A 235,874-nucleotide genomic window follows, 5' to 3' on the forward strand; every position below is an offset into this window, starting at 1 on the left:
TAGTACGCAAAAGTGTTGCTGCCGGTGGGAGGCGCCCCCGCCGTGCAAACACACCGCTGTACTTTGAGGGGCCCTGTGCCAGTGCCAACGAGTGGGCCCCCCCTGCTTGCTCAGGATCACAGCACTTGCAAAGTTGAAATACTTACCTCTCCCTGCTCCACTGCCGTGACGTGGTCCAGATTTACTGGGCCCACTAATTACTTGAACCAGCCCTACCCCCCACAACTTTAGCCAAATGACCCCCAATTTCAAATGCCTTCCAATTATTATAAGCTAAATTACGATTGACAAGCTTCTGTAACAAGAATGGATGTTTTTGCCATTAAAATGGGCAGTGTAGGTGTTTTCCTGGCCTCCACTCACTGCCGACTATGCTCCCCCATTGACTTGCATTGGGTTTCGTGTTTCGGTCGATACCCGACTTTTCGCGATAATCGGCCGATTCCACTCGACTCGACTTCTAAGATAGTCGGGTTTCGCGAAACACGGCTCGACTCTAAAAAGGTCAAGATTGCTCAACCCTAGTGTGCGCGCCACCCTCTGCCTGAACAATCACTGCAGAGAACGCAGAACACACAGTCTCGCCCAGCGGTGAAACGTGGACAGATGACTATAGCAAGTGCCGGTGGCCTGAGCGACAAGAGGCAAGTATGTCATTTTTTTTTTAATCGCAGCAACAGCATGTGGGGCATAATAGTTTATGGAGCATCTTATGGGCCATAATCAGCATTTGTGCAGCATTATACGGGGCAAATATTTCTATGGAGCAGCTTATGAGGCCATGTGCAGCATTATATGGGGCAAATATCTCTATGGAGCATCTTATGGGGCCATAATCAGCATTTGTGCAGCATTATATGGGCAAATATCTCTATGGAGCATCTTATGGGGTCATAATCAACATTTGTGCAGCATTCTATGGGGCATATTTTAATATGGAGCATCTTATGGGGCCCATCATAAACTGTACGGAGCACTATATAGGGCATATTTTAATATGGAGCATCTTATGGGGCCCATCAAACTGTACGGAGCATTATATGGGGTGCTGCTGCATTTTCCACCCTAGGCTTATACTCGAGTCATTAAGTTTTCTCAGTTTTTTGTGGCAAAATTAGGGGTCTCTGTTTATACTGGGGTTGGCGTATACTCGAGTATATATAAGGTATGCTGAAGAAAGTAGGTCCCAACACCGACCCCTGCAGTACCCCACTGGTCATAGCGACCCAGTTAGAGTATATCATTTATAACCACCCTCTGCTTTCTATCAGTAAGCCAGTTACTTACCCATTTACACATTCTCCTCCAGACAGAATTCTCATTTTGTGTACCAACCTCGTGTGGCACGGCATCAAACGCTTTGGAAAAATCAAGATACATCACGTCCAATGACTCACCGTGGTCCAGCCTATAGCTTACCTCTTCATAAAAACTGATTAGATTGGTTTGACAGGAGCATTTCCTCAAACCCATGCTGATATGGAGTTAAACAGTTATTGTCATTGCGATAATCCAGAATAAAATCCCTAAGAAACCGATCAAATATTTTACCAACAGTAGAGGTTAGACTTACTGGCCTATAATTTCCAGATTCACTTTTAGAATATTGGTACCACATTTGATGTGCGCCAGTCCTGTGGAACACCCCCCGTCACTATAGAGTCCCTAAATATAAGAAATAATGGTTCGTCTATTACATTACTTAGTTCTCTTAGTACTTGTGGGTGTATTCCATCTGGACCCAGAGATTTATCTATTTTAATCTTATTTAACCGGTTTGGCACCTCTTCTTGGGTTACATTGGTGACCCTTAACATAGGGTTTTCTTTGTCTCTTGGCATTTCGCCTAGCATTTTATTTTCCACCGAGAATACCGTGGAGAAGGAGGTGTTTAATATATTAGCTTTTTCCTCGTCATCTACAACCATTCTTTCCTCACAATTTTTTTAAAGGGCCTACACTTTCACTTTTGATTCTTTTACTATTGATATACTCTGTGTGCAGAATTATTAGGTAAGTTGTATTTTGACCACATGATACTTTTTATATATGTTGTCCTACTCCAAGCTGTTCAGGCTTGAGAGTCAACTACTAATTAAGTAAATCAGGTAATGTGCATCTCTGTAATGAGGAGGGGTGTTGTCTAATGACATGAAAACCTTATATAAGGGGTGCTTAATTATTAGGCAAATTCCTTTCCTTTGGCAAAAAGGGTCAGAAGAGAGATTTGACGGGCTCTGAAAAGTCCAAAATTGTGAGATGTCTTGCAAAGGGATGCAGCAGACTTGAAATTGCCAAACTTTTGAAGCATGATCACCGAACAATCAAGCGTTTCATGGCAAATAGCCAACAGGGTCGCAAGAAGCTTGTTGGGCAAAAAAGGCGCAAAATAACTGCCCATGAATTGAGGAAAATCAAGTGTGAAGCTGCCAAGATGCCATCAGTTAGGCCATATTTCAGAGCTGCAACATTACTGGAGTAACAAAAAGCACAAGGTGTGCGATACTCAGGGACATGGTCAAGGTAAGGAAGGCTGAAAAACGACCACTTTTGAAAAAAAACATAAGATAAAGATAAAACGTCAAGACTGGGCCAGGAAATATCTTAAGACTGACTTTTCAAAGGTTTTATGGACTGATGAAATGAGAGTGACTCTGGATGGGCCAGAGGCTGGATCAATAAAGGGCAGAGAGCTCCACTCCGACTCAGATGCATGCAAGGTGGAGGTGGGGTACTGGTATGAGCTGGTATCATCAAAGATGAAATTGTGGGACCTTTTCGGGTTGAGGATGGAGTGAAGCTCAACTCCCAAACCTACTGCCAGTTTCTGGAAGACAACTTCTTCAAGCAGTGGAACAGGAAGAAGTCGGTATCGTTCAAGAAAAACATGATTTTCATGCAGGACAATTCTCCATCACATGCCTCCAACTACTCCACTGCGTGGCTGGCCAGTAAAGGTCTCAAAGAAGAAAAAATAATGACATGGCCCCCTTGTTCACCTGATCTGAACCCCATAGAGAACCTTTGGCCCCTCATAAAATGTGAGATCTATAGGGAGGGAAAACAGTACACCTCTCGGAACATTGTCTGGGAGGCTGTGGTGGCTGCTGCATGCAATGTTGATTGTAAACAGATCAAGCAACTGACAATCTATGGATGGAAGGCTGTTGAGTGTCAAAGAAAGGTGGCTATATCGGTCACTAATTTTTGGGGTTTTGTTTTTGCATGTCAAATGTTTATTTCTAAATTTTGTACAGTTATAATGGTTTACCTGGCGAAAATAAACAGGTGAGATGGGAATATATTTGGTTTTTATTAAGTTGCTTAATAATTCTGCACAGTAATAGTTACCTGCACAAACAAATATCCTCCTAAGATAGCCAAATCTAAAAAAATACCCATTCCAACTTACAAAAATATTAAGCTTTGAAATTTAAGAGTCTTTTGGGTTGATTGAAAACATAGTTGTTGATCAATAATAAAAATAATCCTCTAAAATACAACTTGCCTAATAATTCTGCACACAGTGTAGTTGAACAGTTTGTGATTAGTTTTACTCTCCTTAGCAATGTGCTTCTCTGTTTCCTTTTTGGCAGCTTTAAAGAACAGTTTGTGATTAGTTTTACTCTCCTTAGCAATGTGCTTCTCTGTTTCCTTTTTGGCAGCTTTAATTAATTTTTTTTAGATAAAGTATTGTTCTCCCTATAGTTTTTTGGAGCTTCAACGGTGCCATCCTGATTTAGTTTAAATGTTTTCTTGTTACTGTTAATTGCCCCTCTTACTTCTTTGTTTAGCCACATAGGAAAAACCCCAATTTCTTGTCCTTTTATTCCCACAAGGTATAAACCACTTACAGTGCCTATTTAGGATGTTCTTAAACATTTCCCATTTATTATCCGTGGTCTTAGTTCTGAGGACATTGTCCCAGTCAACCAGATTAACCCTGCTGTTCTGTTTGGTCTGGGGAGACCTATTTTGAACTTTGGTATTTTTTGGGGTGTTCAAGATGCGGTTCTGAAACTTGTGGTTGATTGACTTAAATGAGGATGGGTCGGTCGGCCACGGGTTTCAGAGCCGCATCTTGAATATTTTAAAGAATATTGAAGTTCAAAGTCGGTCATTTTTGACCAACAGAACAGCAGGGTTAAGGGCATCTCTAAGCTGGTCAAACTTTGCCTTCCTAAGTTCAGTGTTTTTGTTACTCCCTGACAAGTCCCCCTAGCGAAAGACAAGTGAAACTGTACAATATTGTGGTCGCTATTTCCAAGATGCCCGATGACCTGCAGAGGTCTATTAGATAGTATTAGGTCTAAAAGTGGTGCTCCTCTGGTTGGATTCTGCAGAAATTGTGAAAGAATTTTTCTTGGTTACTAGCAGAAACCTGTTGCTTTTATGGGTTTCGCAGGTCTCGGTTTCCTAGTTAATATCCGGGGTAGATAAAGTCCCCCATAACAAGCACCTCATTATGGGTTGCAGCTTAATCTATCTGCCTTAGTAGTAGACTTTCCATGTTACATTTGGGGGCTTGTAACAGACCCCAATGAGAAATTTGCTACTATTTCTCCCTCCATTAAACCTACAAAAAACAGGGAGCAAAACTGCCCCAGAAATGAATGTAATACACAAGATAACCATAAAAAATATACAAACTTTATTAATACACAAAATGTAAGACAGACATCTAAATATGAGAATATGGTGATGATAGACAAACAGAACACTCCTATGGGCATATATATAAACACATAGGCACAAAATACAGTGCCATAGAAAATGACATGTGCAAAGTGCACAGGGTAAAAAGCCTGCACCTGTGTGCATACACTGGGTCGTATAGTGAACGGGCAGAAAACCTACACTACCGCAACCCTAGGTGTAAGGAAAGGTATTGCCCATTCATAAGGGAGCAGAGTGCGTCTGCATATGCATACACAGTAAAGATACCAGGCGTAAAGATAATATGACTAAAAAAACAAACATGGTACTGTAACCTATGCCTCTACGGTATCATACCGCATACTACTGCCACTCAACAAATAGTTAAATCACGGAATTACCCGAAATAAACCGCTCCAGTGCTTACCCATGTCATATAGATGCCCGATAATGAAGTGTCCTGCTGGAAGCCCTGACGCGCGTTTCGCGTATTCCAATGCTTCCTCGGGGGGCTGTGTGGTCTCTCTAATGGTCCCAGTTTTTATACTGTGTGTGCATCTGAAGTAAATTAACCGCAGCAATGTACGGCGCATGCGGGCAGAGCAGACGGCGAACACCGCACAGCTTCCGGCCTTCCCATCAGCGCTGAGCAAGGAGGGAAGTCCCTCGTGACGTCAGTGTAGCCCGGCGCTGATGTACGGAAGCCTTTAGCAGCGCAGCGTCACCACTACTCCACCGCGCATGCGCGCCGCTGCGGGAGCCATTTTAAGAGAGGGCAAATATGCTGGCAAAAAATCACTACAATTAGAGCCCAGTGGGTATTATACTAGAGGAGTGGCATGTCGCAAAACAATATATCCAGACAGTTATCCATAGCATTGGTACCCAAACTCAATCTTTAACCGTTTTTATATGGAATATTCAGAATTTTCCGGTTCCAAGTCCGTATCTTGTCATGTCGGAAAGCCTTAGTATATTGCAGCACAACACTTGGATAGTGTCTGCATTGGTCACGTCCACCTCAGATCGTATTGAAAGACGTTACATTGATGCAGACAGCTCTGATTCTCCCAGGTATAGCCATATGTAGAGTTTTTCAAGCCGCAAACCCTCACTCCAGGCTCGTATAGATATAAGAAATATCGATAAGCATACATTACTGAAATAAAAATACTGAAAAAAAGCACAGAAACAAAGAAATTAAAAACAAGCTAAACAACAGATAAGCTAAAAGCAAGAGAACAGAGGATATCCCCATTAAGCCTATAGGAAAGGAACAAATGACAGCTGCTCATTAAGGCCATTAGGGGCCATAGTATCCAGTGCAACTATCCACCGGCACTCCATTTGTGCCAAAATCCGTTTGAGGTCCCCTCCTCTATTTCCGGCGTAAACCCTATCAATTCCTCGTACCTTAAATGATGACGGATTACAGGCATGAAACAGCCTGAAATGTCTTGGAATGGTATGCAGTTCCGCTATTTCACTTTGACACTACTGTGGAACAAGAGGTGTTGGCCGTACTTGAGGAACTGGCGGAGGAGGCGGATCCACCTGTTACAGGTACTTTTCCTACTTCTGTCACACGGAGGTGCACCACGTTCCCCCCCTTTTCACTTTGTCCCCAAATTGATATCTTCAATAGATTAGTATTGGAAGACTTGAAAAAAGTCTCGAGTGATAAGAGGGGTAACAATCTAACATCTGCACAGGGTAGAGCTATAAAAGAACTTAAAGCTATGCATGATGTTGTAATTAAACCTGCGGATAAGGGGGGGGGAACATGGTCGTCTGGCCGATAGTAAAATACGAGGAGGCCTTCCGCCAGCTTAGAGATCGAGAGGCATATACCCCTTTGGTGTGTAATCCATTATCCAGATACTCGAGTGAGCTGTTTGAGACTCTGGACCGGGCCCTGACACGGGGTATTATAACCAAGAAGGTGTTTGAGGGCTTGTTTGTGGAACATCCGGTGGTCCCTACCTTCTACCTGCTGCCCAAGGTTCATAAAGATTCAGTTACACCCCCGGGGCGTCCGATTGTCTCGGGCATAGGGGGGCTATGCAACCCGGTGTGCAAATTCATTGAACACTACTTACAACCCTTAGTTGAGTCGCTCCCCTCCTATGTTCGGGACACGACGGACGTCCTGGGTAAAATTGATGGCCTTACTTTGGAGCCTGATATGGTTTTTGCCACTGTCGATGTAGAATCGCTCTACACCAGTATCCAACACGAGGATGGCTTGGAGGCGGCTGAACTATTCTTGGGTATGAGTAATCTGGATCCCTTGTTGCAGGCCCTGATCCTGGAGCTTCTACAATTCATCTTAACACACAATTTCTTTTTATTTAAAGATCTTTTTTTTTTTTACAGAAACGTGGCACTGCCATGGGCGCGGCGTGTGCGCCCTCGTACGCTAACCTTTTTCTCGGACTTTGGGAGAGGGAGGTTTTCGGCGAGGGCGCGTGCGCCGCCTCCCATGTGCAGTGCTGGTACCGTTATATTGATGATGTGTTGATGATTTGGCAGGGTCCCGAGGCGGCACTCGTTGATTTCATCCGGGACCTGAATCAGAATAATCGTAACATCAGGCTGACCGACAGGATAGCGGGTAATGAGATTGATTTTCTGGACATTAAAATCATGAGATGTATGGATGGGGAAATTCAGACCGACGTTTTTCGTAAGGAGACGTCGGTCAACTCTCTCCTACATTCCACCTCAGCGCATACGCGGTCCACGATACGCGCTATACCTGTGGGCGGATGAGATCTTCGAGAGGCAGGCTCGGGACCTTGCCGAAAGGTTCCAGGATCGGGGCTATAGTAACCGTACGATTAAAAAGGGTTACTTCAGGGCCAGAGCATTGCCCAGGTGTCAACTGCTTCGGAGACCTCCGCGATCCATTCCATCTAAAAAAATCCAGCCGTTGCGCTTCATCTCCACCTATAATAGGTGGGAGGAAATTAGGGAGATTCTGCAGAGACACTGGTCCGTATTGAGAACGGAACCAACTCTTAATAAAATCTTGCCTGACCGTCCCCTCCTTACTGCAAGAAGAGGGAAGAGTCTCAAGGACCAGTTGGTTAGAAGCCATTACGTTCCGGCCACATCGGGTATTTTTGGATCAGGACCCCAGAGATGGAGGTGTTACCCGTGTGGGTCTTGTAAGGCCTGTCAGAATATTATTAGAGCTACTAATTTTTCGGCGGCAGGGGGAGGTAGGGAGTACCGTATTACGAGTTACATCTCCTGTAGCACCACTTACATGGTGTATTACGCCACATGTGCGTGTAACTTAATCTATATCGGCCTTACATCCCGGGAACTCCGTGTCAGGGTCCGGGAACACATTAGGGGGATTATAGCGGCGAAAGATGCACTTGAAATAGCGGAACTGCATACCATTCCAAGACATTTCAGGCTGTTTCATGCCTGTAATCCGTCATCATTTAAGGTACGAGGAATTGATAGGGTTCACGCCGGAAATAGAGGAGGGGACCTCAAACGGATTTTGGCACAAATGGAGTGCCGGTGGATAGTTGCACTGGATACTATGGCCCCTAATGGCCTTAATGAGCAGCTGTCATTTGTTCCTTTCCTATAGGCTTAATGGGGATATCCTCTGTTCTCTTGCTTTTAGCTTATCTGTTGTTTAGCTTGTTTTTAATTTGTGTTTGTTTCTGTGCTTTTTTTCAGTATTTTTATTTCAGTAATGTATGCTTATCGATATTTCTTATATCTATACGAGCCTGGAGTGAGGGTTTGCGGCTTGAAAAACTCTACATATGGCTATACCTGGGAGAATCAGAGCTGTCTGCATCAATGTAACGTCTTTCAATACGATATGAGGTGGACGTGACCAATGCAGACACTATCCAAGTGTTGTGCTGCAATATACTAAGGCTTTCCGACATGACAAGATACGGACTTGGAACCGGAAAATTCTGAATATTCCATATAAAAACGGTTAAAGATTGAGTTTGGGTACCAATGCTATGGATAACTGTCTGGATATATTGTTTTGCGACATGCCACTCCTCTAGTATAATACCCACTGGGCTCTAATTGTAGTGATTTTTTGCCAGCATATTTGCCCTCTCTTAAAATGGCTCCCGCAGCGGCGCGCATGCGCGGTGGAGTAGTGGTGACGCTGCGCTGCTAAAGGCTTCCGTACATCAGCGCCGGGCTACACTGACGTCACGAGGGACTTCCCTCCTTGCTCAACGCTGATGGGAAGGCCGGAAGCTGTGCGGTGTTCGCCGTCTGCTCTGCCCGCATGCGCCGTACATCGCTGCGATTAATTAACTTCAGATGCACACACAGTATAAAAACTGGGACCATTAGAGAGACCACACAGCCCCCCGAGGAAGCATTGGAATACGCGAAACGCGCGTCAGGGCTTCCAGCAGGACACTTCATTATCGGGCATCTATATGACATGGGTAAGCACTGGAGCGGTTTATTTCGGGTAATTCCGTAATTTAACTATTTGTTGAGTGGCAGTAGTATGCGGTATGATACCGTAGAGGCATAGGTTACAGTACCATGTTTGGTTTTTTAGTCATATTATCTTTACGCCTGGTATCTTTACTGTGTATGCATATGCAGACGCACTCTGCTCCCTTATGAATGGGCAATACCTTTCCTTACACCTAGGGTTGCGGTAGTGTAGGTTTTCTGCCCGTTCACTATACGACCCAGTGTATGCACACAGGTGCAGGCTTTTTACCCTGTGCACTTTGCACATGTCATTTTCTATGGCACTGTATTTTGTGCCTATGTGTTTATATATATGCCCATAGGAGTGTTCTGTTTGTCTATCATCACCATATTCTCATATTTATATGTCTGTCTTACATTTTGTGTATTAATAAAGTTTGTATATTTTTTATGGTTATCTTGTGTATTACATTCATTTCTGGGGCAGTTTTGCTCCCTGTTTTTTGTAGGTTTAGTATATTGTTGGGAGTTTTGTCCCGCTTTGTCCCTGGTGGTATGCCATGGGCATGCTGTATTGGAGGGATTTTTTCACCCCTAGTTACGTCCGCAGTGTCGGTTTTTGTTTTCATATTTCTCCCTCCATGTATTTAAACCCATATGGACTCGACATCTTCATTTCCTTCGCCAATATCCTCCCTTAAAGTGGACTTTAGATAAGACTTTACATAAAGACACCCCCCCCCCCGCTGCTCTTAAATCTTTTAGCAATGGTATGTTTACATCCATAGAATCCCCTCTCTATTTTTAAGTAATCACACCATTATATGTATACAGTTGACATTGTTAAATGAGAAAATCCCACATGGCTGACATTTTATTTTTAAATACTGGCCGAGGTAATCTAGCACTTATGCCATGACTTTTACATACCGCTCAGATCGATTTTCCCATTCTAATGTGAATTAGTACCTGATACAGAACCACTGAAAAAGCCGGATTACTTACCGGTAATGCTCTTTTAATGAGTCCACGACAGCACCCCACATGAGAGAGGGATCCGCCCATAGGAACAGGAAACCTACAGAATAAAAGGAGGCGGTCCCCTCTCCTCCTCAGTTTAGTTTTCAGAGTATAAAGGGAACTGCAAAGTTTTATTATTAACTCATATTCAACAATTAAAATATCTTAAACTCTACAGTCATGGACAAAAATTTTGAGAATGAGACAAATATTAATTTTTCCAAAGTCTACTGCTTCATTTTTTCTAATGGCAATTTGCATATACTCCTGAATGTCAGAGTGATCAGCTTAACAGCAATTAATGTACTTGCAAAGTCAATATTTGCCCAGAAAATGAACTTTAACCCCCAAAACACATTTCAACATCATTGCAGTCCTGCCTTAAAAGGAGTAGCTAACATAGTTTTAGTGATTGATCCATTAACACAGGTGTGGGAGTTGATGAGGACAGGGCTGGCGATCAGTCATGATTAAGTAAGAATGACATCACTGGACACTTTAAAAGGAGGCTGGTGCTTGGTATCATTGTTTCTCTTCAGTTAACCATGGTTATCTCTAAAGAAACATGTGCAGCCATCATTGCACTGCACAAAAATGGCCTAACAGGGAAGAGTATCGCAGCTACAAAGATTGCACCTCAGTCAACAATCTATTGCATCATCAAGAACTTCAAGGAGAGAGCTTCCATTGTTGTCAAAATGGCTCCAGGGCGCCCAAGAAAGACCAGCAAGCGCCAGGACCGTATCTTAAAACTGTTTCAGCTGCGGGATCGGACTATCAGCAGTGCCGAGCTTGCTGAGGAATGGCAGCAGGCTGGTGTGAGTGCTTCTGCACGCACTGTGAGGCGGAGACTCTTTGAGCAAGGCCTGGTTTCAAGGAGGGCAGCAAAGAAGCCACTTCTCTCCAGAAAAAACATCAGGGACTGACTGATATTCTGCAAAAGGTACAGGGAGTGGACTGCTGAGGACTGGGGCAAAGTCATTTTCTCTGAAGAATCCCCTTTTCGATTGTTTGGGACATCTGGAAAACAGCTTATTCGGAGAAGAGGTGAGCGCTACCACCAGTCTTGTCTCATGCCAACTGTAAAGCATCCTGAAACCATTCATGTGTGGGGTTGCTTCTCAGCCCAGGGAATCGGCTCACTCACAGTCTTGCCTAAAAACACAGCCATGAATAAAGAATAGTACCAGAATGTCCTCCAAGAGCAACTACTCCCAACCGTCCAAGAGCAGTTTGGCGCCCAACAATGCCTTTTCCAGCATGATGGAGCACCTTGCCATAAAGCAAAGGTGATAACTAAATGGCTTATGGAACAAAACAGATTTTGGGTCCATGGCCTGGAAACTCCCCAGATCTTAATCCCATTGAGAACTTGTGGTCAATCATCAAGAGACGGGTGGACAAACAAAAACCAATAAATTCTGGCACAATGCAAGCATTGATTATGCAAGAATGGACTGCTATCAGTCAGGATTTGGTCCAGAAGGTGATTGAGAGCATGCCAAGGAGAATTGCAGAGGTCTTGAAGAAGGGTCAACACTGCAAATATTGACTTGCTGCATTAACTCATTCTAACTGTCAATATAACCTATTGGTACTCATAATATGATTGCAATTATATTTCTGTATGTGATATAAACATCAGACAAACACTAATAAAAACCAGAGGGCAGCAGATCATGTGAAAATATAATTTTGGTGTCATTCTCAAAAATTTTGGCCATGACTGTATACAACCATTATCTGTGAACTTAAAAGAAGGAAATTGTGCCTAAATAGGGAGGGTAGTAAATGGGTGCTGTCGTGGTCTCATTAAAAGAGCATTACCGGTAAGTAATCCGGCTTTTTACTCTTCGCCACGACAGCACCCCACATGAGAGATTTTCAGAGAGGCGTTATCTGGGTGGGATTACTGTACTAAGTAGAGCTCTACCAAAAGCCAGGTCAGAAGATGTAGATAGATCAAGTCTATAATGGTTGTAAAAGGTAGAAGGTGTTGACCAAGTTGCGACCTTACATATCAAATGAATTGGTACGTCTGCTTGTTCCGCCCAAGAGGAAGCCATAGCTCTTGCTGAATGTGCTTTTATGCCCACTGGAGGTACTTCATCTTTTGATGTATAGGCCAAGCAGATAGCTTCTCTGATCCGCCGGTATAAGGTAGCTTTTGTGACCCCATGCCCTTTCCTGTGGCCCTGAAAAGAGACAAACAGAGGCCTACTCTGCCTCTATGTCTGAGACCTTTCTATATAGGCCAGGATGTCTCGTCTGACATCTAAGGTATGAAACTTATGTTGCTCTGGAGTTACAGGTGTATCAAAGAAGGGAGAAAAATTTCCTGTGACCTGTGATAGGTGGATGCTACCTTAGGGAGGTATGAGGGGTCTGGTTTGAGGACTACTCTATCTTGGAATATTAGTAAAAAAGGTGGGTCTACTGAGAGGGCCTGGATATCACTAACCCTTCTAGCCCAGGTTAAAGCTACCAACAGGGCTACTTTATATGTTAGAACGGTTAGGGGTATAGAATCTAGTAGTTCAAATGGGGGCCCAGTTAAGGCCTCAAGTACTAGATTTAAATCCCACGGAGGTAACCGGGGAAATATGGACCGGGTTACTACGCTCACAAGCCTTTATAAACCTGGAGATCCACCTATCAGCTGCTATATTGCATCCATATAGGGCTCCTAATGCTGAGACTTGTACTCTAATGGTATGTGCACACGTCAGGATTTCTGGCAGAAATTTCCTGACAAAAAGATATTTCTGCCAGAAATCCTCATGTGATTTTTTTTGCACGTTTTTTCCAAATGCATAGAAGAGCGGGAAAAATGCGAAAAATCCGCAAAATTAATGAATATGCTGCTTAGAATGCATTCTAAGTGATAGGATGCATATGTATGTGGAGCGCCCCCAGATGCAGGGCCGCGGGGTACTCGGTCCGGGGTTGTCACGGTGGCTAGACCTGGTCCGTGACCCTGCTAAGGGGCGTCCAATGAAAGGTGATGGTGCGTGGTGCAGAACGCGAGGAATAACAAGGACGCAGGGTTGCAGTCTTTTTACTGAAGGCTTCGGGGTCCACAATCCAGAGCACTGCTAACATGGCTGGCTGAGACCGGCCGGTCCGAAGGCAGATCCAGAGTTCCCTTTGCAGGTTGAAATTGCCTAACTTTTAGCGCCTGTGTATTGTAGTCCTTCCCTGCTGAGCACCACGGGATAGTCCTCACAACTGTCGTATCTGTTCTTTCTCTCTCCGTCCCCCAGATAATATGGCTGGGACGCACCCGTATGACAGGTAGGCGTGGAGTTATTCTGGGACCCTAGAGATGCCCCTCTCCCACGATTGCCTCCTATGTCCGTTTAGGTGATTTAGGTCAGACAGCCAACCTATAATTAACTGTCCTGCCGCTGTTTGAAGTAATGCGTAGAGTCTGTTACTTCCTCGGTGCTCCGGGCCACCAGCTACACGCCTCAGAAGGATGTTGCCGCAGTCTTAGGGGCACGACTCCTTCTGGTTCTATCTCCTTCGTACTATGATCCCGCTTCTCTCTTCTCCACAATATACTTCGCTTCGTGTCCTTTCTTAAGATGCCGCCGCAAGGTAGTGCAGGTGCGGCTCCGTAACAATCTGTCCTTTCTGTTAGGTACCTGCCAGGAACCCACTGCTGACAAGTCCTCCCTGGAGCTCTCCCAGGCTGCTTTCTCCTTAACTTCCTATCCAACCCCCAGTTTTACCAGAGTGTGAGGAGTGACCTAATACATAGAGCCTTTTGCTCCCCCTGGTGGCTGGAGTGTGAAGTGTAATGTGTGACTGTGATACCTGGTCAGGTGAACTCCTTCGTGCAATCAGACAAAACATCAGTCCCCTTAGTGGCAGAGCGACATTACTGTAACGACCAGGACTCTGGGGCGCTGCATATGCGTTTTTATAGCGAAAAAAAATGTGAAAAAACCTGAACGTGTGCACATACCCTTAAGGTGTTCACTGATAACCCTAATTCTCAACGTTTTTGTAAAAATTCTAGAATAGGTATTACTGGGACTTGCCTAGTGAAGGGTTTTGTATAAAAAGCTAAGATTTTTTTCCATACCCTACTATATATTAGGGTGGTAGATCTCTTCCTACTTGGCAAAAGAGTGTTCACTAGATCTTTTGAAAACCCTCTTGAATTTAATAGCTGCCTCTCAAATTCCATGCCGTCAAGTGAAGACCTTCCACTTGCGGGTGGAAAAAAGGGCCCTGGGACAGCAGTTTCCAGTCTGATGGAAGAATCCACGGGTTACATATAGACATGGCCTAGAGACAAGAGAACCACGGTCTCCTCGGCCAAAAGGGTGCGATAAGAATCACCCTTACTTGCTCTCTCCTGATCTTTCTAATCACTAGTGGAATTGGAGACATCGGAGGAAAAGCATATGCTAGTTCAAACCTCCAGGGATGCTGAAGAGAGACTAACATGTCTGGATGATCCATCAAGTTCAGGGAAGCGAACCTTTTGACTTGTCTGTTCTCTCTGTTGGCAAATAGATCTATTTGTGGGGTACCCCATGACTTCGTTATCTTTTTGAACGGGAGTCTGTTGAGAGTCCATTCTCCCTGACGCAACATGTTTCGGCTGAGGTAGTGTATGTTGTCTATGCTTCTGATGTGAAGGGCTGTTAGGGTTGCGAGATGAGTTTCTGCTAACTGGAAGATATCTGCTGCTATGGTCATCAGACTTCCCGACCTTGTACCACCATGATGGTTCAAATATGCCACTGTGGTGGAATTGTCCGAGAAAACCATTAGGCTAGGTTCACATTGCGTTAGTGCAGTCCATTTAGCGCTTTCGCTAACGGACTGCGTTAACGCAATGTCCAAAAAGGGATCGCGTTTAGCGATCGCGCTAGCGCAGATGCCCGATCTGCGCTAGCGAGAACGGACCCAAAAACGCTGCAGACAGCGTTCGAGGTCAATCACAAAATAACGGAACATGGCATGCGTTAGGGATGCGTTACATACATTGCGGTCAATGGGTGCGCTAACGGATCCGTTACATTGTGTTAGTGGCGCTATGTAACGGACTCAGTTAGCGGATACCTACTAACGCAATGTGAACCTAGCCTTACATGTGCTCCTCGGATCTGTGGAAGAAAAGGATTTAAGGCATATGCTACTGCTCTTAATTCTTTCCAATTTGAAGAATATGTTGACTGATCCCAGATATCTTGTGCTAGACTATCCCCATATGGGCACCCCACCCCGAGGGTCTGGCGTCGGTGGTGCTTATCCTGGAAGGATCTATTATCCAAGGTACTCCTTTGAAAGGTGCTCTATATCTAACCCCCCATGTTAGAGATTCTATAACGTCTCCAGAAAGAGTTAGTTTACTTTCCAGATGTCCCTGTGATTTTTCCTGAACATACAAGACTTCATACTGTAATGGTCGGGTATGAAATTGAGCCCATGGCACGTCTGGAATACATGAAGATAATGATCCCAGTACATAGCTTTCCTTAGTGTCATGTGTGGGTTCTGTATTGCCCATGACACCCTTGATTGTATAGTCAATTTTTTTGACTGTGGGAGGAAGCACTTCTGACTTACGGAGTCTAGCTGGATTCCTAGAAATGTCTGAACGGTGTCTGGATTCAGCCTGGATTTTTTGAAGTTGACGATCCAACCTAAGGGTACCGTCACACAGTGCAATTTTCATCGCTACGACGGTACGATCCGTGACGCTCCAGCGTCGTAACAATATCGCTCCAGCGTCGTAGACTGCTGTCACACTTTGCAATCTACGACGCTGGAGCGATAATTTCATGACGTATGTGCGATGTAGAAGCCGTTGGTTACTATGCGCACATCGTATACGATATATGTTACACCATGCAATCATGCCGCCACAGCGGGACACTAGACGACGAAAGAAAGTTTCAAACGATCTGCTACGACGTACGATTCTCAGCGGGGTCCCTGATCGCAGGAGCGTGTCAGACATTGCGATATCGCTCGAACGTCACAGATATATCGCTCGAACGTCACGAATCGTGCCGTCGTAGCGATCAAAATTTCACTGTGTGACGGTACCCTAACTCCTGTAGGGACAAGATCGTATTAGATAATCGATGTTTATAATGAGATATAGAATCTCCTACTACTAGAAAATCATCCAGGTAGGGTATTATTAGAGTATCCTGTTGGCGTAGGTAAGCCATCACTTCTAGTATTACTTTTGTAAAGATGTGGGGGGCCATAGATAGCCCAAAGGGCATTGCCACATATTGGAAGTGACGAACCTGTCATGCCAGGTTGACCGCTACCCTTAGGTACCGCTGGTGTTCGGCATGTATGGGAAGATGATAGTAGGCATCTTTTAAGTCTATCCCCGCCATCACACACCTAGGGAACAAAAGTTTGATGGTAGAACCAATGGATTCCATCTTAAAAGTATGGTTATGCAAAAAAGAATTTAATTTTTAGAGATTTATTTTCGTTCTGAATGAACCATCCGGTTTATTAATCAAAAATAAAGGGGAATAAAACCCCTTCCCTTCTTGATCCTGGGGAACTTCTATCAAGACTTTTTTAGATAGTAAAGATAGGATTTCTGATTCAAGAGCCTTTTGTCGCTCCCGTCCTTTTGGTGATGTTACAATAAAAGAATCCCAAGGGATTCGATCCAATTCCAAACCGAATTGTATAATGTCAAGCATCCATTGGCTAGATGTTACTCGTTTCCAATTATGAAAGAAATATTTTAATCTGCTGCCCACTTCATGATTAGCGGTACTTGTTTCGTCTGGCATTATAGGATCCGCCAAACAATGCACCTTTTTGTTTTGGATCCTTTGTCTCCCAGCGCTCCCTTTGAGTTTCAAACAGTCGGTTTCTGGTAAAGGGGCATCTTCTAAAGGTTCTCCTGTTAGGCTACTTTCACACTAGCGTTTTTTTGCAATACGTCGCAATGCGTTGTTTATGGGAAAAAACGCATCCTGCAAAGTTGTTTGCAGGATGCGTTTTTGCCCCATAGATTAACATTAGCGACGCATTGACACACGTTGCAACCGTCGTGCGACGATTGCGCCGTGTTGTGGCGGACCGCCGGGAGCAAAAACGTTACATGTACCGTTTTTTGCTGCCGACGGACCTCTTTTTCCGACCGCGCATGGCCGGAACTCCGCCCCCACCTTACAATGGGGCAGCGGATGCGTAGGAAAAATGCATCCGCTGCCTCCGTTGTGCGGCGCATTCACTGCTAGCTTCGGGACCTCGGCCCGACGCACTGTGACGGGCCGAGTCCGATGCTAGTGTGAAAGAAGCCTAAGAAGAGATTGATTAGGGAACCCTTTCTTTCTCTCCCCTGCTTTCTTTAAGAGCTCATCCAATGTTTTTCCAAAAAGAAACTCACCTGGCAAGGGATCGCACAAAGTTTTGCTTTTGCCTTTGCCTGTGCGTCCCTCTTCCAGTTTTTTAACCAGAGTGCTCGCCGGGCAGTATTCACTAGGCCGGCTGATCTGGCTGCTAAGCGTAGCGAATCTGCCGATGCATCTGCAAGGAATGCTATCGCTTCTTTCATTAGAGGGATTTTTGGTAGAATTGATTCTCTCGAAGTTCTTCCTCTAATTTGTTCCTCCAGCTGTTCCATCCAAACTAGCAGCGACCTGGAGGTGCATGTACTAGAAATAGCTGGCCTGAATGCCCCCGTGTTGGCTTCTCATGATCTTTTTAGTAAGGCTTCTGCTTTACGGTCTAAAGGGTCTGTCAGGACCCCCGAATCCTCTACTGGTAAGACTGATTGTTTAGAGGTGGAAGCGACTGCGGCATCAACCGTAGGCACTTTCGAACAGGAATTAATTTCTTCGTCACTAAAGGGATAGCGTCTCTTAGAGGATGACGGCAAGAACCCCCGTGTATTCTGCTTATCCCATTCTTTCTAAATTAAGTTTTTTTATAGTGGATATTACGGGGAAGGATCTTAATTTTTTCTGTCCTAATCCCGCAAACATGATGTCCTGTGCCGATTTTTTCCCTTTTTCGTCTGGGCACCCTATTGTGCTTCGGATGCATTTTACTAGGTTATCTATACTACTACTTGGTAGACAAAGACCCCCTTCGTTTTCAGATGAACTTGACTGGGATTTAGAATTATCCGAGGATCTATGTACATCCTCTGAATCGGAGTCCACTGGAGACAGGGACCTGCTTGGTAGGCGGGTACTGGAGCTACTTGTGTGCGCCAAACCCTGCATCTCTTCCTGAATTATGGCTCTTACATCTGCAGGTGTCATTACATTTTCCTGATGTAAGGTTAGAGTGATACACTCTAAGCATAACCTTTTTGTGTAAGAATCCAGAAGAGGTTTTGTACATAGGGCGCATTCTTCATGCTTGGACTTGTGTCCGTTTCTTAGTCTAAAAGGAGAGGGACACAGGAGGAACATATCAGCATATAGGAAGAGGATCTTTTAAAACTCACCCAGTGAAGCTGAAAGGTACCGGTTCTGGAGGCGGAGCTTTAGGTAAATGGTCTTTGACATTCTGTCTGGCAGTGGATCGCTTTTCTGGAGGGCGACCACCACTCTTCGTGCTGCTTCTGGCGCTTCCCTCTTTGCTGCAGGCAGGTGCGCATCGTCGATCGCTGAAGCCATACTCACACACTCCGACGGCGGCGCCGCTTTTTAAATTTGGCGCCGATTCTCCTGCCTCCCCAGACCAACCCGGAAGTGCTCCGGCTACTTCCGGGTTAGACGCACCGCTCTCCATACCATGCGGCAGCCGGAGGATTGAAAGCCGGCTGCTGCAGCGCGCGTGCCCTCATGGAACCGGGCGAACCACCTCTGGACCCGGACCATGGATCGCCGACCAGACGAGGGGGGGGGGGGGGGGGTTATGCAAGCAGGGGCTCCCCCACCGCTGCTTCTGGTGCCGCAGCCCCTGCTGTTCCCCCAGAACCACAGAGGCGGATGCATGGCCCAGGAATCCTCTTCATCTGTAGGTAAACTCGGATTCCAATAGGAACAGGAAACCTAAACTGAGGAGGAGAGGGGACCGCCTCCTTTTATTCTGTAGGTTTCCTGTTCCTATGGGCGGATCCCTCTGTCTCATGTGGGGTGCTGTCCTGGCAAAGAATAAAATGTACTTTTTTTTTTTCACTCTGGGGTCACACGTTTAATTATAATAGAAGACAGCTCCAAGTGTGAAAAGTTAACAGTCTCTAGCAGAAAGTGGTAATAAGCTACATGGGACCTTAGCTTAAAGTGAACACCATACTTAAAATGATTTATTACATAAATAAATGTCCAGTTACAGGCCCCCACTATATCCATTAAAAATCTGTATAAAATACACGATCAGTAAATACATTGTGACTCAAGAATAATGTATAAATATTTACAAACAGGTTTATTCATGCCGAGAGCAGAGGTCGCCGAGGTTTACCACATTGATCAGATGGCGACTGATTAAAGTGTCCAAAAGGTTTCGCAGATTGCAATTCTGAGGAAAAGCCCCTTAAAATAAAACATTTCTCTAAGATACCGGGTTGGATCAGTGTCATATTTCTAGTACTGTCAATTAGGCATGTTGTTCTTGTACTTTAATCCTGTACATTCTAGAAGAGGAGTTCAGACTACGAAAAGTTGTTTTAGGCCATGTGCAAAAAGGCGGTTTTTTATTCCTGCAAGTTTTTTCCTCTTTGATGAATTCATTTGAATTTCTTGACACCCTTTTCCTTTTGTATATACACATACATTATATATGATGTATATACTTCAGGCAGATTTGGCTTACGTATTTTTTTTAGCCACAAACGCAGGCAATTTTTTTTCAGGATCTTTACATTAAAAAAAAGTCTTTAAATGCACAGTGTGTATTAGTTTTCATGAAATTTCATCCATTTTGTTTGAACTATTAAAAAGCAGCATCTATGCTAATGTTAGAACATGGCTTTGAAAGGCAGTCGATCCCAAAAAATTTGGGATCTTTTATTCCCAAAAAGATGAAAAAAAAAAACGTCCAGAAAACAGTCAGAAATGATTTAGCCATGCATATGAGGAGATGAAGGACAAGCATTCTGGTAGTCCAGTTCTCTGAGGAATAAGGAGGATTTTTGCTTGTTTGGATACATAAGCTTCGAGTGTACTTTGTTATTTAAGACTATTAAGAAATTTGCCATGCTCCTCTCCTCTTGGCAGTAGTGTTTCACCTCCAATTTTTGGTCCACTTTTTTCCTGTTTAGAAAAACATAAATAAATGTAATCTGAAATCCGTACAAACATTAACAAATTTCCAGGTCAACAGAGTGCTGCCCAAGAACTTTCTTCACATATCTTCTAAATCTTAGAGAAATATCTTATTATTTCCAAAACTTGGAGACATGGCTTCACATCTCTACACCAGCAGCTTTTATTGATGTGGCTTTCCATGTGGAGAAAGGTACCCATCCCTCACTACCCATGAATCAAAGTGTGCCATTAGTTACTAATACAGACAACAGACAATGTACTGCAATGACTGCAGTTGGCAAATTTTCAGCAAAATTCACTAAAGTGGGTCTTAGGGGTGCTTGCTGGCAGTTTCTGTGACTAACGGGGTTCCTACTTTAGATTTGCTGAGAAACATGGCCTACTCCTAATAATACAAGTCAGATTCACAAAATTCAACACCACAAAAAAAAAAAAACTAACTAAAAAATGTAAACTCCCCCAGCCCCTTCTCCAACCCCCCCCCTCCCCAACAAAAAAATTCAAAAACAGGAAACACTGTTTTAAAACTACCTTAAGCATGCCATCTCGTTCCCATTTGAAGTGACCACAGGTACTACAAGGAAGAAAAAAAAAAGGAAAGTTACAGCAATCCATTAAATAAACTCCTGTATAGTCAACATTGTAGTATTTTGGAGGCTTTAGGAAGGCCTGTTACCACAGAAATTCAGTTCAATCAATGGGCATGTCACAGAGCAGGAGAAGCTGAACAGATTAATATTTAATTCTACGAGAGAATATATATCATATTATAGAATATAATATATACAAGTGTATAATACCATATTTTTCAGACTAAGCCGCACTTTTTTACCCCAAAAATGAGGAGGAAAATGGGGGGTGTGCGTCATAGTCCGGATGTACCTGTCTGGCTGTGGTGAGGAGGTGGGAGAGCAGCAGCGGGTCACAGGAGGCAGGAGCCGGCGGCTGCAGCTTACTCTACTCCCGTGCCCGCTGCTAAAGAGAAATGCTTAGCTACTTACTGGTAGCCTTGTTTTTCGGATACCATGACAGCACCACGTGAGAGGGAATCTGCCCTTCAGGGACAGAAAACTCTACGCCCTTTCCTAACCCCTTGAAAGGACACAAATAAGGAGTTTTTCCCCAATCTCCGCCCCTGAGACTGACAGGAACTTTCTCCAGGTTCTGGCATAAATCCAAGTCGTGGATGCTTTCCTACTTTTTAACCCCTTTACCCCCAAGGGTGGTTTGCACGTTATGGATCGGGCCAATTTTTACAATTCTGACCACTGTCCCTTTATGAGGTTATAACTCTGGAACGCTTCAACGGATCCCAGTGATTCTGACATTGTTTTCTCGTGACATATTGTACGTCATGATCGTGGTAAAAATTCTTTGATAGTACCTGCATTTATTTGTGAAAAAAAAACGGAAATTTGGCGAAAATTATGAAAATTTCGCAATTTTCCAACTTTGAATTTTTATGCAATTAAATCACAGAGATGTGTCACACACAATACTTAATAAGTAACATTTCCCACATGTCTACTTTACATCAGCACAATTTTGGAACCAAAATTTTTTTTGTTAGGGAGTTATAAGGGTTAAAAGTTGACCAGCAATTTCTCATTTTTACAACACCATTTTTTTTTTAGGGACCGCATCTCATTTGAAGTCATTTTGAGGGGTCTATATGATAAAAAATACCCAAGTGTGACACCATTCTAAAAACTGCACCCCTCATGGTGCTCAAAACCACACTCAAGAAGTTTATTAACCCTTCTGGTGCTTCACAGGAATTTTTGGAATGTTTAAATAAAAATGAACATTTAACTTTTTTTTTTTTACAAAAAATTTACTTCAGCTCCAATTTGTTTTATTTTACCAAGGGTAACAGGAGAAAATGGACCCCAAAAGTTGTTGTACAATTTGTCCTGAGTACACCGATACCCCATATGTGGGGGTAAACCACTGTTTGGGCGCATGACAGAGGTCGGAAGCGAAGGAGCGCCATTTGACTTTTCAATGCAAAATTGCCTAGAATCGAGATGGGACACATTGTTGCGTTTGGAGAGCCCCTGATGTGCCTAAACATTGAAACCCCCCACAAGTCACACCATTTTGGAAAGTAGACCCCCTAAGGAACTTATCTAGAGGTGTGGTGAGCGCTTTGACCCACCAAGTGCTTCACAGAAGTTTATAATGCAGAACCGTAAAAATAAAAAATCATTTTTTCACAAAAATTATCTTTTCGCCCCCAATTTTTTATTTTCCCAAGGGTAAGAGAAGAAATTGGACCCCAAAAGTTGTTGTACAATTTGTCCTGAGTACGCTGATACCCCATATGTGGGGGTAAACCACGGTTTGGGCGCATGGGAGAGCTCGGAAGGGAAGGAGCGCCGTTTGACTTTACAATGCAAAATTGACAGGAATTGAGATGGGACGCCATGTTGCGTTTAGAGAGCCACTGATGTGCCTAAACATTGAAACCCCCCACAAGTGACACCATTTTGGAAAGTAGACCCCCTAAGGAACTTATCTAGATGTATTTTGAGCGCTTTGACCCACCAAGGGCTTCAAAGAAGTTTATAATGCAGAGGCGTAAAAATAAAACAAAAATTTTTTCCCACAAAAATTATTTTTTAGCCCCCAGTTTTGTATTTTCCCGAGGGTAACAGGAGAAATTGGACCCCAAAATTTGTTGTCCAATTTGTCCTGAGTACGCTGATATCCCATAAGTGGGGGGGAACCACTGTTTGGGCGCATGGGAGGGCTCGGAAGGGAAGGAGCGCCATTTGAAATGCAGACTTAGATGGAATAGTCTGCAGGCGTCACATTGCGTTTGCAGAGCCCCTAATGTACCTAAACAGTAGAAACCCCCACAAGTGACCCCATATTGGAAACTAGACCCCCCACGGAACTCATCTAGATGTGTTGTGAGAACTTTGAACCCCCAAGTGTTTCACTACAGTTTATAACGCAGAGCCGTGAAAATAAAAAATCTTTTTTTTTTCCCACAAAAATTATTTTTTAGCCCCCAGTTTTGTATTTTCCCAAGGGTAACAGGAGAAATTGGACCCCAAAAGTTGTTGTCCTATTTGTCCTGAGTACGCTGATACCCCATATGTTGGGGTAAACCCCTGTTTGGGCACACGGGAGAGCTCGGAGGGGAAAGAGCACCGTTTTACTTTTTCAACGCAGAATTGGCTGGAATTGAGATCGGACGCCATGTCGTGTTTGGAGAGCCCCTGATGTGCCTAAACAGTAAAACCCCCCCAATTATAACTGAAACCCTAATCCAAACACACCCCTATCCCTAATTCCAATGGTAACCCTAACCACACCTCTAACCCTGACACACCCCTAACCCTAATCCCAACCCTATTCCCAACTGTAAATGTAATCTAAACCCTAACCCTAACTTTAGCCCCAACCCTAACTGTAGCCCCAACCCTAACCCTAGCCCTAATGGGAAAATGGAAATAAATACATTTTTTTAATTTTTCCCTAACTAAGGGGGTGATGAAGGGGGGTTTGATTTACTTTTATAGCGAGTTTTTTAGCGGATTTTTATGATTGGCAGCCGTCACACACTGAAAGACGCTTTTTATTGCAAAAAATATTTTTTGCGTTACCACATTTTGAGAGCTATAATTTTTCCATGTTTGGGTCCACAGAGTCATGTGAGGCCTTGTTTTTTGCGGGACGAGTTGACGTTTTTATTGGTATCATTTTCGGGCACGTGACATTTTTTGATCGCTTTTTATTCCGATTTTTGTGAGGAAGAATGACCAAAAACCAGCTATTCATGAATTTCTTTTGGGGGAGGCGTTTATACCGTTCCGCGTTTGGTAAAATGGATAAAGCAGTTTTATTCTTCGGGTCAGTACGATTACAGCGACACCTCATTTATATCATTTTTTTTATGTTTTGGCGCTTTTATACGATAAAAACTATTTTACAGAAAAAATTATTTTTGCATCGCTTTATTCTGAGGACTACAACTATTTTATTTTTTTTGCTGATGATGCTGTATGGCGGCTCGTTTTTTGTGGGACAAGATGACGTTTTTAGCGGTACCATGGTTATTTATATCTGTCTTTTTGATCGCGTGTTATTCCACTTTTTGCTCGGCGGTAAGATAATAAAGCGTTGTTTTTTTGCCTCTTTTTTTTCTTACGGTGTTTACTGAAGGGGTTAACTAGTGGGCCAGTTTTATAGGTCGGGTCGTTACGGACGCGGCGATACTAAATATGTGCACTTTTATTGTTTTTTTTTTTTATTTAGATGAACAAAATGTATTTATGGGAATAATATATATATATTTTTTCATTATTTAGGAATTTTTTTTTTTTTTTTTTTTTTACATATTTGGGAAAATTTTTTTTTAACTTTTTTATTTTGTCCCGGGGGGGACATCACAGATCGGTTATCTGACAGTTTGCATAGCACTCTGTCAGATCACTGATCTGACTTAAGGTACCTTCACACTAAACGATATCGCTAGCGATCCGTGACGTTGCAGCGTCCTCGCTAGCGATATCGTTCAGTTTGACAGGCAGCAGCGATCAGAATCCTGCTGTGATGTCGTTGGTCGGGGCTAGAAGGCCAGAACTTTATTTGGTCGCTGGCTCTCCCGCTGACATCGCTGAATCGGCGTGTGTGACACCGATTCAGCGATGTCTTCGCTGGTAACCAGGGTAAACATCGGGTTACTAAGCGCAGGGCCGCGCTTAGTAACCCGATGTTTACCCTGGTTACCATCCTAAAAGTAAAAAAAACAAACGCTTCATACTTACCTTCCGCTGTCTGACCTCCGGCGCTGTGCTTTCCTGCACTCACTGTGAGCACAGCGGCCGGAAAGCAGAGCGGTGACGTCACTGCTCTGCTTTCCGGCCGCTGTGCTCACAGCCAGTACAGAGAAGCACAGCGCCGGGGACAGACAGCGGAAGGTAAGTATGAAGCGTTTCCTTTTTTTACTTTTAGGATGGTAACCAGGGTAAACATCGGGTTACTAAGCGCAGCCCTGCGCTTAGTAACCCGATGTTTACCCTGGTTACCGGCATCGTTGGTCGCTGGAGAGCGGTCTGTGTGACAGCTCTCCAGCGACCAAACAGCGACGCTGCAGCGATCCGTCGTTGTCTGGATCGCTGCAGCGTCGTTTAGTGTGAAGGTACCTTTACAGTGCTGCAGGCTTCACAGTGCCTGCTCTGAGAAGGCTCTGTGAAGCCACCTCCCTCCCTGCAGGACCCGGATCTGCGGCCATCTTGGATCCAGGCCTGGAGCAGGCAGGGAGGGAGGTAAGACCCTCGCAGCAACGCGATCACATCGCGTTGCTGCGGGGGGCTCAGGGAGGCCCGCAGGGAGCCCCCTCCCTGCGCGATGCTTCCCTGTACCGCCGCCACATCACGATCATCTTTGATCGCAGTGTGACGGGGGCGGTCCATGACCGCTCCTGGCACATAGTGCCGGATGTCAGCTGCGATAAGCCCCCCGTGAGCGCTGCCGATCGCATATGACGTACTATTCCGTCCATGGGAATTAAGGCCCACCCCACATGGACGGAATAGTACGTCTAATGGCAGAAAGGGGTTAATAAAGTATCTACCAAGCCCCGGGAAAATCCATTCTCCCTCAGCAGTGCCCTCTCAAACTCCACGCCGTCAGATGTAGGCTGGACACTTGTGGATGGAAGCTTGGACCCTGTGAGAGGAGATCTGGGAGCTCCAGGAGAACCCATGGGTCGTGACAGACATCTTTCTTAGCCAGGGAAACCATGGCCTTCTGGACCAGAATGGATCAGAATTATAGATGCCCTGTCTTCCCGTATCTTCCTTAGAACTAATGGTATCAGGGCTATCAGGGGGAAGGCATATGCAAGCCTGAAGTCCCATGGGATCAGTAAGGCATCCACAGCATATGGATCTTCTCGGGGGTTTAACCCCTCTGTGACCTTAGACGTACTATCCCGTCGAGGTGCCCTGGGCTTATCTGACCCTGGACGGGATAGTACGTCATAGCCGATCGGCCGCGCTCACGGGGGGAGCGCGGCCGATCGCGGCCGGGTGTCAGCTGCTTATCGCAGCTGACATCCGGCACTATGTGCCAGGAGCGGTCACGGACCGCCCCCCCCCCACATTAACCCCTGGCACACCGCGATCAAAGATGATCGCGATGTGCCGGCGGTGCAGGGAAGCACCGCGCAGGGAGGGGGCTCCCTGCGGGCTTCCCTGAGCCCCCCGCAGCAACGCGATGTGATCGCGTTGCTGCGAGGGTCTCCTCACCTCCCTCCCTGCTCGAGCCCCGGATCCAAGATGGCCGCGGATCCGGGTCCTGCAGGGAGGGAGGTGGCTTCACAGAGCCTGCTTAGAGCAGGCACTGTGAAGGCTGCAGCGCTGCATGTCAGATCAGTGATCTGACAGAGTGCTGTGCAAACTGTCAGATCACTGATCTGTGATGTCCCCCCCTGGGACAAAGTAAAAAAGTAAAAAAAATTTTTTCCAAATGTGTAAAAAAAAATAAAAAAAAATATTCCAAAATAATGCAAAAAAAAAAAAAATATTATTCCCATAAATACATTTCTTCATCTAAATAAAAAAAAAAAACAATAAAAGTACACATATTTAGTATCGCCGCGTCCGTAACGACCCGACCTATAAAACTGTCCCACTAGTTAACCCCTTCAGTAAACACCGTAAGAAAAAAAAAAAAAAAAACGAGGCAAAAAACAACGCTTTATTATCATACCGCCGAACAAAAAGTGGAATAACACGCGATAAAAAGGACAGATATAAATAACCATGGTACCGCTGAAAGCGTCATATTGTCCCGCAAAAAAAGAGCCGCCATACAGCATCATCAGCAAAAAAATAAAAAAGTTATAGTCCTGAGAATAAAGCGATGCAAAAATAATTATTTTTTCTGTAAAATAGTTTTTATCGTATAAAAGCACCAAACCATAAAAAAATGATATAAATGAGGTATCGCTGTAATCGTACTGACCCGAAGAATAAAACTGATTTATCAATTTTACCAAACGCGGAACGGTATAAACGCCTCCCCCAATAGAAATTCATGAATAGCTGGCTTTTGGTCATTCTTCCTCACAAAAATCGGAATAAAAAGCGATAAAAAAATGTCACGTGCCCAAAAATGTTTTCAATATAAACGTCAACTCGTCCCGCAAAAAACAAGACCTCACATGACTCTGTGGACCAAAATATGGAAAAATTATAGCTCTCAAAATGTGGTATTGCAAAAAATATTTTTTGCAATAAAAAGGGTCTTTCAGTGTGTGACGGCTGCCAATCATAAAAATCCGCTAAAAAACTCGCTATAAAAGTAAATCAAACCCCCCTTCATCACCCCCTTAGTTAGGGAAAAATAAAAAAAAATGTATTTATTTCCATTTTCCCATTAGGGCTAGGGCTAGGGCTAGGGTTAGGGTTAGGGCTAGGGTTAGGGCTAGGGTTAGGGCTAGGGTTAGGGCTAGGGTTAGGGTTGGGGCTACAGTTAGGGTTGGGGCTAAAGTTAGGGTTAGGGTTTAGATTACATTTACAGTTAGGAATAGGGTTGGGATTAGGGTTAGGGGTGTGTCAGGGTTAGAGGTGTGGTTAGGGTTACCGTTGGAATTAGGGTTAGGGGTGTGTTTAGATTAGGGTTTCAGTTATAATTGGGGGGTTTCCACTGTTTCGGCACATCAGGGGCTCTCCAAACACGACATGGCGTCCGATCTCAATTCCAGCCAATTCTGCGTTGAAAAACTAAAACAGTGCTCCTTCCCTTCCGAGCTCTCCTGTGTGCCCAAACAGGGGTTTACTGCCACATATGGGGTATCAGCGTACTCAGGACAAATTGGACAACAACTTTTTGGGTCCAATTTCTCCTGTTACCCTTGGTAAAATAAAACAAATTGGAGCTGAAGTAAATTTTTTGTGTAAAAAAAGTTAAATGTTCATTTTTATTTAAACATTCCAAAAATTCCTATTAAACACCTGAAGGGTTAATAAACTTCTTGAATGTGGTTTTGAGCACCTTGAGGGGTGCAGTTTTTAGAATGGTGTCACACTTGGGCATTTTCTATCATATAGACCCCTCAAAATGACTTCAAATGAGACGTGGTCCCTAAAAAAAAATGGTGTTGTAAAAATGAGAAATTGCTGGTCAACTTTTAACCCTTATAACTCCCTAACAAAAAAAAAAATTGGTTCCAAAATTATGCTGATGTAAAGGAGACATGTGGGAAATGTTACTTATTAAGTATTTTGTGTGACATATCTCTGTGATTTAATTGCATAAAAATTCAAAGTTTGAAAATTGCGAAATTTTCAAAATTTTCGCCAAATTTCCGTTTTTTTCACAAATAAACGCAGGTACTATCAAAGAAATTTTACCACTATCATGAAGTACAATATGTCACGAGAAAACAATGTCAGAATCACCAGGATCCGTTGAAGCGTTTCGGAGTTATAACCTCATAAAGGGACAGTGGTCAGAATTGTAAAAATTGGCCTGGTCATTAACGTGCAAACCACCCTTGGGGGTAAAGGGGTTAAAGAACAAAACTGCTGCGCCTTCCTGTTCCCCCTGTTGGCAAACAGATCTATGTCCGGGGACCCCAACACCTGCACAATCAGGTCGAAGATAGTATACGGTACTTACTTATTTTCCCTACTTTTGTGTGCATAATATATATACGTAAATTATCACAATGTCTAAACAAATCAGTACTTAACCATAATAATCCTTTTAAATTAAAAACATTAATCTTTATTGAGAGCAATAAAATCAGTGAAACCCAAAAGAAGAAATGCCTCAAAAAGGGGACGCTAGAAATCCTGATAAATAAAATGTACTCGATAGCAAACACTACCTAAAGGGCATAAGTATATGTTGTTAAAATAAATGTAATGACCGTCAAGTGACTGCCCAACTTGGTATGTTAATACAAGTAACAAAATCGGGGATTACCCTGAACACGTTTAAATATACATAATGAAAAATATAAATAAAATCCTGGCTTCAGAAAATAAAAAGATGAATATTACAATGACCGTATATACGGACACCAGTTACAGTGCTATAAAGGGTTAGCTAAAGAGCTGTATGCAGCCCATTACTGGTAACATCCACAAGACAGGCAATAAGAAAAACTAATCTTTTGCTGGCAAAAAATAGTTTTTCTTATAAATATGGTGTTTCTAGAGCAGGGGGCCTCAAACTTGGCTGGGTCTATGGACTGCACATAGAAATTTTTTTTTTATTTGAGGGACTGCATTCATTCCAGGACATTGACATTTTTCTATATACTTTATGATAATTTTGTATTTTATTTTTTGAAGTAACGCCCCCCCATCCTGGTCCCCTTTTTGTAGTAATGCCCCCCCAACCTGGTCCCCTTCTTGTAGTAACGCCCCATCCTGGTCCCCTTCTTGTAGTAACGCCTCATGCTGGTCCCCTTCTCGTAGTAATGCGGTCCACAGGCACTGTAGACCCCTTGACAATTGCAGCCTGGTCCAGGGGCACGCCGACGTTGTGACGTACATCCAACAGAAATAAAGCGCTATCAGCTGACATCGACTTGCTTGCACATGGCAGTGATGTCATAAGCCACAGAGTCAACAAGCCTGTCAGCTGCTGGCCTGACTGGCCGACATTGGTATTGCTGTGTGGAGAGCTTGTCTGCGTGGCAATACATTTCAGTTGAATGTGTGTCCAAGAACAGCGCTGACATTAGTTAGTTAGACTGGGCCGCGATCATCAAGAAGCCTACGGTGGCTGTGGGCCGCATGGGGCCCGTGTGTTTGAGCCTCAGTTCCAGACTGTTCTCTTGTCATACTCTCCCTAAAAACACGTTCTTCAGAATTGACTGAAGACTGTTTGAAATTGTGGAGACACTTCCAATTGGTGTCACATCTGGAATATCTAACTTGGGGCATTTCAAATCATTTCCCAATATAGGAACTGACCTCTGCGCCATGTAAAAGGTGTAGTAAATACCGACTGCACCTGTGTGGCCGTGCTGCCCGAGATCCTGCCCTGCAGTGTTAATAAATCAGAAGACACTGTGGGGCAGGATCACGGGCAGCGCGGCCGCACAGGCGCAGTCAGCAAGACATCAAATGATGTCAGAAGACGGGCAACGCTAACTGCACATTCCCAAAGCATAAGATAACAGAACAGGCGCCGGGACAGTTGAAAACAACACTGAGGAGGCGGCGCCAAGAGGGCATGAGTGACAGCGGTGCTGCGTCTGCATTGGGGGGGGGAGAGACCTGTCCCCAGGACTATTTCAAGGTATTTTGGACAAATTGGAGAATCTATTATTTCTGCAGTTATAGCACCAAGAACTAAAAGAGCCACCTTGTCAGAATGCAGTGCTGCACAAGGTGGCTCTTTTCGTTACAAACGCCTGGGGGGGAGGGATGGGGGGTGACAGGTTCCTTTAACCCCTTAACCCCTTAATGACCCAGCCTATTTTGACCTTAAAGGGAACCTGTCACCCCGAAATTCGCGGGTGAGGTAAGCCCACCGGCATCAGGGGCTTATCAACAGCATTGTGTAATGCTGTAGATAAGCCCCCGATGTTACCTGAAAAAGACGTTAGATTATACTCACCCAGGGGCGGTCCCGCTGCTGGTGAGGTCGGATTGGCGTCTCCAGTCCGCTCTGGCGCCTCCCATCTTCTTTCCATGACGTCCTCTTCTGATCTTCAGCCACGGCTCCGGCGCAGACGTACTTTGCTCTGCCCTGTTGAGGGCAGAGGATAGTACTGCAGTGCGCAGGCGCCGGAAAGGTCAGAGGCCCGGCGCCTGCGCACTGCAGTACTTTGTCTGCCCTCAACAGGGCAGAGCAAAGTACGCCTGCGCCGGAGCCGTGGCTGAAGATCAGAAGAGGACGTCATGGAAAGAAGATAGGAGGCGCCAGAGCGGACCGGAGACGCCCATCCGACCTGACCAGCAGCGGGACCGCCCCTGGGTGAGTATAATCTAACGTCTTTTTCTCCTGTTTCAGGTAACATCGGGGGCTTATCTACAGCATTACAGAATGCTGTAGATAAGCCCCTGATGCCGGTGGGCTTACCTCACCCGCGATTTTCGGGGTGACAGGTGCCCTTTAATGACCTGGCCATTTTTTGCAATTCTACCCAGTGTTCATTTATGAGGTATTAAACTCAGGAACACTTCAACGGATCCTAGCGATTCTGAGATTGTTTTTTAGTGACATATTGTGCTTCACGTTAGTGGTAAATTTAGGTTGATAATTTTCGCGTTTATTTGTGAAAATAAATTGGAAATTTGGCAAAAATGATGAAAATTTCGCAATTTTCAAATTTTGAATTTTTATTCTGTTAAACCTAGAGAGTTATGTGACACAAAATAGTTAATAAATAACATTTCCCACATGTCTACTTTACATAAGCACAATTTTGGAAACAACATTTTTTTTTGCGAGGATGTTATAAGGGTTAAAATTTGACCAGCGATTTCTCATTTTTACAGCAAAATTTACAAAACCATTTTTTTTTAGGGAACACCTCACATTTGAAGTCAGTTTGAGGGGTCTATATGGCTGAAAATACCCAAAAGTGACACCATTCTATAAACTGCACCCCTCAAGGTGCTCAAAAACACATTCAAGAAGTTTATTAACGCTTCAGGTGTTTCACAGCAGCGAAAGCAACATGGAAAGAAAAAATTAACATTTAACTTTTTAGTCACAAAAATGATCTTTCAACAACAATTTTTTTATTTTCCCAAGGGTAAAAGGAGAAACTGGACCCCGAAAGTTGTTATCCAATTTGTCCTGAGTAGTGAATAGCGAATATACTCGTTACTCGAGATTTCTCGAGCACACTCAGGGGTCCTCCGAGTATTTTTTATTGCTCGGAGATTTTGTTTTTCTAGCCACAGCTGAATGATTTACATCTGTTAGCCATCATACATAAGTACATGTGGGGGTTGCCTGGTTGCTACGGAATCCCCACATGTACTTATGCTTGCTAACAGATGTAAATCATTCAGCTGCGGCAAGAAAAACAATCTCCGAGCACTAAAAAAATACTCGGAGGACTCCCGAGCGTGCTCGAGAAATCTCGAGTATTGAGTACATTCGCTCATCACTAGTCCTGAGTACATAGAAACCCCATATGTGGTGGTGGGGGACCACTGTTTGGACGCACGGCAGGGCTCGGAAGGGAAGGAGCGACATTTGACTTTTTGAATGAAAAATTGGCTCCAATCTTTAGCGGACACAATGTCCTGCTTGGAGAGTCCCTGTGTGCCTAAACATTGAAGCTCCCCCACAAGTGAACCAATTTTGGAAACTAGACCTCCCAAGGAACTAATCTAGGTGTGTGGTGAGCACTTTGAACCCCCAAGTGCTTCACAGAAGTTTATAACGCAGAACCGTGCAAATAAAAAATCTTTTTTATCCCTCAAAAAATGATTTTTTTAGCCAGCAATTTTTTATTTTCACAAGGGTAACAAAAGAAATTGGACCCCAAAAGTTGTTGTCCAGTTTGTCCTGAGTAGGCAGATACCCCATATGTGGGGGTAAACCACTATTTGGGCATACGTCGGGGCCCGGAAGGGAAGAAGTGACGTTTTGGAATGCAGACTTTAACCCCTTAGCGACCGCCGATACGCCTTTTAACGGCGGCCGCTAAGGGTACTTAAACCACAGCGCCGTTAATTAACGGCGCTGTGGAAAAAGTAAATAGCGCCCCCCAGAGTCGGATTTTCTCCGGGGTCTCGGCTGCCGGGGGTAGCCGAGACCCCAGAGAACATGATTCGGGGGGGTTTTAACCCACCCCGCATTTTCGATCGCCGGTAATTAACCGTTTACCGGCGATCGCAAAAAAAACCAAAAACACGATCTCTTTTTAATTTCTCTGTCCTCCGATGTGATCGCACATCGGAGGACAGAGAAAAGGGGTCCCAGGTAGCCCCCCAATACTTACCTATCTCCCCCGATGCTCCTCGTGGCTCCCGGTGGGCGCCGCCATCTTCAAAATGCGCGGGCCGGCCCCGCGAGGATCTTTGGGGTCTCGGCTGCCGGGGGTAGCCAAGACCCCAAAGAGCATGATCGGGGTCGGTTTTACCGACCCCTGTTTTGCGATCGCCGGTAATTAACTGTTTACCGGCGACCGCAAAAAAAAAAAAAAAGTCAAAGTGTAATTCTCTGTCCTCTGATGTTATCGCACATCAGAGGACAGAGAAATAGGGGGATTCGGGGACCCTGCCATACTCACCTGTGTCCCTGGGCCCTCCTGCTGCTCCTCCTGGCCGCCGGCAAAAGAAAATGGCGGGCGCATGCGCAGTGCGCCCGCCATCTGTCTACATCTGCCGGCCGGCAGGAGAAGAGCAGTTGGGGCTAAAATTAGGGTTAGGGGTAGGGTTAGGATTAGGGCTAAATTTAGGGTTAGGGTTGGGGCTAAATTTAGGGTTAGGGTTGGGGCTAAATTTAGAGTTAGGGTTGGGGCTAAATTTAGGGGTAGGCTTCTTTCACACTTACGTCGGTATGGGGCCGTCGCAATGCATCGGCCCGACATACCGACACACGTTGTGAAAATTGTGCACAACGTGGGCAGCGGATGTAGTTTTTCAACGCATCCGCTGCCCAATCTATGTCCTGGGGAGGAGGGGGCGGAGTTACGGCCACGCATGCGCGGTCAGAAATGGCGGATGCGACGTACAAAAAAAACGTTACATTGAACTTTTTTTGTGCTGACGGTCCGCCAAAACACTGATCCAGTGCACGACAGACGCGACGTGTGGCCATCCGTCACGATCCGTCGGCAATACAAGTCTATGGGCAAAAAACGCATCCTGCGGGCACATTTGCAGGATCCGTTTCTTGTCCAAAACGACGGATTGCGACGGATGCCAAACAACGCAAGTGTGAAAGTAGCCTTAGGGCTAGGGTTAGGGTTGGGGCTAAAGTTAGGGCTAGGGTTGGGGCTAAAGTTAGGGTTAGAGTTTGGATTAGGGTTAGGATTAATGTTGGTATTAGGGTTAGGGTTGGCATTAGGGTTACGCTTGGGATTAGGGTTAGGTTTGGGATTAGGGTTAAGGTTAGGGTTGTGATTAGGGGTGTATTGGGATTAGGGTTAGGTTTGAGGTTAGGGTTGAGATTAGGATTAGGGGTGTGTTGGATTTAGGGTTTTGATTAGGGTTATGGTTAGGGTTGACATTGGGGTAAGGATTGTGATTATGGTTAGTGATTAGGATTATGGATCAGGTTGGGATTAGGGTTAGGGGTGTGTTGGGGTTAGGGTTGGAGCTAGAATTGGGGGGTTTCCACTGTTTAGGTACATCAGGGGGTCTCCAAACACGATAGCCAATTTTGCGCTCAAAAAGTCAAATGGTGCTCCCTCCCTTCTGAGCTCTGCCGTGCGCCCAAACAGTGGGTTACCCCCACATATGGGGCATCAGCATACTCGAGATAAATTGGACAACAACTTCTGGGGTCCAATTTCTCTTGTTACCCTTGTGAAAATAAAAACTTGGGGGCTACAAAATCCTTTTTGTGGAAAAATATATATATATATTTTTTTATGACTCTACATTATAAACTTCTGTGAAGCACTTGGGCATTCAAAGTTCTCACCACACATCTATATAAGTTCCTTAGGGGGGTCTAGTTTCCAAAATGGGGTCACTTGTGGAGGGTTTCTACTGGTTAGGTACATTAGGGGCTCTGCAAACGCAACACCATTCTATCAAAGTCTGCATTCCAAAAAGGCGCTCCTTCCCTTCCGAGCTCTGCCGTGCGCCAAAACAGTGGTTTACCCCCACATATGGCGCATCAGCGTACTCGGGATAAATTGGACAACAACTACTGCAGTCCAATTTCTCCTGTTACCCTTGTGAAAATAAAAACTTGGGGGCTACAATATCTTTTTTGTGGAAAAAAAAAATATTTTTTTATTTTCACGACTCTGCATTCTAAACTTCTGTGAAGCACTTGGGCATTCAAAGTTCTCACCACACATCTAGATAAGTTCCCTGGGGGGTCTAGTTTCCAAAATGGGGTCACTTGTGGAGGGTTTCTACTGGTTAGGTACATCAGGGGCTCTGCAAACGCAACATAATGCCCGCAGACCATTCTATCAAAGTCTGCATTCCAAAACGGCGCTCCTTCCTTCCGAGCTCTGCCATGTGCCCAAACAGTGGTTTACCCCCACATATGGGGTACCAGCATACTCAGGACAAATTGGACAACAACTTTTGGGGTCCAATTTCTCTTGTTACCCTTGTGAAAATAAAAACTTGGGGGCTAAAAAATCTTTTTTTTGTTATTTTCACGACTCTGCATTATAAACTTCTGTGAAGCACTTGGGCATTCAAAGTTCTCACCACACATCTAGATAAGTTCCATGGGGGGTCTAGTTTCCAAAATGGGGTCACTTGTGGGGGATTTCTACTGTTTAGGCACATCAGGGGCTCTCCAAACGCGACATGGCGTCCGATCTCAATTCCAGCCAATTCTACATTGAAAAAGTAAAACGGCACTCTTTCTCTTCCAAGCTCTGCGGTGCGCCCAAACAGTGGTTTACCCCCACATATTGGGTATCGACGTACTCAGGAGAAATTGCACAACAACCTTAGTGGTCTAATTTCTCCTGTTACCCTTGTGAAAATAAAAATTTGTGGGCAAAAAGATCATTTTTGTAGAAAAAATGTGATTTTTTTTTTCCACGGCTCTACATTATAAACTTCTGTGAAGCACTTGGGGGTTCAAAGTGCTCACCACACAACTAGATAAGTTCCTTAAGGGGTCTAGTTTCCAAAATGGGGTCACTTGTGTGGGGTTTCTACTGTTTAGGCACATCAGGGGCTCTCCAAACGCGACATGGCGTCCAATCTCAATTCCAGCCAATTCTACATTGAAAAAGTAAAACGGCGCTCCTTCTTAAGTTCTGCGGTGTGCCCAAAAAGTGGTTTACCCCCACATATGGGGTATTGGCGTATTCAGGAGAAATTGCATAACAAAATTTATTGTTACATTTCTGTTTTTACACTTGTGAAAATAAAAAAAATGGTTCTGAATTAAGATGTTTGCAAAAAAAAGTTAAATGTTCATTTTTTCCTTCCACATTGTTTCAGTTCCTGTGAAGCACGTAAAGGGTTAATAAACTTCTTGAATGTGGTTTTGAGAACCTTGAGGGGTGCAGTTTTTAGAATGGTGTCACACTTCGTTATTTTCTATCATATAGACCCCTCAAAATGACTTCAAATGTGATATGGTCCCTAAAAAAAAATGGTGTTGTAAAAATGAGAAATTGCTGGTCAACTTTTAACCCTTATAACTCCCTAACAAAAAAAAAAAATTTTGTTTCCAAAATTGTGCTGATGTAAAGTAGACATGTGGGAAATGTTATTTATTAACTATTTTTCATGACATATCTCTCTGATTTAAGGGCATAAAAATACAAAGTTTGAAAATTGCAAAATTTTAAAAATTTTCGCCATATTTCCATTTTTTTCATAAATAATCGCAAGTAATATCGAAGAAATGTTACCACTAACATGAAGTACAATATGTCACGAAAAAACAATCTCAGAATCAGCGGGATCCGTTGAAGCGTTCCAGAGTTATAACCTCAAAGTGACAGTGGTCAGAATTGCAAAAATTAGCTCGGACATTAAGTACCAAATTGGCTCTGTCACTAAGGGGTTAATGGAATGGTCTGCGGGCGTCATGTTACGCTTGGAGAGCCCCTGATGTGCCTAAACAGTAGAAACCCCCCACAAGTGACCCCATTTTGGAAACTAGACCCCCCAAGGAACTAATCTAGATGTGTGTTGAGCACTTTGAACCCCCAAGTCCTTCACAGAAGTTTATAACGCAGAGCCGTGAAAATAAAAAATCTTTTTTCCCATAAAAATAATTTTTAGCCCCCAATTCTTTAATTTTCCCAAGGGTAACATGAGAAATTAGACCCCTAAAGTTGTTGTGCAATTTTTCCTGAGTTCGCTTATGCCCCACATGTTTGGGTAAACCACTGTTTTGGGCGCACGTCGGGGCTCGGAAGGGAGGGAGCACCATTTGACTTTTTGAACGCAAGATTGGCTGGAATCAATGGTGGCGCCATGTCGCGTTTTGAGACCCCCTGATGTGCCTAAACAGTGGAAACCCCTCAATTCTAACTCCAACACTAACCTTAAACCTAATTCCAACCCTAACCCCAACTAATTCGTGTGCGGATTTTTTCGCACAGATTTTGAAAAATCCGGAGGTAAAACGCATTGCGTATTACCTGCGGATTTACCGTGGATATCCTGCGTTTTTTGTGCGGATTTCACCTGCGGATTCCTATTGAGGAGCAGACGTAAAACGCTGGGAAATCCGCACAAAGAATTGACATGCTGCGGAAAACAGGGATTTTTGTGTAGTCACCGTAAAATCCTTTTCTCCGAGCTATTCCTTGGGGGACACAGACCGTGGTGTATGCGGCTGCCACTAGGAGGCTGCCACTAAGGGTACCGTCACACTATACGATTTACCTACGATCACGACCAGCGATATGACCTGGCCGTGATCGTAGGTAAATCGTAGTGTGGTCGCTGGGGAGCTGTCACACAGACAGCTCTCCAGCGACCAACGATGCCGAGGTCCCTGGGTAACCAGGGTAAACATCGGGTAACTAAGCGCAGGACCGCGCTTAGTTACCCGATGTTTACCCTGGTTACAAGCGTTAAACTAAAAAAAAACAAACAGCACATACTTACATTCTGGTGTCCGTCAGGTCCTTTGCAGTCTGCTTCCCGCACTCAGTGACTGCCGGCCGTAAAGTGAAAGTGAAAGCACAGCCGCTGTGCTCTGCTTTCACTTTACGGCCGGCAGTCACAGTGCGGGAAGCAGAGACGGCAAGGGACCTGACGGACACCAGAATGTAAGTATGTGCTGTTTGTTTTTTTTTAGTTTAACGCTTGTAACCAGGGTAAACATCGGGTAACTAAGCGCGGTCCTGCGCTTAGTTACCCGATGTTTACCCTGGTTACAAGCGAACGCATCGCTGGATCGCATCGCTAGATCGGTGTCACACACACCGATCTAGCGATGACAGCGGGAGATCCAGCGATGAAAGAAAGTTCCATACGATCTGCTACGACGTACGATTCTCAGCAGGATCCCTGATCGCTGCTGCGTGTCAGACACAGCGATATCGTAACGATATCGCTGGAACGTCACCAATCGTACCGTCGTAGCGATCGAAATGTTATAGTGTGACGGTACCCTAAGTGATACAAAGAAAGTTAGCTCCTCCCCTGCAGTATACTCCCTTTTGCTGGCTCTCAGCTAACGAGTTTGGTGCAAAAGCAGTAGGAGATCAATAACATATGAGCGCATAGCATGTTATATTATATATGAGAGTATAGCATGTCAAATAATAAAACAAGCACAAGCTAATAACAGGGTGGGAGCTGTGTACCCCAATGAATTCCTCGGATAAAAGGATTTTACGGTGAGTACACAAAAATCCCTATGTCTCCCTCGCCTCATTGGGGGACACAGACCGTGGGACGTCCCAAAGTAGTCCCTGGGTGGGGACAACATCAGATCAGGCCTTGTGAAACTGCTACTTACAAGTGCACCACCACGGCCTGCAGAGTCCGCTTGCCCAGACTCACATCTGTGTAAATGTGGGAATTATAGTTCTTCAAGAATGCATGCAGACTGGACGAATAAGCAAGCTTGCAGGCGTGCTTGCTGACGTCTGGTGCCTAGAGCCCTCGATAAACAGGGAGATAGGCTGACATCTGGCACGGAAGGACTCCTGGATGGTGAAACTAATCCACCAGGCTAACATGGCCGATGAAATGGCTAAATCCTTCCTGTAACCGTAAGGAAGCCTTCTTACCGTCAGGAAGCCCAAGTAAAGTGTCCAAGCTTCGGAAGGACGCAGTCCTCGGTTCATACCTACTCTGACCACTCACTTCGTCCAGACTATGGGGAACCCATTCCGTTTTGTGGACTGGAGCCGAAAGAGATGAGGGAAGGAAGATGCTCCTGTAACAGTGGGAATACAATACCACCTTTGTAACAAGGGAAGGGGATGGCCTGAGGACAACCTTGCCTTGATGGTAATAAGGCAAAAAGAACGAAAGAACAGCAGCCAGCTCTGAAGACTCATCAGGATGACAAGATCGCAGAGAAAAAAAAGGGGGCGACCTTCCCTGATAGTATAGTCTGTCCAGATCAAAAATGAGTTTACTGTGAGACCCCCAGGACCGTTAAGGTCCCAAAGACCTAACGGTATGTGATAGGGAAGAACCACAGGTGAAGACTCCCTGCGAGGCAGTCCATATTTGCAGTTATATTGCAATAAGACAGAAAAATACTAGTTCCGCAGAAGAGAAATCCTGACATGGTTAGTGCGGATCTCCCAGGATCACTGGGGCCCTTCCTGCTTCCAAAAAGATCTCGGAAGTAGTGGAAGAGGGGTTATGGAAATTGGTACCATTGGAAGAACCAGAGCATGCACTGCGATGGCTCTTGGATCTCGAGGCCGAGCCATGAACTCGAGTACATTGGCGTTCAGTCTGGACGTCATCCGACCTACATCTGGAGTGCTCCAGTGAAGGCAGATCTGATTGAAAACTTCCGGGTGAAGTTCCCACTCTCCTGAGGAGAAACCCTGGCGGCTGAATACGTCTGCCGCCCAAAGTTCTACTCCAGGGATATGTACTGCCGAGACCACCGAATGATAGATCTCGGCCAATAGAGAATGTGAGGTACCTCGGCCATGGCGCCTGACTGTGGGTACCTGCTAGATGATTGACGTATGGCACAGCCATGGCATTATCCAATTGAATTCGGATGTGGTGACCCGCAAGAAGGCAGTGGACCTGCTGTGGGATTAGCCGTACCGTTCGGATCCCCAGAGCAATGATCGAGAGAAAAAGACTGGCATTGGTAGTCGCTAATAACCATTGAACCGGGAGAAAGGCCCTGGATGAGAAAGGAGCTCAGAGACTACCCTCTGAAAGCCTGATTGACTTGCTGAAAACGAGCAGAGCGAAGGAAACTGCTTCAATTGTCGTCACCAATTTTCCTCAGAACCCTCCTAGCAAATTGAATGAAATGAGGGGATGAGTGATCAAGTGTGCGAGCTCCCTGTTGAAGGGCCACGACCTTGTCTTGAGGGAGAATTACCATCCTTCTGGAAGTGTGCAGGATCATCCTCAAAAAGGATCTGCTGGGCTGGAAATGAGGAAAAACGTGTCTAAGTTTAGCTGCCAGCCCAGGTGAGAGGGTATCGCAAGTGATATAGACGACTCAGCATAATCCTGGAAGAGTGGCTAGAAAGTCGACCAAATAGGGCAGGACGACCACGCTTCTAGGGTGCAAGAGGAAAATGACAACCACCATGACCCTTGCGAACACTCTGGGTGCGGTAGCAAGGCCGAAGGGCAAGGTCATGACTTGAAAATGCTGTTCGCGAATGGAAAAGCGAAGGAATTTTTGAAGAGGGAAAAATAGGAATGTGAGGGTAAGAATTCCGAATGTCGATGGATGCCAGAAACTCCACCTTTATCTGTTGAAGTAATGGCTAAGCGGAGGAACTCCATCCGAAGGAGGACCTTGTCAAAGGTTTTCAGAAGTTTGAGGTCCAGGATCGGTCTTACTTTTCATTCCCCCTTTTTGGAACCAAGAGCCCTTAGATCTAGACTGTCCAGGACAACTCTTCCACTGCTGGTTGGGTCTGTAGGAAACATACGATCCCTTGTTAGTCTCCCACTCAGAAGATTTGATTGGCCAGCTGTACTGTCTTCGGGAAAAGGTTACTGGTGTGAATCAAAGTAGTTAAGGTCTCCATTGCTCAAGCAACCCATGCGGCTGCTAAGGAAGGGTAGAGCGCTGAACCACAAGCCACAAGACGGAACTAACCAGATTTGCTATCTGACAGTCCGTGGTATTTTTAATTGATGATACATCGGGCAGGGATACTGGTAGGTATACCACAAGAGATTCTACCCGGTTAATCTGCCAAGTGGCAGAATGCAGGGCTGCATCAAGCAGGTCAGGAAAAAGCAGTCTCTTGCCATCGTCGCGCAGAGTAGAAAATTAGGGACCCTCGATCCACCATCCTTTAACAGGGAAGTGGAGAGGGATCATCCGCCTTCTTGCATCATCTGCTAAATAGTGGTGATGCAAAGGGGGAGGTGCTCGGACGCCAAAAAGGGTGGCTCTGTACATCCACAGAGTTCAGGTCCCTGGGTGGACAGGGCAGGTTTGTCTGGCGTTAGGCCTGGATGCAGAAGAGGATACATGGAGGTGACACTCCATGTGCTCATCTGTTGATATCGGTGCCCTTTAAAGGACCCGTCGCCCTTAAAAATCAGACCAGGCATGGCATCGCACATAGAGGCTTCTGTCCAGTGAATCGCTTATCCGGATTGAATGGCAAATGCTCTACAAGGAAGTTTAGTCCCCTTATGAGGGACACTGTGTAGTGTAGAGCAGAACCGGAGTCCTCGTCAATGTACAGAGATTGGTTGATGATATAAATAGGGTCCATCCTTTGCTGAAGCTCTGGCAAGTCCAGATCCAAGGCAATATCCGATTAATATTCAGAGCCTTGTTCTCAGCAAATCATTGGGGAGAGAGATCAGGAAATGAAAACTTCCGTTTTCTAGATGACTGTATGTTTCTAGAATACTTGCGGCTCCTGCTAGCCGACGGCTCCCATGTAGGAGAGGGACCATGTATATCGGTCCTGCGAGCACTCAGAGCCACAGAGGGTACACGGAGGGATTCAATCTCTTGGTCAGAGAAACCATGGATTGCGGTCAGTGACGAAGTCCACTGAGGGGAACTAGGTACTCAGATAAACTGGGATCAGCGGCGGAGGGCTCCTGAGCTCATTTAGGATGACCGGCTTCGGATTAATCATGTGCCTTTAAAACCAGGGAATACTGGTCGTGCGCCTTTAAATGCAGGGAATACTGGTCGTGCGCCTCTAAGACCAGGGCATACTGGTCATGTGCCTTTAAGACCAGGGCATACTGGTCATGTGCCTTTAAGACCAGGGCATACTGGTCAGGTACTTCCTTACCCGGGTACTGATGTAGAGTCATTGTGACCCTTTAATGCAAAAACCGTCGCCCCTGTGTGAGCCAGCCGGGTGGACCAAGATGGCCACCGGGAGTTGCAGAGGTGATAAAAATCTCACAGAGAGCGAGAAGCGCCAATTCGGAGGGCGGAGCCACAGACAATGTGGGCGGAGCCTCAAGACTTCCATGAATAGGCTTAAGCTGGGGCCTAAATTTCTGCAGCCGGCGTTGTAGTGGCCAAGAAAATCGAGCGCTCCAATGCCAGGTGAGAAGCGCCAAAAAAGCAGGCGGAGCCGCCTTCGTGCGGGCGCAGCTCCCGGGATGCGGCCTACACATCGGCCGAAGGCGGGGGCTAAAGTTTTGCAGCCGGTCGGAGCGTTACCTCAGGGAGGTGGGCCACATGGGAAGTGGCTGAGGCTGCCTGTCAGCATGTGAATATCCTGCTGCAGAGGCCCATCGCTGACTGGATCCACTCACCATCGCTGCGCATCCCGGCATGGAGCCGCCGCGATGACTGGGTTTCAGCGCCGAGGAAAGCACGCGCACTGTATTTTTTTTGCTGGAGGTGCAAGGATAGAGGGATAAACCTTAATCGACCATCCCTTTGTTAGGGAGGTGGAGAGGAACCGTCCGCCTCCTTGTGCCATCCGCTTTCACAGTGCTGGGACAGTGGGGGCTGCTCGGACACCATAGAGAGGGGCCTCTGTACATCCACGAAGTTCACCGGGTGGACAGGGCTAAATGTCCCGCTATAGGCCTGGCTGGGGAAGAGGGTAAGTGGAGGCAACACTCCATGTGCTCGTCCGTTCAGGGAGATCGGTGCCCTTGAAGGGGTCCGTCGCCCCTAAGAATCAGCCCAAGCATGGCATCCCATGTCGCAGGATGGGGTACAGAGAGGCGACACTCTCTGTGCTCGCCTGTTGATGGTTCGGGGAGATCGGAACCTTGAAAGGCTCCGTCGCCCCATTCGTCCGTGGAAAAAAAATCAAAAATGTAAAAGGTAAAAAACAGAAGAATAAAGAGCTTTGGGGGTCTGAATAACAGACCCGCCCGTGTGCCTCCTACGGACACTAAGCAAGAACTGGTTAGCTGAGAGCCAGCAGAAGGGTGTATACTGCAGGGGAGGAGCTAACTTTCTTTGTATCACTTAGTGTCAGCCTCCTAGTGGCAGCAGCATACACTACAGTCTGTGTCCCCCAATGAGGCGAAGGAGAAATACAACGCAGCGTTTCCACGTGGTATTTTCCGCACCATGGGCACAGCGGATTTGGTTTTCCATAGGTTTACAGGGTACTGTAAACCTGATGGAAAACTGCTGCGAATCCGCAGCGGCCAATCCGCAGCCAAATCCGCACCGTGTGCACATAGCCTAACCCTATTTCCAAGCCTAACCCTAGTGGAAAGATAAAAATAAATATATTTTCTTTACTTCATTATTTTCCCTACCTATGGGGGTGATAAAGGGGGAGGGGGTGTTACTTACGATTTTTTTAAATTTTGATCACTGTGATAGACCCTATCATAGTGATCAAAATGTACCTCTAATGAAAGAATGAATCTGGCAATGCGCATGCGCCCACCATTTTGGAAGATGGCGGCGCCCATCGGAGAAGACGGACAGACACCGGAGGTATGGGGGGGGATTGCACCGTGGAAGGAGCTGAGTACAGGACGGAGGGGAGAGGAGGGCAGGTCGGAGGGGAGGATAGACTGACGGCGGCGGGGGGCAGATCGCGGTCTCCAACCGTGGCCGATGATATTGCAGCATCGGCCATGGCTGGATTGTAATATTTCACCAAGTTTCATTGGTGAAATATTACGATTGCTCTGATTGGCTGTTGAAAGTGAATCCGTCAATCAGAGCGATTGTAGCCGGTGTTGGGGGGTTCAAAACCACCTCCCATGGGCTCAAGTAAAAGCCCCCCGTTCCAGCAGGGCGGGTGAAATTTCAGTTAACCCTTTCACCCGACCTGCAGGAACGCGATCATTCTGTGACACAGCATATGCGTCACAGGTCGGATTGACAGACTTTCATGACGCATACGCTGTGTCACAGGTCGGGAAGGGGTTAAATATGAAAGTGGTGTCACTCAAAATAGTTAAATAAAATTTCCCACATGTCTACTTTACATCAGCAATTTTGGAAACTATTGTTTTTTGTTAGGACATTATAAGGCTAAACGTTCATCTGGACGTTTTCTCCGTCCGACGGAAACGACTATTTTGTCGGATCCCCCCAAAAAATATGGTTGAAACGTCTGGCCATCAGGCGCAATCCGGCGCTAAAAAAACTCTGAGAAAAAAAATGGTTTCGGCGTAAAAAAAAAAAACAACCGGATCCGGTTTTTCAAAACTTGCCGGATTGTGCCTCAAGCAAAAACATTATGTGTGAAAGTAGCCTAAGGGGTGATAAAGGGGATTTACAATTTTTTATTTTGATCATTGTCATTGTAATAGACCCTATCACAGTGATCAAAATTAACCAATAGGAAAAACGTTCTATTGTTGCCGGCCAGCAGATCTCGGCGGGCACACTGCGCATGCACCCGCCACTTTCTCCCGGAAGACGCCGACGGCCCAGCGTCTTTGCTATATCTTTTTCTTCCCCCATCTCTCACTTTTTACACATTGGGAAATTCTTTCCCTTTTCATTTACTGACCTTAATTTGTCATGTGGGTCAATACCCGGTTAACACATCTGTTTCAGAGTACTTTTTACCGTATATACTCGAGTATAAGCCGACCCCCCTAATTTTGCCACAAAAAACTGAGAAAACTTATTGACTCGAGTATAAGCCTAGGGTGGAAATGCAGCATTTACCGGTGAATTTCAAAAATAAACATAGATCCCATAGCTGTGCCATATAGTGCTCTGCATGTTCATTATTTCCCCATAGCTGTGCCCCATATAGTGCTCTGCACTGCTCATTATTGCCCCATAGCTGTGCCATATAGTGCTCTGCACCGTTCATTATTGCCCCATAGCTGTGCCATATAGTGCTCTGCATCGTTCATATTTGCCCATAGCTGTGCCATATAGTGCTCTGCGCCGTTCATATTTCCCCATAGCTGTGCCATATAGTGCTCTGCACCTTTCATTATTGCCCCATAGCTGTGCCATATAGTGCTCTGCGCCGTTCATATTTCCCCATAGCTGTGCCATATAGTGCTCTGCACCGTTCATTATTTCCCCATAGCTGTGCCATATAGTGCTCTGCACCAATCATATTTCCCCATAGCTGTGCCATATAGTGCTCTGCACCATTCATATTTCCCCATAGCTGTGCCATATAGTGCTCTGCGTCGTTCATATTGCCCCATAGCTGTGCCATACAGTGCTCTGCACCGTTCATTATTGCCCCATAGCTGTGCCATATAGTGCTCTGCACTGTTCATTATTGCCCCATAGCTGTGCCATATAGTGCTCTGTACCGTTCATTATTTCCCCATAGCTGCCATATAGTGCTCTGCACCATTCATTATTTCCCCATAGCTGTGCCATATAGTGCTCTGCACCGTTCATTATTGCCCCATAGCTGCCATATAGTGCTCTGCACCGTTCATTATTGCCCCATAGCTGTGCCATATAGTGCACTGCGCCGTTCATTATTGCCCCATAGCTGCGCCATATAGTACTCTGCACCGTTCACATTTCCCCATAGCTGTGCCATATAGTGCTCTGCACCGTTCATATTTCCCCATAGCTGTGCCATATAGTGCTCTGCACCGTTCATATTTCCCCATAGCTGTGCCCCATATAGCGCTCTGCATCGTTCATATTTCCCCATAGCTGTGCCATATAGTGCTCTGCACCGTTCATATTTCCCCATAGCTGTGCCATATAGTGCTCTGCACCGTTCATATTTCCCCATAGCTGTGCCATATAGTGCTCTGCACCGTTCATATTTCCCCATAGCTGTGCCCCATATAGTGCTCTGCATCGTTCATATTTCCCCATAGCTGTGCCATATAGTGCTCTGCATCGTTCATATTTCCCCATAGATGCTCCACATAAATCTGTGCAGCTGCTGCTGCAGTGTAAAAAAAAGCCATACTCACCTCTCTTGCTTGCAGCTTCCAGCTTCCGGTCCCGGCGTCTCTCCGCACTGACTGATCAGGCAGAGGGCAGCGCGCACACTATATGCGTCATCGCGCCCTCTCACCTGCACAGTCAGAGCGGAGAGACGCCGGTAACGGGGACAGGTAAATATGCTATACTTACCTGGTCCCGGCGTCCGGCTCCTTCTCCCGGACAGCTGTCTTCGGTGCCGCAGCTTTTTCCTCTATCAGCGGTCACCGTTACCGCTGATTAGAGAAATGACTATGTGGCTCCACCCCTATGGGAGGTGGAGCCGCATATTCATTTATCTAATCAGCGGTCCCACGTGACCGCTGAACAGTGGAAGAACTGCAGAACCGAAGACCGTGGGACAGGCGGGGAGCGTCAGGATCGCTGGAAGCAGGTAAGTATGCCTCAGCGCCCTCACCTGCCACCCACCTTGACTCGAGTATAAGCCGAGAGGGGCACTTTCAGCCCAAAAATTTGGGCTGAAAATTTCGGCTTATACTCGAGTATATACGGTATATTTATATTAAAGTGAATATAGTTAAACATCCAATCTGACAGTTAACAGATTTTCATTGATATGTTAAAAGTATAAGGGTATGTTTCTACGGTCAGGGAACGCTGCGTACAGCCGCAGTGTCCTGATGTTACAGCATAGTGGAGATTTTATGAAACCTCCGCTATGCGTTCAAAGACGCAGGTGGCAGACCTGCATATATGCACTTGCGGCGCGTCTTTATAGACTGCAGCATGTCCAGCGTCGGACTGGAGCACCTTGGGCCCACCAGAGAAAACCATTCTTGGGGCCCACTATGTAGCTACATAGAAATAGATACAAGACCACCAATTGTTCGGCAAAAAGCGCTAATATCAGGGTATAATATAAGGTAGTACACGTCTTAATTATGTAGCAAGGGGTGGGGTAGCTCCCTCGCATAATAATTATTATTGATTGTTATAGCGCCATTTATTCCATGGAGCTTTACATGTGAGGAGGGGTATACATAATAAAAACAAGTACAATAATCTTAAACAATACAAGTCATAACTGGTACAGGAGGAGTGAGGACCCTGCCCGCGAAGGCTCACAATCTACAAGGGATGGGTGAGAATACAGTAGGTGAGAATAGAGCTGGTCATGCAGCGGTTTGGTCGATCGGTGGTTACTGCAGGTTGTAGGCTTGTCGGAAGAGGTGGGTCTTCAGGTTCTCTTTGAAGGTTTCGATGGTAGGCGAGAGTCTGATGTGTTGTGGTAGAGGGTTCCAGAGTAGGGGTGATACGTGAGAGAAATCTTGTATACGATTGTGGGAAGAGGAGAAAAGAGGGGAGTAGAGAAGGAGATCTTGTGAGGATCGGAGGTTGCGTGTAAGTAAGTACCAGGAGACGAGGTCACAGATGTATGGAGGAGACAGGTTGTGGATGGCTTTGTACGTCATGGTTAGGGTTTTGTAGTGGAGTCTCTGGGCAATGGGGAGCCAGTGAAGGGATTGACAGAGGGGAGAGGCTGGGGAATAGCAGGGGGGGCAGGTGGATTAGTCGGGCAGCAGAGTTTAGAATAGATTGGAGGGGTGCGAGAGTGTTAGAGGGGAGGCCACAGAGCAGGAGTTTGCAGTAGTCAAGGCGAGAGATGATGAGGGCATGGACTAGGGTTTTTGCAGATTCTTGGTTGAGGAATGGACTCATGAAATATTTTTGAGTTGAAGTCGGCAGGAAGTGGAAAGGGCTTGGATATGTGGTTTGAAGGAGAGATCAGCGTCAAGGATTACCCCGAGGCAGCGAGCTTGTGTGACTGGGGAGAGTGGGCAGCCATTTACTGCAATGGATAGGTTCGTTGGGAGGGTCGCATGAGATGGGGGAAAGATGATGAATTCTGTTTTGTCCATGTTAAGTTTCAGAAATCTAGTGGAGAAGAAGGATAAAATAGTGGACAGACATTGAGGGATTCTGGTTAGTAGGGAGGTGATATCTGGTCCAGAGATGTAGATCTGTGTGTCATCAGCATAGAGGTGATACTGAAAGCCATGAGATTCTATGAGCTGTCCCAGGCCAAAGGTGTAAATGGAGAAGAGCAGGGGCCCAAGGACTGAACCTTGTGGGACTCCGACAGATAGGGGGCGAGGTGAGGAGGTGGTGTGTGAGTGGGAGACGCTGAATGTCCGGTCTGTTAGGTATGATGAGATCAAGGATAGGGCCAAGTCTGTGATGCCAATGGATGAGAGGGTCTGTAATAATAGGGAATGGCCCACTGTGTCAAAGGCAGCCGACAGGTCGAGGAGGAGGACAGAGTATTGTCGCTTGCTCTTGGTGGTTAAGAGGTCATTGGTGACCTTAGTTAGGGCAGTTTCAGTGGAATGGTGTGACCGGAAGCCAGATTGAAAGCGATCAAAGAGGGAGCAAGAAGAGAGATGGGAGGACAGCATAATATAAGTTAGCCCCCCCACAGAATATAATTTAGCCCCCTCATAAAATATAATGCAGTCCCCTCTAATAGAATATAATGCAGCACCCCACAAAATATAATGCAACCCCCTCAGGTATAACGCAGTCCCCACCATAGAATATAATGTAGCACCCTCATAGGGTATAATGCAGTCCCCTCATATAGTATAATGCAGCCACCACAGAATATAATGTAGTCAACTGAGATAATGCAGCCCTACCACAGAATATAATGCAGCCCCCCATAGAGTATACTGTAGCCCCCTCATAGTATGATGTAGCCCCCTATAATATAATGTAGTCCCGAGAATAATGCAGTCCCCCCACAGAATATAATGTAGCCCCCTCAAAGTATAATGAAGCCCCTCTCCACCCCCATCATTGTCCTCATCACCACCTACATCATTGCCTTGTCCCCACCACCCCTATCATTCTCCCCCACCACCTCCATCACTGCCCATTCCACCACCTGCATCATTGCCTCCTCCCCACCATTGTCCATTTCATCACCTCCATCATTGCCTCCCCCCACCACCATCCTTGCCCATTTCATCACCTCCATCACTGCCTCCCACCACCACCATTGACCATCACCTCCATCATTGCCTCTCCACCTCCATCATTGCCTCCCCCTACCACCATTGCCCATTTCATCACCTCCATAATTGCCTCCCACCACCATTGCCCATCATCTCAATCATTGCCTCCCCCACCACCATCCTTGCCACTCACCTCCATCATTGCCTCCCCCCACCACCATCATTGCCTCCCCCACCACCATCCTTGCCCATCACCTCCATCATTGCCTCCCCCCACCATCATTGCCCATTTCATTACCTCCATCACTGCCTCCCACCACCACCATTGCCCATCACCTCCATCATTGCCTCTCCACCACCATCATTGCCTCCCACCACCACTGCCCATTTCATCACCTCCATCATTGCCTCCCCCCACCACCATCATTGCCCATCACCTCCATCATTGCCTCCCCATCATTGCCTATCACCTCCATCATTGCCTCCCATACCATCATTGCCCATCACCTCCATCATTGCCTCCCCCACCATCATTGCCTCCCCTCGCGCTCATTGCCCATCACCTCCATCATTGCCTCCCCCACCATCATTGCCTCCCCTCACCCTCATCATTCCCTCCCTCACCATGATTGCCCATCACCTCCATCATTGTCTCCCCCTCACTGCCCATCACTTCCATAATTGCCTCCCCTCACCTCCATCATTGCCTCTCCACCACCACCATCATTGCCCATCACCTTCATCATTGTCTTCCCCCCACCATCATTGCCCATCACCTCCATCATTGTCTCCCCCAACCACAATCATTGCCCATCACCTCCATCATTGTCTCCCCCCACCAATATCATTGTCCTTCACCACACACACACACAGCTGACCGCAGCTCATCACACACACACACACACACACACACACACACACACACACAGAGGTAGGCAGGCAAGCAGGGACACACGCAGGCACGCAAGCAGGGACACACGCAGGCACGCAGCACAGCTCACCTCCCCACAGCAGCAGCTCATTCCAGCAGCCTCTTCCTCGCTGGATTCCTGGAAGCTTTCTGACTGAGACAGCACCACGCTGGATGATGACGTCATCCAGCTGGGCTGTCTCAGACAGGAAGCAGGACGCCGGGAGGTGAGCTGCTCTGGGAGTCTGTGTGCCTGCATGTGTATGTGTGCGGTGCGATGCTGTGTGTGGGGGTGCGGTACTTTGTGAGTGTGTGTGTGGGGTGCGGCTTTACATGCAGGCAGTGTTAGCTGCACCCTGCCGCTAACGCTGCCCGCTATTAAAGAGAAATGGCATTCACGCTTCTACACGCCCATAGGGTCGTGGGGAAGCGTGAATATTCATTTGGCTTTAGCAGCGGGGACAGGATCCTGTCTCCAGCTGCTGCTACTGGCACAGGGTGGGCCCCCTTGACTCAGGGGCCCTATAGCCACTGGCAAGGGGCCCCTGGAGCAGTGGGGGCCCTAGGCAGCTGCTGGCCAGTATGCCAGCAGGTGTCAGTGCCTAGGCCCACCGGAGAATCCTCTGGTGGGCCAGTCCGAGCCTGAGCATGTCTATTTATCTTGCAGAGACTCTCAGTCTCCACAAGATAAATTACAGTCTATGTATAGGATGCGGTGATTCCGCATGGTTCAATGAACACATGCGGAATCACCGCGCATACAAGAGCCAGCAGCGCTTTGGACGGAGCTGCGTCCAAAGCACTGCCAGTCCGTACCGTGGAAACATGCCATTCATTAGTGTCAGATTTTCTGTATGATGGTCTGTGTCCAGGCCCTCCACGGACTCATTCATACCCTCTTTTATGTCTACTTTGTATTGTTATATTTGAAAAATTTAATAAAAGCTTGATTCAAAAGGCAACATGTTTTCCTAAGAATAGGATACCTCAATCGGCTCAGCTTTCCTGGTTTATATACTGCTGTTCACAGATTAACCATCTTGTTGTTTGACATAACAGGATCACCCTCCTTTCTTTCTATTAAATGTGCTAAACAGTATTCTATATCATAGTCTGATTTTATACCTGCAGGGCTTCTTAGGTAGTCGATCTAGTGCAATTGTTCTGTTACCACATGGACACTTGAAAAAACGTTTCACTGCATCATGCCAATGGAAGTCATGGTTTTCACTAACACACGTGTCCAGTGGCTTGTAATGCGTGTACTTGCACTGTCAAGACAGATGAAAACATAACAAAATCAGTCACTATCAAAATTGCATGTTCATACAACGCTATATAGCGTAATGTTCTAGTTTTCACTAGTCATGTTACACTGTCAATCCCTAAATTAGTTCATAGTTTAGTGCATGTATGAGGCAAAAACACGTGCCTGTATGCAGTTTACCTCCAGCGGTGGGGTGGGAACGTTAAGGTACAGAAGCATGATATTGCAAAAAGTAATATTTTGTAGGAATCACATCTTTGCTGATTTAAAAGGAGTCTTATATTTTGCCTTAAAGGTCTAATCACTGGGAGTCATACAGCCGGGACAACTAATTACTGCTTACAATTAAACTATGCCGGCAATAAAAAGGAAAGTTTGTTGTTCACATCCAAAAACTGAAAATGTCTGTTATCCTTCCAGCTGACACATGTATTGCATTTTACAGTATATTAGATGAATGCTGGTAAAAACTCATATTGCCTTGTAGGTAAAACAAGTCTTCACTCACTATTGCACTTCAATTTTCAGAGTTGTCGTCGCGCAGCAGTTCCACACTCACCGTTTTACAGGTCACCACGCGACATTTCTGTTCTTTTATACTTTTCATCTTCTCTTCCATCTGCTCTTTTTTCACAAGTGGATCAAAATATTTTTCTTGCATCTCAGCTTCAGCCTAAATGACCATAAGAACAAGGAGACCATTACATGAGCAAAGTTCGATTTAAATAGACAGTAGCTATATATCCAAAAAGCAATATAAACCTATAAATATAGCATGCAAAGAAAAATATTTATTAATTCATACACAATCTTTAAAAGGAAAAGGATTACAAAGAAATGGTTAAAAGAAGTACATCTCTCCATATGGGTCTATACCTACTTTATACATTTAGTGTTCTAAGATTTTTGCCGTTTGTCAATTTTTCTGAATGGTTTACATATCTGTAGTTATATTATGCTGCTATTTACATATAATATTTTACTATCGAAATGTAGATCACTTATTTATTGAAATTTGATATGACGGACATATTTACAATCATGGTACACCAATATTATGTCTTTTTAATCAATTCTGTGTAATCTTTCTTTTAACCATTTTGTTTGTTGTCTATGAATTAATATATTAAATATTTTTTGCTGCAAGTCAACAGTTCTAATCATACAAAACACAATCAGGCTGTTCTGTGTTAGGTCTTGTGCACAGTGCATTTTTGGTACGCATCTAACAGCAAAATCAAGGTTGCAAGAATTAGAGTATGTTCACGCATTGTGTTTTTCAGTTTTTCTTTAATAATTTTTTTTTTTTTTTAAAACCTTTTCAGCTGCGTTTTTACAGTACCAGCAAAGTCTATGAGATTTCAGAAATCTCATGCACACAGCTTTTTTCCCCCCTCAGTACTTTGTGCAATACCTTGCTTTTTTTTTTTTTGCAAAATGCAGCATATCACTTATTTCAGCTTTTCACCCACTGATAGCAATATGTGGTGCAAAAAAACATTGAAAAAACGCAGGTATCAGTTTTTGGTGCCAAAACCGGATAAAATAGAATCAGATTTCTTGTATGCACTAAGCTTTATCAGCATGCACCAGACACAAATGTAGCATGACAAAAACACGGCAAAAACTAAGCAAAACATGCTTGAAGAAAGTTTATTACTGCAAAGAGAACAGGTTTTGCCTGTAAAAAAAAATGTAACGTGTAAACATAGTCTACGAATAAAAATCAGTATGAAAACTGCAAAAGAAGAGAAAAACAAGCAGCAAAAAACACACGAACAAAGCCTGGGCCATACAGATTTAGAATATGTCTCATCATCTGGAGTGAAAATCCATGAGCAAGTTAAAAATCTCAAATTTGTCTCTTTTTTATAGTTTCCTGAGCCCAATGTAACAAATCAACTACAGAATGGGCCAATTAGGTTAATAAACCAGAAGGACTAAAGCATAATATCACTTCTATGCAAACTGCTTCCCCGGCAAATATGATAATGTCAATTGATTGGCAAAGTCTACCTGTCAAGGGGTGGGATATTAAGTAATCGGTCTACAGTTGATGCCTTTTATTTATGTGGTTTTTTTTTGTTTTGTTTTTTAAAGTCCATAGCTACGTGAGGCAAGTGAGGAACAAATTGATGCTCATAGCCAACCTACATGAGAGTAGTAGACTGGTCATTCTGACTCCTGTACAGCATCTCAAGATCAGCATCAGAACTGGGCCAAAGAAATCGCTAATATGCAATTCATCAGAAGAGCCACCATGTCATACCGATTGCTGGATGCATATGTGTTTCTTAACAAGGGAAGAAATGGTGTTGTGGGAAGAAGACAAACCAGCGAAGGTAGAATAAAATTATGGTTAATACTCTTATGGCAAACCACAGGTTTTGACATTCACATTATCATTGAGACATATTGCCTAAATAAATATTGTTACAAGTAAACTAAATACATTTCCCCATGGGAACAGTATTTCCTGATGGCTGTGGCCTCTTTCTGCAGGTTAATGCATCCTGCCACACTGCAAAAATAGTTCTGGGATGGTGTGAGTAACAATCAAATGGTTATGCAGCATCATTTAGAATTATTTTCCTACGATGTAACAAAATATAACTCCAGTAGTGCAGTACCTCCTTAAGGACACCAGTGTGCTTAGATTTGGCTTTCAGAATCTTCTGGAACTCTTCAGACTGCATGTAAGCAAGTTGTTCTTTGTGTCGTTTCATTGCTGGCTCATTCTCATCTGCAGCAAAGAGTTATAACGTGATAATTATTTTTGTGTCATCAATAACATGATTTTCCAGCTGTTTTGCAAGCTTCATTAGCGCGAGTCAAATGTAATTAAGGTCTGTGGTAAACTGGTCATACAGTCATGTTTTCTGGTCAGATGAGACAAAAGTAGAGCTTTTGGGGCAAAGGCATCAACATAGAGTTTACAGGAGAAAAAAAGAGGCATTCAAAGAAAAGAACACGGTCCCTACAGTCAAACATGGTGGAGGTTCCCTGAGGTTTTGGGGTTGCTTTGCTGCCTCTGACACTGGACTGCTTGACCGTGTGCATGGCATTATGAAGTCTGAAGACTACCAACAAATTTTGCAGCATAATGTAGGGCCCAGTGTGAGAAAGCTGGGTCTCCCTCAGAGGTCATGGGTCTTCCAGCAGGACAATGACCCAAAACACACTTCAAAAAGCACTAGAAAATGGTTTGAGAGAAAGCACTGGAGACTTCTAAGGTGGCCAGCAATGAGTCCAGACCTGACTCCCATAGAACACCTGTGGAGAGATCTAAAAATGGCAGTTTGGAGAAGGCACCCTTCAAATATCAGGGACCTGGAGCAGTTTGCCAAAGAAAAATGGTCTAAAATTCCAGCAGAGCATTGTAAGAAACTCATTGATGGTTACCGGAAGCGGTTGGTCGCAGTTATTTTGGCTAAAGGTTGTGCAACCAAGTATTAGGCTGAGGGTGCCAATACTTTTGTCGGGCCCATTTTTGGAGTTTTGTGTGAAATGATCAATGTTTTGCTTTTTGCTTCATTCTCGTGTGCTTTTTTTATTTAAGACAATTTAAATGAAGATAATACCAAATAATTTGTGTTTGCTATCATTTTCAGGAAGAAAATGAGTATTACCTGACAGAATTGCAGGGGTGTCAATACTTTTGGCCATGACTGTAGACATAAAAATATAACTGGGTGTAACAAATTTATTATACATTAGTCCACATACTACAGTATAACCCCAATTCCCAAAAACTTGGGATGCTGTGTAAAACAAATTACAAGAATACGATTTGGAAGTCTCTTATAACCATATTGTATGCAACCCAGAACATAGAACACAAATCAGGAGTTGAAATGTATACATTTTTATGTTTCATTTGAAAACAGTAAGGCTAATTTCACACTTATGTTTTTGTGAACACGTCGCAATGCGTTGTTCTGTGAAAAAAACGCATCCTGCAAAGTTGCCCGCAGGATGCATTTTTTTCACGTAGACTTGAAATTACCGACGCATCGCGACGTATGGACACACGTTCCATACGTCATGCACTGGATGCGTCGGTATTTGGAGGACCGTCGTAGCGAAAAAACGTTCAAGGGAACGTTTTTTCCTGCGTAGTGTCCTGAATTTTTTACTGCGCATGCACAGCTGGAACTCCACCCCCTCCTCCCTGGGACTTTACTATGGGCAGCGGAAGCGTTGAAACACTGCATCCGCTGCCCACGTTGTGCTAAAAAAAAACTCCAACGTCCGTCGCGCCAATGCTTAGCGATGGCCGCGTACCGACGGAAGTCTGAAAGAAGCCTAACTCATTTCAAAACTGATGGCAGCAACACACCTCAAAAAAATTGGGATGTGTCTACCATTGTGTAACATCCCCACTTCATTTTACAACAGAATGAGAACATTTGGAAGGTGAGAAGACCAATTGCTGAAGTTTTGGAAGAAGAATGTTGTTCCATATTTGTCTGTTGAAGGATTCTAGCTGCTTAACATTCCAGTGTCTTTATTGGATATTTACTTTCATAAACCAAAAAATGTTTTCTATTGGTGAAGGTCTGGACTGCAGTTCACAAACCAAGCTCTCTTCTGCAAATCCATTGTGTTGTGATAGATGCAGTATGGGATTTAGCATGGTTTTACTGAAATATGCAAGACCTTCCCTGAAACAGATGACGTCTGGATAAGAGTAGAGTGAATTTGATCGGGTCAGGGCTTATTCGGCAAGCTATAGCACTTACCGAATAAGCTGCAGAGGGGGCACCTGGCTTCCTGGATCGCTCCGGCTGATCAGCTGTTTGGCTCTGCAGCTGCATGTGTCACGGCTGTGTCACTGTCACAACACGTGTATGAAGAGCTCAACAAACAGCCTATCCATGGCATGCGTTGTGACTGACACAGCCGCAACACATGCAACTGCGCGCTGAACAGCAGGAGCGATCCAGGAAGCAGAGTTCTCTCTGCAGCTTATTAGGCAAGCGCTATAGTTTGCCGAATAAGCAGGGACCCGATCAAATTCGCTTAACTCTTGATAAGAGCAAATATTCTTCTAAGACCTCTACATGATTATCAGCATTGATAGTGCTTTCAAGATGTGTAAGCTGCCTATGTCATAGGCACTAAAGGTACCGTCACACATAACGATATCGTTAACAATATCGTTGCTTTTTGTGACGTAGCAACGATATCGTTAACGAAATCGTTATGTGTGACAGTGACCAACGATAAGGCCCCTGCTTGGAGATCGTTGGTCGCTGGGGAAAGATCAGAACTTTATTTTGTCGCTGATCTCCCGCTGACATCGCTGAATCGGCGTCAGATTCCCGGTGTCTGGTCATGTCCCTCGCCGTCAGCTTCCCGCACTAACAGGTGAGCGCCGGCCAGCCGTGAAGCACAGCGGTGACGTCACCGCTGTGCTTTACGGCCGGCGCTCAGTCAGTGCGGGAAGCTGACGGCGAGGGACGTGACCAGACACCGGGAATGTAAGTATGTAGTGTTTTTTTTTTTTTTTTTACATTTACAACGGTAACCAGGCTAAACATCAGGTTACTAAGTGCGGCCCTGCGCTTAGTAACCCGATATTTACTGGTTACCAGTGAAGACATCGCTGAATCGGCGTCACACACGCCGATTCAGCAATGTCAGCGGGAGATCAGGGACGAAATAAAGTTTTGATCTTTCCCCAGCGGCCCTGCGCTTAGTAACCCAATGTTTACCCTGGTTACCCGGGGACTTCGGGATCGTTGGTCGCTGGAGAGCTGTCTGTGTGACAGCTCTCCAGCGACCAAACAGCGACGCTGCAGCGATCGGCATCGTTGTCTGTATCGCTGCAGCGTAGCTTAATGTGACGGTACCTTAATGCAGCCCAGAAGAATCATAGATTAAGCCTTTTGAATTGGGCGCTGATAAGCAGGATGGTCCCTTTCCTCCCGAGTCCACAGGAGACGACATCCGTGATTTCCATAAAGAATTTTACATTTTGATTCATCTGACCACAGAACAGGTTTTCCCATTTGGGCTCAGTCCATTTTAAATGTACTTTGGCCCAGAGTAGACGGCAGCGTTCCTGGATTATGTTAATATATGGCTCATTCTTTACTCGATCGACTTTTATCTTGCATTTGTGGACTGAACTGCTATCTTCGTTCACAGTGATTTCAGAAAGTATTCCTGAGCACATGCAGCGATTTGCATATCTAAATCATACTCTTATTCAGTGCCGATTGCGGGCCAGAAGATCACAAGTATTTAATATTAATAGCTTGACTTTTCCATTGTGCACATGGATGTCTCCAGAAATCGACATCTTTTAAAGGGAACCTGTCACCCCGTTTTTTCAGATTTAGATAAAAATACTGTTAAATAGGGCCTGCGCTGTGCGTTACAATAGTGTATGTAGTGTACCCTGATTCCCCACCTATGCTGCGAAATACATTACCAAAGTCGCCGTTTTCGCCTGTCAATCAGGCTGGTCAGGTCGGGTGGGCGTGGTCACAGCGCTGTTTTTTCCCCAGCTTTACGTTGGTGGCGTAGTGGTGTGCGCATGTCCCAGTGCCGAATCCACTTGCGCGCACGTGAAGAAACAGCGCGCGATCTGCGCTATTACTGTCTTCGGTGGGGGCGGCCATCTTCCTGGGGCCGCACGTGCGCAGATGGAGTGCTCTGCTGCACGGGGCTTCAGGAAAATGGCCGCGGGATGCCGCGCGTGCGCAGAAGAGATCGCGGCGGCCATTTTCCTGAAGCCGAGTTTGCAGAGCACTACATCTGCGCACGCGCGGCCCCAGGAAGATGGCCGCCCCCACCGAAGACAGTAATAGCGCAGATCGCAACTTTGGTAATGTATTTCGCAGCATAGGTGGGGAATCAGGGTACACTACATACACTATTGTAACGCACAGCGCAGGCCCTATTTAACAGTATTTTTATCTCAATCTGAAAAAACGGGGTGACAGGTTCCCTTTAAGGATTTCATGTACTGTTGATGGTGGGATATTCAAAGTACTAGCAGTTTTACACTGAGGAACATTTTTTGTTGCAGTGGTTTACAGATTGGCGATACTCTAACCATCTTTTGTTTAACATGTTATTTATACAGTCATGTGACCCAGTTGAAAATTGGCCCCACAGATGTTATTAACGCCTCTAACCTTTCCAGTCTTTTGTTAGGCATGTCCCAACTTTTGAGATGTGTTACTGCAGAGTTATTTTTTTCAAGAGAAATGGAAAAATGTCTAACTTCCATTTTCCATCTTCACACAGGTTTTCTATTGTGAACAAAATATGGCTATAAAAGATTTCCAAATAGTTACCGTATTTTTCGGATTATAAGACGCACTTTGTCTTAGGGGGAGGGGTGAGTTTTAAAATCCAAATGCAGCTTACAGGGGAACAGGGTCCCAGGAGGCAAGGTCAGTGCTGTAGGAAGCTGCTGATGGTAGGAGAGGGGCAATGCTTCGGGCACAGGGCTGGGAGGATGGGTGTTCGGCTGTGGCTGTCTCCGGTCTTTAAAAAAAAAAAAAAAATCAGTTGGGAGTCCCCTAACATCCCATCCTTTTCACTGCGGTGGACTTGGGAAAAATGGCAGACCGAGGAGGAGCATGCACATATTGATGTGATGGGAAGTGCGGGGACTCCAAACATTTTCTGAAAGCCTGAGGCTACAACAGCTTTTTGCACCCCCTCCTCACAGCTTGGGAGCCGCATCAATGTCCCACTCCTGCCTCTGCAGCCAGCTTCCTGCAACAGCAGCCCTGCCTACAGGGACTCTGCTCCACCCAGCTGCCCACTCCCCATAAGCTACTGTAAAAGCGGACTATAAGATGCGCCACCATTTTGTTAAAAATTTGGGGTGCGTCTTATGGTCCGATGCATCTCCTAATCCACAAAATAAGGATTCTTATGTTGGTTACATTTTACACAGCATCCCAACTGTTTTAAAATTTGGGATGTACATGTAGCTGTGCAAAGGTAAACATTAATAGATGTACAATTGATCGCCAACATTCAGTAGAAAAAAATAAAAAAACTAGATATCACATGAACATTTTTGTGTATAGCCAGCATTATGAGCGCTGCTAAATACAGCTCGTTAAATGAGCCTCTTCGTTATATTACCAAACTCTAATACCAACCATCCACAGATCCCATGCAAGTTATGCTTGCTGTTTAAAAGGAACACGCAGCACAATACCCCTCTGCGGCCACAAGTGCTGGAGCTTTTATCAGCATTACTTCTTTCCCTTCAGGTTGAAACAGTCCCCTGGCAAACCCCGATAACTAGTGGTGGTGGTGGGGGGGGGGACGTGTCAGAACAAGGAATAAGGTTCAATGTACCCCAAGGAGAACCATATATAAAGCCAAGTACCCATCGTGTTTTATTTATGACAAAGCAACTAATCTTTGCTTTTCATAGAATTTATTTGACTGATGCATTTAAAATATGTATATGCACTTTTGTAGAAGGATGTTGATTACACCAACTCTGTGACAAATGTGTACGTTTTGGTTTCCTTTGTAGCTTGTTACATTTCGAGGACTGTGTTTTTTTACACAGTATTTTGCACTATATTGGTACTTTTTAAGTGAAAGGGTACACGATATGGTCTTTGGGGCCATTCTGGCGCCTTGTCGTCTATTTAGGGTGCCAACCGATGCGGCAAAGCAAGTACAATGCAATGATATATATATATATATATATATATATATATATATATATATATATATATATACACATACACGCATATACAGTACAGACCAAAAGTTTGGACACACCTTCTCATTTAAAGATTTTTCTGTATTTTCATGACTATGAAAATTGTAAATTCACACTGAAAGCATCAAAACTATGAATTAACACATGTGGAATTATATACTTAACAAAACAGTGTGAAACAACTGACATTATGTCTTATATTCTAGGTTCTTCAAAGTAGCCTTTGATGACTGCTTTGCACACTCTTGGCATTCTCTTGATGAGCTTCAAGAGGTAGTCACCGGAAATGGTCTTCCAACAATCTTGAAGGAGTTTCCAGAGATGCTTAGCACTTGTTGGCCCTTTTGCCTTCACTCTGTGGTCCGGCTCACCCCAAACCATCAGGTCATTTGGCGTAGCACCCCATCACTCTCCTTTTTGGTCAAATAGCCCTTACACAGCCTGGAGGTGTGTTTGGGGTCATTGTCCTGTTGAAAAATAAATGATGGTCCAACTAAACGCAAACCGGATGGAATAGCATGCTGCTGCAAGATGCTGTGGTAGCCATGCTGGTTCAGTATGCCTTCAATTTTAAGTAAATCTCCAACAGTGTCACCAGCAAAGCACCCCCACACCATCACACCTCCTCCTCCATGCTTCACGGTGGGAACCAGGCATGTAGAGTCCATCCGTCCACCTTTTCTGCGTCACACAAAGACACGGTGGTTGGAACCAAAGATCTCAAATTTGGACTCATCAGACCAAAGCACAGATTTCCACTGGTCTAATGTCCATTCCTTGTGTTCTTTAGCCCAAACAAGTCTCTTCTGCTTGTTGCCTGTCCTTAGCAGTGGTTTCCTAGCAGCTATTTTACCATGAAGGTCTGCTGCACAAAGTCTCCTCATAACAGTTGTTGTAGATATGTGTCTGTTGCTAGAACTCTGTGTGGAATCGATCTGGTCTCTAATCTGAGCTGCTGTTAACCTGCGATTTCTGAGTCTGGTGACTCGGATAAACTTATCCTCAGAAGCAGAGGTGACTCTTGGTCTTCCTTTCCTGTTGCTGTCCTCATGTGAGCCAGGTTCTTTGTAGCGCTTGATTGTTTTTGCAACTGCACTTGGAGACACTTTCAAAGTTTTCCCCATTTTTTGGACTGACTGACTTTCATTTCTTAAAGTAATGATGGCCACTTGTTTTTCTTTACTTAGAATTTGTATTATGGCAAGAAAAAAGGAGCTAACAGTCCATTCAGAAGGACTATCAGCTGTGTATCTACCAGACTTCTGCTCAACACAACTGATGGTCCCAACCCAATTTATAAGGCAAGAAATCCCACTTATTAAACCTGACAGGGCACACCTGTGAAGTGAAAACCATTTCCGGTGACTACCTCTTGAAGCTCATCAAGAGAATGCCAAGAGTGTGTAAAGCAGTCATCAAAGCAAAAGATGGCTACTTTGAAGAACCTAGAATATAAGACATATTTTCAGTTGTTTCACACTTTTTTGTTAAGTATATAATTCCACATGTGTTAATTCATAGTGTTGATGCCTTCAGTGTGAATTTACAATTTTCATAGTCATGAAAATACAGAAAAATCTTTAAATGAGAAGGTGTGTCCAAACTTTTGGTCTGTACTGTATATATATATTTTTTTTAGGGATGTAGTGTTCTTTCACCCTACCCTACACCATGATATAATTTCCTTGGCTAATTCCCCCCCCCTACATTAGTGTATGTCTGTGGTTCATTTTACAATTTTAATGTATATCCAAGATGTACAATTACAAATTGTATTGTGGTACCGTGTTAGCCACAAAAATCGATGTGAATACTTTTCTGCCCAATGATGACAGAAGTATTCTGGGAGTGATACATTTATTGGCTAACCAGAAAATAATATGTTTCAAAGCTTTCAGAGCACAGAGGCTCCTTCTTCAGGCAAGATTACAGATAGATAAATAAGAAAAAGCACAATATTTAAAGAACAGTACAGCAGGACATTTGTTAGGGGGTGGGAAGTGTGAGGAGTCCATACATAAGCCAAGATAATCAAATTAGGCATTTTCTAAAGGTACCTTCACACAACGATATCGTTAACGATATCGTTGCAACGTCACACTTTTTTTGACGTAGCAACAATCCCGCTAACGATCTCGTTATGTGTGACAGCGACCAACGATCAGGCCCCTGCTGGGAGATCGTTGGTCATTGGGGAATGATCAGGACCTTTTTTTGGTCGCTGATCACCCGCTGTCATCGCTGGATCGGCGTGTGTGACGCCGATCCAGCGATGTGTTCACTTGTAACCTTGCTGCTAGTTTTTTGCCACTTAAAATAGGGATTTTTGTGTACTCACCGTAAAATCCTTTTCTCCGAGCCAATCATTGTGGGACACAGACCATGGGTGTATACTGCTGCCATCAGGAGGCCGACACTAAGGCTGTGTGCAACCGTTGCTGATTTTTCACATTTTTTCGCTATAAAACCGCAAAAAAGGCATACATTATGCCTGCAGTATACACCCTCATGCTGGCTCCCAGAGAACCAGTTCAGTGCAAAAGCAGTAGGAGATCAATAATAACATAAGAGTATAACATGTCAAATTACAGAACAAGCACAGAGCCATTAACAGGGTGGGTGCTGTGCCCCCAATGATTGGCTTGGAGAAAAGGATTTTACGGTTGAGTACACAAAAATCCCTATTTCTCCTTCGCCTCATTGGGGGCCACAGACCATGGGACGTCCCAAAGCAGTCCCTGGGTGGGGACATCATAACAGACCAGGCCCTGCGTAACCGCTATCTAAGAATGCGCTACCGAGGCCTGCAGAGTTCACCTGCCCAGACTCACATCTGTGGAAGTGAGTGAATTATAGTGCTTCAAGAATGCATGCGGCCTGGAGGAATTCGCAAGCCTGCGGTCGTGCTTGCCGACGTCTGGCGCCTAGAGCCCTCAGACAGGGAGATAGGCTGGCATCTAGCGCGAAAGGACTCCTGGATGGAGAAAAGAATCCACCAGGCTAACGTGGCCGAAGAAAAACGGCTAAACCCTTCCTGCGACCGTCAGGAAGCCTACTTACCATCGAAAAACCCGAGTAAAATGTCCAACCTTTGGAAGGACGTCGTCCTCGATACGTACCCACTGGGAGCACTCGCTTCTTCCAGATTATGGAGAACCCATTCCGCTTTGTGGACTAGAGCCGAAGGAGATGAGAGGACGATGCCCCTGCAACAGTGGAGATATAATACCCCTTGGCAACGAGGGAAGGGGATGGCTAGAGGGCAACCTTGCCTTGAAGGTAATAAGGAAAAAAGATAAAGAACAGAGCGTCGAGATCTGAAGACTCATCAGGAGGACAAGAACGCAGAGAAAGAAGGGGAGAGACCCTCCCTGATAGAAAAGTCTATCCGGATCAGAAAAGGAGTCCACTGTAAGATGCCCAGGACCATTAAGGTCCCACGGATTTAACGGTACGCGGTAGGGAAGAACTACAGGTTGAGGCCTGCAAGAAAGACCATATTTCCAGCTTGAGACAATAAGCCGGAAAAATACTAGTACCGCAAGCGAGAAAAAAACCTGACATGGTCAGTGCGGGTCTCCCGGGATCACTGGGGCCCTACCCGCTTCCGAAAAGGTTTCAGACGTAGTGGAAGAGGGGTTATGGAAATTGGTACCATGGAAGAATAGATCATGCACTGCAATGGTCTTGGATCGCGAGGCCAAACCATGAACTGGAGTACATTGGCGTTCAGCTTGGACGCCATCCGAACTACCTCTGGAGTACTCCAGTGAAGGCAGGTCCGATGGAAGATTTCCGAGTGAAGTTCCCACTCACTTGAGGAAAAACCCGGACGGCTGAATATGTCTGCCGCCCAGTGTTCTACTCCAGGGAATGTAAAGTTGAGATCACCGAAGATAGAACTCGGCCCATCAGAGAGTGCGAGGTACCTTAGCCATGGCGCTTGACTGAGGGTACTTGCTAGATGGCTAACTTGGGGCACAGCCGAGGCATTATCCAACTGAAGACCCGCCAGAAGGCAGAGGGCCTGCTGAAGGAATAGCCGTACCGTTCGGATCTACAGAGAGATGATCGGGAGAAGAAAACTGGCAATGGTATCTCCCAATAGCCCTTGGGCCAGGAGAAGGCTCTGGAAGAGAAAGGAGCTCAGAGACTACCCTTTGAGAGCCTGATTGACTTGCAGAAAACGAACGCAGCGAAGGAAACTGCTTCCGTAGACGTCCTTTCCCTCAGAACCCTCCTAGCGAATTGAAAGAACCGAGGGAATGAGAGATCGAGTGCGCAAGCTCCCTGTAGAAGGGCCACGACCTAGACCCGAGAGAGAATAACCATCCTTCTTGGGCAGGATCATCCTCAAAGAGGATCTGCTGGGCTGAGAATGAGGGAAAAAAACTTGTCTAAGTTTAGCTGCTAGCCCAATAGAGAGGTAATTGCAAGTGATATGGACGACTCAGCGTAGTCCTAGGAGAGCGGCTACAAAGTCGACCAAATAGGGCAGGACGACCATGCTTCTAAGGTGCAAGAAGAACATGACAACCGTCATGACCCTTGCGACCACTCTGGTGTGGTAGCCAGGCAGAAGGGCCAGGTCGTGAAAATACTGTTCGCGAATGGAAAGGCGAAGAGATTATAGTAGAGAGGAGAAATAGGTATGTGAGGGTAAGAATCCCGAATGACGATGGATGCCAGAAAACAACCACGTTTCTCTGTTGAAGTAGTGGCTGAGCGGAGGAACTCCATCCGAAAAAAGAAAGGGCCCTGTCAAAGGTTGTTAGAAGTTTGGGGTCCAGGAATGGAGATACTTTTCATTCCCTCCATTTTGGAACCAAGATCCCTTAGATCTAGACTGTCCTGGCCAATGCTTCCACTGCTGGTTGAGCCTGAAGAAGAGATACGATCCCTTGCTAGTCTCCCGCTCAGAAGATTTGATTGGCCAGCTATACTGTGGAACGAAGTAGATAAGGTCTGGGACCCGGAGACTTTCATTCTCTCCCTTTGGTCAAGCAACCCATGTGGCGGCTAAGGAAGGGTAGAGCGCTGAACCCGAAACCACAAGACGGAACGAACTAGATTTGCTATCCGACTGTCTGTGGAATCTTAATTGATGATACACCGGCCAGGATACTGGTAGGAATACCGCAAGAAATTCTGCCCGGCGAGTCTGCCAAGTGACAGAATGCGGGACTGTAACCAGCAGGTCTCTGCCATCGTCGTGCAGAGAAGAAAATAAGGAAAAACCTCGATCCACCATCTTCTTAACAGGGAAGTGGAGAGGAATCGTCCACTTTCTTGCATCTGATACAAAGGGGGGAAAACCTCCTTGTTGGGATGCCACAAATGTGGACGCCACATCCCCAGAATTGAGGTTTCCGAGTGGACAGGGCAGGTTGTGGCGATAGACCTGGATGCAGAAGAAGATACATGGAGGCGACACTCCGTGTGCTCGTCTGTTGAAGGTGTGGGGGGAAATCGGAGCCCTTTAAGGGACCCGTCGCCCATAAAATTCCGACCAGGTATGGTATCCTACTTAGAGGTCTTCCAGTGCATCACCGTCAAATGTTGATGGAGATTTTCTAGAACCTGTACGTTTTTCTAGAATACTTGCGGCCCCTGCTAGCCGACGGCTCCCATTGTAGGAGAGGGAGCATGTGAGTGCCCCAGAGCTCAGTTAGGGTGACCAGCTTAGGATAGATGATGTGACCTTAAGACCAGTAAATACTGGTCATGCGCCTTTAAGGCTAGGGGTTACTGGCCATGAGCCTTTAAGACCAGGGAATACTGGTCTTGTGCCTTTTGTAAGATGACATACTGTTCATGTGCCTTTAAAAGCAGGGCATGCTGAAATCCAGGAGATAATGGTCATGTGCCCTTAAAACCAGGGTATGCTGGTCATTTGCGTTTAAGACCAGGGCGTACTGGTCCTGAGCCTTTAAGTCCAGGGCATAATGGTCACGTGCCTTAAAGACCAGGGCATACTGGTCGTGTGCCTTTAAAAGCCAGGGCATACTGGACATGAGCCTTTAAAGACCAGGGCATACTGGTCATGTGCCTTGAAAACCAGGACGTACTAGTCATGTGCCTTTAAGACCAGGGCATACTGGTTATTGCGTTTAAGACCAGGGGATACTGGTCACGTGCCTTTAAGACCAGGGCATACTGGTCATGTGCCTTGAAAACCAGGACGTACTAGTCATGTGCCTTTAAGACCAGGGCATACTGGTTATTGCGTTTAAGACCAGGGGATACTGGTCACGTGCCTTTAAGACCAGGGCATACTGGTCATGTGCCTTTAAGACCAGGAAATACTGGTCACGTGCCTTTAAGACAAGGGCATACTGGTCATGTGCCTTTAAGACCAGGGGATACTGGTCACGAGTCTATAAGACCAGGGCATGCTGGTCACGTGCCTTTAAGACCAGGAATACTGGTCATGAAAGGAATGTTGGAACAAGTGCCTTAAAGACCAGCAAAGCTGGTAATGTGCCTTTAAGAACAAGAATGCTGGTCATGCTCCTTTAAGACCAGGGATGCTGGTCATGTGCCTTTAAGACGAGGGCATACTTGCCATGTGCCTTTAAGACCAGTGCCTACTGGCCCTGTGCCTTTAAGACCAGGGCATACTGGCCTGATTAAGTACTAAGGAAAAGGAGACCGGCTTCTGGCAGAGCAGAGAATGCTGGGGATGTGACCCTTTTAAAACTAGGGGACCCTTAAGACCAGGGAATGCTGGTCCTGGGTTTAATAAAAAGGCATGGAAAGCTGGGGATGCACCTATGGGCCCAGCGACTACCGGGCAGAGTATTAAATACCAGGGAATGAGTCACCAGGGAATGAGTCACCAGGGAATGAGTCATGAGAGCTTCATTGCTGGGAACTCACAGCTCTCTGTTTGCAAGCCTGCACACTGTACTATACATTCTGTAGTGTGCAGGAGCACCAGAGATTGCAGCCTTAAGTATATAAAAAACAGGGAAAACTAGTCCCTTAATGCTGCCGGGATGCGTGCCGGGGGGGGGAAATATTGGGGCGATTCACCTTTCTCAGGTTCTGAGTCCCCCGTCTGGAATAGCGCTGACTTCAGCGCTGAAAAACCGCCGGCCGCAGCCCCCTCCGAGATCTCGTCTGGAACGAGAAGCGCCTGAATAGGGGGGCGGAGCCGCTAGAAGGGAGCAAGCGGTGGGCGGGGCTTCCCGGGATGCGGCCTAAACAGGGCCGAAGCCGGGGACTAAATTTATGGCTTCGGCCGGCGAGCATCCGCAGACTGAGGGGAAAGGTGCCGCGAAGCTCTGTGGGGACCCAGTCGCTATGGAGCCCTCCTCTGACCGCCGGAAAACCCAAATCTCACGGAGCACTTACCCCAATATGGAGGGGGTGGCAGATGCTGCAGGTAGGAGCTGTGCCCGGGTAGATAGGACGGTGCAGGGTTGGGGAGCCTCCATCCACCATCCCTGCAGAAGAGGGGTGGAGAGGAACCGTCTGCCTCCTTCCATCATCCGCTTTTTCAGTGGTGATGCAGTGGGGGCTGCTCGGACGCCAAGCTGGAAGGTGCCTCTGTACAGCCGAGGGTAAAACCTGGTGAACAGGGCTGAATGTCCGGCAATAGGCCTGGCTGCAGAAGAGGATACTGAAGGTGAAACTCCAGTGCTCGTCTGATAAGGGAGGGGGGAGATCGGTGCCCTTGAAGGGGCCAGTCGCCCCTAAAATCAGCTCAGGCAGTGGCTTCCCACGTCGCAGGAGAAGATACGGAGAGGTAAAACTCCCGTGCTCGCCTGTTGATGGTTCGAGGAGATCGGAACATGAAAGAATCCGTCGCCCCATTCGACCGTAGTAAAAAGTAAAAAACGGTAAAAAAGAGTTCTTTGGGTCTGAATAGCAGACCCGTCCGTGTGCCTCCTACGGACACTAAGCAAGAACTGGTTAGCTGGGAGCCAGCAGGAGGGTGTATACTGCAGGGGAGGAGCTAACTTTTTCTTTGTATTACTTAGTGTCAGCCTCCTGGTGGCAGCAGCATACACCCATGGTCTGTGTCCCCCAATGAGGCGAAGGAGAAAAGGGTCTGAATAATTACCAAGTAACGGTTTCAATGATGGGCGTTCTCCCACGTCTCTATCCCAGCGCCCCGCATCTGCGGAAGTCTGGGTGTGAATATTGTAGTACTTCAAGAATGTGTGCGGACTGGATGAAACTGCAACTTTGTCGGCCTGCTCTGCCGACACCTGGTGCCTAATGGCCCAAGAAGCCACTATCGACGAAGTGGGGAGTGCCCTAATTCCCGCTGGGATAGGCTGACCTGACCGGGAGGACTGCTGAATGGAGTCACCAATCCACCAGGCTAACATGGCCGATGAAGGGGCTAAATCCTTCCTGCAACCATCAGGAAGCCCAAACAAAGTGTCCAACCTTCGGAAGGATGCGTACCTTCTCAGAGCAGAGCACTCACCTCGTCCAGAGTATGGGGAACCTGTTCCGTTTTGTGGACTGGTGCCGAACAAGACGAGGGAAGAACGATTTCCTCGTAACAGGGGGAGTACGATACCACATTGGTAACAAGGGACAAGCATAACATGAGGACAACCATGCCTTGATGGCAATAAGGAAAAGTCTGAAAGGACAGAGCGGCTACCTTTGAAGACTCGCCTGAATGACATGACCGCAGAGAAAAAGGCGACCTTCCATGACAGTTAAGTCTGTCCGGATCAAACGGAGTCTACTGTAAGACCCCCCAGGACCATTAAGGTCCCAAAGATCTAACGGTAGGCGATAGGGAAGAACCACATGGGAAAACTCCCTGCGAGAAAGTCCCTATTTTCAATTTTGTTGCAATAAGACCGAAAAGGCTAAAATCTAGACTTATAAGGAGCTGAGAGTCAGGCCTGAATCTTGATTTTTTTTTTTTAAGCTTTCCTTCAAAACAAAACAATAAAAAAAAAAAAAAAAAGGGGGGAAAGGCATCAGTGATCTCCGCTCCAAGCAAAATGCGTACTGAGGCGGGCTTACAAGCACTAGTCGCTGACAACTTGTTGTGAGAGTCTCGCCTAGGTCAGAACCGGTTCCTGGAGAGCAGATCTGGATGACCCAACAACCGCCAGAGAAAAATCGGCGACGAGTTGTACTAGCTCCGCAAACAAAACCTGACGTGGTCAGTGCAGATCGCCCAGGGATCACTGGGACACTTTCCGCTTCCTAAAGACTCAAGGAAGTAGTGGAGGAAGGGTGACGGAACTGGTACCATGGAAGAACAGAGCATGCACTGCGATGGCTTTTGGATCTCGAGACCGAATAATGAACTCGAGAACATTGGCATTCAGTCTGGAGACCATCCGATCTACATCTGGAATGCTCCAGTGAAGGCAGATCTGTTGGAAGACTTCTGGATGAAGTTCCCACTCACTTGAGACCCTGACAGCTGAAGAAGTCTGCCATCCAGAGTTCTACTCCTGGGATGTGTACTGCAGAGATTACCGAGTGATTGATCTCGGCCCATCAGAGAATATGAGGTACCTCGGCCATGGTCGCCTGGCTGCAGGTACCTCCTAGATGATTGACGTACGGCACAGCCGTGGCGTCATCCAATTGAATTCGGATGGGGTGACCCACCAGAAGGCAATGGACCTGCTGTAGGACTAGCTGTACCGCTCAAATCCCCAGAACAATGATCGGGAGACTGGATTCCCGAGATGACGGAGGGCCTTAAGCAGTGTGGTGACGCTCCCCAGGCCAGAAGACTGGCGTTGGTAGTCACTAATAATCATTGAACCGGGAGAAAGGATCTCCCCTGTATGAGGAAGAAGCTCAGGGACTACCCTCTGAAAGCCTGTCTAACCAGCAGAAAACAAGAGGAGCGAAGGGAACTGCTTCCATTGCTGCCACCGTTTTTCCTTAGAACCCTCATAGCAAATCGAATGGAATGAAGGGATGTGTGACCAAGTGCATGAGCTCCCTGATCACTCAGATCTAGACTGTTTTGGGCAACCCTTCCGCAGCTGGTTGGGTTTATAGGAAACATGCGATCCTTTGTTACTGAGCGGGGAACGCTCCCAACTTCTCAACGAATAACCGACCACTCTGGTAAGGGAGTGATGTCAGAGGATTTTTGAACGCAGAGTACGCTTCCATTCTCAGCCATAATGCCCTTCAGAATGTAATGGCATTTGCTGCTGACAGCGCCGCGCAACTAGCCACATCCAAGAGGCGTCAACCACAGTCTCCCGCTCAAGAGATTTGATTGGCTAGCTGTACTGTCTTCGGGAAAAGGTTACTGTTGTGAATCAAAGTAGTTAAGGTCTCCAGCCAGAAGACCATTGCTCTAGCAACCCATGTGGCGGCTAAGGAAGGGTAGAGTGCTGAACCCGAGGCCGCAAGACGTAAAGAACCAGATTTGCCATCTGACAGTCCGCTGTATTTTTAATTGATGACCCATCGGGCAGGGATACTGGTAGGTATACCACAGGAGATTCTACCCTCTTAAGCTGCCAAGTGGCACAATGCGTGGCTGCATCCAGCAAGTCAGGGAAAGCCGTCTCTTGCTATCGCCGCTCTCTTGACAGTGCAGAGCAGAAAATTAGGAACCCTCGATCCACCATCCTCTTAACAGGGAAGTGGAGAGGGATCGTCCGCCTTCTTGCATCATCTGCTAAATAGTGGTGATGCAGAGGGAGCTGCTCAGATGCCAAAAGGGTGCCTCTCTACATCCACAGAGTTCAGGTCCCCGGGTGGACAGGGCTGGTTGTCCGGCGTTAGGCCTGGCTGCAGAAGAGGATACATGGAGGCGACGCTCCATGTGCTCGTCTGTTGATGGTGTGGGGAGATCGGTGCCCTTTAAAGGACCCGTCGTCCCTAAAAATCAGACCAGGCATGGTATCCCACGTCGTAGGGGGGTATACGTGGAGGGGATACCCCACGAGTTCACATATTGGCTGAAAAAAAGATACCGCGCTTGAAGAGGCTTCTGTCCAGTGAATCGCTTATCTGGATGCTCCCTGTCCAGGTGAATGGCAAATTCTCTACGAGGGAGTTTAGTCTCCTTTTGAGGGACACTGCATGATCTAGAGCAGAACCGGAGTCCTCGTCAATCTACAGATATTGGTTGATTGTCTAAATAGGCGAATCCATCCTTTTCTGAAGCTCTGGAGAGTTCAGATCCAAGGCAATATCCGATCCATAGTCAGAGTCTTGTTCTCAGGAAATCCTTGGTGAGGGAGATCAGGAAACGAAGCTCCCGTTTTCTAGACGTCTGTACGTTTCCAGAACACTTGCAGCCCCTGCTAGCCGAAGGCTCCCATGTAGGAGAGGGACCATCTATACCGGTCCTGCGAGCACTCCAAGCCACAGAGGGTTCACGGAGGGATTCAATCTCTTGGTCAGAGAAGCCATGGATTGCGGAAGCCCACTCAGGGGAACTAGGTACTCTGGGATAAGCTGGGATTGGAGGCGGCGGGCTCCTGAGCTCATTTGGGGTGACCGGCTTCGGACTGGTCATGTGCCTTTAAGACCAGGGAATACTGGCATGTGCCTTTAAGACCAGGGAATACTGGTCATGTGCCTTTAAGACCAGGGAATACTGGCATGTGCCTTTAAGACCAGGGAATACTGGCCATGTGCCTTTAAGACCCGGGAATACTGGCCATGTGCCTTTAAGACCCGGGAATACTGGTCATGTGCCTTTAAGACGAGGGAAACTGTACAGGGGGAGAGAGCAGTACTTCCTTACCCGGGTACTGATGTTGCAGAGTCCTTGTACCCCTTTAATGTTAATCAATCGCCCCTGTGTGAGCTGGCCGGTTGGACCAAGATGGCCACCGGGAGTTGCAGAGGTGGTAAAGTCTCACAGAGAGGCGACAATTCGGGGGGTGGAGTCACAGCCACGATGTGGGCGGAGCCTGGTGACTTCCATGAATAGGCCCAATCTTGGGCCTAAAATTCTGCAGCCGGCGGGAGCAATACCAGGGGTAGAAGTGAGGAGGAGTTGGGGTGGTCAAGAAAAAACGAGCGCTCCCATGCCAGGTGAGAAGCGCCAGAAAAGTGGGCGGAGCCGCCATAGCGCACCATAGTGCGGGCGCGGCTTCTGGGATGCGGCGTACACATTGGCCGAAGACGGGGGTTACATTTTTGCAGCTGGCCAGAGCGTTACCTCAGGGAGGTGGGCCACAGGGAAGCCATGGCTGAGGCTGCTTGTCAGCATGTGAATATCCCACTGCAGAGGCCCATCACTGACTGGATCCACCCACCATCGGTGCGCATCTCGGAATGGAGCCGCTGCGATGACTGGGTTTCAGTGCCGAGGAAAGCACACGCACTCTACTGTTCTGCTGCAGGTCAGGTATTGCAGAGTGAACGGTGCAGGGATAGAGGGGTAAACTTCAATCCACCATCCCTTTGTTAGGGAGGTGGAGAGGGACCGTCCGCCTCCTTGTGCCATCCGCTTTAACAGTGGTGGGACAGTGGTGGCTGCTCGGACGCCATAGAGAGGGACCTCTGTACATCCACGGAGTTCAAGCCCCCAGGTGGACAGGGCCAGTTGTCCGGCATTAGGCCTGGCTGCAGAAAAGGATAAATGGAGGCGACACTCCATGTGCTCGTCTGTTGATGGTGCGGGGAGATCAGTGCCCTTGAAGGGACCCGTCGCCCCTTAGAATCAGCTCAGAATCGCAGGAGAGGATACACTCTCCGTGCTCGCCTGTTGATGGTTCGGGGAGATTGGAACCTTGAAAGGATCCGTCGCCCCATTCGTCCGTGGAAAAAAAAAACAATCAAAAAGGTAATCAAAATTGAAAAGTAAAATAATAAAGAGTTTTGGGTCTGAATAGCAGACCCGTCTGTGTGCCTCCTACGGACAACTAAGCAAGAACTGGTTCTCTGGAAGCCCTCATGAGGGTGTATACTGCATGGGAGGAGCTAACTTTCTTTGTACTGCTTAGAGTCAGCCTCCTAGTGGCAGCAGCATACACCCATGGTCTGTGGCCCCCAATGAGGCGAAGGAGAAAGTGGGTTGTTCCGTCCTCCATTGGATCTGAGAAAACAGATTTATTGAAAAGAAAATGGCTGTGTCTATTTACTGGTGTCACATTTGTTTTTGCACCCTTGCTGTTCCACTTCCCACAACATGTATTCGTTACATATAGTGGCAGTGTACAGACATGCCCAACAGCCTGGATCTTCTTGAACATGGGATGGATTGTTGTGCAGAAAAGCAAAGCATGCACTAAAAGTTTGGCATGATATAGTGCCCTGAAGAAAGGGCTGGTAGTACCCTGAATTGTGTAGATCAATCAGTTGAATATGACATGGTCAACAATGGTTACTGTTTGAAAGAGTGTGCGGTGATTTGGACTCTCATTTTGGATGATTGTATACCATGCACAGGTTGAATTGAACCCAAGGAGAGGGACTCCAGCAGAAATTGCACACAACTTCACGACTACAGTCTGTACACAACATAATGTAAGCATCTGAACAGAAAGCTCTAGAAGTGGCTCCTCCTTGTCAACAAGACACATTGGGTGTTTGCTCTGAAACAAAGGGAAAAGAACAGCAGACGTGCAGGAATAGTGTAACATTTAATTACACTTTTTTTTTGTAGTAATTTGTGCAGCATGGAAGTAATGAAACTTAGCAAGTAATTTTAATAGATTTTTCTTCATCCCTGTAAAAAAAATTGCATGCAAGTGGATTCAAACCCTCGGCTGTTCCACAGTCTAATTGAGTTCAGAATTTACTCATTTGGGGTGCAAGCAAAAGCACATGTGTCTCAGTAACCTTGGGGATAAGCTGCTGCTGCAGGAGTTTGGACTAATAAGCACAACAGTCACAGGAAACCGATGCTGACCCTTTCTCGGCCAATATCTGTACTTCAAATGAGTAGGTTCTGATATAAATGCTGAAACAAAATAATGAAACAAATTATAAAGGAAACGGTTACCCTTTTCTTTTAATTTGTATTTTATATCCCCTTAAAAAGGTGCATATATATATATATATATATATATATATATATATATATATATATATATATATATATATATATATATATATATATATATATATATATCACTAGAACTACTGATGGAGTCATTTTGACTCGTTTCGTTTTTTATTTCTCTTCTGTGACTACATTTTTCAGAATTCCGGCTTGAAACTCGGTGACTTTTCCTCAAATATAATGTGAAAAAAGATTTTGTGAGAATAAATAATTTTGGTAAAAAATTTGCGCGTTTTTTTCAAAATTTACCAAGAACTACTGAAGGGAGTCATTTTGACTCCCTACTATATTTTGAGGTCCTTTTGTCACTAAATGTTGCTATAAAGTTTTGTGCATAATATTCTTCGAGAAGCACCTGGCCCTACAGGATACGCCAGAAGAAATATCATTATCGATAGTCCTTTGAGCGCATGGCGTTTATTTTTTGATTCATATATATTGACACATATAAAGAACTGTACGCTTGCAGAAGCATGCAGGAACAATAATTTACAGTTTACTCTATCTGATGAGGAGCTAGATGCATTCATATTCTATGCTCGTGGAATATCTGGCACGAACCGTCACTCGATTAGCAGTATTTGGTGTAATGACTGGGGAATACCGTTTTGCAAAGCGACAATGTCTAGGGACCGCTTTGTTGAAATTATGAGGTTTCTCAGATTTGATGAGAAATCTACTCGATTGGAGAGACTGCAAACGGACAAGTTTGCTCTATTTTCTACTGTGTGGGACAGGTTTATTGAAAATTGTATTGCGTGTTACAAACCTGGCCCATACATAACGGTGGATGAGCAACTTTTCCCAAGCAAAACTAGGTGTCCATTCACGCAGTACATGCCTTCCAAACCAGATAAATATGGCCACAAATATTGGCTAGCTGTTGATAAGGAGAGCAAATATCTGGCAAATGGCTTCCCTTATCTAGGCAAAGATGACACACGCCGTGCTGAGGACCGTTTAGCTGACCATGTGGTAATGAAGTGATTGGACCCGTTTTACTTCATTAAAATTAGCTAAACAGCTAAAAAGCAAAGGAACAACCATCGTGGGAACACTGAATAAGATAAGGCGAGAAGTGCCTAAAGAAAACAGGATTTTTGGTTGCTTACAGTAAAATCTGTTTCTTGAAGCCTCCATTGGGGGACACAGGAACCATGGGTGTATGCTGCTGCCACTAGGAGGCTGACACTATGCAAATAAAAAAGTTAGCTCCTCCTCTGCAGTGTACACCCCACCGACTGGCATTATACTCTTCAGTTAGTGAGAAAGCAGTAGGAGATAATGAACAAGGTTGAAAAACCATAACCACAAACTTGAGAACTGTAAACGTGAAAACAGTCATAGAACAGATAACAGAAAACATTGGGAGGGAGCTGTGTCCCCCAATGGAGGCTTCAAGAAACAGATTTTACGGTAAGCAACCAAAAATCCTGTTTTCTTTATCGCCTCTCATTGGGGGACACAGGAACCATGGGACGTCCCAAAGCAGTCCCTAGGGCGGGAAAAAACAGACTTCCATCAGGTCAGGGGACTCACCACTGCCGCCTGCAGGATCCTTCTGCCTAGGCTGGCGTCCACCGAAGCGTAGGTATGGACATTGTAAAATTTGGCGAACGTGTGGATGGAAGACCAAGTTGCCGCTTTGCAAAGCTGTAGGGCGGAAGCCCTGTGGTGCACCGCCCAGGAGGCGCCGACTGCCCGGGTAGAGTGAGCCTTAAACCCAGGAGGGGGCACTCTGTTCTTGACCCGGTAAGCCTCCAAAATTGCCATTCTGATCCATCGAGCAATAGTCGCTTTAGAAGCCGGCTGGCCTCTGCGCGTGCCATCAGGAATGACGAAAAAAGAATCCGTCTTCCGGAAAGAGGATGTTCTATCCAGATAAATCCTCACTGCCCTGACGAGGTCTAGCTTGTTCAACGATCGCTCCAGAGGATGAGTCGGAGCTGGACAAAAGGAAGGTAGAACGATGTCCTCGTTGAGGTGGAAGGTGGAAACCACCTTAGGAAAAGAAGGTGGGGGTCGGAGGACCACCTTGTCCTGGTGAATGACCAAAAACGGAGGGCGGCAAGACAGTGCCGCCAGGTCGGAAACGCCAAGGTCTTCTGAAAGAGGATGGAAAGCGCAGAAACCTGACCCTTCAGGGAGCCAAGAGCCAGGCCCGAATCCAGTCCTGCCTGAAGACAGGCCAAAAGAGAAGGCAGGGAAAAAACCATAGACGGAACGCGGTTGGACTCGCACCAACGGAAGTAAGCCTTCCAGGTGCGGTAGTAGATCCTGGAAGACCAAGGTTTCCGAGCTTGAATCATGGTGTGAATCACCCGGTCCGAAAGACCGGACGCTCTTAGAACCGCGGTCTAAACAGCCACGCCGTTAAACTGAGCGACCGAGAATTCGGGTGGCAGATCGGACCCTGGGACAGCAGATCGGGCCTGTCTGGAAGGCACCAGGGAGCGTCCGCGAGAAGGTTGACGAGCTCCGCGAACCAAGCTCTCCTGGGCCAATCCGGGGCGATCAGGATGACCGGCACCCCTTCCGCTTTGATCTTCTTCAACAGCTTGGGAAGTAATGGAAGGGGTGGGAACAGGTAGGGCAGCTGGAACTGTGACCAAGGAATGGCCAGAGCATCGACGCCCACTGCGAGAGGATCGCGGGACCTGGAGACAAACTGCGGAACCTTCCTGTTGATTCGAGACACCGTGAGATCCACATCCGGAGTCCCCCATCGAAGACAAATCTGATGGAAGACCTCCGGATGCAAGGACCATTCCCCTGCCGCGAGACCTTCGCGGCTGAGAAAGTCGGCGGCCCAGTTGTCCACGCCGGGGATATGCACCGCGGATATCACCGGAACCGTTGCATCTGCCCAAAGGAGGATCTTGGATACCTCGGCAAGAGCTAAGGAGCTCCGGGTCCCCCCCTGATGGTTGACATATGCCACAGCCGTGGCGTTGTCTATCTGGATCCGGACTGAAAGGCCCCTGAGGATCCTTTCCCAGTGGCGGAGGGACAGAAAGATGGCCCGAATTTCGAGGACGTTGATCGGCAGAGAAGACTCCTGCGGCGACCAACGGCCCTGAACCGTCAGGTGGCGAAAAACCGCACCCCAGCCGATCAGGCTGGCGTCCGTTGTCACCACCTGCCAGTGAACCGGAAGGAAGGACCTGCCCTGGGAGATGAGAGGTGACGTCAGCCACCAGTTGAGAGACCGCTTGACCCGAAAAGAGAGTCTGATCGGCCGATCCAGGGAGAAGACCGACCTGTCCCACTGAGACAGAATGGCTTGCTGAAGGGGTCGAGAATGGAATTGGGCGAAGGGAATCGCTTCCAAGGTAGCTACCATCCTCCCCAGAACCTTCATGGCCGATCGGAGGGAGGGAGGCCGAGAACCCTGGAGCAAGCGTATGTCCCGACAAAGAGTGGATCTCTTGTCTTTGGGAAGGAAGACTCTGGTCTGATGAGTGTCGAAGAGCATGCCCAGAAAGATGATGCGCTGAGAAGGAATAAGGCAGGACTTCTTCCGGTTGACCAGCCACCCGAAATGGGCTAAGGTGTCGAGAACAATGGACAGGCTTTCGTGGGCCTGAGCAAAGGACGGAGCCTTGATGAGGATGTCGTCGAGGTATGGAAAAAGGACCAAGCCTCTGACTCTCAAGATGGCCATCAGCGCCGCCATGATTTTCGTGAACACCCTTGGCGCGGTTGCGAGACCGAACGGCAGGGCGATGAACTGAAAATGATCTTGTTGCACTGCGAAGCGCAGGAAACGGTGATGTCCGGGAAATATCGGAACGTGTAGGTAGGCGTCCTGGATGTCTATAGAGCATAGAAATTCCTGAGCCTCCATGGAAGCAATTACTGAACGAAGGGATTCCATCCTGAAGTGTCTCAGGCGAACCCTCCTGTTCAGCAATTTGAGGTCCAGAATGGGACGAACCTTGCCGTGTTTTTTCGGTACCACAAAAAGGTTCGAGTAGAAACCCGTGTACCGCTCTTTTTCTGGGACGGGAACGATTACCCCGGATTTGAGCAGAGAAGCGATGGCTGCGAAGAAGCCCGGAACCAGAGCGGGATCCCTTGGAGGATGGGATTGGAAGAAACGATCGGGTCGGGAGGCGAACTCTATTTTGTATCCCGAGGATACAACTTCCCTGACCCATGCATCCTCTACTGCGGAAATCCAGACGTCCCTGAAACGGAGAAGACGGCCCCCCAACCTGGGAGTTGGGCTGGAGTCTTGCCGAGAGTCATGCGGAGGTGGATCTTCCAGTCCTGGGCCTGGACGATCTACCTTGGGAATAGCGAGGATGCCAGGACGGAGTGGGCCTGAAGGACACCGCCTTCTTCTCTTGACGTGCCTGTGGCCTCTGTTGCTGCTGGGAAAAAGAGTTTGATGCAGCGAAGCGACGAAAAGGCCGAAAAGAGCGAAACTGCCGTCTAGGAGGAGGGCGACGAGGCTTAGCCTGGGGGAGAATAGAACTTGTACCCCCGGTGGCGTCCTTAATGATTTGGTCCAGCTGGGAACCAAAGAGACGAGAGCCCTGGAAGGGCAGACTAGTGAGGGACTTTTTGGAGGACAAGTCCGCCTGCCAGGCCTTGAGCCAAACGGTCCGGCGGATGGCAACGGCATTGCTGGAAGCCTGAGCCGCACAAGACGCGACATCCAGGGAGGCGGAAACCAGGTATTCACCAGCGTGGGAAATCTGGTTGGCAAGTTCCGCTAATTGCGCGGGAGGTGCCCCGTCCAGGATACCTCGCCATAGATCCTTGGCCCATTTTGAGATGGATTTTGAAGCCCAAGTGGAAGCAAAAGCTGGACATAGCGCTGCTGAAGCCGCTTCGAAGGCAGATTTTGCGAAGGATTCTATAACTCTGTCGTTAGAATCTTTCAGAGATGCTCCGCCGGACAGTGGAAGCACCGTGTTGGTGGACAGCCTGGAAACAGGGGGATCCACCGAGGGGGAGACCGTCCAATTGGCGGTAAGTTCTGGTGAAAAAGGATATAACACCCCCAGGCGTTTTCCCCTCTGAAAACGTCTGGTCGGATTCTCTCTCTCCCTGGCCAAGATTTCCTCGAATTCAGGATGAGGAGCGAAAAATTTTGAAGGTGGTTTGGCCCGTCTAAACGAAACCGCCTGATCTGCGGGATCCGTAGAGGGATCCTTGATGCCGCAGGTTTGGTTTATAGCCCGAATGAGGTTCTGGACCGTCTCACTCATGGTGGCGATCTGGTTAGGATCCAGCTCCGAAATATCCTCTGAGGGCGCATCAGATAATGCCTCGCCTGACTCAGGGGAGGAGGATCGGTGGGACACCAACCGCGGGGGAGGGCCGTGCGGCGAGATGGAACGCGAAGAGGACTCAGACCGACGTTCCTGTCTGGACCTTTTGTAGCTTAGCAAGGAGGGTTCGGGCGGCGGTTCCTGCGACCCGCTGGCCACGGCAGGGGTCTGCAGGGGTAACCGATCCAGCGCGGACACCAGGGTTTGAGATACCAGTGTTAAATCGGCCACCGATTGTGACAGAGGCGGCCCAGCCTGGGATGAAGGGGGATCACTCTCGGGCGGAACAGCCGGGGGATCCTGGGCGGTGGGAACAATCGGGTTGCTGCAGGACTGACACAGCGGGGAGGACTGACCTGAGGGAAGTTTGCTGTTACAGGATGAACATGCAAAGTACGTGACTAAGGCAGAAGATGAAGAAGTAGAGGGACGAGAGCGGCCCCCTTTAGAAGACATTTTGAGAGATCCCTGAAGATGCCAGTGGGTTAGGGGACAGTGGGCAGAGAAGGGTGTCAGTCTGCAGTGCAGCTACTCACGGACCCGGTCCTGGAGATGTCCCACTTGTCAGCGGAGAACTCCTGTCCTGAGGGCGCAGATCGCTGAGCTCACAGAAAAAAAACACGTGCGGGGCTGAGCAGGTGCTGCTGTGGAGTGCACACCAGAAGAGTGACTAATCCCTGGAGGAAGTGGGCGGAGCCAGCCACGGAGGCGCCGGTGGGCAGGACAAATATGTCGGGCGGGAAAAAAAGCCCGCCCGCAGACCGGAAGAGAGGGAGCGCGCAAACCGGAAGTAGGCCCCGAGAAGCCGGGGCCTAAAGTAGGAGCCGGCGGCCGAGGAGGCTAACCGCGGCGCCGGAAAGATGCGCCGGAAAGGTGCGCCGCCATAAACACAGGCGGCGCAGCAGCCTGCCAGGCTGCGCCGCTAGAGAAAACCTGCTGCCGAGAAACCCCCTGCGGCGCCAGAGCAGCGCGCCGCAGGAAGAAGCGGTGCGCCGGTCCGTCAGGGCCGCAGCGCCTGAGTGCCCCCGGAAATCGCGGCGCGCCGACCTGTCAGGGCAGCAGCGCCGGAGAGCCCCCAGCAAAAACTGCGGCGCGCCGGCCCGACAGGGCCGTAGCGCCTGTGTGCCCCCTGGAAAACCGCGGCGCAGAGGTCAGTGCGCCGCGGGGAGAAGATGTGGCCCCTACCGAAGGACTGGTAGGAGAAATCGCGGAGCCCACCTCAGGCAAACGGCGCGGCAGCCTATAACGGCCCCGCGTCCGTAAGAGAAGATCTGCAGAGAAACTGCAAGCCCAGGTCGTGCTGCGGGGATCCATGCAAGCAGCGACCCGGGATACAGGAGCCCCTAGTAAGACCCCCAGGAAACTCTAGGAAGGGATGGGGGGAAACGGCGGCGCCGGATACTTACCTCAAAAATCCCACGCCGGTACTAACCTTTAAAAGGGGGATGAGACGTCCAGGGAGCTGATGGACGTCCTCGTCTCCACAACCGACAGGCTCTGGTGGGCGAGTGGGTGGGGGACGGAGCCAGGACCGGACTTCTGAGCACGCTTGTGTGCTAGGATCTTGGTCCTGGATAGGGATCTATGAGGATACGGGGTGGCAGTACACGCCGTACTCATAGTCCATAAAGTAGGACTACAGGTGTGACTGCTCACCCTGTATCCCATCCGGAAACCTGAAAGAAAAACGACGCACATTGAGGTAGATAAGGGTCTAATGAAAGACCCGTGTCCACCTCCTACTGACACTAAGCTAAACTGAAGAGTATAATGCCAGTCGGTGGGGTGTACACTGCAGAGGAGGAGCTAACTTTTTTATTTGCATAGTGTCAGCCTCCTAGTGGCAGCAGCATACACCCATGGTTCCTGTGTCCCCCAATGAGAGGCGATAAAGAAATAAAATCCATGAAAGAGGAATTGTACAACACTAAAGTGTTTAGAAATGAAGACAATTTTACACTTACAGTATATCAAGGAAAGCCCAACAAAAATGTTGTCATTTTGAGTTCCGTCCATCCAGATGTTGTTGTTGCGTCTGATTCCGCTAAAAAAACTCCAGAAACGGTAAAGTTTTACAATGAAACAAAATATGGAGTAGATGTAGTGGATCAGATGGCACGAAAATATACCACACGAACATCCACAAGGAGATGGCCTGTTCATGCATTTGAAAATGCCTTAGACTTTGCGGGTATAAATGCATGTATAATATTCAAGGAGATTACCCACCAAAAAATGTCACGCAAGGCATTTTTGCAAACGCTTGTGAGAGAGTTGAGTGGTCCTTATGTCACAGATAGGGAAAAGGGTTCCACGTCCCAAGTTTCTACATGTTCAGAAGTGATGGTTCAAACAAAATTTTGCCAGATCAAAGAAAAGTGCAAGAAAAATAGATCTGTCGGCAATTGTAAGACTTGTGGTAAGTCTTTGTGTGGGCAATGTACTGCCATAAATCAAAGGCAATGCCTAAAATGCGAAACACCAAATGTTTAGAAGGTGAATTCTGCGCCATATTTTCATTTTTATGCTCCTCCACCTACATTTTCTCTGTTTTTTGTTCTTCAGTTGTTGTTTATATGTGTGCACTTGAATAAAAAAAAAATGTTTGAAAAACGTCTATTATAATTATTGTTATTTTCTGTAGAAAAATAAGAAAAGCAGAAAAAAAAAACAATCAAAAGCATTACTGTTGGATCTCACAATAATAATACATTACAAAAAATATAATTATTAATAAATAACCACAAATGAAACTCTAAAAATAAACGAAAACAAGCAAGGAGTCAAAATGACTCCTTTCAGTAGTTCTAGGCGGGGTCACGAGTCCAGTAGTCCTAGTATACTGCATGGGAGGAGCTAACTTTCTTTGTACTGCTTAGAGTCAGCCTCCTAGTGGCAGCAGCATACACCCATGGTCTGTGGCCCCCAATGAGGCGAAGGAGAAAGTGGGTTGTTCCGTCCTCCATTGGATCTGAGAAAACAGATTTATTGAAAAGAAAATGGCTGTGTCTATTTACTGTGTCACATTTGTTTTTGCACCCTTGCTGTTCCACTTCCCACAACATGTATTCGTTACATATTGTGGCAGTGTACAGACATGCCCAACAGCCTGGATCTTCTTGAACATGGGATGGATTGTTGTGCAGAAAAGCAAAGCATGCACTAAAAGTTTGGCATGATATAGTGCCCTGAAGAAAGGGCTGGTAGTACCCTGAATTGTGTAGATCAATCAGTTGAATATGACATGGTCAACAATGGTTACTGTTTGAAAGAGTGTGCGGTGATTTGGACTCTCATTTTGGATGATTGTATACCATGCACAGGTTGAATTGAACCCAAGGAGAGGGACTCCAGCAGAAATTGCACACAACTTCACGACTACAGTCTGTACACAACATAATGCAAGCATCTGAACAGAAAGCTCTAGAAGTGGCTCCTCCTTGTCAACAAGACACATTGGGTGTTTGCTCTGAAACAAAGGGAAAAGAACAGCAGACGTGCAGGAATAGTGTAACATTTAATTACACTTTTTTTTTGTAGTAATTTGTGCAGCATGGAAGTAATGAAACTTAGCAAGTAATTTTAATAGATTTTTCTTCATCCCTGTAAAAAAAATTGCATGCAAGTGGATTCAAACCCTCGGCTGTTCCACAGTCTAATTGAGTTCAGAGTTTACTCATTTGGGGTGCAAGCAAAAGCACATGTGTCTCAGTAACCTTGGGGATAAGCTGCTGCTGCAGGAGTTTGGACTAATGAGCACAACAGTCACAGGAAACCGATGCTGACCCTTTCTCGGCCAATATCTGTACTTCAAATGAGTAGGTTCTGATATAAATGCTGAAACAAAATAATGAAACAAATTATAAAGGAAACGGTTACCTTTTTCTTTTAATTTGTATTTTATATCCCCTTAAAAAGGTGCATATATATATATATATATTTTTTTTGTTTTGTTTTAAACTGAGCCAAGGTTACTCGATGCCAAAGTATTTGCAACATTTGTGGCTACCAGGACTTTCCTATTTATATATAAGCTTCTGTTCTCAATAGAATGATTTACTTCCCTACAAATGAACTTGCACTGTTGAGGGCCAAACAAACCTAAGTTTAGGCTTTAAGCTTATACGGATCTTATTTAGTATCTTATTTAGTAGTAGAGTAGAGCAGTACCTTCAGAAGGTGGCACATCTGCCTGCACTCTCTCAGCCATTTGATCAATATCAGTGATGCTGGATCGTTTCCTCTTGATACTATTAGGATCTTCCTTTGCGAGAAACTGCCCTTTGGCTTTTAACTTGCGTATAGCAGCTAGCTATTAAAGAAAAAAAAAGTAAAAATAAAGCAAATATAATTTCATAATTAGATTAAAATAAGCTTTAGGCTACCACACTGCACAGCAGAATTAAATGATTTTTTTTTTTTTTATAACTGTTGAGTAAGGTGATGGTTACCTTTTTAGCATCAGAAGAAGGACTTTTCTTGCAGACAGGAGGAAAGGAAGAAGAATCAAAAAACAAAACATCTTCTCCTTCAGAAAACCCACGAGCCAACTTAGGGGTTGACAACCTCTGGGCCGCTGGGAACTCCGAAGCTTGCCTTGGAGATTGAAAGGTGGTTTGTCCTACGCAGGCAATTGTGCTGCATACCTCGGATTTACTAGTACTCTCCAGAAATCTAGAAAATGTAAACACGAGATTAACCTTTTTGAACAACAGTGAATCCAATGCCACTCTTTAACAGGCACAAAAAGTTCAAGAATTTTTACAAAAACAAAAAAATAAGCCCATTCAACACTAAACATCTTCCACTGCTCAATGGTGGACAAATGCTAGAGTCTTTTAGGCTTATAGAAAACAAATTAAATTGTTTGGGATCCTCACATTATCAACCATAAATTATTTTTAGTTCACCGTATTCTGTATGAGACTTAGCTGTCTCTGGGATCAGCTGCAATTTTTTTTAATTTTTATTAAGGAAATATATCAGAAACTGGTACTTCCAGCTAGCTTTTTGGTGGTATTTTATGTGATTATGGAAGGCCTGACAGGCCAGGGCAGCTAAGACTTTCAATGCATGTCACCCATCACTCTCCACATTAAGTGATAGCATGTAGTCATTCCACCAAAGACCACTTTTTACTTCAATACTTCTTTATTGTAGCAAATATTACAATTTAGTGACCTCCTATGAAGCTCTGCAATGACAACCCATGCAGTGATGGAGTAGATGGCTTTGATGGACACCATCACATGATAAAGGAAAAAAAAAGTATTTGTTTTTATGTTTAGCAAATACGGTTTTTATTGGCTGGGGCACGATTAAGGTATTGGCATTAAATACAAATTGTATAACTGCATACAAATATGACAGTTTACCTTTTCTGGATCTCCTCTGTCCTTTTTCTTCTTGCATCCAGCATCTGCTGTTTCTGTTGTTTTAGAAGTTCTGATGCCGATATAGATTGAATAGGAGAGACAGACTTGGCAGAACCTACAATAAATAGGGATTTTTGTGTACTCACCGTAAAATCCTTTTCTCAGAGCCACTCATTGGGGGACACAGAACCATGGGTGATATGCTGCTGTCGCTAGGAGGCTGACACTTAAGGTACCTTCACACTAAGCGACTGCAGCGATCTAGACAACGATCCGGATCGCTGCAGCGTCGCTGTTTGGTCGCTGGAGAGCTGTCACACAGACAGCTCTCCAGCGACCAACGATCCCGAAGTCCCCGGGTAACCATCGGGTTACCAAGAGCAGGGCCGCGCTTAGTAACCCGATGTTTACCCTGGTTACCATCCTAAAAGTAAAAAAAACAAACGCTTCATACTTACCTTCTGCTGTCTGTCCCCGGCGCTGTGCTTCTCTGTACTGGCTGTGAGCACAGCGGCCGGAAAGCAGAGCGGTGACGTCACCGCTCTGATTTCCTGCCGCTGTGCTCACAGTGAGTGCAGGAAAGCACAGCGCCGGAGGACAGACAGCTGAAGGTAAGTATGAAGCGCTTGTTTTTTTTACTTTTAGGATGGTAACCAGGGTAAACATCGGGTTACTAAGGACGGCCCTGCGCTTAGTAACCCGATGTTTACCCTGGTTACCAGCGAAGACATCGCTGAATCGGTGTCACACACGCCGATTCAGCGATGTCAGCGGGAGAGCCAGCGACCAAAGAAAGTTCTGGCCTTCTAGCCCCGACCAACGACATCACAGCAGGATTCTGATCGCTGCTGCGTGTCAAACTGAACGATATCGCTAGCGAGGACGCTGCAACGTCACGGATCGCTAGCGATATCGTTTAGTGTGAAGGTACCTTAAGTTGAGACAAAAAAAGTAGGCTCCTCCCCTGCAGTATACACCCTCATGCTGGCTTCCAGAGACCCAGTTCAGTGTAAAAGCAGTAGGAGATCATTAACAACATCTTACATAATATCAGAGTACAACATATCAGAGTAAGTTAAGAACCAAAAAAGAAACAAGCCATAAGGCAAACAGGGTGGGTGCTGTGTCCCCCAATGAGTGGCTCGGAGAAAAGGATTTTACGGTGAGTACACAAAAATCCCTATTTCTCCTTCGCCACATTGGGGGACACAGAACCATGGGACGTCCCAAAGCAACAATACAACCAAATAACTCTATGTACCAACTGACTATAAATGCGCAACGGCCGCCTGCAGAATACGTCTGCCAAGGGCCGCCTCCGCAGAAGATTGAGTGTGAACGTTGCAGTGCTTCGTGAAAGTATGCAGGCTGGACCATGTTGCGGCCTTGCAAACCTGCTCTGCCAACGCCTGGTTCCGAATGGCCCAGGAAGCACCCACTGACCGAGTTTAGTGTGCCCTAATTCCCGCCGGGATGTATGCCCCTGACCCGATAAGATTCTTGAATAGCTGATCGGATCCATCTGGCTATCGTGGCTTTAGAAGCGGCTAAACCCTTTCTATGACCCTCTGGGAGCACAAAGAGGGAGTCTGATTTGCGGAAGGGGGCAGTCCTAGAAATGTACCTCCTGAGGGCCCTCATCACGTCCAAGATGTGAAGGGCCTTTTCAACCCTGTGTCTTGGCTGTGGGGAGAAGGAGGGAAGAACGATATCTTCATTAAGGTGGAAGAATGAAACCACCTTGGGAAGAAAAGACGAAGATAGACGTAGGACCACTTTATTCTGGTGGAAGGAAAGAAAGGGCGCCCGGCAGGACAGAGTGGCCAACTCAGACTCGCCTGATAGAGGTTACTGCTACAAGGAAGGCGACCTTCCAGGAGAGAATAATAAGCGAGACATCTTGCAGAGTTCAAAAGGGGACTGCTGAAGAACACTCAAGACCAAATTGAGATCCCAGGTCTCTAACGGCATTCTAAAGGGGGGTACTACGTGGGAGACCCACTGAACAAAAGTCCTGACATGCAAGTTAGCATCAATCTTACGTTGGAACAACACGGATAATGCCGAGATCTGACCCTTGAGGAACTGTGCGCCAGACCGGAATCCAAACCGGACTGGAGAAATTCCAGAATAGAGGGAATTGAAAAAACGAGGAGGGCGTCCACGGAGCCTGCACCATGAGAAGGCGGCTTTCCAGGTTCGGTGATACAGTTGTGGACAAAAGTATTGACACACCTGCAATTCTGTCAGATACTCAGTTTCTTCCTGAAAATGATTGCAAACACAAATTCTTTCGTATTATGGTCTTCATTTAATTTGTCTTAAATGAAAAAACACAAAAAGAATTGTCCTAAAGCCAAATTGGATATAATTCCACACCAAACATAAAAAAGGGGGTGGATAAAAGTATTGGCACTGTTCGAAAAATCATGTGATGCTTCTCTAATTTGTGTAATTAACAGCACCTGTAACTTACCTGTGGCACCTAACAGGTGTTGGCAATAACTAAACCACACTTACGGCCAGTTGACATGGATTAAAGTTGACTCAACCTCTGTCCTTGTGTGTACCACATTGAGCATGGAGAAAAAAAGAAGACCAAAGAACTGTCTGAGGACCTTGAGAAACCAAATTGTGAGGAAGCATGAGCAATCTCAAGGCTACAAGTCCATCTCCAAAGACCTGAATGTTCCTGTATCTACCGTGCGCAGTGTCATCAAGAAGTTTAACCCCTTTCTGACCTTGGACGGGATAGTACGTCCGAGGTCAGATCCCCTGCTTTGATGCAGGGCTCCGCAGTGAGCCCGCATCAAAGCCGGGACATGTCAGCTGTTTTGAACAGCTGACATGAGCCCGTAATAGGCGCGGGCAGAATCGCGATCTGCCCGCACCTATTAACTAGTTAAATGCCGCTGTCAAACGCAGACAGCGGCATTTAACTACCGCTTCCGGCCGGGCGGCCGGAAATGACGTCATCGCCGACCCCCGTCACATGATCGGGGGTCGGCGATGCGTCAGGATGGTAACCATAGAGGTCCTAGAGACCTCTATGGTTACTGATCACCGGTGGCTGTGAGCGCCACCCTGTGGTCGGCGCTCACAGCACACCTGCAATTCTGCTACATAGCAGCGAACAGCAGATCGCTGCTATGTAGCAGAGGCGATCGCGTTGTGCCTGCTTCTAGCCTCCCATGGAGGCTATTGAAGCATGGCAAAAGTAAAAAAAAAAAAAAAAAGTTAAAAAAAAATGTGAAAAAAAAATAAAAAAATAAGTTTAAATCACCCCCCTTTCGCCCCAATCAAAATAAATAAAAAAAAAAATAAAATCAAATCTACACATATTTGGTATCGCCGCGCTCAGAATCGCCCGATCTATCAATTAAAAAAAAGCATTAACCTGATCGCTAAACGGCGTAGCGAGAAAAAAAATTCAAAACGCCAGAATTCCGTTTTTTAGGTCGCCGCGACATTGCATTAAAATGCAATAACGGGCGATCAAAAGAACGTATCTGCACCAAAATGCTTTCATTAAAAACGTCATCTCGGCACGCAAAAAATAAGCCCTCAACCGACCCCAGATAACGAAAAATGGAGACGCTACGAGTATCAGAAAATGGCGCAATTTTTTTTTTTTAGCAAAGTTTGGAATTTTTTTTCACCAGTTAGATAAAAAATAACCTAGTCATGTTAGGTGTCTATGAACTCGTACTGACCTGGAGAATCATAATGGCAGGTTAGTTTTAGCATGTAATGAACCTAGCAAAAAAGCCAAACAAAAAACAAGTGTGGGATTGCACTTTTTTTTGCAATTTCACCGCACTTGGAATTTTTTCCCCGTTTTCTAGTACACGACATGCTAAAACCAATGATGTCGTTCAAAAGTACAACTCGTCCCGCAAAAAATAAGCCCTCACATGGTCAAATTGACAGAAAATTTAAAAAGTTATGGCTCTGGGAAGGAAGGGAGTGAAAAACGAACACGGAAAAACGAAAAATCCCAAGGTCATGAAGGGGTTAAAGCCCATGGCACTGTGGCTAACCTTCCTAGATGTGGACGGAAAAGAAAAATTGACCGGAGATTTGAACGCAAGATTGTGCGGATGTTGGATAAATAACCTCGACTAACATCCAAACAAGTTCAAACTGCCCTGCAGTCCGAGCGTACAACAGTGTCAACCCGTATTATCCGTCGGCATCTGAATGAAAAGGGACTGTATGGTAGGAGACCCAGGAAGACTCCACTTCTTACCCGAGACATAAAAAAGCCAGGCTGGATTTTGCCAAAACTTACCTGAAAAAGCCTAAAACGTTTTTGAAGAACGTTATCTGGTCAGATGAGACAAAAGTAGAGCTTTTTGGGCAAAGGCATCAACATAGAGTTTACAGGAGAAAAAAAAAGAGGCAAAGAAAAGAACACGGTCCCTACAGTCAAACATGGCGGAGGCTCCCTGATGTTTTGGGGTTGCTTTGCTGCCTCTGGCACTGGACTGCTTGAGCGTGTGCATGGCATTATGAAGTCTGAAGACTACTAACAAATTTTGCAGCATAATGTAGGGCCCAATGTGAGAAAGCTGGGTCTCCCTCAGAGGTCATGGGACTTCCACCAGGACAATGACCCAAAACACTTCAAAAAGCACTAGAAAATGGTTTGAGAGAAAGCACTGGAGACTTCTAAGGTGGCCAGCAATGAGTCCAGACCTGAATCCCATAGAACACCTCTGAAGAGATCTAAAAATGGCAGTTTGGAGAAGGCACCCTTCAAATATCAGGGACCTGGAGCAGTTTGCCAAAGAAGAATGGTCTAAAATTCTAGCAGAGCATTGTAAGAAACTCATTGATGGTTACCGGAAGCGGTTGGTCGCAGTTATTTTGGCTAAAGGTTGTGCAACCAAGTATTAGGCTGAGGGTGCCAATACTTTTGTCTGGCCCATTTTTGGAGTTTTGTGTGAAATTATCAATGTTTTGATTTTTGCTTCATTCTCAATCATTTTCAGGAAGAAACTGAGTATTATCTGACAGAATTGCAGGGGTGTCAATACTTTTTGCCACAACTGTAGATGCGAGCGGAAGATGTCTTGCAAGCGCTTATCATGGTGGCAATGACTTGCTGGGAGAAACCAGCTTGAGTTAGGATCCAGGTTTCAACAGCCAAGCCGTTAAACGTAGGGCCCCTGAGCTCTGGTGGTAGATTGGCCCTTGGTGAAGCAGATGTGGGCGTTCTGGTAACCACCAGGGAACGTCGGCTACGAGCTCCGCGTACCACGCGCGGCGAGGCCAATCTGAGGCGACTAGGATCAAAGTAACCCCTTCCATCTTGATTTTCCAGATTACCTTCGGTAGTAAAGGAAGCGGAGCAAACACGTACGGGAAGGGGAACCGATGTCATGGGGATATCAACGCAAAGGCAAATCTGCTGGAAGACCTCCGGATGGAGTTCCCACTCTCCCGAGGCGAGGCACTGACGGCTGAGAAAGTCTGCTGCCCAGTTCTCGACGCCTGGAATGTGCACTGCGGAAATGATGGAGTGGTTGTTCTCGGCCCAACGGAGAATGTGGGAGACATCCCGCAACGCCGCTCTGCTGCGGGTCCCCCCCTGATGGTTTATGTACACCTCAGCTGTGACGTTGTCTGATTGAATCCAAATTGGGTGACCCGCGAGGAGGAAGTGGAAACGTCTCAGGGCAAATCTGATCGCTCGAATCTCCAAGATGTTTATCGGAAGTCTCGACTCACGAATGGTCCAACGCCCCTGGGCAGTGTCGTGGCGAAATACCGCTCCCCAACCAAGGAGGCTGGCGTCGGTAGTCACCACCAGCCAGTGGGTTGGGAGAGAGGATCTCCCCTGGCTGAGGGATGATTCCAAAGTCCACCATTTGAGCGCTTGCCTGATCTGCGGGGGCAGAGGACATGGCTGATCGAGGGATAAGGGACTCCTGTCCCAGTTGTCCAGCAAAGTCTGTTGTAAGGGGCGGAGATGCAGTTGAGCGAAGGGAACCGCTTCCATTGTGGCCATCATTTTTCCCAGGATCCTCATGGCAAACCGAATGGAATGAGGAAAGGGACAACAAAGCGTCCGGGTTCCCTGCTGAAGCGCTTGGGCCTTGGACCAAGGAAGCAGGACCAGCCCCTGGGACATGTCCAGGATCATGCCTAGGTAGGCGATCCGTCGGGCTGGAACGGGGGAGGACTTGTCCAAGTTGATCAGCCAGCCCAGGCGTGAAAGGGTATCCAAGGTAATGCGGACACTTGCTTCGCAGGCATGATAGACGACCTCCTGATGAAAGGTCCGTCCTAAGTATGGCAACACGACCACTCCTCGGGAGTGAAGAATGGCCATGACCTTTGTGAATACCCTGGGCGCGGTGGCAAGGCCGAAGGGTAAGGCCGTGAATTGAAAATGGTCCTCCTGCATGACAAAGCGCAGGAACCTTTGATGTGGTGGGAAGACTGGGATATGGAGATAAACATCTTTGATGTCTATTGATGCTAGAAACTCTCCTCTCTCCAATGAGGAAATGACCGACCGGAGGGATTCCATCCTCAAGTGCCGGACCTTTACAATCTTGTTTAGGAGCTTTAGGTCCAAAATAGGGCGCACGTTCCGTCCTTTTTGGAACGACGAAGAGGTTTGAGTAAAAACCTCTGAATCTCTCGTGTTCTGGAACCAGAATAATGACTCCGTTTTGGCGGAGAGATTCGATGGCGCGGTGAAGTGCGCGAGACTGAGCTCCTGAACTTGGGAGACAAGAGGGAAAAAACCGTGCCGGAGGGAAGGCGGAGAAATCTATTTTGTAACCAGAAGACACTTACCCATTCGTCGTGGATGATGTAAAGCCAGACATGTTGAAAGAGAAGCAGGCGTCCGCCTACTCTGGTCATGTCGACCGGAAGACTCCCCGAGTCATTGTGAAGGAAATCTGGAGGGCCTGGATCCCCTGGTTCTGGGTTGCCTAGGCTTACCTCGCCAGGAAGGATTCAGCCTGTATGAGGGCCGAGGATCTTTGTCTGGACGTGGAGATCGTTCTGATCTGGACGAGGCCGTGGAGGAGGACCAGAATAGGCTACTGCGAAAGGGCCGAAAGCGAAAATGTTGCTGACGCTGAAAAGCAGTTTTAGGCCTGTGCTGCGGGAGGAATTTGCTTTTCCCTCCTGTAGCATCGTAAATAAGCTGGTCTAATTTTTCTCCAAACAGACATCCGCTCTGAAAAGGCAGAGAAATCAGGAGACTTTTTAGACGAGCAATCCGCGCGCCACTGGAGTCTAAGCCATAGTGCTCTCCTAATGGTGACGGCGTTTGAGGCAGCAACTGCCGCACAGTCTGCTGCGTCTAAAGACGCATACATCACATAGTCTCCAGCCATGGCGATTTGTTTGGCGAGATCCGCCGCCTCAGACGGAAGAGCCTGGTCCTGAATAGATTTTGCAAGGGCATCTGCCCACAAAACCTTTGCTTTTGCGACCCATGCGGCCGCGAAGGAAGGGGATAAAGAGGAACCTGAGGCTTCATATATTGAGCGAGCCAGTGAATCTATCTAGCGTTCTGTGGCATTTTTAATTGAAGCCCCATCAGGTACAGATAAAAGCGTTTTGGTAGCAAAACACGATACCGAAAGATCTACTGTTGGAGGTTCCGTCCAATCTTTGACAAGATCTGCGGAAAAGGGATACTTCAATCCCAGGGCCTTTTTACCCGTAAAGCGCTTATCCGGTCGCTCCCTGTGTTGCCGGACTATATCTAAGAAATCTGGATGCGAGGCGAACACCCTATGGGATCGCTTGGTTCTTGTAAAAGATAACGCATGATCCGGAGCCGAATTAGGGTCATCATCAACCTTTAGCGCATGATTGACAGCTTCAATCAGGGAATCCACAGTTGATTGAAACTCCGGAGAATCCGGGTCCAAGGACGCCTCAGACTCATACTCAGAATCATGATCGCTGCGAACCCCTGGAGAGGGTGAGCGAGAAGTGGAGCTGAATAGCGTGGTGACTGCTCAGGAGAGGTAGTGCGGATCCGTTTTTTGGATGTCCATACCTCCTTCAGGTGAGAGCGGCCCCTGCTGGTCGATGATTCCCCTGTAAGGGAGGGGTCTCTTAACCCAGGTAAACGAGTGCCCCGCTCCCCAGAGAGGTCATGAAGGGATTCAATCGCTTTGGCCAGCGAAGCCATGGATTGTGACAGTGATGCGGCCCACTCAGGGGGGCTAGATACACTGGGGTCGGTAGCGGCGGAGGGCTCCTGGCCACATTGGGCATCACAGGCTGGGCAGAGAGGAGAGCTTTGAGGCCAGGGGAGAGGAGCCTGGCAGGTGGTACACGCAGTGAAAACGGTGGCATGAACCTTTGTAGCCTTTTTAGCCCTTGACTACGACATGATGTACCCGAATATAAGTAAAAACGCTCTAGTGGAAGCTATGAGGGGTAAAGCTGCAGGGAAGCACTTTACCCAGGTCCTGTGCCCCGCAATAAGATGAGGCGGCGCGCAGAGTAGGGGAGAAGACTGGTGTCCAGGGCTTGACACGTGCAGAATAAAGGCGGCCGAAAACAGCGGAGCTGTGCAGGGAAAATGGCTGCCGAGATTTGGGGGGGGAATTCTCACATAGAGCGAGAAGCGCCAGGTCTGTGGGCGGAGCCCCCGGAATAATGCGACCGGTGGGCGGGGCCTATCGGGATGCGGACTACACGAAGGCCGAAGCCTAAATTTCTGGCTGCGGCCGGCGCGCACCCGCGGACCGCCGGGAAAGAGCCGCGGAGCCCTGCCGCTATGGAGCCCTCCTATGCCTGCCAGAAAACGACCCCTCCTGGGTGGCACTTACCCCAATATGAAGGGGATGGCAGATGCCACAGGTCAGAGCTGTGCCCGGGGTAGATAGGACGGTGCAGGGTTGGGGGAGCCTCCATCCACCATCCCCTTAAAATGGGGGTGGAGAGGAACCGTCCGCCTCCTTCCATCATCCGCTCTTTTCAGTGGTGATGCAGTGGGGGCTGCACGGACGCCACAATGTAGAGTGCCTCTGAACATCCAAGGGTTAGACCAGGTGGGCAGGGCGAGATGTCCGGCAATAGCCCTGGCTGCAGAAGAGGATACGTGGAGGTGACACTCCAGTGCTCACCTGATAAGGGAGGGGGGGAGATCCGTGCCTTGAAAGGGCCCGTCGCCCGTAGAATCAGCTCAGGCAGTGGCATCCCACGTTGCAGGAGAGGATACGGAGAGGCGACTCTCTCTGTACTCGCCTGTTGTTGGTTCGGGGAGATCGGAGCCTTGAAAGGTTCCGTCGCCCCTTCGTCCGGGTAGAAAGGTTAAATAGTAAAAAAAAAAATCAAAAAGGTAAGAAAAAAGTTCTGGTCTGAATAGCAGACCCAGTGTGCCTCCTACGGACACTAAGCTTGAACTGGGTCTCTGGAAGCCAGCATGAGGGTGTATACTGCAGGGGAGGAGCTAACTTTTTTTTGTCTCTACTTAGTGTCAGCCTCCTAGCGACAGCAGCATAACACCCATGGATCTGTGTCCCCCAATGTGGCGAAGGAGAAAACAAGTGATATAAAGACTAGACAATTTTCAACTTAAAAAAACAACTATAGCATAAAAAATAAGATTGTTTAAACGACCCTACCTTGTGCACTTAGGCCAGAGAGATGTTTCTTTAAATTAAGCGCCCCTGGAGTTGGTGCAGACAACAGCTCTTTAAACTCATCTGAACACTGCACACTGCTTTTTCTAGCAGCCTCTGCAAGTGAGATAGATGCCAATATTACTATAAAATGTTTTGAGGGGTCATATCAACAAAACCCAAACAATGTTTACGTACCCATCTTCTTTCTTGCTTCCAGCGCAATGGCATCTGCTCCTTTCACCACCATATTGGACAGTGTTGTCTGCACAGTTTTCTTTGGTGCTGAAGCTGCTGCACTGTAAAACATATATATATATATTATATTATATAGTGAATATATATATATATATATATATATATATATATATATATATATATATATATATATATATATATATATATATATATATATATATATATATATATATATATATATATATATATATATACATACATACACACGCACTGCATTTTTTGGATTATAAGCCCCCCAAATTTGGGGGGAAAATGGGGGTGTGTTTTATAATGCGGATATACCTTACCGGTACCGTTGCTGCAGGCTGGGTTGCGGGGGCGCCCGGCGGTGCTGCTGCAGTTTCTACGGAGCTGCGGGGGCTCTGCCGACATTGTCTGAAAGGCTGGAGCCCCCGCAGTTCCATGGGTTTCCTGTGTGGTGGACTCCGGGAAAATAGCCACCGGGGGCGGAACATTCGCAGATGGAGATCTCGTCACCCCGGCGGCCCTTTTCCCGGAGTCCACCGCACAGGAAACCATGGAATTGCGAGGGCTCTGGCCTTTCACAAAATGTCGGCAGAGTCCCAGCAGCAGCGCTGGACACCCGTAGGGGCGCGTCGCACATCGGAACACTCCCTCATCCCAGCCTGCAGCATCGCCTCACTCCTGCCTTCTCCAGCAGCGACCCTGGGACTTTGTTTCACAGCAGCCACCACCCTCCGGTTAGCAATAAGACGCATGGATTATAAGAAGCGCTACCATTTTATTAAAAAAAATTTTTTTTCCTATTTTTCTCCTCAAAATTTGGGGTGCGTTTTATAATCCAGAGCGTCTTTTAATCCGAAAAATATGGTATATAAGGATTAATTTTTGAACACGACGTATTCCATGAATGCGACAACTAATTCCATGAACTGCATTCATATAGAAATTACTGCATCAAGATTTCTCTTAAACATTGTCAAATCTATAGGTGTAAACTATAGAAAATGCCGCAGTTATTTAATACAGGAAACATATACCTGCTTTACTAGACATACAGTTCACCAATTTGGAAATAAGAGTTGCGGATGAAAAACGAAGAAGTGCAATACTCACATAGAAGCAGCATATGCCATAGATGATACACCTCCGTAGTGAAACCCATCCTGGCACAGTCTCTCTTTCAGGCCGCTTCCTCTCCTTGCCATCTTCTTTGGAACATGACCAGAATAACTGGATTGCAGATCTGCTCGTTTGGCGCTCACCTTCTTGTACTGGGCTTGTACATGGTACTGACAGTATTCACAATCGTTCTTTTTAAAACAAACAAATACATTAATCACTCATTTATTTTACGCCTATATATAGCGCACTAATTACCGCTGTGCTTTGCAGACATCAGCCAGCTTTATTAATAGACGAAAGAGAAAGTGGAGTAATCCAGAATCCGAGGCATCAAAAATGAAACAAAATTTATTGAAAAAAAACATTAAAATGGGCTCTGCATAAATACAATGAATTTCTTTAAAAGACACCTACTCTGTGTGTTTTGAACATTAAATGGGGCTCTTAATCATGATGATGTCCTAGATATGCTTATCGCAGAAATGATTGGATACAAAAACACTCGCTCCCCCAACAAAGAACCTCAGCACAATAAAAGTACAAAAATGAAAAAGTAATCATAAATAAATGTGATACACTATTTAAATGCAATTGAATAGGATCATTTTCACAATGACCTTTTAGAAAATGGGTAAAAAGGAATAGAATCCAATAATTTTGAAGAGATAGCAGTAACTTAGCCAGACCCACCTCATGTGGGACTGTTAATCCTTTCAATACCATATAAAATTAGCAATATAGTATCGCTCTGATGTTCCTCAAGAAAATGGCGTGAAACACCTGACAAGGACCGTTATTTGTAGAAGGTGTGGAATAGCAGCAACAGTATGTTCTGCAATTCTTGTCTTAAACTTGCATGTGGTGTAATTCACATGTTTTATACATTGTGGAAAGCAAAAGTTGTCTATCACAATATGTAATGTGTTACAATTAAGATTTTATATTACCAGTACAGCCGTTTTCAGTGGACAAAAAGAAAAAGGTTTTTTCATGCTTGCATACTACATACATACAGTACAGACCAAAAGTTTGGACACACCCTCATTTAAAGATTTTTCTGTATTTTCATGACTATGAAAATTGTACATTCACACTGAAGGCATCAAAACTATGAATTAACACATGTGGAATTATATACTTAACAAAAAAGTGTGAAACAACTGAAATTATGTCTTATATTCTAGGTTTTTCAAAGTAGCCACCTTTTGCTTTGATGACTGCTTTGCCCACTCTTGGCATTCTCTTGATGAGCTTCAAGAGGTAGTCACCAGAAATGGTTTTCACTTCACAGGTGTGCCCTGTCAGGTTTAATAAGTGGGATTTCTTTGCCTTATTAATGGGAATGGGACCATCAGTTGTGTTGTGCAGAAGTCTGGTGGATACACAGCTACTGAATAGACTGTTAGCTGCTTTTTTCTTGCCATAATACAAATTCTAAGTAAAGAAAAACGAGTGGCCATCATTACTTTAAGAAAAGAAGGTCAGTCAGTCCGAAAAATTGGGAAAACTTTGAAAGCGTCCCCAAGTGCAGTGGCAAAAACCATCAAGCGCTACAAAGAAACTGGCTCACATGAGGACCGCCCCAGGAAAGGAAGACCAAGAGTCACCTCTGCTTCTGAGGATAGGTTTATCCGAGTCACCAGCCTCAGAAGTCGCAGGTTAACCCCTTCATGACCCAGCCTATTTTGACCTTAAAGACCTTGCCGTTTTTTGCAATTCTGACCAGTGTCCCTTTATGAGGTAATAACTCAGGAACGCTTCAACGGATCCTAGCGGTTCTGAGATTGTTTTTTCGTGACATATTGGGCTTCATGTTAGTGGTAAATTTAGGTCAATAAATTCTGCGTTTATTTGTGATAAAAACGGAAATTTGGCGAAAATTTTGAAAATTTCGCAATTTTCACATTTTGAATTTTTATTCTGTTAAACCAGAGAGATATGTGACACAAAATAGTTAATAAATAACATTTCCCACATGTTTACTTTACATCAGCACAATTTTGGAAACAAAATTTTTTTTTGTTAGGAAGTTATAAGGGTTAAAATTTGACCAGCGATTTGTCATTTTTACAACGAAATTTACAAAACCATTTTTTTTAGGGACCACCTCACATTTGAAGTCAGTTTGAGGGGTCTATATGGCTGAAAATACCCAAAAGTGACACCATTCTAAAAACTGCACCCCTCAAGGTGCACAAAACCACATTCAAGAAGTTTATTAACCCTTCAGGTGCTTCACAGCAGCAGAAGCAACATGGAAGGAAAAAATGAACATTTAACTTTTTAGTCACAAAAATTATCTTTTAGCAACAATTTTTTTTATTTTCCCAATGGTAAAAGGAGAAACTGAACCACGAAAGTTGTTGTCCAATTTGTCCTGAGTACGCTGATACCTCATATGTGGGGGTAAACCACTGTTTGGGCGCACGGCAGGGCTTGGAAGGGAAGGAGCGCCATTTGACTTTTTGAATCAAAAATTGGCTCCACTCTTTAGCGGACACCATGTCACGTTTGGAGAGCCCCCGTGTGCCTAAAAATTGGAGCTCCCCCACAAGTGACCCCATTTTGGAAACTAGACGCCCCAAGGAACTTATCTAGATGCATAGTGAGCACTTTGAACCCCCAGGTGCTTCACAAATTAATCCGTAAAAATGAAAAAGTACTTTTTTTTTCACAAAAAAATTCTTTTAGCCTCAATTTTTTCATTTTCACATGGGCAACAGGATAAAATGGATCCTAAAATGTGTTGGGCAATTTCTCCTGAGTACACCAATACCTCACATGTGGGGGTAAACCACTGTTTGGGCACATGGTAAGGCTCGGAAGGGAAGGAGCGCCATTTGACTTTTTGAATGAAAAATTATTTCCATCGTTAGCGGACACCATGTCGCGTTTGGAGAGCTCCTGTGTGCCTAAACATTGGCGCTCCCCCACAAGTGACCCCATTTTGGAAACTAGACCCCCCAAGGAACTTATTTAGATGCCTAGTGAGCACTTTAAACCCTCAGGTGCTTCACAAATTGATCTGTAAAAATGAAAAAGTACTTTTTTTTCACAAAAAAATTCTTTTCGCCTCAATTTTTTCATTTTCACATGGGCAGTAGGGTAAAATGGATCATAAAATTTGTTGGGCAATTTCTCCCGAGTACGTCGATACCTCATATGTGGGGGTAAACCACTGTTTGGGCACTCGGCAGGGCTCGGAAGGGAAGGCGCGCCATTTGACTTTTTGAATGGAAAATTAGCTCCAATTGTTAGCGGACACCATGTCGCGTTTGGAGAGCCCCTGTGTGCCTAAACATTGGAGCTCCCCCACAAGTGACCCCATTTTGGAAACTAGACCCCCCAAGGAACTTATCTAGATGCATATTGAGCACTTTAAACCCCCAGGTGCTTCACAGAAGTTTATAACGCAGAGCCATGAAAATAAAAAATAATTTTTCTTTCCTCAAAAATGATTTTTTAGCCTGGAATTTCCTATTTTGCCAAGGATAATAGGAGAAATTGTTGTCCTGTTTGTCCTGAGTACGCAGATACCCAATATGTGGGGGTAAACCACTGTTTGGGCGCACGGCAGGGCTCGGAAGGGATGGCACGCCATTTGGCTTTTTAAATGGAAAATTAGCTCCAATCATTAGCGGACACCATGTCACGTTTGGAGAGCCCCTGTGTGCCTAAACATTGGAGATCCCCCAGAAATGACACCATTTTGGAAACTAGACCCCCAAAGGAACTAATCTAGATGTGTGGTGAGGACTTTGAACCCCCAAGTGCTTCACAGAAGTTTATAACGCAGAGCCATGAAAAAAAAAAAAAAATTATTTTCTCAAAAATGATCTTTTAGCCTGCAATTTTTTATTTTCCCAATGGTAACAGGAGAAATTTGACCCCAAAAGTTGTTGTCCAGTTTCTCCTGAGTACGCTGATACCCCATATGTGGGGGTAAATCACTGTTTGGGCACATGCCGGGGCTCGGAAGTGAAGTAGTGACGTTTTGAAATGCAGACTTTGATGGAATGCTCTGTGGGCGTCACGTTGCGTTTGCAGAGCCCCTGATGTGGCTTAACAGTAGAAACCCCCCACAAGTGACCCCATTTTGGAAACTAGACCCCAAAAGGAACTTATCTAGATGTGTGGTGAGCACTTTGAACCCCCAAGTGCTTCATAGAAGTTTATAATGCAGAGCCGTGAAAATAATAAATACGTTTTCTTTCCTCAAAAATAATTATTTAGCCCAGAATTTTTTATTTTCCCAAGGGTTACAGAAGAAACTGGACCCCAAAAGTTGTTGTCCAGTTTCTCCTGAGTACGCTGATACCCCATATGTGGGGGTAAACCACTGTTTGGGCACATGCCGAGGCTCGGAAGTGAAGTAGTGACGTTTTGAAATGCAGACTTTGATGGAATGCTCTGTGGGCGTCACGTTGCGTTTGCAGAGCCCCTGATGTGGCTTACCAGTAGAAACCCCCCACAAGTGACCGCATTTTGGAAACTAGACCCCGAAAGGAACTTATCTAGATGTGTGGTGAGCACTTTGAACCCCCAAGCGCTTCATAGAAGTTTATAATGCAGAGCCGTGAAAATAATAAATACGTTTTCTTTCCTCAAAAATAATTATTTAGCCCAGAATTTTTTAATTTTCCCAAGGGTAACAGGAGAAATTTGACCCCAATATTTGTTGTCCAGTTTCTCCTGAGTATGGTGATACCCCATATGTGGGGGTAAACTACTGTTTGGGCACATGCCGGGGCTTGGAATTGAAGTAGTGACGTTTTAAAATGCAGACTTTGATGGAATGCTCTGCGGGCGTCACGTTGCGTTTGCAGAGCCCCTGATGTGCCTAAACAGTAGAAACACCCCACAAATGACCCCATTTTGGAAACTAGACCCCGAAAGGAACTTATCTAGATGTGTGGTGAGCACTTTGAACCCCCAAGTGCTTCATAGAAGTTTATAATGCAGAGCCGTGAAAATAATAAATACGTTTTCTTTCCTCAAAAATAATTATTTAGCCCAGAATTTTTTATTTTCCCAAGGGTTACAGGAGAAATTGGACCCCAAAAGTTGTTGTCCAGTTTCTCCTGAGTACGCTGATACCCCATGAGTGGGGGTAAACCACTGTTTGGGCACACGTCGGGGCTCAGAAGGGAAGTAGTGACTTTTGAAATGCAGACTTTGATGGAATGGTCTGCGGGTGTCACGTTGCGTTTGCAGAGCCCCTGGTGTGCCTAAACAGTAGAAACCCCCACAAGTGACCCCATTTTAGAAATTAGACCCCCAAGGAACTTATCTAGATATGTGGTGAGCACTTTGAACCCCCAAGTGCTTCACAGACGTTTACAACGCAGAGCCGTGAAAATAAAAAATAATTTTTCTTTCCTCAAAAATTATGTTTTAGCAAGCATTTTTTTTGATTCACAAGGGTAACAGGAGAAATTGGACCCCAGTAATTGTTGCGCAGTTTGTCCTGAGTATGCTGGTACCCCATATGTGGGGGTAAACCACTGTTTGGGCACACGTCAGGGCTCGGAAGTGAGGGAGCACCATTTGACTTTTTGAATACGAGATTGGCTGGAATCAATGGTGGCGCCATGTTGCGTTTGGAGACCCCTGATGTGCCTAAACAGTGGTAACCCCTCAATTCTACCTCCAACACTAACCCCAACACACCCCTAACCCTAATCCCAACTGTAGCCATAACCCTAAACACAACCCTAACCGCAACACACCCCTAACCACAACCCTAACCCCAACACACCCCTAACCATAACCACAACCCTAATTCCAACCCTAACCCTAAGGCTATGTGCCCACGTTGCGGATTCGTGTGAGATATTTTCGCACCATTTTTGAAAAATCCGCGGGTAAAAGGCATTGCGTTTTACCTGCGGATTTTCCGCGGATTTCCAGTGTTTTTTGTGCGGATTTCACCTGCGGATTCCTATTGAGGAACAGGTGTAAAACGCTGCGGAATCCGCACAAAGAATTGACATGCTGCGGAAAATACAACGCAGCGTTTCCGCGTGGTATTTTCTGCACCATGGGCACAGCGGATTTGGTTTCCATATGTTTACATGGTACTGTAAACCTGATGGAACACTGCTGCGAATCCGCAGCCAAATCCGCACCGTGTGCACATAGCCTAATTCTAAAGGTATGTGCACACGCTGCGGAAAACGCTGCGGATCCGCAGCAGTTTCCCATGAGTTTACAGTTCAATGTAAACCTACGGGAAACAAAAATCGCTGTGCCCATGCTGCGGAAAAACTGCACGGAAACGCAGCGGTTTACATTCCGCAGCATGTCACTTCTTTGTGCGGATTCCGCAGCGGTTTTACAACTGCTCAAATAGAAAATCGCAGTTGTAAAACCGCAGTGAAATGCGCAGAAAAACCGCGGTAAATCCGCCATAAATCCGCAGCGGTTTAGCACTGCGGATTTATCAAATCCGCAGCGGAAAAATCCGCAGAGGACCAGAATACGTGTGCACATACCGAAACCCTAACCCTAGCCCTAACCCTACCCCTAGCCCTACCCCTACCCCTAGCCCTAACCCTAACCCTATTCTAACATTAGTGGAAAAAAAAAAATTTCTTTATTTTTTTATTGTCCCTACCTATGGGGGTGACAAAGGGGGGGGGGGGGTCATTTATTATTTTTTTTATTTTGATCACTGAGATATAATCTATCTCAGCGATCAAAATGCACTTTGGAACGAATCTGCCGGCCGGCAGATTCGGCGGGCGCACTGCGTATGCGCCCGCCATTTTGGAAGATGGCGGCGCCCAGGGAGAAGACGGACGGGACCCCGGCTGGATCGGTAAGTATGAAGGGGTGGGGGGGGGGGACCACGGGGGGGGGGGGGGAATCGGAGTGCGGGAGGGGTGGAACGGAGCACGGGGGGCGTGGAACGGAGCACGGGGGGGCTGGAATGGAGCACGGGGGGGTGGAACGGAGCACCGGGGGGGGGGGGGTGTGTGGATCGGAGTGCAGGGGGGGTGATTGGAGCACGGGGGGGTGATTGGAGCACGGGGGGAGCGGACAAGAGCACGGGGGGGAGCGGAGCACTGGACGGAGGGGAGCCGGAGCAGTGTACCGGCCAGATCGGAGGGCTGGGGGGGGCGATCGGAGGGGTGGGGTGGGGGCACACTAGTATTTCCAGCCATGGCCGATGATATTTCAGCATCGGCCATGGCTGGATTGTAATATTTCACCCGTTATAATGGGTGAAATATTACAAATCGCTCTGATTGGCAGTTTCACTTTCAACAGCCAATCAGAGCGATCGTAGCCACGAGGGGGTGAAGCCACCCCCCCTGGGCTAAACTACCACTCCCCCTGTCCCTGCAGATCGGGTGAAATGGGAGTTAACCCTTTCACCCGATCTGCAGGGACGCGATCTTTCCATGACGCCGCATAGGCGTCATGGGTCGGAATGGCACCGACTTTCATGACGCCTACGTGGCGTCAAAGGTCGGGAAGGGGTTAACAGCAGCTCAGATTAGAGACCAGGTCAATGACACACAGTTCTAGCAGCAGACACAACTCAACACCAACTGTTAAGAGGAGACTTTGTGCAGCAGGCCTTCATGGTAAAATAGCTGCTAGGAAACCACTGCTATGGACAGGCAACAAGCAGAAGAGACTTGTTTGGGCTAAAGAACCCAAGGAATGGACATTAGACCAGTGGAAATCTGTGCTTTGGTCTGATGAGTCCAAATTTGAGATCTTTGGTTCCAACCACCGTGTCTTTGTGAGACGTAGAAAAGGTGAACGGATGGACTCTACATGCCTGGTTCCCACCGTGAAGCATGGAGGACGAGGTGTGATGGTGTGGGGGTGTTTTGCTAGTGACACTGTTGGAGATTTATTCAAAAATTGAAGGCATACTGAACCAGCATGGCTACTACAGCATCTTGCAGCGGCATCCTATTCCATCCGGTTTGCGTTTAGTTGGACCATCATATATTTTTACTTTTTATCAGGACAATGACCCCAAACACACCTCCAGGCTGTGTAAGGGCTAATGTCAAGAAGGAGAGTGATGGGGTGCTATGCCAGATGACCTGGCCTCCACAGTCACCAGACCTGAACCCAATCGAGATGGTTTGGGGTGAGCTGGACCGCAGAGCGAAAGGGCCAACAAGTGCTAAGCATCTCTGGGAACTCCTTCAAGATTGTTGGAAGACCATTCCTGGTGACTACCTCATCAAGCTCATCAAGAGAATGCCAAGAGTGAGCAAAGCAGTTATCAAAGCAAAAGGTGGCTACTTTGAAGAACCTAGAATATAAGACATAATTTCAGTTGTTTCACACTTTTTTGTTAAGTATAGAATTCCACATGTGTTAATTCATAGTTTTGATGCCTTCAGTGTGAATATACAATTTTCAGTCATGAAAATACAGAAAAATCTTTAAATGAGAAGGTGTGTCCAAACTTTTGGTCTGTACTGTACATACAAACAAAAAAAATTCATAAGATATCCAAGTTGAGAAAACTCCCTTGTCACAGCTAAAAAAAAAAAAAAAAAAAAAAAAAAAGTGGCCAAGTGACAGGAGGTTGCCCAATGTCATAGCTCTGAAAGCAGTACATTGATGCCAGGAGACGATATTTTAGCTAGAGCATCATCTTTATACAAGAGAGGTACATTTCTATATACAGGTCCTTCTCAAAAAATTAGCATATAGTGTTAAATTTCATTATTTACCATAATGTAATGATTACAATTAAACTTTCATATATTATAGATTCATTATCCACCAACTGAAATTTGTCAGGTCTTTTATTGTTTTAATACTGATGATTTTGGCATACAAGTCCTGATAACCCAAAAAACCTGTCTCAATAAATTAGCATATTTCACCCATCCAATCAAATAAAAGTGTTTTTTAATAACAAACAAAAAAACCAACAAATAATAATGTTCAGTTATGCACTCAATACTTGGTCGGGAATCCTTTGGCAGAAATGACTGCTTCAATGCGGCGTGGCATGGAGGCAATCAGCCTGTGACACTGCTGAGATGTTATGGAGGCCCAGGATGCTTCAATAGCGGCCTTAAGCTCATCCAGAGTGTTGGCTCTTGCATCTCTCAACTTTCTCTTCACAATATCCCACAGATTCTCTATGGGGTTCAGGTCAGGAGAGTTGGCAGGCCAATTGAGCACAGTAATACCATGGTCAGTAAACCATTTACCAGTGGTTTTGGCACTGTGAGCAGGTGCCAGGTCATGCTGAAAAATGAAATCTTCATCTCCATAAAGCATTTCAGCCGATGGAAGCATGAAGTGCTCCAAAATCTCCTGATAGCTAGCTGCATTGACCCTGCCCTTGATGAAACACAGTGGACCAACACCAGCAGCTGACATGGCACCCCACACCATCACTGACTGTGGGTACTTGACACTGGACTTCAGGCATTTTGGCATTTCCTTCTCCCCAGTCTTCCTCCAGACTCTGGCATCTTGATTTCCGAATGACATGCAAAATTTGCTTTCATCAGAAAAAAGTACTTGGGACCACTTAGCAACAGTCCAGTGCTGCTTCTCTGTAGCTCAAAAGTGGCTTTACCTGGGGAATGCGGCACCTGTAGCCCATTTCCTGCACACGCCTGTGCACGGTGGCTCTGGATGTTTCCACACCAGACTCAGTCCACTGCTTCCTCAGGTTCCCCAAGGTCTGGAATCGGTCTTTCTCCACAATCTTCCTCAGGGTCCGGTCTCCTCTTCTCGTTGTACAGCGTTTTCTGCCACATTGTTTCCTTCCAACAGACTTACCATTGAGGTGCCTTGATACAGCACTCTGGGAACAGCCTATTTGTTGAGAAATTTCTTTCTGTGTCTTACCCTCTTGCTTGAGGGTGTCAATGATGGCCTTCTTGACATCTGTCAGGTCGCTAGTCTTACCCATGATGGGGGTTTTGAGTAATGAACCAGGCAGGGAGTTTATAAAAGCCTCAGGTATCTTTTGCATGTGTTTAGAGTTAATTAGTTGATTCAGAAGATTAGGGTAATAGGTCGTTTAGAGAACCTTTTCTTGATATGCTAATTTATTGAGACAGGTTTTTTGGGTTATCAGGAGTTGTATGCCAAAATCATCAGTATTAAAACAATAAAAGACCTGACAAATTTCAGTTGGTGGATAATGAATCTATAATATATGAAAGTTTAATTGTAATCATTACATTATGGTAAATAATGAAATTTAACACTATATGCTAATTTTTTGAGAAGGACCTGTATAGTAGCGAATTTTTTTCTTCTAAATACATGTTTTTATTTTTGAAGCAGCAGATGGTATCGCTTTTGTTCACTGAGAAACCGGCCTTGAGTTTATCCTTGTAACCCATCTACTATGCTACAGAATTTCTCATGTACCATGGGCTGATGAAATTTTTTTATTTTTTTTTTAATCTCGCTTTATTATTAGTCCCAATACTTATTCTAGTATTCTCTGCATGCTGAAATTTGAACCAATCTATGCCATGACAGATACTTCTATGCAAACATATTAATCAGCACTCGGTTAAAGGTTATGCGGCAGTACTCACATCTGCATCATCATAGTGCACGAGTCTCATTCTAATAACCCAGAAAACCGCCAACGTCAAGTGGATTAACCCTTTTAAGGTCTTAGACTCCAGGACAGGTCTAAATATCACTAATTTATGAGATCAAACAAATTCCAGGTATAATAAAGTTGTGTAGAAAAAAAAAAAGATTTTTGTGTACTCACCGTAAAATCTTTTTCTCCGAGTCAATCATTGGCGGACACAGGACCATGGGTGTTATGCTGCTTGCCACTAGGAGGACACTAAGTAAACACAAAGAATTAACTCCACCTCTGCAGTATACACCCTTTGACTGGCCAGTAATGACCCAGTTCGGTAGTAAAGCAGTAGGAGTATAAGAAAACCAAGAAAAGTAAACTATGTAAAAACTGAGGAACAAACAACAACAACAACAAGCCAATAGGCTAACAGGGTGGGTGCTGTGTCCCCCAATAATTGGCTCGGAGAAAAAGATTTTACGGTGAGTACACAAAAATCTCCTTTTCTTCTATGCCTCATTAGGGGACACAGGACCATGGGACGTCCTAAAGCAGTCCATGGGTGGCGAGCAATTGCATTGCTAAAACCTCATGTACCACTGGCTTACTGAGGTACCACTGTCTGCAGAATGCGCCTGCCAAGGGCAGCGTCTGCCGAAGCCTGGGTATGAACGTGATAGTGCTTCGTAAAAGCATGCAGACTGGACCAAGTCCTGACGCCTGGTGCCGAATGGCCCAAGAGGCACCGACCAACTGAGTCGAATGCACCTTAATCCCTGCTGGGACAGTGATGTTTTTGACGCGGTAGGATTCCTGGATAGTGGAGCGAATCCACCTGGCTAGAGTGGCCTTTGAGGCAGCTAGACCTTTCCTATGTCCCTCCGGAAGCACGAAGAGGACGTCCGACTTACTGAAGGGAGCCGTCCGAGCTATGTACCGCCGAAGAGCCATAACTACATCAAGAGTATGGAGAGCTATCTTGATACGATGGGTTGGTGCTGGACAGAATGACGGCAAGACAATGTCCTTATTTAGGTGAAAAGAGGAAACGACTTTAGGTAGGAAAGAATGAGAAGTCCTCAAAACTTTGGGTGAAAAATAAGAAAAGGGGGTCAGCAAGAGAGAGCCGCCAACTCAGAGACTCGCCTGATTGACGTAATCACCACTAGAAAGACCACCTTCCATGAAAGGAGGGTGAGAGAGATGTCCTGCAATGGTTCGAAAGAGGCCACCTGAAGAACTCCGAGAACCAAGTTAAAGGGAACCGGTCACCTGAATTTGGCGGGACTGGTTTTGGGTCATATGGGCGGAGTTTTCGGGTGTTTGATTCACCCATTCCTTACCCGCTGGCTGCATGCTGGCCGCAATTTTGGATTGAAGTTCATTCTCTGTCCTCCATAGTACAATCTTGCCTTGTACTATGGAGGACAGAGAATGAATTTCAATCCAATATTGCGGCCAGCATGCAGCCATCGGGTAAGGAAAGGGTGAATCAAACACCCGAAAACTCCGCCCATATGACCAAAACCAGTCCCGCCAAATTCAGGTGACAGAGTCCCTTTAAGATCCCATGAAGCCAATGGCATTCTATAGGGAGGGACCACCCGGGAGACTCCTTGGATGAACGTCTTAACCGGCAGTCTGGAAGTGATCATTAGTTGGAATAGAACTGACAATGCGGACACTTGTCCCTTGAGCGAGCCCAGGGCAAGGCCTGACTCTAAACCTGATTGGAGGAACTCCAGAATGGACAGAATGGAAAACACCAGAGGAGAACGCCCATGCGCATTGCACCATGAAAAGAAGGTGCGCCAGGTGCGATGATAAATGCGCATGGATACGGGTTTCCTAGCATGAATCATTGTAGAAGAAACCCCTGGAGAGAATTCGGCTTGGGCTAAAATCCAAGATTCAACAGCCACGCCGTCAAAGACAGGGCCCCGGAGTTCTGGTGGCAAATCGGGCCCTGTGAGAGAAGATCCATGCGATCTGGAAGCCGCCAGGGGACGTCGGCAACCATTTGGACGAGTTTCGTGTACCATAATCAGCGCGGTCAGTCCGGCGCGACACGGATCACCGGTCTCCCCTCTGCCCTGATCTTCTTGATGACCCTTGGAAGCAGAGGAAGAGGAGGAAATATGTACGGCAGCCGGAACAGATGCCACAACAGAACCAGAGCATCTGCTCCGATGGCACAAGGATTGCGGGATCGAGCAATGAACTGGGGAACCTGGTTGTTTAGCCTTGAGGCCATGAGATCCACATCCGGCGTCCCCCAGCGAAGACAAATCTGCTGGAAGACTTCCGGATGGAGGGACCACTCACCCGAGGCAAGACCTTGGCGACTGAGGAAGTCCACTTCCCAATTCTCCACACCCGGTATATGGATTGCCGAGATGAGCGAATGATTGGTCTCGGCCCAGCATAGAATGTGGGTGACTTCGCGCAAGGCCGTCCCTGCTGCAAGTTCCCCCTTGCCGGTTGATATACGCCACGGCCGCGGCGTTGTCGGATTGGATTCTGATGGGATGGCCTGCGAGAACTTGGTGAAAATTGCGTAAGGCAAGTGTGATCGCTCGAATCTCCAAGATATTGATTGGGAGACGCGACTCTCGCGTGGACAAACGACCCTGTGCCGTGTGGTGATTGAAAACTGTGCCCCAGCCCAAAAGGCTGGCATCGGTGGTCACCACTAACCAGCGCACCGGGAGACGGGAGAAAGGACTTCCCTTGGTTCAGGGAGGACTGTAGCATCCACCACCTGAGGGTTTTCCTGACCGGTGGGGATAGGCGAAAACGACGGTCGAGGGAAAGCGGACTCCTGTGACAACCAAAAAAGACAAAAACATGCCCCTAAAATATAACTTTTAATTAATAATAGGTAAAATGACCTAACAGAGTCAGCAGACTGTATTACTTAACCATATAACTTAATACTAAAAAAGGATAGAGGTATCTAAGTGAGGGGGTGCTCTCTCCCTAACTCACCCTACCTTACCGCGGAGGTTGGCACCCTAAAGTCGACATGGCGCCCCCACTCAACGACGGCTCTCCCTTAAGACCCTAATGGAGACTACTTAAAGAAAACACCACCACCAACACCACAAATATTTTAAAGTACTAATGTGCTAAAGTGACACCTGCAAGGTATATTCCATGTTGATCATATACCAGTAATTCTTTCAGGATTCTTTTAGTATGAATCCTGCTCTCTAGTAACTGGGGGTGCGAGCTGTGAGTAGAGATATTGATAGATTTTCTACTCTATATCAAACAAGTGCAGGCTGATATATCTTATCATATAGATATTAAAAGATGCAGAAAATCTTCAAAGGAAAATATACACTCTATAGAATAATATTGTTATTGTCAACTGCACAGCATGTGGTATTTCACACGCAAAAAATGTCAATCTGAACAAAAAGAGGGGAAGTGTCCCATTCTGAGATATTTGTAAAGTATATTCAGACTCCCCAATTCATAGGTAACAATAACCACAATAGTAAGGGACTGCTCACGCGTATTCAGTAGAAGGTGACAATACAAGCCCAGTTACATAGCACATTGCGGGGTTTCAATAATCCAAAAGTTTTAAAACATGGTCAGAGAAAAAACAGTACTAGTGGTACTCATCATTTTGCTGCCCATCCCAACGCGTTTTCCCCCGGGAGATGGACCGGGGTTCATCAGGGGACCAAAAAGGGGGGCTTGTTTCCCGAGCCGGTGGCTGCTACAATGAGCTACACCTGGCTCTGACCGCTCACTGTGAAGGCGGACTCCTGTCCCAGGCTAACAGCAGCTCCTGTTGTAGGGGATGGAGATGGAACTGCGCAAACGGAACGGCTTCCATCGCCGCAACCATTTTTCCAAGGATGCGCATCGTGAATCAATCGATCCTCCCTATGCCAAGGGATGGAGAGAGCCTCTGTGCGTCTTGATATGTGCCTGCTGCAGGGGACTTACGGCTACCGTGGGGACTACATGATGCCGAGGTGAGGGCTTGATTGCGGAGGAGGCCGGGAGATGCACATAAGAGCTATACTCTATGTGCTCGCCATCTTACAGGGGGGAGATCGGGACCGTATAGGAACCATCGCCCTGGCGTAGATTAGGCTTGCCCCAGTCGTCGCAGGAGAGGTACGGGGAGGTATACTCGCCATGCTCGCCTGTTGATGGTTCGAGGGAGAGCGGACCCTAGAAAGGAATCCGTCGCCCTCTTCACTCCGTTAATTACAATTTTTTTTTTTTTTTTTTTTACAGAAAATAAATAAAAGCGGTTGGGTCAGAAAACAGACCCAAGTGCCTCCTACAGACACTAAGCAAGAACTGGGTCATTACTGGCCAGTCAAGGGGTGTATACTGCAGAGGAGGAGTTAATTCTTTATGTGTTTACTTAGTGTCCTCCTAGTGGCAAGCAGCATAACACCCATGGTCCGGTGTCCCCCAATGAGGCGTAGGAGGAATTGTACAGTTTATTTACACTGCGATGTTACAATGAGTCTATTTTGGACGTTGGGGGGCATCAGTATAACAGATATATAGGCAGCAGTGAACGCTAAATATACAAAGTACTGTAACTATCAAAGCCAGCACCAGATTACTAAACAATAAAGCTAATTCCACATCACCTCTAAAAAAAAAAAAAAAAGTATGTGTATATATATATATATATATATATATATATATATATATATATATATATATATATATATATATATATATATATATATATATTTGACCACTAACCAAGTTAACCATTTGTGTGCAAGAATCTCCATTTTTCTTCCGAGCTTTACATGTTCCCAAATCCATTGCTTCTCCCATTAGGAGAATCTTCTGTGCATTATCAACAGACAGGCACACCTACAAAAAAAAAAAGAGGGAAATAATATTAATTGATATTGAAAACACTACTAGCACAAACAAAAAAAAAAACCAAAGAGTTCAACATGCGCACAGGCAAAACCATTCCTTGGTCGTAACAAACAGTTCTGGGTACCCAATACTTCCAAAAGCAGGAGTTCAAGATTTCGAGTGGTTGAATAACTTTTTACTAGAAAACATGCTAAGGTCTCATGCAGATGTCCATGGATCTTGGTCTGTGGGTCTCAAAGCAGTCATGCTCCGTTTGGGAAACCTGCAGCCAGTCCGTGCTTGGAGCGATTTGCATAGACATCTGCATGAGTCTCAAAACATAACGGCAACCTAATTGATTTATTCCAGGTATCAAGACTTCATAATCTTATACGGTAATTGGTATATACAGTCATGGCCAAAAGTATTGACACCCCTGCAATTCTGTCAGATAATACTCATTTTCATCCTGAAAATGGTTGCAAACACAAATTATTTGGTATTATTATCTTCATTTAATTTGTCTTAAATGAAAAAACACAAAAATAATTGTCCTAAAGCCAAATTGGATAGAATTCCACACCAAACATAAAAAAGGGGGTGGATAAAAGTATTGGCACTGTTCGAAAAATCATGTGATGCTTCTCTAATTTGTGTAATTAACAGCACCTGTAACTTACCTGTGGCACCTAACAGGTGTTGGCAATAACTAAATCACACTTGCAGCCAGGTGACATGGATTAAAGTTGACTCAACCTCTGTCCTGTGTCCTTGTGTGTACCACATTGAGCATGGAGAAAAGAAAGAAGACCAAAGAACTGTCTGATGACTTGAGAAACCAAATTGTGAGGAAGCATGAGCAATCTCAAGGCTACAGGTCCATCTTCAAAGACCTGAATGTTCCTGTGTCTACCGTGCGCAGTGTCATCAAGAAGTTTACAGCCCATGGCACTGTGGCTAACCTCCCTAGATGTGGAGGTAAAGAAAAATTGACAAGAGATTTCAACGCAAGATTGTGCAGATGTTGGATAAAGAACCTCGACTAACATCCAAACAAGTTCAAGCTACCCTGCAGTCCGAGGGTACAACAGTGTCAACCTGTACTATCCGTCGGCATCTGAATGAAAAGGGACTGTATGGTAGGAGACCCAGGAAGACCCCACTTTTTACCCCGAGACATAAAAAAAGCCAGGCTGGAGTTTGCCAAAACTTACCTGAAAAAGCCTAAAACGTTTTGGAAGAATGTTCTCTGGTCAGATGAGACAAAAGTAGAGCTTTTTTGAGCAAAGGCATCAACATAGAGTTTACAGGAGAAAAAAAGAGGCATTCAAAGAAAAGAACACGGTCCCTACAGTCAAACATGGCGGAGGTTCCCTGATGTTTTGGGGTTGCTTTGCTGCCTCTGGCACTGGACTGCTTGACCGTGTGCATGGCATTATGAAGTCTGAAGACTACCAACAAATTTTGTATTGTAGGGCCCAGTGTGAGAAAGCTGGGTCTCCATCAGAGGTCATGGGTCTTCCAACAATGACCCAAAACATACTTCAAAAAGCACTAGAAAATGGTTTGAGAGAAAGCACTGGAGACTTCTAAGGCTACTTTCACACTAGCGTTTTCTGCAATCCGTCACAATGCGTCGTTTTGCAGAAAAAACGCATCCTGCAAAAGTGCTTGCAGGATGCGGTTTTTTCCCCATAGACTTGTATTGACGACGCATTTGCGACGGATTGCCACAAGTCGCATCCGTCGAGCGACTGATGCGTCGTGCTTTTGCGGACCGTCGGGAGCAAAAAACGCTACATGTAACGTTTTTTGCTCCTGACGGACCGCTTTTTCCGACCGCGCATGCGCGGCCGGAACTCCGCCCCTACCTCCCCGCACCTTACAATGGGGCAGCGGATGCGCCGGAGAAATGCATCCGCTGCCTCCATTGTGCAGTACGTTAAACGCTAGAGTCGGAATCTCTCCCCGACGCATTGCGACGGGGAGATTCCGACGCTAGTGTGAAAGTAGCCTTAGGTGGCCAGCAATGAGCCCAGACCTGAATCCCATAGAACACCTGTGGAGAGATCTAAAAATGGCAGTTTGGAGAAGGCACCCTTCAAATATCAGACCTGAATCCCATAGAACACCTGTGGAGAGATCTAAAAATGGCAGTTTGGAGAAGGCACCCTTCAAATATATTAATTCTCTTTTGTGTTTTTTCATTTAAGACAAATTAAATGAAGATAATAATACCAAATAATTTGTGTTTGCAATCATTTTCAGGAAGAAAATGAGTGTTATTTGACAGAATTGCAGGGGTGTCAATACTTTTGGCCATGACTGTATATATAAATTTATAAGGGTGCCAAGGAAATGCATGGTAAAAATTAAGTAGCAAGTTTTTTTTTTGGAAGGTCTTACCTCTTAATTTTATTCCTTTTTGGTCATAGATATTTTAGAATTTTCTTTAGTTATCATTTACTGGTTGCTCAATGGCACACACATATATATATTTATATACCCCGTATATACTCGAGTATAAGCCGAGACTTTCAGCCCATCTTTTTGGGCTGAAAGTCTCCCACTCGGCTTATACTCGAGTCATACCCAGGGGTCGGCAGGGGAGGGGGAGCTGTCTAATTATACTCACCTGCTCCAGGCGCGGTCCCTGCAGGTCCCTGGTTCCAGTCGCCCCAGCTTCTTCCTGTACTGAGCAGTCACATGGTACCGCTCATTACAGTAATGAATATGCGACTCCACCTCACATAGGGGAGGAGCCGCATATTCATTACTGTAATGAGCGTTAACAGTGACCGCTCAGTACAGGAAGAAGCAGCGGCGCCGGGAACCAGGAACCTGCAGGGACCGCGCCAGAAGCAGGTGAGTATGATGGGGAGGGGGAGCGCTGCGCGATAGTCACCTTTCCTCGTTCTGGGTGCCGCTCCGTCTTCAGCGTCTTCTGCTGTGACGCTCAGGTCAGAGGGCGCGATGACGTGGTTAGAGCGCGCCCTCTGCCTGAACGTCAGTGCAGAAGATGCTGAAGATGGAGCGGCGCCAGAACGAAGTCAGGTGAATATTGAAAGTGCCGGGGGCCTGAGCGACAGAGAGGCGAGTATGTGATTTTTTTTTTTTTATCGCAGCAACAGCAAATGGGGCAAGTGTCTGTATGGAGCATCTTATGGGGCCATAATCAACGTTTGTGCAGCACTATATGGGGCAAATATCTTTATGGAGCATCTTATGGGGCCATAATCAACATTTGTGCAGCATAATATTGGGCAAATGTGTCTATGGAGCATCTTATGGGGCCATTAACCTTTATGCAGGATTATATGGGGCATATTTTAATATGGAGCATCTTATGGGGTGATCATAAACTTTATGGAGCATTATATGGGCTCCTGATTCAATATGGATATTCAAAAACACAACCTACTGATGTCTCAATTAATTAATTAATTTTACTTTTATTGGTATCTTTTTTTACTTTTGACATTTACCGATAGCTGCTGCATTTCCCACCCTAAGCTTATACTCGAGTCATTAAGTTTTCCCAGTTTTTTGTGGGAAAATTAGGGGGGGGGTCGGCTTATACTCGAATCTATCTATCTATCACAAAGAGTCTGGGGACAGAGCCCCCCAGGCAAATACCAAACCTCAATTATAAAAATCCAGAAAAATCCCTGCGTTTTACCTGCGGATTTAGTGCAGTTTTTGTGCGGATTTTGCCTGCGTTTTTACACTTGCGGATTCCTATTATGGAATAGGTGTAAAACGCTGCGGGATCCGAACAAAGACTTGACATGCTGCGGAAAATAAACCGCTGCGGAAAATAAACCACTGCGTTTCTGCGTGGAATTTTCCGAAGCACGTGCACTGCGAATTTGGTTTTCTATACGTTTACATGGTATTGTACACCGCATGGAAAACTGGCTGCAAATCCACAGGGCCAAATCCACAACGTGTGCACATACCCTTAATGAATGAGGCACATCTTACTCCAGAACACTCAACAGGATGCAATAATTAAAAAAAACAGGGATTTTTGTGTGTACTCACCGTAAAATCCTTTTCTCCAAGTTAGGTGGGCGGGATCGGGCCTACCTCTGTCAGAAGCCGGGGACTAAATTAAAGGCCGCGGAGATGGAGATGGCTGCGGAGATGGAGATGGCCGCGGCTAGCGGTAACGGCAACGGGGACGACCGCAGCTGCAGTGGGTCGAGAGGGCCGCGGTCAGGACAGCAGCAGCTGGAGACGGCCGTGGCCATGAAGGCAGCTGCGGCCAGCAGTGAGGACGGCGGCTGCAGGCCTTAACGGCCGTGGCGAGGCATTGGGCCGGGTGCCTATCACTCCGGGGGCCCAGACATCAACATAGAACCCCCAAAGAGGGAGATAAGGAGTCCTCCCTCCCACTGAAATGGCCGTGCTCATTGTGAGCAGAGTTGGGGCCACAGACTGCGAATATCAGCCACACCGTCCATCCTCAATCCACATTACCTTTAATAGGGCGGTGGAGAGGGCAGGTTAGATTCCTGACACCAGCCGCTTTCTCTCAGTGGTGGTGCAGTGGGGCCACACAAATGCCACAAGGGAGCCTCTGCCTGGGTAACCACAATGGGAGCAGGGCAGGCCGGCTGAAGTCCTGGCTCGGGAAGGGGGTACGTGGGGGCGACACTCCATGTTCCTATCCGTTGATGGTCTCGGGAGAGCGGACCCAATAAAGGAATCCGTTGCCACTCATTGGGATATCCGATTGGCACGAGGGCTAAATGGGAAAGAGAGCTGGGTCGCTTGGAGAATGAAACGTGGGAATCTGTATTAGAATGGATACCAAAATTATCAGTAAACTAGATGGTGGCCCGATTCTAACGCATCGGGTATGCTAGAATATGTATGTATATAGAAGGCACATAGTATATAGCACAGGCCACGACATATTCTTGAATACCCGATGCGTTAATACAGGCCACGCAGTATATAACAGTGGCCCCGCAGTATATAACAGTGGCCACGCAGTATATAACACAGGCCAATCAGTATAGAACACAGCCCACGCAGTATATAACACTGCCCACATAGTATATAACACTGCCCACGTAGTATATAGCAGCCATGCAGTATATAACGCAGCCCACACGGTACATAACACTGCCCACATAGTACATAGCAGCCATGTAGTATATATCGTAGCCTACGCAGTATGTAACACAGCCCACGTAGTATATAGCAATGTGGGCACTATATGTGTGCTTAAAAAAGACTTAAAATAAAAAATAAACATATACTCACCTTCCGAAGGCCAATTAAAGTCCTGGCGCCTGTGTGCAGTGCACGCGGCAGATTCCGGTCCCAGGGTTGGTATGAGCGCAGGACCTGTGATGACGTCGCGGTCACATGACCGTGACGTCATGGAAGGTCCTTCTCGCAAAGCATCCTTGACACCGGAACCTGCCGCTTGCACTGCCGAGGACAGCGCGCCATGTTGGAGGGTGAGAATAACCTTTTTTTTACTATTGGTGCTGCATTCGCATCAATAGTAAAATCTTGGCCACACAGGGTTAATAGCTGTGTTAATGGAGTGCGTTACACCGCGGTATAACGTGGTCCATTAACGCTGCCATTAACCCTGTGTGAGGGCTGACTGGAGGGGAGTATGGAGCAGGCACTGACTGCGGGGAGGAAGGAGCAGCCATTTTGCCGCCGGACTGTGCCCGTCGCTGATTGGTCGTGGCAATGGTCGTGGGCGTTTTGCCACAACCAATCAGCGACTTGGATTTCCATGACAGACAGAGGCCACGACCAATGAATATCCATGACAGACAGACGGATAGACAGAAAGACGGAAGTGACCTTTAGACAATTATATAGTAGATGAGTCATATAGACTTTCCCAGCTTTATGTTACACACAGAGTGTATAGGTCTCCGGATGTCTTACACAGAGCTGGGTTGAGATCTGATTCGGAATGCCCTATATGTAGGAATGATAGTGCAGGAATGTTTCACACGTTATATATGTGTATTTTATTGTGTAATTGCTTAGTGTCCTCCTACTGGCAGCAGCATAACACCCACGGTCCTGTGTCCCCCAATGAGGCAAAGGAGAAAAAACATTCCTGTTTATTTCACTTTAGTGCTCTGTTACCAATATTAAAATCTTTGATCAATATGATGCTATCCAATATCTTGACTTAGCAAAATAGCACTCTCTCAAAATCAAGCAGTCCACAGGAAATGAGGTTGTAGGGAAATTAGTAACTCACATCATCTGATCCCTCTTTTGGCTTCATTGGATTAGCGTTCAGGATACCAATAACCGTTCCTTGTTCTGTTTTCCAGTGCTCTTTGTGTACATCACCAAACAAAAACAAAGACACACATGAATCCAGATTCTTCAAGTCATTCAGCCGCCAAATACTGAAAGTTTTGCCCTAAAAGTAACACAAGTATATGGTAGACATTATTTATCATACCAACAAAGGATATACGATTGTATTTAACATTAACCCTAAAATCAAAAAAATTCAAACAGACTCTCCATCACAGTCTTTGCAAACCAATACTTACGTTATTGGAACTTTGTGGGGTCATCTTCTTTACAATTACACCAAAGGTCACCCAATCTTGATCCTCCAACTTTTCTGTGGCAATTTTGTTCTTCAGCTGAAACAGTCGGATCAGCTTCCTTCCATCCATTTTCCTCTCCATTTCAGAGGATGAAACTCTCGATTTTCTTTAATTTAAAGAAAAGAAAGTGAATTCATCCAGTCTAGAGCAAAGTTTATCAATGTTTGTCAAGAAGTGGAGAAGTCATTCCCTTATACTTTTTCTTCATATCCAAACTAAAGTCACCCAAACTAAAGGCAATAGAATTACCATGCTAATATGAAGTTACACGCGATTCCTAAGGAAACCAAAAAACAAAGGTATTACCTGAGCCGTAGACCAGAGAACCTCTCAACACAAACTTGTGGGATGAGGGGAGATCCACTAGAGTTCACTGATGATGCAGAGACTGGGCTTGGCTTGCAAGATTTTCCTAACTGGGATAGAACACTGGGAGTTTGTGCAAGAGGCGGACTTTTATTTTCTGCAAAATAATGACAAAAGTGATTTTTGTACAGTAAGTTCACATAAAATCAGAACATGTCCTCAGTGGGGATCACAATCTATATTCATTATCAGTATGTGTTTGGAGTGTGACAGGAAACTGGTGAACCCAGAGGAAACCCACACAAACACAGGGAGAACAAACTTCTTGCAGATTTTGTCCTTGGTGGGATATGAACCTGTGACCCCAGTGCTGAAAAGCAACAGTGGTTAACACCGAGCAACCGTGCGGCCCATGATGACGATTGCAGTTCAATATTTTAAAAAGACTAACATTTAAACTTAAAGGGAACCGGTCACCTCGTTTTTAGCTATTAAACTGGTTCCAATGCGCTTGCTAGTGAAGCAATGTGCGTCACTAACATGTTTTGTCAAATAAAATCACCAAGCATTAAGTTCATAAAACACTTTATAGCGTTAGAAAAGGAATGTGAGGGAATCTAGGGGTTGTGACTATCTTTTCAGTCACAGATCAGTCAGTGTGGTTTTGAAATGACGCACGCTCGCAGCATTGCATTGATTGCCGTGACTGGCCCGAAGTCACGGCAACCATATATCAAATCCCGCACATGCGCGCTGCCCATCTGCTCCCCGGGCATGTGCACTGATTCTGGGTGCACAGACCCTGCTTCACGTCAGATGTGCACATGCGCCGGCAGCGCTCTGAGTCAGCGTCTACATGACGTGTGAGTGTGCACACTATGCGTGTCACTGTCTCCCTCCACTCTGTGATCTGGCATGTCTGACATGAAGCTGGGTCTGTACGCCCAGAGTCTGTGCGCATGCGTGGGATTTGATCTAGTGAAAGACCCGTGTCCACCTCCTACTGACAGTAAGCTAAACTGATTATCCTAGTGCCAGTCGGTGGGGTGTACACAGCGGAGGAGGAGCTAACTTTTTTGTGGATAGTGTCAGCCTCCTAGTGGCAGCAGCAGCATACACCTAGGGTTTCCTGTGTCCCCCAAAAAAGCGATAAAGAAAAACACAAATAAAAAAAAAAAATGCTCTCAAACTTAGTGACCTAAGTTAGCTAATAAATACAGAAATGCTGCAACATCAAAAGCTCACCAAATACTCAGTGTTGTGAATGTGGCCTTAGATTGTGGATAAATTACGGTAGCTTTAAAGAACTATATATTAAACCTTGATATGTTACGCCAGGTTCACACTGCGTTACAGGCATCCGTTAGACGGACTATGTTACACCACGGCATAACGCGGTGTAACGTAGTCCGTTAACGCCGCCATTGAGTCCAATGTCGGACACATCGCTAGCGATGTGCCGTCATTGAGTGACGGACCCGGAGACGCGGGCTGCAGCGATTCCGGGTCCGTCACTGCTAGCGCAGATAGAGCATCTGCTAGCTCTATCTGCGCTAGAGCGCTGACATACCGGCATTTGCGTTAACAGCAGCCCGTTAACGCATGTGTTGAACGGGCTGCTGTTAACGCAATGTGAACCCGGCCTTAATGTTATCAGATATCTTTTTTGCATTTACCTGACATAGCCAACTTTCTTTTGGGAGCTGCTTGAATTTTTCCAGTAGATGTCTGTGAGCTTCCCAGCTGAGCAGCAAAGTCACTGGATTCACGCAAAAGTGGGACATTTCTTTCCTTTAAAGGACTGCATTGTGGTTTTGCCGCTTTAAAAAAAAAAAAAAAAAGGAAAGAATTGTCTAAAATCATAGTTATGCTAGGCATATTTTAAAGGGTTAACTATTGGCTACACAAGGCAGTGTGACCTGGATTAGCCCAGAAGAGGAAAAATCAAAAGCCATTATGACTACAGTTAAAATAAACAAAACTTAAAAAACGCAAACAAACAAACAAAAAGATCACATAAACACAAAGAAAACTATCATGAACCATAATTTCTATTTAGCAGCAGCAATAGCATTAGGAGTAGTTTGGGAGAAAACTATAGAGGTAAGAAAAGTTAAAATGTGGGGTAAATAAAGATTTTACCAGAAGCTTTACAATAAACCACAAGAGGAATTCCAGAGTGAACGTCCAAGGAGAACCTTGCCATAATAAATGCATCTTACCTGATGTCTTAATTTTGCTATTTGGCGTTTTCCCTTGTGATACAGAGCTTGGTGATTGGGCGATACCAGTCTGCTGAAGCTTTTCCTGCAACTTCTTCATTTGCTCTTGCATTTTTCTCAATTCATCTGAAAATAAATCAAAGGCTAAATGACTTGTCAAATAAATGCTATGCATCTATAAAACACATTTACGTGCCATAAATGGCCCACTCATAACATCCAGGACACTACAAACTTGAGTTATTTTCACATCGGTTCAAATATATTGCAGTTCAGTTATATGAAAACCATAAAGAACGGCATGTTTTGGTACCTTCACCAGCTGAGCAATTCCGTTTCAAGTAAACCAATGCAAATAAATATATATATATAGGCTCACTTCCGTCTGTCTGTCTTTCTGTCACGGTTATTCGTTCGCTGATTGGTCTCGGCAGCTGCCTGTCATGGCTGCCGCGACCGATCAGCGACGGGCACAGTCCGATTAGTCCCTCCCCTACTCCCCTGCACTCACTGCCCGGCGCCCGCTCCGTAATCCCCTCCACTCATCGCTCACACAGGGTTAATGGCAGCGGTAACGGCCCGTGGTGTAACGCGCTCAGTTACGGCTGCTATTAACCCTGTGTGTCCCCAACTATTTACTATTGATGCTGCCTATGCAGCATCAATAGTAAAAATAGGTCATGTTAAAAATAATAAAAAAAAAACCCTGCTATACTCACCCTCCGCCGCCTTTCTCGCTCGTGGCTCCCCGGACCGCTCCATTGCAAGCGGCAGCTTCTGCTCCCGTCCCAGCGCTGGTGTGCGACAAGGACCTGCCGTGACGTCACGGTCATGTGACCGCGACGTCATCATAGGTCCTGCTCACACCAGCCCTGGGACCGCAAGCTGCCGCTTACAACGGAGCGATCCCGGGAGCGTGGCGAGGAGCAAGAAAGGCGGCGGATGGTAAGTATAGCAGGACTTCCAACGAGCCTTCGGAAGGTGAGTATATGTTTATTATTTTTTTTTAAGTCTCTACACTACGTGGCTCTGTGCTGGCTAATATACTACGTGGCTGGGCAATATACCGTACCACGTGGGCTGTGCTATATACTATGTGGCTGGGCAATATACTACGTGGCTGGGCAATATACTGCGTAGACATGCATATTCTAGACTACCCGATGCTTTAGAATCGGGCCACCATCTAGTGTGTATGTATATATATATATATATATATATATATATATATATATACATATACATACAGCATCAAGTGTTACCTCAGATGACATGCTAAGCTTTCCCAACCAGTAGTCCAATGGTTTCCAATAATAGAATAAAAAAAAGGGAAAACAGCACAAATAAATGAGAAAAAAAAATTAACTTTATTGCCCCTTGGCGTGGCAACATTTCGGATATAATATCCTTTCTCAAGGCTTGAGAAAGGATATTACATCCGAAACGTCGCCACACCATTGCGCAATACACACACACATATACAGGTTTTCCATCTTTATTACACTCTCAATCCAAGAGAAGCCCTCGTTCTTCTGTAACAAAAAGTTAAAAATAAAAAACAACAATATCCCATACCTGTCCGCTGTACAGTCAAGTCCCATGCTGCAATCCATCTCAAGGATTTAAATAGTTTACAACCGGGAGCATTGCTAATGATACCGCATAAAAAGCTGCCTGCGCAGCCTCCAAGACTGACCAGACATGAACACTAGCGTGGGAAAGTTTCTGAACGTTTTCCCACGCTGCCGAGTTAACCTCAGGTCAGGTCAGGCAAGCAGCTTTTCATTCATTACACAGTGGTTTATAGCTGGGGAGGTTGTAAACTATTCAACCCCTTGAGATGGATTGCAGTGTGTGACCTGACTGTACAGCGGACAGGTATGGGATATTGTTGCTTTTTTATTTTTGATTTTTTACAGAAGTATGAGGGCTTCTCTTCGATTGAGACTGTAATAAAATGGAAAACCTCTGTGTTTAATTATTTCATTAAAAGACTTTATTCTTAATGTGTGTAGTTTTTTTAACCCTTTCATACTACTGACTTATTGACACCTCTCCATTATTAACCGGGCTTAATGTCACCTTACAATAGCAAGGTGACATTAACCCATATGCCACCACTACAGGGCAATGGGAAGAGAGGGGCTAAGTGCAAGATTTGGGGCATCTTACAGACGCTTCTTTTCTGGGGTGGCTGGGGGCAGATGTTTTTAACTTGGGAGGGAGGGGGGTTGGCCATAACAATGGTCCCTTTCTAGGCTGTTAATATCTGCCCTCAGCCACTGGCTTTCTCTCTCTGGTGAAGAAAATTGCGCGGGAGTTCATGAGCCTTTTCTGGGGCGACTGGGTGCTGGTATTTTTAGCCGAGGAAGGGGGGGGGCAATATCCATGGCCCCTTCCTAGGCTGTGAATATTAGCCAGCAGCTGTCTGCATGGCCTTTCTGGCTATTAATTATAGGGGGACCCCACGTAATTTTTTTGGGGGGTCCCCCTATTAGAATAGCCAGTAAAGGCTAAATATACAGCTGTGGGCTGATATTCATAGCCTGGGAAGATCTGTGGGTATTAACCCCTTCTCAGGCTAAAAATATTGGCCCCGGCCGTCAGCTTTTCCACTCTGGCGAACAAAATTGCGCGGAAGACCAAGCAATTTTTTTTCGCTTGTAGGATGGAACTTGAGGGGCCAATAAATAGGTTTTCACATTATTTAATCATGATTTTCTGGTCCGGCATCCATTATTTGTCCTTTTTGCAAGCCGGCGATAAAATCTCGCCATACGGATGCTTAAATGCGAGAACATCACATCTTCACATTGAAAACGGATTAAATACAGATCACTATTAAGGAACATTTTTGAGATTCTCGGCGGTGAAAAATGGACCGATTTTTTATACGTTGTGTCTGACTCCGACTTTAGAAATAGGATCCTATGGAGATCCGAACTTAAATACTTGATGTAACCAACAACACAAGTAATACACATGCATTTAAAAAAAAATTATAAACAGTATTTCCTAAATCGCACATCAAAATTTAGAATTTGACTCCTCAAAAACAAAATATCAAAAAACATAGTATTGTGACATATCAAATTAAAGTCTGTACAATTATGACCAAAATAGTGCCTCCTCCATCTCTATCTTAATTCTAGCCCATGATAAAAAAAAAACGTAAAGTCATACCAGCCCAAAATTAAGGCCTTTTCAAAACTTTACAAATAAGTAAAAAATTAAATAATGAAGATAAAAATGTGAAACTTATTTTTAATTCACTAAAGTAGCACTTAAAAAAAAACAAAAGAAAGAAAATGAATATCCTAAGATGTCACGTAAAAAAAATATTCAGTTTAGATCACTTGACATGAAATGACCCAGCTTTGACAGAGCCTCCAGTGCACAAACTAGTCCTAGAAAACATCTCTAAAAGCACACGTACTAAAACAGAGGACAGGTGAGCCCCAAAAAATGACCGCAGAAATCTTAACTCATGACAAAGATTTAAGAAATAATTCTTCTACCACACACTTGGAGCACTATAGATCTCTAGAATTTTGACAAAAGGAATGCTTAGTCTATGCACTTAAGAAATTAAAAGTTGTCACAAAAAGCTGTACTGGCAGTTTCTATAATGTTACTTGGTAGACGTAGACCATTTCCTTTACATATTTATTAGTGACTAGCTGAAGAGCCCGGCGTTGCCTGGGCATAGTAAATATCTGTGGTTAGTTATAGCACCTTACTTCTCTTATTTTCCCATCACGCCTCTCATTTATCCAATCACATCTTTCATTTTCCCCCTCACATCTCTCATTTTCTCCCTCACACCTCTCATTTTCTCCCTCACACCTCTCATTTTCTCCCTCACACCTCTCATTTTCTCCCTCACACCTCTCATTTTCTCCCTCACACCTCTCATTTTCTCCCTCACACCTCTCATTTTCTCCCTCACACCTCTCATTTTCTCCCTCACTCCTCTCATTCCCCCCTAACACTTGTCATTTCAACCTCACATCTGTCATTTTCTGATCACTCCACTATTTTTCCTCACTCCTCTCATTTTGCCCTCACACCTTTTCATTTTCACCTCACACCTCTCATTTTCACCTCATCACCTCAGTATATACATGTTTGTCATCTCCCTTATATATAGTATACATCTGTATGTCATCTCCTGTATATAGTATATACCTGTATGTCATCTCCCCTGTATATAGTATATACCTGCTGTGTCTCATCTCCCCTATATATAGTATATACCTGAATGTCATCTCCTTCTATATATAGTATATACCTGTATGTCATCTCCTCCTGTATATAGTATATACCTGTGTGTCATCTCCCCTGTATATAGTATATATCTGAGTGTCATCTCCTCCTGCATATAGTATATACCTGCATGTCATCTTCTATATATAGCATATACCTGTATGTCATCTCCTCCTGTATATAGTATATACCTGTGTGTCATCTCCCCTGTATATAGTATATATCTGAGTGTCATCTCCTCCTCTATATAGTATATACCTGTGTGTCATCTCTCCTGTATATAGTATACATCTGTGTGTCATCTCCCCTGTATATAGTATATACCTGTGTGTCATCTCCTCCTGTATTAGACCTCGTTCACACGTTATTTGCTCAGTATTTTTACCTCAGTATTTGTAAGCTAAATTGGCAGCCTGATAAATCCCCAGCCAACAGGAAGCCCTCCCCCTGGCAGTATATATTAGCTCACACATACACATAATAGACAGGTCATGTGACTGACAGCTGCCGTATTTCCTATATGGTGCAATTGTTGTAGTTTGTCTGCTTATTAACCCCTTCAAGACCCAGCCTATTTTGACCTTAAAGACCTTGCCGTTTTTTGCAATTCTGACCAGTGTCCCTTTATGAGGTAATAACTCAGGAACGCTTCAACGGATCCTAGCGGTTCTGAGATTGTTTTTTCGTGACATATTGGGCTTCATGTTAGTGGTAAATTTAGGTCAATAAATTCTGCATTTATTTGTGATAAACACGGAAATTTGGCGAAAATTTTGAAAATTTCGCAATTTTCACATTTTGAATTTTTATTCTGTTAAACCAGAGAGATATGTGACACAAAATAGTTAATAAATAACATTTCCCACATGTTTACTTTACATCAGCACAATTTTGGAAACAAAATTTTTTTTTGTTAGGAAGTTATAAGGGTTAAAATTCGACCAGCGATTTGTCATTTTTACAACGAAATTTACAAAACCATTTTTTTTAGGGACCACCTCACATTTGAAGTCAGTTTGAGGGGTCTATTTGGCTGAAAATACCCAAAAGTGACACCATTCTAAAAACTGCACCCCTCAAGGTACTCAAAACCACATTCAAGAAGTTTATTAACCCTTCAGGTGCTTCACAGCAGCAGAAGCAACATGGAAGGAAAAAATGAACATTTAACTTTTTAGTCACAAAAATTATCTTTTAGCAACAATTTTTTTATTTTCCCAATGGTAAAAGGAGAAACTGAACCACGAAAGTTGTTGTCCAATTTGTCCTGAGTACGCTGATACCTCATATGTGGGGGTAAACCACTGTTTTGGCGCACGGCAGGGCTTGGAAGGGAAGGAGCGCCATTTGACTTTTTGAATCAAAAATTGGCTCCACTCTTTAGCGGACACCATGTCACGTTTGGAGAGCCCCCGTGTGCCTAAAAATTGGAGCTCCCCCACAAGTGACCCCATTTTGGAAACTAGACGCCCCAATGAACTTATCTAGATGCATAGTGAGCACTTTGAACCCCCAGGTGCTTCACAAATTGATCCGTAAAAATGAAAAAGTACTTTTTTTTCACAAAAAAATTCTTTTAGCCTCAATTTTTTCATTTTCACATGGGCAACAGGATAAAATGGATCCTAAAATGTGTTGGGCAATTTCTCCTGAGTACACCAATACCTCACATGTGGAGGTAAACCACTGTTTGGGCACATGGTAAGGCTCGGAAGGGAAGGAGCGCCATTTGACTTTTTGAATGAAAAATTATTTCCATCGTTAGCGGACACCATGTCGCGTTTGGATAGCTCCTGTGTGCCTAAACATTGGCGCTCCCCCACAAGTGACCCCATTTTGGAAACTAGACCCCCCAAGGAACTAATTTAGATGCCTAGTGAGCACTTTAAACCCTCAGGTGCTTCACAAATTGATCTGTAAAAATGAAAAAGTAATTTTTTTTCACAAAAAAATTCTTTTCGCCTCAATTTTTTCATTTTCACATGGGCAGTAGGATAAAATGGATCATAAAATTTGTTGGGCAATTTCTCCCGAGTACGCCGATACCTCATATGTGGGGGTAAACCACTGTTTGGGCACTCGGCAGGGCTCGGAAGAGAAGGCGCGCCATTTGACTTTTTGAATGGAAAATTAGGTCCAATTGTTAGCGGACACCATGTCGCGTTTGGAGAGCCCCTGTGTGCCTAAACATTGGAGCTCCCGCACAAGTGACCCCATTTTGGAAACTAGACCCCCCAGGGAACTTATCTAGATGCATATTGAGCACTTTAAACCCCCAGGTGCTTCACAGAAGTTTATAACGCAGAGCCATGAAAATAAAAAATAATTTTTCTTTCCTCAAAAATGATTTTTTAGCCTGGAATTTCCTATTTTGCCAAGGATAATAGGAGAAATTGGACCCCAAATATTGTTGTCCAGTTTGTCCTGAGTACGCTGATACCCCATATGTGGGGGTAAACCACTGTTTGGGCGCACGGCAGGGCTCGGAAGGGATGGCACGCCATTTGGCTTTTTAAATGGAAAAATAGCTCCAATCATTAGCGGACACCATGTCACGTTTGGAGAGCCCGTGTGCCTAAACATTGGAGATCCCCCAGAAATGACACCATTTTAGAAACTAGACCCCCAAAGGAACTAATCTAGATGTGTGGTGAGGACTTTGAACCCCCAAGTGCTTCACAGAAGTTTATAACGCAGAGCCATGAAAATAAAAAAAAAAAATTATTTTCTCAAAAATGATCTTTTAGCCTGCAATTTTTTATTTTCCCAAGGGTAACAGGAGAAATTTGACCCCAAAAGTTGTTGTCCAGTTTCTCCTGAGTACGCTGATACCCCATATGTGGGGGTAAATCACTGTTTGGGCACATGCCGGGGCTCGGAAGTGAAGTAGTGACGTTTTGAAATGCAGACTTTGATGGAATGCTCTGTGGGCGTCACGTTGCGTTTGCAGAGCCCCTGATGTGGCTTAACAGTAGAAACCCCCCACAAGTGACCCCATTTTGGAAACTAGACCCCCAAAGGAACTTATCTAGATGTGTGGTGAGCACTTTGAACCCCCAAGTGCTTCATAGAAGTTTATAATGCAGAGCCGTGAAAATAATAAATACGTTTTCTTTCCTCAAAAATAATTATTTAGCCCAGAATTTTTTAATTTTCCCAAGGGTAACAGGAGAAATTTGACCCCAATATTTGTTGTCCAGTTTCTCCTGAGTACGGTGATACCCCATATGTGGGGGTAAACCACTGTTTGGGCACACGTCGGGGTTCAGAAGGGAAGTAGTGACTTTTGAAATGCAGACTTTGATGGAATGGTCTGCGGGTGTCACGTTGCGTTTGCAGAGCCCCTGGTGTGCCTAAACAGTAGAAACCCCCCACAAGTGACCCCATTTTAGAAACTAGACCCCGAAAGGAACTTATCTAGATGTGTGGTGAGCACTTTGAACCCCCAAGTGCTTCACAGACGTTTACAACGCAGAGCCGTGAAAATAAAAAATCATTTTTCTTTCCTCAAAAATTATGTTTTAGCAAGCATTTTTTTAGATTCACAAGGGTAACAGGAGAAATTGGACCCCAGTACTTGTTGCGCAGTTTGTCCTGAGTATGCTGGTACCCCATATGTGGGGGTAAACCACTGTTTGGGCACACGTCAGGGCTCGGAAGTGAGGGAGCACCATTTGACTTTTTGAATACGAGATTGGCTGGAATCAATGGTGGCGCCATGTTGCGTTTGGAGACCCCTGATGTGCCTAAACAGTGGAAACCCCTCAATTCTAACTCCAACACTAACCCCAACACACCCCTAACCCTAATCCCAACTGTAGCCATAATCCTAATCACAACCCTAACCGCAACACACCCCTAACCACAACCCTAACCCCAACACACCCCTAACCCTAACCACAACCCTAATTCCAACCCTAACCCTAACCCTAAGGCTATGTGCCCACGTTGCGGATTCGTGTGAGATATTTCCGCACCATTTTTGAAAAATCTGCGGGTAAAAGGCACTGTGTTTTACCTGCGGATTTTCCGCGGATTTCCAGTGTTTTTTGTGCGGATTTCACCTGCGGATTCCTATTGAGGAACAGGTGTAAAACGCCGCGGAATCCGCACAAAGAATTGACATGCTGCGGAAAATACAACGCAGCGTTCCCGCGCGGTATTTTCCGCACCATGGGCACAGCGGATTTGGTTTTTCATATGTTTACATGGTACTGTAAACCTGATGGAACACTGCTGCGAATCCGCAGCCAAATCAGCACCGTGTGCACATAGCCTAATTCTAAAGGTATGTGCACACGCTGCGGAAAACGCTGCGGATCCGCAGCAGTTTCCCATGAGTTTACAGTTCAATGTAAACCTATGGGAAACAAAAATCGCTGTACACATGCTGCGGAAAAACTGCACGGAAACGCAGCGGTTTACATTCCGCAGCATGTCACTTCTTTGTGCGGATTCCGCAGCGGTTTTACAACTGCTCCAATAGAAAATCGCAATTGTAAAACCGCAGTGAAATGCGCAGAAAAAAACGCGGTAAATCCGCCATAAATCCGCAGCGGTTTAGCACTGCGGATTTATCAAATCCGCAGCGGAAAAATCCGCAGAGGACCAGAATACGTGTGCACATTCCTAACCCTAACCCTAACCCTAACCCTACCCCTAACCCTACCCCTACCCCTAACCCTACCCCTAACCCTAACCCTATTCTAACATTAGTGGAAAAAAAAAAATTTCTTTATTTTTTTATTGTCCCTACCTATGGGGGTGACAAAGGGGGGGGGTCATTTATTATTTTTTTTATTTTGATCACTGAGATAGATTATATCTCAGTGATCAAAATGCACTTTGGAACGAATCTGCCGGCCGGCAGATTCGGCGGGCGCACTGCGCATGCGCCCGCCATTTTGGAAGATGGCGGCGCCCGGGAGAAGACGGACGGGACCACGGCTGGATCGGTAAGTATGATAGGGTGGGGGAGGACCACGGGGGGGGGGGGGATCGGAGCACGGGGGGGGGAATCGGAGCGCGGGAGGGGTGGAACGGAGCACGGGGGGCGTGGAACGGAGCACGGGGGGGCTGGAATGGAGCACGGGGGGTGGAACGGAGCACGGGGGGGGGGTGGATCGGAGTGCAGGGGGGGTGATTGGAGCACGGGGGGGTGATTGGAGCACGGGGGGAGCGGACACGAGCACGGGGGGGAGCGGAGCACTGGACGGAGGGGAGCCGGAGCAGTGTACCGGCCAGATCGGGGGGCTGCGGGGGCGATCGGAGGGGTGGTGTGGGGGCACATTAGTATTTCCAGCCATGGCCGATGATATTGCAGCATCGGCCATGGCTGGATTGTAATATTTCACCCGTTATAATGGGTGAAATATTACAAATCGCTCTGATTGGCAGTTTCACTTTCAACAGCCAATCAGAGCGATCGTAGCCACGAGAGGGTGAAGCCACCCCCCCCTGGGCTAAACTACCACTCCCCCTGTCCCTGCAGATCGGGTGAAATGGGAGTTAACCCTTTCACCCGGTCTGCAGGGACGCGATCTTTCCATGACGCCGCATAGGCGTCATGGGTCGGATTGGCACCGACTTTCATGACGCCTACGTGGCGTCAAAGGTCGGGAAGGGGTTAATCAGATTTTTATTTTTGAAAAATAATACCAGACTTGTGTGTGTTTTAGGGCGAGTTTCGTTTGTCAAGTTGTGTGTGTTGAGTTGCGTGTGGCGACATGCATGTAGCGACTTTTGTGAGATGAGTTTTGTGTAGCAACATGCGTGTAGCAACTTTTTGTGTGTCGAGTTGCATGTGACAGGTTAGTGTAGCAAGTTGTGTGCAGCCAGTTTTGCGCATGACGAGTTTTGCGCGTTGCGAGTATTATGTGTGGTGCCTTTTGAGTATGTGCAAGTTTTGTGTGAGGCAACTTTTGCATGTGTTGCAACTTTTGTGCATGTGGCAATTTTTCCGCGTGTGCAAGTTTTGCGTGTGGCGAGTTTTTCATGAGGAGAATTTTGCACTTGTGGCGAGTTTTGCAAGAGCCTAGTTTTTGCATGTGGCGAGTTCTGCGCGTGGCGAGTTTTGAGTGGCGACTTTTGTGTTTTGACTTTTATGTGGCGAGGTTGGTGTATTTGTGGTGAAATGTGTGCTGAGGGTAATATGTGTTCAAGCACGTGGTAGTGTGTGGCGCATTTTGTGTGTGTTCATATCCCCGTGTGTGGTGAGTATCCCATGTCGAGGCCCCACCTTAGCAACTGTACGGTATATACTCTTTGGCGCCATCGCTCTCATTCTTTAAGTCCCCCTTGTTCACATCTGGCAGCTGTCAATTTGCCTCCTACACTTTTCCTTTCATGGGTCCAGACGTGCGACTGTGCAAAATTTTGTTGCTGTAGCTGCGACGCCTCCAACACTTTTCCTTTCACTTTTTCCCCATTTCGTAGATAGGGGCAAAATTGTTTGGTGAATTGGAACGCACGGGGTTAAAATTTCACCTCACAACGTAGCCTATGACGCTCTCAGGGTCCAGACGTGTGACTGTGCAAAATTTTGTTTCTGTAGCTGCGACGCCTCCAACACTTTTCCTTTCACTTTTTCCCCATTTCGTAGATAGGGGCAAAATTGTTTGGTGAATTGGAACGCGCGGGGTTAAAATTTCGCCTCACAATATAGCCTATGACGCTCTCGGGGTCCAGACGTGTGACTGTGCAAAATTTTGTGGCTGTAGCTGCGACGGTGCAGATGCCAATCCCGGACATACACACACACATACACACATTCAGCTTTATATAGTAGACTAGATGGTGGCCTGATTCTAACGCATCGGGTATTCTAGAATATGCATGTCCACGTAGTATATAGCACAGCCCACGTAGTATATTGCCCAGCGACGTAGTATAGTGCCCAGCGACGTAGTATAGTGCCCAGCGACGTAGTATAGTGCCCAGCGACGTAGTATAGTGCCCAGCGACGTAGTATAGTGCCCAGCGACGTAGTATAGTGCCCAGCGACGTAGTATAGTGCCCAGCGACGTAGTATAGTGCCCAGCGACGTAGAATTCAACCCCCTGCAGATTTAGCAGGTTTAATAAGATGCAAATAAGTTAGAGCCTTCAAACTTCATACAAGAGCAGGATTTATTAACAGATGCATAAATCTTACAAACCAAAAAGTTTTGTTGCTCAGTTAAATTTTTATAAATTTTAAACATAAAAGTGTGGGTCAATTATTATTCAACCCCTAGGTTTAATATTTTGTGGAATAACCTTTGTTTGCAATTACAGCTAATAATCGTCTTTTATAAGACCTGATCAGGCCGGCACAGATCTCTGGAGTTATCTTGGCCCACTCCTCCATGCAGATCTTCTCCAAGTTATCTAGGTTCTTTGGGTGTCTCATGTGGACTTTAATCTTGAGCTTCTTCCACAAGTTTTCAATTGGGTTAAGGTCAGGAGACTGACTAGGCCACTGCAACACCTTGATTTTTTGCCTCTTGAACCAGGCCTTGGTTTTCTTGGCTGTGTGCTTTGGGTCGTTGTCTTGTTGGAAGATGAAATGACGACCCATCTTAAGATCCTTGATGGAGGAGCGGAGGTTCTTGGCCAAAATCTCCAGGTAGGCCGTGCTATCCATCTTCCCATGGATGCGGACCAGATGGCCAGGCCCCTTGGCTGAGAAACAGCCCCACAGCATGATGCTGCCACCACCATGCTTGACTGTAGGGATTGTATTCTTGGGGTCGTATGCAGTGCCATCCAGTCTCCAAACGTCACGTGTGTGGTTGGCACCAAAGATCTCGATCTTGGTCTCATCAGACCAGAGAACCTTGAACCAGTCCGTCTCAGAGTCCTCCAAGTGATCATGAGCAAACTGTAGACAAGCCTTGACATGACACTTTGAAAGTAAAGGTACCTTACGGGCTCGTCTGGAACGGAGACCATTGCGGTGGAGTACGTTACTTATGGTATTGACTGAAACCAATGTGCCCACTGCCATGAGATCTTCCCAGAGCTCCTTCCTTGTTGTCCTTGGGTTAGTTTTGACTCTTCGGACAAGCCTGGCCTCGGCACGGGAGGAAACTTTCAAAGGCTGTCCAGGCCGTGGAAGGCTAACAGTAGTTCCATAAGCCTTCCACTTCCGGATGATGCTCCCAACAGTGGAGACAGGTAGGCCCAACTCCTTGGAAAGGGTTTTGTACCTCTTGCCAGCCTTGTGACCCTCCACGATCTTGTCTCTGATGGCCTTGGAATGCTCCTTTGTCTTTCCCATGTTGACCATGTATGAGTGCTGTTCACAAGTTTGGGGAGGGTCTTAAATAGTCAGAAAAGGCTGGAAAAAGAGATAATTAATCCAAACATGTGAAGCTCATTGTTCTTTGTGCCTGAACTACTTCTTAATACTTTAGGGGAACCAAACAGAATTCTGGTGGGTTGAGGGGTTGAATAATAAATGACCCTCTGAAAAGACTTTTCACAATTTAAAAAAAAAATAAACAAAGAAATAACATTCTTTTTTGCTGCAGTGCATTTCACACTTCCAGGCTGATCTACAGTCCAAATGTCACAATGCCAAGTTAATTCCAATTGTGTAAACCTGCTAAATCTGCAGGGGGTTGAATACTACTTGTAGGCACTGTATATTGCACAGCAATGTAGTATATTGCACAGCGACGTAGTATATTGCCCAGCCACGTAGTATATTGCCCAGTTACATAGTATATTGCCCAGTCACGTATATTGCCCAGCTACGTAGTATATTGCCCATCCACGTATGTCACAGGTTAAAAAAACACACAAAACATATACTCACCTTCCGAGGGACAGTTGTAGTTTGATCACATGACCGTGACGTCATGGCAGGTCCTTGTCGTGCAGGACCTGTGATGACGTCGTGGTCACATGACCGTGACGTCATGGCAGGTCGTTCTCGCGCAGGGCCTGTGACGACGTCGCGGTCACATGACCGTGACGTCATGGCAGGTCCTTCTTGCGCAGGGCCTGTGATGACATCGTGGTCACATGACCGTGATGTCATGGCAGGTCCTTCTCCGATACCACCGGAACCTGCCGCTTGCATGGAGCGGTCACCGGACCGTAGCCAGGAGCGGGAAAGGCGGCGGAAGGTGAGTATATAATGATTTTTTTTTTAAATTATTTTTAACATTAGATGTTTTTACTATTGACGCTGCATAGGCAGCATCAATAGTAAAAACTTGGTCACACAGGGTTAATAGCGGCGGTAAGTTACTTACCCGCAGCATAACGCAGTCCGTTATCGCTGGCATTAAGCGGTGACTGCGGGGAGTATGTAGCGGGCGCTGACTGCAGGGGAGGGACTAATCGGACTGTGGCCATCGCTGATTGGTCGCAGCAGCCATGACAGGCAGCTGGCGAGACCAATCAGCGACTTGAATTCCATGACAGAGGCCGCGACCAATGAATATCCGTGACAGACAGAAGGACAGACAGACAAAGATGGAAGTGACCCTTAGACAATTATATAGTAGATTACTTATACTGTTTTATTTTTCCCTTATTACAAATGAGAAAACTCCTGCAAGACTTTGGACACTCCCCTTCCAAATGTCTTGGATTGGAGAACTTGGATCGCCATCATCTATCGCTCGCTCCTCCAATATGGCAATCAAATAATAAAAAGCGTAGAAGCCCAAACTCTGCCCAACATATTCCCCAGCCCCAAGATCACCCATGAGAACTTTTACAGTAAAAGATTTCTTCCACTGTTCCCCATGTGATTCAATTTATAGGGTTGTTACATGTGCTCTCTGTACATTGCAGGGCATTGTGCCCCTACTGTTGTACTATTTGTTTCCCAATCACTGGGGTATATTTATAACACGCTACTCCAACGGAGACTCTGAGTCCAGAATTTTCCAGTCCTGGGATCTCCCTAAGGGCTCATACTCACCTGCGGGTGAGTCTTGCATATTAATACCCGGCGCTGTTGCCGGCACTCAGGAGCGGCGCATATGAATGCATGCGGCCGCACGCTCTGATCTGAGTGCCGGGTGCAGTGTCGAGTATTGACATGCGAGACTCATCCAAATTTCTCGCAGGTGAGTAAGAGTCCAAAGAGTTGATCATCCTGATTTTAAGGGTAAGTTCACACAGGACGTTTTTGCTGCATATTTTTGCTGTTTTTTAATGCTAATTTTCAGCTGCTTTTTACAGTACCAGCAAAGCCTATGAGATTTCAGAAATCTCATGCACACACATTGGTTTTTTGTTTGATCAGTATTTTGTGCTTTGCTGCGTTTTTTTTTTTTTTTTTACATAGAGCATGTCACTTCTTTCAGCGTTTTTCTGCGTTTTTTCACCCATTGACTTGAATGGGTGTTGAAAAAAAAATGCAGCAAAAACGCAGGTATCATTATTTGCTGCTGAAAATCCTAGGACATTAGCCTGGACAAAGAGAAAAAAAAAACACGCACCAAAAACGCGACAACAAACTGCGTTTTTGACGCAGCTTCTTTCCTGCCAAGATGATCAGGTTTTGCTGCAGAAAAAAAATACGCAGCAAAAACGTCCTGTGTGAACTTACCCTAATATTCCTTAAAGTAAGTTTTATTACTATGCTAAACTTACTCTACTTTTATATGTATAAAGGTTACTATGTGTTCCTTTCTGTGTTTCCCTCCAGTCTTTATGATTTTAGACCGAGTACCATGGGAAAGTCTCTGTTCATCCTCAAGATTTTCTACCTTAACCCCTTCATGACCTTGGGATTTTCGTTTTTTCCGTGTTCGTTTTTCACTCCCCTCCTTCCCAGAGCCATAACTTTTTTTATTTTTCCGTCAATTTGGCCATGTGAGGGCTTATTTTTTGCTAAACAAGTTGTACTTTTGAACGACATCATTGGTTTTAGCATGTTGTGCACTAGAAAACGGGAAAAAAATTCCAAGTGCGGAGAAATTGCAAAAAAAGTGTAATCCCACACTTGTTTTTTGTTTGTTTTTTTGCTATGATCACTAAATGCTAAAACTGACCTGACATTTATGATTTTCCAGGTCATTACGAGTTCATAGACACCTAACATGACTAGGTTATTTTTTAGCTAAGTGGTGAAAAAAAAATTCCAAACTTTGTTAAAAAAAATAAAAAAAATAAATAAGTTGCGCCATTTTCTGATAACCGTAGCGTCTCCATTTTTCATGATCTGGGGTCAGGTGAGGGCTTATTTTTTGCAGGCCGAGCTGGCGTTTTTAATGATACTATTTCGGTGCAGATATGTTCTTTTGATCGCCCGTTATTACATTTTAATTCAATGTCGTGGCGACCAGAAATACGTAATTCTGGCGGTTCAAATTTTTTTCTCAGGTTAATCCTTTTTTTTTTCATTGATAGATCGGGCGATTTTGAACGCAGCGATACCAAATATGTGTAGGTTTGATTTTTCTTGTATTGATTTCAGCGCCGGAGCCCGCACCTTTTCTGGCACATGACAGCCGATTTGGTTAGCTGACATGTTCCTCTAACAGCTAAGGGTGGAATCGTGATACATACATATGGTACATCTATATCACAAAGCTGATTTACTTTGTTCTCATGGTAATCTGCTAATCAGCATTCCTTTTCCCAAGTCTTCTTTGTTAAATATGAAAATATTTCAATACAAATTACAACTATAAAAAAGGGAAAATAAATAGAAACTATAAAATGGCTTAACAGCATCAGTGTGACCAACATAAATACAAATATTTATTGGGCCATATATTCACAAGCCCCTTCAGGTATACTGTCTTTAGAATGGGAGTGGAGGGGCACAAGTGCATGTTTGGTTTTACAATTGCCAAGAACACTATGATGCCCAGTGGGTACGGTATCATACGGCTGCCTCTAACTGTACTGTCCAGCATGCATGCTAGTCTCTCAGCTCCCTGAAAACTTGTTGGGCACTGTCTTGATTGAATTATGCAAATCGCTCCATTTAAATATGGCTATTGGCGACAACACAGTTGGCACCAATGTCGGGAAGGGGTTAATTAGCAAACCCAGATTTCACATAATCTTGATGTGTCACAGATTAATGCTAGATTATAAGGAAGTCTGATCTCAGAACTCCCGAGGTTACAGATTAACTAAACAATTTTTTCCCCCGCTTAAAACACTGTGTAGTTCTACGTATTTCAATACAATCCAGTTTCCAAAACTCATCTGTAAACCAGGCCTGTAAACAATACCTAAAATATCACACAATGCACAAGTGTATACTACACATTACCTTCCAACTCTTTTTTGGATCTATCCTGGCTAGAGGAAGGCGATTGCTTCTCGGACTCTGGTGCAGGTGTATTGTCATCTAGATCATCAACATCTCCAAACAACGTTGTGAAGTCTTCTTGTGCCCCTTCAATATCCTGCCCATCACCGGAACTGTCGCTTTCATGGTATGAACCGGATTCATCTCCATCAAACAGTTCATCATAAGCATCAGTTTCACTTAAAGAGTCAGGATGAGCATCACTGCCACTTTCAGCACCTTCATTTTCTTCTAGCAGGGAGGTCAGAAGCTCCAAGTCAGCGTCATCTGGTGAGACACACAACTACATTATACATTGTACATTATTGACAATGGCAAGAATGTCCTCAGTCTCATGTAAATGCTACGTTATTTTGTAAAGATTCATCTACAGAGGTTTAAGGGTGAAGGCCAGTATTCTCTTGTGACCTGCTAGACTGAGTGGCCAGCACAAAGGCTGTCTATTGAAGCCCCTCTAAAAGCTCTACTTTTTCTCTCTCCTTTGGCTATTGAAATAATTTTTGCTTTTTTTGCAATATTGGGAGCGTGATGTGTGTCTGTTTTGTATATCAGACACTTCAACAAGTGTGGGGCTAATAGCAATAATTCAGACTGATAGTGATTTTATTTATTCATTTATTTTATGCATTGTTCCTCCATAAGGTCATAAAAGAAGTTTTGGGAGATTTCAAAATTTAAAGGGAACCTGTCACCCCCTTTTTTCAGTATGAGATAAAAATACTGTTAAATAGGGCCTGAGCTGTGCGTTACAATAGTGTATTTTGTGTACCCTGATTCCCCACCTATGCTGCCGAAATACCTTACCAAAGTCGCCGTTTTCGCCTGTCAATCAGGCTGGTCAGGTCAGATGGGCGTGGTGACATCGCTGTTTCTTCCCCCAGATCTTGCATATCTTTCCGTTGGTGGCGTAGTGGTTTGCGCATGCCCAACTGCTGAAATCCACTGAGCAGGTGAAGAAAAAAACGTGCGATCGGCGCTATTTCCCTGGTGATCGGTGGGGGCGGCCATCTTCCTGAGGCCGCGCGTGCGCAGATGGAGTCCTCTGCTGCCCGGGGCTTCAGGAAGATGGCCGCGGGATGCCGCGCGTGCACAGATGGAGATCGCGGCGGCCATTTTCCTGAAGCCGAGATGCGAACTCCACGCCCATATGACCTGACCAGCCTGATTGACAGGCGAAAACGGCGACTTTGGTAATGTATTTCGCAGCATAGGTGGGGAATCAGGGTACACAAAATACACTATTGTAACGCACAGCTCAGGCCCTTTTTACCGGTATTTTTATCTCACACTGAAAAAACGGGGTGACAGGTTCCCTTTAACCCCTTTACCCCCAAGGGTGGTTTGCACGTCAATGACCAGGCCAATTTTTACAATTCTGACCACTGTCCCTTTATGAGGTTATAACTCCGAAACGCTTCAACGGATCCTGGTGATTCTGACATTGTTTTCTCGTGACATATTGTACTTCATGATAGTGGTAAAATTTCTTTGATAGTACCTGCGTTTATTTGTGAAAAAAACGTAAATTTGGCGAAAATTTTGAAAATTTCGCAATTTTCAAACTTTGAATTTTTATGCAATTAAATCACAGAGATATGTCACACAAAATACTTAATAAGTAACATTTCCCACATGTCTCCTTTACATCAGCATAATTTTGGAACCAATTTTTTTTTTGTTAGGGAGTTATAAGGGTTAAAAGTTGACCAGCAATTTCTCATTTTTACAACACCATTTTTTTTTTTAGGGACCACGTCTCATTTGAAGTCATTTTGAGGGGTCTATATGATAGAAAATGCCCAAGTGTGACACCATTCTAAAAACTGCACCCCTCAAGGTGCTCAAAACCACATTCAAGAAGTTTATTAACCCTTCAGGTGTTTAATAGGAATTTTTGGAATGTTTAAATAAAAATGAACATTTAACTTTTTTACACAAAAAATTTACTTCAGCTCCAATTTGTTTTATTTTACCAAGGGTAACAGGAGAAATTGGACCCAAAAAGTTGTTGTCCAATTTGTCCTGAGTACGCTGATACCCCATATGTGGCAGTAAACCACTGTTTGGGCGCATGGGAGAGCTCGGAAGGGAAGGAGCGCTATTTGACTTTTCAATGCAAAATTGACAGGAATTGAGATGGGACGCCATGTTGCGTTTGGAGAGCCACTGATGTGCCTAAACATTGAAACCCCCCACAAGTGACACCATTTTGGAAAGTAGACCCCCTAAGGAACATATCTGGATGTGTGGTGAGCACTTTGACCCACCAATTGCTTCACAGAAGTTTATAATGCAGAACCGTAAAAATAAAAAATCATATTTTTTCACAAAAATTATATTTTTGCCCCCAATTTTTTATTTTTCCAAGGGTAAGAGAAGAAATTGGACCTCAAAAGTTGTTGTCCAATTTGTCCCGAGTACGCTGATACCCCATATGTGGCAGTAAACCACTGTTTGGGCGCATGGGAGAGCTCGGAAGGGAAGGAGCGCCGTTTGACTTTTCAATGCAAAATTGACAGGAATTGAGATGGGACGCCATGTTGCGTTTGGAGAGCCACTGATGTGCCTAAACATTGAAACCCCCCACAAGTGACACCATTTTGGAAAGTAGACCGCCTAAGGAACTTATCTGGATGTGTGGTGAGCACTTTGACCCACCAAGGGCTTCACAGAAGTTTATAATGCAGAGCCATAAAAATAAAACAAAATTTTTTTCCCACAAAAATTATTTTTTAGCCCCCAGTTTTGTATTTTCCCTAGGGTAACAGGAGAAATTGGACCCCAAAAGTTGTTGTCCAATTTGTCCTGAGTACGCTGATACCCCATATGTGGGGGGGAACCACCGTTTGGGCGCATGGGAGGGTTCGGAAGGGAAGGAGCGCCATTTGGAATGCAGACTTAGATGGAATGGTCTGCAGGCGTCACATTGCGTTTGCAGAGCCCCTAATGTACCTAAACAGTAGAAACCCCCCACAAGTGACCCCATATTGGAAACTAGACCCCTCAATGAACTTATCTAGATGTGTTGTAAGAACTTTGAACCCCCAAGTGTTTCACTACAGTTTATAACGCAGAGCCGTGAAAATAAAAAATCTTTTTGTTTTCCCACAAAAATTATTTTTTAGCCCCCAGTTTTGTATTTTCCCAAGGGTAACAGGAGAAATTGGTCCACAAAAGTTGTTGTCCAATTTGTCCTGAGTACGCTGATACCCCATATGTTGGGGTAAACCCCTGTTTGGGCACACAGGAGAGCTCGGAAGGGAAGGAGCACTGTTTTAGTTTTTCAACGCAGAATTGGCTGGAATTGAGATCGGACGCCATGTCGTGTTTTGAGAGCCCCTGATGTGCCGAAACAGTGGAAACCCCCCAATTATAACTGAAACCCTAATCTAAACACACCCCTAACTCTAATTCCAACGGTAACCCTAACCACACCTCTAACCCTGACACACCCCTAACCCTAATCCCAACCCTATTCCCAACTGTAAATGTAATCTAAACCCTAACCCTAACTGTAGCCCCAACCCTAACCCTAGCCCTAACCCTAGCCCTAACCCTAGCCCTAGCCCTAACCCTAGCCCTAACCCTAATGGGAAAATGGAAATAAATACATTTTTTTTATTTTTCCCTAACTAAGGGGGTGATGAAGGGGGGTTTGATTTACTTTTATAGCGAGTTTTTTAGCGGATTTTTATGATTGGCAGCCGTCACACACTGAAAGACCCTTTTTATTGCAAAAAATATTTTTTGCAATACCACATTTTGAGAGCTATAATTTTTCCATATTTTGGTCCACAGAGTCATGTGAGGTCTTGTTTTTTGCGGGACAAGTTGACGTTTTTATTGAAAACATTTTTGGGCACGTGACATTTTTTGATCGCTTTTTATTCCGATTTTTGTGAGGAAGAATGACCAAAAGCCAGCTATTCATGAATTTCTATTGGGGGAGGAGTTTATACCGTTCCGCGTTTGGTAAAATTGATAAATCAGTTTTATTCTTCGGGTCAGTACGATTACAGCGATACCTCATTTATATCATTTTTTTATGGTTTGGCGCTTTTATACGATAAAAACTATTTTACAGAAAAAATAATTATTTTTGCATCGCTTTATTCTCAGGACTATAACTTTTTTATTTTTTTGCTGATGATGCTGTATGGCGGCTCTTTTTTTGCGGGACAATATGACGCTTTCAGCGGTACCATGGTTATTTATATCTGTCCTTTTGATCGCGTGTTATTCCACTTTTTGTTCGGCGGTATGATAATAAAGCGTTGTTTTTTGCCTCGTTTTTTTTTTTTTTCCTTACTGTGTTTACTGAAGGGGTTAACTAGTGGGACAGTTTTATAGGTCGGGTCGTTACGGACGCGGCGATACTAAATATGTGTACGTTTATTGGTTTTTTTTTTTATTTAGATGAAGAAATGTATTTATGGGAATAATATTTTTTTTTTTTTTCATTATTTTGGAATATTTTTTTTAAATTTTTTTTACACATTTGGAAAATTTTTTTTTTACTTTTTTACTTTGTCCCAGGGGGGGACATCACAGATCAGTGATCTGACAGTTTGCACAGCACTCTGTCAGATCACTGATCTCACTTAGAGCAGTGCAGGCTTCACAGTGCCTGCTCTGAGCAGGCTCTGTGAAGCCACCTCCCTCCCTGCAGGACCCGGATCCGCGGCCATCTTGGATCCGGGGCTGGATGGAGCAGGGAGGGAGGTGAGACCCTCGCAGCAACGCGATCACATCGCGTTGCTGCGGGGGGCTCAGGGAAGCCCGCAGGGAGCCCCCTCCCTGCGCGGTGCTTCCCTGCACCGCCGGCACATCGCGATCATCTTTGATCGCGGTGTGCCAGGGGTTAATGTGCCGGGGGCGGTCCGTGACTGCTCCTGGCACATAGTGCCGGATGTCAGCTGCGATAAGCAGCTGACACCCGGCCGCGATTGGCCGCGCTCCCCCCGTGAGCGCGGCCGATCGGCTATGACGTACTATCCCGTCCAGGGTCAGATAAGCCCAGGGCACCTCGACGGGATAGTACGTCTAAGGTCACAGAGGGGTTAATGTGCTTTTATCATACTTCATATTTATCGCTCAGTGAATTCAGCTTGGCTAAATTGTGGCACCAGATTACTTGCAGCGGTCTCTCCACTTACCCTCCATATTGCGTGCGAATGATTTTAAGAGTAACCCAACTTGTATTTGCAATAACCTATAAAGAAATAAACAAAAGTAAGACCGATTAATCAGAAAATCTAAGCCATTACTGGAAAGAATTAACTTAAAAGATAAAAAAAAGAGAGAGAAAGCACGAGCTACAAGCGCGTGTTCACCCAGCGGTCAAAAACATCGTTTTTCAAGAGGAAAATGCTTGTGGAATAACTTTTTCCTGCCATTTTGTAATCTTGAAGCATATTCTTTTGTATGGTTTGGTCATTTCCTTAAGCGCTTTATCAGCGTTTGTCCTCATGGTCATCTATGGTAATGTTTTTTCAGCATTTTTTGTGATTTTTATTGCCATTTGTTGAGATCCATTAATCAAAACGGTTTGAGACAAAAAAAAAAGACATTTTAGGCTGCCCATGGACTTCTATTGTAAAGTGTGGAGCGTCTTCCTAGCATTCAAAAAAATGGCAAAAGAAAATGCAGTGTGAACTAAGCCTGGCAGAAATAAATGATGGAGGATTTTCGGTACAGCTGTGACAACTACGGTAAGTAATGAACACTTACCAAAGCTCTGTCACAACAAACACTACCAGGAGATACAGAGAGAGCAATGATACCATAGGAAGAAATACAAAATGTAACGGCTGATGTTGGTGGCGTTACTGAATGATGGGACATTAAACAACAAGTCTACATCTACAGGGTTACCCACACCAGGTCTTAGATCGAGGAGTTAAAATAAAATATGGGACCACATTCATGCGCACCATTGCTTCTACATGCAGCGAGGAAGAGTCAGTCCGTCACATTAATGCAGCAGCCAATTACCATCCACAACAGTGATTAACCACGCCTAGAAACACAGCATTGATGCAGAGACTAACATGCAGTTGGTTGCTAACAGAGGCAACTACCTGCCTCTCCTATCCAGCGCTGGCTCAGAGCAGTCAGTCCGCTCCTGCCAATAATTCACATCAATAGAGCAGCTCTGTCGATGGGGTGCGATTGCTGGCATCATGCTCATTGGCAGCCTGCTTCCAACAGCCTGACATCGAAGTCATGCGCCATCAACAGAGCAGAGGGGAAGAAGCTGCTCTGTTCATGTGACGTCAGCAGAGTCCACTGAACCGCCAGCAAGAACGGTCTGTGACCAGTGTGAGCCGGCAGAGGTCAGCTCTGGGGACAACAGGCAGGTAGTTAGCACCCGCCAGGCTGTTCTTTTATCCCATATGAGCAAAACCCGCTAATGCATACTCAGTACCGATTAACCCCTTTACCCCCAAGGGTGGTTTGCACGTTAGTGACCGGGCCAATTTTTACAATTCTGACCACTGTCCCTTTAGGAGGTGATAACTCTGGAACGCTTCAACGGATCCCGGTGATTCTGACATTGTTTTCTCGTGACATATTATACTTCATGTTAGTGGTAAAATTTCTTTGATATTACCTGAGCTTATTTGTGAAAAAATTGGAAATTTGGTGAAAATTTTGCAATTTTCCAACTTTGAATTTTTATGCCCTTAAATCACAGAGATATGTCACACAAAATACTTAATAAGTAACATTTCCCACATGTCTACTTTACATCAGCACAATTTTGGAACTAAAGTTTTTTTTTTTTTATTAGGAGTTATAAGAGTTAGAAGTTGACCAGAAATTTCTCATTTTTACAACACCATTTTTTTTTTTTAGGGACCACATCACATTTGAAATCACTCTGAGGGGTCATTATGGTAGAAAATACCCAAGTGTGACACCATTCTAAAAACTGCACATCTCAAGGTGCTCAAAACCACATTCAAGAAGTTTATTAACCCTTCAGGTGTTTCACAGGAATTTTTGTTTAAAAAAAAAATATGAACATTTAACTTTTTTTTTTCCACAAAAAATTTACTTCAGCTCCAATTTGTTTTATTTTCCCAAGGGTTACAGGAGAAATTGGATCCCAAAAGTTGTTGTCCAATTTGTCCTGAGTACCCGGATACCCCATATGTTGGGGGGAACCACTGTTTGGGCGCATGGGAGAGCTCGGAAGGGAAGGAGCGCCGTTTGGAATGCAGACTTAGATGGAATAGTCTGCAGGCGTCACGTTGCATTTGCAGAGCTCCTAATGTACCTTAACAGTAGAAACCCCCCACAAGTGACCCCATATTGGAAACTAGACCCCTCAAGGAACTTATCTAGATGTGTTGTGAGAACTTTGAACCCCCAAGTGTTTCACTACAGTTTATAACAAAGAGCTGTGAAAATAAAAAATCTTTTTTTTTTTTCCACAAATTATTTTTTAGCCCCCAGTTTTGTATTTTCCCAAGGGTAACAGGAGAAATTGGACCCCAAAAGTTGTTCTGTTCCAATTTGTTCTGAGTGCGCTGATGCCCCATATGTTGGGGTAAACCCCTGTTTGGGCGCACGGGAGAGCTCGGAAGGGAAGGAGCACTGTTTTACTTTTTCAACGCAGAATTGGCTGGAATTGAAATCGGACGCCATGTTGCGATTGGAGAGCCCCTGATGTGCCTAAACAGTGGAAAACCCCCCAATTATAACTGAAACCCTAATCCCAACCATAATCCTAACCACACCACTAACCCTAATCCCAACCGTAAATGTAATCCAAACCCTAACTTTAGCCCCAACCCTAAAATTTTAAAATTTTATTATTTTTCCCTAACTAATGGGGTGATGAAGGGGGGTTTGATTTACTTTTATAGCGGGTTTTTTAGCGGATTTTTATGATTGGCAGCCGTCACACACTAAAAGACGCCTTTTATTGCAAAAAATAGTTGTTGCGTCTCCACATTTTGAGAGCTACAATTTTTACATATTTTGGTCCACAGAGTCATGTGAGGTCTTGTTTTTTGCGGGACAAGTTGACGTTTTTATTGATACCATTTTCGGGCATGTAACATTTTTTGATCACTTTTTATTCTGATTTTTGTGAGGTAGAATGAACAAAAACCAGCTATTCATGAATTTCTTTTTTGGGTGAGGGAGCGCTTATACCGTTCCACGTTTGGTAAAACTGATAAAGCAGTTTTATTCTACGGATCAGAATAATTACAGGGATACATTATTTATAATCTTTTTTTTATGTTTTGGCGCTTTTATATGATAAAAACTATTTTATATGAAAAATAATTATTTTTGCATCACTTTATTCTGAGGACTATAACTTTTTTATTTTTTTGCTGATGATGCTGCATGGCGGCTCGTATTTTGCGGGACAAGATGACGTTTTCAGTGGTACCATAGTTATTTACATCCGTCTTTTTGATCGCATGTTATTCCACTTTTTGTTTGGCGGTATGATAATAAAGAGTAGTTTTTTGCCTTTTTTTACGGTGTTCACTGAAGGGGTTAACTAGTGGCACAGTTTTATAGGTCGGTTAGTAGCGGACACGGCGATGCTAAATATGCGTACTTTTATTGTTTTTTTTATTTAAATAAACAAATGTATTTATTGGAACAATATACGGTATAATTTTTTTTCTATTTAGGAATTTTTTTTTTTTTTTTTTTTACATTGTCCCAGGGGGATGACATTATGCTATAGTGTCAGATCGCTGATCTGACACTTTGCAGTGCACTGCGTCAGATCAGCGATCACACAGGCACTGCAGGAGGCTTGCCACCGCTTGCAAGCCACCTCCCTGCAGCACTGGGAAAGCCGGAAAGCCCCCCGCTGCCAGTTTGGATCCAGGCCTGCAGGGAGGAGGAGGTAGGAGACCCTCGGAGCAACGTGATCACATTGCGTTGCTCCGAGGGTCTCAGGGAAGCACACAGGAAGCCCCCTCCCTGCGCGATGCTTCCCTATGCCGCCAGAATGCTGGGATCATCTTTGATAACAGTGTGCCGGGGGTTAATGTGCCAGGCTCCTGACACATAGTGCCGGATGTCAGCTGCGATAGTCAGCTGACACCCGGCTCCGATTGGTCGCATTGGTTGCCACCCCTGATGTGGCATCAGGGGTGGCAACTGGAAGCACACTTTGGAGCAGTTAGAATGTCGGTGGATTACCACTCTAGATGCCATGACTCCTATGGGCCTAAATGAGCAGCTAAGCTTTTCCTCATTCTTATAAGTCTTTGGTGGTTCTCATATTTGGATTTTAATTTGTGTGTTTTTATATTTTTATTTAGGGTACCGTCACACTAAGCGACGCTGCAGCGATACCGACAACGATGTCGATCGCTGCAGCGCCGCTGGAGAGCTGTCACACAGACAGCTCTCCAGCGACCAACGATCCCGAAGTCCCCTGGTAACCATCGGGTTACTAAGCGCAGGGCCGCGCTTAGTAACCCGATGTTTACCCTGGTTACCAGCGTAAACGTAAAAAAAACAAACACTACATACTTACCTTCCGCTGTCTGTCCTCCAGCGCTGTCCTTTCCTCTGCACTGTCAGCTGGAAAGCAGAGCGGTGACATCACCGCTGTGCTTTCCGGCTGGCCGGCGCTCACAGCCAGTGCAGAGAAGCACAGCGCCGGTGGACAGACACGGAATGTAAGTATGTAGTGTTTGTTTTTTTTACGTTTACGCTGGTAACCAGGGTAAACATCGAGTTATTAAGCGCGGCCCTACGCTTAGTAACCCGATATTTACCCTGGTTACCAGTGAAGACATCGCTGGATTGGCATGTGTGTCAGCGGGAGATCCAGCGTCGACATAAAGTTCTGGACTTTCCTCAGCGACCAACGATCTCCCAGCAGGGGCCTGATCGTTGGTCGCTGTCACACCTAACGATTTCCTTAACGATATCGTTGCTACGTTACAAAAAGCAACAATATCGTTAATGATATCGTTATGTGTGACAGTACCTTTAGAAGAGGTCTTACCAACCTATGTAATCATTTATCTCATCCCCGGGTCATTGAAGAGCTGGATCTGGATCTTTGCCAAGGAGAAGTGGTTGTGTCTAATCAGATGTCAGAATTGACCACCCCTCTGAATGTGACTTGGGAGCTGGCCAACCCACATATTCAGTGGCTACACAGATGTGCATTTTTTTTTAAATTCTTTTTTGTGTTTATTCTATTTATTTTTTATTTTACGTTTTATTTAGTTTTTTTTTGATAATAGAGATCAATAAATATGTAGATAAATTAATGCCGCTATTTTAAAAGATGACATCTTTGTTACATATGATGGGGGCCCCCCATGCTGAGTTTTGAAGTGACTTTAGGGGTCCCCTATATTGGGAAACCCCCAAAAGTGATACCATTTTAAAAACAGCACCCCCTGACATATTGAACACTGCAGTCAGGTAGTTTATTAACCCTTCAGGTGATTTTCAGGAATTAACCCCTTTCTGACCTCGGACGGGATAGTACGTCCAAGGTCAGATCCCCTGCTTTGATGCAGGGCTCCGCGGTGAGCCCGCATCAAAGCCGGGACATGTCAGCTGTTTTGAACAGCTGACATGTGCCCGCAATAGGTGCGGGCAGAATCGCGATCTGCCCGCACCTATTAGCTAGTTAAATGCCGCTGTCAATCGCAGACAGCGGCATTTAACTACTGCATCCGGCCGGGCGGCCGGAAATGACGTCATCGCCGACCCCCGTCACATGATCGGGGGTCGGCGATGCGTCTCCATTGTAACCATAGAGGTCCTTGAGACCTCTATGGTTACTGATGACCGGTGGCTGCGAGCGCCACCCTGTGGTCGGCGCTCACAGCACACCTCCATTTCTGCTACATAGCAGCGATCAGCAGATCGCTGCTATGTAGCAGAGCCGATCGCGTTGTGCCTGCTTCTAGCCTTCCATGGAGGCTATTGAAGCATGGCAAAAGTAAAAAAAAAGTTAAAAAAAATGTGAAAAAAATAAAAAAAATATAAAAGTTTAAATCACCCCCCTTTCGCCCCAATCAAAATAAATCAATAAAAAAAAAATCAGATCTACACATATTTGGTATCGCCGCGCTCAGAATCGCCCGATCTATCAATTAAAAAAAAGCATTAACCTGATCGCTAAACGGCGTAGCGAGAAAAAAATTCGAAACGCCAGAATTACGTTTTTTAGGTCGCCGCGACATTGCATTAAAATGCAATAACGGGCGATCAAAAGAACGTATCTGCACCGAAATGCTATCATTAAAAATGTCATCTCGGCACGCAAAAAATAAGCCCTCAACCGACCCCAGATCACGAAAAATGGAGACGCTATGAGTATCGGAAAATGGCGCAATTTTTTTTTTTTTTTTTAGCAAAGTTTGGAATTTTTTTTCACCACTTAGATAAAAAATAACCTAGTCATGTTTGGTGTCTATTAACTCGTAATGACCTGGAGAATCAAATCATGGCAGGTCAGTTTTAGCATTTAGTGAACCTAGCAAAATAGCCAAACAAAAAACAAGTGTGGGATTGCACTTTTTTTTGCAATTTCACCGCACTTGGAATTTTTTCCCCGTTTTCTAGTACACGACATGCTAAAACCAATGATGTCGTTCAAAAGTACAACTCATCCCGCAAAAAACAAGCCCTCACATGGCCAAATTGACGGAAAAATAAAAAAGTTATGGCTCTGGGAAGGAGGGGAGTGAAAAACGAACACGGAAAAATGAAAAATCCCATGGTCATGAAGGGGTTAATGCAAAGTGGCATGATAGGAATGAAAATGTGTATATTTACCACCTAAATGGCCCTAACTTCTGAACACATTACAACAGCCGTCAGACTATAAGGCTGTGTGCACACGTTGCAGATTTTTCGCTATAAAAACGCAAAAAAAAAACCGCATACATTATGCATCCCATCATTTAGAATGCATTCCGCAATTTTTGTGCACAACATGCGTTTTTTTCCGCAAAAAAAAACGCATCGCGGTAAAAAACGCAGCATGTTCATTAATTTTGCAGATTTTCCACTATATTATTGCATTGGGAACCTCCGCAAAAATCCGCAAGAAAAAACGCGGTAAAAACGCATGCGGATTTCTTGCAGTAAATGTCCGGTTTTGCACAGGAAATTTCTACAAGAAATCCTGAACGTGTGCACATAGCCAAGGCCGCTATTTGGTCATGAATTGCCACGGCAAACATCAGGACCACACAATCATGATCTGAGGGCACCAATTTGGTTAAATAGGAAGCCCCCACACTTTAACCTTTTATAATGATGTAGTCACTATTGACGGCAGCATCTAAGGGGTTAAACAGATTTGGACGGTGCAAACACTGATCGTGGCTGGTACAGCAAGTTGTCAGCTATAGTGGACAGCCGACAGCTGCTGGATTGTCACCTGTATGGGGAGACTATTCTTATATCTCAGGTCAGTTAAAAGACGTATTGGCGGTCATTAAGGGGTTAGTTATGCGGAATCCGGGGGTCATTCTGCTAATAACGGGAGAAAGTGCGCTCCCCGGGATCCAGCAGGTGCAGATACCGACTGCGCAATGCGACCTCATCCACCACACGGGGACCTGCAGCCTCTTCGCCTGATAAAGCTGCCGGTTTTATGTCACCGAGGGAGGGGGCCACACAGCGTAACTCCCGCTCCGGTACTGCAGCCACGGCTCAGAGCTCTGCTATAACGCCGCATACCTGTATACAGAAGGCCGGAGTCCGCAGCTATGTATCACGTAATATGGCGCCCGCAAAACACCACTGACTGAACAGCACCAAAAAAAACCGCGCCAACTGTTCAACCAAACCCCGCCCCTCTGCAGGACGTCATTACGTTGGCGCCAGTCCTCAGAGGACGCATACATACCAGCGTACGGCGCTCTGAGTGCGCTGTATGGTTTGACGTAATCATTTCATTGCTTCCTATTGGGTCAGGAAGTAGACGTCACGAGCGCCATGTTTACTCCTGGCAGGTTGCCCTCCCTGTGTGTTGTGCGGTGGCGGCAGCCATATTTTGGTTGGTAGACGGTGAGCATCTCCTGCAAGGTTTGTGGTGAAGTTAGTACCGGTACCGTAGCTGACGTGTGGACAGAGTGTAGAGTTACATTGCCAGCTGTTATTGTGCACGATGCCGGACTCAGCAGCAGATTGCCCTGCTCTGTGTGCAGCACCGGACCGCGCACAGCGCTGAGGACCCCCGCTGCCTCATGTCCCCGGATAGCTATGCACTAGGTGCGGTTACATACGTAATGGCCACCTGCGGTACGGAGACTGTGACCCGACCTGTCTGCACTTCTCTCTGTGAGCCAGGTATAATATAGCTGGTGGTGTAACCAGCTGTGGGCGTGTCCCTGCTCACTCTGGCCAATCAGTGCTGTCCGCACTGTAGGGACACTCCCCTTTGTTAGGAAAAATGGTAACGCCCAGTTGTTAATTTTGTCTAGCTTTCCAGGAGACGTAACAGGAACAGCGCTCCATGAAGTTCCATCACTGGAGACACGGGGCGAGGGTCCGGGTCCTCACTCAGGGCTGTGGGGTCAGTACACGGGGCGAGGGCTCCTGCGCTTCTGGCTTTCCACAATCCGACTCCTTTTACATGGCGGATTATTAGTAACATCCAGATTTGTCCGATCATGAACATATTTATTGGAATCCAACTTCTAAACAAAATTTGCAACCAAATTCCTGAGAAATTCACAAGCCAATCAGATTTGTTGTCTTCATTACTGATGCAAACAAAAGGACAGGACCCCCACTGATTACTACGGGGTCTGTCAGTTTTTACAGTGGAGGGAAAAAGTTCTCCATTATTGAATCTTTTTTCCAAAGACGAACCCCTAATGGAAACCAGATGGGTTGCCGCTGCTTCTGGGGGAGGCGTGCTTAGGCCATAAGGGGTCCATGTGAGTACACTGCACTACAGGTGGGGGATCAAAATGATGGCATTGTAAGGGGTGTGGGTGATGAGCAAGGGGGGTAAGATTGTGAAATAGGGGGTGTATGTAGTTTACAGTCGGAGGTACATATGGTTACAGGGAGGGATTATACTATGAGAGTAGTGATGATTTGGGTGAAATTTGCCAGCGAGCCCATGGGACAAGGGTCGTAGTAGATCTGGGAAGAAGGTTATTTACTTTCCATATACTGTCTCTTATTTTACCGCTCCCCCTGACAATGCTTGTTATTCTTATTTCAGAGGACGCCATTAACCATTAACATGCCAGTGTCATGTGCCGCCTCAGGGTGCAAGTCTCGGTACACCCTGGAGGCCAGAGAGAAGGGAATAACATTTCACAGGTAATTTGCATCTTTTGTCGATTTTTTTTTTTTTTTTTTTTTTTTTTTTTTTTAAAAGCTGATGTATGTGGCCCAAACCACGCACTGAACCAGAGCCCGGCTGATGCCAAGGTATGGCTTTCTCTGTAACGCAGCGCCACTTTAGGAAAAACATAGTTTGGAGATCTGGCCAGAACCTATAGAAAGTGACCTGACTAGTCTGGCTTTTTCTGCCCTGCTCCAGGTGATTGACAGGTCTCTCCCTCCTGTTCCCAATGATTGCCATGTCACTCCCTATATGTACACATGCACGCTCTTCAAACTATGTTTTCTCTGAAACCCTGCTGCATTTCTAAATAAGGTCGGGGTCACACTTGTGAGTGCAATGCGAGAAACTCACGCCTCAATACCCGGCACCTGAGCGTGCAGCTACATGTATTTCTATGCCGGCGGCAGTACCAGGTATAGTTGCGAGAGTTTCTCGCATCACACTCACAAGTGTGACCCCGGCCTAAGACATACCAGGCTATTGTGAATAGAATAGAGGCTGAGAATGTGCATCTCTGTCATTCATGGTCTATGGGACTGCTGGAAATAGCCAAGTACTGTGCTTGGATTCTTAGGCAACTTTCACACTAGCGTCGGATTCGGCCCGTCGCATTTCGTCGGGCAGAGATTCCGACGCTAGCGTTTGATACCCTGCACAACGGAGGCAGTGGATGCATTTCTCCGGCGCATCCGATGCCCCATTGTAAGGTGCGGGGAGGTGGGGGCGGAGTTCCGGCCGCGCATGCGCGGTCGGAAAAAGCAGTCCGTCGGCTGCAAAAAACGTTACATTTAACGTTTTTTTGCTCCCGGCGGTCCGCCACAACACGGCGCAACCGTCGCACGACGGTTGCGACTCGTGGCAATGCGTCACTAATGTTACTCTATGGGGCAAAAACGCATCCTGCAAACAACTTTGCAGGATGCGTTTTTTGCCCTAAACGACGCATTGCGACGTATTGCAAACGACGCTAGTGTGAAAGTAGCCTTAGTGACAAAGAGAGAAAAGTAAATTACTGAACTAATGCAAATAAGCAGAAAGTGCAAAAAATAAGATAAGCACAATAGACCTAACATTTCAGCTGGCTGCAGCCTTATCAGGAACACGTTTACTGGAAAATATAGAGAACAGTGCGTATATGGCCACCATTCCATTAACATTGGCAGGTGACGGGGCCCCACTCTTGAAATTGGTCCTGATTCTCTGTGAAATTCAAGATTTTTTTTTAAGTTGATGGCTATTCTTAAAAAAAATTCTTTTGTTTTGGTTGTGATCTGTGGAAGGTTTCCAAGGTCAAATCCTGCCTTGTTGGATAAATGGTGTCGTGCTATGAGAAGAGCAACAAGCACAGGTGAGCTATGGACGCCTTCCAGGTACCAGCGGCTCTGCAGCCTCCACTTTCAGCAAAGTTGCTTCGACACAACTGGGCAAACAAAGCGGCTAAGAGATGATGTCATACCCAGTATTTTCAATTTTCCAGAAGACACCCAGGTAAATGTGCGAGCATTGCATTCTCAGTTCTGTCCTAATATTCTTCACTAAATAATTTCCTTTTATGAATAGCAGCAATTTATGTAATGCAGGAAACAGTGGGATATATTAAGGAGGCTCAACCGTCCTCTGTTCTCTCACCATTCACTAAATACAGGGTAAGGAACTGGCACCTTTTTAGTAATGTGGTAGATCAACTCATTTGGCTGCACATAGAGGTAGACACAGGAACGCTGTCTCTTTAAATCTTCCATTGGTTTATTAGAGATGCTGCATAAACCAGTGCAGCATTAGCAAAATAAACATGGCTTTTCTGGCCTAACAAGAAACATAACATATGTCAGTCAGTGTTGCTACGGGAATCCACCCTTTCAGGAACAAACAACAAAAGGTTCAGCTTCCTTACCATGAAAACACAGCTGGAGCTTGCACACCCAACACTGAATGAGCCAGAAGGCTGTGTATCCTATTGGCTCCACCCTGGGGTGGAGATATTGTGAGCAGCCTCCCACCCACTCTACACTCCTCACTCAACCTAGCCCTAAACATGGCTTTTTAACCCCTCTCAGTACTTAGTGTGCTGGATCATTTTCCTCGGTTCATATAATTGAAGATAAAAAATGCAGTGATACATACCTCCCCTCCAGTACTTTGCCAGCGACTTTGTCACAGTATCTTCACTACTATTTAAGGCTACTTTCACACTGGCGTTTTTTTGAATATGTCGCAATGCGTCGTTTAGTTGTTTGCAGGATGTGTTTTTGCCCCATAGAGTAACATTACCGACGTATTGACTGTTGAGAATTCTGCTCTTGGGTTCCCTCCAGTGGTTGTAGGTGGGAATGCAGTTGTCTCTGAGTCGCAGTCCTGGCCAGGTGTATCTGCTGATTGCAGTTCTGACTGGGATATTTAGGTGTGCAGGATTCATTAGTCCTTGCCAGTTGTCAATGTTTCTTCTGAAGTGTTGGTTCACTTTCTGGCTTCTCCTGCTCAGCTGTCAATTCAGCAAAGATAAGTGTCTGGTTTTTGTTTCTGTGGCACATATACAGTGTGCTTATATTCTGTGCTATTCATTTGTTTTTCTCTTGTCCAGCTTAGACTGTGTCTGTGTTTTCTCAGTCTTGTTGGATTCTCTGGAGATGCAGATATACGCTCCACATCTTTAGTTAGATGGTGGAGTTTTTGTATTTTCTGCTGTGGATATTTTTGGAAGGATTTTTAATACTGACCGCTTAGTATCCTGTCCTATCCTTTCCTATTTAGCTAGTGTGTGCCTCATTTGCTAAATCCTGTTTCCTGCCTGCGTGTGTCTTTTCCTCTACTACTCACAGTCAATATTTGTGGGGGGCTGCCTATCCTTTGGGGTTCTGCTCTGAGGCAAGGTAGAAATTCCTATTTCCATCTATAGGGGTATTTAGTCCTCCGGCTGTGTCGAGGTGTCTAGGTTTTGTTAGGCACAATCCACGGCTACTTCTAGTTGCGGTGATAAGATCAGGGTTTGCGGTCAGTATAGTTACCACCTACTCCAGTGGAAGTTTTCATGCTGCGCCAAGGTCACCTGATCATAACAGTACAACTGGCAACGACTAATGAATCCTGCACACCTAAATATCCCAGTCAGAACTGCAATCAGCAGATACACCTGGCCAGGACTGCGACTCAGAGACAACTGCATTCCCACCTACAACCACTGGAGGGAACCCAAGAGCAGAATTCACAACAATTGACACACGTCGCAACCGTCGTGCGATGGTTGCGCCGTGTTATGGCGGACCGCCGGGAGCAAAAAACGTTAAATGTAACGTTTTTTGCTGCTGACTGACCGCTTTTTCCGAACGCGTATGCGCGGCCGGAACTCCGCCCCCACCTCCCCGCACCTCACAATGGAGCAGCGGATGCGCCGGATAAATGCATCCGCTGCACCCGTTGTGCGGCGCATCAAACGCTAGAGTCGGAATCTCGGCCCGACGCAATGCGACGGGCCGAATCCGACGCTAGTGTGAAAGTAGCCTAACACCTTTCCTACTTAAGGCATAATAGGTTGTTTTATCCGGGAAGGAGGAGTTTCTGCAAATGGAAGCACTGGTATATCTTGGTGATTGTGCGGGCAGAGGGGCTGAGCCTGGCACCATCACCTTAGGAGCTTGGCTTAACTGGTAGATGAGCTTCCTTCCTCACCAGATCTGCCCCTTCAACGCAATCAAGTGGACTCAATGGTTTTCACTGCAGTCAGAGGTCAAAGATAGACTGCCAGATATAGTGACCAGTTAGGTCCCGCAATTAGTATGGTGTGAGAGGCCCCCTGTAGTGCAGTATTTTGGATTGCTGATCAAGCTATTGAAAGTTTAAATCCTATAGAGGGATGATGTAAAAATGGTTTAGCAAAAAGTTTTAAAAATACTTAACCCCTTCCCGACCTTTGACGCCACGTAGGCGTCATGAAAGTCGGTGCCATTCCGACCCATGACGCCTATGCGGCGTCATGGAAAGATCGCGTCCCTGCAGATCGGGTGAAAGGGTTAACTCCCATTTCACCCGATCTGCAGGGACAGGGGGAGTGGTAGTTTAGCCCAAGGGGGGTGGCTTCACCCCCTCGTGGCTACGATCGCTCTGATTGGCTGTTGAAAGTGAAACTGCCAATCAGAGCGATTTGTAATATTTCACCTATTATAACGGGTGAAATATTACAATCCAGCCATGGCCGATGCTGAAATATCATCGGCCATGGCTGGAAATACTAGTGTGCCCCCACCCCACCCCTCCGATCGCCCCCCCAGCCCTCCGATCTGGCCGGTACACTGCTCCGGCTCCCCTCCGTCCAGTGCTCCGCTCCCCCCCGTGCTCTTGTCCGCTCCCCCCGTGCTCCAATCACCCCCCCGTGCTCCAATCACTCCCCCTGCACTCCGATCCACCCCCCCTGGTGCTCCGTTCCACCCCCCCGTGCTCCGTTCCACCCCCCCGTGCTCCATTCCAGCCCCCCCGTGCTCCGTTCCACGCCCCACGTGCTCCGTTCCACCCCTCCCGCACTCCGATTCCCCCCCCCCCGTGCTCCGATCCCCCCCCCCGTGGTCCCCCCCCACCCCATCATACTTACCGATCCAGCCGGGGTCCCGTCCGTCTTCTCCCTGGGCGCCGCCATCTTCCAAAATGGCGGGCGCATGCGCAGTGCGCCCGCCGAATCTGCCGGCCGGCAGATTCGTTCCAAAGTGCATTTTGATCACTGAGATAGATTATATCTCAGTGATCAAAATAAAAAAAATAATAAATGACCCCCCCCCCTTTGTCACCCCCATAGGTAGGGACAATAAAAAAATAAAGAAATTTTTTTTTTCCACTAATGTTAGAATAGGGTTAGGGTTAGGGGTAGGGTTAGGGGTAGGGTTAGGGTTAGGGGTAGGGCTAGGGTTAGGGGTAGGGTTAGGGCTAGGGGTAGGGGTAGGGTTTCGGTATGTGCACACGTATTCTGGTCCTCTGCGGATTTTTCCGCTGCGGATTTGATAAATCCGCAGTGCTAAACCGCTGCGGATTTATGGCGGATTTACCGCGGTTTTTCTGCGCATTTCACTGCGGTTTTACAACTGCGATTTTCTATTTGAGCAGTTGTAAAACCGCTGCGGAATCCGCACAAAGAAGTGACATGCTGCGGAATGTAAACCGCTGCGTTTCCGTGCAGTTATTCCGCAGCATGTGTACAGCGATTTTTGTTTCCCGTAGGTTTACATTGAACTGTAAACTCATGGGAAACTGCTGCGGATCCGCAGCGTTTTCCGCAGCGTGTGCACATACCTTTAGAATTAGGCTATGTGCACACGGTGCGGATTTGGCTGCGGATTCGCAGCAGTGTTCCATCAGGTTTACAGTACCATGTAAACATATGGAAACCAAATCCGCTGTGCCCATGGTGCAGAAAATACCACGCGGAAACGCTGCGTTGTATTTTCCGCAGCATGTCAATTCTTTGTGCGGATTCCGCAGCGTTTTACACCTGTTCCTCAATAGGAATCTGCAGGTGAAATCCGCACAAAAAACACTGGAAATCCGCGGAAAATCCGCAGGTAAAACGCAGTGCCTTTTACCCGCGGATTTTTCAAAAATGGTGCGAAAATATCTCACACGAATCCGCAACGTGGGCACATAGCCTTAGGGTTAGGGTTGGAATTAGGGTTGTGGTTATGGTTAGGGGTGTGTTGGGGTTAGGGTTGTGGTTAGGGGTGTGTTGCGGTTAGGGTTGTGTTTAGGGTTATGGCTACAGTTGGGATTAGGGTTAGGGGTGTGTTGGGGTTAGTGTTGGAGGTAGAATTGAGGGGTTACCACTGTTTAGGCACATCAGGGGTCTCCAAACGCAACATGGCGCCACCATTGATTCCAGCCAATCTCGTATTCAAAAAGTCAAATGGTGCTCCCTCACTTCCGAGCCCTGACGTGTGCCCAAACAGTGGTTTACCCCCACATATGGGGTACCAGCATACTCAGGACAAACTGCGCAACAATTACTGGGGTCCAATTTCTCCTGTTACCCTTGTGAATCAAAAAAAATGCTTGCTAAAACATAATTTTTGAGGAAAGAAAAATGATTTTTTATTTTCACGGCTCTGCGTTGTAAACGTCTGTGAAGCACTTGGGGGTTCAAAGTGCTCACCACACATCTAGATAAGTTCCTTGGGGGTCTAATTTCTAAAATGGGGTCACTTGTGGGGGTTTCTACTGTTTAGGCACACCAGGGGCTCTGCAAACGCAACGTGACACCCGCAGACCATTCCATCAAAGTCTGCATTTCAAAAGTCACTACTTCCCTTCTGAGCCCCGACGTGTGCCCAAACAGTGGTTTACCCCCACTCATGGGGTATCAGCGTACTCAGGAGAAACTGGACAACAACTTTTGGGGTCCAATTTCTCCTGTAACCCTTTGGAAAATAAAAAATTCTGGGCTAAATAATTATTTTTGAGGAAAGAAAACGTATTTATTATTTTCACGGCTCTGCATTATAAACTTCTATGAAGCACTTGGGGGTTCAAAGTGCTCACCACACATCTAGATAAGTTCCTTTGGGGGTCTAGTTTCCAAAATGGGGTCACTTGTGGGGGGTTTCTACTGTTAAGCCACATCAGGGGCTCTGCAAACGCAACGTGACGCCCACAGAGCATTCCATCAAAGTCTGCATTTCAAAACGTCACTACTTCACTTCCGAGCCCCGGCATGTGCCCAAACAGTGATTTACCCCCACATATGGGGTATCAGCGTACTCAGGAGAAACTGGACAACAACTTTTGGGGTCAAATTTCTCCTGTTACCCTTGGGAAAATAAAAAATTGCAGGCTAAAAGATCATTTTTGAGAAAATAATTTTTTTATTTTTTTTCATGGCTCTGCGTTATAAACTTCTGTGAAGCACTTGGGGGTTCAAAGTCCTCACCACACATCTAGATTAGTTCCTTTGGGGGTCTAGTTTCCAAAATGGTGTCATTTCTGGGGGATCTCCAATGTTTAGGCACACAGGGGCTCTCCAAACGTGACATGGTGTCCGCTAATGATTGGAGCTAATTTTCCATTTAAAAAGCCAAATGGCGTGCCATCCCTTCCGAGCCCTGCCGTGCGCCCAAACAGTGGTTTACCCCCACATATTGGGTATCTGCGTACTCAGGACAAACAGGACAACAATATTTGGGGTCCAATTTCTCCTATTATCCTTGGCAAAATAGGAAATTCCAGGCTAAAAAATCATTTTTGAGGAAAGAAAAATTATTTTTTATTTTCATGGCTCTGCGTTATAAACTTCTGTGAAGCACCTGGGGGTTTAAAGTGCTCAATATGCATCTAGATAAGTTCCTTGGGGGGTCTAGTTTCCAAAATGGGGTCATTTGTGGGGGAGCTCCTATGTTTAGGCACACAGGGGCTCTCCAAACGCGACATGGTGTCCGCTAACAATTGGAGCTAATTTTCCATTCAAAAAGTCAAATGGCGCTCCTTCCCTTCCGAGCCTTACCATGTGCCCAAACAGTGGTTTACCCCCACATATGAGGTATTGGTGTACTCAGGAGAAATTGCCCAACACATTTTAGGATCCATTTTATCCTGTTGCCCATGTGAAAATGAAAAAATTGAGGCTAAAAGAATTTTTTTGTGAAAAAAAAGTACTTTTTCATTTTTACGGATTAATTTGTGAAGCACCTGGGGGTTCAAAGTGCTCACTATGCATCTAAATAAGTTCCTTGGGGCGTCTAGTTTCCAAAATGGGGTCACTTGTGGGGGAGCTCCAATTTTTAGGCACACGGGGGTCTCCAAACGTGACATGGTGTCCGCTAAAGAGTGGAGCCAATTTTTGATTCAAAAAGTCAAATGGCGCTCCTTCCCTTCCAAGCCCTGCCGTGCGCCCAAACAGTGGTTTACCCCCACATATGAGGTATCAGCGTACTCAGGACAAATTGGACAACAACTTTCGTGGTTCAGTTTCTCCTTTTACCATTGGGAAAATAAAAAAATTGTTGCTAAAAGATAATTTTTGTGACTAAAAAGTTAAATGTTCATTTTTTCCTTCCATGTTGCTTCTGCTGCTGTGAAGCACCTGAAGGGTTAATAAACTTCTTGAATGTGGTTTTGAGTACCTTGAGGGGTGCAGTTTTTAGAATGGTGTCACTTTTGGGTATTTTCAGCCATATAGACCCCTCAAACTGACTTCAAATGTGAGGTGGTCCCTAAAAAAAATGGTTTTGTAAATTTCGTTGTAAAAATGACAAATCGCTGGTCAAATTTTAACCCTTATAACTTCCTAACAAAAAAAAATTTTGTTTCCAAAATTGTGCTGATGTAAAGTAAACATGTGGGAAATGTTATTTATTAACTATTTTGTGTCACATATCTCTCTGGTTTAACAGAATAAAAATTCAAAATGTGAAAATTGCGAAATTTTCAAAATTTTCGCCAAATTTCCGTTTTTATCACAAATAAACGCAGAATTTATTGACCTAAATTTACCACTAACATGAAGCCCAATATGTCACGAAAAAACAATCTCAGAACCGCTAGGATCCGTTGAAGCGTTCCTGAGTTATTACCTCATAAAGGGACACTGGTCAGAATTGCAAAAAACGGCAAGGTCTTTAAGGTCAAAATAGGCTGGGTCATGAAGGGGTTAAAAAAACAAACAAGTTCATGTTAAATTGTTTTGCCCATAAAATCACATTAATATTATACAAAAAGAAAAATAAAGCCACATATTTGGTGCCACCATGTCTGGTACTACCTGAGCTATAAAACTTTCACATTATTTAATCCCTTAAGCAAACACTGTAAAATAAATACATAAAAGCAGAGCAAAAACTGTGTTTCTCCTACGCCTCATTGGGGGCCACAGGACCATGGGTGTTATGCTTCTGCCACTAGGAGGACACTAAGTAAACACAGAAAGATTAACTCCTCCCCTGCAGTATACACTCTCTCACTGGCGAATATACAACCAGTTCTTGCTTAGTGTCTGTAGGAGGCACTTGGGTCTGTTTCAGACCCCAACGTTTCTATTTTCATTTTTATTTTCTGTAAATTATTTTTTAATTAACGGAGTGAAGGGGGCGACGGATTCCTGTTCTAGGGTCCGCTGTCCCCCCGAACCATCAACAGGCGAGCACGCAGAGTATACCTCCCCGTACCCTCTCCTGCGATGACTGGGGCACGCCAAATTCTATTCTTGGGCGACTGTTCCTCCTTTGGTCCCGATTTTCCCCCCTTTATAACACGGCGAGCACATAGAGCTTCTGCTCTCATGTTCCTCTCCTGGGCCCAACGCTATATGATCAGAGGCCCCCACCTGATGGCATCACTGCAGCCCCACGACCGCTGGAAGCTCCGGAGGTGAAGATGGATGGAGGGCCATCTCCATCCCCCGATCAGGGAGGATGGATGGAGTGCTTACCCTCACAAGTGACAGGAGGCTGGGGAGAGGCTGCATCGCTCTGTGTGTATATTCTCCTCGTGCTTACCGGCGTCGGAGAGTGCGGTCCTGGTCCCTGGGAAGAAGCGCTGTTGGCTTGGTGCCAGCGGCGGTCAGCCAGCGTTCCGTTGCAGGCCGCCGGCGCGCATCACCGGCAGGCCCCAGAAATTTAGTCCCTGGCTTTACAGCCGGACTAGGCCGCGGTTTGCATTGCTACGCACACCGCCGGAGCTCCACCCACTTCCTCGGCGCTTCTCGTCTGGAACGAGAGGCGCCCTGCAAAATCTCGGGGGCCATGTTGCTCGCACTCCTGTGAGGAATAATAATAATTTTATTTATATAGCGCCAACATATTCCTCAGCGCTTTACAAATTATAGTGGGGACTTGTACAGACAATAGACATTACAGCATAACAGAAATCGCAGTTCAAAATAGATACCAAGAGGAATGAGGACCCTGCTCGCAAGCTTACAAACTATGAGGAAAAGGGGCGACCCGAGAGGTGGATGGTAACAATTGCTTTAGTTATGGAGGAAACCAGCCGCACAGTGTCACCACGCTGACTGACAGCTCCGACAGCAACGGGGCCGCCGAAGATCCCTTCTGCCATCCTATTCCTCCATGGGGACACAGACACAGGACCGTGGGTAAGCTGTACCAGGAAGAGCTTAACCCCTTCTCTGCACACATACCCTGCCTATCTCTAAAGACACACTATGTCTCACCCTAAAGAGGCCAAAAGGGTTAATAAAAAGCACACAGTGTTTTTTACTTCATGTGCCACTTGCAGCACTGCCTTGCCCCGAGCTCAGAATACCCCGTTATGTGCGGATTGTGATCCGGCCTGTGTGCAGCCGCCTCCCAGCGCCACCAATGCTGCCTCCGACCCTGCTGAGCCTAGTCCCCCTGAGTGGGCCGCTTCCCTATCACGATCTATGGCTTCCCTGGCCAAGGCAATAGACTCCCTCCGGGGTCCCTCTTTAAGTCAGACCGCGGAGAACCCTGGCGACGGTACGGATCCGCCCACCTGCAGGGGGCGCACTCCGTCACTAAGGGCTCAGGGTTCTAGAAAACCGACCCATGTCGCGTCCCCTGATCACAGCCGTGCTTGTGTTTCAGCTTCTACAAGCTCAATTTCTCGTTCCCATTCTCCTGAGAACCATAACGCACACGACTCTGAATACGAGTCTGATGCATCTTTAGTCCAGGATTCCTTGACTTCTCAAGAGACGCTTGATTCTCTTATTAAGGCGGTCAACAAGACCCTGAAGGTGGATGGGGAACCCTTATCCACTCAGGAACACGTGGTGTCTTTTAAAAAGACTAAACATGCCCAAAAGGTATTCCCCACTCATCCTGAATTTAAGGACATTGTCCAGAATAACAGGGACCGGCCCGATAAACGTTTCACGGGTCAAAAGCCTATTGAGTCCAAATACCCTTTTGCTTCAGGAACTAATGAAGGACTGGCTACAGTCTCCTTCAGTGGATCCTGCCGTATCACATCTCGCCTCCAAAACGCTCCTATCCTTGTCTGACGGTTCTTCAGTCAAAAACCCCACTGACTGTCAAATTGATTACCTGGCTCGCTCTGTTTTCGAGGCTACAGGAGCGTCTCTTTCCATCTTTCGCCGCTACTTGGGTGGCTAAGGCTATGGTCGCTTGGGCTGAGGTGGTGACCACAACCATCCATGACTGTAATCTCCCTCCAAAGGCGATCAATCTGGCTAACTAGATAGCCCAAGCCGGGGACTTCGTGATTAATGCTTCAATAGACGCGGCCAATTGCGCTGCACAAGCAGCCGCAAACGCAATCTCTATCAGACGAGCCCTGTGGCTCAGAGTTTGGCGAGCAGATTTTGCTTCCAAAGAATCATTGACATCTCTGCCCTACCAAGCCCTCTGCCCTTTCTGACGCTACCGGAGGAAAGAGTAAATTCCTCCCTCAACAAAAACCTGCCCGGCCGTTTCGGTATCAACAACAACCCCCTATTCCGGCCCTTTCGCAACAATCCCAATTGGTCATCTCCATCCTCCGGAACAGGTCGATTATCGCGCGGAGACAGAGGTTCCCAGGACTCATACAGGCCCAACCGTAGCTGGAAACCCAGACCGAGGTCATCTGGATCTAAGGGATCCAGATCCCTTAGATCTTCCAATCAATAACTTGTTGCAACATCCGGAGGACATCGACAAAGTAGGCGGCCGTTTACTTTCGTTCCGCCAAGCCTGGCTCTCGGTCGCCCACGATGAGTGGGTCAGAGAACTGGTGTCCTCCGGATACAAAATAGAGTTTTCTTCCAAACCTCCCTCCCCCCTGACACGCTTCTTCCAGTCGTGTCCTCCCAAAACAAAGACAAGGGCCTTTCTCCAGGCCATACGGGCACTACAAGGAGACGGAGTCATCATTCCGGTTCCCCAAGACCAAAGGGTTTTACTCAAACCTATTCGTGGTCTCAAAAAAGGACAGTTCGCTGCGACCAATACTGGATCTAAAGCTTCTGAACAACTTTGTCAAAATTCAACGCTTCAGAATGGAATCTCTCCGTTCTGTTGTCGCGTCCATGGAAAAGGGAGCGTTCCTAGCATCCATAGACATCAAAGATGCTTACCTCCACATCCCAATTTTCCCTCCTCATCAACAGTTCCTTCGCTTCGCTTTTCGCGAGGAACACTTCCAGTTTGTGGCCTTACCCTTCGGCCTCGCTACCGCTCCCAGAGTTTTCACCAAGGTCATGGCAGCTGCCATGGCCATTCTTCATGCTTGGGGAGTGGTGGCACTTCTGTACCTGGATGACCTACTGATAAAAGGCCCATCATATCCAGCCTGCGAGGAGTCCGTCGATCTCACGGTGGATACACTTTCTTACCTGGGTTGGAAGACAAACTTCGACAAATCTTCTCCGGTCCCAGCTCAGCGGATTTCCTTCTTAGGAATGACCCTGGACACTTCCCACGGCTTGGTCATTCTCCCTCCAGAAAAGGCATTGGCCTTGCAGCAGGGTACATGGACTCTCTCCCGCCCAGTCTCACTCCATTCGTTTCAGCATGCGCCATCTCAGACAAATGGTAGCAGCCATGGAAGCGGTTCTGTTTGTGCAGTTCCTCCTCCGTCCCTTACAACATGCACTGCTGTCGGCATGAAACGGGAACCCGTCCTCTCTCGACCGTCGTCTGTCTTAGCAGGTCAGGCAGACCCTCAGGTGGTCTACCCTGAAGTCCTCCCTGTACCAGGGAAAGTCTTTTCTCCCAGTGCGCTGGCTGGTGGTGACCACCGATGCCAGCCTTTTGGGCTGGGGTGCGGTCTTCAACCAACACACAGCACAGGGGCGGTGGTCCACTCGAGAGTCGCGTCTCCCCATCAATATCCTGGAAATTCGAGCGATTAGACTAGCCTTGTTCAGTTTTCACCATCTCCTGGCAGGTCACCCCATCAGAATCCAGTCAGACAACGCCACAGCGGTGGCGTACATCAACCGTCAAGGGGGAACCCGCAGCAAGACGGCCATGCTTGAAGTGATTCACATCCTCCATTGGGCCGAGAGCAGCCATTCGCCCATCTTGGTGGTCCACATACCAGGTGTGGAGAATTGGGCGGCAGACTTCCTCAGTCGCCAGGGGCTCGCCTCGGGCGAGTGGTCCCTCCACCCAGAAGTTTTTCAGCAGATTTGTCATCACTGGGGGACCCCGGATGTGAACCTCATGGTTTCCAGGCTAAACAACAAGGTCCCCCCCAGTTCATTGCCCGATCCCTCGATCCACGTGCTGTCGGAGCAGATGCCCTGGTCCTGCCGTGGCATCAATTCCGCCTCCCGTACATTTTTCGCTCTATTCCCCTGCTACCGAAGGTCATCAAGAAGATCAGGACAGAAGGGGTACCGGTGATCCTAGTTGCGCCGGACTGGCCGCGCCGGGCATGGTACGCAGAACTGGTTCAGCTGGTCGCCGACGTCCCCTGGCGGCTTCCAGATCGCATGGGTCTTCTCTCACAGGGCCTGATTTACCACCAGAACTCCGGGGCCCTGTCTTTGACGGCGTGGCCATTGAATCCTGGATTCTGGCCCAAGCTGGATTCACCCCTGAGGTATCCTCCACCGTGATTAGTGCTAGGAAGTCCGTGTCCATGCGCATTTATCACCGTACCTGGCGAATCTTCTTCGCATGGTGCTACGCCCACGGAAGATCTCTGGTATTCTCCATCCCTTCCATATTGGAATTTCTCCAATCAGGCCTAGAGTCGGGTCTCGCAATTAGCTCTCTCAAGGGACAGGTGTCAGTCCTGTTCCAACGAAAAATTGCCACCAGATTACCGGTTAAGACGTTCATTCGGGGAGTTTCCCATGTGGCGCCTTTGGATTCATGGGATCTTAATTTGGTCCTTGGAGCTCTTCAGGAGGCCCCTTTCGAACCACTGCAGGACGTCTCTCTGACCTTCCTTTCCTGGAAGGTGGATTTTCTAGTGGCTATTACGTCAATCAGGCGTGTCTCGGAGTTGGCGGCTCTTTCCTGCCGACCCCGTTTCTGATTTTTTTTCACCCAGATAAGGCAGTCTTGAGGACCTCTCCTTCCTTTCTACCCAAAGTCGTTTCCTCCTTCCACCTCAATGAGGAGATTATTCTGCCTTCATTCTGTCCGGCACCAGTCCATCACGTTGAGAAAGCTCTGAACACTTTCGATGTGGTTAGAGCCCTTCGACGGTATGTCTCACAGACTGCTCCCTTCCGCAAGTCATATGTTCTATTCGTACTTCCAGAGGGACAAAGGAAGGGCTTGTCCGCTTCCAAGGCTACTCTAACCAAATGGATTTGATCGACTATTCAGGAATCCTATTGTGTCAGGGGTGCTTCTATCCCAGCAGAGATTAAGGCACATTCTACTCGGTCGGTGGGCGCCTCTTGGACCATTTGGCACCAGGCGTCAGCACAACAGGTCTGCAAAGCTGCGACTTGGTCCAGCTTGCATACTTTTACAAAACACTACCACATTCATTCTCTATCCTCTGCAGACGCTGCCCTTGGCAGGCGCTTTCTGCAGTCGGCAGTACCTAAGCTGTAAGCCTTTAGGTACCTTCACACTCAGCAACTTTACAACGAGAACAACGATCCGTGACGTTGCAGCGTCCTGGATAGCGATCTCGTTGTGTTTGACACGCAGCAGCGATCAGGATCCCGCTGTGCCATCGCTGATCGGAGCTAGAAGTCCAGAACTTTATTTGGTCGTCAGGTCGGCGTGTATCGTCATGTTTGACAGCAAAAGCAACAACGCCAGCAATGTTTTTACATGGAGCTAACAACCAGCGAGAACGATAAGTGAGTCGCCGTTACGTCACTGCATCCTTCTGGTGTTGCTGTTTTTGACGTCTCTACAGCAACTTAAACAGCGACGCTGCAGCGATTGGCTCGTTGTCTATATCGCTGCAGCGTCGCTGAGTGTGACGGTACCTTTTGATACATGGGGTATTAGCAGCTATGTTGCTCCCGACCCAGGAACTACTTTAGGACGTCCCATGGTCCTGTGTCCCCCAATGAGGCGTAGAAGAAATAGGGATTTTTGTGTACTCACCGTGAAATCCTTTTCTCCGAGCCAATCATTGGGGGACACAGCACTCACCCTGTTAGCCTATTGGCTTGTTGTTACTCCTTTTGTTTTTGACATAGTTTTATTGTCTCTTGTTTAATACTCCTACTGCTTTACTACCGAACTGGTTGTATATTGGCCAGTGAGAGGGTGTATATTGCAGGGGAGGAGTTAATCTTTCTGTGTTAACTTAGTGTCCTCCTAGTGGCAGCAGCATAACACCCATGGTCCTGTGTCCCCCAATGATTGGCTCGGAGAAAAGGATTTTACGGTGAGTGCACAAAAATCCCTATTTTTCATTATACTGTGACCCAAAAAGTGTAATTAAATAGGATCAAAAAGTCTTGTGAAAAGAAAACTGGTACCCCTGAAAACTCCATTTTGTCTCTCAAAAATTAATCCCTGACCTAATTAAAAACAAAAACAAAAACGCAAATCAAATAATATTGCTATGTGATAACAAACCTGTTTTATTTTTCTAAAAAAGATAGGTCCGTATCCAAAAGTAGCATAACGTATATAAATCTGGTATCTCCGTAATCGTGCTGACCTGAAGACTATCACTTCTACAGCATGGTATATGGGGCTTAAAAAAACAAACAATTATTTAACTTTTTTATGTGTGCATTTTGGCTTCACAAATATCTACTAAGATACTATGTACCCCATAATGGTACCAATAAAAACTTTTGTCATCCCTCAAAACCAAGCCTTTATATAGCTCTGTTGGCCTAAAAGTAAAGTTATAGCTCTCAACACATGACAATGCTGAAAGATTATTTATTTGTAGAAAGTAAATCCTGTTTTTTTTTATTTTTTTTTTTTTTATTGTGTAATAGTAGCAAAACCTAAAAATCCTATATAAGTCTGGTATCGCTGTAATTGTACTGACCCGGTGAATAGCGTAAAACCTAAAATAAAAGCAATTCTTGAACTGCTATATATTTGTTCATTCAGCTCCCAAAAAAATAGTGTAAGGCTCAGTTCACGTTTTTACTGGGCTCTACGTTGAGTACTTACATTGGAGATTCTGTCTATATCTTTCCAAAAAATGTGATTCAGATGAAATCCTCGACAGATCCATTCACTGTAACGAAGCAAATGGAGAACTTTGTATGGCCTCTGTTCTGGTGGTGTCCCATCTCTTTAGTGCAGTCAACGACACTCTTGTGCTCCTCAGTGGTGACACACAGAACTTTGTATGGCCTCTATTTTGGTGGCGTCCCATCTTTTTAGTGCCGTCAACAACACTTTTGTGCTCCTCTGTAAAGACAGAACAGAAGCCATACGATATTCAAAGTCCCCATTTGACTCATGACAGTGAATAGTTCTCCCATATTTCCCAGATTTAGACAGAAACCCCAATGTAAGTCCTCAGCATTAACTAAGTATTAAAAGCAATGAAAATTTTGTGTACTCAAAAATAGTATCAATGAAAACATAATCTCCATTAACAAAAACAAGTCCCCACTCTGGTCTGTAATGTGTCACTCTTGAAATATAGGGGGTTTCCACATTACTGGTAGCACAAAGGCTCTGGAAAAGAGATATAGACCTCACCCAACCCTCCCCCCAAAAAAAGATTGAGGGAAATCTCTGCTCCAGAATCAAAATCCCCCCCCCCCCTTCTGAGCCCCATAATGTGCCTAAAGAGCAGTTGGCATCCTCATGTTTGGCATTGCTGTAGCTTGGAGAGCCCACTTATTTATGGGATGCATGTCTTCAGAAGCACAAACCAAGGCACAATGTATTGGGCATGGGTTGGCATAGTCACAATTTTTGTTCTGCAATACCAAGTGCATGCTTATTTTTGGAGAACACCCGTGGAGACAAAATGGTCATTAGAATGGTAAATTAATTCCCAGAGGGGTCTAATTTCCAAAAATGAGACCACCTGAGGGGGATTTTTATGGTTCTGGCACCTTAAAGGATCCACAAAATGCGCACACACAAACACACACACACAAACTATTCCAGGAAAATCGGCTGCCCAAATAACGCTCCTTCCCAGCCAAGCCTTGCCGTGCTGCCAAACAGTAGTTTATTGCTCAATTTCTCCATTTACTGCTTTTGGAAATTAAACTTTAGCGCTAAATCAGCATTTTAGTGGAAAAAATGTCAGTTTTAATTTTTACTGCCAGCTATAAATAAGTCAGTGAATCTCAGGTCATCAAAAGTCAAGTGGTCCCTAACAAAAAAAAAAAAAAAAAAACATTTTTGTTGAGATATAAAAAAAAAATAAAAAGTCGCTGCTAAAATTTTAACCCATTCAACATCCTAACAAAAGAAAAAAGTTACAATAATGCTGACATAAGTAGACCATTTGGAAATGTTATTTACTAGCTATTTTGTGCAGTGTTTATTATCTGTTTTACTGGCACTAAAACTAAAAGTTTGAAAATTGGGATGTTTTGTAAATTTTCATCCCTTTCCCCATCTTCTCATTTATAAATGCAAATCGGATCGCCCTAAAGTTACCACAAACAATGTACAATGTCAGAATGACTGGGATATGTAGAAGAATTGAATACTAAAGGCAATCTGTCAGCAGGGTTTTGCTATTAAATCTAAGAGTAGCAGAAATATAGGGAAAATTAACCTAATTAAAATAATGTCTCACTTACCAGGCTGTGTTAGTTTCAATTCAATAATTGTCTTATCAGCAAGAGATGATCACTGCAGGACTAGGTCTCACTTGCACAACAGTCAGGCTACTCTGTGTAGCCCCGCCTCCACCACTGATTAGCTGCTTGCTGAAAATGTACACCAGAAACTGACAATCAGGTGTGTGGGCGGGGTTATGCACATCTCAGCCATCTGCCCACTGCTACATCTACAGCAGAGAAAACAGGGATTCTTATCAAGACTACACCAAGCAGCCGAGTAAGTGATACATTGATGGGATAAAGCTGTCTTGCCCTATATTGTGCTGCTCTAAGATTACATAATAAAAGTCTGCTGACAGATTCCTTTTAAGTTGCTCCCCTTTATAAAAATGTGGTTAAGAGAAGTATATTTTAAAATTGTTCAAATAGCGTAATCCCATAATGTATCACGTAAAGTGGCTGCATGTTCTTCACTTTAGTGGGACATAATATTTAGCTCCATTTTTTTCCATTTTAAATTTGATTACTGTTTCAGCAAAAGAACAAAATGTCTGAAAATAAAGTTTTACAGACCTCTACACTACCAAGCCTTGAGGTTCATTTGGTAAATGACACAGAATTTGGAGGATCAGTAGAGTTCAATATACCTTCTAGATCAGACGGAAGCATGCACGACCAATTGCAGTTACAGGTATGCTACTATACGTTCCCAAGTAAAGTAATCTAAATTAAGGTTTTTTGTTTTTGTTTTTTACCTCAAAATTGTTCTCACTGGTTGGATCTCTTTTTATTAGGGTAACCGTAATCCGGTAAGTGGTTTTACACCAAGTGAGTTCCAAATACAAAGAGGGGAGAAGCCAGCGCTGCTTATGGTCAGAACGCAATACATAAAGTGCACATGCACATATTGATTTCTAACTGTATTTCAAAATGAGACATTACTCTGTCGCCTCATTGGGGGACACAGGACCATGGGTGTTATGCTGCTGTCCACTAGGAGGCCACACTATGCATAATCTGAAAAAGATTAACCGTGGCTCCTCCTCTGCAGTATACACCCCTGGACGGCGTCAGCCTTCTCCAGTTTTTGCTTAGTGTCGCATAGGAGGCACACCTAAGATTTTTTACTTGTTTTTTTTCCGACAGATTACAGATGAAGAAAAGTGGGTCTCCTGTGAGACTCCCAGCATGGCTCCTTCCTCGGCCCCTATTACGGGGTGCCAGGTTGAAGTAGAGATGGCTATTCCCCATGTCGCTCCTTCCCCAGTCCCTCGGGTGCTGGTTCGAAGTCGAGACCCCCCTTCTTCCCCAATTCCTTTTGGTTTCTGGGTTGAGGTCGAGGCGAGGATAAAGCCCCTTGAAGGTGACAGCAGCACCCTCCCTAATCCCCCTCTGGGGGCATTAGGTTGAGACACCTCAGGTAGGGCCTGTACAGGCAGCACTCTGCAGCTCCCAGCAATGGGCCAGCACACTGCGCCTGCATCCAGGGACCCCAGCCCAGCTGCGGGCTCCTGTCGGGGCCGGGGGGAGTGCAGGCAGGCATGGTACATACAGACACAGGGCTCCCTGCACCCCCCCGGATTTCCGTGCCGGCCTGGAGCCTTTCTGGGCATCAGGCATCTAATTTAGGCCCCGGCTTCAGCCCCCCGGCCCGCCCCCCCGAATGACAAATATGACATTCTACAGTGTCATAGAGGGGGTGGATCGAGACAGAAAGGGCGCGTTTTTACACAGCTATGCCATTTCTACTGAAATATCTAGACACATTTCGTAGAAAAGGGCTGTTACGTTTTTCTTTCCTAATACAGTTTGCTGCACTATTTAGGCATAAAAAAAATACTTCATTTGATATGTGTTGCTTGAAATCGTGCATCGCCCTTCCACCCTGTTCCTTAAAAATAACTCAGGTATTTGGTTTATGAAACTGAAAGCTATAGAAAATATATCTTTCTGCTTGTTGCCTGTTTTTTCAAACTTGAGAGCAGTATATTTGTTGATTTCTCATTATGGAGGACACAAGACTGTGGGTGTACACACCCTGCCACTAGGAGGCTTGTCAATAGATGAAAAAATAGTTGTTGGCTCCACATAAGGGCTATATCCTTTCCTAGGACACCAGGCAACTGACACGTCTTGTGCAGATTATTTTCCCCTTTTTAGCCTTTTTTTGTCTTGGGTGGCACGGATGTTTCCCCTTCACTCCACAGAGGACACATCGTGCTTTCAAGAGTAGGGTAGCTCACTGCAAACCAGACATCTCCACCAGTCACTCGATATGCGAGACTGTTGCTGCAGTGCCGGTGGCCCCACAATCTAAAAATCACTTAAGGTTTGACTTTGTGGGTGTCCATAGACATTGGAAGTTTTTCATAGTTATAACCCACCGCCTTTTATCTTTGTTACTTGCCTTATTAGGGCTCCATCCTGGGTTTTCATTGAAGTCTTCCCTCAATGTAATCGCCTTTGGGTCTCCACAGAGGTACCTCTTCCTCTTTTATGGGCTACTTGGGCCTCCATTATGGCTGCCCACATCTGACTGCCATATGATCCTTATGATGCATTTGCGCCACTTTTAAAGACTGAGTCTCTGCTGTGGCGCCCTCTTGGGGCACCCCTGATCCCCTCTGCTGGTCTCCAGTCTTTCTTCTTTCAGGCCTATGGCATTTGCATCCATGCAAGAAGTGCTGCGTCAGCGCAAGGCCCAACTATGAGTCTGTGGCCCTACTCAAGGCCAAGCAGCAACCTTCATCTTACCCCTCAAATTGAACTTTTGGTCTGTTAATTCTCTATCAGATTGGCAGTAAAAGCAGAGTGTAGCCCTCGGCATATCCATAGGGAAGGAATGGAGCATGGGTCACACATATGCACTGCAGCCTCGTTTTGCCAGTTGGTGCGGGTCTCAGTGGTCAGACTTCTATTAATAGCTTGTGTCCACCAAATAACCCTTTTAATTCTTCACCCGCTCTGAACTTCTTGGATTGTCTTAAGGGACTGAGCTCCCCAAATGGGTTATGTCTTTGACATGGGCCATAGATAGCTTTGCCATCCTCTTCCAATCTGTGGTCGATTACCTGAGTGCTTGTGCTTGTCAGTAAAGCTTGTGCATCTTTTTTTTTTTTTTTTTTTCTTTATCTGGTCCATTGGCTCCATTTAACATACGACTTGAGGAGTCCCTTTCCCCCTTCCATACAGGTACTCTCACAAGAAAAGTAGGATCTCTTAACACAGATCCTTGTGGTCTGCCTGGAATAGAGTCACAGCGGTTGAGACAATTTCTCTTCCTGTGGAGTACGCATCCCCGGGGTACATCCTCTGACACAGACTGTGATTTTGAGCAGCATACTAAGCTAGACTCTGCCATGCAGGACCTCATACAGGCAGTGATGGACACCCTTCAAGTTAAGAACTGGTCTGCCTCTTCTTCTCAGGTAGAGGTTTCCTTCCTTACACTGCAACAAATCACTTTTCCAGGACGTCCCTCCTGACAGCACCACCAGGAGGTTGTCCCTGTTATCCTTGATAGGGACAGGAACACAGAATAGGTTAAATAGCCCCTCCCCACCTCCCACCCTTCAGTGTTTTTCCTGTCCCTATTAGGGACAGACGCAGAGGAGTTTGTTGCGGCTTACAGTGAAGAAGATTCCAAGACAGCCAGTCGAGCAGGGCTCCCGGGTAGCTTCATCCCTCTCCAGAGGGCTCTAAGCAGTGGAGGCTTGCTCCAGCTGCAGACTCCGCAGAAAGCGCTGACACCGAGGGAGGTCCCTCAGCGCAGGTCGAGCTGTGTGCTCCCATCTTCGGCGCACCCCTCTCCAGAGGGCTTTGCGCCTGCAGCTGTGTACCCGGCACACGCCGGCGGTGATCACACTCCTGGCGTGATGGGTCATCGGGAGCACCGCCGTTGACTTCCGGTTCCGGTGATGACTTCCGGGGGCGGATTTCCGGCCCGGCCCTTGTTGCTGCCAGCGGGGATGCCGAAGAAGCACGGCCTCGTCAGATGGTAGTGGGGCCGGGGGGAGGAATTCCCGCCCATGGTTCAGCGCGCATTCCATCAGGGACATGTGCAGGTCCAGCACCGATCATCAGGAGTATCACCGGCAGCTGAGCTCGGAAGGAGGACGAGACAGATGATTTGAAGCCTGGTAAGGCAGTCTATTTAAACACAAACCTCTGACAGCACACTTGTCCTAGGAACATGGAAGGTGCAGGTCGTGCAGACATTCAATCCTCAGAGCTTGCCCCAGAACATGTAAGTTATACATAGTGGGGTTTATTTCACAGCATTTGTCACACACGAGCAATAGGGCGTTCTTATATATCTATTGCAGGATAAGGAAGCGCCCAAACGTGCAGCGGCAGTTCCTAAACGCAAGACTAATAGATGTCCACTATGTTCTAACAGACTTCCAGAAGAACATTCTAAGAAATTGTGTGACTTATGTATGTCGGGACTACTTAAAGAGGAGCAGTCCTCCTTTCTAGATAGTATTAAAACTATGATTAGAGGCCCAGGTGGGAGAAGGACCGTAGCTCCGAAGAGGGTGAGCTTTCAACTTACTCTATATCGGATTCTGTGGAAGGTGATTGTTCTTCAGCCATCCTCCCAGAAGAAAGAAAGAGATATCTGTTATCTTCTGAAAACACGGACATACTCCTGCAGGCCGTTAGAAACACCATGAAGGTGGAAGAGACCACAGAACCCCTTACGGTCCAAGATGAGATGTTTGGCGGGCTCAGAGCTTGCAGAAACAGGGTGTTTCCGGTGAATCACCATATAACAGAAATGATCCTGGAAGAATGGAAGGATGTCGGAAAGAAGCTAGTAGACCCAAGAGATTTTAGATACAGACTCCCTTTTGATCCAGACGAGACCAAAGTATGGGAATCTGTACCTAAAGTGGATATACCAGTGGCCAAGGTCTCAAAAAAGAACACCATAACATTTGAAGATTCCTCTGGTCTCAAAGACCCTATGGACAAAAGATCAGAAGATCTCCTCAAAAAGGCCTGGGAAGCATCATCAGCTATCATGAAGACTAATATTGCTGCGACCTCAGTGGCCAGGTCAATGACTCTGTGGGTAGAAAAATTAGAAACCCAAATTACCAATAAAACTCCCAGAGAGGAAATCCTAAAATCTTTACCGTTATTAAAGATGGCGACTGACTTTATGGCCGATGCTTCGGCGGAATTAGTTCGGTTCGCAGCAAGGAACAACGCCTTATCTAACGCTGCAAGAAGAGCTCTATGGCTCAGGTCATGGTCTGGCGATACGCAGTCAAAGAACAAACTGTGTTCAATACCCTTCTCCGGCCTTCATGTTTTTGGTCCAGTATTGAATGAAGTGCTTGAAAAAGCAGCAGACAAGAAGAAAGGCTTTCCTGAGGAAAAGTTGAAAAATCCACCGTCCTTTTGTAGGACTCGTTCCCATCCCAGACAGGACTATAGAGGAAAAGGCGGAAGATGGAGCTACCCAAAAGGGGGTAGAAGCAGAGGTACCTTTTCAGGATCAGAAGCCAAGAACCAAGACAACGACGCCAGCTTAGTGGGTGGAAGACTCCAGTACTTCTTACAGGGCTGGCAGAAGATCACTCAAAATCTTGGATCTTAAGTAGGATAGAACGGGGGTACAGAATAGAATTCAGCCAGTTACCCCCCCCCCCCCCCAACACACACCCCCCCCCCCCCCCCCCCAGAAGATTACGTCTGACTCGGACTCAGTCCTCGACATTTCACCAGAGACTTCTAAAAGATATTCAGGAACTTATCCAGATAAGAGCCATCATTCCGGTACCCCACTCTCAGAGGTTCAAGGTACCCTATTCAAGCCTATTCTCCATAAAGAAACCAGGTGGAGAATACCGTACGATCATAAATCTAAAACCACTAAATCTGTCAGTAACTTACAAACAGTTCAAGATGGAGTCCCTCAAATCCGTAATACCTCTAATCCAGAAAGGATCAGTACTCTAATCCAGAAAGGATCAGTAATGAGCACTTTAGACCTAATAAGTGCTTACTAACAGGTTCCCATCTACGCCTCACACCAACAATATCTCTGATTTGCTATAAAAGACGGAGATCACATTCTACACTTTCAGTTCACGTGCCTGCCGTTCGGCCTCTCGCCGCCTCCTCAGAATCTTCACCAAACTCATGGCAGAGGTGATGTCCTTTTTGAGAGAAAAAGAGATCCTGATCGTCCCTTATCTGGATGACATCCTGCTTATAGCAGACTCCTCTCAACAGATGGAGAAGAACTTAACAATGACAATGTCCGTTCTAAAAAGCCTAGGATGGCTAATCTAAAAAAATAAAACTTCGAACCCGAGACAAGGAAGTTTATTTCTTGGAGTGATCCTAGACTCAGCTCAGGAACATACGTACCTCCGGCAACACAAGCAAGAATCATTCAAAAGAGAGATTCAAATATTGCAAAAGCAAAAACATACCTCCATAAGGAAGGCCATGCGGGTGCTGGGGTTAATGACATCATGCATTTCCAGCGTTCAATGGAGTCAGTATCACTCAAGACCCCTGCAGCAGGAAGTTCTTTCACTTTGGGACGGCAGGGACACAACCCTGGACAACAAAGTGCGTCTGTCCAGAGACGCAAAAAGATCACTGTCATGGTGGACCATACCAACAAACCTGGAGAAAGGAAGACCTTGGAGAACATCTCCGTGCGTGAACATCACCACGGATGCAAGTCTCAAAGGCTGGGGAGCCCACATAGAGGAACACTACTCTCAAGGAACTTGGGTCGCGTCAATACGAAGCAGGTCTTCAAATTACAGAGAGCTCGGAGCTGTCTGGGAAGCCTTAAAGGGACTCTGTCACCTGAATTTGGAGGGAACAATCTTCAGCCATGGAGGCGGGGTTTTTGGGTGTTTGATTCACCCTTTCCTTACCCGAGAATGAACTTCAATCCAATATTGCAGCCAGCATGCAGCCAGCGGGTAAGGAAAGGGTGAATCAAAAACCCCAAAACCCCGCCTCCATGGCTGAAGATTGTTCCCTCCAAATTCAGGTGACAGTGTCCCTTTTAAAGACACATCAGGAAAAGTTAAAGGACCAACACATCCGTTTTTTCTCAGACAATTCAACAACAGTAGTCTTCCTACTTCACCAAGGAGGTCCAAAACATCATCATTTACAGGACCTGTCAGATACGATATTCTCATGGGCAGAGCTCACAGTCAAATCAAGAACGGCAGTTCACCTAAAAGGCACCGAAAACCAGGTAGCAGACTTTCTGAGCAGACAAGTTATGCCCCACAGAATGGTCCTTAAATCAGGAGATCTTCCTCCACTTAACCCAACGCTGGGGTTTCCCGGAGGTGGATCTATTCACCTTAAAGAAAAATACAAAAACAGAAAGGTTCTTTTCTCTAAATCCAGGGGACAGGATTTTCCTCCATTGGCTCTAATATCGAGAGTATTGAGCAAGATCCAGGAGAGCCAGACATCAGTAATACTAATAGTTCCATACTGGCCCAAAAGGAGCTGGTTTCCTCTACTGAAATGGATGTCCTTGGAAGAGCCAATCCATCTACCAGCAAGACCGGATCTTTTATCTCAAGGCCCTCTACTTCATCTAAACCCGGATCTGCTACAGTTAACAGTATGGATCCTGAGAAAGAGGTCCTAAAGTCGAAAGGCCTCTCGGAACCAGTCATTGCCACTATCCAGAGCAGTAGGAAGCCTGTGACTTCTGCAATATACGGGAAGATATGGAAGAAGTTCTGTTCAGAGTACAACTCCTGTGTCAGTCCCTTAGGGCCCAGATATCCCTAAAATCCTAGATTTTCTCCAGTCAGGGTTTGATAAAGGACTAAGACCTAGTACGTTAAAAGTACAAATTTCAGCCCTTAGTTCCTTCTATGACTTTGTTAGCTACAAATCCATGGATACTAAGATTTGTTAAGGCCATCCAAAGACTTAGGCCTACAATACGCAGTACAATACCTCCTTGGGATCTAAACCTGGTTTTGAATGAGCTTTGTAAAGAACCATACGAACCATTAGATGAAGCAGACTTAAAAGCTGTAACCTTTAAGGCCCTCTTCCTAGTAGCAATAACATCAGCGAGACGTATCGGCGAGATTCAATCCTTATCCATTAAAGATCCATACCTGAAAGTTTAAGACGATTGTATCATCGTTAAACTAGATCCCGGGTTTCTCCCTAAGGTTGTTTCCGACTTCCATAGAAGTCAAGAGATTGTTCTACCCACATTTTGCTAAAATTATAGTAATGAGAAGGAGTGTTCTCTTCACGCCGTAGATGTCAAAAGGACAATTCTACACTACCTAGAGATGACAAACAATTGGAGAGTGGACTCTAACCTATTCATCCAGATGGCCGGAAGAAACAGAGGGAAGAAGGCATCCAAAGCTACTCTAGCTAGATGGATTGAGTGAACTATCAGGGCAGCCTATATCTCGGCAGGGAAACCCCCACCGGAAAGTCTCAAAGCGCACTCGTTGAGAGCAGTCTCGGCCTCATGGGCAGAAAGCGCTGGGGCTTCTATGGACCAAATATGCAGAGCTGCAACTTGGTCTAGATCAAATACCTTCTGTAGGCATTATAAATTAGATGTTACAGCAAACCAACAAACTACATTTGGGAGGAAAGTCCTCCAAGCTGTAAACCCACCCTAAAAATAGGAGTTATTTGGTATTTCTCCTGGTGGTGCTGTCAGGAGGGATGTCCTGGAAAGTAGGAATTAGTCCTACCAGTAATAGTGTTTCCAGGAGTCCATCATGACAGCACCCCTTATATACCCTCCCTTGAGTTCCTGTCTATGTGATGTAAACATGTGTAGAAAGGAATTCCAATAAAATAGACTTGCATACATCCTGGTGTGGTACTTGGGAAAATCACTGAAGGGTGGAGGTGGGGAGGGGCTATTTACCCTCTTCTGTGTTCCTTTCTTTATCAAGGATAAGAAGGACAACCTCCTGGTGGTGCTGTCATGATGGACTCCTGGAAACACTATTACCGGTAGGACTAATTCCTACTTTCCCAACCACGAAGACTTTGACTGTCTTCTTGCCAAAGAATGGAAACACAGATGCATGTCTTTCATTAAGAGGTTTGAGGTAGTTTTTTCCTTTGTAGAGCAATCTGTTGCTCAATAGTTCACATTCTTCCCCCCTGTGGATTCTCCGATAGCTAGTTTATTTTCTGACTCAGCATTCTTTATTAATCTGATAAGTAAGGAGATCAGCAGCAGGTTCAACTTTGTCCTGCTTTTGCTTGGGTCAGCAAGGCTTGTTCAGCCTGAGCTAATCAGTTTCTCCAGGGCTTATTTTTTGGTCTCCTCTGGAGGATTTTCTTGATGTCTTCCTTTTGTGATGCCTCTTTTGAGTCAGCTCAACTTGAGGAACATGCTGAAGCTAATTCTATGGCTGGCTGGTTCTTCATGTGGTTCAGTTCCAAGATTAGAGAAATGGCATTCAAAAAGACCCTTACTTGTCTCCCTTTCACAGGTGATAGACTCTTTAGTAAATACTTTATCAATATCAAAGATGCCATGGGGAAGCTATTGCTCTTCTTCCCCAGAAATATAGCCACTCACAAATATCTGCGTGATTCTCTATATCTTCACTTGTCAAATCTTCACATTACAGAACTCTTCACTGTCCACATTCCCGGTTTGAAAATCTCAGCTGCAGACTTTATCAACCATGAAAACCTGGATCTGGAAGAGCGGGCTCTCCTCCCAGAGGGCTTCAGACAGCTCTGTTTTTACATGAGAACCCTGACTAAAACCTCCTCACTTTCCATCTCAATCACAAGACACCAACCTATGTCACAAAGTCCCGAGACCCAAGGGCCTTCACCGTGAATGCCTTAGAGAAGGGGACACCTTTACCATTTTACCCCCTCTTTGCCTTATCAACCCTTGGCAAAAATTATGGAATCACCTGCCTTGGAGGATGTTCATTCAGTTGTTTAATTTTGTAGAAAAAAAGCAGATCACAGACCTGGCACAAAACTAAAGTCATTTCAAATGGTAACTTTCTGGCTTTAAGAAACACTAAAAGAAATCAAGAACAAAAAATGTGGTAGTCAGTAATGGTTACTTTTTTTTTCTAACCAAGCATAGGGTAAAAATCACCATCATCAGCAGCTGCACAATAGAAGTACCTGCACTACAGCGAAGGATACCTGCAGCATCATCCGAAGGACATCTCCACCCTCTCCTGGTAAGCACTGAGAAGGCGGAGCTCTGAGCAGTCCGGGCACAGGCAGCAGACTTTTCCTGGCAGGGGGGACGTTTTTCTGTTTTTTTGGGCCTGGGTAAAAATTTAGTCCCCGGCTTTGGCCTTGTACAGGCCGAAGCTCTGCCTCCCGATCTGCCCCTGCTAAGACGCGATCCAGCGACTCCTCCCACGTTTCTGGCCATTCTCGTTCTGAACGAGAGTTGCCCATGAAATCTCGTCGGACATCTTCCTACACCCTATCACAAGCTGACAGGGCCTCCGGATGCTCAGGAAGCCTCCTGCTTGCTCTGATAGCGACTTGGAGTGTGATTCTCGTGGCTAGGACAAAGGACCTGGGTAGGAGCACTGCCACTAACTCTCTCCCTTTCAGTATCCTATCCTCCGTGAGAACCCTGATTAAGGGGGCACATAGGAGTACATCATGTCCCAGCCTCAGGCACCTAAAAAGTCCCATAAGACTCTTACAGTCTTTTTCACTTCATGTAACTCCTGCCAGTCTGTTTCCAAAAGCTCAGAGTTTGCCGCTCTGCAAAGCCTGTGACCCCAAATGCGCTCAGGAGCCCCCCTCTGACACTGAGCCCAGTGTCCTTAGTCCCCCTGAGTGGGTCTCGTCTGTACTATCTATGACTTCTCTGGCCAAAGCGCTTGAATCCTTCAGTGTTCCTTCTGGGGATTTTGGCGTTTGCATGTCTGACGCGGAAGGACCCTCCCCTACATGGGAACAGTCCTCTAGCAGGGGCCGCACACAATCTAGAAACGTACAAGCGTCCAGGAAACTGATACGTTCTAAGTCTCCAATGCAATCACATACCATGGTGTCCGTGAGCTCAGTTTCTCGTTCTCACTCTCCAGACGTTGGTAGCGAACTCTTTTCTGAGTATGAATCGGACGTCTCCTTAGATCTGGATTCGCCAGGCTTTCAGAGGACGGTTGATTTTTCTGATTGAGGCTGTCAACCAAACTCTCAAGGTTGATGAAGACTCCGGCTCTGTGCCGGATCACGCTGTGTGCGTCAAAAAAGCTTAGTGTCCTCATAGAACCTTGGCCATTCACCCGGAGTTTCAGGATATAGTTAATCAGCACAGTATGCAACTGCATAAGCGCTTTACAGGACAATGCTTGAAGTACCCTTTCTCAGCTGATCTGAGAAAAGAATGGGCCGAGTCCCCTGTAGTAGAGCTGCCAGTCTGGCATCCAAAACCCTTCTATCCCTGCCAAACGGATCATCTATTAAAAATACCACAGACCACCAGATAGAAAATTTGGCTCGATCTGTCTTTGATGCCTCAGGTGCGGCTCTATAGCCTTCCTTCGCTGCAGCGTGGGTAGGTAAAGCAATGATTTCCTGGTCTGAGACCTTGGCTAATTCCATTCAGAGCAGTAATCTTCCTCCAGAGGCAATGCAGCTGGCTCGCCAAATTTCTAAGGCAGGAGATTACCTGGTACACACTGTTCAGCTCTATCGGCGGCAAATGCCATCACAATCGGAAGATCTTTATGGCTCAGAGAATGGAAGGCGGCTTCTGCATCAAAAAAGTCTGACATCTCTTCCTTACCAGAGTGGGCGTTTGTTCGGAGAGAAGCTGGATCAGCTTATCTCTGATACTACAGGAGGAAAGAGCAAATTTCATCCCCAGCAGAGGCTTAGGCATCCTTTTTGGCATCAACAACAAATCCGTTTCCGATCCTTTCGCGACGATCAGGGTTGGTCCACTACCACTACCTCTTCAGGATCAGGACGCTCTCCTTGCACTAACAGAGGACCTCAGGAATCCTTTAGGTCCAATCAGCGATGGAAGGGCCGGCCCAAACTGTCTGGATCTAAGGGATCTAGGTCCCACAGATTTTCCACCCAATGACTCATGGGGTTATCCGGTCGACAGCAGCGGGGTAGGCAGTCGCCTACTTCTGTTTCACCAGGTCTGGCTCTTATTCGTTTGTGACGAATGGGTCAGACACCTCGTGTCTTACAGATTTTTTTTTTTTGCGTCCCCCGGTTCGTTTCTTTCCTTCCCGACTTCCAGCTTCAAGGGCAAAGGCTCTTTCCCGAGCCATAGACTCTCTGCCACGATGGCATCATTGTCCCGGTTCCGGAAAATGAAAGGTTCAAGAGACCCATACTAGACCTCAAACTTCTAAACAAGTTTGACATGGTCCGTCATTTCCGCATTGAGTCTCTGCGTTCGGTCATCACCTCAATGGGAAAAAGGGAGTTTCTAGCATCCATCGATATTCGAGATGCTTACCTGTACATCCCAATTCCCCCACCCCCACCCCCACCAAAAGTTCCTGCATTTCGCCATTCACGAACAGCACTTTCAGTTCACGGCCTTGCCCTTCGGCCTTGCTACCGCTCCCAGGGTCTTCACAAAGGTCATGGCTGCTGTCATGTCCATCCTGCACTCCCAGGACATGGTCGTACTACCCTATCTGGACGACCTCCTGGTTAAGGGTCCGTCTTTCCACGACTGCGCGGAGTCTATTCGTATCACTTGCGATACTCTCTCAACTGGGTTGGCTAATAAACTTAGCCAAGTCTTCCCCCTTCCAGCTCAGCAGATATCCTTTTTAGGCATGACCCTGGACACCTCTTGAGGGTTGGTGATACTCCCTCGAGAAGGTCTTAGCCCTTCAGCAAGGAGCCCGCGCACTTTCTCAGTCATCCCCTCATTTCATCCACTTTGCGATGAGGGTACTTGGCAAAATGGTGGCAGCAATGGAAGCAGTTTCTTTCACACAGATGCACCTCTGTCCCCTACAGCATGCTCTTCTAGCGGCGTGAGACAGGAACCCGTTCTCCCTCGACTGCCGGTGCCGCCTATCCCTGCGGGCAGTCTCTCAGATAGTGGACATTGAGTTCTTCCCTCAACTAGGGAAAGTCCTTTCTCCTGGTTCAACAGCTAGTGGTGACTACCGATGCCAGTCTTCTGGCTGGGGAGCAGTTTTTCGTCACCACACCTCTCAGGGCCGCTGGTCATCTCAGGAATCGAAACTTTCAATCAATGGAAATCCGAGCGATATGGCTAGCGCTACTGCAGTTTCATTATCTCCTAGCTGGTCACCCCATCCGAATTCAATCGGTCAACGCAACGGAGGTGGCATACATCAACCAACAAGGGGGTGCCAGCAGCAGGGCGGCCATGTGCAAGGTATCCCGCATTCTTCTATGGGCAGAGAGGAACCACTCGGTAATCTCGGCAGTACACATACCAGGTATGGATAGCTGGGCGGCAGACTTCCTCAGCCGCCAGCGTTTCGCTGGGAACTTCATCTGGATATTTTCCAACAGATCTGTCTTCGTTGGGGGACCCCGGATGTGTATTATGGTGTCCAGACTGATCGCCAAGGTCTCCAGGTTCATAGCTCGGTAGCAAGATCCAAGAGCCATAAGAGTGGATGCTCTGGTTCTTTCGTAGCGACAGTTCCATCTTCCGTACATTTTTGCCCCGCTGCCGCTTCTTCCAAGAGTCATCAGAAAGATCAAAGCGGAAGGGGTTCCAGTGATCCTGGTTGCTCTGGATTGGCCACGCCAGGTGTGGTTCACAGAGTTGGTGCGCCTCATCGCCGACGTACCCTGGCGACTGCTGGGTTGTCCAGATCTGCTCTCCCAGGGGCCGATTTACCACCAGAACTCAGCGGCCCTGTGTTAAACGGCTTGGCTGTTGAATCCTGGATTCTGACCCAGGCTGTTTTTTCACAACATGTCGCGCCCACAATGATCAGTGCTCATAAGCCTGCGTCGGTACGCATTTATCACCATACCTGGAAGACATTCTTTGCTTGGTGCAAAGCTTGTGGACGTCTCCCTCATCTCTATTACCACCATTTTAGAATTCCTACAGACCGGTCTGGATGAAGACTTGGCGCTCAGCTCACTCAAGGGCCCGATATCTGCGTTATCGGTCTTATTCCAGCATAGGATTGCGCCAAAACCTCAGATGAAGACGTTCATTCAGGGGCTTACTCATGTGCTTCCCCCCCATTGAAGACCTTTAGACCCTTGGGACCTTAACTTGGTCTTGGGAGTCTTACAGGAAGCTCCTTTTGAAGCGCTTCAGGACATTTCGCTCACCTTTCTGTCCTGGAAAGTTACTTTTCTAGTGGCAATCACATCAATCAGGTGGGTTTCGGAGTTGGCTGCTCTTTCCTGTCGGGTGCCTTTCCTTATGTTCTATCAGGACAAGGTTGTCCTCAGGCAGTCCCCATCCTTTTTGCCCAAGGTTGTCTCATCCTTCCACCTTAACAAAAACATTGTTCTTCCTTTATTTTGTCTGACTCCAGTTCACAGGGTGGAAAGGGCTCTCCATACTCTGGATGTAGTCCGAGCTCTAAGAAGGTACGTATCGAGGCTGGCGTCCTTCCGAAGGTCGAATTATTTGTTCGTGCTCCCTGAGGGCCACAGGAAGGGCCCAGCCGCTTCAAAGACCAAGATAGCTAGGTGGATTTGGTCCACCATTCAGGAGTCCTACCGCATCACAGGTAAGCCTATCCTAGCGGGGATCAGAGCGCACTCCACTCGGTCAGTGAGTGCTTCCTGGGCCATTCGGCATCAGGCGTCGGTGGAGCAGGTCTGTAAAGCTGCGACTTTGTCCAGCCTACATACTTTCTCGAAGCTCTAGAACAGGGGTCCCCAACTCCAGTCCTCAAGGCCCACCAACATGTCATGTTTTCAGGATTTCCTTAGTCTTGCCCAGGTAATAATTGCATTACCTGTGCAATGCAAAGGAAATCTTGAAAACATGACCTGTTGGTGGGCCTTGAGGACTGGAGTTGGGGACCCCTGCTCTAGAATACCCAAGCTTTGGCTGATGCAGGGCTGGGCGGATGAATTCTGTAGGCTGCGGTGGCGCACATCTAGGCAGTTGTTACGTGAAGCCTGATGTTTTCTGTCGTTTTCCCACCCAGGGACTGCTTTGGGACATCCCACGGTCCTGTTTCCCTCAATGCGGCGAAGGAGAACCAGGGATTTTTGTGTACTCACCATAAAATCCTTTTCTCCGAGCCACTCATTGTGGGACACAGCGCCCACCCTGTTAGCCTAATGGCTGGTGTTTTTAGTTAGTTTGGCATGTACTTTTATATGTTGTTAATGTTCTCCTACTGCTTTTGCACTGAAGTGGTTCTCTAGGAGCCAGCAGGAGGGTGTATACTGCAGAGTAGCAGCTAATTTTCTTTGTATTAACTTAGTGTCAGCCTCCTAGTGGCAGCAGCATACACCCCGCGGTCCTGTGTCCCCCCAATGAGTGGCTCGGAGAAAAGGATTTTACAGTGAGTACACAAAAATCCCTGTTTTTGTACTTCTTATAAAACCCCTTTCTCAAGGAATAGATTGAAGGACATCACTCTCTTTTATTTCTTGTTCATCTGTTACCTGTGATTGCCACTGTTCTCCCACCCCCCCCCCCCCCCCCGAGTTTAGATCACGTTGATTTTTGATTTACTTGTTCTAGAATTTCTCCATTGATTTGTGTTTGCTCTCCTGCCGTCTGTGGCACTAAACGGAGTTGCCTAGTGCACTTGTAGAAGGCAGAGCCAACACTTTTGTCAAATCTTCTAATGGCAGATCATATGCCAACATGACTTGAACATGGGGAATAAAAAAACATTTCCCACAAACACCCAAAACTGACCTTGAGAAAGAAGAAAACAAATAGGTTCAGAGCTATGTCGCAAGTCTATTCTAATAGAAAGGAATTTTATGGGAAGTATAAAAATCCAAATTTCTGTAGCAGATAGGATACCTGTTTTAATTGCCTATGTGGAATGTTTTTATTGACATTCAATTACTTTTTTTAATCTTTGAGTATAAACACTGTTTTCTAGGATCACCCATATTTCATTCCAGATCTTGATACTCTAAAAAGGAAGCTCCAAGTATCAGAAGATTCAAGAGCACAAAAAGAGAAGGAACTTAGAAATGCGAAAGACAGAGAGAAGCGTTCACGCCAGACTTGCCTTAGTATTTATCATGAGCTTATCAAGCGAAACTTATTGAGCTCCCAGCTTTTGGACATTCTTCAGCCTTATGAAGGTACCAGCTGACATTTAAAAAAAAAAAACATAGAAAAAATTTTTTTTACACTATGGGAGGTTTACTAGGTGAAACGTACCAGTAATCTGGTCATCTCCTGAAAAAGGGTGTGGTCTAGATGGAAAAGAGAATTATGTCTTGAAATGTGAAAATTTAAAGTTAGAATTGACAGTCTAAAGGTGGATCAGATTATAATCCAGCATAAGCCACTATGATGAATTTGGCATGTCGTACATGGATAGTCAACTTGTACTTTCAGTTGAACTTTTGACTTGTCAAAAAAATGTTTTTACTGTAGACAAGTGCAGTTTTGCCAACTTTCCACCCAAGATGATTAATGTAAAAGTATGGTGGGAGACAGGTGCAAGCCAGCAGAAGATTTGTGCTTCCAGCTTCACATAGAACAGGGCACCCAAAATTGCACTGTCTGTTGTGAGAACATGAGCTGCGAGGCTGTCGTGAACAAGTATTTCTAAGAAAGCTCACTCTCAATTTTTCAGTCTATAGAAGGCTGCCTATCACCCGAATATCTGCATAAGACATTATCATTCTCGGAAGCGCATCATCCTGTGTAAATAGGATTTGTGCTGCCGAGAACAATGGCAGCTAAAGCACACTGAACGATCTCTCAATGATTTTTTTTTTTAATTTGCTGAAAAAAAAAGACTTTATAAGTGTGCCTGAATCAGTTTCTTTTTTGTGTGTATGTTTTTCCTATACATGTCATGTGTTTGTTTTTTTTACTTTTACTTCTTATATGCAGAACAAAAAGTTTCAAGCTTTTCCTACCATAAAAACTCTTAAAAAAAAAAAAAAAAAAAAACAGACCGCAATTGGATGTCCAAGTGCTGCCCATTTTTTTTTTTTTTTAAAGAATCAATGTACCGTATATACTCGAGTATAAGCCGACCCCCCTAATTTTGCCACAAAAAACTGGGAAAACTTATTGACTCGAGTATAAGCCTAGGGTGGAAATGCAGCATTTACCGGTGAATTTCAAAAATAAAAATAGATCATTATTTCCCCATAGCTGTGCCATATAGTGCTCTGCACCATTCATATTTCCCCATAGCTGTGCCCCATACAGTGCTCTGCACCGTTCATTTTGTCCCATAGCTGTGCCCCATATACAATGCTCTGCACTGTTCATTTTGTCCCATAGCTCTGCCCCATACAGTGCTCTGCACCGTTCATTATTGTCCCATATCTGTGCCCCATATATGCTCTGCACCGTTCATTATTGCCCCATATCTGTGCCCCATATATGCTCTGCACCGTTCATTATTGCCCCATATCTGTGCCCCATATATGCTCTGCACCGTTCATTATTGCCCCATATCTGTTCTATATAGTGCTCTGCACCGTTCATTTTGTCCCATAGCTGTGCCCCATACAGTGCTCTGCACCGTTCATTATTGCCCCATATCTGTGCCCCATATACAATGCTCTACACCGTTCATACTGCCCCATAGCTGTGCCCCATACTGTGCTCGGCACCGTTCATTATTGCCCCATATCTGTGCCTCATATATGCTCTGCACCGTTCATTTTGTCCCATATCTGTGCCCCATATATGCTCTGCACCGTTCATTATTGCCCCATATCTGTGCCCCATATATGCTCTGCACCGTTCATTATTGCCCCATATCTGTGCCATATAGTGCTCTGCACCGTTCATTTTGTCCCATAGCTGTGCCCCATACAGTGCTCTGCACCGTTCATTATTGCCCCATATCTGTGCCCCATATATGCTCTGCACCGTTCATTTTGTCCCATAGATGCTCCACATAAATCTGTGCCATGGCCGCTGCTGCTGCAATAAAAAAAAACAAAAAACACATACTCACCTTTCTTGCTTGCAGCTCCCGGCGTCCGGTCCCGGCGCCTCCATCTTCCCGGCGTCTCTCTCCGCTCTGACTGATCAGGCAGAGGGCGCCGCGCACACTATATGCGTCATCGCGCCCTCTGACCTGAACAGTCAGAGCGCAGATGCCGGGAAGACGGCAGGGACAGCGCCAGGATCGCTGGGACTAGGTAAGTATACCTCAGCGCCCTCTCCCCCTCACCCGCCGACCCTGCCGCCCACCTTGACTCGAGTATAAGCCGAGAGGGGCACTTTCAGCCCAAAAATTTGGGCTGAAAATCTCGGCTTATACTCGAGTATATACGGTACTTGAATAGGCAAGTTTGAGCTCCAAATTTATTCCAAACTTATTTTCTCAGTTTTTTGTAAACTTGTCCTTAAAGGGAACCTGTCACATCATTTTTCAGCCCTCAATGCCTTTCTTGTGATGCAATGTTCATCACTAATATGGTCTTCTCAAGTAAAATTTCCCAATATCGATCTAACACGCACGCACGCACGCACGCACACACTTTTTATCCTTAGGTGATTGCATCATATACCCTCTTTTTCAGTTATTGGTGAGGTGCTTTATATCCTTCCTGCATGGTCATCTTCAAATTATTCATGCTCTTCGCAACCTCTGCCTGGACTGCCCGATGTCACAACAATCGCACAGAAAATTTCACGCTTGCGCACTCAGTATGAGGTCCTTGTGCATGCTCACTGAATCTGGTTGTACGTCCCCAGCTAAATTTTATATCTGCATATGCTCCAGAGTCGCGATGAGTCAGTCACTTGGTGACGTATACGTTGTGAGCGCGCACACTGGGTGGCACTTTGTTTCTGTGGCTCCAGAGCATGCCCCGGACACGCCTTAAGGCCATCTACAAATTTAAGCATTATAATAATAATGCACAATGTCCTCCCAAGGTGACCCCAACTTTGATTGACTTTTCAAAGTTCGGACAGTCACTGGTCACTTTAGCAACAAATTTGCTGAGGTGTACGTTCCTCAAAGGGACATCTGTGTGGATGAGTCCCTAATACATTTCATGGGGAGGCTCAAATTCCGGCAATATCTGCCTAGTAAAAGGGCCAGGTACGGATTAAACTCTACAAACTCTGTGAGAGGACCTTGGGTTACACCCCCTGAATACCCTCCCCCTCCCCCCCCCATCCTGGGAGTGAGTCCTGGGACCCACTGCTGGATCAAGGTGTTCACCTCTATGCAGATAGCTTTTATACCAACTAAATCTGTTATCAATTTCTTTTTCTTCTTCCACAGCTTTTCACACTGGTTTGTGTATCTGTCTGCAGCTTTTCTACACACTCATTATATCTCCATTTTTGGGGCGCTAGTGTATTTATTTTCATCAGCTTTTATACCAGCATCCCACCCGTCAAGGTCCTCTCTGCACGAGCTACCGCAGCATATGGTACTGTCCACAAAACTAGGATGCTAATTGGGTAGGTTCTCAGGGTGAAAGCAGAGCCCAATGTAGCGCCAACATCCGAGTGGTCAAGGACAATAGGGATGTCCTTTTCTTGACCACCATACATGGTGATGGCAACATCCCCACCGTTGTACGAGGTCCACAAACCAAACTGTACTGGAGTACAGCAAGAACATGGTGGGAGTTGATATATCTGATCAAGTCCTCCAGCCGTACAGTGCCATGATAAAAGACAAGGTTTAGTGCAAGAAGCTGGCCATGGAAATCATACAGATGGCAATGTACAGCCCTCGATCCAACTCCTATGTCCAGCTATCACCAAATATTGCTGCTCCTATTCGCTTCCAAACTCCTGGAGCTGCTAGTCCACGCTGAACTTTCCTCCCACCTCTCATCTAACTTGCTCTTTGACAATCTACAATCTGGTTTGCGCCCCATCACTCAACTGAGACAGCCCTGACCAAAATTACTAACGACCTACTTACAACCAAAGCTAACGGACAATACTCTATACTCCTTCTTCTAGACCTGTCCTCTGCTTTCGACACAGTTGACCACTGCCTCCTAATACATATCCTCTCTTCCTTTGGCATCAAAGACCTCGCCCTATCATGGATCTCCTCATACCTTTCCAACCGCACATTCAACATCTCCCACACTACCACCTCATCCCACCCTCTCTCTGTTGGAGTCCCCCAAGGCTTTGTCCTAGGACCCTTACTCTTCTCAATCTATACACTTGGCCTGCTCAACTCCTAAAGACCCTTGGATTCCAGTACCACCTTTATGCTGATAACACTCAGATCTATCTCTCTGGCCCAGATGTCACCTCTGCTGTCCAGAATCCCGGAGTGTCTATCAGCCATATCCTCCTTCTCCTCCTCTCGCTTCCTCAAACTCCATGTGAACAAATCTGAACACATCATCTTTCCTCCATCTCATAGATCTTCCTTACCTGACCTATCTATCGCAATTAACGACATCACGCTTTCTTTATCGCCTCTCATTGGGGGACACAGGAACCATGGGTGTATGCTGCTGCCACTAGGAGGCTGACACTATGCAAATAAAAAAGTTAGCTCCTCCTCTGCAGTGTACACCCCACCGACTGGCATTATACTCTTCAGTTTAGCTTAGTGTCATTAGGAGGTGGACACGGGTCTTTCATTAGACCCTTATCTACCTCAATGTGCGTCGTTTTCTTTCAGTTTTCCTCGGAGGGATACAGGGTGAACAGTCACACCTGTATTCCCACAAGCGGACTATGAGTACGGTGTGTACTGCCACCCCGTATCCTCACAGATCCCTCACCAGGACCAAGATCCTGACACACCAGCGTGCTCAGAAGTCCGGTCCTGGCTCCGTCCCCCACCCACTCGCCCACCAGAGCCTGTCGGTCGGCGGAGACGAGGACGTCCATCAGCCCTGGATGTCTCACCCTCTTTTAAGGTTAGTACGGCGTGGGATGTTTTTTAGGTGAGTATTTCCCCTATCCCATCCCAGATCCTTGTTAGGGGGGGGATTCTTGTTAAGGGCTCCCAGACGGTGACCCTCTCTTACCCGGTCATCGCCTGTAACCTTGCGGCGCGGTCGATATTTTATCGGTGATCCTGGAGCTCCAGCATTTTCCCCATTCTGAGCAGGCTGCGGCGCCTGTTTTCTGGCCGCAGCGCTCTCACCCGTGACCAGCACCTTCTTTCTTGACAGCTCTTGGCTGCTGTTCGCTCCTTTCCGCGGCGCACTATCAGCGCTGCGGTTTTTCACTGGGCACAGTCCTCAGCGCAGCAGCCCTGCAGTCTATCGCGCTGCTTATCGCTGCAGCGCATTGCTCCGGCGCCGCAGGAGGTGGATCTGCGGCGCCCTTCAGCGGCGCAGCCTAGCAGGCTGTGGCGCCTGTGCCGCCAGCCTCCCGTCGCGGCGCATTGCTCCGGCGCCGCAGGAGGTGGATCTGCGGCGCCCTTCAGCGGCGCAGCCTAGCAGGCTGCGGCGCCTGTGCCGCCAGCCTCCCGTCGCGGCGCATAGCTCCGGCGCTCTATACCGGCGCCGCGGCTCGTTTCCCGGCCGCCGGTTCCTAATTTATGCCCCGGCTTCGGCCGGGGCCTACTTCCGGTCTTCGGATCTGTCTCTTCCGCTTCTGCGGGCGGGCTTTTTTCCCGCCCGACATACTATGACCTGCCCACCGGCGCCTCTGCGTCTAGCTCCACCCCCCTTCCTCGTGGGACACTCGTCTGGTGTGAGCATCGCTTCACACCACAGCAGCAGCCCTTGCAGTGCCTCACGCAGCGCGCCACGCTCCTTCGCCCGCATCTTCTGTGAGCTCAGCACCAGGGGATTTCTCCACCAAGGACAAGTGGGACATCTTCCAGGACCGGGTCCGTGAGTAGCTGCACTCCAGTCTGACACCCCCCTCTGCCCACTGTCCCCTAACCAACTGGCATCTTCAGGGTCCCTCAAAATGTCTTCCTCTAAAGGGGGCCGCTCTCGCCCCCCTACTTCTTCTTCATCTACTACCTTAGTCACGTACTTTGCATGTTCGTCCTGTAACAGCAAACTTCCCTCAGGTCAGTCCTCCCCGCTGTGTCAGTCCTGCAGCAACCCGATTGCTCCCACCGCCCAGGATCCCCCGGCTGTTCCGCCCGAGAGTGATCCCCCCATCCCAGGCTGGGCCGCTTCTCTGTCACAATCGGTGGCCGATTTAACACGGGTGTCTCAAACCCTGGTGTCCGCGCTGGATCGGTTACCCCTGCAGACCCCTGCAGTGGCCAGCGGGTCGCAGGAACCGCCGCCCGAGCCCTCCTTGATTAGCCACAAAAGGTCCAGACAGGAACGTCGGTCTGAGTCCTCTTCGCGTTCCATCTCGCCGCACGGCCCTCCCCCGCGGTTGGTGTCGCACCGTTCCTCCTCCCCTGAGTCAGGCGAGGCTTTATCTGATGCGCCCTCAGAGGAGATGTCGGAGTTGGATCCTAGCCAAATCGCCACCATGAGTGAGTCGGTCCAGAACCTCATTCGGGCTATAAACCAAACCTGTGGCATTAAGGATCCCTCTACGGAACCCGCAGATCAGGCGGTTTCGTTTAGACGGGCCAAACCACCTTCAAAATTTTTTGCCCCTCATCCTGAATTCGAGGAAATCCTGGCCAGAGAGAGAGAGAATCCGACCAGACGTTTTCAGAGGGGAAAACGCCTGGGGGTGTTATATCCTTTTTCACCAGATCTTACCGCCAATTGGACGGTCTCTCCCTCGGTGGATCCACCTGTGTCCAGGCTGTCCACCAACACGGTGCTCCCACTCTCCGGCGGAGCGTCTCTGAAGGATTCTAACGACAGAGTTATAGAATCCTTCGCAAAATCTGCCTTCGAAGCGGCTTCAGCAGCGCTATGCCCGGCCTTTGCTTCCACTTGGGCCTCAAAATCCATCTCAAAATGGGCCAAGGATCTGCGGCGAGGTATCCTGGACGGAGCTCCTCCCGCGCAATTAGCGGAACTTGCCAACCAGATTTCCCACGCTGGTGAATACCTGGTTTCCGCCTCCCTGGATGTCGCCTCTTGTGCGGCTCAGGCTTCCAGCAATGCCGTTGCCATCCGCCGGACCGTTTGGCTCAAGGCCTGGCAGGCGGACTTGTCCTCCAAAAAGTCCCTCACTAGTCTGCCCTTCCAGGGCTCTCGTCTCTTTGGTTCCCAGCTGGACCAGATCATTAAGGACGCCACTGGGGGCACAAGTTCCCTTCTCCCCCAGGCTAAACCTCGTCGCCCTCCTCCTAGACGGCAGTTTCGCTCGTTCCGGCCTTTTCGTCGCTTCGCTGCATCAAACTCCTTTTCCCAGCAGCAACAGAGGCCACAGGCACGTCAAGAGAAGAAGGCGGTGTCCTTCAGGCCCACTCTGTCCTGGCGTCCTCGCTATTCCCAGGGTAGATCGTCCAGGCCCAGGACTGGAAGATCCACTTCCGCATGACTCTCGGCAAGACTCCAGCCCAACTCCCAGGTTGGGGGGCCGTCTTCTCCGTTTCAGGGACGTCTGGATTTCCGCAGTAGAGGATGCATGGGTCAGGGAAGTTGTGTCTTCGGGATACAAAATAGAGTTCGCCTCCCGACCCAGAGATCGTTTCTTCCAATCTCGTCCTCCAAAAGATCCAGCTTTGGTTCCGGGCTTCTTCGCAGCCATCGCTTCTCTGCTCAAATCCGGGGTAATCGTTCCCGTCCCAGAAAAGGAACGGTACACGGGTTTCTACTCGAACCTCTTTGTGGTACCGAAAAAAGACGGCAAGGTTCGTCCCATTCTGGACCTCAAATTGCTGAACAGGAGGGTTCGCCTGAGACACTTCAGGATGGAATCCCTTCGTTCAGTAATTGCTTCCATGGAGGCTCAGGAATTTCTATGCTCTATAGATATCCAGGACGCCTACCTACATGTTCCAATATTTCCCGGACATCACCGTTTCCTGCGCTTCGCAGTGCAACAAGATCATTTTCAGTTCGTCGCCCTGCCGTTCGGTCTCGCAACCGCGCCAAGGGTGTTCACGAAAATCATGGCGGCGCTGATGGCCATTTTGAGGGTCAGAGGCTTGGTTCTGTTTCCATACCTCGACGACATCCTCATCAAGGCTCCGTCCTTTGCTCAGGCCCACGAAAGCTTGTCCATTGTTCTCGACACCTTATCCCGTTTCGGATGGCTGGTCAACCGGAAGAAGTCCTGCCTTATTCCTTCTCAGCGCATCATCTTTCTGGGCATGCTCTTCGACACTCGTCAGTCCAGAGTCTTCCTTCCCAAGGACAAGAGATCCACCCTTTGTCGGGACATTCTCTTGCTCCAGGGTCCTCGGCCTCCCTCCCTCCGATCGGCCATGAAGGTTCTGGGGAGGATGGTAGCTACCTTGGAAGCGATTCCCTTCGCCCAATTCCATTCTCGACCCCTTCAGCAAGCCATTCTGTCTCAGTGGGACAGGTCGGTCTTCTCCCTGGATCGGCCGATCAGACTCTCCTTTCGGGTCAAGCGGTCTCTCAACTGGTGGCTGACGTCTCCTCTCATCTCCCAGGGCAGGTCCTTCGTTCCGGTTCACTGGCAGGTGGTGACAACGGATGCCAGCCTGTTCGGCTGGGGTGCGGTTTTTCGCCACCTGACGGTTCAGGGCCGTTGGTCGCTGCAGGAGTCCGCGCTGCAGATCAACATCCTCGAAATTCGGGCCATCTTTCTGTCCCTCCGCCATTGGGAAAGGATCCTCAGGGGCCTTCCAGTCCGGATCCAGACGGACAATGCCACGGCTGTGGCATATGTCAACCATCAGGGGGGGACTCGGAGCTCCTTGGCCCTTGCCGAGGTGTCCAAGATCCTCCTTTGGGCAGAGGCAACGGTTCCGGTGATATCCGCGGTGCATATCCCCGGCGTAGAAAACTGGGCCGCCGACTTCCTCAGCCGCGAGGGTCTCGCGGCGGGGGAATGGTCCCTGCATCCGGAGGTCTTCCATCAGATTTGTCTTCGATGGGGAACTCCGGATGTGGATCTCACGGCGTCTCGGATCAACAGGAAGGTTCCACAATTCGTCTCCAGGTCACGCGATCCTCTCGCAGTGGGCGTCGATGCTCTGGCCATTCCTTGGTCACAGTTCGAGCTGCCCTATCTGTTCCCACCCCTTCCATTACTTCCCAAACTGTTGAAGAAGATCAAAGCGAAAGGGGTGCCGGTCATCCTGATCGCCCCGGATTGGCCCAGGAGAGCTTGGTTCGCGGAGCTCGTCAACCTTCTCGCGGACGCTCCCTGGTGCCTTCCAGACAGGCCCGATCTGCTGTCCCAGGGTCCGATCTGCCACCCGAATTCTCGGTCGCTCAGTTTAACGGCGTGGCTGTTGAGACCGCGGTTCTAAGAGCGTCCGGCCTTTCGGACCGGGTGATTCACACCATGATTCAGGCTCGGAAGCCTTCGTCTTCCAGGATCTACTACCGCACCTGGAAGGCCTACTTCCGTTGGTGCGAGTCCAACCGCGTGCCGCCTATGGTTTTTTCCCTGCCTTCTCTTTTGGCCTTCCTTCAGGCAGGACTGGATTCGGGCCTGGCTCTTAGTTCCCTGAAGGGTCAGGTCTCTGCGCTTTCCATCCTCTTTCAGAAGACCTTGGCCTCTCGGCCACAGATTAAGACCTTCTTTCAGGGGGTAGCCCACGCCGTCCCGCCGTACAGGGCCCCTGTGGAGGCATGGGACCTAAACCTGGTACTGGACGTTTTGAAGGTTTCTCCCTTTGAACCTCTTAGGGAGATTCCTCTATCAGTTTTATCTTGGAAGGTGGCCTTTCTTGTGGCCATCACGTCCATTCGCCGCGTTTCCGAGCTGGCGGCACTGTCTTGCCGCCCTCCGTTTTTGGTCATTCACCAGGACAAGGTGGTCTTCCGACCTCCACCTTCTTTTCTTCCTAAGGTGGTTTCCACCTTCCACCTCAACGAGGACATCGTTCTACCTTCCTTTTGTCCAGCTCCGACTCATCCTCTGGAGCGATCGTTGAACAAGCTGGACCTAGTCAGGGCAGTGAGGATTTATCTGGATAGAACATCCTCTTTCCGGAAGACGGATTCATTTTTCGTCATTCCTGATGGCACGCGCAGAGGCCAGCCGGCTTCTAAAGCGACTATTGCTCGCTGGATCAGAACGGCAATTTTGGAGGCTTACCGGGTCAAGAACAGAGTGCCCCCTCCTGGGATTAAGGCTCACTCTACCCGGGCAGTCGGCGCCTCCTGGGCGGTGCACCACAGGGCTTCCGCCCTACAGCTTTGCAAAGCGGCAACTTGGTCTTCCATCCACACGTTCGCCAAATTTTACAAGGTCCATACCTACGCATCGGCGGACGCCAGCCTAGGCAGAAGGATCCTGCAGGCGGCAGTGGTGAGTCCTCTGACCTGATGGAAGTCTGTTTTCCCGCCTTTGGGACGTCCCATGGTTCCTGTGTCCCCCAATGAGAGGCGATAAAGAAAACAGGATTTTTGGTTGCTTACCGTAAAATCTGTTTCTTGAAGCCTCCATTGGGGGACACAGCTCCCTCCCAATGTTTTCTGTTATCTGTTCTATGACTGTTCTCACGTTACAGTTCTCAAGTTTGTGGTTATGGTTTTCAACCTTGTTTCATTATCTCCTACTGCTTTCTCACTAACTGAAGAGTATAATGCCAGTCGGTGGGGTGTACACTGCAGAGGAGGAGCTAACTTTTTTATTTGCATAGTGTCAGCCTCCTAGTGGCAGCAGCATACACCCATGGTTCCTGTGTCCCCCAATGGAGGCTTCAAGAAACAGATTTTACGGTAAGCAACCAAAAATCCTGTTTTCCCCTGTACCGGAAGTCCACTACCTCTGAGTAACCCTTGACTCTGCCCTGTCCTTCAAACCGCACATCCAAGCTCTTTCCACCTCCTGTCACCTCCAGCTCAAAAATATCTCCAGAATCCGTCCTTTCCTCAACAGTCAATCTACTAAAATGCTTGTGCATGCCCTCATCTCTCTCCTCGCTACTCCTCTGCTTCCCCCCCTCTGCAAATCTCTTCACTGGCTCCCATTCCCTCAGTGTATCCAGTTCAAATTACGAATACTGACCTACAAAGCCATCCATAACCTGTCTCCTCCATATATCTCTGAACTAATCTCCCAATATCTTCCTTCACGTAATCTCCGGTCCTCCCAAGACCTCCTTCTCTCCTCTACACTTATTCTCTCCTCACCCAACTGCCTCCAAGACTTCTCCCAAATATCCCCCATCCTCTGGAATTCTTTGCCCCAACATGTCCGACTATCAACCATATTCGGACTCTTCAGACGGAATCTGAAAACACACCTCTTCAGGAAAGCCTACAGCCTGGACTGACCCCGCTGCCTCCTCACCACTACTGGAACTACCGACTCACCAACACCGGAGCTCCTGCAACCCTCAACCTAGTGTCTCCTTCCCCACCATCCTGTAGAATGTAAGCCCACAAAGGCAGGGTCCTTGCCCCTCTGTATCAGTCTGTAATTGTTAGTTTCCTTACTATAAGTGATCTGCAATTTGTATGTAACCCCTTCTCATGTACAGCACCATAGAATCAATGGTGCTATATAAATAAATAATAACTCTTTTGTGCTATCACGATGTGCAGGCCAGACCAGGACCTTCCTTCAGTTCCAGGAGGTTGTCTTCAAGGCCCTAATACTTGATAGTCATGAAGGAGTCAGCCCTAGCAGTTCCGGAACTGAAGGTGTCAACGTGAGAAAGGTTGCAAAAAGGTGCAAAACGTGTTACAGAAGGGGGATACGAAAGGTCATCATTTATCAGTGTTACACCTGCCCTGACAAACCTGGTCTGTGTATGAAAGACTGTTTCAGAGTCTAAGGGCTCATACTCACTTGCGTGAAACTCGGATGAGTCTCGCATGTTAATACCCCACGCTGCTGCCGGCGCTCAGATCGAAGCGTGCAGCCGCACGCTCTGCTCCTCTGTGTCAGGTGCAGTGATGGGTATTGCCGTGCGAGACTCATCAGAGTTTCTCGCAAGTGAGTATGAGCCCTTAGACTCTGAAACAGTCTTTCATACACAGACCAGGTTTGTCAGGGCAGGTGTAACACTGATAAATGATGACCTTTCGTATCCCCCTTCTGTAACACGTTTTGTAACACTCATCCATGGAATACATTTGACGATTATTCCTGCACATTGTCTTGGAAGAATTTTAGCTCATTTCTTCCTACAAAACAGCTATATCTTTGTGTTGGTGGGTTTTCTACCATAATTTGCTGACTTAAGGTCCATTACTGTAATGTCCTGGTGAAGCCGTTCGCCTTGTTCATCACTTACATCCCCAAGATTTTGAGGGAAGAAATCTAAATGTGAATGCAAAAAGTGCATTTTCAGAGACATGCCACGTCCAAGACACTGGTATGCATTTAGCAGTTCCTCAACACCTTCAACTTATTCTGGAGATTTTGTTTTCCTAAGAAGTTTTCACAGATCCACTTGAAGCTTTTCCAAGATCTCAATTCCTTATCAATTAGAGTTCCTTCAAAAACATCATCTCTCATAAGCTCTCTGATCTAAGGACCAACAAATACCCCTTCCTTCAGTTTTGCTGGTTAAATGCTGGAGAATTTCTGTGAAATGTACTAGAACCCTTGTGAATTTGTCTTTGCCATGGCTTTCACAAAGTTTTTAATCAATCCCAACTTTATATGTGGAGGAAGAAAGATTTTTGTTGGAGCAACTAAAGGATTATGCAGAACATCCTCTCTACCTGGAGCATAGATGTTTCTCTGTCCCCAATCACGATGAACAAAATGCTCTACTGTATTACTACTGTCTCATAAACACAATAAGCAACAATACTTTCAAATCTCCACATATATTCCATTGCTGATGCTTATATTATATAGCATCCAAAACAACTGACAGATTTTCATAACTTTCCTTTAGATTACATGAGTGAGCAATAGGAATTGATGGTTTCATATTTCCATTGTGAAGGGACACTGCTTTCAAACTTCTTTGGGATGAGTCAACCTATCGCCAATCTGCAACAAAATATTCTTCAGAGGCCATTCCCATTGTTACAGTACACCATTGGTCCATCAAGTATGAAAAATTGGTTAAAGTGTTACTTCTATTTCGGTAATAACACACTGACATCATCATGAAGAAGATTCTTCTGTTTCAACCTAGATTCAAGAAGTTCAGCTTTATCTTTTGACAATGAAAGGTCTCTGATGAGATCATTTAATTCATGTGGAGTAAAGCGTTTTGGCTGCTCCATCAGGTACGTACTCATCTTGACTTGAGGTTTCCATGTCTTTTGCCAGTAGCTTCAGCTCCATAGTCATCATATTCTACTTCATTTTCATCCAATCCAGACAATGATGGTACAGGAACTGGCAAGGTACCATCATGTGGAACTGGCCTAATTGCAGGTTCAAGTTCAGGGTAATTATTCTTATGTTTGTTATTCGTAGAAAAGCCCTTCAGTCTGACAAAAAAAAGTAGCAGTCATCACCATGATTTTTGGCTTCTCTCCAAATCATGGGAACAGCCAATGGCATAGCCATTTTCCTCATATTCAACCAGTCACGAAGACCATTTGAACAACTTGAGCATATCACATGAGGGGCCCAGCTTTGTCTTTATCACCAAGTGGACACTTAAAATACTCATAGTTGGGGCATTTTTCTCCTTTAAATCAGATCAAACAGTAGAGTAAGTTCGGTTCAGTGGTGGTGACAAACTAAAAAAAAAAAAAAACTGCGATGAGCTGACCGACTACAGTACGGACCAAAAGTTTGGACGCACCTTTTCATTTAAAGATTTTTCTGTATTTTCATGACTATGAAAATTGTAAATTCACACTGAAGGCATCAAAACTATGAATTAACACATGTGGAATTATATACTCAGCAAAAAAGTGTGAAACAACTGAAAATATGTCTTATATTCTAGGTTCTTCAAAGTAGCCACCTTTTGCTTTGACTGCTTTGCACACTCTTGGCATTCTCTTGATGAGCTTCAAGAGGTAGTCACCGGAAATGGTTTTCACTTCACAGGTGTGCCCTGTCAGGTTTAATAAGTGGGATTTCTTGCCTTATAAATGTAGATATTTCCCCAGAGAAGACAGAGGCAGCTTGTATATACAACGGAGTTTACTGGGGGTAATCTGGTAGATAACTATATACAGTTGTGAGGGAAACAGATCAGCCTATTCCTTACAGATGAACATTTGCAGAAAGGCAGTTGCTCAGTGTGATATTGGCTGCTTTCAGGTTCTCTCTCTGTGGAGACCCTCACTCAGTTACACCTCAGTGGCTGAGCTGTTTTCTTTCTGAAGCGACTTTCCCTCCCAGAAATGCAGTGAAAATCCTCTCACAATGGCGGCTGTCTGCTGCCTTCCATTCTAGCTCCCTGTGGCAGGACTCATATCCTTGTGGAGGCCTGTCTTCTGTCAGTCTCCGATACCAGTCCTTGCTGCCATCACCATCCTTTTCTGACTGACTCTTACCGCCTCATAACAGCTCCTCCCCATATCAGCTGACTTTCCGAGAAGCAGTCATTGGATGACTGCGCTGTCAATACTCCTTCCCATAAAACTCACTAAAACCTTTAGTGATGTTGTCCCTGTAAGAAAATTCACAAGTAAGACAAGCAAAGAAATGGGAATAACATAGGAAAAACCACATACCGTATATACTTGAGTATAAGCCGACCCGAGTATAAGCCGACTCCCCTAATTTTGCCACAAAAAACTGGGAAAACTTATTGACTCGAGTATAAGCCTAGGGTGGAAATGCAGCATTTACCGATGAATTTCAAAAATAAAAATAGATCATTATTTCCCCATAGCTGTGCCATATAGTGCTCTGCACCGTTCATTATTTCCCCATAGCTGTGCCATATAGTGCTCTGCACCATTCATACTGCCCCATAGCTGTGCCATATAGTGCTCTGCACCGTTCATACTGCCCCATAGCTGTACCATATAGTGCTCTGCACCGTTCATACTGCCCCATAGCTGTGCCATATAGTGCTCTGCACCGTTCATACTGCCCCATAGCTGTGCCATATAGTGCTCTGCACCGTTCATACTGCCCCATAGCTGTGCCATATAGTGCTCTGCACCGTTCATACTGCCCCATAGCTGTGCCATATAGTGCTCTGCACCGTTCATACTGCCCCATAGCTGTGCCATGTAGTGCTCTGCACCGTTCATACTGCCCCATAGCTGTGCCATGTAGTGCTCTGCACCGTTCATACTGCCCCATAGCTGTGCCATATAGTGCTCTGCACCGTTCATACTGCCCCATAGCCCTGCCATATAGTGCTCTGCACCGTTCATGATTGCCCCATAGCTCTGCCATATAGTGCTCTGCACCGTTCATACTGCCCCATAGCTGTGCCATATAGTGCTCTTCACCGTTCATACTGCCCCATAGCTGTGCCATAGTGCTCTGCACCGTTCATACTGCCCGATAGCTGTGCCATATAGTGCTCTGCACCGTTCATACTGCCCCATAGCTGTGCCATATAGTGCTCTGCACCGTTCATATTTCCCCATAGCTCTGCCATATAGTGCTCTGCACCGTTCATATTTCCCCATAGCTCTGCCATATAGTGCTCTGCACCGTTCATATTGCTCCATAGCTCTGCCATATAGTGCTCTGCACCGTTCATATTTCCCCATAGCTGTGCCCTATATGCTCTGCACCGTTCATATTTCCCCACAGATGCTCCACATAAATCTGTGCCGCTGCAATAAAAAAAAAAAGCCATACTCTCCTCTCTTGCTTGCAGCTCCCCAGCGTCCGGTCCCAACGTCTCTGCGCACTGACTGATCAGGCCGAGGGCGCCGCGCACACTATATGCGTCATCGCGCCCTCTGACCTGAACAGTCAGAGCGGAGCGACGCCGGGAAGATGGAGCGGCGCCCGGTGGCTGGAACAGGGACAGATAAATATGACATACTTACCTGCTCCCGGCGTCCGGCTCCTTCTCCCGCACAGCTGTCTTCGGTGCCGCAGCTTCTTCCTCTATCAGCGGTCACCGGCACCGCTGATTAGAGAAATGAATAGGCGGCTCCACCCCTATGGGAGGTGGAGCCGCCTATTCATTTCTCTAATGAGCAGTTCCACGTGACCGCTGAAGCGGGGGAGAGCTGCAGCACAGAAGACCGTGGGACGGCAGGGGGAGCGCCAGGATCGCTGGAAGCAGGTAAGTATGCCTCAGCGCCCTAGATTAAATGACACCAAGGAGAGCAGACGTGTCTGTCTGCTCTCTGCTGGATGAGGACAATAAGGCGCCGTGCTAGTGGCAGCCCATTGCAGCAGCAATTGTTTTGTTTTGTTTTATTTCGTTTTATTTTACTTTATTTTATTTGGAATTATTTTTGTTATGTGTGAACCTTTTTCTTTCTGAACCTCAGTTTTTTTTTGGTACTCCTAAGGAATTTTCTTTTCCCCAGTACCTTCTCCTTCTGAACTTGGATCCGCTGGAATGCTTCCCTTGGATTTATGCTGAACCCTTGGATTTATGCTGAACCCTTGGATTTCCCCTTGGCTGGTTGCTTCTGAACCTGGGATCCTCTGATTTGTTTCCCCTGGATGCATACTGCTACCCACAGCTTTCTGGATGTATGCTTCTGATCCTTGGCTCCCCTGAAAGGTTTCCCTTGGATGTTTGCTGCTACCTGCAGCTATCTGTATTTACAGTGCATTTGTGATCACCTTGCAGCCTAGGACTGGTATTATACGCACCTACTGCCAGGCGGCCACTACCTGTCTGGGAATTGGCACAGCTATGTCTGGAGGCGTGCACTGTATGCCTCCCTACACGGACAGGCTTAGTGCGACTAACATGGGCAAGGTTTTGATTGATGTCCCTAAGTCTGTTCATAAACGTGTTGCTTACTCAAGGGGCCGACTTCTGGAGCTGCGCAGGCTAATGCCTTCTCCTGCAGTGGGTAGACCACATGTCCCGTGTGAGGTAAGGCGACCCTACAGAGGCTGAAGAGCGGCAAAAAAAAGGGCGGTGGAGTTATACTCTACATAAACAATGGTTGGTGCAATCAGGGGCATGTGACTGTAAGGGAGCGCCATTGTTGTCCGAACATTGAACTGCTAGCTGTTGGCCTCAGACCTTACTATATTCCTAGAGAATTCTCGCTTGTTACTGCAATAGTGTTGTACATACCACCAACTGCAAACCATGAGGCTGCAGGTGAAGTGCTGTCCGGAGTCATTGCTCGGCTCCAGCTGAAACACCCCAACTCGCTTACTGTAATCTCTGGGGATTTTAACCGGGCTAAAATTTCTACTGCCTTACCTAAATTCTATCAATTTGTTAAATGTACAACACGTGACAAAATTACTTTAGACTTACTCTATGCGAATGTCAAGAATGCTTATTCATCGTCTACCCTGCCGCCCTTGGGGAAGTCTGATCACAATCTTATACTATTGTCACCAGTCTACCAACCTGTTGTTAAGGCCCCGTCACACTTCGCGACGCTACAGCGATCCCGACAACGATACGACCTGTCAGGGATCGTTGCTGCGTCGCTATGTGGTCACTGGTGAGATGTCAAACCCAACGACGCAGCAGCGATGCGGCGACCTGTACAACGATGTCACATGGCAGCTATTTCATGACAATTAACAGACCTCAATGAGGGACGTCCTGTCATGAGGTCATTGGTAAGGTGTCAAACACAGCGATGTGTGCTACCCAGCGGGACCTCAACGACCAAAAAAAGGTCCAGGCCATTCCGACACGACCAGCGATCTCACAGCAGGGGCCTGGTCGCTGCTACGTGTCACACATAGCGAGATCGCTACTGAGGTCGCTGTTGCGTCACAAAACTTGTGACTCAGCAGCGATCTCGCTTTGTGTGACGGGGGCTTTAGAAAACAGCCTGCTACCATTAAATCAGTTAGAATGTGGAGTCCAGCAAATGAACAGGCTTTGCAGGATTGTTTTCATCTTACAGACTGGGATGTGTTGCTTGGGACAATGGACGAGTATACAAATGTTAATGAAGTGGTTGGTAGAGTGACTGACTACATTAACTTCTGCACTGATATGTTGGTGCCGACTAAAAAGATTAGGTGTTTTGCAAACAACAAGCCATGGATAACAAAGGAATTGAAGCATTTGCTCAACAGGAAAAAAAAAGGCATTTAAACTAGATGACAAAGAGGAAATTAAAATGATACAGCATGAATTGAAGCATAAAATAAAGGAGGCCCAGGAAGCCTTCAGAATTAAACTTGAAAAGAAACTGTCCCACAATAATACCAGAGAGGTTTGGTCAGGAATGAAATTACTGACTGGGCTTAAGCTGAGGCCTGAAAATGATGGTGGAAATCTAGACAAGGCTAATGAGATGAATGAGTATTTCAACAGGTTTAGCAGTACATGTGCACTGCCAACTGATAGTGGATGGGAATTGGGTGCAAATTCTGCAACATCGATATTGGAGGATGAGCAGACTAAATTTAGAGTATCCGAAAATGATGTGAGGAGGCAGTTTAAGTCACTTAACATTGGTAAAGCTGCAGGACCTGATGGACTCAGCTCACGTGTCCTTAAAGTTTGTGCAGACCAGCTGTGTACTGTCTTTACACGCCTATTTAATGGAAGTATACAAACACAGAGGGTACCTGTGTTATGGAAAACTTCCTGTCTGGTGCCGGTACCCAAGACTTCTTCTCCTGCAACCCTAAATGACTATCGTCCTGTAGCCTTAACATCTCACGCTATGAAGACCTTGGAAAGATTAGTGCTTGCTCACTTAAGACCAAGGGTCAATGCTTTTATCGATCCCCCTTCAGTTTGCCTACCGACATAGATTGGGGGTGGATGATGCTATTCTTTCTCTGTTACATAGGGTACATTCATTTCTGGAGACTGACGGAACCATGGTGCGAGCGATGTTCTTCGATTTCTCGAGTGCATTTAACTCCCTGCAGCCACTTTTACTACACAAAAAGATGACTGATATGAAGGTTGAGGAGGGGATGAGAAATTGGATAACTGACTACCTATCAGATCGGCCACAGTTTGTACAGATGGGAGCAGTGGTGTCAAGCTGATTATTGAGCAGTGTAGGTGCCCCCCAGGGAATGGTGCTTGCGCCCTTTCTATTCACACAGTATACTTCAGACTTTCAGTATAAATCTGAACTTTGCCACCTTCAAACATTTTCGGATGACTCTGTGGTTGTGGGATGCATTAGGGGAGATCAGGGGGATGAGGAATACAGAAGGGTGATGTCGAATTTCGTGGATTGGTGCAATGGTAACTATCTACAACTAAATGTTAAGAAAACTAAGGAGTTGGTGGCCAACTATAGCAGGATTAAGTTGGAATGCTTACCGATCACTATTGCTGGCCAGGAGTTAGAGCAGGTGGAGAGTTACAAATATTTGGGGGTTCATTTGGATAGCAAACTGGACTGGAGATGCCACTCAGAGTTTGTCTACAAGAAGGGGATGAGCAGATTGTATTTCCTAAGGAAACTGTCTTTTAATGTGTGTAGCAAAATGTTAGAAATGTTCTACCAATCTGTAGTGGCGAGTGCCATCTTTTTTGCAATCACGTGCTGGGGTAGTAGTGTGCGGGCCTCTGATGCTAATAAGCTGAATAAGATTATTAAGTAGGCAAGTTCTGCTGTGGGCTGTAATCTGGACTCTTTTGGGGAGGTAGTGGAGAGAAGAACTCTGAAAAAGTGTATGGCAATTATGAACAATAATGCACATCCATTATATGAGCTATTCATGAGACAGAAGAGCACCTTCAGTAACCGGCTAATACTTCTGAGGTGTAAGAAGGAAAAATATAGGAAATCGTTTGTGCCAACTGCCATGGGAATGTACAATAATAACATTAGGGTTAAACCACCAAGGTGAATGTCTACTTATTTCTCTACATTTCAGTTCACTTGTTGTGTATGTCCTATTCTAATGTATAATGTTCTTCTGTCAACTCCACTGTCATGTCAACTATGTAGTTCCTTTATGATTTTTATGATTTAAATTGTGCTGCTGTGATACCATAATTTCCCACGGGATCAATAAAGTGTATCGTATCGTACCCCCTCACCCGCCGACCCTGCCACCCACCTTGACTCGAGTATAAGCCGAGAGGGGCACTTTCAGCCCAAAAATTTGGGCTGAAAATCTCGGCTTATACTCGAGTATATATGGTACATTGAAAATGCAGGAATAATGTAATAAAAATACTTCTATATCAGAAACTTTGTGATAGAGCAAAACCTAAGCATATTTTTGGAATCTGCACATCAAACTCCATAAAACAGACATATTACCTTTGCTGATGATTTTTTTGTGTTGACCAGTGTAATCTGCCTGACTCTGGATTAGTAGCATCCAAACTCTTTAGAGATGGTTTTGTAACCTTTTCCAGCCTCATGAACATCAACAACCATTCTGCTGAAGGTCTCAAAAATCTGTTGCTCATGCGGTGACGCACTTCAACAAATGTGCTGTGAAAATCAGACTTTGATGGATTGCCTATTCTTTAACCCCTTCCCATCATATGATGTACAGTTACGTCATATGCTGTGGCCCTATCTTTGATGTGGGCTCGATTTTTAATACAATTCAATAACAGGCAATCAAAACATTGCATCTACCCCAAAATGGTGTTAATAAAAACATCAACTCAGTGCACAAAAAATAAACCTTCACACAGTCTCATCGCTCAAAAATTGAAACCATTAGGAAAATAGCGATACAAGCGGGAATTGTTATTTTCACCACTTAAATAAAAAAAAATAATAATGCATGTTTGGTAACTGTCTAATTGTACTGAATAAATTTGCCAGGTCAGTTTTGCATATCACCGTATAGTGAATGTATTAAATAAAATAAAAAAAATTGTACTTTTTTGGCAATTTCAACACACTTGGGAATTTTGTTCCCACTTTTCAGTGACTCAAGATAAAATGGTGTAATTCAAAAGTACAATTTGTCCTGCAAAAAACCAAGACCTCGTATGGCTATGTGGACGAAGAAATAAAAAAAAGTTATGGCACTCGGTAGAAGGAGAGGAAAAAGTGAAAACGAAAATTAGCTCCTGCAGAAAGAGGTTATATAAACCATATTGCCCACATACACCTTTGTAAATCAATTTATTGAAAACCACCGACTCTAATTTCACATTTTAAATGATCTGCTAATACTAAAGGTTTAAATATTTTTGCCACTTAGAAGAGATGTTGGATCATTTTGCTCAATAAAAAAAAAAGACTAATTGAAGAATGATTCTATGATTACTCATTTTTTTTTTTATAATAAGATCTTATATTATCTCTTTTGTTTGATTTACTTGACATGTTTTCAAGTACCGTATCTCTGTGAGAACTGCAGAACCTGAGAAGCGCAGATTTCTTCCTTCAATTGCTTGTTTATATTAATGAATACAGAGCATTATGTGATTTCTCTGTTTTTTCTTAAGTCATGTCAGCAATATTCACACATGTAAACTCTTATTTTGTATCGCTAGACATTCCTCTGGAACTTTTCAAAAAGCCTGAATCAGAGTACTCTGCCCAGCAGCGCATGTTTTCCCTGACTTTACAACTGAATGACCCTCTGTCATACAAGTACCTGAGGAAGGAAACCAAGCTGCCCCTGCCGGGGCCAAGAAGACTTCGACAGTAAGTGCTAGGAAAATATTAGTTATTGTTCACTCTGGTGTTATGGCTTCAGTTATTAGAGTAGATATGGGTTATGTCTTATTGTCGATCCATGACTTGACTTTGAACTCCTTCATGACCTTGGGATTTTCCATTTTTGTGGTTCCATTTTTTCCTCCCCTCATTCAAATGACCAAAACTTATTTTATTTTTCCATCCCCATAGCCTTATGAGGGCTGTTTTATTTTTTTGCAAGTAGAGTTGATCTTTTGAATGACACCATTGATTTTATCACGTGATGCTCTGGAAAAAAATTCGAAGTGCGTTGAAATTGCAAAAAAGTGCAATTCCACAATAGTTTGAGTTTTTTTATTTACCATGTTCACTATATGGTAAAAATGACCAGAAATTATGCTTCTCCAGGTCCAGTATGAATGAGTATATAGTGTTTTTTTATTTTTATTTACCGTATTCTTCAGATAAGACACCCCCCTCCCCCAATTTGGGGGGAAAATGGGGGTGCGTGTTATAATGCGGATATACCTTATCGGCATTCTGCTGCGGGTGTCCCGGTGGCAGTGCTGCGCTGTGTCCCCAGTTCTGCGGGGGGCTCTGCCGACATTTTGTGAAAGGCCAGAGTTCCCGGCAAGTTCTTCCATGGTTTCCTGTGCTAGATTTAAAGGGAACCTGTCACCCCCGTTTTTTCAGTATGAGATAAAAATACTGTTAAATAGGGCCTGAGCTGTGCGTTACAATAGTGTATTTTGTGTACCCTGATTCCTCACATATGGTGCCGAAATACCGTACCAAAGTCGCCGTTTTCGCCTGTCAATCAGGCTGGTCTAGTCATATGGGCGTGGTGACATCGCTGTTTCTTCCCCCAGATCTTGCATATCTTTCCGTTGGTGGCGTAGTGGTTTGCGCATGCCCAACTGCTGAATCCACTGCGCAGGTGAAGAAAAAAAACGCACGATCGGCGCTATTTCCCTGGTGATCGGTGGGGGCGGCCATCTTAATGAGGCCGCGCGTGCGCAGATGGAGTCCTCTGCTGCCCGGGGCTTCAGGAAAATGGCCGCGGGATGCCGCGCGTGCGCAGATGGAGATCGCGGCGGCCATTTTCCTGAAGCCGAGATGCGAACTCTGCTTCATGAAAATGGCCGCCGCGATCTCCATCTGCGCACGCGCGGCATCCCGCGGCCATTTTCCTGAAGCCCCGGGCAGCAGAGGACTCCAGAGGTAAGGTATTTCAGCACCATAGGTGGGGAATCAGGGTACACAAAATACACTATTGTAACGCACAGCTCAGGCCCTATTTAACAGTATTTTTATCTCATACTGAAAAAACGGGGGTGACAGGTTCCCTTTAAGGGAAAGGAGCGCACTCAGCTTTACTGAGTGGTGCAGGCTGTAATTGGGAAAATCCCAAATAGTCCAATATAAGAGAAAACTGCCACACTCTCTCAGGATATGTCTTGCAAAAGGTGATGTATTTATTCACATGTGTTGAAAGTTTTTTTCTTGTAACGGGACCTTTAAATTATTGTAGATAAACTGATATTTGCAAATTTCGATTTATGTCATGCACCTCATATGTATATAGCACTAATTGTAATTTGCGTTTGCTTTCAGTTTGAGAAAGACCCGGAGCAGGGTCAAAACGTTACTCCGTGCATCTTATCCTGCTGTGTGTGTGTGTGTGTGTGTGTATATATATGTATACACACACACACACACACACACACACACACGTGCATAAATACATCACCTTTTGCAAGACATATCCTGAGAGATTGCGGCTGTTTTCTCTTATAATGGTTTCTTGTGCTGCGGTGGACTCCGCCTGAGATCTCGGCGCCGAGATCTCAATCTGCGCATGCGCCGCCTCACGGCGGCCATTTTCCCAGAGTCCACCGCCGCACAGGAAACCATGGAAGAACTTGCGGGGGACTCTGGCCTTTCACAAAATGTCAGCAGAGTCCCCCGCAGCATCGGGGACACAGCGCAGCACCGCCACCATGAACAGTAGGCACAGTGCAGCACCGCCACTGGGACACCCGCAGCAGCGTCCTGCAGTTTGGAACACCCACTCATCCCAGCCTGCGGCAACGCTCCACTCTTGCCTCCTCCACCAGGGACCCGGGGACCCCTGCCTCACCACAGCCACCACCCCCGGTAAGCAATAAGACGCAAGGATTATAAGAAGCACCATTGTATTAAAAACTTTTTTTCCTATTTTTCTCATGAAAATTTGGGGTGCGTCTTATAATCCGAAAAATACGGTAAGTGGTGGGAAAAAAAAATTCAAGAATTTGTAAAAAAAAAATGTTTTTATGCATATGTCGCCATTTTCTGAGACTTGTAACAGTTTCATTTTTAAGGATATTGGGCTGTGTAAGGGGTTATGTTTTGCACCCTGGGCTTATGTTTTTACTGATACTATTTTGGGGTAGATACAATATTTTGATTGCCTCTTATTGAAATGTTACGATGGGCAAAAAACCCTATTTCTGGCGTTTTGATTTTTTTTTTCTTGTTACGCCATTTACCAACCAATCTGATTTTTTATTTTAATAGGGCAAAAGGGGGTGAATTTGAACCTATTGTTGTTTTTCCTCATTTTTTACTGTATTTAAAAGTCTTTTTAGGGGACTTGAACCTGCAATATTCTGATCTCCTGTTCTATATATAGCAGGTCTCCGCACTGCTATATGCTTATAATCTAGATTGTGGGAAGCAGAGCAATATTGTGATACCCTGTGGGTAAGTGCTGGTTCTACTCACCTGGTGGAGTTGTGACAGCTGCTGCCCCGAGGCTGGTGGATTGTTCCACCAGGAGATATTAGATCCTGATGTACTGCTGAAGTACCATATATACTCGAGTATAAGCCGAGGCTCCTACGTTTGCCACGAAAAACTGGGTAAGCTTATTGACTCAAGTATAAGCCGGGTATGCACTGCCCCCCTGTCCCTGCCCTGGTGTGCATGGCTCCCCAGTCCCTGCCCTGGTGTGCATGGCTCCCCAGTCCCTGTCCTGGTGTGCATGGCTCCTTATTCCTACGTATGATTCCTGTTATTTAAAAAAAAAAAAAGAAAAACCAACATCCTATTTACCTGCCTGCGCTCCCTCGGTTGCACTGCATCTTGTTCTGGCTTCCAGCAGCTCTTTCTGCCATGCGATCACATGGCCCCACTCATTAAGGTAATGAATGTGCTCCACGCCTATGGGAGTGGAGAAGCGTGCATATGCATTACCTTAATGAGTGGTGCCACGTGATCGCTCGGCTGCTGGAACGAGATGCAGTGCCAGCATCGAGGGCGCACCGGTAGTGGAGTATGATGAGTGCTGGAAGCCTGCGGCTTTTGCTGTGCGCTATTAAAGCCGCGGCACAGGCTTTAGCCACAGCCGCCGGCTCCAGCCTCTGTGACCTACTGCTCTGCCGCTCCCCCTCCCACTTTCTGGGACCGTGACTCGTGTATAAGCGAGGGGGGGCGTTTTCAGCGCAAAAAAAAAAGTGCTGAAAAACTCTACTTATACACGAGTATATACGGTAAATGGATTCTTCCAAAAATAATGATAAAAGGGTTTTTGTTTTTTGTATCAGCATCTTTATCAAGTGAAAAAAAAACATTGTCGAAAAATCAATTTACTCCCACCTTATGTGCTTCATTCAGCTGGATCCAATATGCAGAAAGGTGAATCATTCGTCTGGCTGACTGTTAATACGTTGTGTATGTATAAATTTAGGTGGCTGAAGTCAGATCGTGGAGGTCCTGGAATTAATGCTCTTGTCCTGAAAGCATTGATGCAGAAGAAACAATCTCATCCACACTTGTATACCCAGGTGTCTCTTATTTTAAGTACATTTTCCATTCAGCAAAATGTTGCTTTTGACTCTGATCGAAATGAACTTGTAGGTTTTGTGAACTTCGGTAAAGGGGGTGCGGGAAGTGGAAGCCCAGATGTGGCTAATGAAGTCCTGATGTTCATGCTTGTTGGAGCAACTGGTCATTGGAAAGTCCCTATTGCTTATTTTCATGTTAAATCATTGACCCCACAAGCACAAAAGCAACTTCTTGTTCATGTTTTGCATGAACTGTACGAGAAGCATTTTGAGGTATTTGCTGTAACAATGGACAGACATCTACGCAATGAAGAAATGTGCACCCTGCTCGGCTGTGATTTCACATATCCTTGGGAACTACAGACGCACTTCTCCTTGCCTAGCAGAGATTACAGACATTATGTTGTATTTGATGTTGGCCATGAACTGCAGACGATCAGCGACATGATAGAAGAGCTTGGCTCAATCCTGAGTCCTGAAGGAGTCATTACCTGGCAGTATATCACTGATCTGATGAACCTGCCCAGAATGTTTCCACTTGTAGAGGACACGAAGCTCGAGAAGATGACGCTGTTGTGTCATAAGCTAAGCCATACTGTAGCAAATGCACTGCAGTTTATTCAGGAGTTAAATTCTGAACATTTTCATGGTTTTCAGGCCATTATCAACTTCATAAAGGTAAGTTTTTAAGGATTTTATTAATGCCATTATATTTAACCATTTAAGGACGAGAGAATTTTTCATTTTTGCGCTTTGTTTTTCCTTACCTTCTTCTAAGAGCCATAAGTTTTTTTTTCTTTTTCCTTGGACATAAGGGTTTTTTTTTTTTTTTGCCGAACAAGCTATAGCTTTCACTGGCCTCATTCATTTTGCCATACAGTATACTGAAAAAGGGGAAAAAATTCAAAGTGGGATGAAATGGTGATACTTATTTTTTATGGCATTTATCGTGCAGTAAAAATGACCTGGAAATATGCACATCTGGGTCCGTACCAAAATTGCATAGCTTTTTTTTTTTTTATTTAAGTGATGAAAAAAATTCTAGACTTTTGTTTTTTGAGTGATGAGCTAACATTTTTATTGACACCAATTTAAGACATATAGGTTTTAATCACTTTTTTTTACTGAAAATTTTATTTAGGGAGGTGAGGTGACAAACAATCGCCATTCTGGCATTTTGAATTTTTTGTTGTTTACTTTAGGGGTTAATCAAATCTACGGTATATTTTTATATATTGTTTTTGTTTAGTTTTTGGGGGACAAGGTGATGCCAAATATGTTTATCTTGGTCACTTCATTGGAGGACACAGGAAACGGATTAATATGCTACCACTTGGAGGCTGACACGGAGAATACACCTTCGGGCTCGCTCACACTGGCGTATAACACTGCCCAGTGCTATCCCATGTTTTATCAAATAGCTTTCGGGCCAATGTTACACTATGGGGCAGTGCAGATCTGCATTTTTTTTCTCATGTTGATTCGGTATAAGAAAACAATCGCAGATAATTGGATCGCACTCACCCATTCAAGGCTATGGGTTTGTCTAAAACATTGGACTGCACTTGGTTGTTATCAGAGTGCAGTCCAATTTACACAGAAACAGACAATGGAGAAATTAGGTTCTCAGTCTTCTCTGCACCTGTACTGCAATTCTCTCATGTGATCAGATCACACTCGGATGACACTGATAAATGTTAGAGTTTGAGCTGTGTGACAATAGCATACTCGGCCCTATTCTTTTGCATGAAAGACTCGATTGCTGTGTGACCTGTTGTGAATTCTGTGGCTGAGTTCACTTCTGTGGTCACAAGTGGTATTGCAGTCTCTGGGCTTCCTCCCTCAGGTGTTTTGGTGAGCTCGTTGGCTGCCTTGCTATTTAGCTCCACCTGAGTCTGTCTTCCTTGCTCCTTGTCAATGTTCCAGTGTTGGATCTGAGCTACTGCATCTTTCCTTGGGCCTGCTGCTCTGCTAGATAAGTGCTTCTAGTTTGTTTTCTGTTTTTTCTGTCCAGCTTGCTATTAACTTTTGCTGGAAGCTCTGAGAAGCAAAGGGGTGCACCGCCGTGCTGTTAGTTCGGCACGGTGGGTCTTTTTGCCCCTTTGCGTGGTTTTCGTTTTAGGGTTTTTTGTAGACTGCATAGTTCTCTTTGCTATCCTCGCTCTGTCTAGAATATCGGGCCTCACTTTGCTGAATCTATTTCATTCCTACGTTTGTCTTTTCATCTTGCTAACAGTTATTATATGTGGGGGTTGCTATGGCTCCTGCACATCAGGAAGTTATTCGCTTTCTGGAACTCTATGTCGGTAACCAGCTGGGGTTGTCAGGGAGTACATGGTGATGTTCCATTTTTGTCAATTTCGTCATCCATTCCTTCTGACATCCCAGAGTTCTTGTCGGACTTTCAGGATGTATTTGAAGAGTCCAAGTCTGATGCCCTACCTCCGCATAGGAATTGTGATTGTGCTATCGATTTGATTCCTGGTGGTAAATTCCCTAAGGGTCGTTTATTTAATTTGTCCGTACCTGAACACACCGCTATGCGCAGTTATGTGAAGGAGTCCCTGGAGAAGGGACATATTCGCCCATCGTCGTCACCATTGGGAGCAGGGTTCTTTTTTGTAGCCAAGAAGGATGGTTCGCTAAGACCGTGTATTGATTACCGCCTTCTTAATAAGATCACTGTTAAGTTTCAGTATCCCTTGCCATTGATTTCTGACTTGTTTGCTCGGATTAAGGGGGCTAGTTGGTTTACTAAGATTGATCTTCGTGGTGCGTATAATCTGGTGAGAATTAGGCAGGGAGATGAATGGAAAACGGCATTTAATACGCCCGAGGGTCATTTTGAGTATCTGGTGATGCCGTTTGGACTTGCCAATGCTCCATCTGTTTTTCAGTCTTTTATGCATGACATTTTCCGTGAGTATCTGGATAAATTCTTGATTGTTTACTTGGATGACATTTTGATCTTCTCAGATGATTGGGAGTCTCATGTGAAGCAAGTCAGAATGGTTTTCCAGGTACTGCGTGCTAATTCCTTGTTCGTGAAGGGATCAAAGTGTCTCTTCGGTGTGCAGAAAGTTTCATTTTTGGGGTTCATCTTTTCCCCTTCTACTATCGAGATGGATCCGGTTAAGGTTCAGGCCATCCAGGATTGGACTCAGCCGACATCTCTAAAAAGTCTGCAGAAATTCCTGGGCTTTGCTAATTTTTATCGTCGCTTCATCTGTAATTTTTCTAGCATTGCCAGACCATTGACCGATTTGACCAAGAAGGGTGCTGATTTGGTTAATTGGTCTTCTGCTGCCGTGGAAGCTTTTCAGGAGTTGAAGCGTCGTTTTTGCTGTGCCCCTGTGTTGTGTCAACCTGATGTTTCTCTTCCGTTCCAGGTCGAGGTTGATGCTTCTGAGATTGGTGCAGGGGCGGTTTTGTCACAGAGAGGTTCTGGTTGCTCAGTGTTCAAACCATGTGCTTTCTTTTCCAGGAAATTTTCTGCTGCTGAGCGTAATTATGATGTGGGCAACCGAGAGTTGCTGGCCATGAAGTGGGCATTCGAGGAGTGGCGTCATTGGCTTGAGGGTGCTAAGCATCGCGTGGTGGTTTTGACTGATCATAAGAACCTTACTTATTTTGTGTCTGCCATCTCCCCTGATTTGCGGAGAGTGTTGCAGAAATTTCAGGCTAATAAACCTGATCGTTGTCCGGCCGAGAAACTGTTCGTCCCTGATAGGTGGACTAGTAAAGTTATCTCTGAACTTCATTGTTCGGTGCTGGCCGGTCATCCAGGAATCTTTGGTACCAGGGAGTTGGTTGCTAGATCCTTCTGGTGGCCATCTCTGTCACGGGATGTGCGTGCTTTTGTGCAGTCCTGTGGAATTTGTGCTAGGGCTAAGCCCTGCTGTTCACGTGCCAGTGGGTTGCTTATGCCCTTGCCGGTCCCGAAGAGGCCTTGGACACATATTTCGATGGATTTCATTTCTGACCTTCCCGTTTCTCAAAAAATGTCGGTCATTTGGGTGGTCTGTGATCGCTTTTCTAAAATGGTCCATCTGGTGCCCTTGGTTAAATTGCCTTCCTCCTCTGATTTGGTGCCTTTGTTCTTCCAGCATGTGGTTCGTTTACATGGCATTCCTGAGAATATTGTTTCTGACAGAGGTTCCCAGTTTGTCTCGAGGTTCTGGCGAGCCTTTTGTGGTAGGATGGGCATTGACCTATCTTTCTCCTCGGCCTTCCATCCTCAGACTAATGGCCAGACCGAACGAACCAATCAGACCTTGGAAACATATCTGAGATGTTTTGTTTCCGCTGACCAGGATGATTGGGTGTCATTTTTGCCGTTGGCTGAGTTCGCCCTTAATAATCGGGCCAGCTCGGCTACCTTGGTCTCTCCATTTTTCTGCAATTCTGGGTTCCATCCTCGTTTCTCTTCAGGACAGGTTGAGTCTTCGGACTGTCCTGGTGTGGATTCTGTGGTGGACAGGTTGCAGCAGATCTGGACTCGGGTAGTGGACAATTTGACCTTGTCCCAAGGAGAAGGCTCAGCTTTTCGCTAATCGCAGACGCCGTGTGGGACCCCGACTTCGTGTTGGGGATCTGGTTTGGTTATCTTCTCGTCATATTCCTATGAAGGTTTCCTCTCCTAAATTTAAACCTCGTTTTATTGGTCCGTATAGGATTTCTGAGATTCTCAATCCGGTGTCTTTTCGTCTGACCCTCCCAGACTCCTTTTCCATACATAATGTATTCCATAGGTCGTTGTTGAGGAGATACGTGGCACCTATGGTTCCATCTGTGGAGCCTCCTGCCCCTGTTTTGGTGGAGGGGGAATTGGAGTATATTGTGGAGAAGATTTTGGATTCTCGTGTCTCTAGACGGAAACTCCAGTATCTGGTCAAATGGAAGGGTTATGCTCAGGAAGATAATTCCTGGGTTTTTGCCTCTGATGTCCATGCCCCAGATCTTGTTCGTGCCTTTCATGTGGCTCATCCTGGTCGGCCTGGGGGTTCTGGTGAGGGTTCGGTGACCCCTCCTCAAGGGGGGGGTACTGTTGTGAATTCTGTGGCTGAGTTCACTTCTGTGGTCACAAGTGGTATTGCAGTCTCTGGGCTTCCTCCCTCAGGTGTTTTGGTGAGCTCGTTGGCTGCCTTGCTATTTAGCTCCACCTGAGTCTGTCTTCCTTGCTCCTTGTCAATGTTCCAGTGTTGGATCTGAGCTACTGCATCTTTCCTTGGGCCTGCTGCTCTGCTAGATAAGTGCTTCTAGTTTGTTTTCTGTTTTTTCTGTCCAGCTTGCTATTAACTTTTGCTGGAAGCTCTGAGAAGCAAAGGGGTGCACCGCCGTGCTGTTAGTTCGGCACGGTGGGTCTTTTTGCCCCTTTGCGTGGTTTTCGTTTTAGGGTTTTTTGTAGACTGCATAGTTCTCTTTGCTATCCTCGCTCTGTCTAGAATATCGGGCCTCACTTTGCTGAATCTATTTCATTCCTACGTTTGTCTTTTCATCTTGCTAACAGTTATTATATGTGGGGGCTGCCTATTCCTTTGGGGTATTTCTCTGAGGTAAGTCAGGCTTGTATTTCTATCTGCAGGCTAGTCAGCTCCTCAGGCAGTGTCGAGTTGCATAGGTAGTGTTAGGCGCAATCCACTGCTGCTTATAGTTGTGTGAGGATAGATCAGGTACTGCAGTCTACAGAGATTCCACATCTCAGAGCTCGTCCTATTGTTTTTGGTTATTGCCAGATCTCTGTATGTGCGCTGATTACTGCACGCTGTGTTGCCTGATTGCCAGCCATAACAGTGACCCTTGCCGTAGAAAACAAAAAAAGCCGAAATCGAACTGAGAAAAAAATCGAAGCATGTTGCAATTGTCCTCGTATCTCGGACAAAACTCGCCAGTGCTACCAAGAAAAAATTTTTGGGGGGCACTCACCCTAAAATCTTTTTCATAGCCCTTATTGGGGGGCACCTAACCCTCCCTTGGTTGTGGGGAGAGTTAACTAAATAATTGGGTGCTGGCTGCCCATATGTAGTCTAGGGGAGAGGAGTCAGGTTTTTTTTTCTAAGCTGTATTCTTAGTGGCAGCATATTAAACCCTGGTTCCTGTGTTCACCAAAGACGTTGACAAGGAAGAGATTTTATGATAAATATCAGAGATCTTTGATTTTTTTTTCTCCTTTATTTAACGAGTGAAAAATGAGGCGATTTGAATTTAAACCTTTTTTTGACATTTTTTAGCCCCCTTGAACCTGTGATCGTATAGCTACTGGATATTGCAGTATATAGTGAAGAACATGGTCTCCTATGAAGCTTAGGCTGTGGCTGAGCTTCATAGAAGTACCTAAATGGTCGTAACAGAATCCTTTGCTCCACCATGATTGTGCCATGGCTCGTGTTCCATTTAATTGCTGCTGTCAGAGATTGATAGGGCAATTTTTCTAGAGTAGAAAAGCATCTGTAACAGGATCCTTAACCTAGCCTGTGTTATCGATCATTCAAGTCTTTATATACAGGTGTTTCTCACAAAATTAGAATATCATCAAAAAGATAATTTTTCAATTCTTCATTACAAAGAGTGAAACTCAGAGTTAATACAAAGAGTGATCTATTTCAAGTGTTTATTTCTGTCAATGATTGACTTTCTCTGTAAATTAGAATAATTAACAAAAAAACACCTGCAAAGGCTTCCTAAGATTTTAAAAAGGTCCCTTAGTCTGTTTCAGTAGGCTCCACAATCATGGGGAAGACTGCTGACTGGTCCAGATGGCAGTCATTGACACATTCTACAAGGTCATTGCTAAAGAAGCTGGCTGTTCAGAGTGCTGTATCCAAGCATATTAATGGAAAGTTGAGTGGAAGGAAAAGGTGCACAAGCAACCGGGATAACCACAGCCTTAAAAAGATTAAGAAAAGGCCATTCAAAAACTCAGGGGAGATTCACAAGGAGTGGGCTGCTGCTGGAGTCATTGCTTCAAGAACCACCACACAAAGATGTATCCAGGACATGGGCTACAAATGTCGCATTCCTTGTGTCAAGCAACTCACGACCAATAGACAACACCAGAAGCATCTTACCTGGGCCAAGGAGAAAAAGAAGTGGACTGTTGCTCAGTGGTTCAAGGTGTTGTTTTCAGATTTAAGTAAATTTTGCATTTCATTTGGAAATCAAGGTCCCTGTGTCTGGAGGAAGAGTGGAGAGGCCACAATCCAAGCTGCTTGAGGTCTAGTGTGAAGTTTCCACAATCAGTGATTGTTTGGGGAGCCATGTCATCTGCTGGTGTAGTCATAATCGAAGGGGTAAGGGGTGCACTGCTGTTCCAATATTTTGATATTTATAACAAAAAATGGGGTGCAACACCTAGTCTGTTTATAAATATGAACAAGAAAAGCGAAAAAGACTTGACTAATGATGGTGTGCACATTTACATGATAAAATGTAAGAAAAAAACCTTTATTGCACCTCAAGACAAAACCATTAAAAACATATAAAATACACATAACATGGCCAATGAACCATCACCCCAAAGATCAACAAAGGGCTACCATAGCCTATGGGATGTGCCTGGGTAAAACCACATTACCAACTGGAAACAAGGCTATCAAATAAGGCCATATGAGCATAGAATCCTAATAAAGGAGGTGAGGCAAAGGCCCCACGCATATCGCTGCAACCGCATGGTAGCCCTTTACCTATGCACGTGTGACCACTTATCAGGTTGTATATTTACCCTTTGCCAGGGTTGTTGTTTATTCTGTTACTGGACCCGCCTCATTTTTCCCTTTTCTTACTTATGGTATGTTATATTGTGGGAACTTATTCCCATATGTCTTAGTTCTTTAGGACTATAGATCAGGGATATGGGGATTGGAATACATTATTATATGTCTTTCCTATATGGCACACCTGTTATAGCAGTTATGTGCATAAGATATACTCTCATATGTATTTTTGTGGTCACAGTATTTCTAGGGACGTGATATGGGTCGCCACCTACGGTATGCTTGCACGTGTTTACTGTATAGATTCATTATTATGGTATACATGGGCTATTTTTGATCTTATTACTAATATAAGCATTGATCATTTCATCAGGTTTATTCTATGCCCAATTGGCTTGGTATGCGGGGGTGATGGTTCATCGGTTATTTTACGTTTTTAATTGTTGTTTTGTCTTGAGTTGCAATAAAGGTTTTTTCTTACATTTTACCATGTGGATGTGCACGCCATCATTAGTCTAGTCTTTTTCTCTTTTCTGGTTCATCTGCTGGTGTAGGTCCACTGTGTTTTATCAAGACCAAAGTCAGTCTACCAGGAAATTTTAGAGCACTTCATGCTTCCCTCTGCTGACAAGCTTTATGGAGATGGAAATTTCATTCTCCAGCAGGACTTGGCACCTGTCCACACTGCCAAAAGTACCAATACCTAGTTTAAAACAACAGTATCACTGTGCTTGATTGGCCAGCAAACTCGCCTGACCATAACCCCATAGAGAATCTATGGAGTATTGTCAACAGGAAGAGGAGAGACACCAGATCCAACAATGCATATGAGCTGAGGGCTGCTGCCAAAGCAACCTGGGCTTCTATAACACCTCAGCAGTGCCACAGGCTGATCGCCGCCATGTCACGCCACATTGATGCAAAACGAGCCCCGAACCGAGTATTGAGTGCATTTACTGAACATATATTTCAGTAGGCCAACATTTCGGATTTTAAAATCATTTTTCAAATTGGTGTAATAAAGTATTCTAATTTACTGAGATAATGACTTTTGGGTTTTCATTGGCTGCAAGCCATTATTATCAACTATCAGAGAAATAAACACTTGAAATAGATTACTCTGTTTGTAATGAGACTATAATGAGATTCACTTTTTGTATTGAAGAACTTTTGATGATATTCTAATTTTGTGAGAAGCACCTCTAGTCTATCGTAGCTAAGTACCGGGTTCTGCTATTAGAGACAGATGCCGGCAATGTATTATAGTTGGCATCAGGCACGTGTTGGAGTGAGTACAGTTCCTAAGCCCTTCATACACATGCGGACCCCTTCCCGAACATTAATTGACTTTCTAATTTGGAGAAGGGGTTTAAGAACTGTAACAATTCCATTTCAAGTGCCTGGTTAATCAGCATAAAATCTTCTAAATCAGGGGTCAGCAGCCTTCGGTACTTCACCTGAGAAATGATAAACAAATGGTTTGCCAGCCACATTCGGTCAGGCAGCTGTTGTTATCCGCAGGTTGTTGATCCCTTTTCCTATAAGATCTTGTTCTGCATCGGACTCTGCTCTTAACTGTATTTCATTGCTGTTATGATGTACACATACTGAGATTTTGTCTTGTGGTTTTACTTACAGATTATAGGTAGATTATTTGATATCTGTAGTAGCAGGAGCGTGCGACTGCAAGGTGACAAAGGCCCCATAAATCAGAATAACTTGGAGGAAAAACTACAAATCCTGCAGGAGACCCGTGAATACTTATTGACCCTTACAACTTGTGACAATAACTTCCTTTTCCAAACTTCAAGGTAAAAAAAAAAAAATTAAAGTTTTGTATCAAATGGGTTGTCCTGTTTAAACGGATACGTCTGCATTCACTCTGTGTGACTGCAGACTTATCAATCCCCCCAATGCATGCACTGTGCGCTGCGAGGATGCACCTGTTTCCGAGCGAAGACCGATCTGTACTTATGCGTTATGCATACTCCCAGGCAAAAGCCATCTAGTGGGCCCGGCATCACTCCATACACTTGCGACGGTAGCACCTTCTAGGCAGCCACGCCACTAGTTTACACCTTTTAGGGGTAGGGATACACTGAAAGCAGTGTTGCATTGCAATATCCCTTCCGTTTATTTCCTATGGTTTCAAATTGTGACCGTGACACAGAGTCACAAATGTGTTTGGATTTTTGGTCGTATGCAACTCACTTGCCATAGACGTCAACATAAGTTACTTACAACTTGTGCTTTGGCCAGATTCTTTAAAAGCAAAGTAACAGCTCTAAAATAGTCAAAGAAAACTTAAGATAAAAACAAAATGATCATATACCCTGATGGGGCCTGTTTCTTTGAGTTGGTTATTACGTTTATATAGCTTCACATAATGTGTCCATAGTTGGGCTCCAGTCCTGCGCGGCCTTAATTCACATTAAGGTAATTTTTGACACATAAGGTTTTAATACTGTCCCGATTGGGTACACCTTGGTGCTGAAGGAATGGCTTTTACTTTGTTCAGTTTTGTTAGTTTTTTTCAAAAACAGTGTTTATTAATTACCCTGTTACTTACATGCACTATTGCATTTTACTTACAGCAGGGTATATGTTACATTTTGTTTCTCTTAAAATTTCTGTTTAATGGTCAGTGTGAATATACTCCTACGTGTTATGTAGCATACTCCAGTTCTTTTTGTTTTGGTTTTGCTCTAAAATCAAGTTGCACAGGTGTTTTGTTTTTTGCTTAAGTTTTGCAGGGTAGAATATTTACTTACTGACTTTCAGGTAATATCTGTTTGTAGCAATTTTCAGGGAGATCAGCACATTAGAGTTAACAGGACTTATTTTTTTTAGGCACATAATAAAATAAAGTTAGTTTGCATCTACCTTCGTGTTGTAACTGGCCTAGAGCTGTCACAGACAGCTCCTGCCAGCGATTCAGCTACTCCAAGTCAACAGCGTAGCTCTTCTTCTGTGCTGCTCTGTCGACAGGGCGTGAATGCCAGCATCGTGCTGATTGACAGCAGGAAGCTGGCTGTCAATCAACATGCCAACCACAGTCATATGCCCCATCAACAGAGTAGAGTGGAAGAGAAGCAGTCACTTCGACAGAGCAGCATCAGCAGAAGCCAGAATCGCCAGCAAGAGCAGCAGTCGGACTGTTCTGTGGCAGAAGAGATTGGCTCTGGGCATAACAGACAGGTAGTTAGCAACTACAGTTAGTTCTTAGTAACATTGTAAAGAAAAACAAAAATCGCAGTTAACCCCTTTTCACTTTTTTTGCTTTGTATTTTTGTAAAGTGGAACCACCCTACTAGAGTAAAAATCATTCTTATTTTATACACATTCTGAAACCCTTAAACTTTTTTTATGCTTGAATGTTTCTAATTACACTAAGATTTCTATAGGGCATTCATCACGTGAATATGTGTAGTGCCCCACGCTGCCCTGTACCCTGTAGATCTGATAATAATGGAAGTGGATCCTGGCATAAAGCACTGATGGAAATTGTGGCTGTGTAAAGGTCTCAGGCAGACTATAACTTCTCTGTGGCTTCTTGTCCTAGGACCTGGTGTACTGCTGGTCTCCTAGTGACTATTGCTTCGCTCAGTGAACTGTTACCTCGTCTAATAATGGATCATGACTGCATCACTACATATAGATTCGGGACCCATCACCTCAAGGAGTTTATTAGCAGCGTGAGGCGCACAGGTAGAGTTCATGTCTGGTTTACTTAAGCATCTGTAATGTAATGTAAGGTGTATGGAAGACACTGGAGATGAGGCACGCTTAACAACAGTGTAATGGAGAACTGTTTTAAAATTAGTTTAGTGCAAATAGTTTTCTATGATGCCAACATGCAGGGGATCAACATGATGAATATTATAGCTTTAGTTAAGTATTTCCATCTTTCAATATTCCGAAAATAAATTCCATCATTATTGGTTGTCTTTAGCAGTTGTGTGATCTCTGGGACTTTATGGAATATGAGGATTGTGAAGCTCACATTTCAGTCTTGGAGGAATGTGCCATGATCCTAAGGGTATGAGCACATGTAGATGGAACCTTCCGCACATGTTTTGAGAAATCCGCAGGTAAAAAGCACTGCGTTTTACCTGCGGATTTATCGCTGATTTTATGCGGTTTTTGTGCAGATTCCTATTATGGAGCAGGTGTAAACCGCTGCAGAATCCGCACAAAGAATTGACATGCTGCAGAATAAACAACGCTACGTTTGTGAGGTTTTTTTTTTCCACAGCATGTGCACTTCGGATTTTGTTTTCATAGGTTTAAATGGTACTGTAAACTCACGGAAAACTGCTGCGACTCTGCAGCGTCAAAACCGCTGCGGATACACAGCAAAATCTGCAACGTGTGCACATAGCCCCAAGCTACTGTACTTTCCACATTTGTCCTGTAAAATCACCCCTACATGGTTCCTGCCTTCAGGTTGCTTCCCACCAACTTTCTGAAGAACAGTGTTTCAGTCTTCTTGCATCCAAGATGGCAGTGGCATGGGGAGTAGTGATCAAGTCTGAACCACATATCCCATCTTACCTGTGTTGTGGAGGCTTGGATCATACTTAACCTTATGCTACTAGTGGCCATCTTGGATGTAGGATCAGAACACCAGTCTCAGTGGAAGAGACAGTGAAAGGCAAACAGTGTAGTTTTGGTACATTTTTTCTGTCAAAACTGGAATTGGATAAAAGCAAAACAAACTTTTCTATATGGAATCACCGGCCTTGGAGGATGTTCATTAAGAAGCAGATCAGACATGGAACAAAACGAAAGTCATTTCAAATGGCAACTTTCTGGCTTTAAGAAACCCAAATCAAGAACAAAAAATGTGGTAGTCAGTAATGGTTACTTTTTTTTTTTTAACCAAGCATAGGGGAAAAATTATGGAGTCACTCAATTCTGAGGAAAAAATTATAGAATCATGAAAAAAAAACACTCCAACACATCACTAGTATTTGTTGCACCACCTCTGGCATTTATAACAGCTTGCAGACTCTGAGGCATGGACTTAATGAGTGTCAAACAGTACTCGTCATCAATCTGGTCCAACTTTCTCTGATTGCTGTTGCCAGATCAGCTTTGCAGGTTGGAGCCTTGTCATGGACCATTTTCTTCAACTTCCACCAAAGATTTTCAATTGCACTGAGATCCGGACTATTTGCAGGCCATGACATTGACCTTATGTGCCTTTTTTCAGGGAATGTTTTCACAATTTTTGCTCTATGGCAGGATGCATTATCATCTTGAAAAAAAGATTTCATCATTCCCAAACATTCTTTCAATTGATGGGATAAGAAAAGTGTCCAAAATATCAACATAAACTTGTGCATTTATTAAAGATATGACAGCCATCTCCCCAGTGCCTTTACCTGACATGCAGCCCCATATCATCAGTTACTGTGGAAATTTGCATGTTCTCTTCAGCCAGTGATCTTTATAAATCTCATTGGAACAGCACCAAACAAAAGTTCCAGCATCATCATCTTGCCCAATGCAGATTTGTGATTCATCACTGAATAGGACTTTCATCCAGTCATCCACAGTCCACGATTGCTTTTCCTTAGCCCATTGTAACCTTGCTTTTTTCTGTTTAGGTGTTAACAATGGCTTTAGTTTTTCTGTATGTAAATCCCATTTCCTTTAGGCGTGGTTTCTTACAGTTTGGTCACAGACATTGACTCCAGTTCCTCCACTCCTCATTTGTTTTATTGTGCATTTCCTGTTTTGGAGACATATTGCTTTGAGTTTCCGGTCTTGACGCTTTGATGTCTTCCTTGGTCTGCTAGTATGTTTGCCTTTAACAACCTTCCCATGTTGTTTGTATTTGGTCCAGATTTTAGACACAGCTGACTTTGAACAACCAACATCTTTTGCAACATTGGGTGATGATTTAGGCTATGTTCACACTTTGCGAATTTTGCTGCGGATCCGCAGCGGATTTGACCGCTGCGGATCCGCAGCAGTTTCCCATGAGTTTACATTACAATGTAAACCTATGGGAAACAAAAAACGCTGTGCACATGCTGCAGAAAAATCCGCGCGGAAACGCTGCGGATTACATTCCGCAGCATGTCCCTTCTTTTTTGCGGATTTTCACCTGCTCCAATAGGAAACTGCAGAGGAAAATCCGCAGAAGAAATCGCAGTAAAAACTGCGATAAATCCGCAGTAAAAACCGCGACTGGTTTTCACTGCGGATTTTGGAATTCTGCTGCGGAAAAATCCGCAGTGGAATCTGCAAAGTGTGAACATAGCCTCATCCTCTTAAGAGTTTGATAATCCTCTCCTTTGTTTCAGTTGACATCTCTCATGTTGGAGCCATGATTCATGCCAGTCCACTTGGCGCAACAGCTCTCAAAGGTGTGATCACTCCTTTTTAGATGCAGACTAATGAACAGATCTAATTTGGTGCAGGTGTTATTTTTGGGTGTGAAAATTTACAGGGCGATTCCATCATTTTTTCCTCAGAATTGAGCGATTTCATAATTTTTCCACTATGCTTGGTTAAAAAAAGTAACCATTACTCACTACCACATTTTTTATTCTTGATTTCTCTTAGTGTTTCTTAAAGCCAGAAAGTTGCCATTTGAAATGACTTTAGTTTTGTGCCATGTCTGTGATCTGCTTTTTTTCTACAAAATTATACAACTAAATGAACATCCTCCATGGCTGGTGATTCCATAATTTTTGCCAGGGGTTGTAGGCTTTGCCAATACATGGCACCTAAAATGCAGAGTCTGAGGCCTTACACTTGCATAATTGAACAGTTACAGATCACATTGTCATCATTGGTGATTTCTCTAATTGTCCTCCCCACTCTCCCTTTTAGGTGGTGCAGATACAAGACCTTCAGCACTTGATGTAACTCGTACAGTAGGGAATCTGTTGTCGCAATGTGGATTTCTCAATGTGAATGTAAAGAATGACCGCTGTGCAAGTACATGGACAGGACATGGTTTGACTAGTTTTCAACAGCTCATTTCGTCTCCATTTGAAGAAACAAGTATTGAACTGTCCTGCCATGTCTACCAATCCAGATTGTTGGATGTGACCCTTCATAACTCTGAAATGTACATGACAGGCTGGGTTGTGAGAGAAGCCTTCAAACAGCTCTCCTGTAATAAGTGTAGATGGGCTCTGGTAAGCAGTAGACCCCCACAAGATTTTACAAGCGCTTATCATTTATTGCAAGTTAATGGAGGGCTTGCTCATTTTGTGCCATCAGATGGAGCAGTCAGAACCGTGCAAACAGCAGGAAAGTTATTATACCATGTGCTGAAATGCGGCCGAAGTGAACTCAGGATATCTGCTCTGGTGCTGGAGCACCACGTATTGTCCACACTGGGACCAACAGATATTTTTGACCTTCAGGAACATATACCACAGACTGAGCTGGGCATCAACAATCATCACTTTCAGCTATTGCGTCTCATAGCATCGCTATACTATGCATTAAGGGAGCCCTACATTAAGAGTAGAAAACAGAGATCACTAGTATATCAGACCTTAGCTAGGTCTAAGCTTTATTACCATGCAGACTTGCTGTCCACATAAAATCAAGGCAGCCTGTATTTGGCCTTCACCTGGTTTCTTTTAACATCCGCAAAATTCCCACAACTTGGAGCATAGTCCTGATGCTTAGAGAATTTAGCGCCGTTGAATCAGAACTTTACCATACTCCACTGCCCTGAATAAGGATATGTACAAAATCTGCTATTGGTTGATTTCAAATATCAAACATAACTGGAGAAAAGGGGGCAGATATAAAAGTCAGTGTAGCAAACGGTTTTAGGTACCGTAACTTTGAGAACCTGCCATTATGATTATGCATGGTAAAGAAATGGCCAAAAGGGCGCTGTGATATAGATTCAATAGCACCGAAAGCTTCTGACACCCGAACTTGAAATGCTTATTTAACAACCAGGTAGCAGATTTCTTCACTAAATGCATCTACTGAATCTGTATTATGGCCATAGCTTTATTTTACCTTGCATAGTTGTGATGGTCGGTTGTCTCTTTAGAGTTGCCTTTAATTTTTTTTAGCTTTTCTTTCCTCTTCGCTATAGTTAATTTATATTTTCTACAGTTAATTTTAATAGGATGTTTACATTCTAGAGAAAGTGTAGTTTATAACATGCCATAATGCATTTTACCATATGAATTTTTTTTTTTGTAACTTTCCCATTAAAAAAAAAAGCCCGTTGAGTTTTGTAAAGTAAGTAATGACTTGTGTTTTCGCTAAACTTAAGAGGGAAATCCTTGACCTATGTTAAATTTGCAAAAAGTGTTTGCTAGAGTTCAGAGAATAGATTTACAGGACCCTGGTCCAGCAGGCAGGTGACATGACACTGGATTTGAGCCCTGGGAATCGCTGTTTAGATGGTCATTCCCCCCCAGTGCAGTCTTTTGATACGCCAGACTATGGCCGATGACATAATGACAGTCTGACGAATCAAAAGAAGAGTCAGGATGATGGCAGGTAATGAGCGTTTACAGACTGGGCTGCTGTGAATAGCTTCTCCCATCTCTAGTACAGTGGGGCAAAAAAGTATTTAGTCAGTCAGCAATAGTGCAAGTTCCACCACTTAAAAAGATGAGAGGCGTCTGTAATTTACATCATAGGTAGACCTCAACTATGGGAGACAAACTGAGAAAAAAAAATCCAGAAAATCACATTGTCTGTTTTTTTAACATTTTATTTGCATTTTATGGTGGAAAATAAGTATTTGGTCAGAAACAAACAATCAAGATTTCTGGCTCTCACAGACCTGTAACTTCTTCTTTAAGAGTCTCCTCTTTCCTCCACTCATTACCTGTAGTAATGGCACCTGTTTAAACTTGTTATCAGTATAAAAAGACACCTGTGCACACCCTCAAACAGTCTGACTCCAAACTCCACTATGGTGAAGACCAAAGAGCTGTCAAAGGACACCAGAAACAAAATTGTAGCCCTGCACCAGGCTGGGAAGACTGAATCTGCAATAGCCAACCAGCTTGGAGTGAAGAAATCAACAGTGGGAGCAATAATTAGAAAATGGAAGACATACAAGACCACTGATAATCTACCTCGATCTGGGGCTCCACGCAAAATCCCACCCCGTGGGGTCAGAATGATCACAAGAACGGTGAGCAAAAATCCCAGAACCACGCGGGGGGACCTAGTGAATGAACTGCAGAAAGCTGGGACCAATGTAACAAGGCCTACCATAAGTAACACACTACTCCACCATGGACTCAGATCCTGCAGTGCCAGACGTGTCCCACTGCTTAAGCCAGTACATGTCCGGGCCCGTCTGAAGTTTGCTAGAGAGCATTTGGATGATCCAGAGGAGTTTTGGGAGAATGTCCTATGGTCTGATGAAACCAAACTGGAACTGTTTGGTAGAAACACAACTTGTCGTGTTTGGAGGAAAAAGAATACTGAGTTGCATCCATCAAACACCATACCTACTGTAAAGCATGGTGGTGGAAACATCATGCTTTGGGGCTGTTTCTCTGCAAAGGGGCCAGGACGACTGATCCGGGTACATAAAAGAATGAATGGGGCCATGTATCGTGAGATTTTGAGTGCAAACCTCCTTCCATCAGCAAGGGCATTGAAGATGAAACGTGGCTGGGTCTTTCAACATGACAATGATCCAAAGCACACCGCCAGGGCAACGAAGGAGTGGCTTCGTAAGAAGCATTTCAAGGTCCTGGAGTGGCCTAGCAAGTCTCCAGATCTCAACCTTATAGAAAACCTTTGGAGGGAGTTGAAAGTCCGTGTTGCCAAGCGAAAAGCCAAAAACATCACTGCTCTAGAGGAGATCTGCATGGAGGAATGGGCCAACATACCAACAACAGTGTGTGGCAACCTTGTGAAGACTTACAGAAAACGTTTGACCTCTGTCATTGCCAACAAAGGATATATTACAAAGTATTGAGATGAAATTTTGTTTCTGACCAAATACTTATTTTCCACCATAATATGCAAATAAAATGTTAAAAAACAGACAATGTGATTTTCTGGATTTTTTTTTCTCAGTTTGTCTCCCATAGTTGAGGTCTACCTATGATGTAAATTACAGACGCCTCTCATCTTTTTAAGTGGTGGAACTTGCACTATTGCTGACTCACTAAATACTTTTTTGCCCCACTGTAAGTACATTACAAAAAAGGGGCTTCTTTTAGCCGGGAAGAACCAACATATAATTTTACAAAAGTCCACAAAAAGTCTTAGTTATTTTTCAGAGCCCATGACAGCACCAACGAGAAAAGGGGGGGGGGGGGGGGGGGAGAGAATCAGCCCTTCGGGAACAGGAAACCTATAGCTACAAAAGGGCGGCACCTCTCCCACGCATCAGTTGGATTACAGAGCTCGAGAGGACCACCATGGTTAATGGTAAATTATGTACAACTAGATGGCAGCCCGATTCTAAAGAATCGGGAGTCTAGAATTCATATATACTTTATTTAGCTTTAAGCGTGGTGGTGGCAAACAACAGGTTAATAAGAGGCAGTGTCAGGTAGTAGGAAAATAGCCAGTTAATAATATGCAATAGTTCTTTGCAGGAATACAGATATTAATAAATAGGCAGTTTATATTGCAGAGAAATTGCTGGGCAATAATGGACAATGTCCTTATGTGGCAAATAATAGAGCAATATACCCAATGTGGCAAAGAAGAGGTTAATAAACGGCAGTCTCTCAGTATAACAGTCAGTGAATAATAGGCAGTATATGGAGAAAACACCAAACAAAAGTTCAAAATTGGTGTGAAAATGTCACTGAACCACTTCACAACTAAATATATATAGTTTTGGTAAATGGTATTATCATTTTTTTGACGAAATTCGTCAGGAGCTTGAAGAGCAACGTCACTGGGCCCGCCTACACGCAGTAGAAACTTGCTGTGAGGTAAAAATTCAAAAATCACACCAAAATGGCGGGCGGAGTGTGTCACAGTACGGCACGTTTCTGATTGGTCGCTCGCAGCAGGCGGCAACCAATCAGACACTGGACACTGTTGACGTCACTTATCTCCGGACATTAGCTCCGCACATTAGCTCCGGACATTAGCTCCGGACAAAGCCACGGAAGTTGGCACAAATTGCAGGAAGTAGTATTCTAGGCAATTAATCTCCGGACATTAGCTCCGGACAAAGCCACGGAAGTTGGCACAAATTGCTGGAAGTAGTATTCTAGGCAATTATATATTAGACACTCTTAACGACTAACTACTTCACACAAGTGAACCTTATAAGAGGAAGAAGTGTTCACCCAACATGAAAAAGGGAGGGAATCTAAGGGTGCTGTCATGGGCTCCGAAAAATACCATTAATGGTAAGTAACTAAGACTTTATGCGGTTGCCCATGACCACACCAACGAGAGAATTACAGAGAATAACCACTTAGGGAGGGATCACAGCCTGCAGTAGCCTTATACCAAAGGAGGTCTGAGGAAGCACCCAGATCTAACCTATAATGCAGGGGTCCCCAACTCCAGGCCTCGAGGGCCGCCAACAGTGCAGGTTTTCAGGATTTCTTTAGTATTGCATCGATGGTAATGTGATCATCTGCACAGGTGATGATTCCAACCCCTGTGCAATACTAAGGAAATCCTGAAAACCTGCACTGTTGGAGGCCCTCGAGGCCTGGAGTTGGCAACCACTGGTATGGAGCTTCCTTTCTTTCTAGTTAGTAGGGTTGGGGAGGGAAGGGCTATTTCTTGTGGAAACTGGAAGCTACCTTAGGCAAGTAAGCTGGATCCGGCCTAAGTACTATCCTATCATCTAGGAACTGTGTATATGGAGGGAATCTAGAAAGTGACTGGATGTCACACCCTCCACGATGATGTTAATGCAATCAAAAAGGCTACCTTGAAGGAGAACATCTTCACAGAGGCTGATGAAATGGGCTCAAAAGGGGCTTCTGTCATGGCCATGAGTACCAAGTTTAAATCCCACGGCATAAACCTTTCTCTACGTATGGGCCTGGACTTAAGGCCTACTGCCTTAATAAACCTGCAGACCCAGTAGTTACTAGCGATGCCGCAGCTAAATAGTGCACCCCCAGGCCTGACACCTGTACCTTAAAACTACTGGTGGAAAGACCCATATCCAGACCTTTCTGAAGATACTCCAGGATTTGAGCTATTGGAACCCCCTCCCTATGTAAACATTTTTTCCAGGTCCTAGCATAGATCCTGGTTGTAACCTCCTTCCTACTTTTAAGAAGTGTAGTTATCAAGTTCTGAGAAAAGCCTCTATCCCTCAGTAACGTCCTTTCAAACTCCACGCTGTCAGATGGAGGCCCGCCACCTGTGGATGGTAGACTGGGCCCTGGGAGAGGAGATCCAGAACCTTCAGCAGCCCCCATGGATCGGACACAGACATGGTCCTGAGACATGAGAACCATGCTCTCCTGAGCCAAAAGGGGGTAATCACTATTACTCTTGCTTTGTCCTTCCTGATTTTCCTCACCACTCGAGGTAAAAGAAACAAGGGGGAAAGGCGTAAGCCAGACTGAAGTTCCACTTTATCAGGAAGGCATCTACTGGCAGCGGGCCATCTGTGGGGTCCAGAGAACAGAATTGTCTCACTTTCCTGTTCCTCTTGGTAGCGAAGAGGTCTATGTCTGGCTGACCTCAGTTTGCACAAGCTGGTCGAACATGGTATTCTTTAGTGACCATTCCCCCTGCCTTAGCAGGTTGCAGCTTAAAAAGTCTGCTATGGCATGTTTTTTTCTTTTTATGTGCAGCGCTGTCAAAGATAGAAAATGCTGCTCTGCTGACTGGAACAGGTGTTGTGTTGCTTCTATTAGAGGTCTGGAACAAGTCCCGCCCTGGTGGTTGATATAGGCCACTGCCACCTGATTGTCAGAAAGGACTCGCACCTGATGCCCCTCAGAAATACAAGGAGTCTCTTAACTGCCAGTTATGCTGTTAATTCCTACAGGTTAGAAGAATTCTCTATTTCATGGTGCTCCCATAGACCCTGGACCATGACCTCACCCCTATGAGCCCCCAACCAGAAGGGCTGGCATCCGTGGTGACTACACGGGTTATGCTATTCTCCCAATGAACCCCTCTGGATAGGTTACCCCGGTCTAACCACCATATAAGGGATTTTACAGAAGCCCGGGATAAAGTTAGCTGACCCTGCAAAAAAAAACCAAGGCTTCTATTATTCAATAAGACTTCCCTTTGTAGAGTCCTTGTATGAAACTCTGCCCACTAGACCGCAGGGATGCAAGATGATAGGGAACAAACAGGGACATAGCCCTTCTGAGGGACATGGTAGGGTTGTTAGAAGCCTTCGGAACCTGTTGACAAAGACGACAACTCGTCGGGTGGCAGACGACACTCCTGTCATTCAGAGTCCAAAATTAGGCCCAAAAACTGCTGCACTCTCAAATGCTGTAACCGTTATTTCTCAATATTCAGTAGCCACCCCAAGCGTTCAAAAACAGACATTGCCTTCTCTAACTGAACTAGACAATGGTGCGCTGATCTACCTATAATAAGGAAGTCAGATTCACGTAGGTCGGCCATAACCTTAGCTATAACTTTAGTAAACACACAAGGAGCAACTGCAAGGCCAAAGGGAAGGGCCCCTTACCTGGAAGTGACAGACTCAACCCCCATGGACACTGCCTCTGTAAGGAAACGCTGATGAGGTACATGATAGTAAGCATCATTTATATCTAATACTACCAAAAAAAACAGTTTTCAAACATCAATTTTATTGCTGAACCAATTGACTGCATCTTAAAGGGGCCGTATTATCAGAAAATTGAGGGCTTTAAGATTAGTGATGGTTCTGCAGGAACCGTCCGGCTTCCGAACCAAAAATAGGAGGGGTAGAATCCTCCACCTTTCTCTGCCTCTGGAACCTCTATCAGGACCTCGTTATGACATAGCTCACGGACCTCCAACTCCAGGGCAGCCTGCTCTGAGGAAGATCGGAAGGGAGTAATCCTGAACTTATCCCGTGGAATACAAGAAAATTCTAACTGGAGTCCTGATGAAATCAGACTCCGAATCCAATTACTATTGGAGATTTGTGACCAGGCTGGGTAGAAGGCCGCTAGCCTACCGCCCACGGGCACCGCTAGTCATTGCGATGGCTTCTTATGCTCCCGTGAAGAGCCTCAAAACATAAACCCCATACCTTTTCTCTTCCTTTCATTTCATTTACCTTGTTCCCTGGTAACCCTCCTGCGACTGTACCTTCTCCTGCTGAAAGGACATCGGTAGGAAGGGGTCGGTAAGCTGGGGAACTTCTTATCATCCCTTGCTTTCTCTAAAAGCACATCTAGAACTGGACCAAAGAGGTACTCTCCCTCACATAAGATGAAGCAGAGTCTGGACCTGGCCTGGATATCCCCTGGCCAGCATTTTAACAACAATGCCCTCTGAGCTGCATTGGACAGTCCTGCTGCCCTAGCCACCATCCTTACAGAGTCTGCTGAAGCCCCCTGAATTATTGGTAAGGCATTCAAGATAGACTCCCGCGGGGCTCCTTCTTTCAACTGAGACTCCAGTTGATCTAGCCAGACCATCATGGATCTGGCTGTACAAGTGGATGCCACCGCCGGCCTCAGGGAGCCAGCTGACATTTCCCACGCCCATTTAAAGAAAGTGTCTGCTTTTTTGTCTAGAGGGTCCATCAAGGAACCCAGATCCTCAAAAGGTAGGGAAGATTTTTTTGAAGCCTTAGCCACTGCCGCATCGAGCTTTGGGGCCTTATCCCATCTATTCACATTGGGATCCTCAAAGGGATACCTTTGTTTAAATGCCGGAGGCAAGGAGCCCCTTTTTTCCGGCTTCTTCCATTCCTGGTTGACCAGGCTCTGAATTTTACTATTCAGCAGAAAAGACCTGTGCTTTCTTGGATCCAGTCCACCAAACATTAAGTGTTGCACTGAACGCTCCGGCCTGTAATCTGCCACCCCCATCGTGGACCTGACCGCTTTTATTAAATTGTCCATGTGGTCTAAGGGAAAGCAGAAAACAGCCAGAGTCCTCAGAAGGGATGAAGATTCCTCGGGGCCTTTGTCTTCTAAGGTCAGCAGAGGAATCTGAATCTGTAAAATTTCCGTTACATCCATCATGGTAATGGCTCAGAAGCCTAGATGCAGGTTTCAGGACCTTTTTAAAAGTGTCTCCCCCCCCAGATATCCAGGTCAGCAGGTTTCTGGCCAGGAGCGTTCCCCCCTTGACCCGACACTCCCTCTAACACTACGCTGGCCATCATACCCCGGCATTATCCTGGAGCAAAAGCCGTCTGGCACTCTGCTTCCAGGACTGCCCCCTAAGCCCCGCCCAGTCACTACCACAATATCCAATGAGGCTACAGCACTGCACCAGAGGACAGTCCAGGGACGTCACCAGCCGAGCCTCTGGTCAGTCCCCGTCAGACTCAGAAGACGCCGCAGCACGCCGGAGAGTGTAGGCCAGGAGCAGTCAGATCCATCAGGGGGATACTTACCTTCAGCACTGGCCCTCCAGAGTTGGTAATTCCCCAGACACTAATAAAACTTAGCTTTTATTCAATACAAAGAAGTAAAAAATGGATTGATACATACAAAATAACAAAAAAAGACCAAGGACCAGTGATGAATTGTGCCCTTAACCTAACACAGAATGGGGAAGAAAAAATAGACGTAGACACACAATATTTAAAAATTGACTGTACTGATAGTCTCCATGTAGTCAATGGAGACTTGACAGGGGTGGCGAATAATACAAAGAGATAGGGATACCAATACTATGCATAGCTCTCAGCCATCTATTCCTGCGATAACGTGGTGTCCCATGTATATCATTGGGGACTATGTCCACGTAAAAAATGACACAGGCAAACACCATGCACAGAAGTCTAGCCTTTATAGACCCCTATTATTGTGCAAATGTAGCTACAAAGCGCACAAAACGCCCCCACCCGTTACTGAAACCAATGTATGTTCTAGTACTAGTCAATAAACCAGCAGCACGTCACTGATGCCTCAAAGAAAGATGTAAATACATAATGCACTTAACACACACATAAGACGGAACCATATATCCTCACAGTATACTAATGAGCGTTCCAGATGTGGCCTGTGTATTCCTTATACCTTATTGTATGTAAGCGGCATCCTCTCTGGGTGCTCCCTTAGTTGCAATATACAAGCAAGATGCACAACCAGGTACCGCCTACTGCTACAGGCAAAGTACACCACACGTACAGCCCACTGTTGTGGGTAGATCTCACCAGAATCTGACGGTATGCTCTGTCATGGCGGAGATATTCAGCGTGGTGGAGTAATGGTGAGGCCGTGACGTAAAGCAGCGTCTCCCGACGCGTTTCATCCTACCAAAATCATCAGGGGAGTAGCAGGGTATGATTAAGCCGCCTTACCAAGTAAGGCTGCTGTATATTCTCTTTTGGACTACTACCCAGCTAGTTTATAATTCCCCAGACACCACTCCACCTGCCCCACTCACTGCCGTGGAATCCTCCCCGGACCCACCGTGGTGCTTCCAGGCACCCCGCAGAGGCAGGGGACCCCCGCTACCGAAACCAACCGGCTGGGCCTGGGATCCTGGTAAATCCTTTTCCAAGTACCTGTAGGAACACTGTCCTCTTCAGGAACAGGAAACCAACTGAAGTGTGGGAGAGGTGCCGCCCTTTTGTATCTGTAGGTTTCCTGTTCCTGAAGGGCAGATCCCCTCTCTCGTTGGTGCTGTCATGGTTGACCGAATAAATCCCTATTAGCAAGCACCCACAGATGCTTGCTTATTTCATTTGGTAAAGTGGGACATAAATGCTGCCAAATACTTATGACTGCAACCTGTCTTCTGGTACAATGAAAAATCAGGCTTATTAAAAAAAAAACACCAATATTCCTTCGTATTTAAAAACAAGCTTTAAAGGAAATCTGTCACCCCCAAAATCGCAGGTGAGGTAAGCCCACCGGCATCAGGGGCTTATCTACAGCATTCTGGAATGCTGTAGATAAGCCCCCGACGTATCCTAAAAGATGAGAAAAAGACGTTAGATTATACTCACCCAGGGGCGTTCCCACTGTTGGTCCGGCACCTCCCATCTTCATCAGATGACTTCCTCTTCTGGTCTTCACGCTGTGGCTCCAGCACAGGCATACTTTGTCTGCCCTCTTGAGGGCAGAGCAAAGTACAGCAGTGCGCAGGTGCTGGGCCTCTCTGACCTTTCCCGGCGCCTGCATACTGCAGTACTTTGCTTTGCCCTCAACAGGGCAGACAAAGGACGCCTGCGCTAGAGCCACAGCGTGAAGACCAGAAGAGGACGTCATCTGATGAAGATGGGAGGCGCCGGAACCGGACCAACAGCGGGACCGCCCCATGTAAAGTAGAGCCAACACCAGTACGTCCTCATAGACCACATTCTAGAATTCTTTATATATGTCCCCAATGCGCCCTCTGTAAAACAAATAGCTTTTATTATGTTCACCTACAGAGAATTGTGGCTCTGGTTTTGATCTGGGGCCTCCTCTCCTCTTGCTTCGTGTGGATGACTCGTGCTATGTCACCCACACAGTGTCCCCGGCATCATGCTCCAGCACACTTCTCTGACCTACCAAGGGCAGAGCAAAGTATTGTAATGGGTATGCGCAGGGAAAGACATAAAGCGCCCAAGTACTATAGAGAAGTGGCCTGTGCAGGAACGCAATGCAGAGGACGCTGTGTG

At 45.8% G+C, this 235,874-nt stretch overlaps 2 protein-coding genes across 4 annotated transcripts; one reads left to right on the forward strand and one right to left on the reverse strand.

The window, feature by feature from the left end:
- Positions 1 to 19,356: 19,356 nt before the first annotated feature.
- On the reverse strand, positions 19,357 to 150,301 carry MCM10 (minichromosome maintenance 10 replication initiation factor). 2 transcript variants are annotated; one of them, XM_069765199.1, is made up of 20 exons: positions 149,696 to 149,807; positions 142,150 to 142,205; positions 136,955 to 137,260; positions 120,458 to 120,583; positions 119,912 to 120,055; positions 118,236 to 118,392; positions 117,870 to 118,035; positions 117,566 to 117,733; positions 111,211 to 111,327; positions 95,907 to 96,103; positions 94,770 to 94,870; positions 94,575 to 94,688; positions 84,961 to 85,075; positions 84,037 to 84,259; positions 83,756 to 83,897; positions 54,243 to 54,355; positions 52,172 to 52,285; positions 51,471 to 51,616; positions 20,880 to 20,922; positions 19,357 to 20,333 (listed from the first exon to the last, which is right to left on the reverse strand). In XM_069765199.1, exons 2-20 carry the CDS (start codon positions 142,154 to 142,156, stop codon positions 20,250 to 20,252), a joined length of 2,583 nt encoding a protein of 860 aa, XP_069621300.1. In that variant the 5' UTR covers positions 142,157 to 142,205; positions 149,696 to 149,807; the 3' UTR covers positions 19,357 to 20,249. The 2 variants fall into 2 exon arrangements, with proteins under 2 accessions (XP_069621300.1, XP_069621301.1); XM_069765200.1 differs by lacking the exon at positions 149,696 to 149,807 and adding an exon at positions 150,244 to 150,301 and having other exon boundaries at positions 20,114 to 20,333.
- THAP9 (THAP domain containing 9) lies at positions 149,946 to 226,403 on the forward strand. 2 transcript variants are annotated; one of them, XM_069765197.1, is made up of 10 exons: positions 149,946 to 150,025; positions 151,194 to 151,294; positions 152,603 to 152,810; positions 169,454 to 169,609; positions 184,971 to 185,178; positions 206,481 to 206,634; positions 210,359 to 211,133; positions 219,806 to 219,978; positions 221,730 to 221,875; positions 225,014 to 226,403. In XM_069765197.1, exons 2-10 carry the CDS (start codon positions 151,215 to 151,217, stop codon positions 225,736 to 225,738), a joined length of 2,625 nt encoding a protein of 874 aa, XP_069621298.1. In that variant the 5' UTR covers positions 149,946 to 150,025; positions 151,194 to 151,214; the 3' UTR covers positions 225,739 to 226,403. The 2 variants fall into 2 exon arrangements, with proteins under 2 accessions (XP_069621298.1, XP_069621299.1); XM_069765198.1 differs by having other exon boundaries at positions 149,980 to 150,043.
- Positions 226,404 to 235,874: the final 9,471 nt, after the last annotated feature.

This window comes from Ranitomeya imitator, chromosome 4, assembly GCF_032444005.1.
Source record: "Ranitomeya imitator isolate aRanImi1 chromosome 4, aRanImi1.pri, whole genome shotgun sequence".
In the NCBI taxonomy this organism is placed as follows: Eukaryota; Metazoa; Chordata; class Amphibia; order Anura; family Dendrobatidae; genus Ranitomeya; species Ranitomeya imitator.

Coding starts and splice junctions, on each gene's coding strand:
- THAP9 (XM_069765197.1), top strand. CDS start 151,215: ATGCCAGTGTCATGTGCCGCCTCAGGGTGCAAGTCTCGGTACACCCTG. Junction 169,610..184,970: donor ACGACCAATTGCAGTTACAG/GTATGCTACTAT, acceptor ACTGTTTTCTAG/GATCACCCATATTTCATTCC. Junction 219,979..221,729: donor TTCCTTTTCCAAACTTCAAG/GTAAAAAAAAAA, acceptor TTCTTGTCCTAG/GACCTGGTGTACTGCTGGTC.
- MCM10 (XM_069765199.1), bottom strand. Junction 118,393..119,911: donor AAGAAAGTTGGCTATGTCAG/GTAAATGCAAAA, acceptor ATTATTTTGCAG/AAAATAAAAGTCCGCCTCTT. Junction 117,734..117,869: donor CCCCACAAAGTTCCAATAAC/GTAAGTATTGGT, acceptor TGTTACTTTTAG/GGCAAAACTTTCAGTATTTG.